The sequence below is a fragment of the Quercus robur genome, chromosome 4 (genome assembly GCF_932294415.1).
Source record: "Quercus robur chromosome 4, dhQueRobu3.1, whole genome shotgun sequence".
In the NCBI taxonomy this organism is placed as follows: domain Eukaryota; kingdom Viridiplantae; phylum Streptophyta; class Magnoliopsida; order Fagales; family Fagaceae; genus Quercus; species Quercus robur.
In genome coordinates, this window is record NC_065537.1 from 26,044,560 (window position 1) to 26,332,917 (window position 288,358).

A 288,358-nucleotide genomic window follows, 5' to 3' on the forward strand; every position below is an offset into this window, starting at 1 on the left:
ATATATAATAAGAACTATTTACAGAGGTTGAAAGCCTGAATGGCTAGGCTTGAGCAGGAGGATCTTCTTTCTGCTCGGACTGAGGAGGGGGAACCTCAATTGTAGAGTCTGTGGCAAGATCCTCAGCCACATCGGGCACAAGATCCTTAGCCACAACAGGCACAAGGACGGCGTCAAACGCCACCAAGTCTTGCTCCGAAGCAACTTGGACTTCATCAGGGTTAGCTCGGATCTCCGGAGGATAGAAGATGCTCTCGGGCAATCTTAGTGCCGAGTCCGCAGGAACTCCTGCAGCATCAAGAGCATGAGCCCATGAAATGTCGCAGTACTCCCTGCATACCTCAGGGATCTCCTCGGACAGCCTGGCCTCAGTCTCTGCGGCCCCGAGTTGGCGAGCAGCATTCTTCTCAGCCTCTGTGGACTCTCGGATCAGCTGGGCCTCCTCCCTTGCCAGCTTCAGTTCATCCTCCACCTTTTGCAGGGCAGCCCTGAGATCCTTCACTGTCTGCCTCTCAGTGGTAAGGTTAAGCTGAGCCGTGTACAGCTGTTTGCGCTGGTCCTCTGCCTGATCCTCGGCAGTCTTCAGGCCAGCCTCTGCACTTTTACGTCGGTGCTCCGAATCCTTGAGCTCAGCCGTGAGTTTAGTGTGATCATGCTTGAGAGAACCCAAGGCTTTCTCCACCTCTGTCCGAGCCTGGGTCTCAGCCTCAGCCAGATTGCGGCTATCACGGCAAAACTCCTCAGCCACAAAGACTTGCTGAGTAATCTGCGGACAAAACAAGAGCGTCCTTAAAAGAAGAGTATATGACCTAACAGGAGCAAGTAAATGGACAAAGCAGCAAAAGGATTACTTACCAGCGCAAGATCCCTTTTAAGGGATAGGAAGAGCTCGGACTGAGTGCACCGCCTGTAGGCCTCCATGTCCCGAGGAAGAAGTAGGGGCTGCTCTAAGGCCTCAGCCACGTACCCTGCCCGGCCGCGATTATACTCTCGGACCGAAGCAGTGTAAGGAATGGCAAGCCCATCCAGCTCCAACTTTGGGTCCCATGAGCGAGGGGCAGTGCGCACTTCAGCAAGGTTCCCCTCGTCCCTACTGTCCGAGGATGTACCCCTTCTGCTCCTTGGCGCCCGTGTGGTTTTCTGCTGCTTGGCCGGCTGGACAGCCACCTCGCCTTCCTCAGGCGTGTCCACCGGCCTTTTCTTCTTCAGGTCCGGATTAACCTTAAGGCCAAGGTCCGGGACACCCTGGGGGACCGCCGGGGGAAGGGTCTTGACCTGAGATGGAGTAGGCCCCTTCGAAGATTGACCCTTTGGTGACTGACCTTTCCCCCTGGAAGACATCAACTCCTTCAAGGACTTCCCTTTTCCTGCCATAGGCTCGGCCTCTTCGTCTGAGGTATCGTCCGAGCAGATAACGATTGGGGGAACACCAACTGCAGAATGTCGGTCCTGCTCGGCTTCAGGATTGGAAGACTCCCCTAAAGGATTTTGCTGAATTTCCTCTTCGAAGTAGAACTCGTCTATTTCTGCCTCAAGAGAAAGACGGGAAGATTCTGTTTCTTCTTCAATCCGAGCAGCCGCGCCAGGATCATTCACCGGAGGAAGCTGCTCCGCTAAGTAAGGATCCCTGACCCCAGGCAGCACTACTGGTGGTAAATCGTGTGGAGCTAGGAACCCGTCTCGGGACACGTCAATCCTGGCCAACCTCGTACTGCCCGCCCTTATAGCGTGACCGACTGCCTGGAAAGCACTGCTCAGAGGTTGATAGCCCAGAATCAGATGGGCCGCACGCAACTGTCCGTCCCCGGTAACGTAAATCTCCGACCTGAGAAGATAATTCAGCGCTGGCACATTCGTAAGATCTATCCGAGGAGCAACGTGAGTTTTGTCTGCAAACAACCAAGAAAAATGAGGTCAGATAATGAAATTTTTCAATTGCAAAGAAAGCCAAAAAAAAAAAAAAATATATATATATATATATATAACCCCTCAACACTAAGTCCTTTCCCCAAAAAGGATCAATCCTAAAAGCGCCGCACCTGGTTTTCCCGCCCGAGTTGGACAGTGAATACCGTCGAACCACTCCCCGGAGGCAATGAGGAAGTCATCCTTCACGGTCTTATTGGAAACTGGAAGACAAGAGATCAACCTAACGGCCTCGTTCCGGGATTTAAGATAATACCCATCATCCCCGAGGCGGTGGCATTCGTACAAATAAGCCACATCATGCCAAGTAAGGCCTAGATTCATCCGCTCGTCTAAGACATCTACACAGCCTAGTATCTTGAACATATTTGGGGCACACTGATACGGCGTCAACCTATGGTTGAACAGGTACTCCCTTGTGATCCTGCGCATGGGAAGTGTCATCCCTCCCTCTATGAAAGCAATCATGGGGATAACGACTTCTCCCTCAACTCTATCGGTCAATATTCCTTCAAGAGGACAGTGACGCAGCCCAACCCTCGGGGGAATGTGATATTTAGCCCTAAAGGCGTCCATAGCGGCAGGAGTTTTTACTAATTTTTCGAATCTACCCATCTGAACTGAACCGAGGAAATGAAAGTAAAGACTGAAAAGAGAAGTAGAGTCCGAGGAAGGAATTAAAGCGGAAAAAAGGGCGAGATGTACTGGTACCTTCGCAAAACGCTCGAGGAGACGCCTAGGAATCTCTCTTGGACGAAGCGCTTCAGAAGAACGGTTACGGCGGCGTAACGGACGCAAGTGTTCGTGTATCTCTGGGATTCGATGGAGTTCTCTGGAGCCTTTTGGGGTTTGAGGAATGCAGATGAAAAAAGGAACTGAACCCTGCTGACGTCTTATATAGCAGGGAGGAAAGAGAAAAGATCATCCCCGCCTAGAAATACGGGAAGAAACGATGGCCGTTCGATTCACGCCAAGCCGTTGGATGAAGGGAACATAACGCCTCCAGAAGTTAATGGCCACGTCTCGTAAATTGTAGCGCGTGAAAAGTAACGGTCCGCACGCGCGCCCCCCGATTTTCTTATTTCCCTCCAATCACAAATATCAAAACCCCGCTTTTCTCCTCGGAGCGAGGTTAAAACCGCAGTTTTGAGGGGCTATTGTGGGGGCCGGCCCAGAAATGATGGGCTATTCCGAATTCAGGCCCATCCGAGGAGCTTACTATCCGAGGAGGAGCCTCGTATGCAGCATTGCCAACCCCAGCAGCTCCAAGGAAACCCGTCCGAGAAGCAATTCGTCCTCGGACATCATGAAGCCAGACGAGAAACTCTGCTCAGCCATTTCAGCTCACCTTCCCCAACATATAAAACGAATTAAATTTAAAATATCTCACTGAAGGCTACCACCACATTAATTGCGCCCCAACCACCCTCTTGGCCGCATTAATGGGGAAAAGACCCCTGAACAGTACCGCCTTGGCCTCTGCAACTCACAAAGAGTCTGATGAGGGCGTCTGATGGGACAGGTGCTCGAGTGGATGCTTGGATGGCTAACAGGTGTAAGGCTGGGATGAAAAGATGAAGAATATATAATGTAAATGAAGTCCCTCAAAGAGGGGGGTGGCAGAACTAGGAGAACTGTAAGAGAGAAAAAAGAGAAATAAAATCAAACTTGAGGAATCCTTCTTGGTGTTCTTATTTTTCTTTCTGCAAGCAGTATACTACATGCAATAGACCCGCTAGTGTCATTGAGGCTAAGCTCTTTAACCCATTCTCTACAAGTATTTATTGTGGGTTGTGCTTTGGACCAGGGCCGGACCAACACCAGTTGGGCCAGGAAAATCGTGCAACTACAGAGATATAAATATTTTATTTTATTTTTGCATTTAAGTTGTTGTGGCAGGAAGCAATAAAGATAAGAGAATAGATATTGATAATTTGTTTTATGTTTTTCTTCATTAGTTAAATGATAAGTGAAAAATGGTAAAATTATCAATTTATAACAAATGTAATTTTTTTAAGCTTGTAAATTTGGATACCTTTAAATGAAATTCACATTCCTAAAATAAATGGTTGAGTGTGAATTTAGATACCTATAGCATTGATTTCTTTATGTGATTTACAATCAAACTTGAGAATCTTTTAATATTCATAAGAATCCTAAACTTTACTCCGTACCAAACACCACCTTATTGATTTGATTTTCTCTTTGCTGTTGGGTTAAGTGTTTACCGAATGAAGATGTGGTGTGGGTTAAGTCTTTACTCTTTAGTTAATGGTGTTTGATATTTAGACATTTATGTAAAGGATTAGGCTGAATGAAAATAAGGCTTGTTCAGCAAAACAAAGAAAACAAAGGCTTTGTCTTATCAGCTTTTCTATAGGTGTACGGCACCATAGATACTTATCTACATTTGGTTTTTTTTTTTTTTTTTTTTTTTTTTAAATTTATTAATTTATATTTTTATAAAAAGTAATGCAAAGTGATAGTTTATCTTCCTTTGTTTTTTTGTTTTTTTTTTTAATAAAAAATAAAGCAAAGTGATAGTTGTTGACTGGTTTACGTGTATGGCTCTACAGAGTTTACACCATTGTGTTGTTGCATCGATCACTCCATTTATTTTATTTGTAATAAAACACAGAAATTCCTATCTTTTATTTTTTAATTTTTAATTTTCAATTGTTGTTAATAATATACCTAATAATTTTGCATCTCAAAAAAGCAATAAAAATAGATTTTAAATAAAAATACTATATATAAAGTTGTTAATAATATTTAATAGATATTTAAATAACAAAAAAGGCCCCCTTTAAATTTTTTGGCCCCCAATAAGATACCTTGAGCTGGTCCTGTATAATTCAACAAAATATTTTTATTTTTTTAGGGGGGGAAAAAAGAAAAGAAAGAGAAACCAACCTTCAATAAAATTGTTTCTGCTTTTGGTAAAGATTCAAACATATTTCCGCCAACATGCTCCACACCTAACAAGGGATAAGAATTCAAGTTAATTATTAAAAAGGGAGAAAATTAGTATTGGTAAATAAATGAAGCATTTTATAACTTATAACGTAGCCCTTTTCATGAAGAGAAACCAAAGTGGCATTATTATTATTCCTGTTGTTATACAAAATTGTAAAACAAAACAAAAATAACAAAACCATGGAAATCAAGAATGAAAAAATAGAAAATAAAACAACCACTTTTTGTTTGCTTTTGATGACCTTTATGAATGAATTTTAGTTGTATTAGTATGTATATTTCAAATGAGAAGATGCAAGATATCATTTTACAAATAATATGTAAAGTCAATTTTTTTAGATTGGCAACAATAAACAGTTGTAACAGTTTAGAACTTAGTTTGTCTAGATAGAATTAAAATGGATTATATTTGATCAAGATAAATCAGCTTCAAAATAGTGAAAGGCTCAAGAAATAAGTAGAATTTGGACTGTTGTTGTGCTGCATCATGTCTTAACCAATTGAGACTCGGGCAAATTGGGCAAACAACTTAGTTTCTCAGCCGTTTGATAGAACTTTAAGTACATATAAATACAAACCATAGACCATATTTCCACAAACACACAAGAGGATAGTATTTTTGTACACAGATTTGGGTTTTTCAAGCTCTCTTGAAGCATCAGTAAGAGACTACGTGCAAACAACAAATCTATTGAAAAAGCGAGTTGCTGCAATCAATTAACCACAGTTACTTTTTATAAAAATACCAACGTTGAGCCTAGGTAGTAGCTAATGATGGCAGACAGACATGTCTTTATTTTTTTTTTTTTTGAAACTTAATACTGATGTCAAAAGGGTTCCTAACATGTTTTTCTAACAACTGTCATGTCTTGTTCTTAAAAAAAAAAAAAAAAAAAAAAAAAAAAAACTGTCATGTCTTTTGTCAAAAATTTTGTGCAAAAGTGGCATGTATGTAAGGTATATGTAATAAGTAGACATTGCCAAAAAAAAAGAAAAGAAAAGAGGAAAAATGTCAAACCTGAGAGCTTGAGAGCAACACTAATTACATTGGGTAAGTCAAAGTTTTTCCCATGAATGTGGGGATACATTGAAATTATGTTCCCAAGAGAAGTTCCCATGCCGCCCCCTACATCCAACAACTCCTTTATCTCTTCAAAACCACGATACACCTTAAGTACTTCATCCAAGAATAGTTTTGAGCTATGTGTCATAAATTCTTGGAATAGTTTATTGAACTTTGGCTCCTTTGCTGCGTACTCATAAAAATTCTCACCATAGTTTGAGTAGAAAGGCTTGCAGTCTGGTTCAAGCACCATGTTCTTAAGCATGTATTGGGGTTCAACCATCATTCTTTCACTGAAAAGGAGCACCATCGAAGCCGAGGAAACTCCGTCCTTATTAGTTGCTAAGTGACGAGTTAACTGTGTTAGGCCATAACACATTTCTTGATGTGTGGCATCATCCCCACTTTGGCATGGCCTTTGTGACATTGACAAGAGAGAGTTTACGCTGAGCAGCCTTAGTATCCGGTCCAAAGTGATAGCCGCATTCAGATTGGTTGTTGGGATCTTCTCAACAATCTCAGCTGCAGAAAGTTGAGCTTCAGAACCTGCTTTGGCAATGATATTGAAGATGTCTAGCTCAATTGCAGCTCTTAGAGACATTTGAATGACAATGGAATTTCCCAACACCCAAGATGATAGATGATCTTCACCTCTTTGGTCTTCCATGTCTTTGGAATTAGTTTTTATGTTTCCCTTACTTGGTATTTATAATGGAACATTTATAATACTACCTGGTAAGTTGGTATATTAACTATAGTTATTTCTTCTTATTCTTACTGCCTGTGGTATGGGAGTGTTTTCGTAACATGCATCATCTCCCTCATGACCTACGTGCAGAGTGTCAAAATTTTTGGCCAGTGGCGGCACCGGCCAGGGTGGTCCCAGGACCACATTGACCTAAAAAAAAAAAAAAATACTATATATAATAATTTAAAATTTTATATTTATTTACCTTTAAAAAAAATTTTGGGACCACCCTGAATTTTTTTGATGCCAATAAAATTAAATTTTGGTCCATAATTTAAGCAACTTAACAATATATTGGGGTCTTTTAAGCAAAAAAGCTTAGTCATTTTCCTTTTCCAATGTATCATCATCTATGAACTCAACATCTTCTATTTATTATGCTTGGAATCTTACGTTCATGGATCTTTAAGTTTTTCTTATTGACTGAGAAAATGGAAAGAACTCAAGTCATCTATTTATCATGCTTGGAATTTTACTTTCATTTATCTTTAATCAATTATCATTGTCTAGCTAAATGTATTTTAGGATTTAAGAGGACAACTTTAGTTGAGGCCTTTCCCTATATTAAAATATTAATTAAAAAAAATATTTTGAAAATCTATTTTTCTTGCATTCTTAGATGCAAATTACTGGTAATTATATATTTTTGTTCAAGTTAATAGACAGCTCTTTAAGAGCTTTGTAGTTGAATTAATAGCTCCCCATGCAGACAAAATCAATGGTCATGGTTTCAAAGTTCACACGCCTATTTCTCTTTCCTATTAACTATGGAATTGATTAAGGGGAAATTACATTTTACCACCCTAAACTATACACCAAATTACACTTTGCACCATAAACTATTCAAATGCACACTTTGCACCCTAAACTATGACTATTGTTACACTTTACACCTCGATGTTAGTTTTACTGTTAAGTTAGACATAAATTAACAGTACATGACTTGCACATGATTTTTTCTTAGGTAGCAAACCATTCAAAGACTAAAACACCCTTCTCACAGACAAGTAAAAACAAAAGCTAATATTTCTTCAACTCTTAATTACTCTGTGCGTAGCTTATAGATGATGTAGCCTCATCTAATATTTTTTTCAACTCTTAATTATTCTGTGCTCTTAATTATTATGTGCGTAGCTTATAGCTGATGCAGCCTCATCTAATATTTTTTTCAACTCTTAATTATTCTGTGCGTAGCTCATAGCTGATGCAGCCTCATGGTGTTGTGCACTTGTTTTGGTAGCTCTTATATTGCTAAGCTCTTTTAGGGAGACTGACCACACTACTTTTGAAGCTGTAAAGAGCAATAATAACTAGCAGCTCTTGGTCTTGGACCGATTATGTGAAGAAATTTATGTGGTTAGAGAAGGTGAAACGCTGCACAAAATCAATGATAAGAACAATGACCATTATATAGTTGAGCGCAACCCTCATATTCATGATCCAGATGATTTTTTTTTCCTGGACTTGTTATTAAAATTATTCATGACCCAGATGATTTTTTTTAAAATTTTTTTAAAAAAAATCATCTGGGTCATGAATAATTATTTTAAAAAAATCATCTGGATCATGAATAATTTTAATAACAAGTCCAGGGAAAAAAAATCATCTGGGTCATGAATAATTTTAATAAGAAGTCCAGGAAAAAAAATCATTTGGGTCATGAATATGAGAGTTGCGCTCAACTATATAATGGTCATTGTTATTATCATTGATTTTGTGCAGCATTTCACCTTCTCTAACCACATAAATTTCTTCACATAATTGGTCCAAGACCAAGAGCTGCTAGTTATTATTGCTCTTTACAGCTTCAAAAGTAGTGTGGTCAGTCTCCCTAAAAGAGGTTAGCAATATAAGAGAGCTACCAAAACAAGTGTACAACACCATGAGGCTGCATCAGCCATGACCTACGCAGAGAATAATTAAGAGTTGAAAAAAATATTAGTTGAGGCTGCATCAGCTATAAGCTACGCACAGAGTAATTAAGATTTGAAGAAATATTAGCTTTTGTTTTTACTTGTCTGTGAGAAGGGTGTTTTAGTCTTTGAATGGTTTGCTACCTAAGAAAAAATCATGTGCAAGTCATGTACTGTTAATTTATGTCTAACTTAACAGTAAAACTAACATGGGGGTGGAAAGTGTAACAATAGTCATAGTTTAGGGTGCAAAGTGTGCATTTGAATAGTTTATGGTGCAAAGTGTAATTTAGTGTATAGTTTAGAGTGGTAAAATGTAATTTCCCCGTTAATTTATGTCTAACTTAACAGTAAAACTAACATTGGGGTGCAAAGTGTAACAAGAGTCATAATTTAGGGTGTAAAGTGTGCATTTGAATAGTTTAGGGTGCAAAGTGTAATCTGGTTTATAGTTTAAGGTAGTAAAGTGTAATTTCCCCTTATTTTTAAGAAGTAATGAAATTTCCGACAATCTCTACTCTACTCTCCCTCCATCCAAACTGAACCTAAAGACATTTATATTTGGGTTCAAGTGAAATTATCCAATGATGTATGCCAATTTGATCCCTCCAGCAAATAAGTATCATTTAGACCACATCTATCCAAAAGCATTGGATTTGATTCCTGATCTTTCATCTCGAAAAATATATTCTCATTTCTTATATTTGTTGGGTTTTTGATATCACAAAAGTGGGTGTTGGGATTTTCTATGCTTCTAGAGCTACAGCCAATTGTAATGACCATGGAGAAGTTTGTTCTTAACTTTTACAATGCATTTGCCATAAACCCCTAAGATCACAAACGAATCATTGTCATTACTGGCCACTATGTAATTCCCTAGGGTACTTTCGTTCAAGATTCTGTAAGAGACTCAATTTATTTATTTCATAAGAGACTGGATTCCTATTTATACAATGCTTTAACGATATTGGTTTATTACATATTTTAAAAAAAAAAAATTATAGTAAAAGAAAAAAATAACCGACTATTTGATAACATTTTATATTTCCTTTGAAAGTTGTATTAAAACTTTTCTAAAATAGTCTATTAACAAATTCCCTAAGGGTACCTGTTAACAGGACCCTTATATTAATTTCATGCTTTCTTATCTCTCTCGTTCCAATGTCCGGGAAATTTTCCTTATGGTTATTTGACTCTATCCAATCAAATTCTCTTGAACCTATCAATTAACTAAACAAATCGTTGGGGATTCAATTAGTGTGAATTAAACTTTGGCCTATTACAGGGTCCGTTTGAAAACAACTTATTTAGTTGAAACTGAATTTTTTTTGCTGAAAATACTATAAAAAATAAAATTAAAAAAAAAAAAAAAAAAAAAGCTAAAGTTAGCTGAATAGTACAATAGGACCCATGAAGTACTAAAAAGTGCAATGAGACTCATGAATAGTACCAAAAATAAGCTAAAAACTCTAATAAGTTTAAGCTTTCATCACTTCCCAAACACAATCTAAATGCTCAATTTGGCCTTTTTTTTTAATATGTGGTTATGCAAAGATTCCATTTTCTTTTTATTGGTAACAAACCTACCCGTATTTTAGCCCAATTTACTAAACAGATTGGGGACTTAGTTGTTTGGTTAGAGGAAACTCCTAGCCTTATCAAGCATGCGTGCGCTCAAGATGTAGCTTCTACTTTTCAAGTTGAATAAAAACTCACAGATTTCCAATCAAAAAAAAAAAAAAAAAAAATTTGCAAAGATTCCTTTTTGTGACTGACTTGGTGATCTTTCCATTTTATTAAAGGGTCAAGCACCAAAGTAACATGTCATACTACAATATACAATTTGTTACCCTTTGACTATGTATTTGGCAACTAATTACAATCTAGTTTTTTGCTTATTCAAGATGAAAATGCCTATTTGATTCATATATTTTGGGTCATATATCTTGGGACAGTTCCCACTTTAGTCCTCACATTTTTTGTGTTCGTATTTAGGCCTCTAAATTTTGAAAATAATTTTCAATTTAGTCCCTATTGTCATCTTACTAACAAAAATTGCTTACGTGGCACATAAAGTGCCTATGTCAGCATCCACATTAGCATCTGATTTTAAAAACTTAATTTATTTATTTTAACCCAAATAAAAATAGAATTAATTAAAAAATCAAAAACATAAAAATTTAGAGATTTATCTTGAACATAAACACACAAGAACACAAACCCAGAACACAAACACAAGAACTCAAAAATACAAACAAAAAAAAAAAAATTAAATACTAACAGGATGAACAAGGAACCTATAGCTCAAAGAATTTCAATTCCAAAATTTGTATGCATTCTTCCATGAAAATCAATCATACATTCAACCAAAAATTGTTATCCTAATACAACATTTCCCATAACATAAATTCGACCAAATACATAAAAATTTCATGTAATGAAGGTTCATCCCAACATATCTCTAAACCTAGTCAATCAAAACCCAACCTAATAAACAACAAAATACCCATTATATAGAAACCAAAAGAAATACAATCAACAACAAAAAAACTCAATGGATCGTGTGATACCCACCATTTGCTTTGCTTTCGCTTGTGTCTTTGGTAAACTACAATGAAACTGTTCAACTTAATTTATAGACGAATTTGCTTTAGACTTGAAAAAAGAGAGAGAACATCGATCGGGACAAAGGCCTCTGTGCTTCTATAAATTTCAGCTAAAATCATCAAACCTAGATTCAACCACCTGTTACCACAGATCCACCACAAACCTTAGAAAAAACACAATCCAATCAACCCACCTATAATCAATATCCCCTCTATGCTTCTATCTCTTTCAAATTTGAACCGATCAGACCACCCAGTCACTACTGATCTAGGTTTTCAACCATGGGTTTAGAAAGGGAGAGAGAAAGGGACACATCAGACATGAAGAAGAGAGAGAGAGAGAGAGAGAGAGAGAGAGGGAGGGAGGGAGCTTGAATAGATAAAGGCTCTATATCTCCCTAAACATACCTTTTAGAAACACCAAATGTCCCTGAAACAATATATTAAGTTTTGACACTGTTGTTAAAAGGCTTAGATCATATGCACTAAAAACCAAAGCCAATTTTATATTCTTCTTGACACTAATTCTCTCTCTCTCTCTCTCTCTCTCTCTCTCTCTCTCTCTCTCTCTCTCTCTCTCTCTCTCTCTCCTTTTCTTTTTGCCCTTCAATATTTTGTGAAATTGGAATATATAAAATAACATGTGTTAAAACATGAAGAACTAACATTGAAGTGAGAAAACTTTTTATTTTTGAAATTAATGAAAAGTGGAATAGTTCAAGAAGTTGGAAAAGGGAGTGGAACCAAATCTCTTAATCTTTTGCGTTTATGGTCTAAACTGGTCATTGATAAGAAGATGGGGTGAGGTGAAAGGCTAAATGAAATACTACTCATGCAAAATGCCACATGGAAGAACCTTATGCTATATATATATATATATATATATTAATTGATTATAGATTATAGATAGATAGGTTCATTAGTCATTTGATTTTGCTTCTACAGTTTTTCTTTTTTCTATTCTAACAATTATTGAAATGTAGATGGGTGTTTATAAGATTAAAAATTGAAAACCTAGCTAAAAAGGTTAGATTTTAAAAATGTATATAGAATTTTATTTGCTTATAATTATTTTGCTTACTTTAGTCATACTACAAATCCATTCTTCAACGAAAGAAATCTTCACCATCTTGCTGCCTACTTCAATGGCTTCTAGCAAGAACATTCAAGCTTCAACAATAGCTACTTCAACTAAACTTGGTATGGCTAACACCAACAATTGCATTGGTGCAATCAATCATAGCCAGCCTAAAGCTCACTATCAACTTCAAGCTCAATCAACCAAGGAGGACCAAGATCCAGAGGACCAAGATTCAGAGGACCAAGATTCAGAAGTGAAAAAACTCTACTGGAATCAAGCCCTGAAGCCTCCAGGAACTTCAAGAACTTCAACCCCAAAATCGGAGAGCATTCGAAGCAGAATCATCCAAACCATCTGCCTAGATCCTAAAGTTTACGGGAATCAAGCTCAAAGGTCCGAAAACATCATCAAATCACAAATCAGTGAAGCTCTACGAATTCAAGCCTCCAAAGCCTCGAAGAACTTTTGTAAGCGACTAAATCTCTCGTTTCGAAATAAGTCAAACAAGTGAAATAGTTTCACAAATGTGAATTTGTATTGATGATTGTGTGGTACAATTCTCTGTGATTACAAAAGATTGATCCTCTGATTCGATCTCCTTCAAAGATTTGTTGATTGGATTTGTAGTGATGTGATTTTGATTTAAACACAAGATATCCTTTAATTTGGTTGAGGGATGGATCGAAGATCTTTGGAACAGAATTACAATGAATCTTTGGCTATGAGCTTGTTAGAAATCCTTTGTTCTTCACGTTCTTTGTGTTCTTCGTGTGTTCTTCGTCTTCGAAGATTTGTGGTGGAAGTTCTCCGGGGCTTTAGAGGCTTGAATCCGTGGAGCTTCACTGATTTGTGGTTGTTTGAGGTTTCTGGAGGCTTTTGAGCTTGATTCCAGTGAACTTTGAGATCTAAGAAGATGATTTGGATGATTCCTCTTCGAATGTTCTTTGTATTTGAAGATTTGTGGTGGAAGTTCTTCGGGGCTTTGGAGGCTTGAATCCGTAGAGCTTCACTGATTTGTGATTTGTTGATGTTTTCGGACCTTTGAGCTTAATTCCCGCAAACTTTAGGATCTAGGCAGACGATTTGGATGATTCTACTTCAAATGTTCTCCGATTTTGGGGTTGAAGTTCTTGAAGTTCCTGGAGGCTTTAGAGCTTGATTCCAGCAGAGCTTTTTCACTTCTGAATTCTGGTCCTTCTGAATCTTGGTCCCCTCTTGAATCTTGGTCCTCCTAAATGTCTCAGGAAGGCTTCTATTTATAGGAGTTTGGGAGTGGGTGAGCGACACGTGGCGGAGCTTGATTGGTGACACATGTCACAGCCTGATTGGTTCGCTTAAGTCATCGCTTACACGTGCGAGGTTGCTTGTGTCATCGCTTACACGTGCGAGGTTGCTTGTGTCATCGCTTACTCGTGCGAAGCTGCTTGTGTCATCGCTTACACGTGCGCTGATGTGTGATTGGTTTTTACATGACACTTGGCAAATTTCTGTTGGCTTCTGAATAGTAATAGCAAAACCTAATAGCAGTACGTAGTGCTTTGTAATTGGCTGTATTTTGTGGACTTGATAATGTGACATGTCAGCTTGTGATAGGTCGGGAATTTTCCCTCTCTACAAATGCCCCCTCGAGACTCGTTCACACACACAGTCTTAGAGTGCAGTGTGGGAATGAGTTTCGAAAAATGGATTTTTGGTACTTGACTCTTTAAGTGAAGTAGTTGAAGGTGGTGGAGCTTTCAGAAGGATGAGATAATTTCCGAAGAGTAGACCTACCCATATGAAAGGCTTTGATGAGACTGAAAAGGGGTCTACAAGTATTTGAACGTACTTGCGTGATGGAGCCTTCTCAGCAGAGGTTAAGTTGAAGTAATTTTAGGAGAGTATTTTGGATCGTTGGCGGTGATCACAAGATGTTGAAGATGGGGAAGATGAGAGAATGGTGGCTGGGTACAGCATGCAGAGTCATGGGGCTAGCCTCGTGTTCTTAAGAACTTCTGGTGAAGTTATTTCAGAAGAGCATGCTTTGGATTACAGCGAGGACATGTGGGAAAGTGGTTGGATGCACGTGTGTAATTGTATCACTCAAGTTAAGTTGAGGTAATTTTAGAAGCTTATGGATTCTGGGTATGCTGGTGGTGGCAATGAAAAAGACGAAGATAAAGCAAAGCAAATAGGCAAAACATACACCACCATGGTGCTGGCCCTGTATGCTGGGACCCTTCTGGTGTAGATGTTTATGGGAAGTACACCTTTGGATATGGGACTGATTGCATGCTGAATGAGGTCCGACGGCGAGTAATTGAATGTGCCTGTGTGATGGGACCATGCTGACGGACGTTAAGTTGAAGTAATTTCAGAAGAGTACTGAAATTCTTCAAGCTGATTTTAAGTTGTAGTAATTCCAGAAAATGAGTTTTGAGGTACCAGCAACGATGACCTTTGGGTCCCATAGTAGTGGGGACATGGAATAAAGCTTTAATGACCATTTACCGGCACCAAAGGCTGAATTCTGATGAGCTGGTGCCTTGGAGGTTGTTTTAAGTGTTCGATGGAAGACAATTTGTAGGATATGCCAACACTTTTTACCATCTTCTCCTACTGCCACTTGTTGGAAAAGCACAAAAAAATAAAAGATGGAGCTAACTTGTGAACTTGGTTTGGAAACCAAACAAGTTGCTGTTTGTTCCGAACCTCTACCTTTGCTGTAAAATCAAACAACTTGAGAAGGACTATGGAGTTCCCAAAGCAGTTAGGAAGCTCCTTGAGCTAGGGTACGAGAGATTCAGTTGGCCTTAGATCTCCTGATTAGGTAGATCTGAGACTACAAGGAACAATGATACAGGCTATGTTATGAGAAATTTTATGGGCAAATGTAGTCGTTAAGTGGAGAAACAAAGTTTGTTTGGATCTCAAAACTACAATGATGTTGTAAAGAAGGTTTTGACCGAACCATGAGAAGGTTGATCTCGAACCGATTATGAAGCAATATCGGTTTCTAGGTGTTGAGAATGATAAGGTCATAGTGAGAAATGGCTATCAAAAGGAGGACTTGAAAATCTGAAAGAAGCAACTCTTCATTTCATGATTCAGTGTATTTTTTTTTTTTTTTTTTTTTTTCGGATGAGTTTTTGGTGAACCCGGCCCTCCTATTTATAGTAGAGAGATAAAGAATGGTAGATAGGTAGTTGAGAAAGGTAGTTGAGAATTTTTGGTGAGAACGGTAGATGGGAACGGTAGGTGGGAATGGTAGGCACCGAACAGGAATGGCAGGTTGAACTAATGACCCTGTGTAATTTCAAGACACACTTGTGAGATTTCATTTGTATTTTGAAAGGGAAGTCTTGATGAAGTCTGGAGAATAACCTTGAAGGGATCCCAATTAAATGGATGAATCTCAAATTTTGATCTTGAGAGCCTAAGTTTTGAACACTTGGAATCGAATCATTTGTGCAATTTCCGAGTCTTAAATGACGGAACGGACTTCAAAATCGGAATGTACGTGAAAAATTGAGCAAGATAGGTCCATCTTAAAAATTTTGACATTTGGTCAACATTTGCACAAAAGTCAACTTTTTGGAAATTGGACATTTGCACAATTTCTGAGCTTCGAATGAAGAAACGGGTCCCAAAATCGGAATGTACTCGAAAAATTGAGTGGGACAGGTCCGTATTGAAAATTTTGATTTTTTGGTCAAGGTCTAAGGTCTACTTGGTCAAAGTATTTTCTCTCACTCTTCTTTTTTTTTTTTTTTTTTTTTTGGCAGGCAGTTCGAATCCGGGTCATATTTGCAAGTCAGTCCGGGTCAAACCAGGTCGTCTGGGCAAATGGGTCAACCAGCTAGTGGATGACGACGTCATCCATGACGTCGTGGCGCGTGTAAGCGCGTGAATCCAAAACGGCGTGTGTGAGCGCGTGAACGAAGATAGAGGTGCGTGGAGCGCGTGTTCGTTGAGGCAGATATTCTGGTGGCACGTGGAGGCGTGTGGATAATTTTCTGGACCTGAAAATTTCAGGTTTTGTAGTTCTAAGGCCGTAAAAGACCTTTGTAGGGTCAGTTTTGTAAAATTATGAGCAGGTTTGCACAAATTTGAAGGACTAGTCCCCGGTTCATTAAGAGATTGTGGCGGTGCGTGGTGGCTCTTTTGATCCCGAAATTCTTGGGTTTTGTAGATCGAAGGCCTTAGAATCTCCTGGTATAGTCTGTTTTTTGAAATTGTGGGCAGATTTGCACAGATTTGAAGGACTAGGCTGCGGTTTCCGAAGCTTATGGCCGCGCGTGGAGGCGCGTGCCTGGGGTTTTGGACTTGAAATTTCTAGGTTTTGTAGATCGAAGTCCATTTAACAACCTTGTGGTATCAGTTTTGTGAAATGAAGGCCAGTTTTGCACAGATTTTGAAAGCCTATTCCGTCGGTCACTGTGTGTTCGTGGCTGGGCTTTTTGAGGATGATTTTCCTGGGTTTTGTTCATCAAAGTCCTTAGAAGATTTCTGTGGGTTGATTTTTTGTGAAATCTTGTCAGAAATTGTAGAAATCTGGAATGGGAGACCGCAGCCATTGTTGGACGTGTTGCCACCTTGGTCTTCTTTGGCGGTGGCCATCCTGACAACATTTGACAATCCAGGCAGGAGTGGCTTCAAAGTAACCACTGAGTGTCCCTGTTGTTTCTCAAGGGGTTGGTGACACAGTAAAACAAGAAACTTCCCTTTGCTGGCCTAGAACCTCATTCACAGTCTAGTGCCATACCTTTTCCTCTCTGCAGGCCAATAGGTTGTTTCTGAGGTCTAGTGTAACTTTTTTCTTTCTGACAGCATGATACATTTATGAGCTTTTACATTCTGATTTTTCAAATGGGTACGTCACCCTTTGAAAATATGGTACTTTTAACTTTTTACATGTGTTTTTCCTTTTGTTTGCTAGCTTCTGAGGATCCCTATATAAAGCCACTCAAGGCATGCACTAACTTGTACAAGCGGATCTTTGGTGGGTAGCATAATATTCTAAGTGTAGAGAAATTATGCCTTTCTTTTTTCTTTTTCTTTTTTTATATATATTTTTTTCTTTATGACCTGCTTTATTTGAATTGATTTTTTTTTTTTTTTTTCACAGGCTAGATATTAGAAATGAAGCTCTCTCTTTGATTTTTTTTCTTCTGATAATCTCTTTGCTGTTGCTTGTTTTTGTTATGCAGCATGCTTTCCTTGGCAATTAAGCTGCACCAACACTTGTCTTTTCAATGCAGCCATTTCAAGAGTCTTTGTAACGTAGCCGCATCAAGAGTTTTTACCACGAAGCTGTGCCAGCATCTGTCCTTGTATTGAAGCCGTGCCAACATTTAACTTTGTCATGAAGCAATGTCAACACTTCATTCGTGCCAACATTCATCTTTGTCATAAAGCTGTCTCGACATTTTATTTGCATTGAGGCCACATCTACACTTCATCCATGTCGAAACCGTGAAAACATTCATCTTTGCCATGAAACCACGTCAACACTTCATTTATACCGAGGCCATGCCAACATTGCATCTTTGCCATTGAAGCTATGTCAACACTTCATTCGCCGAAGCCGTGACAACATTCAACTTTGTCATGAAGCAACGTCAACACTTCATTCATGCCAACATTCATCTTTGTCATAAAGCTGCCTCGACATTTTATTTGCATTGAGGCCACATCTACACTTCATCCATGTCGAAACCGTGACAACATTCATCTTTGCCATAAAACCACGTCAACACTTTATTCGCACCGAAGCTGTGCCAACGTTCATCTTTGTCATAAAGCTGCGTCAACACTCCACATTAGCACTTGCACTCGCATTGAAGTTGCACCGATATGGACCTTTACAATAAAGCTACAACATTACCAATTTTTAGAGGCAACATCGCTCAGACATCAAGGGCGCATAGCACTGTAGCCAGACATCAAGATTTCAAAGATGCCAACAAGATGTTGAAAATGCAAGGAGTCCCTATCAAGACTTTGAAGATGCAAGGAAAATCCTATCAAGACTTTGAAGATGCAAGGAAATGCTAACAAAACCTTGAAGTTTCAAGAACCTCCCATCAAAACTTTGAGGATGCAAAGAGATGCTGATAAAACCTTGAAGATGCGAGGAGAATACCACCAAGACTTTGACTTTGCACGAACATGCCCTTGTAGGAGAGATGATGCAATACTAACTTCGGATATATAATCTATCATCATTCCGGAGGAAGTTGACATCGTCCAGATTTCAGAGACATGATGTGAAACGATACCACTCAGAAAGGAGATGATGTGGTGCAGATTTCAGAGCTATGAAGTGGCATAACTTCAGAAAAGAGACGATGTAGCCTAGACTTGGAAGGTACAAGGAGATGCCCCCACGAGATAAGTGATGCAAAGTATACTTCAGAGATGTGGGAGGATGTCTACAGAAGATGAGCAATGCCATGAAGACTTCATTTCTTGCAAAAGAGGTTGGAGATTTTATTTTACTCCACAACCAAGCATCAACTTATGTTCATCATCATTTCAAAGAACGTTAAGCAACGTCAACTCTTTACAATCTTCATTTTCTACTACGTCGATCTTTGATCATCCTATTAAGCAATGCCTTACCAACCGAAGGGACCTTAAAAGCGCATTGATGACTGTTGGAAAACTCCTCAAGTTAGACTGGCCATCCTTCTTCTTTTCATGTGACTGAACTTAGTAACAAGTACTAAGCTGCCTATGTACCCCGGAGAGGGATCAAGTCATCACGTAGTTCAACAGATTTTTTTTTTTTTTTTTGATGATCTTTTTTGTTTTTGTTTTTCTTTTTTTTTTTTTTTGATGATTTTTTTTGTTTTTTTTTTTATGAATTTTTTTTTGATAATTTTTTTTTAAGTGCGTGACTGAACTCAGCAAAAGATACTAAGTTGCCTACGTACCTCGGAGAGGGATCAAGTCATCACGTAGTTCAAAAGATTTTTTTTTTATTATAATTAATTTTTTTTGTTGTTTTTTTTTTCTTATGTGTTTTTTTGCAAAAAGGGGGGCGCAATGTGTAATAGTGGGTATCACCACTAATCGAACCCGAGACCTTAGTCTCAAGGGAGACACGGGCGTCCAACCGCTAAGCCACACTCGCAATTGGTGACATGGAGTGAGATTAATTTCTCCTTATTGGTACGCTTTGAAGGGTAATGGGAAGACATCATGTACTCTTGCAGCGCTACAGCAGGCAGTTTAAACTCTTACCAAGGAGCAATCCTTGATGTTCAAGCATAGAAGTGTCTAAGGAACTTCCCATTGATGGGGCCGATCCTTACATCATCATTTTTGATCAACTTGTGAGCTTGGTTAGTGTTTGCCCCATGCTTGAGAGTTGGAAGTACATCATAAGCAACGGTCACATGGTTTGACTCGACAACTTCATTGAAGTCTAGATCAATCTTGTTTTCTTTGGGAAAAAAGGAGGGCTCACGTGTGTAATCCTCGCCCCACGCTCCACAGTATTTCATGGGTACCAATTGTGTAATAGTGGGTATCACCACTAATCGAACCCGAGACCTTAGCCTCAAGGGCGACACAGGCGTCCAACCACTACGCCACACTCACAAATGGTGCCATAAAGGGGGATTAATTTTTCTTTATTTGTACGCTTTCAAAGGTAATGGAAAGACATCATATACCCTTGCAGCGTTATAGTGGGTAGTTTAAACTCTTACTGAGGAGCAATCCTTGATGTTCAAGCACAGAAGTGTTTAAGGAACTTCTCATTGATGGGGCCGATCCTTGCATCATCGTTGTTGATCAACTTGTGAGCTTGGTTAGTGTTTGCCCCCTGCTTGAGAGTTGGAAGTACATCATAAGCAACGGTCACATGGTTTGACCCGACAACTTCATTGAAGTCTAGATCAATCTTGTTTTCTTTGGCAAGCTTCATGATTTGTTCTTTGAAGACAAAGCATTTTTGGATTGGGTGGCCAATGATGCGATGATATTTGCAGTAGTTAGGGTCATCAACTTTCCCTATGTCTTCTGGTCGCCTACATTCTGGCAATTCAATTAGCTTTAATTGCAATAGTTGTTCTAAGATGTTTGGCACATTTTCATCGGGGAACGGATATACTTTTTGCTCACGTTCCTTAAAGGTCAGGCGACGCATTTCATTCTTTTGCCACCCTTCAAGTTGTTCTTCATTTGCCTTTGCTCCTCTTCTTGGCACCTTAACTACGGCAGTGTTAACAACCATTGGGTCTTTGAGGTTGGCTTTTGCATTCCTATCATTCTTCTTTACTTCCTTTTTGCTTTCCTCAAGTATGGGAGGATTTGTACATCCATGGCTAGAGATACTCAATTTCATGTCATGTGCACGAGTTGCTATCTCTTCAAATGTTCGAGGCTTTATGCCTTGAAGGATGTAAAGAAGTCCCCAATGCATGCCTTGGATGCACATCTCTACAACAGATATTTCAGAAAGTCTATCCTTGCAATCTAGACTCAAAGAACGCCACCGATTGATATAATCGACCACTGGCTCATTTCCCATTGCTTGGTATTAGTGAGCTCCATCATGCTCACCGTGCAACGTGTGCTATAGAATCGGTCAAGAGACTCTCTTTCGAGTTGCTCCCAACTGTCAATTGACTCAGGTTCTAAGTCTATATACCAATCAAAGGCATTTCCCTTGAGTGAACGGACAAATTGCTTTACAAGGAGGCTTCCTTGAGTCCCTGCGTTCTCACAAGTTTCTACAAAGTGAGCAATGTGTTGTTTAGGATTTCCTTTGCCATCAAACTGCAAGAACTTGGGGGGTTGATACCCATTTGGCATTCTCATGTTGTCGATGCGCTTTGTGTAGGGTTTTGAATATGTGAGAGAACTTGTAGAAGAACCTCCATATTGTGCTCGGATGGTATTTGTTATCATGTCTTGTAATTGTTGGACTGACAACGAAGCAACCAAAGTAGATTGTTTTTGTCAGGGAGTGTTTTCAATTTCTCTCCCTTCGTCATCCTTCGTAGATGTGAATTTATGACCATGGCTTGATTCACCAAGATCTTGTACTTCGAGTTTGTTCATCAAAGTTGCAATTTGGAGGTCCTTATCTTCAAGTGCTTTTGTGAGAAGGACAACCCTTTGTTCCATTTCGGCCATCTTTTCTTCCATGGTAGAGGTGTTAGTCATCATGACTGACACAACTTCCCAAGATGATGGAGAAGAAAGTGATTTGGTGTGAGCACGTGGAATCTCATCTTTTGGGTTCCCTTTGATGGGAGAGAAATCGTGCGACCAACTTCTTGTGTAGGAAGAAGGGGATTTGCCCCCATACTTGAGGTGTTCCAAGGTAGAGATGTCCTTGTTAATGACCTTGTTTCTTGTGAGAGGGTCTAAGGAGATGATTGTCTGGACCTTGGCTTCCTTGGTTGATTGAAATTGAAGTTGATTGTTTGCTTTGGGTTGGCTACAATTGATTACACCAATGCAGTGGTTGGTGGTAGTAGTACCAAGTTTAGGTGAAGCAGCTATTGTTGAAGCTTGAACATTCTTGCTAGAGGCCATTGAAGTAGGCAGCAAGATGATGAAGATTTCTTTCGTTGAAGGAGAATGAGATGAGAGGTAGAGATGTCCCACCGGGCGTGCCAGAATTTGTAAGCGACTAAATCTCTCGTTTTGAAATAAGTCAAACAAGTGAAATAGTTTCACAAATGTGAATTTGTATTGATGATTGTGTGGTACAATTCTCTGTGATTACAAAAGATTGATCCTCTGATTCAATCTCCTTCAAAGATTTGTTGATTGGATTTGTAGTGATGTGATTTTGATTTAAACACAAGATATCCTTTAATTTGGTTGAGGGATGGATCGAAGATCTTTGGAATAGAATTACAATGAATCTCTGGCTATGAGCTTGTTAGAAATCCTTTGTTCTTCACGTTCTTTGTGTTCTTCGTGTGTTCTTCGTCTTCGAAGATTTGTGGTGGAAGTTCTCTAGGGCTTTAGAGGCTTGAATCCATGGAGCTTCACTGATTTGTGGTTGTTTGAGGTTTCTGGAGGCTTTTGAGCTTGATTCCAGTGAACTTTGAGATCTAAGAAGATGATTTGGATGATTCCTCTTCGAATGTTCTTTGTATTTGAAGATTTGTGGTGGAAGTTCTTCGGGGCTTTGGAGGTGAATCCATAGAGCTTCACTGATTTGTGATTTGTTGATGTTTTCGGACCTTTGAGCTTGATTCCCACAAACTTTAGGATCTAGGCAGACGGTTTGGATGATTCTGCTTCAAATGTTCTCCGATTTTGGGGTTGAAGTTCTTGAAGTTCCTGGAGGCTTTAGAGCTTGATTCCAGCAGAGCTTTTTCACTTCTGAATTCTGGTCCTCCTGAATCTTGGTCCCCTCTTGAATCTTGGTCCTCCTAAATGTCTCAGGAAGGCTTCTATTTATAGGAGTTTGGGAGTGGGTGAGCGACACGTGGCGGAGCTTGATTGGTGATACATGTCACAGCCTGATTGGTCCGCTTAAGTCATCGCTTACACTTGCGAGGTTGCTTGTGTCATCGCTTACACATGCGAAGCTGCTTGTGTCATCGCTTACTCGTGCGAGGTTGCTTGTGTCATCGCTTACTCGTGTGAAGCTACTTGTGTCATCGCTTACTCGTACGAAGCTGCTTGTGTCATCGCTTACACGTGCGCTGATGTGTGATTGGTTTTTACATGACACTTGGCAAATTTTTGTTGGCTTCTGAATAGTGATAGCAAAACCTAATAGCAGTACGTAGTGCTTTGTAATTGGCTGTATTTTGTGGACTTGGTAATGTGACGTGTCAGCTTGTGATAGGTCGGGAATTTTCCCTCTCTACATATATATATATATTGCATGGGCACCAGATGGAGACTTTGCTAAAGTGATGGGTAATGAGTATAGCCAGAATACTACTGTGGACATTCATATACAGTCAACTTAAGAGAGGGACATTGAAATAACTCAAATGAAGAATGGAGTGGCTACTTTGAAAGAGAAAATTACTCATTCTAAGCAAATAAAGGAGCGAATGACCCAGATGGGTAGTATGCTTCAACAAATGCAAAATCATTATTTTTCATAATTTAGTTCCATATTAAATTTTAATATTTTATTTATAAATATATTTGAGTTTTACATTTTTTTTTTTATAGTTAGTATTGTAACGACCAATGTTTTAGCGACGACCAAAAAGTCATCACTATTTTACCTAGATGGATAGTATGCTTCAACAAATGCAAAATCATTATGCTTCATAATTTAGTTTAGTATTAAATTTTAATGTTTTATTTATAAATATATTTGATATTTACATTTTTTTTGTTATAGTTAGTATTGTAGCGACCAATGTTTTAGCAACGACCAAAAAGTTGTCACTATTTGACCCAGATGGATAGTATGGTTCAACAAATGCAAAATCATTATACTTCATAATTTAGTTCAGTATTAAATTTTAATGTTTTATCTATAAATATATTTGATGTTTACATTTTTTTTGTTATAGTTAGTATTGTAGCGACCAATGTTTTAGCGACAACCAAAAAGTCGTCACTATTAGGCATACACTAGTGACAAAAATATATGGTCATCGCTAATAAGTGTATTGTAGCGACAACACTAAGGTAGTCACCAACAAGTCGTCACTACGCCATGGAAGGAATTTTATTTACTTTTGGAAAATGGAGGGAAACTTTTAGCAATGACAATAAATTTTGTTGTGACAACATTTACATTGCTAAAATAAGGTTTTTTTAATGACGACATCTATCATCGCTAATAATCATTTTTAGTGATGACCTTATGCTTCATCACAGATATGTGGCCAAAAATATATAGTAAATATTATATATATATATATATATATGCTTTATTTATTAGCGATGACACATTTGTAGTCGCTATTAGAAGGCTATTAGCGATAACACAATATGTCATCGCAAATATATCTACCTAAATATAATGAAGGGTAAAATTTTCACTCTCAAAAAGTGGTGGGAATTATTGGAGGGAAGCAAATTTTATATTAGCAATGAATTAAGTCTTTGCTATAAGGGATCTTTTAATGAAGACAAAGATTGTCGTCACTAATATGTGGCAAAAACAATTTTGATATAATATGATTTTTTTTTTTAATAAAATCCTCCAAATGCCTCTTAAAATATCTAAAATGACATAAATTGCTTTAAAATGTTTGAAAAGATTAAAATACCATTAACCTCGTCAAAATAACCAAAATACCCCCAAACTTATATAATGACCAAAATAAACTTGAAGCCTCCAAAGTAATTTAAAACTTTCAAATCCATTAAAAAAAAAAAAGAAGAAGAAGAAAAAATGAGACAACGGAGGGCTTGTTACTTCAAAATACTCTCAAATCATAATGTTACCCATTTGAAACTCAAAATCGATAAAATAATAAAAATTGAGAAATTCCACTCAAAATACTGACTAATTCTCATAGTTATCAAAATGTGAATCATATTGTAAATCAATTTTTTTATTTTTCTGTATCATGTGTCATAAGAAAGGTATTAGTCAATATTTACCAAACTAATAAATTCATTATAAATATATGAAAGGTATATTCATTATAAATTCAAAATATATTCAACTAATAACCAATTCAATCATCAATAATTTGTTCATCATTTTGCCTAATCAATTTTATCTAAGTCAATGTTAAAATGATGTTCATCATCTTTCAAAATTATTTTTTTATTAACATTTTCTAAAAACTACTCCAATACCCAATAATCCACTGAAAACCTTCCCATTGAACCTAATTTCACAAAGTCTAGTGGTCTCGAGACCATCTATTAAGTTTGATTGAGTTTAACCAATTTTAACTATGCCTTTCTCTAAATCTAACAGTTTGATTGTGACCATAATTTACTAGAATTAACCTTTCATTACACTCTTCAAATCCAACGGTTAGATTTCAAATCTAAGTATGGCGTGAGATGGACATGTGTTGTGGATCTGTATGGCTATGTTCTCTCAATCTAACCATCCAATTGGTCTCAAATTTCACCAACACCAATATGTCACCATACTCTTCAATCCTAATGATCAAGATTTGAATATGAATTTTACCAAGTCTAGTGGTCACAGAACCATCTATTAAGTTTAACTGGGTTTGACAAATTTCAACAAAAATTTGACCGCGCCTTTCTCTAAATCCAACAGTTTAATTGTGACCATAATTTACTAGAATTAACCTTTCATTACATTCTTTGAATCCAACGGTTAGATTTCAAATCTAAGGATGGCGCATGATGGACATGTGTTGTGTACCTGTATAACTATGTTCTCTCAATCTGAGCATTCAATTGTTCTCAAATTTCACCAACACCAATATCTCATCATACTCTTCAATCCTAATAATCAAGATTCGAATATGAATTTCACCAAGTCCAGTGGTCTAGGGACCATCTATTAAGTTTGACCGGGTTTGACCAACTTTAACTAAACTTTGACCGCGCTTTTCTCTAAATCCAACCGTTTAATTGTGACCATAATTTACTAGAATTAACCTTTCATTACAATATTCGAATCCAACGGTTATATTTCAAATCTAAGGATGGCATGTGATGAACATATGTTGTGTACCTATATGGCTATGTTCTCTCAATCTGACCATCCAATTGTTCTCAAATTTCACCAACACCAATATCTCACCATACTCTTCAATCCTAATGATCAAGATTCAAATATGAATTTCACCAAGTCCAGTGGTTTAGGGACCATCTATTAAGTTTGACCGGGTTTGACCAACTTTAACTAAACTTTGACCGCGCCTTTCTCTAAATCCAACCGTTTGATTATGACCATAGTTTACTAGAATTAACATTTCATTATACTCTTCGAATCCAAAAGTTGGATTTCAAATCTAAGGATGGCACGTGATGGACATGTGTTGTACACCTGTATGGCTATGTTCAATCAATCTAAGCATCCAATTATTCTCAAATTTCACTAACACCAATATGTCGTCATACTCTTCAATCCCAATGATCAAGATACGAATATGAATTTCACCAAGTCTAGTGGTCTCGGGATCATCTATTAAGTTTGACCGAGTTTAACCAACTTTAACTAAACTTTGACTGAGCATTTTTTTAAATCCAACCATTCGATTGTGACCATAATTTACTAGAATTAACCTTTCATTACACTCTTCGAATCCAACGGTTAGATTTTAAACCTAAGGATGGCGTGTGGTGGACATGTGTCGTGTACATGTATGGCTATGTTCTCTCAATCTAACCATTCACTTGGTCTCAAATTTCACCAACACCATACTCTTCAATCCCAATGATCAAGATTTGAATATAAATTTCACATGCCATGTGTCCCGATGAATATTCAGTTATCCTTGTTCTCATAATTTGACCATCCAATTAAAATTATGTTCCCCAAAGTACTTCCTTTAAAGTTATGATTTTCCCAAGATCACATATGAAAGTGACAAGAGTATTAGTTTAAAATACTACCTTTAAAATTATATTTTTCATAAAAAATACTAATTTTCGAAAATTCATTTTTAAAGGGAAGATACAAGTAGGTGAGTGAACAGTGACTTTTACCCATTGCCAATGGCATGCAGCCCATATGTATCAAATCCAAGAGAGTCAATACCATATCAGAGACTATTTTGGTTTGACAAAAGGAATGAAATATTTTGGTACCGGTAAATACTGGTGTACCATTTCAGAATTACTAATATTTTTAAACAAAAAATTTATATAATTATGATATTGTAAGGTTGAATTTATTCAACCATCTAATTGGCTTTATTCCGTGCCAAATTTGCTTGTAATTCAGCATTTAGTAACCCTGTATTTAGGTGGGATTGTTGTAAGGGTAGTGAGTGAGATAGTGTGAAGATTGCTCAAGAGTGTGCAAGAAAACAGAGTATCGCGGCTGGGACTCGCGACTGGACTCGCGGCTTCAACCCGCCAGAAGATGCACACGTGCCAAGCATGCTGGAAGATGAACAGTCATGCTAGCTGGAGCACTACAGGACAAAACAGGACAACTGGCTATACGGTTAACTCGCGACTGGAACTCGCGACTTAGTCAAGCCGCGAGGTCAAGCCGCGAGCCACCCCTGTTTTGGAAAAACCTGACGTTTCGCATTCCACTCCTCTTCAGTATAAATACCCTTTTAACCCACGATTGAAAGAGAGCTTCCAGAGAGAATTTTGAGAGAGAAACCCTAAAGAAAAACCAGATTGTTTCACCCACAATCTCTACCTTAGAGTCTCATCAAATTCCCTCACTCTCTTCCTCTCCATTGTCAAATCCTTGAGAGGCCATTATACCAAACCTGGTTCTCACCATTATCATCTCTGTGAGACAGTCGTTTGGAGTTCTGGGAAGCAGTTAGGAAGGAGCCAATCTTCATTGGTTGATGCTACGGTGTAGTAGCGGAATCCGGGAAGCTAGAAAAGAAAAAGGTTCGGCGCAACCTCGTTGGAGCAAGAAGCTTGGAGGGCTTAGGTGCACTAGGTAGATTAGGCTTGGAGGGTCTATTGCTGTCCTTGTATCCCAACTGTATTTTCTAGTGGATTGATTACCGCTTGGAGGGCGGCGGAGAGGTTTTTCGCCGAGGTCTTCGGTTTCCTCTTCGATAACATATCTGGTGTTATCGCTGTGTTTGCATCTTCCTTCCTCTCTATCTCTGCCTTTACATTATCTGCTGTGGTTTATTTTGTTGTGGCTTAGATAGTTGTTTAATCAATTCCATGTTATAGCATATGTTAAGTTTCCGCACACTAGTTGTTTAACATATTGCGTGTGTTGATTAAATTGGTTTTTGGGGGTCTAAACGTTCAAAAGTGTTTTTGTACACGTTTTTGAACTTTCAGATATTAATGAATCTAATAGTATATATATTATTTGAATGTTTATAAATTTAATTTTTGGTAAAAATCCATATAATATGTTATTCATCTTTATAAATGATAATAGTAACTAGTTAGTTTATATTCAGCAAAAAAAGTAACTAGCTAGTTTTTATCTAACCCAGTGAGCTTATAAGTTATGTATATAATTAAAAATAAATAAATAAATAAATAAGTGAAAGAAAAGACCATGAGACAAGACAAGGCAACATTAAAAAAGAAATGATAAATGATACATTGATGGACACGTTGGGAGTAAAAAATGATTAAAAAATTAGAAATTTGTGGATGGAAATCCAAAAACTCTTTCTCTAGTTGTTTCTCCTCCATACGTTTTGGGACTCTTCCACTTCTCTCTTTATAATTTATCCATTTAGACATTTGATATTATTTTGGAATTATGCTAGGACCACATAAATGGGCATAACTTTGTGCCACAACTTACCAAATAGTGAATTGTGATTGGCAAAAGTATGTCAGTGGGCCATGTGAGGACACACTTTTACTAATCACACTTTTACTTATTCTTCATCGAGTTTAAATTTTTTTTTTTTTTTTTGAGAAGTGAATACTTGCTGGTATATTGATCAAGAAAATGGGAAATCATCCAATACAAAAAGACATAATATCTGTTGGAACACACCCCAACCAAATTTGAGAAGAAAAAGATTGTCTCGCTCGTTGGGCTAAAACGTGTGCAATAGCATTGCCTTGCTGACCTACGTGAGCGAAAGAAATACTCAGAAATGAGTTTGATTGAGATAAAATATCTTTGATGATATGCCCTCCCCAAAAATTTTCCATACCAGATCCCTTAATGACTTAACCACAGATTCAGAGTCACCCTCACATACTAACTGAGCATAACCCGATTCTGCAGTAAAATTAACAGCACGTCGGGCAGCGAGGAGTTCAAGGGTTTCCACCGATGGAGGTTTCACTATCTGCTCGGATAGGGCAGCTAACACATGGCCTTCACAATTACGAATTACCACGCCAATTCCCGCTTTGTCTAACTCTCCATACATTGCACAGTCGTAATTTGTCTTCACAGAGCCCGCTGCAGGAGGTAACCATCTGCAAAAAGGCACTTGACATCTGTGTGATTGGTGATTGTCCAAACCTCTGAATTCACAAAGGTAACTTTTTCCAAAGCCAGTAATATTACGAAGGGGCAGAGGATTATCTTGGAGACGAGATTTATTTCTCTGATACCAGATTGACCAGGCCGTAGTTACAAATAAAGAAACCAAAGCCGGTTTGCTGCGGATTTTTTGCAGAACGTCCGAGAAAGAGTCTGAGGCTGTTATGCTTCTATCCACCCATTCGAAATCTGAATCCCAGACCATTCTGATGCAGCTACAACTCCATAAAGCGTGCACAACCAACTTCGAAGCACTAGAGCAGCGTGAACAGCTTGCTTCTTGGAGAATTTTTCGCTTCAGTAAACTTTCTTTTGTGGGCAGCGAGTTCGTGCAAGCTTTCCAGAGAAAGTGCTTAATCTTACCGGGAACCTTCAACTTCCAGATGCTTTTCCAGAAACCCTTTTGTGAGTCAGAGACTTGTGGTTGATTCGTATCAAGAGTGTGAAGCTCGTAAAGGAGTTTATAACCTGACTTCACAGAGTAGCAGCCTAATTTTTCAAATCTCCAAACCAAAGTGTCGGGCTGTGGGATAGAGCACAGAGGTAAAGATTTGATAAGCTTTGCTTCAAGTGGGTAAAAACAGAAATCGATGAGGTTGATATTCCACCAACCCGTTGCAGAATTTATCAAAGAATCCACTGTGGACTTCGGGGCTAGATGTAAAACTGGAGAGTTGATTCGGCCTTCGGGGCTTGGAAGCCAAGCATCTCTAAAAATCCAGACAGATTCCCCACAACCAATTCTCCAAATGGATCCTTTTTCAATTAAATCCCTAGACCACAAAATACTTTTCCATGAGAAAGAGCCAATAGAAGTTTTAGCATAAAAAATTGAGCAATTTGGAAAATACTTTGCTTTGAACACTCTATAAAATAGAGACTCCCTATCATGGATCAACCTCCACACCTGTTTAGCCAACATGGCCTTATTGAATTTGCAAAGATCTTTAAAGCCTAATCCTCCCTCACTCTTAGGTTGGCATAAGACCTCCCATTTTGCCCAATGAATTTTTCTCCTATCACCCCTTTGTCCCCACCAAAATTTGCGAATAAGCATCTCAATGCCTTGGCAAAGACCAATTGGCAATCGAAAACAACTCATTGCAAACGTGGGGATGGCTTGAACTACCGCCTTCAAAAGAACTTCTTTTCCTGCTTGCGACAATAATTTCTCTTTCCACCTTTGAAGTTTACCCCAAACTCTATCTTTTATGAAATTTAAGCTCACCTTTTTTTTCCTACCAACAATAATCGGTAAACCTAAATACCTTTCTTACTCCTTTATTTCAGCCACCCCAAGCAAATTTTTTAATTCTTCCTTTGTAGCATTTGAGGCATTGTTGCTGAAAAAGAGGGTAGTTTTTTCTAAGTTTATTTTTTGTCCCAATGCCCATTCATATTTTCCCAATATCTCCTAAATTTTTTCCACGTCCCCCATCCTTACTCGGCAAAACAATAAGTTATCATCAGCAAAAAAGAGGTGAGAGATCTTTGGGCCATTTCTATAAAGAGAAACACCCTCAATATGCTTATTGTCCACTGCATGCTCAATTAACCCATTTAGACCTTCGGAGCATAACAAAAAAAGATAAGGGGAAAGAGGATCCCCTTGACGTATGCCTTGAGTAGGAACAATATGGCCTTTTGGTTCACCATTGACTAAGATCGAATAGGACACGGATTTTATACACTCCATTATCCATCCTATCCACTTCGAATTAAAGCCCATCTTCTCCATGATACTTTGAAGAAATACCCATTCCAATCGATCATAAGCTTTACTCATGTCCAATTTTAGAGCCATATGTCCCACCTTCCCGGTTTTTTTTTTTTTTTTTTTTTTTCATATGGTGAAGAGTCTCGAAGGCCAACAAGATATTGTCGGAAATATCTTTATCCGATTGAAAGGCACTCTAGGATTCAGAAATAATATGGGGTAACACTTTTTTCAACCTGTTTGCCAACACTTTTGAGACAAGTTTATATAAGATATTACAAAGGGCAATGGGACGAAATTCAGTAACAAATTCGGGACTTTTCACCTTAGGAATAAGAGTAATAAAAGTATGATTCAAAACTGTCTCAATAGAGTTTGAATTAAGGCAGGAAACCACCGCTTTGACTTCATCGTCTCCTATACTCTCCCAATAATGTTGGAAAAATATTGGCAGCATTCCATCAGGGCCCGGAGCTTTTAAAGGGGCCATTTGCTTCAGGGCATTCTCCACTTCATCCTTTGAGAAATTTTTGGTTAGACTGTTGTTCATGTCATCGGACACCTCCTGTTTTGTAAATTGAACTACTTCTTCAATGTCATGCAGATTTGAGGTAGTAAACAACTGTTTATAATATTCAACAATCATCATCGAAACCTCTTCATCACTCGAGGATATTCTCCCCTGAGGGTCACTGAGTTCAGTAATGCTATTTCACCAGAATCGCTGAGAAGCACGATTATGAAAATAGCTAGAGTTTTTGTCACCTGATAACATCCAATGCACATGACTTCGCTGCTGCCACATTTTTTCTTCCACTCTCAGCAGTTCGGCCACCTCAGCTTTTAACTAAAGAATTCCCTCCTTTCGAAGCAGACTCTTCCGCTATTTTTAGATTCTTCTTTTTCTCCAAAAAAGTGTTAACAACTTTACCAAAGGACTTCTTACCCCAAACACGCAGCTGGGTTTTACATGTGTCAACATTCAACATGACTTTGGGCATAGGTGGATCCGCGAAGACAACTTTCCATGCATTCTTAACTGTGTCATGGCACCCCTGCTCTTCGAGCCACATATGTTCAAAATGCCAGGGACATTGGGGCTTTAAAATGATCCCCTCAGGGAGAACCATAATAGGACTATGGTCAGAAGAAGCACTAACCAAAGTTTTAACTTTTGTTGCAGGGAATAAGTTAAACCAGGCAGTAGTGCTGACCGCTCTGTCCAATCTTTCCTAAACCACCCCACCACCCGGATGAGTTTTGAACCACGTGAATTTATTGCCCACAAAACCAAGATCAAACAAACCACACTCGTCTAAGGCTTCACGAAATTTCTGCATCTGTCCATAAGGTCGTAAACGACCTCCCATCTTTTCATGTGACTTCAAAAGTTCGTTAAAGTCACCTCCACACAACCATGGGACAGAGAAGCAGTTGTTTAAGTCCCGTAACAGATTCCATGATTCCATGCGAAGCTAAGTTTCTGGAGCTCCATAAAAACCCGTAAAGCGCCAAGCATTTTCCTTTCCTCTGTTAACCAAGGCATTGATATGATTATGAGAGGAAGACATGACTTGCAAATCAAAGTCTTTCTTCCAAAACAACACCAAGCCACCACCACGAGTTAATCTCGAAACCCCATGATGATGACCAAAACGAAGCGAATCACGAATTCCAGATAGCCTAATATCATCCAGCCATGTTTTGGCTAAAAACACCACTGTAGGATCTTGTGCCCGGACTAAATCACCAAGCTCCTAAATTGTTTGCCGGTTCCCAAGCCCGCGACAATTCCAGCAGAGGAGACTCATTGCTCTCGGCGGGGTTGCTCTGCAACCACCGCCGATCCCATTTGTGTAGCTAATAGCACACAATGATTATTTGTTTCCTCCTCTGTCTTTTGTTTTTTTTCTTTTTTTGAATTGAATTCCTCACGGGCCTAAAGCTCCCTTGTTTTATGTTTTAGGCCTTCAGCCCCAAGTGGGGCTTCCTCCATTAAATTTGAATTGGGCCTATGTGTTAATCTCGTCCATTGGCCTTTCTTCACATCCTTCTGTGCGCCAGGCCCAATTCCTATTTTTCCTTTCCTAACCGGCCCTTCTGAAACTTTGCTTTTTTCTGAATTCACTCCCTTTTTATTGTCTGATGTGTATCCCAACAAATCTGCCTTACTGTTCTGACAGCCCTCAGTTTGGGACTCTAAGCTCTCCATTTTCTCGCATGAGACATTATCACACTTTTGTAGGTCATGATCAATTTCTTGGAGTTTTATCAGAAAAGGATCGCCCTCAGTGTACATACCTACGATTTTAGAATGAAAAACTGGGTTTAAGGTCTTAGGAAATAGTTCTGGAACAGTCATCGAGGGAGCGCCTCCATTTGTGCTTACGTCGCTTTCGTTGGGTTGGTGCAAGACAGCAGAAGGAAGTGAGGAAGCAGCTTTACACAGCGTGTCAAACGTCAACTCTACATCAATCCGCGATCTCGAGGCAGCCGAAAGTACATTAACATTTATTGCATTCACCGCCATTACCGATGTTTCCATATCAGCTTGTTCACCAGAGGGAGGAGAACCAGATTTTTCCAGTAACGGTGGTGTCTTCATTTGAGCACATGAGCTTGCTTTTGGCTTCTCTGTACTAGATTGATGACCCTTTCTATCTTCATAAAAGCCCGATACATGCAGCACAGATTTCCTTGGGTTGACAGACTGTGAAGCACGCATAAAAGGTCCAAAATGTTTATCCTGAGACTTAAGAGAACCCTTGCTTTCAATCCATAAATGACAGTCTTTCTCATCGTGATCAAGGCGACCACACCAGTAACATATAATAGGTAACCTTTCGTATTTGAAGGAAACCCAGATACTACTACCATCTTCCAATTTTACTACTCTTCCACGGCATAATGGTTGTGTAATATCCACTTTGACCCTCACTCGCATAAAGCATCCTCCTTCCTCTGTTGGATGAGTTCCCGAATGACAAACCTCTCCCAAGAACTACATATCTCCTCTGCCACCTCCTTGGTCATGTGTCTAATTGGAATATCAAAAACTTGCACCCAAAGGGACGTTTTATTAAATCTAACATCTTGTAAAGGGGTATTTTTTTCATACTTCTGAACTACCACCAAGTGTTTGTCAAAAGTCCAAGGCTCACTGGACAAGACTCGGTGTACATCTTCCTGGTTTTTGAAGACAAACAACAGAATATGGTTTCCCATATTTTTTATTGTAAAACCATTTATCGCTCTCCATAACGGTTTAAAGGTCCTACCGATAGCGTCAACATTCAAAGCTCTTCGAGTTAAAAACTTTGCCGCAATAATGTGTTCATTTGATTCTCTATTTTTTCCCAACATGATTTTGTCTCCCTCTCTGTCTAACAATGAAAGCTTTGTCCATTGTTTTGAGAGATCTTCCATAACTACTGGGGCCAGATAAGAGAAGGAAGAAAGGGAAGAAAGAAGTGATTATAAATTAGGAAAGAAGAAAAGAAAAAAAGACAAACTATTTCCCAAATCCCTTGAAAGGATGAACCTACTAACCCTACAGATAACAGAGTTATCTTAGGGGAAAGACAATCCTTCAAAAAGAAGGAACAAACTATTTCACAACCAACGGGAAGGCTTGGGAGAAACCAAGCCAGTCACAACGATAGGAAAACTTTAATCGAGTTTAATTCATTATCCATGGAACAACAACTTTGTACTACAATCTTCTCTGCCTCAAGAGCAAGGGAGTCAATACCGTATCAGAAACCGTTTCGATTTAGTCAAAGAAACGAAATATTTTGGTATCAGTCAATACCAGTGTACTGTTTCAGAATTACTGCTATTTTAAAAAAATTATATATTCATGAATTTGAAAGTGTATATATATATACACACACACTTTCATATTTATAGATTTAAGTATTTGATAGAAGCCCATATATTTTATTATGGATCTTTACAAATACATGCTACAACACTTACAAGTTTATAAGTTAAAAAAATTTAAAAAATAAATAAATAAAGTAAAGGATTTGTAACTTTTATTAAAAAGTTAAACAAAACCATAAAATATCAATTAGAATCAGTTGATAAGATAGTTAGTAGTGATGTGGGGATTTGCCTTGGTTAGTAAAATGGTATTAAATATATTTTTTTTAAACTAATTAGTCAAAGAGGGTGATAAAACCCAAAAAATGACAACCTTCTTTTACTGTTTTTTACTTCTCCCAACCTAGCTTTTTAAGTTTTCCACTCAGACACGTTAGCTTCTTAGATTTTACTTATTCAGTTCTTCCAGTTTTTAGATCAAAAAAATCTCTGAGTCTCTTGCTCAAGAGTCCACCTTGGTCATTGTATTCAATGGGGGTAGTGTCTTTGAGACATCCCATTAGAGTTTATAGTAGCTATAGTCTATATAGGTTATATAATATATAGTCCACCTTGGTCATTGCATCCAATTTTTAGTTCTGACTTTTTAATGTAAAAGAAAAAAATAGTAGCTATATCGGCTAGTAATAGCAGCTATATAGGCTAGTAATACAGCTGGGAAGCATTATAGTTTATATTCTCAAGGAATTATTTAAGTTCTCATGTCTCATTTTTGCTCCCCAAGTCTGTAAAAATCTCAAGATCAAGCATTATAGTTTATATTCTCTACATATCTTCTTCTTCATTTTGCTACCCCAGTCTGTAAAGCTCTTCTTTGTTAATCTTCTTTTTATTTTTACCACTTAGAGCCATGCAAACAGTAAGGGAAAGAGGTGAATTTGAACAAAATTGGGGCGGATTTGCGCATAATCTCTTCTCGTCTTCCTCCTCAACGCAACCCAGATAACTTTTTTCTTCTTCTTCTTCTTTTTTTTTTTCTTTTTTTCTTTTTTATTTTTGACTGCGGTTCAGAAATGTTTCAAAGAAAGGATTGTTTGTATTTGGAGGGAAAATGGGTTTGGGATGGGCCAAAAATTATATTTGGAGGGAAAATGGGTATTAAAATTCTTTTTTGGGTATTTTAGAAAATGGGTATCATATTTAAATTTTGAAGAGTTTAAAGTGAGTTTTTTTTTTCCTCATATTTTAATTGGTTGTATTTTTTTTTTCCCCTTCATATGAAATATTTAGGTAATAATCGAAAAAAAATTTATCACAATAACTCATGATATGTATTAAAAACAAAACACCTAACATTACGGATTTTGAAGTCCCATGATGAGCATGATCACCATGTCTTTCTCAGTCATTAATGCCAATTATATATCACTCATCATCTCTCTCATTCCTTCTCACATACCCACTATACCTGTAGATCCACTGCCGCTGTTTAGGTATTTTCTTTTTTCTTTACTTCTGGTTTTGTTCTTAGTGTTTGTCATTAAATATATGTCTCTTTTAATTCCATTTTGATAGAAAATTTGTTTCAATCCCCTTGTTTGCTTCACCATTTTCATGATGAGTGTGATTTGAGTCCCTTTTAGGGCCATATAATCTTCTTGTTCATTGTCTGTTTTGTCACAATATAATTTACAACCAAGTTAAAAATATTACTAAGAGCACTCTTTATTATGGGTTATTGGAAATTGTAATTGCCACAAATTGCTAAAATTGTCTGTTTTATTATGTATATAATATTGAACTTGAGTATTATTTTCCCTTAATAGTAGTTATTATTGAGCAGTTGTTATGCTTATGAGTATTTGTGATTCCAAATTTTTTTATGGCCGTAGGATTGTGGTTTGTTATTTCGCAACAAGTACCCATGAAAATTCAAAATGCAAATTTTAAAGAAAAATATAAAAAAAATGTAAAATATTATTAGCAACAACAATATCATCACTAATATTTTATCATACCATTAGTGACAACAAACAATATCGTCGCTAATATGCAATTTTTTGTGATGACATGTTTGTGGTCACGAATATATCATTATCTATGATGATAGCAAGTGTCGCCACTAGTAATGACATATTAGCGACAACAAAAAAGCCGCCGTTAATAATAATCTACTAGTAACAACAACAAAATTCACCACTACTAATGAGCTAGTAGCGACGACATTTCATCCTGGTTCTTGAGTTATTTATGATGACAATTGTCACTATTAGCGATGACTTTGTCGTCATTAATAGTATTGTATTTGCGACGACATTAATATCGTCACTAGAAATCTCTTTTGATACCATTTTCGTTTAACGAAAGTTAGTGACGATATTTTTCATCACCAATATAATTAGCGACAATTATATGCCATCGCTAAAAACCAAATTTCTTGTTGTGTCTTCCCCGTCCATCCAAACGGGCTCTTAAGTTTTAAGGATGAAATATTACTCTTTTATTTTCAAGATGTAATGAAATTTTTGGCAAGCTCAACTCTACTCACCCTCCATTAAAATTGACCCTAAAGACATTTATATTTGGGTTCAAGTGAAATTATCCAATGATATATGCCAATTTGATCCCTCCAGCAAATAAGTATCATTTAGACCACATCCATCCAAGAGCATTGGATTTGATTCCTGATCTTTCATCTCGAAAAATATGTTCTCATTTCTTATATTTGTTGGGTTTTTGATATCACTAAAGTGGGTGTTAGGATTTTCTATGCTTCTAAAGCTACAGCCAATTGTAATGACCATGGGGAAGTTTGTTCTTAACTTTCACCATGCATTTGCCATAAAACCCTAAGATCACAAACGAATCATTGTCATTACCGGCCACTATGTAATTCCCTTGGGTACTTTCATTCAAGATTCTGTCAGAGACTCAATTTAATTATTTCATAAGAGATAGGATTCCTATTTATACAATGCTTTAAGGATATTGGTTTATGACATTTAAAAAAAAAATTATAGTAAAAGAAAAAAACAATTTGATAACTTTTTATATTTCCTTTGAAAGTTGTATTAAAACTTTTCTAAAATAGTCTATTAACAAATTCCCTAAAAGGTACCTGTTAAAAAGACCCTTATATTAATTCCATGCTTTCTTATCTCTCTCATTCCAATGTCCTCAAAATTTTTCTTATGGTTATTTGACTCTACCCAGTCAAATTCTCTTGAACCTATCAATTAACTAAACAAGTCGTTGGGGATTCAATTAGTGTGAATTAAACTTTGGCTTATTAGAGGGTTCGTTTGGAAACAACTTATTTAGTTGAAACTAATTTTTTTTTTTTTTGGCTAAAAATACTATAAAAATAAATAAAAATAAAAAAGCTAAAGTTAGTTGAATAGAACAGTGGGACCCATGAATAGTACTAAAAACTGCAATGAGACCCATAAATAGTATCAAAAATAAGATAAAAACTCTAACAAGTTTAAACTTTCATCACTTCCCAAACACAGTCTAAATGCTCAATTTGGCCTTTTTTTATATATGGTTATGGAAAGATTCCCTTTTCTTTTTATTGGTAACAAACCTGCCCGTATTTTAGCCCAGTTTGCTAAATAGATTGGGGACTTAGTTGTTTCATTAGAGGAAACTCCTAGCCTTATTAAGCATGCATGCGCTCAAGATGTAACTTCTACTTTTCAAGTTGAATAATAACTCACAGATTTCCAATCAAAAAAAAAAAAAAAAAAAATTGCAAAGATTCCTTTTTGTGACTGACTTGGTGATCTTTCCATTTTATTAAAGGGTCAAGCACCAAAGTAACATGTCATACTACAATATACAATTTGTTACCCTTTGACTATGTATTTGGCAACTAATTACAATCTAGTTTTTTGCTTGTTCAAGATGAAAATGCCTATTTGATTCCTATATTTTGGGACAGTTTCCACTTTAGTCCCCACATTTTTTGTGTACGTATTTAGGCCTCTAAATTTTGAAAATAATTTTCAATTCAGTCCCTATCGTCATCTTACTAATAGAAATTGCTTATGTGTGCCTATGTCAACATCCACATTAGCATCTGATTTTGAAAACTTAATTTATTAATTTTAACCCAAATAAAAATAGAATTAATTAGAAACTCAAACACAAATTTAGAGGTTTATCTTAAACATAAACACACAAGAACACAAACCCAGAACACAAACACAATAACTCAAAATGTAGACAAGAAAAAAATTAAATACTAACAGGAAGAACAAGGAACATAGGAGCTCAAAGAATTTCAATTCCAAAATTTGTATGCATTCTTCCACGAAAATCAATCATACATTCAACCAAAAATTGTTATCCTAATACAACATTTCTCATAACATAAATTCAACCAAATACATAAAATTTCATGCAATGAAGGTTCATGAAAGTTCAAATATGTGTAAAAACACCCTTGAACGTTTATACCCCCAAATACAAAATAACCAATTCAAGCTTTATGACAAACAACAAGTGTGCGGAAAATGAACATAAGCTATAAACAGAATTGGAAATCAATCTAAGCCAATTATAAATCACATCCACAGCAGAAAATAAAAGGCAAAGATAAAGGGAAGAGAGATGCAAACACAAGGACAACACACGATGTGTTATCGAAGAGGAAACCGAAGCCCTCGGCGTAAAACCTCTCCGCCGCCCTCCAAGCGGTCAATAATCCACTAGAAAATGTAGTTGGGATACATGAACAGCAATAGACCCTCCAAGCCTAATCTACCCGATGTACCTAACCCCTCCAAGCTTCTTACTCCAACGAGGTTGCGCCGAACCTTTTTCTTTCCTAGCTTACCGGATTCCGCTACTAGACCATAGCATCCGCCATCCTTGGCATCTTCCAATGCTTCCCAAAGCTCCAAAAACACTCAACACTCTAAATGGGTGTGGGTGGTGTTTGGATAGAAATCTCCTCTCAATAGGTATGACAATGAAAGAGGGAATGAGAAGAGACTACAAAGATTTCTCTCTAAGAATGAATAGCTCTCTCTAATTAGGTGGGTGTTTTGAAGAAACCTCTCTTAGGGTTTTTCTTTCTAAATAGCCACACATATTTTGTGAGAATGAAGGGTATTTATATTGGTGTGAGAATGGAATGCGAAGAGTCAGTTTTTCCAAAAACAGGGCTGGCTGGCGACTTGACCTCGCGACTTGACTGAGTCGCGAGTTCAAGCCGCGAGCTAACTTAATGGCCAGTCTGGATTTTTGTCTTGTAATGCTCTAGGTGGCATGACTGTTCAGCTCCCCTACATGCTCTGCACGTGTGCAACTTTTGGCGGCTTGCAAGCCGCGAGCCTCCCGCGAGATCAAGCCGCGAGTCCCTGCTTCACTGCACAGTCTTGAGCATTTCTTTACACTCTCTCACACACTACCCTTACATGATTCCCACCTAAATACAGGGTTTCTAAGTGCTGTATTACAAGCAAATTTGTCACGGAATAAAGCCAACACATGGTTGATTAAATTCAACCTTACAGTTCATCCCAACATATCTCTAAATCTAGTCAATCAAAACCCAACCTAATAAATAGTAAAGCACCCATTATATAGAAACCAAAAGAAATACAATCAACAGCAAAACACTCAATGGATCGTGTGATACCCACCATTTGCTTTGCTTTTGCTTGTGTCTCTAGTAAACCACAGCAGAACTGTTCAACTTGATTTATAGAAGAATTTGCTTTAGACTTGAAAAAAGAGAGAGAACATCAATCGGGACAAAGGCCTCAGTGCTTCCATAAATTTCAGCTAAAATCATCAAACCTAGATTCAACCACCTGGTACCACAGATCCACCATAAACCTTAGAAAAAACCCAATCCAATCAACCCTCTTATAATCAATATCCCCTCTATGCTTCTATCTCTTTCAATTTGAACCGATCAGAGCACCCAGTCACTACCGATCTAGGTTTTAAGCCATAGGTTTAGAGAGGGAGATAGAAAGATGATGAGATAGAGAAAGAGACACATCAGACATGAAGAAGAGATGAGAGAGAAAGGGAGGGAGCTTGAATAGATAAAGGCTCTATATCTCCCTAAACATACTTTTTAGAAACCCCAAATGTCGCTGAAACAATATATTAAGTTTTGACACTATTGTTAAAAGGCTTAGATCATATGCACTAAAAACCAAAGCCAATTTTATATTCTTCTTGACACTAATTCTCTCTCTCTCTCTCTCTCTCTCTCTCTCTCTCTCTCTCTCTCCCTACTTTTCTTTTTGCCCTTCAATATTTTATGAAATTGGAATATATAAAATAACATGCGTTATAACATGAAAAACTAACATTGAATTGAGAAAACTTTTTATTTTTGAAATTAATGAAATTAAAAGTGGAATAGTTCAAGAAGTTCGAAAAAGGTTGGAACCAAATCTCTTAATCTTCGGCGTTTATGGTTTAAACTAGTCATTGATAAGAAGATGGGGCGAGGTGAAAGGCTAAATGAAATACTACTCAAACAAAATGCCAAATGGAAGAACCTCATGCTATATATATATATATATATATATTAATTGATTATAGATTATAGATAGATAGGTTCATCAGTCATTTGATTTCACTTCTATAGTTTTTCTTTTTTCTTTTCTAAAAATTATTGAAATGTGGATGGGTGTTTATTAGATTAAAAATTGAAAACCTAGCTAAAAAGGTTAGATTTTAAAAATGTATATAGAATTTTATTTGCTTATAATTATTTTGCTTACTTGAGTGATATATATATATATATTGCATGGGCACCAGATGGAGACTTTGCTAAAGTGATGGGTAATCACTGTAGCCATAATACTCCTGTGGACATTCATATACAATCAACTTAAGAAAGGGACACTGAAATAACTCAATTGAAGAATGGAGTGGCTACTTTGGAAGAGAAAGTTACTCATTCTAAGCAAATAGAAGAGCGAATGACTCAGATGGATAGTCTGCTTCAACAAATGCAAAATCATTATGCTTCATAATTTAGTTCAGTATTAAATTTTAATGTTTTATTTATAAATAAATTTGATGTTTAAATTTTTTTTGTTATAGTTAGTATTGTGTCAGTTTGGAATCTTGTTATTGTAGTATTAATAATCAGCATGTTGATCAATTACAAGCTTGAGTTGTTATTTGTGAGAGACCATTCCCCTAGGCCCAAACCTTTTCAAATGTGGTTTTGGCCACTTGTCCCACGAAAATGGGGTGGAGTCATGTTGGTTGCCTCTCAAGAGATAGTGTTAAGATTCTATTGTTGTTATTATCTCTCCTAAGTTAAGAGTTTTAGAATGGTATCACCACTTATTTAATTGGAAAAATAAGAAAACCAAATTGAAAAGTGCATCATTCTTATTGATGAATTGAAAATGTACATCTCTTTGATAATAAACACAAAATTACATGGCTTTGATCCTAGATACAATCTAAAACAAAAGTACATCGCTGTAGACAACTAAATTTCTCGATTGGAAATAAGTCAAACAAGTAAAATAGTGTCGCAAATGCGAATTTGTATTTATGATTGTGTGGTACAATTCTCTGAAATTACAAAAGAGTGATCCTCTGATTCGATCTCCTTGCAAGACATATTGATTGAATTTATGGTAATGTGGTTTTGACTTGAACACAAAATATCCTTCAATTTGGTTGAGGGATGGATCGAAGATTGCTGAAACGGAATTACAATGAATCTCTGGCTATGAGCTTGTTTAGAAATCCTTTGTTCTTCGCGTTCTTCGTGTTCTTCGTGCGTTCTTCGTCTTCGAAGGTTTGTGGTGGAAGTTCTTCGGAGCTTTAGAGGCTTGAATCCATTGAGCTTCACTGATTTGTGATTTGTTGATGTTTTCGGACACTTTTGGCTTGATTCCCGCGAACTTTAGGATCTAGGCAGATGATCTGGATAATTCTGCTTCGAATGTTCTCCGATTTTGGGGTTGAAGTTCTTGAAGTTCTTGAAGGCTTTGAGGCTTGATCTTCACAGAGCTTTTTCACTTCTGAATTCTGGTCCTCTGAATCTTGGTCCTCCTAAATGTCTTAGGAAGGCTTCTATTTATAGGAGTTTAGAGGTGGGTGAGCAACACGTGGCGGAGCTTGATTGGTGACACATGTCACAGCCTAATTGGTCCGCTTAAGTCATTGCTTACACGTGCGAGGTTGCTTGTGTCATCGCTTACACGTGCAAAGCTGTTTGTGTCATCACTTACACATGCGCTAATGTGTGATTGGTTTTTGCATGACACTTGGCAAATTTCTGTTGGCTTCTGAATAGTGATAGCAAAACCTAGCAGCAATATGTGGTGCTTTGTAATTGGCTGTATTTTGTGGACTTGGTAATATGACGTGTCAGCTTGTGATAGGTCAGGAATTTTCCCTCTCTACAAATGCCCCCTCGAGACTCGTTCACGCACACAGTCTCGGAGTGTGGTGTGGGAATGAGTTTCGAAAAATGGATTTTTGGTACTTAACTCTTTAAGTGAAGTAGTTGAAGGTGGTGGAGCTGTTGAAGGTGGTGGAGCTTTTAGCAGGATGAAATAATTTCCGAAGAGTAGACCCACCCATATGAAAGGCTTTGATGAGACCGAAAATGGGTCTGCGAGTATTTGAATGTACTCGCGTGATGGAGCCTTCTCAGCAGAGGTTAAGTTGAAGTAATTTCAAGAGAGTATTTTGGACCGTTGGCGGCGATCACAAGGTGTAGAAGATGGGGAAGATGAGAGAATGGTGGCTAGATACAGCATGCAGAGTCATGAGGCTAGCCTCGTGTTCTTAAGAACTTCTGGTGAAGTTATTTCAGAAGATCATGCTTTGGATTACAGCGAGGGCATGTGGGAAAGTGGTTGAATGTGCGTGTGTAATTGTATCACTCAAGTTAAGTTGAGGTAATTTCAGAAACTTATGGATTCTGGGTATGCTGGTGGTGGCAATGAAGAAGACGGAGATGAAGCAAAGCAAATGGGCAAAACATATGCCACCATGGTGCTGGCCCTGTATGTTGGGGAACTTCTAGTGTAGATGTTTATGGGAAGTACACCTTTGGATATGGGACTAATTGCATGCTGAATGAGGTCCGGCAGCTAGTAATTGAATGTGCTTGTGTGATGGGACCATGCCGACGGACGTTAAGTTGAAGTAATTTCAAAAGAGTACCTTCTGAAATTCTTCAAGCTGATTTTAAGTTGGAGTAATTTCAGAAAGTGAGTTTTGAGGTACCAGCAACAATGACCTTTGGGTCCCATAGTGGTGAGGTCATGGAATAAGGCTTTGGTGACCATTTACCGGCACCAAAGGCTGAATTTTGATGAGCTGGTGCCTTGGAGGTTGTTTTAAGTGTTGGATGAAAGACAATTTGTAGGATACCCCAACACTTTTTACCATCTTCACCTACTGCCACTTGTTGGAAAAGCACAGAAAAATGAAAGATGGAGCTAACTTGTGATTCTGGTCTTAGAAACCAGCCAAGTTGCTGTTTGTTCTGAACCACTGCTTCTACTGGAAGACCAAGCAATTGGAAAGAGACTACAGGAGCCCTGAGGTTAGGAACAGGCGTGTCCGCTGGACTTGGGTTTCCTGGCCAACCAAGTCCACGCAAGTTGCTGTTTGTTCTAAACCACTGCTTCTGCTGGAAGACCAAGCAATTGGAAAGAGACTACAGGAGCCCTGAGGTTAGGAACAGGCGTGTCCGCTGGACTTGGGTTTCCTGGCCAACCAAGTCCACGGAAGCATGGGAGGATGATGCAGGCCTTGTTATGAGTAATTTTATGGACAAAGGTGGTCGTTAAGTGGAGAAACAAAGTTTGTTTGGATCTCAAAACTGCAATGATGTTGTAAATAGGGTTTCGACCGAACCATGAGAGGGTTGATCTCAAACCGATTATAAAGCAAAATCGGTTGCTAGGTGTTGAGAATGATGAGGCCATAGTGAGAAATGGCTATGAAAAGGAGGACTTGAAAATCTGAAAGAAGCAAATCTTCATTTCATGATTCAGTGTTTTTTTTTTTTTTTTTTTGATGAGTTTTTGATGAACCCGGCCCTCCTATTTATAGTAGAGAGATGAAGAATGGTAGGTAGGTAGTTAAGAATGGTAGTTGAGAATTTTTGGTGAGAATGGTAGGTGGGAACGGTTGGTGGGAATGGTAGATGGGAACGATAGGTGGGAATGATAGGCACCGAACAGGAATGGTAAGTTGGAGACTGGTAGGCACCGAACTGGAATAGCAAGTTGAACTAATGACCCAGTGCAATTTCAGGACACACTTGTGAGATTTCATTTGTATTTGAAAGGGAAGTCTTGATGAAGTCTGGAGAATAACCCTGAAGGGATCCCAATTAAATGGATGAATCTCAAATTTTGATCTTGAGGGCCTAAGTTTTGAACACTTGGAATTGAGTCATTTTTGCAATTTCCAAGTCTCAAATGACGGAACGGACTCCAAAATCAGAATGTACTCGAAAAATTGAGCAAGATAGGTCCATCTTAAAAATTTTGACGTTTGGTCAATATTTGCACAAAAGTCAACTTTTTGGAAATTGGACGTTTGCACAATTTTTGAGCCTCGAATGAAGAAATGAGTCCCAAAATCGGAATGTACTCGAAAAATTAAGTGGGACAGGTCCGTTTTGAAATTTTTGACTTTTTTGTCAAGGTCAGAGATCTGCTTGGTCAAGGTATTTTCTCTCAAAAATTTTTTTTTTTTTGGCAAGCGGTTCGGATCCGGGTCAAAACGGGTCGGTCCGGGTTGAATCTAGACCAACGAGTTAGCAGAGGATGACGTCATCCATGACGTCACAGTGCTGAGTGCACATGTGGCACGTGTGGCACGTGCGGCACGTATGGCACGTGTGGCACGTGCGAGCTCTGGCTGTCCTTATCGGCGCGTGGGACTGAAGGCCACGCCGCCGAATCTTTTGGCAACGCGTGGAGGCGCGTGCCTAGTTTTTTGGGCGTGAAATTCTTGGGTTTTGTTGATCAAAGGCTGTAGAACACCATGGTATAGTCAGTTTTCCAAAATCATGGGCAGATTTGCGCAGATTTGAAGGATTATGTCGCGGATCGTCGCTAGTCTCTGGCGGCACGTGGAGGCACGTGCCTGGGGTTTTGGACCTGAAGTTTCTGGGTTTTGTAGATCGAAGTCCATTTAACAGCCTTGTGGTATCAGTTTTGTGAAATGAAGGCCGGTTTTGCACAGATTTTGAAAGACTATTCCGACGGTCACTATGTGTTCATGGCCGGGCTTTTTGAGGATGATTTTCCTGGGTTTTGTTCATCAAAGTCCTTAGAAGATTTCTGTGGGTTGATTTTTTTGTGAAATCTTGTCAGAAATTGTAGAAATCTGGAATGGGAGACCGCAGCCATTGTTGGCCATGTTGCCACCTTGATCTACTTTGGCGGTGGCCATCCTGAGTGTGTCTGCTGTTTCTCAAGGGGTTGGTGGCACAGTAAAATAAGAAACTTCCCTTTGCCGGCCTAGAACCTCATTCACAGTCTAGTGCCATAGTTTTTCCTCTCTGCAGGCCAATAGGTTGTTTCTGAGGTCTAGTGTAACTTTTTTCTTTCTGACAGTATGATACATTTATGAGCTTTTACATTTCTGATTTTTCAAATGGGTACGTCACCCTTTGAAAATATGGTACTTTTAACTTTTTACATGTGTTTTTCCTTTTGTCTGCTAGCTTCTGAGGATCCCTATATAAAGCCACTCAAGGCATGCACTAACTTGTACAAGCGGATCTTTGGTGGGTAGTATAATACTCTAAGTGTAGAGAAATTATGCCTTTCTTTTTTTCTCTTTTTTTTTTTAAATTTTATATATTTACATATATATATTTATACATTTTTTTTTCTTTATGACCTGCTTTATTCGTACTGTTTTTTTTTTTTTTTTTTTTCACAGGCTAGATATTAGAAATGAAGCTTTCTCTTTGATTTTTTTTAGACGTGCCATGAGATTTTCTTCTGATAATCTCTTTGTTGTTGCTTGTTTTTGTTATGCAGCATACTTTCCTTGGCAATTAAGCTACACCAACACTTGTCTTTTCAACGCAGCCATTTCAAGAGTCTTTGCAACATAGCCGCATCAAGAGTTTTTACCACGAAGCCGTTCCAGCATCTGTCCTTGTATTGAAGCCGTGCCAACATTCAACTTTGTCATGGAGCAACGTCAACACTTCATTCGTGCCAACATTCATCTTTGTCATAAAGCTACCTCAACATTTCATTCGCCGAAGCCGTGACAACATTCATGAAGCCACGTCGAAACTTCATTTGCACAGAAGTCATGTCAACATTCATGAAGCCATGTCAACACTCCACATTGCCATTGAAGCTATGTCAACACTTTATTCGCACCGAAGCTGTGCCAACGTTCATCTTTGTCATAAAACAATTTTTCAGATGCCACATCGCTCAGACATCAAGGGCGTATAGCACTGTAGCCAGACATCAAGAATCTTTACCATGAAGCCATGCTAACGTTTATCTTTGCCATGAAGCCATGTCAACACTTCTTTTTTGTCATGAAGCCATCACAACACTCCATTCGCACTTGCACTTGTATTGAAGTCATACCATCATTTGCACTGAAGTCGTGACAACATTCATCCATGCCATGAAGCTACGTCAACACTTCATTTGCACCGAAGCTATGTCATCATTCATCTTTGCCATGAAGCTATGTCAACACTTCATTTATGCCGAGGCCATGAAGCCACGTCAACACTCCATTTTCGCCGAAGCCGTGCCAACATTCATTTTTGCCATGAAGCCACGACAACACTTCATTTGTGCCAAAGCCATGAAACCACGTCAACACTCCATTTTCGCCGAAGCCGTGCCAACGTTCATTTTTGCCATGGAGCCACGACAACACTTCACATTAGCACTTGCACTCGCATTGAAGTCGCACCAAATTTTTTAGAGGCAACATAACTCAGACATCAAGGGTGCATAACATTTGAAAACGCCAGAGCATGCTACCAAGATTTTGAAGATGTTGAAACATGCTACCAAGAATTTTGATATTGCACGAACATGCTCGTAGAGGAGAGATGATGCCACACCAACTTCAAATATATAATTTATCATCGTTCTAGAGGAAGTTGACGTCATCCAGATTTCAGAGACATGATGTGAAATGACACCACTCAGAAGGGAGATGATGTGGTTCTAATTTCAGAGCTATGAAGTGGCACAACCTAGAAGAGAGCCGATGTAGCCTAGACTTGGAAGGTATAAGGAGATGCCCCCAGGAGATAAATGATGCAAAGTATACCTCAGAGATGTGGGAGGATGGCCACAAAAAATGAGCAATGCTATGAAGACTTCATTTCTTGCAAAAGAGGTTGGAGATTTTATTTTACTCCACAACCAAGCATCAACCTATGTTTATCATCATTTCAAAGAAAGTTAAGCAACGTCAACTCCTTACAGTCTTCATTTTCTACTACGTCGATCTTTGATCATCCTATTGAGCAATGCCTTGCCAATCGAAGGGATCTAAAAAGCACATTGACGACTGTTGGAAAACTCCTCAAGTTAGACTGGCCATCCTTCTTCTTTTCATGTGACTGAACTTAGTGACAAGTACTAAGCTGCCTACATACCCCGGAGAGGGATCAAGTCATCATGTAGTTCAACAAATTTTTTTTTTTTTTTGATGATTTCCTTTTTTTTTTTTATAATCTTTTTTTTTATGATCTTTTTTTTTTTTTGATGATTTTTTTTTTTTGATGATTTTTTTTTTTATGATCTTTTTTTTTATGATCTTTTTTTTTTTTATGATCTTTTTTTTGTTTTTTTTTTTCAATAATTTTTTTTTTAGTGCGTGACTGAACTCAGCAAAAGATACTAAGTTGCCTACGTACCCCGGAGAGGGATCAAGTCATCACATAGTTCAAAAGATTTTTTTTTTATTATAATTAATTTTTTTTGTTTTTTTTTTCTTTTGTGTTTTTTGCAAAAAAAAAAAAAAAAAAAAGGGGCGCAGTGTGTAATAGTGGGTATCACCACTGATCGAACCCGAGACCTTGGCCTCAAAGGAGACACGGGCGTCCAACCGCTACGCCACACTCGCAATTGGTGACATGGAGTGGGATTAATTTCTCCTTATTGGTACGCTTTGAACGGTAATGGGAAGCCATCATGTACTCTTGCAACGCTACAGTGGGTAGTTTAAGCTCTTACCGAGGAGCAATCCTTGATTTTCAAGCATAGAAGCGTTTGAGGAACTTCCCATTGATGGGGCCGATCCTTACACCATCATTATCAATCAACTTGTACGCTCCATTGGTGTAGACTTCTTGCACAACATAAGGTCCATCCCATTTTGAAGTGAACTTATTGCCTGTACGATGAGTTGTGATGATAGGTCTTCGAACTGCGAGGACTAAGTCACCAACTTGGAATGATCGTGGTTTGACTCTTTTATTGAATGCGCTTGAAAGACGAGCTTGATAGCAGTCAAGGCGTTGTTGGGCCTCGAGCCTTTTTTCATCAAGTGCCTCTAATTCTTGCAACCTGAGCTTGGCATTTTCTTCTCCAGTCAATCCTTCTTGAATGGCAATCCGTAATGATGGGATTTGGCGTTCTAAAGGAAGGACGGCTTCCACTCCGTAGACAAGAGAATATGGCGTTGCTTGAGTAGGCGTTCGAAATGTTGTTTGATATGCCCATAATGCTTCTCCGATTCTTTCATGCCAGTCTTGCTTTGTCTTGGATACCACTTTTTTCAACAAACTGCCAAGTGTTTTGTTAAACGCTTCAGCTAGTCCATTTGCCGGGGCATTGTACATGGAGGAGTTGTATTGTTTAAATTCAAACTTCTCGCATAGCTCTGTCATCAGCCTATTGTAGAATGGTTTGCCATTATCAGTTATGATATACCGAGGGACACCATACTGATAGATCAAGTGAGTTCGAATGAAATTGACCACCGTTTCTTTCTTCACTTCCCTAAGGGGTACAGCTTCCGCCCATTTTGAGAAGTAGTCAGTTGCGGCCAAGATGTACAAGTGGCCACCGGATGATTTTGGTAATGGCCCTATTGCATCAAGCCCCCATGCATCAAAAGGCCAAGAAGCTACAGTTGGGTGTAGAGGTTCTGGCAGTTGATGGATGAAGTTTGCGTGATACTGACAAGCTTCGCACTTCTTAGCGCATTCCATAGAATCTTGCACCATCGTAGGCCAATAGTAACCCATTCGTTTGATCCTATAATGTAACTTAGGACCTGACTGATGTGCGCCGCATATTCCAGAATGAGCCTCCTCTAAGGCTTGTTTAGCCTCCTCCTCTCCTAAGCAACGGAGAAACAATCCATCAAATGAACGGCGGAAGAGGATGTCTTTATAGTAAATGAATCGAGCAGCCCTTCGTCGAATTTTGGTCTTGTGGTGTTTATCATCCAGGAGTCTTTCCATGTTGAAGGTATTCAATGATCACTTGTCGCCAATCTTCTTTTTCGACAAGGCATACAAAAATGATGTTGGCTTGCTCTTCTTCTTCTTCTTCAACCACGAGAGGTACCACCCACCTTTGGGAAATAGCGACTTTGGTTGTCTCTTCTTGGGATAATGCTAAGGCAGTAGCCAAATTAGCTAAAGCATCGGCCTATCTATTCTCCTTCCTTGGTATATGCTCCAATGTGGTGGCCTCAAAATTTGCTAGCAACTTCTTCGCATATTTGCAATAGGGGATGAGGTCTTCTTTCTTAACGTCATATTGCTCCAAGATTTGGTTAATAATTAATTTGGAATCCCCAAAGATCTCAAGCTGCGCTATGCCCATCTCAATGGCCATTTGTAGACCAATCAATGCTTGATATTCAGCTACGTTGTTAGAGCAAAGTTCGCTTAATGAGAATGAGTACAGAAGTATTTGCCTTTGTGGAGAAACAAACACTACACCTGCCCCCGCTCCTTCTCGACGTGCGGCCCCATCGAAAAACATCATCCATGGTGGCATTTCTTCAATGTAAAACACATCTTCATCCGGGAAATCATCGAAGAACTCCCAATCAGATGGAACTGGGTGATCAGCTAAGAAATCTGCCAATGCTTATCCTTTGACAGCTTTTTGTGGAATGTATGCAAGGTCATATTGTTGTAGCAAGACTGCCCATCGAGCTATACGACCCGAAACCACTGGCCTGGAGAGGACATATTTGATCGGATCCGCCTTTGCTATCAAACGGACTGTATATGCTTGCATGTAGTGCTCCAGTTTGTCTATGGCAAAGAAAAGAGCGAGGCACATCTTTCAATAGGAGAATAATTTAATTCAGCCCCATTGAGAGTTCGACTTAGATAATAAAGGGCTCTTTCTTTCCCCTCTTTATTTTCTTGCGCCATAAGAGCACTTAGAGACCTTTCTTGGGCCGCAATATATAGCACCAAAGGCTTTCCTGGGATAAGAGCACATAAAACTGGAGGATTAAGTAAGTATCTTTTGATGCGTGCAAAAGCATTGCTGCAAGCCTCATCCCATTCAAATTGCACATCCTTTTTCATCAATCTATTGAAAGGTTGACATCGACCAGCCAAATTCGAGATAAATCGTCGTATGTAGGCCAATTTTCCCTGCAAGCCTCTAAGTTCTCGCAGATTCTTGGGCTCTGGCATTTTCTGGATAGCTTCAATTTTGGACTGGTCAATTTCAATACCGCGGTGCCTCACAATGAAACCAAGAAATTTTCCAGATGTTACGCCAAAAGCGCATTTGCGGGGGTTCATCTTAAGCTGATACTTTCTCAGGCGGGTGAACACGGATCGTAGATCTGCCAAATGGTCTTCCCTCCTTTTTGTTTTAACCACCAGATCATCGACATAACACTCCACGTATTTATGAAGTACATTATCAAAGATCTTCTGCATGGCCCGTTGATAAGTAGCACCAACATTCTTTAGTCCAAAAGGCATCACTTTGTAACAGTAAATTCCCTTAGGGGTACAGAAAGCTGTAAGCTGCTCATCCTTAGGATTCATTCGAATTTGGTTGTAACCCAAAGATCCATCCATGAAAGATAAAGCTTCATGACCGATAGTGGCATCAACCATGACCTCAGTGATGGGCAATGGAAAATCATCCTTGGGACATGCATTGTTCAAATCACGGAAGTCAACGCACACTTGGATTTGTCCATTCTTCTTTTTGACAAGGACGATGTTAGCAATCTATTCCGGGTACTGCACTTCACAAATGAAGCCTGCTTCAATGAGCTTATTGACCTCGGTTTCTATTTGAGGGATAAGCTCTGGCCGAAAGCGTCTTTGAGCTTGTTTGACTGGGCGCACGCCCTTCTTTACTGCCAAATGGTGTAGAGCAATACTCGGATTGAGCCCAGGCATTTCCTTGTAAGTCCAAGCGAACACATCTTTGTACTCTACTAGGAGCTTGAGGTATCCTTCTTCTTCTTCAGGGGTGAAAAGTGCACTGATGAAAGTTGGCCGAGGTTCTTCAGCAGTCCTTAAATTGATCTCTTTAAGTTCATCAACTGTAGCTTGTCCTCCATCTTCCAAGGCTGGAGGAGCTTCATCGACCTCTTCATTGGTTGCTTCAGCATCTGACAGTGTACCCTTTTCTATTGTAATATGAAACGAGGATGATACCTCTTCAATTTCCTCATCATGGATAGGTGTCTGACTTGTATGTACAATTGTTCGTCTTTTGACTTTGAGCGGTCCTTCAGTGTTGATCTCCAAGGTAAAGTTACGTTTCATGCATGAAGGAATGCTACTGCGGATCTCATCATTAGCTTTCTTCTTCCCTTGAACGTCAAAGTTTATTGAACTTTGAGAATGACCATCAATAGGCCTTTTTGTTGCCCCCAGTCGATCAAAGACTGATTTACAAGCAAGAGTGTCCCGATTTGGTGTTAAACAAGTTGTATTTAACCTGTCGAACACTGTGATTTGTGATGACGAGGCCTCGATGCGATCAAACACTGAGACACGGGGTGAAGAATGGTCTTTTCTTTGATTCGAACTTTCGCCAACCTCCACTGTTATGTATTGGGAACTCGAAGGATCGCTTCTTTTCTTGATCCATATCTGAGCTGGTTGTTCGGGAGTATAACCTAATCCGGTCTTTGGGATAGGAATTTCATGCCCTTCAAGCCGCATTTTCCTTTGTGTTTTGCTAAGGCCATGCATCTTTTCTCCGATGGCTTCTGGAATTAGCTTCCCTAAGTCTTATTGTTTTGAAAAATCGTAGCCTGCTTTGGCTAACAGCCTATATGCCTTTGGGTTGAACCATTCTTTCGTTCGCTCACTTGGTAGAATACCATGCTCTATTGGACTTTGCGAAGACCTCACAAATCCATTTAACGGCTTCGAGGGCAAAGGATTTGTGGATGAAGTTAAAGGCATGACATGATTTTCTTTCAATATGGCTACATCCTCCATCATGAGCTTTGCAGGAGGCCTCCCCATGTCTTTTGTAGGTTGAAGGCGTTCCGCGAATGGTGATTGTCCATTCTTGCGGTGTGATAATGGTATATATCGAAGGAATGGTTCTAGACCTTTCTTTGGGGAAGAAATGTCCTTTTTGGCGATGAATTTAACATGCTCCTTTTCATCCTGTTTACTTTTCATAGACGGGATCTCAACTGGAAGAACCTCACTAGAAATGTCTTCTTTTGCATAAAATTATGCATCAACAAAATGAGCTTCGGTCTCTGCAAAAGGCTTCAAATCGGCAATGACCTTTTTTATTCCATTTTGAAAGAATTTGAAGCAATGATGCAAGGTCGATGGCACTATTCCATTTTCGTGGATCCAAGGACGTCCTAACAGCATGTTATAGGTCGTCTTAGCATCAATGACATGGAACAAGACGTTGCTTGTCAATTCTCCAATTATCAATTCTAGGTGGATCAGGCCGATTTCACGTTGTCCTCCTTGGTTAAAACCTTGGATGACCAAACGACTGTGTGCTAATTCTTCCATAGTAAAACCCAGTCGTTTCATGGTCATTTTTGGAAGTATGTTAACGGCTGAACCTCCATCAACAAGGATACGCTCAATACTTTGTTCATGAGCATAACCAGAGACATAGAGTGGGCGATGGTGGGGCTTAGAGCCTATCAATAGATCCTCATCAGTGAAGGTTAAGTCTGGAGAGCATGCGTAACATTCTTGTGTTTGTTGAAGCATATTGGTATGAGGGGCGTATATCTTTGGCTTTTCAAGAGCTTGGGTGAGCACTTCTTTTGGTAGTGTGGAGGATTGCAAGGGTTTAACTTCATCGACCTGAGATTGGAGTTCCTCCAAAGATGACAAGGTTTCTTTTGGATCACCATGGTCAACGTCCTCCTTTTCGTCTTGGATTTCGCAACGAGAAACTGTGTGGACGGCCTCGGCTAAGTCATTTTGAAAGAATTTTCTGGGGAAGAATTCTTCCAATGTGATGAGCTTTCAAGATTTTCAGGTTTGTGCTGAATCTTCATACACTTTTGTTCTCAGTCTCCTTTGCCTCTTATCACTCATTCTTTTTTACCAATGCTGAATCTAGTTTTGTGCTCTTTTAGACTCTTGGGTGATCAAATGAAGAGGGAATGCTTGTTTCTTCTTCCATCTCTTGCGAACAACCATCGTCCAACCTTCTTCCTCATCCATCGTTGACCTTTTATCATCGTTTGAATTATAATGAGGTGCTTTTTGTGAGAGCTGAACTTGAACCGGTTCTAGAGAACCAAAATGGATGAGCGTGGTATTTACCCCTTGCTTAGTATTCGGAGACAGGGAACTAGGTAACCCATAATAAAATGTGACCAGGTTTGACTGAGCAACATCATTAAAATCCAAGTCGATTTTCCTTTCCTTGGCTAGCTTCATGATGAGTTCTTTAAGAACAAAGCATTTTTGGATTGGATGACTTATGATGCGATGATACCTACAATAGTTCGGGTCATCAACTTTTCTCATCTCTTCCAGTCGTTTGCATTCTGACAATTCAATTAATTTCAACTTGAGCAGTTGTTCTAGCATTTCAGGCATATCGGTGTCTAGGAAAGGATAGACCTTTTGTTTCCATTCCTTAAGTGATGAGCGATGCGTCTCACGTTGTTGACCTCCTTCAGGCCTCTTTTCATTGGCCTTCACATTTTTTGTTGAAATTTTGACTAGGGCAGGATTGACATTCATTGAGTCTTTGATATTACTTTTTGCATTCCTGTCATTTTTCCTTATTTCCCGTCTTTCTTTCCTTTCTTCAGGTACGGGAGGTTTCATATTTCCATGGCTGGAAATACTTAATTCCATGTCATGTGCACGAGTCGCCAACTCTTCAAATGTTCGGGGCTTTACTCCTTGAAGGATGTAAAGAAGTTTCCAATGCATGCCTTGAATGCACATCTCTATAGCAGATATTTCAGTAAGTCTATCCTTGCAATCTAGACTCAAAGAATGCCACCGATTGATATAATCAACGACGGACTCATCCTTCCACTGTTTAGTGTTGGTAAGCTCCATCATGCTTACCGTGCGTTGTGTACTGTAGAATCGGTTGAGAAACTCCCTTTCAAGTTGTTCCCAGCTATCGATTGACTCGGGCTCTAAGTCTGTATACCAATCAAAGGCATTCCCCTTTAGTGAACGGACAAATTGCTTTACAAAGAGGCCTCCTTGAGTCCCTGCGTTCTCACAAGTTTCTACAAAGTGAGCAATATGTTGCTTAGGGTTTCCTTTGCCATCAAATTGCAAGAACTTGGGAGGTTGATACCCATTTGGCATTCTCATGTTATCAATGCGCTTTCTATAGGGTTTGGAATATATGAGAGAACTTGTGGAAGAACCTCCATATTGTGCCCGAATGGTATTTGTAATCATATCCTGCAGTTGTTGGACAGATATCGAGGCCATTGAGGTGGAATGTCCGTGTTGAGAAGTGCTTTCACCTCCTTTTCCTTTATCACCCCTGGCGTTTTCTCCTTTGAAGGTAAAGCCAGGTGGGTGCTTAGGGCCAAGACTTGATTCACCCGAATCTTGTACCTCCAGCTTGTTCATTAGGGTTGCAATTTTGACGTCCTTTTCTTCAAGTGCCTTTGTGAGAAGGATGACCCTTTGTTCCATTTCAGCCATCTTTTCTTCCATAGTAGAGGTGTTAGTCATCATTACTGGCATGACCTCTATAGATAACGAAGAAAATGATGAAACAGGATGAGTCAGTGGTACTTCACTCCTTAAGTTTCTCATCACGGGTGAAGAGTTGATAGAAAAGGTCTTTGTTGGGGATGATTCATTACTGGTCTCCAAATCTTTCGAGGCAAATGAATCTTTAGCGGTAGCTTTCCTATTTGCAAGAAAGTCCAAAGAGATGACAGCAGGAGGTTGGTTTTCTTGGGTTGGTTGAGGTTGGAGTCGATCAAGAGTTTTGGACCGACTGCGAGTGATTGGGCTGACATACTCATCAACACTGGAATCATCAACCACTGATTTTTGGACATTCTTGCTAGAGGCCATTGAAGCTAGTAGCAAAATGATGTCGAATTTCTTTTCTTTTGAAGGAGAAAGAGATGAGAGGCAGAAGGTCCCACTGGGCGTGCCAGAATTTGTAGACAACTAAATTTCTCGGTTGGAAATAAGTCAAACAAGTAAAATAGTGTCGTAAATGCGAATTTGTATTTATGATTGTGTGGTACAATTCTCTGAAATTACAAAAGAGTGATCCTCTGATTCGATCTCCTTGCAAGACATATTGATTGAATTTATGGTAATGTGGTTTTGACTTGAACACAAAATATCCTTCAATTTGGTTGAGGGATGGATCGAAGATTGCTGAAACGGAATTACAATGAATCTCTGGCTATGAGCTTGTTTAGAAATCCTTTGTTCTTCGCGTTCTTCGTGTTCTTCGTGCGTTCTTCTTCTTCGAAGGTTTGTGGTGGAAGTTCTTCGGAGCTTTAGAGGCTTGAATCCGTTGAGCTTCACTGATTTGTGATTTTTTGATGTTTTTGGACACTTTTGGCTTGATTCCCGCGAACTTTAGGATCTAGGCAGATGATCTGGATAATTCTGCTTCGAATGTTCTCCGATTTTGGGGTTGAAGTTCTTGAAGTTCTTGAAGGCTTTGAGGCTTGATCTTCACAGAGCTTTTTCACTTCTGAATTCTAGTCCTCTGAATCTTGGTCCTCCTAAATGTCTTAGGAAGGCTTCTATTTATAGGAGTTTAGAGGTAGGTGAGCAACACGTGGCGGAGCTTGATTGGTGACACATGTCATAGCCTGATTGGTCCGCTTAAGTCATCGCTTACACGTGCGAGGTTGCTTGTGTCATCACTTACACGTGCAAAGCTGTTTGTGTCATCGCTTACACGTTCGCTGATGTGTGATTGGTTTTTGCATGACACTTGGCAAATTTCTGTTGGCTTCTGAATAATGATAGCAAAACCTAGCAGCAGTATGTGGTGCTTTGTAATTGGCTGTATTTTGTGGACTTGGTAATGTGACGTGTCAGCTTGTGATAGGTCGGGAATTTTCCCTCTCTACAATTGCTTTGATTTCTAGTTACAATCTAGAAAGAGAAGATTATAAGGATAAATCTAATCTACTAACCATTGATCTAAGAGCTTGTAATATTCTCTTTCAAATCATTCAAGAGTAGATTAATCATATCATATCATTCAAGAGTTTATATTACCCAAAACATTATTAATCCACTAACACCCTAATTTAAGAGCATGTAAACATGCTTTTGAATTGAATAATTGTAATAACGCAAAGACTAAGAGCAACCTAGATCTAAAATGCTAATCAAACAAGAACATGTAAAAACATAGAAACTAAACATGCTTGAATCTATATAACTAAGACATAAAGCTAAAGAGGAGGTTTAGCAACCTTACATACATGCACAAAACCTCAAAAGAGAGAAGAAATCTGAAATTTTTGGAGCTTCAGAGGGATTCGGCCTCCTTTTTGTGTTGGTGAAAGGGGGGTATTTATACTAGGAGTGGGGGAGCAAGGGTTATGTCTCTAGGTAATGTGGAACTTAGGAAAATTAGGCTTTTTGAGCAAAAAAATGTAAGAATTAAGATAACTTGTGTGGGGAGCAAGTCAAATAGAAAAGGGAAGAAAATCTGGAGGTTCTGACCAAGTGCCAACTTGATCTCAGAACCTTTAGATCTTTTCCTATTTTGTTTCGTCTATTTTCATTTTCAATCCAAACCTAATTTCCTCCGAATTTTGAATTCCTTTTTCTTTGGTCCTTAAGGCCAGCAAATTCATTCCAAAACAAAATGTCTAATTATTTATTTATTTATATAATTAATCAATATTCTTCTATTCTATCGGAAATCAATAAATGCTTTGACTTGGATTAAATTTGGTGCATGCAATCTCACCATAAATCCTACCCTCAACCAATAGGATTAAGACACATCATTTAATTTAAATTAGACTAAAAATAGGCCAATCATGATTACCTATGGTCGAAATCTGATTCATGCAAGTGCACTTAACCATTAAAAATTATTTCATTGATATCTTTTAATTTGGTGGTCCAATTAATGCCCATGAACTATCCTCTTGATTGTCATGATCTCAAGATTTGTTTTATCAAATTTATTTGGAGATCAAATTGCCAAAATTACAGTCTTGCCTTGGAGACATGAGATAGTGATGATATACAATGCAATACAAGTCACGTCAAATGGGAGTTGCAAAAATGGGGTGTCTACATTATTAGCTACTCAAGAAAGGTTCTTTTATTACCTATTCTAAAAGAAAAGAAAAGAAACAAACAAATATCTAACCACTGCAAAAAGTAAGGTGAAAGACTATGAAAAAAAATAAATGAAAACTTTACTACGGGTGGAAAGCACCAAAAATTAAAAGCCCATGACCAGTCATTTTGATAAGGAAAAATTAAGGATCAAACGGCTAGAATTAAGATGTTACCTCCGGGTGTGAAATTACCATTTTGCCCTCCTTATAAGGTTAAATCAAATGCAGGTTGTTGAATGGGGTGTCTACTTCTTCGAGACTTAATCCTCCTTTGTCTTGGCATCCTCTAGCTACAACCATCATTGACTCCAATGATGCACAAAAATCATCAGTGAGTTGATTGTCTTCACACATGCTAATGGGTGCACTTGAAGAACAAAAGAGATGAACCAAATAGAGAGCATCAGTAGGGAGCCAGCCAAAGACCCTCCGAAGGTTAAGTCAGTGATAGAAGAATCTCCAAGAACTCAAGAGTACCAGAGCTAGGGAGAATTCACGTACCTCAAAAAGGTTAGGGTTTGTTGTTTATATAGTAGCGGAAAGCTTACTCAAATCCCTTGATACAGGGAGAATTTCCTTATAGAGAAAAGGATCCTAAGATATTAGGGGTCACATTCCCATATATAGGAGATCTGATTGTGTGATAAGGCCTTTGGTCGTGGTGTGCAAGTCATTTCCATGTAGGGACATATGTGTGGGCCCCACACAAGTCCCATAAGAAACCCTAGGGTGATGGGTTGTCGAGATTAAGGAGTGGATCGTCACCACCGTCTTGACCCGACGACCCATGGGGTCAATCATCCCCTTAGGATCGGTTTAGGTAGGAGACCGACGATAGTATGGGGAAGGTTTTGTACCCTGTGTCAATCAATCAAAAATTATCCTCATTGGGATCCAACTTCTAACATGACTGTCTGAAGCTTCAACCATGAACTAGCTCAATATAACTTAAAATCCCAGTCAAGATGATTCTTAGGCCTAGCAAATAATGCCCATTATTTTGAGCAAATTTTCCTCCAATTCAAAAGATATTGGAAGATTAAAAAGGTAAATTTTCTCCAAGAAGTCAAAAATTGAGAGTGTATCTGTATCTAAAGCAATCAATAAGTTCCAAATCCAACACTAGCATAAGCCACCTTTAGTGCTTCTAGCTGCATTTGTTCTTCAACCTTCCTACTGCCATGGTATTCCTCAAGGACAAAATTTAAATACAGTACCTTAGTTACTATTTCTTAAGTTCTCCTCTTAAAAGTCAACAATGTGGCTACTTAACTAAAAAATACACTTCCATCTCATGACAAAAAATCTACATGGCAGAATTTTAAGAGAAGAACCTAAGGAATAACACCTAAGTACTGTATCTAAATCTTGCCCATTCCTCAAACAATAAGTTCAGAGATGCACCTTCTTTTCCCAATTGTTGACATAATCCATTATGTTTGATGCATAATAAAAATAGTATAAGCGGTGGACTCGAGTGAAAGTAATATTGTTCTAATTACATTAGGCTATGTTAGCAATTGTGAAAAATGTTGTACAAAATGTTGCATCCCTAGCATTATTCTAATTACCTTTAGACCATCCTGAGATCCTTCTTTTGATGCATAAAGTGCACCTACTACTTTCATCTCTTCATCTACATAACTGGTACTCAAAGGCTCTGCCTGCTCTTCATCTTCAACAATTTCCCCGTGGTGACTGTCATCTATTTGTCATGAGACCTCCGCTTGTAATTTTTCATCTTCTGCAAATTCAGACTAATGTGCATAGAAAATGTTTTCCTCATTGGAATTTTCTTTTGTTATAGATTTCCAGAGTGGCTCAATCTCCAGTGCAAATCTTTCTTCTCTATGAAGAATACTATCATTGGTAATGGATGCAGAAGGATTTGCTTGAACTTCATCATCAACCACTAACTGATGTTGATAATCGCATGGGTGGTTAATTGTACACCATCCCTTTCATTGTTTTGACCCCCCACTAGAACAGAATCCTTATGGACACCACCATCATCTTGCCAATTCTTAAGGGCTCTTTCCTTTTAGCTTGCCCATCTTTCTGCATTTGTACCTACAGCATTCAATAACGTTTTCTTTGCCACCATAGCCTTTTCCCTCAATTGTTGAATCTGTAAGACTGTAACTACTGCTTGTTTGTAATAACAATAGGGGCAGTAGAAGTCATTAAATTTCGGCTCGCAACTTGCACACTTCTTATGGAGAGCAATTGGGCAGCCAATTTCTCTACAAACCCACCTGTCCACGTTTACCTACATATTATGCAAGTCTTTCTTTAACTAATCTATTTCCATACTATCTTCACTAGAAACGTCATGGGAGCTCAAGCAATGGTTTTTTGTCTAGCAAAACTATCTCATCATTTAAATTAGAAGCTACATCGTCATGTAGCCCACCATCGCTCCCAATTGGTGTTTGGCACAATTCCACACGTGCAATCTTCCATTAGAATAATTGTTAAATAATTATTTCATAATTTTTTAACTACTTAACACCCTGTTTAGTCGGGATGATAGAAAAGTAAGAGAATGAAAAATGTTGGAATGATAGAAAAATATGAAAATAGAAAAGATTTTTGTTTTCCACCATACCGTTTGTGCTTAGTTAGAAGGATGGAAAAGTGAAATGATAAATAAAAAAATTAAAAATAAAAACTAATATAAATTTCTTTTGTTAGATTGAAAAAAAAAATAAGAGGATAGAAAATTTAATTTATATAAATTTACTCTTATGTTTGTATTACATAAAAAAAAAATTTCTTAAAAACAAAAGTTACTCGTAATTTTTTTTAGTAGTATATAGGATAGATAGACACAATATAATAGATATGCATAATTCATCATGGACTAATGATATTTTAAAAGTTACTCATCAAATATATATATATTACACTTAGTGTATCGATAAGTAATGTTACATCACTCAAAATTTTTTAATTGGATACAAATTTGATAAATCCACCATTAGATTATATTATCTTCAAATATTCTTCATACCTGTAAAATTTCAAAGTGATCAAAGATAAATAGCTATGTCATCAATCAATTTTCTAAATTCAAGATTTTGTAGCTTAAAATAATGCATAAAAGAAGAGTTTATGGATTGAATGATAATTAACATCTAATTAGCATGAAAATTGGTATACATGTTAAGAACATATAGAACATGTAGTCTGTGGGGCCAGAGAATTCGTGGCCCAGGTCCATTCTACATTAGGGCCCAAGGCCTAAGCCGAGGAGAGCTATTGCCGAGGACGCATAATGAAAGCCCAGGAAAGGCACAAGGACGTGGCCGAGGACGACCTTATGCACAGCACCTCACAAAACGCCTGAAGAAAAGGGCAAACTCAGTACGGAGGCAGGGCGAGGGAGAAAGCTGCCAACATTGTAATACAGAATCCTGCATCTGACACGCTCATGCTCCAAACCATGCCATTTAACTTTTCCAACGACCCCCAATCACTCTAAGTATGGAGTGACAGGACAGGTCTGCACCCCAGAGAGTAGAACTTACACATGGACACTAAAAGGGGAAATGGACACTAGTATAAAAGGGAAAGATAGCGATGGAGAAAGGGATCCCAAAAAAAAGGAGAAAAATTCCTGCCAAAGGGAGAAAAGGGAAGGACACAACGCTCCTCGGACTATGTCCGAGGACTTAAGTCCTACAACCCATACTAATGGAGGGCTTAGCTAGTCAAGCCAAGTCCAACCATGTATAAGCTTCCATAAGAACTACGACTAAACCGCTCACCTGTACTCAAGGTCCTGCCTTTCAAGCCCACTCTCTACAAATCATATTGTTAGGGCCCATTACATACGAGCCTAACGTCATTCTTGGGTCGTTAAAAATCGTGTCCCTACATAGTCCAATGGTAGGATTTTCAAAATATGAATTCAATAACAAGTTATTAGGTAGTGTAAAATTGCTTAGACCCAACCTTACATGATGATATCACAATTATTTAAGTAAAATAATTATAAAAAATTAATTATAAAACTTAGTAATATGAGAGAAAGAAATTGCACTCTAACTATGCATAAAGACATAAGACAAAATGAAGCTTTTATCATTTTCTTCGACAACAAAAAATTAGCTAAAAACAAAACCATAAAGAAGTAAAAGAAGGTACAATATGTTTCAACATTAACGTTTTCTAAAAAATAAGTCACTTTTCAAAGGGTGAATTGCCTATTTGATCTCTAATCTTTATTTTATGTGTAAATTTGATCCCTAATCTTTTGGTATTATGTTAATTTGGTCCTTGATGGATGAAAAATTCTCTCTTTATTATTAAGGGTAGGGATAATTTTGATACAATACCAAAAGATTATGGACCAAATTGACACATTAAAAAGATCAATGACCAAATTGATACATAGTGTAAAGGTTATGAAGCAAATAAGTAGTTTACCATTTTTCAAAATGTATTTTTTTGGAAAGTTATCTCATTTTCCTATGTTTGACAGTATTTTTTGGAAAATTATCTTATTTTTCTATGTTTAGTAGGATCCTCAAAAATAAGATAGAGTTGTTTTTAATTATTTCCATATTGCCTCTTAACTTTTTTTATTTAACTTTCTTTATTTAGCATGGCATAAGATAGGTTTTTTTTTTTTTTTAGAAAAAAAAAATCTCTAAAAAAAAGTTATATTCTCAATAAAAAAAAAAAGTTGTGTCCATAACATTTTGACAACATTTTTACAATAAATCTTAATTGGCAACTTTCCATCTAATATTTGTTATGAAAGTATTTTGAAAAATATTGTAAACGTAGAACTTCTCATTTTTAATAAGATTTGTCGTTGACCAAAGATAGTTACATATTTTTTTTCTAATGCTATCAAACACAATAAAATATAGAAAACTATCGTCACAAAAGGTTTTAATTGAAACAAATGGAGGTTCTTTTCCCTCTCATGCCCCATTTCTCACCTCATTTTCTCTTATAATTCTTTATCACCTCATTTTCTCTCATGATTTGAGAGATTTGCTTTTGGTGGGGCCTAAGTGGAAAACACCCAAGACCACGGGTTTTTCCCTCCATTTTTTTACTGTTATCAAACAATGGGAAATGTATATTCTCTCTCCACTTTTCTCCTTTAATTCTTTGTCCACCCATTTTTCACTTCAATCAAAGATAGTGTAAACTTTTTGGACAAATAATAATTTATTAGGTTATAATACTAAGGGTATATTTTGTAACTGTTTTTTCCTCTTATTTTCTGTTTTCAAAAATAATTTTTTATTTTTGAGACTAAAAAACTTGTTTGGTAACCCAAAATGAACAGAAAACAAAAATTGTTCTCAAAACTCAATTTGTAAAGGAAACTGAAAATATGCAAAGGGCTATTTTTAAAAGTCAATGAAAATACGCATTTAATTTAATGAATTTGTCTTATTTAATGAGTTGGCATTACAATTCAAACCCTAGTAACAACATATTTTAGTATTTTCTTTTTTTTTTTCTTCAAAAAACTTTTTTTTTTTTTTTTAATTTCAACTAACCAAACATGTTTTTTATTTCAAAAATACAAGAAAATTATTTTTTTCTTTATATTCCCCAAAACAAGTTTTTGAAAATAAAAAACAAAAATTGTTACCAAATATAACCTAATTAGTGTTAAGTTCGAATTTATGGGATAAGTAGTAATTTATCATCTTTGTGGTGTGGGAAGATACATTTTACAATTAAACAAAGTGAGAAATGTGGAGTAAAAGGATTTGATTCTAACACACGGCTCATTATAAAAGGTTTTTGATTGAATTTACAAACTCGTTTTGTACTGAATTTTCAAGAGCAATTTTAAGGAGTTGAGATCTCGTTATAACTCTATAAGAAACTCACCCTCAAGTTTTTGTTTACAACCTATTTTGCACTGTAACACGGTTGCCTTAAAGTTTTTTCATAAAGAAAAAATTGACACACCACCAAAAATGTGGTGGCAACTTTGAAGGCAAACGGTTTTTAAATTTTAAGGCAGACTCGCAAAGAAGCTACAACAATTGCACACCCAATTTTTAAGGAGACTTGAATAAGGTATGGACCCTATGGAGCCAAAGCAATTTTTGAGGAGTCACGAATAGGTCATCTCGATCCCTTGTCTCCCAGGTGGAATTATAAATAACCGTACATGTAATGTAACATCTCCCACATGAATTTTTACTTGAAAAAGAATAGGCTCACAGCTTTTGTGCCATAATTTTTAGTGCAAATTTTAGGTATTTAACTATGAGTCGTAGAAAAAATAGTAGATCTGTGTAAAAGTGTCACGATGGACCACATAAGTTGTGGTTGAAGTTATAGCAAATGATATGTTGTTTAAAGAACTATTTATTTTTCATAATAGATCAGCAGAAATACATCTTTCGTCCCTATGTTTCGGGAGTGCCTTCCAGTTGAACCTCGTATTTTTTCAGTGGTCAAGTTAGTCCTCTTATTTCTGAACATCTAGCCAATTTAGTTTCTATCATCATCTCAATGAAGAAAAATGACTACATGACTAAAGAATTGCACATTTGGCAAACTTAAAGCTTACGTGATTAATAAAATAATAACAATAATAAATTTTAATTTACATTAAAAATTATCATGTCACCATTTATATATATATATATATTTATATATAAAAAATTGAATCATAAAATTATAATAATAATCTGAAATTATGATTTTTTTTTTCTTAAAAAAAAACGTAAATAAAGTGAAATTAATAAATAATAAAACTCTAAGGTCACATTTTCCTTTTCTTTTCTTTGCAACCAAACGTAGCATAAACATTGAAAAAGTCTCAATTGGTTTCCGAGATTGGGTTGTGATGTTAATTAGATTGTGGGTTTTGGACGAAAATTGTGGTATTAAATGTATTTGGTAGTCAAGAATTGAAAGAAAATAATATTGTAGGCTAAGATTTTTTTTAATTCATTTTTATTTTTCTTTAAAATTAGGAATTAATATTTCTATATATATATATATATATATATTAATTTTATGGTGTGGATTTTTTAAATAACAATTAAACTTTTTTATATTCATTTTCTTAGCCATGTAAAGTTGAAGTATGCCAATTGTGCAATTAGTTAGTTACATAGGCATTTTTCTTCACTCAGATGACCGCAGTGACTAAGTTGATTTGAAGCTCAAAAATATGAGGACCAATTTGACTGCTAAGAAAACACAATGACCAACTTGAAAGAGCCCCAATATATATATATATATAGAGAGAGAGAGAGAGAAGGTTGTGGCCTTAAGTTATAACTTTGCTCAATATCTTTTTATTAGAGGTGAATTTTGATCCATCATTAGATTACATCTTCTTCTTATATCCTCCATGCTTGCAAATTGTTTAAATTACAAGTTTTTGTAATTTAAAATTATGCATAAAATATAAACTTATAAATCATATAGTAAATAATATCTGATTAACACAAAATTTGACATGTGTATTAAAAGCGTAAAGAACATGCAATTAGTTAGCTACATAGGCATTTTTATTATAAATCATATAGTAAATAATATCTGATTAACACAAAATTTGACATGTGTATTAAGAGCGTAAAGAACATGCAATTATTTAGCTACATAGGCATTTTTTATCACTCAGATGACAGCAGTGACTAAGTTGATTGGAAGCTCAAAAATATGAAGACCAATTTAACTGCTAAGAAAACACAATGACCAACTTGAAAGAGCTCCAATATATATATATATATATAGAGAGAGAGAGAGAGAGAGAGAGAGAGAATTAGTTGTAACCTTAAGTTATAACCTTATTCAATATCTTTTTGCTGGAGGTGAATTTTGATTCATCATTGGATTACATCTTCTTTTAATATCCTCTATGTTTGCAAATTTTCTAGAAAATTAAAAATCAATAGTTATAAATGTTGTCAATAAATTGTTTAAATTACAAGTTTTTGTAGTTTAAAATTATGGATAAAATATAACCTTATATATCATGTAGTAAATAATATCTAATTAACACAAAATTTGACATGTGTATTAAAAGTGTAAAGAACATGCAATTCTACAGTTAGATTTTCAAAATATGCGGTAATGTTTATTTTATTAAGTAAAGTTGTAGCGTAAGGCTACAACCAATTTTGTAGCTAAACTTTATTATATATATATATATATATATATATAAACGCTAGTCACTAACCCGTACAATGTATAATAAAAATTTTAATTTTAGATTTTTTGTCTAAAAATGAATTTTGATATAAACGCTACAACCAATTTTGTAGCTAAACTTTATTATATATATATATATATATATATATATATAAACGCTAGTCACTAACCCGTACAATGTATAATAAAAATTTTAATTTTAGATTTTTTGTCTAAAAATGAATTTTGATAATTATGATAGTATTAATAGTCTTTCATTTTTATTTTCTAAATATGAAATTAAATAATTATAGTAGTTGCTAATACTCTTTTATTTTTATTGTCTGAGAATGAAATTCTAAAATATGGTAAAAATATTATTAATAGTTTCTTATTTTAATTTGTGGCAAGAATCAAATGGAAGATTAAAATATAAAATATGATTTAAATTAGTTTAAAAAATATGTATTATAATATAAATATGTAAAATTGTAAGACCTTCAAAGTTTATGTTGCAAAATATAATGAGGTCAACCAAAAGTTAGGAAAAAGTTTACCTCCAAACCTATTTGGAAAAAAAAAAAAAAAAAAAAAAAAAAAAAAAAACATATACCCATATGTACTTTTAGTCACATAATCTATTTTATGAGTTATGTGACTTATTTAAATAATATACATGGACGGTTTTCTCAATCGCTATGTAATAGATTGGAGGAGACTTGTGTCTCAAACGTTAAATATCTTTCATTTTATATGGTATATTGTAAATTATCAACTATAGATTTTTGTAACATAGGGTGAACTCCACAAGCGCAAAACCCACCCCATCCAAGTGTATAACCTACCAATGAAAACTTTTGTGATAATTGGAAAGAGATTTAAATTATAAAGTATAAACATTTTTGTTGGAGATACCAAAAGGTGCTTGTTGCCAATGGCAGAACTAAAATTTTAGTTAAGGGTGGCAAGATAAAGATAAAATATTGAAAATAAATTTTATTTTAAAATATTTATTAATATAATAAAAAATAGTTAATTTATTAAACAAAATATTTGACTAACATAGAAAATATAATGTATATGTAAGCTATACTTCTTCTTCTTTCCATGCTTAGTTTCGATTTATTTGTTCAAGTATGGTATTATAGTTATTATAATCATTGTTATGCTAAAAGCCTTCAACTACTTCATAAAAATATATATTCCAAACAAGTAAAACAATTAAAATAATCAATAAATTCTCATTACTATATGAAGTAAAAGAATAATATAAATATACAATATTCAAACAAATCATTTGAATGCTTAAAAGTAATATGAGAAAATAAATTAACATAGAATTCAATTAGATCCTCAATTTTGTGTCACGTGTCTTTTTTTTTTTTTTTTTTTTTTTTTTTTTTTGTCAAGTGAGTTATTGGGTTCAAATTCTCTCTCTCTCTCTCTCTCTCTCTCTCTCTCTCTCTCTCTCTCTCATACCCGTTGATCTCTAAAGTAATTTTTTTACCTAATATTCCCCTTTTCTTAGCACTTTCAAGTGCCAAAGGTCTCTAAAACACTAAATTTGTACTTCATTTTAAATCAAAGCATGTTATTATTGCTAATAGAATAAGAAATAGTCCCCAAAAATCCAAAACATGACTCAAATCATTTTAAAGAAAAAAGATGCAAGCTAAACTATTTCAATTTGACACATTTCATCCCTTTTTTTTTAAGAAAAATAATATTAATAACATATAACAAATCCCATGCATTGCACGGGTCACATTCTAGCTTCCATAAGCCAACTAAACATTAACATTATATTATAAAAACATTTATGCTAACTCCAATGCATTGAAGAAACAAAAAATGTGATTAAAAAAATAATAAACTTATTACACCACTTAATAACTAATTTCTAATTTTATGACATTTACTCTATAGTCTAAATTCTTGTTTCCCTTAATTTTGTAATATGTCATTAAGTTAACAAAAAAATTCTTCATGTTATGGCAACATTACTTCAAGTTATCACTTTAAAATATTTTAAACATTCTAGATATAACCTTTTTATTTAGCAACTTACAACATTATTCATGCATCGTGTGGAGAAATTATAAGATCCACATGGTGGACAATTGATGTGGTTTACCATTCCACTAAAAAACTTCCACTTATTTAAAATTGTTAGTTAGAAAAAAATTTTAAACAAAAATTAATTATGACTCAGCAATTTTAAACAAGTAGAAGTTTTTTAGTGGAATAGTGGACAAATGACGTGGTCCATCAGAGGACTCTATAATTTCTTCATCATGTGGGCCCATTGGGTGTAGAAATTATTATAAAAATAATAATAAAAAAATTAAATTAAAAAAAAAGGAGAGAGAAGACTTATAATATGCGGTTGGAAAGGAAAGTGATAGAGTAAAAAGCACCGAGTAAGCTAATGCTAAAAGTCAAATAAGTCAAAGTTAAAGAGAATGTGTAAAATTGAGAAGGGCATAGATCTAGAGAAACACACGGAAATGACACAAATTGCAGGGCATAGATCTAGAGAAACACACGGAAATGACACAAATTGCGGCGATAATAATGCTATTACACACGTTTTCTCTCTTTGTCGCAACTCACAAATGGTGTAGAAATTATTATAAAAATTAAATTAAAAAAAAAGGAGAGAGAAGACTTATAATATGCGGTTGGAAAGGAAAGTGATAGAGTAAAAAGCACCGAGTAAGCTAATGCTAAAAGTCAAATAAGTCAAAGTTAAAGAGAATGTGTAAAATTGAGAAGGGCATAGATCTAGAGAAACACACGGAAATGACACAAATTGCAGGGCATAGATCTAGAGAAACACACGGAAATGACACAAATTGCGGCGATAATAATGCTATTACACACGTTTTCTCTCTTTGTCGCAACTCACAAATGTTTTATGCGGCAAACAATGATGTGACTATCATATAGATTCACCATTTTTTTTTCTAGTAATTTACCGCAAAAGCCAGTTGTAACCAAAGTGTCACAAATGCATTATTGGGTGTCCAATCATTTTTAAAAGTACTACGTTCACAACATTTTTAATATATTTTCACAATAAATTCTAAATAATAAGTTATTATTGCGGGTTTCAGTTAGCTCAACTGATAAAGTCTATGATGGTTGTATAAGAGATTTGGGATTCAATCCCTGCTTATACAAAAAACTGATTGGTGTCTTGGTCTGATGATAAAGAACAATCATTAAGAGCGGACGCCATAGATTGAAACTCTTTCTCAAAAAAAAATATATTTATTATTGGTTCTAATTTGAATATATCACTTAAAAAAAATTATTAATAACAGCCAATAACAAACTTGCACTTAAAATTTATTATGAATATATGTAGGGCCAACTCTTACACAAAAGCCAATGAGTCTTAATTAATTGTGACAAAGTTTGTAGCATAGCGTATATGTATGGACATTTTGTTGTTTGGATTGTTTTGTCATAAGAAAAATGTTAGAACTATAACTTGTATCACAACTTATTTACATGACAAGACGTAAACAATAGAGTAAAAATAGTATATCTATATAACTTTACAACTTGACCACTCACACTTGTCACATGAGGGAGTTGTAATTCTAGCGTTTAGTCTTTGTCATGAGCATATACAACTTCTATGATATGTAAGCCGTTTGACATTACTTCACGTGTATACAAAACAAAAATGCAAAGAGAGAGAGAGAGAGAGAGGTTGTAAATGGCGACCATGGGATTGACATCCAACGTTTCCTCTGACTGAAACGGAGAAAGAGAAAGAAACAAACATCAACGTTCATATTGTTCACGGGTTAGTTTTGTTTGGTTTTTTGGTTTTTTTTTTTTTTTTTTTTTTTTTTGGTTATAAAATTTTGTTTGTTTAAACAGAAAGAAAATGAAACAAAAGAAGGAATGTCTATTCTGTCTTAAAATAGAATATGAAAGCCGACCATTCCGGGATGTAGTGGCTCTAGGATTATGTCACCTAATTCTCCGCGTTCTTCTTCATATTTTTTTATTTTTTAAAATTTTCTAAACAATCAAACCATTTAAAGCTATTGCCAATTATAGCTTCTCCAACCTTCTGGGTCCCAAGTCCCAACCACAATTTCATTCTGAATGATACACATAAACAAGAAAAATAAAACAAACCCACTTCAAGAATTCCATTTTCTTTTTATCATTCTTCTAGATGATTATGCTGATCTCTATTTTACCAGAAAGAAAGAAATTGGCTTTTGTACATACATTTGTTTTAACTGTCTGTTTCTTTTATGTGATTTAATCAGCAAAGAACGTGATGCTTGAATATAGAAATGGAACCCTTCTTCGTTATTTTGGCCTAGCTGTACCTCATGGATAACTATAACGACGATACAACGCCAATTGTTCCGATCCATTACAATTTGGAGGTTCATTTTTCTTAACTCTTCTTCTTAATTTGTTCTTAAAAACTATATATATGTGTGGCATTTGCCAACTTTTTTTCCTTGTTAATGACAGATGGGGTCCTTAGATGGAAGAGCAGTGATTGAATTTGAGGATGAGAGCCTAGTTAGTCCTGCTGCTGCATCAATTTCTACAAACAAAAATTCTTTTCATGAGATTACACATATATCTTCTGCTACTTCAGCAAAAAATTATAAACAACACATGAGGAATAGTGTGATCGATAGCATCAAGATCGTAATTTTCTCAGCCAAAATCAACATACTCATGCCACTTGGCCCTCTAGCAATCTTGGTTGATAAAATGTCTGGCAGTCATGTGAGCAAACTGTGTTTATGCACATTAATTAGTATCTTCTTCTATATCATTTTTATATGGACGATATATTGTGTATTGTTTTGATGATTTGTTTCTTCAATTGCATTTCAGGGTTGGGTCTTCTTTTTAAGCTTATTGGGTATTATACCTTTGGCTGAACGTCTAGGTTATGCTACAGAGTAAGCTATCTCACATCTTATCTATAATGTTAGCCAAGTACTTTTTCGTTTTAGTGCAATTCTAACTTTGCATTTATTTGGATTGACAAATGAAGTATTTTACAATGCTTGGGCTTGCTTTGATGCAGGCAGCTGGCTTGCTTTACTGGACCAATAGGTAATTTTATTGCTAAATTTCTCCACTTGTAAATCTTTAATATTCATAAAACATGATTTTTTTTTTTAGTAAGTGTAACATGAAGTTTTAGTTTATGTTGATCTGTTATGCAAGATTTCAACACAAATTCTGTCCTTTTGTGTGATTTTAAGCTTTGTTTCATTAACATTAACAGAGTATTGACTGATAAAATAATTGATAGCATAGTTTTAAAATAGGCATAAACACATACATTGAACTGATGAATTGGGTAAGGCACATCATTACATGTTATTTGGTAAAAAGTTAGTTTCATATGTTGTTGTATTTGTCTTAAATACTAAGGCTGCACTGAAAGTTGCTTATTATACCTTAAATCTAAATATCCTGAAAGTATGCACCATTAGCATGAAGTTTATTACATGATATTACAAGAAAGAATAATAATTTCCATTTCATGCAAAAGATTTTTTTCATTTTCTCTCTAGGGCCTGTTTGGTTGGAGATTTCTAGTATCGTTGTTTAAAATGACATGAGAACTGTGGTTTAAAAAGTGTTGTGAAAACATGTTTCAAATAACATGTTTTAGTGTGTGAAAAAATATAATTGTGCGTTTGGTACGAGTGTGTGTGTGTTTTTTTTTTTAAAAAAGCTGACAAGCAATTAATATTTTTTTATTCGAGGAGAGAGAGAAGTCAGTTTGTGTTATCTCTTCTGTCGCTAAATGTTGTGTGTTAATTTATGTTAGTCTTGATGGCTCACTTGATAATATGTTATCCTTTCTTCCAATAATCTAGAGAAATCCATCCCTGTCTATTGACAATAAATCTGGATTAGATCAGGCCAATTAGGATGTATTAGGCTATGCATTTTTGAATGGGTTCCTTGACCCGTGCTTAATTACTTACTAATGGAGGCTGAATTAAAACCTTATTCCCACAATCTCCACTTATACAAGTTACATGGGTTTTGTGTGTGTATGTGTCACTGTGACTGATAATTTTCTAGTTTGGATAACTTGTTATCCCTTCATTTGAGCTTTGCAGTTGGAGGTCTTCTAAATGCTACTTTCGGAAATATTACAGAATTGATAATATCAATTTATGCATTGAAGAGTGGCATGATACGTGTTGTTCAACAGTCATTACTGGGCTCAATTTTGTCTAACATGTTGTTGGTGCTTGGATGCGCATTTTTTAGTGGTGGAATTGTGTTTTATGAGAAGGAACAAGTGTTCGATAAGGTATGTTTTTCATCACTGGAGAAGCATATTTACTATTTAGCCTTTGAAACAGTAGAACCATATTTGGTTGACTGCACTTTCTCTCTTGATTCATTCAAATCTTGGTTAAAAATAATGTTCAAATTATTCAATTCTTTTCAGGCAACTGCTTCAGTGGACTCTGGTTTGCTGTTAATGGCAGTCATGGGCCTACTATTTCCCGCTGTCCTTCATTCTACACACACAGAGTTACATTTTGGGAAGTCAGAGTTAGCTCTTTCAAGGTTTAGTAGTTGTATTATGCTTGTGGCATATGCTTCCTATCTTGCTTATCAACTGAAGAGGCAGAAGAATCAATACATTCCAGTTGATGGGGTGGGTACTTTGATATCAAATTCTTACATACATTCTCTTTGGATCTTTGCTTTTGATGTTTGACATTGAACACATTACACAATATTTACTAATTTTACACCGTCAATCTTCTATAGGGTACTGGTAAAAGTTTAAATCATTGTATTATCATAATTTGTAATGTGGATCTGTTACCAATTTATTGTTTTGTAAACACATGATGAATTCCTTTAGGTTCAAAATTATGCTTAGAACTAGTACTAAATTTTTTATATTGCTTTTCTAGCTATTTCTACCCATAGTAAGTTTCTTATAATTGCATTAGATCAACATGTATTAGATTAGTTTGTATATTTCTTATGATATGTGTGAGATTAATAAGAAGATCCGGTCCATGATCAAATAAGAAACATACAATGTGTAAGCTTAAGCAAACAGTAGAATGGTATGGATAGACTAGGTTGTAATAGAATATTCATTCAGTTCTTATATAAGCTCTTGAAAGCTTGTTCAAGTTTCTACTTTTATCTGTTATTAATGGTTTGTCTGATAAATGGAATAAATTCAGGGAGAGACTCAGACTGAAGAAGGTTCGGATGATGAAGAAGCTCCTGAAATCTCTATGTGGGAATCAATAATATGGCTATCTATTTTGACTGCATGGGTTTCATTCCTCTCAGAATATTTAGTTAATGCCATAGAGGTAATTATATGTTGTGAATCTGTGCTATTCTTTGCACGTCTTTAATATATCTTCTATTGGGATATTGATGGATATTGATAGAGGTAACTTCTGAAGATGAAAACTCATATTTTTTACCCCTTGGTGGAAATGGTGTGTCTATTTCTTTATTTTAAAACTGTTTTAACTAAATTATTATTGATCTTTGATGGATTTTGTTCATCAGATGTCCAGTAGTTTTTTCAACAAAAAGAACCCTTCATCTTCCTCTAATTTATACATAATTTGCATTTCTTTTTAAACAAATGTCTTCTTATATAATAAATATCTTTTTTAGTTTTTTGTATAGTGGAGGGAATTGGTTTGTATCTTTTATGTAGTTCTGGGATGTTCTTACAATAGAAATCATTAATCATTATGCGTTCAGGGGGCATCTGCTTCACTAAAAATCCCAGTAGCATTTATCAGTGTTATTTTGCTCCCAATTGTTGGGAATGCAGCAGAGCATGCAGGTGCCGTTATGTTTGCCATGAAAGACAAGCTTGTAAGTGCTTATACTGCTAGTGGAATTCTACAACTATGCATGACCAATCGTACTTTTTTAATGTACTGAAGTTTTAATTTACTCAATATCTTATGTAGGATATATCTTTGGGAGTGGCAATAGGCTCATCAACACAGATAGCTATGTTTGGGGTGAGTTTCAAACATTATATAGTGATCATTTATTTCTTCTTAATGCCATTTTCTTTTTGAGTGCAACCATAGCATATTTTATTTATGCCCCTTACCAAAAAAAACATTTTATTCTTGCTTTGATGTATACATTTTTCCAAATTGGAGGAAATGATCCTAGCTATATTCTTTGTAAAAGTAATAAAAAGAACAAAAAAAATAATATATATATATATAGGAAGAATTTATTTGGGTTTCTTTTAATATAAGATGTGGTCTTTGTGAACTGAAGTACATTTTTCATCTTTCTTGTGAATTGCTGAAAATGTGTCGAAAGGTGCTTCTTTTTCTCTTTGTTGATTGTGGCAGAACTTGGAATGGTTATTTTGGAAATATTCTTGCGTTGTCTGGCCAATTAGGTTGAAACTCTCTCAAAAAATAAAAAATAAAAAAAAAAGCTTATTATAGTTTTGTAACAGTCCTAAGGAGTGTTGGATCTGCTTAAAATGCTTTAGCACCATGGTTACTTACAAACCTTGTCAGTACTATGGGGTAGTCCATTGTTATATGTAACACTTTTTCTTGCCCTCTTTGTGTTAAGTATCCACTGACTCATATAAAATGGTTGCTATGACTGCAGATTCCCTTTTGTGTGGTCGCTGGTTGGGTCATGGGGCGTCCCATGGACTTAAATTTTCAACTTTTTGAGACAGCTACACTTTTTATAACTGTTCTGGTGGTAGCCTTCATGGTGCAGGTAGGCAGTTGAGCCTTCATTGAGTTAGATGACTGTTATTCTTGGAAAAGATCAATCTACATTAATATTCAGCAATGAGAAGACATTTTCTGATTATAATGTTCTAATAGTGTATTACCACACAAAATGTGATAGACACACAAACATTAAAAATTGTAGTGCCTTTTGTCCGAAAATTTTTACCTTCTGTGGATTGTTCTTTACATAACTACCATTTTGACCATGCAGGATGGAACTTCTAATTACTTAAAAGGACTAATGCTCGTTCTTTGCGACCTAATAGTTGCTGCAAGTTTCTTTGTACATATAGACCCTTCTTCAATTGGTTAGTTATCACCTATTTTACATTATACATAACTATTAGAAATTTTGGATTGCGTCCACTCATTACTATTTATGCCCACAGAGTTACTTTATTTCTTAAATATTATGCTTTCAATATCTTTTGCAACGAGAAAAATTATAATTTTTTAGTAGTTCCACATTTTGGAGGAACAGTTTGTTCTTGGAAAACAAAGAGGAATAATTTCTTAATTGTTGGATAGCCAGTTTCTCTCTCTCACACACACACACACACTTAAAAGACATCTATGTGTTCTAAATTTTTTGTATATGCTTTAACTAAAATACACTGGGAATATGGTTTTGCAGCGGATAAGCCCCCTAAACCAAGTCATTGAGGACATTGTATTATAAAGTGAATCTGCTAAAGATCAAGCTCCACTTTGTGCAGTGATGAAGTGTTTTTGCAGAAACTCCCTAGAACATTGTCAATTCATGGGTAAACTTTAACAAGGTTGATATTTGGAAGCTCAAGGTTTATCTTGTCAGTGCATAGCTTCCGACATTGAACCATTCCACGGTCCAAGTTTAAGGTGTTCTTTGGTGCACTTCTTTGATGTGGTGGGCAATGGATACTTTCTTGTCCCTCACGGACAACTAAAGAAAAATTGTTTGAATATAGGATCTAGGTTTTACATTGAATTTCACAGGGTAGGAATAGTTACCATATATGGCGATACTTTGATCATACCAAAGCCCATTTTTGGCATCAATTCTACGAAGGAGCCATTAACCTTGGATGGCTTTGAGATTGAGAAGCCTAGTTTTGGAAGAAGAGAAGAAGAGGTAGAAAATATTCCCATGGACTTTGCTCCCTATAGCAATAACAATGTGGTTGCAATGATGAGGAAAATGAATTATCTTCCAGGGATGAACTTAGGGAAGACTGTGAAAGAGGCAACTGCTCAAGTTCCAATAATTCCTACTGCCACACCACCTTTTGGGCTAGGTTATAAACCTACTGATAATGACTTGTTAGAAATGGATGTGAGAAGAATGGCCCATGTAAAGGCCAAAGTAAAGGGACCTCCTTGTCCCCCGGAACCCCTAAAGCCTTACACTCCCACATTGAACGGAAAATTTGTCAAAGCTGGAGATAGTCAACACTATTGGAGATTTCCTGAATCGAGATACGATCCTGAGTTAAAGATAATGAAGCCTGGGTTTAAGTTATTCTTTGATTGTGACAACAAGCTCCCAGAATCGAAGAAGGAAGACACAAATTGGGTCCCGACTGATTAGGCTAATTACATGGATCCTGATGCAATGACCACGCTTTTGGGAGATGCCATCTACAATATAGAAAAAGAAGAGTACTAGGAGGCTTGCCAACATGTATTGAAAAGCCAATATGAAGCAAGAACAAATGATGAAGATGAGGAAGGGGAGAAGCCCCAATTATAAGGATGAAGGTAGATACAATAAGAATAACAACAGTGATAGTGATAGTGACAACAGTAGTAGTGAAGACTATGATAACTAATATAGTGGCAATGATAGGGGAGAACCCTTTAGTGATAGAGAGGATGAAGATGTTGGATCTTTCTATGAAGACCATTTTAATGATGATGTGGGCTACTATGACGGAGATCTGGAAGATGATACAAAAGCTGAGGATGTAGATATAGAGGATGATGTAGAAGCTGAAGATGAAGAAAATGATGTAGAAGCTAAAGATGAAGATATAGAGAATGATATAGAAGTTGAAGATGAAGATATAGAGTGTTAGGTTCTAAAGACTTAGAATTTAATGTATTTAGAACTCTAATGTGTATTGTTGGCAAACTATGATCAAAACAGGTTGTTTAGTCTTGTTTAGACTTGCTCAAAGTTGTGTTTTTTATGTAAAGTTGGATTCGAGTTGATGCAGAATTGATAATGCATTTCGGTCTGGCTCGACCGATCGAAACTTAGGCTCGATCAATTGAAAATCGGGCAGAATGCGTTTTTCTGCAGAATTCCAACTCAGCCCTAGCTCATTAAAATGTTTAGGGTTTTATATTTTTGCCCTAAGTATAAAAGGCAAACCCTAACCACGTTTTAGACGTTGCTCATATTGCAGTTTGTGTAAATCTCTTGTGAGATCTGTGAGGAGCTTTCCTTTACACAAACTTAGGGTTATCAAGAGGAGATTCGTTCAAGAACTTGATGATCATTCAGTTGCTGCACTAAAGTACTTAAAGAAACACAAGCGGGCGTGCTTGTACTTGCTGGAGAATCCAAGAAAGAAAGAGTCCGTGGTCTCGGAGCTTGCACGTAGTCGTGTCAGTAAGTTTCTACTGGTAGCAATAGGATGTTAGTGGTCTAAGGCTTAGTTTGGATTGGGCTGAAAACCAGCGCTTCTGCGTTTTTCCCTTCTTTTTTTTTTTTTTTTTTTTTTTTTTTTACGCGTTTTTGAGACTTGCGGCTACTGTTCATGCATTGTTCAATGAACAGTAACCGCAAAGTTTGACTTTTCTAACTTTTTTTTAGCCAATCAGTGCACATCGTGTACTGTTCATGGACCCACAAATTTCATTTTTCAGCAACTTTTTCATTAAAAATGGATCCCATGGTACTATTCACACATTTAAAAATTATTTTGTTACAGTGTTTTTCAATTTTCAGTTTCAGTTTTCAGTTTTCAGTTTTCAGCTGTATCCAAACGGACCTTAAGTCTTATTGTAAAACTTCGATTCTTTCATAGTGGATTCAGGTTTACCTTGAGGATAACTAGGTTAAATCCTCCCTGGATTTTTACCGGTTTGGTTTCCTGGGTAATCATATCATTGTGTTATTTATATTTCCGCTGTTATGCGTGACATGATTGTTTGGTTGTGATAACCTAGATTTGGAATTTAGACTAATTTCTTTTGTTTAGTTGAAAAAAAAAAATGAAAGGATGGAAAGTGTAATTTATATGAATTTACTTTTATGTTTGTATTACATAAGATTTTTTTCTTAAGAAAAAGTTACTCATAATGTTTTTTAGTAGTATATAAGATATCTACACACAATATGATAGATATGCATAATTCATCATGGACTAATGATGTTTTAAAAGTTACTTATTAAATATCTATATTACACTTAATGTAATTATAAGTAATGTTACATCACTCAAAAAATTTTAGTTGGATACAAATTTGATAAATCCACCGTTGGATTATATTATCTTCAAATATTTTTCATGCTTGCAAAATTTCAAAGTGATTAAAGATAAATAGCTTTGTCATCAATCAATTGTTTAAATTCAAGATTTTGTAGTTTAAAAAATGTATAAAAGATGAGTTTATGTATCGAATGGTAATTAACATCCAATTAGCATGAAAGTTGGCATGCATGTTAAGAACATATAGAACTTGCAATCCAACGGTAGAATTTTCAAAATATGAATTCAATAACAAGTTATTAGTTAGTGTAACATTGTTTAGAGTTATACTGGGTGTAACTTAAACCCAACCTTACATGATGATATCACAATTATTTAAGTAAAATAATTTTAAAAAATTAATTATAAAATTTAGTAATATGAGAGAAAGAAATTGCACTCTAAGAGTCCATTTTCATTTGGGAATAGTTTATTTAGCTGAAATTGAAAATTTTTTGTTGAAAGTACTGTAAATAAAACTAAAAGGTAGTTGAAATAGTTGGACTCATGAATAGTACCAAAAAATGCAATGGAGCTATGAATAATAACAAAAATAAGCTTAATAGTAACAAAAATAAGCTAAATAGTAAAAAAAACTGGTTCTTTAAACCAATGACAAACACAACCTAACTATGCATAAAGACATAAGACAAAATGAAGCTTTTATCATTTTCTTCAACAACAAAAATTTAGCCAAAAACAAAACCATAAAGAAGGAAAGAAAGGTACAATATATTTCAACATTAACGTTTTTTAAAAAATAAGTCACTTTTCAAAGGGTAAATTACCTATTTGATCTCTAATCTTTATTTTGTGTGTAAATTTGATCTCTAACCTGTTGGTATTATGTCAATTTGGTCTTTGATGGATGAAAAATTCTCACTTTATTATTAAGGGTAGATATAATTTTGATACAATACCAAAAGATTATAGACCAAATTGACACGTTTAAAAGATCAATGACCAAATTAATACACAGTATAAAGGTTATGGAGCAAATAATTAGTTTACCCTTTTTCAAAAAGTATTGTTTTGGAAAGTTATCTCATTTTCCTATGTTTGACAGTATTTTTTGGAAAATTGTCTCATTTTTCTATATTTGGTAGGATCCTCAAAAATAATATAAAGTTGTTTTCAATAATTTTCATATTGCCTCTTAACTTTATTTATTTAACTTCCTTTATCTAGCATGGCATGAGATAGATTTTTTTTTTTTTTTTTTTTTAGCAGAAAACAATCTCTAAAAAACAAGTTATATTCTTAATGAAAAATATTGTGTCCATAACATTTTGACAACATTTTTACTACAAATATTTATTGGCAAATTGTTTTTGACTATTATTAATGAGCAAAAATGTAATTTTAGTGATGAGTTCAAATTAAAACCAGTAACAATCTTCCATCTAAGATTTGTTATGAAAGTATTCTAGAAATATTATAAACGTAGTACTTCTTATTTTCAATAAAATTTGTCATTGACCAAAGATAATTACATTTTTTTTTCTATTGCTATCAAACACAATAAAACGTAGAAAACTATATTCATAAAAGTTTTTTCATCGAAACAAATGGAGATTCTTTTCCCTCTCATGCCCCATTTCTCACCTCATTTTCTCTCGTAATTCAAGAGATTTGCTTTTGGTGGGGCCTATGTGGAAAACACCCAAGACCACCGGTTTTTTCCTCCATTTTTTATTGTTACCAAACAATGGAAAATGTATATTCTCCCTCCACTTTAATCCTTTAATTCTTTGTCCACTCATGTTTCACCTCAATCATACAATGTAAACTTTTAGGACAAATAATAATTTATCAGGCTATAAGACTAAGTAGTATTGAGTTCGAATTTATGGGATAAGCTAGTAGTAATTTATTATCTTCGTCATGTGGGAAGATACATTTCACAATTAAACAAAGTGAGAAATATGGAGTAAAAGGAATTGATTCTAACACACGGCTCATTATAAAAGGTCTTTCATTGAATTTACAAACTCGTTTTATAATGAATTTTCAAGAGCAATTTAAAGAGTTGAGATCTTGTTTTCCGTTTCTATCCATAACTCTATAAGAAACTCACCCCCCAAGTTTTTATTTACAACCTATTTTGCACTGTAACACGATTGCCTTAAAGTTGCCACCAAATATTCTCATAAAGAAAAAATTGACACACCACCAAAAATGTGGTGGCAACTTTGAAGGCAAACGATTTTTAAGGCAGACTTGCAAAGAAGCTACAACAATTGCACACCCAATTTTTAAGGAGACTTGAATAAGGTATGGACCCTATGGGGGCCAAAGCAATTTTTGAGGAGTCACGAATAGGTCATCTCGATCCCTTGTCTCCCTGGTGGAATTACAAATAACCGTACATATATGTAATGTAACATCTCTCACATGAATTTTTACTTGAAAAAGTATAGGCTCACAGCTTTTGTGCCATCATTTTTAGTGCAAATTTCACATATTTGACTGTGAGTCGTAGAAAAAAAGGGTAGGTCTGTGTAAAAGTGTCAGGGTTGATCACATAAGTTGTGGTTGAAGTTATAACAAATAATATTGTGTTTAAAGATCTATCTATTTTTTGTAATAGATCCGCAGAAATACATCTTTTGTCCCTATGTTTTGGGAGTGCTTTCAAGTTGAACCTCGTGTTTTTTCGGTGGTCAAGTTAGTCCTCTTATTTTTGAACATCTAGCCAATTTAGTCTCTATCGTCATCTCAATGATAAATAATGACTACATGACTAAAGGATTGCACATTTGGCAAACTTAAAACTTACGTGATTAATAAAATAATAATAATAATAAATTTTAATTTACATTAAAAAATATCATGTCACCATTTATATATTAAAAAAAATGAATCATAAAATTATAATAATAATAATCTGAAATTATGATTTTTTTTTCTTAAAAGAAAACATAAATAAAGTGAAATTAATAAATAATAAAACTCTAAGGTCAAATTTTCTTTTTCTTTTCTTTGCAACCAAACGCAGCATAAACATTGAAAAAATCTCAATTGGTTTCCGAGATTGGGTTGTGATGTTAGATTGTGGGTTTTGGAAGAAAATCGTGGTACTAAATGTATTTGGTAGTCAAGAAATTGAAAGAAAATAATATTGTAGGCTGAGATATTTTTTTTTAATTCATTTTTATTTATCTTTAAATTAGGAATTAATATTTCTATATATATATATATATATATATTAATTTTATGGTGTGGATTTTTTAAATAACAATTAAACTTTTTTATATTCATTTTATTAGCCTAGCAAAGTTGAAGTATGCCAATTGTGCAATTAGTTCGCTACATAGGCATTTTTCGTCACTCAGATGACAGTGGTGACTAAGTTGATTTGAAGCTCAAAAATATGAGGACCAATTTGACTACTAAGAAAACACGATGACCAACTTGAAAGAGCCCCAATATAATATATATATATATATATATATAGAGAGAGAGAGAGAGAGAGAGAGAGAGAATTGGTTGTAGCCTTAAGTTATAACTTTACTCAATATATTTTTATTGGAGATGAATTTTGATTCGTCATTGAATTACATCTTCTTTTTATATCCTCCATACTTGCAAATTTTCTAGAAAATTAAAGATCAATAGTTATGTCATCAATAAATTGTTTAAATTACAAGTTTTTGTAATTTAAAATTATGCATAAAATATAAGCTTATAAATCATATAGTAAATAATATCTGATTAATACAAAATTGGACATGTGTATTAAGAGCGTAAAGAACATACAATCAGTTAGCTACATAGGCATTTTTCATCACTCAGATGATAGTAGTGACTAAGTTGATTTGAAGCTCAAAAATATGAGGATCAATTTGACTGCTAAGAAAACACGATGACCAACTTGAAAGAGCCCCAGTATATATATATATATATATATATATATAGAGAGAGAGAGAGAGAGAGAGAGAGAGAGAGAGAGATGGTTGTAGTCTTAAGTTATAACCTTACTTAATATCTTTTTATTGGATATGAATTTTGATCCATCATTGGATTACATCTTCTTTTATATCCTCCATGCTTGCAAATTTTCTAGAAAATTAAAGATCAATAGTTATGTCATCAATAAATTGTTTAAATTGCAAGTTTTTGTAGTTTAAAATTATGCATAAAATATAAATTTATAGATAATATAATAAATAATATCTGATTAACACAAAATTTGACATGTGTATTAAGAGTGTCAAGAATATGCAATTCTACAATTAGATTTTCAAAATATGTAGTAATATTTATTTTATTGAGTAAAATTGTAGCATAAGGCTACAACCAACTATGTAACTAAACTTTGTTTTATATATATATATAAACTAGTCATTAACCTATACAATGTATAGTAAAAATTTTAATTTTAGATTTTTTGTCTAAATATGAATCTTGATAAATATGATAGTATTAATAGTATTTCATTTTTATTTTCTAAATATGAAATTAAATAATTATAGTTGTTGTTAATACTCTTTTATTTTTATTGTCTAAGAATGAAATTTTAAAATATGGTAATAATATTATTAATAGTTTCTTATTTTAATTTGTGGCAAGAATCAGATGGAAGATTTAAATATAAAATATGATTTAAATTAGTTTAAAAACTATGTATTATAATATAAATATGTAAAATTGTAAGACCTTCAAAGTTTATGTTGCAAAATATAATGAGGTCGACCGAAAGTTAGGAAAAAGTTTACCTCCAAACCTATTTGGAAAAATTTTCATCCAAATTACTATGTGGTGGTTAAAAAAAAGGCATATACCTATATGCACTTTTAGTCACATAACCTATTTTATTTATGAGTTATGTGACTTGTTTAAATAATGTACATGGACGACTTTCTCAATCGCTATGTAATAGATTGGAGGAGATTTTGTCTCAAACGTTAAATATCTTTGATTTTATATAGTATATTGTAAATTATTGACTATAGATTTCTATAACATAGGGTGAACTCCACAAAAGCAAAACCCACCCCATGTGAGATGTTCTCAGAGCACCCACACCAAACACCATTTGACCCCATTTATCAGATGTTCTAAATGCCATATTTTTTGCAACATGCTACAGTAGAGTCACAAATTTGCCACGGTACGGTAAGCTGTGGCATATGGATTTATTAATTTTTTATTCCTCTTTCTCTCTCATATCTCTTTCATCTTCTCCTTCAGCTATTCAGTATTCACTACCTCCATCTCCACTCACCCATACTCTTTCTTCTTCCCTCTTCCCTTTTGCTCTATTCTCTTCCCATTCATGAATATGAGCCACCACCGATTTCCTCTCTACCATCACTAATCTATAAAATCTCCTTCACCGATTTTTTTTCCCCTTTTGTTCACTCTCTCCTCTCTGTTCTATCTCAGAGTCGCCTATCAGCATGGGTCTGGTTGTGGGTTTGTGATTTCCGATTGTGATCAACGTGGGCGTAGGTCTCTGGGTTGTGGGTTTGTGACTTCGAATTGTGATCGGCGTAGGTCTCTTGGTTATGGGTCTCTCCTCTCTGTTCTATCTTGAGTCGCTGATTCCATGTTCGTTGTTCTCAGAGTCACCGATTCGCTGTTCTATCTCTGAAAGTTTCATCGATTCACCGTTTCTCTGAAGGTTTCATCGATTTGTTCTACATCTACTGCGTACAGGTAAGTTCTCTGTCTTCTCTGTGATTCTCTTGGTATTTCAATATCTACTTCTATTCTCTCTATCTTCTTAGTTCATATGTGCTATGTTATGTATTTGTTTCATTAATTCCAGCATTTAGGCTAAAACCATATGTACCAAAGATCTAATTCCAGCATTTAGAATTTAGAATGATAAAGAGTGAGGCGTGGATTCACAAGTGTCTGTGTGTGTGTGTGTGTGTGTGTTAAAGGTGAACCTATCAGTCACAATTTCACGAAGCCATATATATATATATATATATTAATAAATTGTTTGCAATAATTCCTGTTTTTGTGCATTCAGATATGCATTTGATTTTTTATTTTTGGGGGGCTCTCTTGGACTACCTAAATTATTTTTATCTACATATCTATTTAGAGCATGGACTCAAGAAATTATTCATCATTCACTGATCTTGTACGGGGGAATATTAATCTTGAGGATGAACTTTTCGGTGTATCTAAAAGTAGTCCCCTGTTAGTCGAAGATTCTCCACTGAATGATGAAGTTGTCACTTCTAAGAAAAAACCAGCATGTGGTGTCAACTTCAGTGCTGAGGAAGACAAGCCGCTTGTAGCAGCATGGCTCAATACCAATGTCGATCCTGTGTATGGTAATGAGCAACATAAAACAACATTTTATGGCAAAGTTGCAAAATACTTTACGGACCATAAGACTGATTCTACACGTAGTGTTGCATCCTTAACAACCCGATGGGGAACGATTAATAGGGAAACAGTTGAATTTTGTGGGTCCTTAGCTAAAATTGAAGCAAAGAATGAAAGTGGAACCACGACTCATGACAAGGTATAAATTTTGCAATGGTCTTTAATATTTTTAGGTTTACAACACAAATGAATTGTTTGAAGAAACTAATTATGTTATATTTATTTAATTTTTTTTAGATTGAGAAAGCAAGGGAATTGTTTAAAGAAATTCACAGTTACGTTTTTCATTTCAGGGCACTTACACATTGTGCTATTGACGCTGCTAATTGGGCTGAGAGGCCAGTGTGTAAGTGCCCTGAAATGAAATCAATAACTTTAAAAGAGGTTTGATTGCAATATCATATTATGTCACACTTGTTGTAAATTGGCTACTTGTATAGATAGAATAGTGTATGATATATGTTGCCAGCTCAAAGGCTTAAGGGCAAATTGTTGTAGGTTAGGCTTCAAAGATGGTATATACCATGTTTGGGCTCAAAGAGATTTTATTAAGCACCAGGGGACTGTGAGAACAGAGGACCAAACTTTAGGGGTCATAAAGAATCAAGTGAAGATTAAAATTGAAAGTAAAGGTGTACATCCCAACTCTAGTATGAACAAAAAAACCTGTACTAAATGGGGTATCTCAAATGTTGTGTTTAAGCCTAAAGTTTGATATGTGTACAGCTCTCCAGCTTTTGCAAATTTTTCTTCCTGCTATTTGCCAAGCGGATATGTGGTTGTTTAGTTTTGCATTATCTTGTATTTTGGTTTGTTTGTTGTTGGGAATTTGTCCCTGACCTGCGTATATGGGTAGTCAATCTTGGTTGTGTAGTTAGATACTGTTATTTGGTTGTTGGGAGTTGTTTGCTCTATTGCAGCTGTGGCTGGTTTTCCAGCTTGTTGCTTAATAAAATTCACTTGATTATCAACAAAAATAAATAAATAAATGAAATGCGATGGTAGTGTTCAAAGTTATGTCTGCTATATGTGATGTTATTTCCATGTTTCAAAATGGATGGACTCAATAATCTATTAAGTATAATTTCTGAAATATGGATGATTTCCTATTACTAGTCCATTAAGTGGATCAACCTTATTCTGTTTCTTTGCTCTTTCAAATATGCATGCCCTTTTGTTACATTTTGTAAGATCAATCACAATTTTACTTGGGGAAGTTTTTGCCATTTCCCCTTCTTGTTATGTGGTTTCTTGTATTTGTTTTCATGGTAATCTCAGTTATTCTTTGTTTTTTTGGTGAATTTAAGTTTTGGGTCATTCTTATTTTTTGGATTCTTGTTCTGGGCAACTCTAGTTCCAGCTTTATTGCTGTTAAATTTGGCTGCTTTGGCTTTTAGCTTGATCAATTCCATAGAAATTTATTGGTTAACAATATTCTAACTATGCCACTTTCAATAATAGTGTCGTTGAGATGGTTTCTTGTGAAATTTTAGTTTAGCTAAGTAAAATATATTGGGTTTTAAGCTGTGAAAATTTCAGTGGTACTAAGAAATTTTCTTTATTGGAATCTACATGTGGGTGCATTCTTTTGTATAAAAAAAGGTTATTTTGTGCAATATTTGAATCTTTGTTCTGCTTTGACATGAATCATATCAATGCGAGAAACACCATAAGAATTTGATTGGTTTTAGTTGTATCTGTAGACAATTTATTTTATTCAAGTGTTACTAAGTAATAATGTGATTTTTGAGAACTCTAGTGGATGAACCATTGGTACTTTTGCGGATCATCCGAGACATATTACTATTTTCTGTTTTACTAGTTTTTGAACTGTAAGAATGGCTGCATATATGCCTCTCCTGAACATGGTATGATAGGGGGTTTGGTTTACTTCATCAATAATGTGGCACCTTCTCAATCAGTCCATTACAAGATTCACATTAATTTTGATTTTTTTTAAAACTAAAAAATTCATTAAAATGAAAAAAGGGCACTACCCAAAAACACAGGCTGTATACATAGAGTAAAGCATGAAAATAGAAAAAGCACAGGCTGTATACATAGAGTAAAGCATGAAAACAAAAAGAGAAGGAACTATATCTGAAAAGGAGACATAATAGAAAGCATAAAAATAAAAACATAACTAGTGGATGCTTCAAGGAATCCAGAAATTATAAGAGTCCCACGACTGAAACTGCAAGAGACTCCAAAGTCCAATCATAGAGAGACTGCAAATATATATTTCAGTTTCGCCACACTGTGGCATCCATTTTGATTGATTGAAGATGACTGATAGAAATGTCTCTTTTGTATGCTCAAATTCTTGTTCTTTTCTTTTTTTTAACCTTTTAATGTGCTTTTGGTTCTTAACTGATGAATTTCCCTAACTCATGATTGCTAAATTACTATGCTGAATTTGACATCAGCACCCCAATTTTCTATCCCATGTAATTGGTGTGGTGACAGCTTCTTGATTCACCTAGTACAAAAAAATGTGGTTTCTTGTATTCCATTTAACGGTCATATATCAATAACTTTATTTGTTTTTTAATACTTGAGAATCCACTCATTATCATATACTTGTGCTGCTATTACTAAAAAATTGTTTGTGAAGATTTAGATGATTTATTTATGTGGCAGTTATTTCTTGTAATCTAAAATAAATAGTTAAATATGAGTATTATGTAGCTGGAGAGCTCAATGATGTGTAAACTTGCAAATTTGATATCTTAGAGAAGAAGGCCCAAATTTAAATAGGCCTATATTGCCGTTTGGCTAGACTCACATTATAGATTATAGATTTTATATGATATGTGCTTATCCTTCTTTTTTAAGATATTGCAATCAAACCTTCTTTTAAAGTTATTGATTTCATTTCATATTATGATAATGGCATCTATATTGATAATTGCTTTCTAATGTTTTCTTATAGTTTATCTCCATGGGTTGTTCTTTTTTTCGTACGTGAATTGCTTGATGATGACTTAGATGAAGATGAGATAATTATAAAACTTCTCACGGGTTCGACATCACAACGTAAGCATCGTCGGTATATCGACCGTAATCATTTGGCAGGCCATAGAAGGCTTTATGATGACTACTTTGCTGAAGAACCTGTATATCCTCCCAACTTATTTCGAAGGAGATTTTGAATGAGGCATTCTCTTTTTCTCCGAATCCTATCTAAGGTAGAAGCTCATGAACCTTACTTTACCTAAAAAAGAAATGCTACCAAAAAGCTTGGTCTATCTCCCCTTCAAAAGATGACCACAGCACTGAGGATGCTTGCTTATGGAGTAGCAGCTGATTTTATGGATGAATATGTGAGAATAGCAGAAACCACTGCAATAACCAGTTTGAAAAAATTTATTGCAGCAGTGGTTGCTATTTTTTCAGAGGAATACTTGAGGTCACCAAACAATGAAGACATCGCTAGATTGTTAGCCCATGGCCAAAACCGTGGATTTCCAAGCATGTTGGGAAGTATTGATTGCATGCATTGGAAATGGAAAAATTGTCCAACTGCATGGAAAGGGATGTATTGTGGTCATATTTGTGAGCCAAGTATTATTTTGGAAGCAGTGGCTTCATATGATCTTTGGATATGACACTCATTTTTTGGGTTACCTGGGTCAAATAATGATATTAACGTGTTGAAGCGGTCTCATGTATTTTCTGAGCTTGCACAAAGATGTGCTCCTGCAATTAATTACTCAATCAATGGTCATGATTACACAATGAGATACTATCTTGCCGATGGCATATATCCACAATGGTCAACATTTGTGAAGACAATCCCAAGGCCACTAGGAGCAAAAAGAAAATTATTTGCAAAAGCTCAGGAGACATATAGGAAGAATGTAGAGCATGCATTTGGAGTGCTTCAAGCACGATTTGCAATTGTACGTGGACCTGCACGTTTTTTCTATCATGAAACACTACAAGACATTATGAAAGCATGCATAATTCTTCATAACATGATTATTGAAGATGAGCGAGATGAAGCTGAAGCAGTGGACTTAGATTATGAACAAATTGATGAGATTTCATGTACACCAATGTCACGTGAGCCAACAAATGAATTTACTGAGTTCATTCAAGTTCATCAATGCATTAGGGATCGAGAAGTTCATTCTCAACTCCAAATGAATCTCGTTGAACATTTATGGCAATTACAAGGAGAGTCATAAAAACTTTTGGTTTTGTTTATTTATCTCCTCTTCTTTATGGAGTTGCCATTAAAACTTTTGATTTGGTTTATTTGTTTCATTTTGTTTTTATGAAGCTACCATTAAAACTCATTGGCTATGTTGTTTTGTTGTGTTAAGTTTAGTATTAGCCAATTGTTTTGTTGTTTTAAATTTAAGTACCATTTGTCATCAAGGAAGTGGCAAGCTCAACTATGTTTAATTCAATGGGTTTTGTGTGAGTTAATGTTATTGGATATGAGTTATTTGTGTAAGTTTTCTATGGACAACATTGATAGTTTAGTTCAGTTGAAACAACTTCAACTTGACAGGTTGGCTTTTAGATTGCATATGTTTTTGGCTTTTGATATGAGCCTTGGTATTTGGTGTTATCTGGGTGCATGCGTTACTTGCTGTTCTATATAGCCCGGTTGTGCTCAGAACCTGTTTGTACTTGAGTTTTGTTATCTAGCCTTGTGGTTTGTTCAGACTGAGTATATTTTTGAGTTCTTGGTTTCTGGATAGGTCTTGTTTTGATCAGTTTGAGTTCTTTGACACAGGAGACAACTTCTTTTGCCCATTTGCTCTCACTCAGTGACAGGTTCAACGTGGTTTTTTTTTTTTTTTTTTTTTTTTTTTTGAAGGTGACAGGTTCTATGTTTTTTTTATTTTTTTTTTTTTAAATGCTTAAGAAAATATTAATTTTTAAAAATATGACAGTTGAATTAAGAGGATTGTTTGAAAATGTTACCGTTAGAATTGATGAGATTTGAAAAAATGACTGTTGTAGAAACAAATATTACCGTTAGATACAAATAATAAAGAAAGAATAAAATAAAAATTAAGAAATAATATTTAAATGAATTGGTAAAAATATAGAACATCTGATAAATGGAATATTATAAAATGATGTGGTAAAATAATAAAGTAGGCTTTTGGTGTGGCAAAATGGCATAATTTTTGCAACGGCTGCTACGGATGCTCTCACAAGTGTATAACCTACCAATGAAAACTTTTGTGATAATTAGAAAGAGATTTAAACTATAAAGTATAAACATTTTTTTTGGAGATACCAAAAGGTGCTTGTTGCCAATGACAAAACTAAAATTTTAGTTAAGGATGGCAAGATTAAGATAAAATATTGAAAATAAATTTTATTTTAAAATATTTATTAATATAATAAAAATAGTTAATTTATTAAACAAAATATTTGACTAACATAGAAAATATAATGTATATGTAAGATATACTTCTTCTTTTTTCCATGCTTAGCTCCGATTTATTTGTTCAAGTATGGTATTATAGTTATTATAATCATTGTTATGCTAAAAGCCTTAAACTACTTCATAAATATATAAATATATATATATATATATATATATTCCAAACAAGTAAAACAATTAAAATAATCAATAAATTCTCATTACTATATGAAGTAAAAAGAATAATATAAATATACAACATTCAAACAAATCATTTGAATAATTAAAAGTAATATGAGAAAATAAATTAACATAGAATCCAATTAAATTCTCAATTTCGTATCACGTGTCTATCTTTTTTCTTTTTCTTTTTTTGTCAAATGAGTTATTGGGTTCAAAACTTTGCTCTCTCTCTCTCTCTCTCTCTCTCTCTGAGATCTCTAAAGTGATTTTTTTTATTTAATAGTCTCCCTCTCTTAACTCTTTCAAGTGCTAGAGGTCTCTAAAATACTAAATTTGTACTTTTAAATCATAGTACATTATTATTGCTAATAGAATAAGAAATGGTCCCCAAAATAAATCCAAAACACGACTCAAATTATTTTAAAGAAAAAAAAAATGCAAGCTAAACTATTTCAATTTGACACACTTCATCCCTTTTTTTTTTCTTTTTAGAAAAATAGTATTAATAACATATAACAAATCCCGTGCATTGCACAGGTCACATCCTAGCTTCCATAAGCCAACTAAACATTAACATTATATTATAAAAACATTTATGCTAACTCCAATGCATTGAAGAAAAAAAATGTGATTAAACAAATAATTAACTTATTGCATCACTTAATAACTAATTTCTAATTTTCTGACATTTACTCTATAGTCTAAATTCTTGTTTCCCTTAATTTTGTAATACATCATTAAGTTAACAAAAAAAAATTTCTTCATGTTATGGCAACATTACTTCATGTTATCACTTTAAAATATTTTAAACATTCTATATATAACCGTTTTACTTAATAGCTTACAACATTATTCGTAAGGGTGTCAATGTTCGACCCAACCCGCGAACACGACACAAACCCGATATGAGTTTTTGCGGGTTAGGGTTGTGCCTTAATGGGTTTGGGTCATAAACAGGTCGACCCGAAAGCGACACGATAAGAAATGTGTCTTAAGTGGGTCAACCCGCATAACCCGCAATAAACACGTTTGACACGCCAATTTATTTGTGTCAACCCAAAATGACTCACTTAAAATAACTTGTTTAACTCGTATAACAAATAATATTCATTTTATTTTATATTTGTCAAATACCTTTTATATCCAACATATATTTTAAATTTAAAAAGAAAAGTGAGTAATTACAAAAACTTACAAGGGATATAATTGAAAATTGAAACTTTACAAATCCTAGATCTCTAAACCCTACAAACCCTAAATCTTTAAACCTTCTTATAAATATCTAATTTTATTTTATTTTTTAATTTCAGGCGCACTACTTACTCTACTATCTTATAGTATCATGCCCAATTCTCAAACTTAAAATCTCAAATCAGTTATTGCTCTCTCTCTCTCTCTCTCTCTCTCTCTCTCTCTCTCTCTCTCTCTCTGGATGATAATTGTAGTCATAGTCAGGATTAGTCTACTATTTGCTCCAATTCTTTCAATATTGATATTTAGCATTTGGCGAGTTCCAAGAATATTATATTTTTGTTAAATTATGTTATTTTTGTTAAACTATGTTATTTTGAATTTGGGTTGAAGTGTATGCATTTCTTTTGGAGTGTAAAGAATTTATTTCTAGATGAATGTTATATTTTTGTTGAATTATATTATTTTGAACGTGGATTGAAAACTTGAAGTGTATGCACTGCTTTTGGGATGTAAAAAAAAAAAAAAAAAATTATTTCTATATGGATGTTACATTAAATATTATGCAGGTTGAAATGGGTTGTGTTACATTCATGTCAACCCAACACAACTCGTTTATTAAGCATGTCAAATGGGTTGGGTCAGGTCAACCCACCTTATTAACAGGTCCGGTTAGGGTTGAATAATCATGACACGATTATTAAATAGGTCGGGTTAGGGTTGAGCCATTTAGTCGAATACCCCTGTCTCGACACGACATGAACCCAACACGTTAACCCAAATTGACACCCCTAATTATTCGTGTATCGTGTGGGCCCATTGGGAGTAGAAATTATATATATATATATATATAGAAAAAGGAGAAGAACTAAAGAAGAATTTTGTACCTTCAAAGAAAAACACTAGCTGTCAATGCCATTCTTATTCAAAGTTTCATACCACTTATTTGGTAAGCCAAATAGTAATATGAGACTGGAAAGGAGGGCACGGGTAAGCTAAAGAGAAGACTTATAATATTTGGTTGGAAAAGAAAGTGATTAGTGTAAAAAGCACCGAGTAAGCTAATGCTAGAAGTCAAAGTTAAAAATAATGTGTAAAATTGCGAAAGGGCATAGATCTAGAGAGACACGGAAATGACACAAATTGGGGCGATAATAATGCTATTACACACGCTTTCTCTCTTTGTCGCAACGCACAAATGTTTTATGCGGCAAATAATGATGTGACTATCACATAGATTCACCATTTTTTTGTCTAAGTAATTTGCTGCGAAAGACCATTGTAATTAAAATGTCACAAATGCATTATTGGGTGCCCAATAATTTTTAGAAGTAGTCCACAATATTTTCACAATAAATTTTAAATGATAAGTTATTATTGGTTCTAATTTGAATATACCACTAATTTTTTTTTTTTTTTTTCATTAGTAACAACCAATAACAATCTTTTACTTAGAATTTATTATGAATATATGCATAACCTACCACTTAGGACCAACTCTTACACAAAAGCCGATGAATCTTATTTAATTGTGACAAAGTTTGTAGAATAGCATGTACAAATGGACTTTTTTGTTGTTTGGATTGTTTTGTTATAGGAAATATGTTATGATTACAACTTGTGTCACAATTTGCTTATATGACAAGTTGTAAGTAGTGGAGAAAAACTAGGAAGTCCATATGTGTTTATAACTTGACCACTCACAACTTATCATATGAATAAGTTGTAGTTATAATATTACTCTTTGTCATAGACTCATAGCCATATACAACTTCTATGATATATAAGCCGTTTGACATTACTTCACGTGTAAACATAATAAAAATGCAAAGGGAGAGAGAGAGGGAGAGGTTGTTGTTTCCTGAGGATTGTGATTTTAGTTTTTTTTTTTTTATATATATATGTTGGTTGTTTCCTGTGAGAGGATTGTGATTTCAGTTTTTTCTTTTCTATAAGATGTTTGGTGTTGTTTTCCGATAAAAGACGCATGAGTTTTCAAATTTTCCTGTGTGAGACGACTGAGTGCTTGACTAGGCTTGAGTTGGTGAGAGACGTGAAAAAGGTATTTTGGACTTTTTATTCATTTTTCTCTTTTCCTGTAAAGCTGACCCAAATCTAATAAAAAACACATAAAGCTGTGTAAAAGATTGCAAAAAAGCTGGGTATTAACTGTGCCCGTTAGCACAACCCAAAAACACTAGCTGTCAATGCCATTCTTATTCAAAGTTTCATACCACTTTGAAAAGGGTATTTGGTAAGCCAAAGATAGATTTTGAAGAGAGCCAAATGCTAATATGAGACTGGAAAGGAGGTGTGTGGGGGCCACCTCTTTGAGAGGTACCCGGCATATATGCCGGGTACAGGATATACAAAATCGGAAAGGAGGGCACGGGTAAGCTAAATAGTGCAAAAAGCACCGACTAAGCTAATGCTAAAAGTCAAAACTAAAATGCTAAAAGTCAAAGTTAAAAAGAATGTGTAAAATTGAGAAAGGGCATAGATCTAGAGAGACACACGGAAATGACACAAATTGGGGCGATAATAATGCTATTACACACGCTTTCTCCCTTTGTCGCAACTGCAACTCACAAATGCTTTATGCGGCAAACAATGATGTGACTAACGCATAGATTCACCATTTTTTTTCTTCATGTAATTCGCCACGAAAGACAATTGTAACTAAAGTGTCACAAATGCATTATTGGGTGTCCAATAATTTTTAGAAGTAGTCCATAATATTTTTACAATATTTTTACAATAAATTATTATTGGTTCTAATTTGAATATACCACTAAATTTTTTTTTTATTAGTAACAATCAATAACAATCTTTTACTTAGAATTTATTATGAATATATGCATAACCTACCACTTAGAACCAACTCTTACACAAAAGCCCATGAATCTTATTTAATTGTGACAAAGTTTGTATAATAGTGTGTACATATGAACTTTTTGTTGTTTGGATTGTTTTGTCATAGGAAAAATGTTAAGACTACAACTTGTATCACAATTTACTTACGTGACAAGTCGTAAATGGTAAAGAAAAAATAAGGAGTCCATATGGGTTTATAACTTGACCACTCACAATTTATCATACGAATAAATTGTAGTTGTAGCATTACTTTTTGCCATAGCCATAGCCATAGCCATAGCCATAGCCATATACAACTTCTATGATATGTAAGCCGTTTGACATTACTTCACGTGTATACATAATAAAAATGCAAAGAGAGAGAGAGAGAGAGAGAGAGAGAGAGGGGTTGTAAATGCGACCACGGGATTGACATCCAACGTTTCCTCTGACTGAAACGGAGAAAGAGAAAGAAACAAACAACAACGTTCATATTGTTCACGAGTTAGTTTTTGTTTGGTTTTTGGTTTTTTTCTTTTTTTAATTTGTTATAAAGTTTTGTTTGTTTAAACAGAAAGAAAATGAAACAAAAGAAAGAATGTCCATGTCTGTCTTAAAATAGAATATGAAAGCCGACCTTTCCGCGTTCCTAATTCTAAAATATGAAAGAATATGTTTGTTTATGTCACCTAATTCTCCGCGTTCCTCTTTTAATTTTTAAAATTTTCTAAACAATCAGACCATTTAAAGCCATTGCCAATTATAGCTTCTCCAACCTACTGGGTCCCAAGTCGCAACCACAATTTCATTCTGAATGATACACATAAACAAGAAAAATAATACAAACCCACTTCAAGAATTCCATTTTCTTTTTTCTCTTTCTTCTAGATGATTATGCTGATCTCTATTTTACCAGAAAGAAAGAAATTGGCTTTTGTACATACATTTGTTTTAACTGTCTGTTACAAAGTCTGTTTCTTTTATGTGATTTAATCAGCAAAGAACGTGATGCTTGAATATAGAAATGGAACCCTTCTTCGTTATTTTGGCCTAGCTGTACCTCATGGATAACTATAACGACGATACAACGCCAATTGTTCCGATCCATTACAATTTGGAGGTTCATTTTTCTTAACTCTTCTTCTTAATTTGTTCTTAAAAACTATATATATGTGTGGCATTTGCCAACTTTTTTTCCTTGTTAATGACAGATGGGGTCCTTAGATGGAAGAGCAGTGATTGAATTTGAGGATGAGAGCCTAGTTAGTCCTGCTGCTGCATCAATTTCTACAAACAAAAATTCTTTTCATGAGATTACACATATATCTGCTGCTACTTCAGCAAAAAATTATAAACAACACATGAGGAATAGTGTGATCGATAGCATCAAGATCGTAATTTTCTCAGCCAAAATCAACATACTCATGCCACTTGGCCCTCTAGCAATCTTGGTTGATAAAATGTCTGGCAGTCATGTGAGCAAACTGTGTTTATGCACATTGATTAGTATCTTCTTCTATATCATTTTTATATGGATGATATATTCTGTTTTGTTTTGATGATTTGTTTCTTCAATTGCATTTCAGGGTTGGGTCTTCTTTTTAAGCTTATTGGGTATTATACCTTTGGCTGAACGTCTAGGTTATGCTACAGAGTAAGCTATCTCACATCTTATCTATAATGTTAGCCTAGTACTTTTTCGTTTTAGTGCGATGCTAACTTTGCATTTATTTGGATTGACAAATGAAGTATTTTACAATGCTTGGGCTTGCTTTGATGCAGGCAGCTGGCTTGCTTTACTGGACCAATAGGTAATTTTATTGCTAAATGTCTCCACTTGTAAATCTTTAATATTCATAAAACATGAATTTTTTTTTTAGTAAGTGTAACACGAAGTTTTAGTTTATGTTGATCTGTTATGCAAGATTTCAACACAAATTCTGTCCTTTTGTGTGATTTTAATGGTTTTGTTTCATTAACATTAACATTAACAGAGTATTGACTGATAAAATAATGATAGCCTAGTTTTAAAATAGGCATAAACACATACATTGAACTAATGAATTGGGTAAGGCACATCATTACATGTTATTTGGTAAAAAGTTAGTTTTCATATGTTGTTGTATTCGTCTTAAAATGCTAATGTTGCACTGAAAATTGCTTATTATACCTTAAATCTAAATATCCTGAAAGTATGCACCATTAGCATGAAGTTTATTACATGATATTGAAAGAGAGAATAATAATTTCCGTTTCATGCAAAAGATTCTTTTCATTTTCCTCTAGGGCCCGTTTAGAAGGAGATTTCTAGTATCGTTGTGTAAAATGATATGAGAACTATGGTTTAAAAAGTGTTGTGAAAACATGTTTCAAATAACATGTTTTTGTGTGTGAAAAAACATAATTGTGCGTTTGGTATGTGAGTGTATCTTTTTTTTTAAAAGCTGACAAACAATTAATATTTTTTTTTTTTGAGGAGAGAGAGAAGTCGGTTTGTGTTATCTCTTCTATTGCAAAATGTTGTGTGTTAATTTATGTTAGTCTTAATGGCTCACTTGATAATATGTTATCCTTTCTTCCAATAATCTAGAGAAATCCATCATGTCTAATGACAATAAATTTGGATTAGATCAGGCCAATTAGGATGTATTAGGCTATGCATTTTTGAATGGATTCCTTGAACCATGCTTAATTGCTTACTAATGGAGGCTGAATTAAAACCTTATTCCCACAATCTCCACTTATACAAGTTACATGGGTTTTGTGTGTGTACGTGTCACTGTGACTAATAATTTTCTATTTTGGATAACTTGTTATCCCTTCATTTGAGCTTTGCAGTTGGAGGTCTTCTAAATGCTACTTTCGGAAATATTACAGAATTGATAATATCAATTTATGCATTGAAGAGTGGCATGATACGTGTTGTTCAACAGTCATTACTGGGCTCAATTTTGTCTAACATGTTGTTGGTGCTTGGATGTGCATTTTTCAGTGGTGGAATTGTGTTTTATGAGAAGGAACAAGTGTTCGATAAGGTATGTTTTTCATCACCAGAGGAGCATATTTACTATTTTGCCTTTGAAACAAAAGAACTATATTTGGTTGACTACACTTTCTCTATTGATTCATTCAAATCTTGGTTAAAAATAATGTTCAAATTATTCTATTCTTCTCAGGCAACTGCTTCAGTGGACTCTGGTTTGCTGTTAATGGCAGTCATGGGCCTACTATTTCCTGCTGTCCTTCATTCTACACACACAGAGTTACATTTTGGGAAGTCAGAGTTAGCTCTTTCAAGGTTTAGTAGTTGTATTATGCTTGTGGCATATGCTTCCTATCTTGCTTATCAACTGAAGAGGCAGAAGAATCAATACATCCCAGTTGATGGGGTGGGTACTTTGATATCAAATTCTTACATACGTTCTCTTTGGATCTTTGCTTTTGATGTTTGACATTGAACACATTACACAATGTTTACTAATTTTACACCGTGTCAATCTTCTATAGGGTACTGGTAAAAGTTTAAATCATTGTATTATAATAATTTGTAATGTGGATCTGTTACCAATTTATTGTTTTGTAAACACATGAAGAATTCCTTTAGGTTCAAAAATTATGCGTAGAACTAGTACTAAATTTTTTATATTGCTTTTCTAGCTGTTTCTACCCATAGTAAGTTTCTTATAATTGCATCAGATCAACATGTATTAGATAAGTTTTTATATTTCTTATGATATGTGATTAATAAGAAGATCCGGTCCATGATCAAATAAGAAACATATAATGTGTAAGCTTAAGCAAACAGTAGAATGGTATGGATAGACTAGGCTGTAATAGAATATTCATTCAGTTCTTATATAAGCTCTTGAAAGCTTGTTCAAGTTTCTACTTTTATCTGTTATTAATGGTTTGTCTGATAAATGGAATAAATTCAGGGAGAGACTCAGACTGAAGAAGGTTCGGATGATGAAGAAGCTCCTGAAATCTCTATGTGGGAATCAATAATTTGGCTATCTATTTTGACTGCATGGGTTTCATTCCTCTCAGAATATTTAGTTAATGCCATAGAGGTAATTATATGTTGTGAATCTGTGCTGTTCTTTGCACATCTTTAATGTATCTTCTATTGGGATATTGATGGATATTGATAGAGGTAACTTCTGAAGATGAAAACTCATATTTTTTCCCCTTGGTGGAAATGGTGTGTCTATTTCTTTATTTTAAAACTGTTTTAACTAACTTATTATTGATCTTTGATGGATTTTGTTCATCGGATGTCCAGTAATTTTTTCAACAAAAAGAACCCTTCATCTTCCCCTAATTTATATATAATTTGCATTTCTTTTTAAGCAAATGTCTTCTTATATAATAAATATCTTTTTTAGTTTTTTGTATAGTGGAGGGAATTGGTTTGTATCTTTTATGTAGTTCTGGGATGTTCTTACAGTAGAAGTCATTAATCATTATGTGTTCAGGGGGCATCTGCTTCACTAAAAATCCCAGTAGCATTTATCAGTGTTATTCTGCTCCCAATCGTTGGGAATGCAGCAGAGCATGCAGGTGCCGTTATGTTTGCCATGAAAGACAAGCTTGTAAGTGCTTATACTGCTAGTGGAATTCTACAACTATGCATGACCAATCATACTTTTTTAATGTACTGAAGTTTTAATTTACTCAATATCTTATGTAGGATATATCTTTGGGAGTGGCAATAGGCTCATCAACACAGATAGCTATGTTTGGGGTGAGTTTCAAACATTATAGTGATCATTTATTTCTTCTTAATGCCATTTTCTTTCTGAGTGCAACCATAGCATATTTTATTTATGTCCCTTACCAAAAAAACCATTTTATTCTTGCTTTGATGTATACATTTTTCCAACTTGGAGGAAATGATCCTAGCTATATTCTTTGTAAAAGTAATAAAAAGAACAAAAAAATTTTATATATATATATAGGAAGAATTTATTGGGTTTCTTTTAATATAAGATGTGGTCTTTGTGAACTGAAGTACATTTTTCATCTTTCTTGTGAATTGCTGAAAATGTGTTGAAAGGTGCTTCTTTTTCTCTTTGTTGATTGTGGCAGAACTTGGAATGGTTATTTTGGAATGATGATCGGAAATATTCTTACATTGTCTGGCCAATTAGGTTGAAACTCTCTCAAAAAAAAAAAAAAAAAAAAAAAAAAAAGCTTATTATAGTTTTGTAACAGTCCTAAGGAGTGTTTGATCTGCTTCAAATGCTTAAGCACCATGGTTACTTACAAACCTTGTCAGTACTATGGGGTAGTCCATTGTTACATGTAACACTTTTTCTTGCCCTCTTTGTGTTAAGTATCCACTGACTCATATAAAACGGTTGCTATGACTGCAGATTCCCTTTTGTGTGGTCGCTGGTTGGGTCATGGGGCGTCCCATGGACTTAAATTTTCAACTTTTTGAGACAGCTACACTTTTTATAACTGTTCTGGTGGTAGCCTTCATGGTGCAGGTAGGCAGTTGAGCCTTCATTGAGTTAGATGACTGTTATTCTTGGAAAAGATCAATCTACATTAATATTTAGCAATGAGAAGACATTTTCTGATTATAATGTTCTAATAGTGTTTTACCACACAAAATGTGACAGACACTCACAAACATTAAAATTTGTTGTGCCTTTTGTCTGAAAATTTTTACCTTCTGTGGATTGCTCTTTACATAACTACCATTTTGACCATGCAGGATGGAACTTCTAATTACTTAAAAGGACTAATGCTCGTTCTTTGCTATCTAATAGTTGCTGCAAGTTTCTTTGTACATATAGACCCTTCTTCAATTGGTTAGTTATCACCTATTTTACATTATACATAACTATTAGAAATTTTGGATTGTGTCCACTCATTACTATTTATGCCCACAGAGTTACTTTATTTCTTAAATATTATGCTTTCAATGTCTTTTGCAACAAGAAAAAGTATGATTTTTTAATAGCTCCACATTTTGGAGGATCAGTTTGTTCTTGGAAAACAAAGAGGAATAATTTCTTAATTGGTGGATAGCCAGTTTCACTCACACACACACACACACTCAAAGACACTGGTGTGCTCTAAATTTTTTGTTTATGCTTTAACTAAAGCACACTGGGAATATGGTTTTGCAGCGGATAAGCCCCCTAAACCAAGTCATTGAGGACATTGTATTATAAAGTGAATCTGCTAAAGATCAAGCTCCACTTTGTGTGGTGATGAAGTGTTTTTGCAGAAACTCCCTAAAACAGTGTCAATTCAGGGGTAAACTTTAAGAAGGTTGATATTTGGAAGCTCAAGGTTTATCTTGTCAGTGCATAGCTTCTGACATTGAACCATTCCACGGTCCAAGTTTAAGGTGTTCTTTGGTGCACTTCTTTGATGTGGTGGGCAATGGATACTTTCTTGTCCCTCACAGACAACTAAAGAAAAATTGTTTGAATATAGGATCTAGGTTTTACATTGAATTTCGCAGAGTAGGAATAGTTGAAGTCAAAATGTGAGAGTCTCAAGGATACTCTTCTTTTTTTGGTTACTAACTAGTAACTGCTGATACAAAGTGGACTTACTTTTTCATCTATATATATTCTCTTACTTCTCCATTTAATCAAGGCAAGTATAGTGTATACTATGGAGAGGTCTTGTTAGTACATATTATATACATATTGAGAAAGTTGTTTACTATTTTAACATTGTTAAATGGATTGCCATTCAGCCTTCTATCAGAAATGTTCCTAGTCTCGGCTTCAATTTTGTGTTTTTTTTTTATTTTGTTCTTGTTTCTCCCCCCCCCCCCCCCCCCCCCCCCCTTCCTATCAAGTAGGACAAAAATTGAATTGTACTTTGATCTTTCTTTTTGGTTCTATTTCGGATTCCTGTCATGAAAGGAAAGAATAAAGAAAGTTCTCAATCCTTGTTTTTATCACAAGGAAACTGCCTGGAAAGAAATGAAAAAAGGATAGCAGTGTAGTATGCTGTTGGAATATACAAGGAACTTTGTCGTGTTTAGAACTTTAATTTCTCAGGAGAGGGCCTCCTCTATAATTGGAAGAGTATAATAGTAAGAATTTCATAACTAGGATTGTGAAATTGTAAATCTCAGCTCACATAGATGGAGCGACCCTTGGAAAACGTGGGGGATGAGATTGTTGGTAATCTCTCTGATTGCTTTCTGCTACTTAGCAAAGTTATTCTAGTGATTTCAATCATATCAATGATAATTTTTGCATGTGTTGATGGTCCAAATGGTGAAGATCCTACTAACAAAGGCAAACACAGTGGTGATGGTGGTGGCTGCGGAGGTGGAGATGGTGGTGGTGATTGTGGTGGTGGCTGTGGTGGTTGAGAACAGCACTGTCGTCAACCCTTGTGTCATTAATATTCAATGCATACCTCTTGTATAAGCCAGTCGTATGCTGATCCTCCATACTACATGTTAAATCTGTGGTACAGTTTTAGTTGAGTTTGAAAGGCCTTATAAATATGTTGTATGCTGGGTTGTTTGCAGCTCATACTGCTTGTGGATTCTGTGTCTGTGTTTTGAGCTTGTCTTTTGGTTTGTATGTAGCATTGTATACTCAGTGTTTTCATTAAACAAATTCTTAATCATCCAAGAATTTGTATAAGAATTATTTGATTAGTTATGGGATCAAGTTACCTCAACTGGTAAAGTCTCTTATCGTCAAATAAGACATTAAGGGTTCGAACCCTGCCTACACCAAAATGCTCAAAACCAATTGATATATTAGCTTGATGATAAAGAACAAATATCATAGAGGGGGCGTAAATTGAAAATTTATCCTATTTATTAAAAAAAAATTATATAGTTTATAAGATAGGCTTAGGTATTATGTCTTTGGGCCTACTTGAAGGTTTTAATGCTCAAGGAAGAGTTAAGATCTTTTTTTATTTTTCTTTTTTTCTTTTATTTTTCTTTTTTTTAAGAATGAGGAAGAGTTAAGACCTAGAAGGAAATATGTTAGTGGGCTATAAGCCCTAAGCTTCAGCCTAAATCAAAAAAATAAAATAAAATAAATCATATTATCATATATATATTATAGAATAAAAATTGGGCTTAAAAACTGTGATTGTACCAAGTGACTACACCAAATTGTAGCAATTTAAAATCAAGAGTAAATTGCAAATTACTTCCCTAAAACTTGGGAGTGATTGGATTTTACACCTTAAAGTTTTAGAATTTGGATTTTACCTCCTGAAGTTTGGTGATATTTGGATTTTGCTCCCTAACGTTTCAAAATTTGGATTTTATCCCCTATATTTTTGGAGAATTTGGATTTTACTCCCTAAAATTTTGGGATGTTTGGATTTTACACCCTAAAGTTTCAAAATTTTGGGATATAAAATCCAAACAACTCTAAATTTTTAGGGGTAAAATCCAAACAACCCTAAATTTTTAGGAGTAAAATCCAAATTCTAAAACATCAGGGTGTAAAATCCAAACACCCCAAACTTCAGGGGGTAAAATTCAAATCCTGAAACTTCAGGATGTAAAATTCAGTCACTCTCAAACTTTAGAGATGTAATTTGCAATTTACCCTAAAATTATTTTTAAGATAGACACAAATTCTTAATTGTTCTTTTTATCAATTTTTCCTCTATTTCTCTTTGGATGGACACAAAAGCATCTTAATTGTTCTTATCAACCTTTCCTCTAATAATCTTTGTATAGACACAAAGATTTTAATTTTCTTATCAACTTTCCTCTATTTATCTTTGGATAGAAACAAAAAACCTAATGTTGATATCAGTTTTTTTTCTTCCTTCACGTTATAAATAATCTACAAATTTTCCTTTTTTATTTTAATACACAATTTTTATCCAAAAAAACAAAAACAAAGAAATTTAAGTCCTACAACTAAGAGATATTTTTGGATAGACTCAAGCCCAGTAACTAAGAGGGTTTTTTGGATAAATCCAAGAGAACATTTTTTTTAGATAAAAAAAAAAAAAAAAAAAAATAGTTGTACGTTAAAGAAAGAATAAACCCTTTTAGCTAAGTTTTAAAAAAATAAAAAATTCTATTTCAACTAAAATTCTGTTTCCTTTTTTTTCCATTTTGTTCATCACTTGATTTATTGAGATCCATAAATAAGGGTTAATTTTATGAAACCAAACATGCGGAGCATAAAATGCTAGGTATTTTTTTTTTCTCCCAAATTTTTGGTGGGTTTTACTTATTTGTCAAAAACATTGTTGAGACCGAATCGGCATGATAATAAATTCTTAGAATTATAAACGTTGATAGGATTGTAAAGTGTAAAAGATAGAAAATGTTCATAATACAAGATGAGGAATATGTAGATAACTTCTTATTAAACATAAAGTTTTGTTAGATTAGCAAAGAGGTTGACATAAACTAAGAAGGCATGTAAAGATCTCATATTTAATCATCTCAAGTAAGCTTACTCAATGCATAAAGTTAATACTTATCCTTCTTTGTTTACATTATACATCAAGAATTTTTTTTTTTTTTTTTTTTAATATAAGATAGAAATTCTACTCTAACCTAATCTAAGTGTATATATGTGTGAAACTCTCTTCTAGAGACCTAAACCCCAAGCCCTTGCCCCCCACATCCTACAAACACTCAATACTTGTGGAGTAATCATCGCGCTAAGGGTGCGCGGTGGTACATCAAGAAAATTGAAATAGTGCTAAAATGTTATGTTTTATCTCCTCAAAATGGTCATTTATTACAAGAGTATTAAAGTAATTTCCATTTGATTTATTCTAGGTGAAACTCTATTAAACTTTCAACTTTCAAGTGCTTCAATAATCATTAAGATATAATTTAAGTTTCTTAATAACCAATTCATCAGCTCTACAAGGTAGAGCAAGATTAACTTGATATAATTTTTTTCTCGCCCTAGTTTCTCCCTGAGACACTAGAGCGTAGAACCTACCTTATCTTCCCCGGAATGATAAACCCTCCCCTCTGCTGAATCCTCCATAGCAGTAGGGTTCCTTGACCTCCGTTCTCCTTTACGTGTGGTCTACTCTCTTTATTCTCACTCTTTCATTATTGATTAACCTCCATGGACGAAATCCTTTACGACTGGAAAAAATTATCACTGACAGATGAAGAAGATGTTAAGCTTAGTCTATCAAGATCCAAAAATATACGAAGAAAGGAGTATATTTTGGCTGCCAAGTTCCTCACAAAAAGAGCTCTCAACGTGGAAGCCATAGGCCGCACTTTCAAACCTCTATGGAGAGCCAAAAAAGATTTCAAAGTTCGCGAAGCCGGAGATCACATTCTATTATTCGTCTTTGAACTCGAAGCAGATGCAGAACGGGTTCTTGCCAATGAACCCTGGACTTTCGATAAACACGCAGTCCTTCTTCAGAGGTTTGATGGTTCCACACCGCCGAGATACCTAAGATTCACAAAACTGAAATTTTGGGTGCAAATATACGGTTTGCCGATAAGTATGTTGGATCCAGAGACGGCAATTGAATTAGGAGAATCTCTCGGTCAGGTAACACCATGTGCGAACCCAAATGAGTTGGTGGGGGGTGATTTTCTACGTGTTCATGTGGAAATCGATGTTTCAAAGCCTCTCTGCCGGGGTCGAAGAGTCGCATTGGATGATAACACTGAACAATGGATTTCATTTAAGTATGAAAAGCTCCCAAACTTTTGTTACTGGTGTGGTCTGATTTCTCATGATGGGAAGGACTGTGACCTCTGGTTAGCAAGGAAAGATACAAGGAACACAGAACCTACGGAGTACGGACCGTGGTTGAGAGCGATGCCTTTCAACCCAGGGAAAACTTCATTCACCGTTGTCTCTGGTATGGGCGACGGACTGGGAGGAGCATCAAAGCCAACAAAAACGACAACCGATACGGAGGTTCGACCAACCGGAACGAGCACGGTAAGATCCGATCCCGGCGAGAATAACAGCGAGAACCGGCTTCAGGTACCCGATATGGAAACAAATAAAACAGGGGCGCAATCCTTGCCAGAATCCCAGAAAAGCCGCATCCCAATAACTGAGGTAATAACGTCCAAATCTGCATTATACACTTACCATACTGATTCAATTGACTTTGATGCGCAGATACAGGAAATAGACGTTGCTCTTGGGACTGTTGACAGCTGTGAAAATCACGTGGCAACTAGTTCAATTGATACTACTCAAGTATTAGCAAGCAGTGATGCCACGGTAACACCCTCCATGCCAGATCACACCCAAATAAGTCAGGAACAAGCATCTCACGTGGCAGCCAACAGAACTTTGCGATCTTGGAAAAGGTTAGCACGTGATAGCACTATGGAAACTGAATTTACTCAAGAACCCACGGCCACAAAAAGAAACAGAGACGAGGAGTCGGAAGTTCTTCCCGAGTTACCTTTCAAAAAGATACAGGTTTCAAAGGAAGATTGTCAACAAAATAAAATGGTGGAGGCTGCTTAGCAGCCCCGCCAAGCACAATGAGTCTCTTAGTATGGAACTGTCGCGGGCTTGGGAACCTGCGTACAGGGAAGGAGCTTGAAGTTTTGATTCGGGCTAAAGATCCCTCCGTCGTGTTTTTAGCCGAAACATGGGCGGACGAAGCTAGGCTAAAAGAAGTCCAAAGGAATATCAAGTTTGATAATTTGTTTTACGTGGAAAGAAATCATAGAGGTGGTGGGGGTTTGGCTCTATACTGGAAGAATTCCACGGATGTACACGTAGATTCATTCTCCAAGTATCATATAGATTCAATTATCAACAAAGGCAATGATGAAGCATGGAGATTCACAGGTTTTTATGGAGAACCAGCAACTCACATGAGAATTGAAGCCTGGAATAAACTCCGACTACTCAACACGAAACACAACCTCCCTTGGCTATGCGCTGGAGACTTTAATGAAATCACCAGACACTCAGAAAAATTGGGGGGTAATAACAGAAGCCAAGCTCAGATGCAACTTTTCAGGGATGTCATAGATGAGTGTGGATTCCTTGATCTCGGGTATGTAGGTGATCAATTCACTTGGAGAAAGCATTTTGCAGATGGTCACTCACTGTGGGAAAGATTGGATCGAGGTCTGGCCAACCATGATTGGTTCATGAAATTCTCAGGTTCAAAAGTACATCACCTGCACTCAGACTCTTCAGATCACTTACCACTATGGATCACCTTGGATGGTTTAGATATTCCTACATTCTCTAAACCATTTAGGTTCGAAGAAATGTGGCTCTCAGACCGTGGGTGCTCAGAGATTGTAGAAGCGGTGTGGCTTTCTAGGGAAGATGGAGATGTGCAGGATCATGTCATTCGTAAAATAGACAAATGTGGTAAAGAATTAAGAGATTGGAACCGGAATTGGTTTGGCAATGTTAGAGTGGTGTTAAGTCGAAAGAGAAAGGAGTTAAAAGATGCTGAAAAAATAGCCATGAGATCCGGAAATAATCAACAGGTCAGAGAATTGAAGAAGGAAATTGCTGAGTTGGTTGATAAGGAAAATAGACTCTGGTTCCAGAGATCCAAAGTCTTGTGGGCAAAATTTGGAGATAGAAACTCAAAGTTCTTTCACAGCCAAGCTTCACAAAGGAAGAGGAAAAATCTAATCCGGAAGCTTAAGGACTCCAATGGCCATGTGTTTGAGGAAAATGAGGGGATAGCGGAATGTCTAGTGCAATACTACCAGAATCTCCTCAGTTCAGAAAACCAGCAAATTTGTGACTCAGCTACAGACTCAATTCAGACAGTGATTACTGAGGAAATGAACTCCAAGCTCTCCTCTGAATTCACTCATATGGAGGTAAAGCAAGCCATTAACCAAATGGCCCCACTTAAGGCCCCTGGGCCGGACGGTATGCCTCCTCTCTTTTATCAACACTACTGGAATTTAATTGGTGATGATATATCTAACACTGTGTTGCATTTCCTTAATTCTGCCTCTCTACCTGAACACCTCAATCACACATTTATCACACTCATTCCAAAAAAGAAGAATCCTGAATTTGCATCTGAATTTAGACCCATAAGCTTGTGCAATGTTTTGTATAAAATTTTCTCTAAAGTTCTAGCTAATAGACTTAAGAAAATTTTGCCTAATATTATCACTGAGAATCAAAGTGCTTTCACTAAGAGTCGCCTTATTTCTGACAATATTCTTGTAGCTTTTGAGTCTTTACACAGTATGCAGAGACACTCAGGGAAGGAAGGTTACATGGCCATTAAGCTGGACATGAGCAAAGCATATGATAGAGTGGAGTGGGGGTACTTAGAATCTGTCATGGTAAAAATGGGGTTCACAGATCACTGGATCAAACTCATGATGTTATGTGTCAAGACGGTGACCTATTCTATACTGGTGAATGGGGAACCTAAAGGCATGATCACACCAACAAGAGGCATCAGACAGGGCGACCCCTTATCCCCCTTTCTATTCTTACTCTGTACTGAAGGTCTCAATGGGCTTCTTCTCCAAGCAGCTCACCAAGGACATATTAAGGGTTACTCTCTTTGTAGAAATAGTCCACGTCTAACCCACCTTTTGTTTGCAGATGATAGCTTGCTGTTTTGCAGGGCCACCAACGAGGAGTGCCAAAGAGTTTTGGATATTCTGGATGTATATGGGAAATGCTCAGGTCAACGAATTAACCGTAGCAAGACGACAATCTTTTTTAGTAAATCTACGAAGGTTGAGTCTAGAGATCAAATTAAATTGGCATTGGGAATTCCTGAAATCATTCAGTATGAGAAATACTTGGGGTTACCTTCGCTGGTGGGTAGAAACAAAAAAGCAAGCTTCAATTATATAAAGGAAAGGGTATGGAAAAAACTGCAAGGGTGTAAGGAGAAACTTCTTTCACAAGCTGGAAGGGAGATTCTTATAAAGGCCGTTGTTCAGGCTATTCCAACCTACACCATGAGCTGCTTCAAACTCCCAGTTGGACTTTGTTCTGAAATTGAAAGCTTAATAAGAAGGTTTTGGTGGGGGCAGAAAGGAGAACGGAGAAAAATCCATTGGGTGAGATGGGACACACTTTGTCTTCCAAAAAATGAAGGCGGAATGGGTTTCAAGGATCTAGCTAATTTCAACGATGCTCTCTTGGCCAAACAGGCTTGGAGATTACTTCATAATAAGGATTCTCTATTCTATAGAGTCTTTAAAATGAAGTTCTTTCCAAACTGTAGTATATGGGAAGCTCAAGACTCTAGCTCTGGCTCACATGCTTGGCATAGCATATTAAAAGGAAGAGATGTCCTACTAAAGGGCGCAAGATGGAGGGTTGGGAATGGAGAAAATATTAGTATTTGGAATGACGCTTGGTTACCATCACAGGAGCACCCAAGGGTCCTTTCAGACATTGTTCCAGGATTTGAAGATGGAAGAGTTTCTGATCTCATTGATCCGAGTACAAGAACTTGGGATGCAAATTTAGTGCATGGCTTATTGTCATCTGAAGAAGCTGCACTGGCTCTCAGCATCCCACTGAGCCGTACCCCAGTGGAGGACAAAATCATTTGGCCCTTCACCCCCTCAGGTAACTATACGGTAAACTCGGGTTCCAAGTTCCTAGCCAAACTAAACTCTATGTTGGTTCCTGCAGGTAATCCGCAGCAGCAAAATGAGGTTTGGAAGCTGATTTGGGGGCTTAATGTTCCAAATAAAGTACGAAATTTCATGTGGCGGGTTTGCAAAGAAGCCATTCCAGCAAAGCACAATCTATTGAAGAGGAAGATCCTAAATGAAGATAGATGTGAACAATGTGGAGTGGAGTCTGAAACAGCTGCCCATGCACTTTGGAATTGTACCAATCTGGACGAAATTTGGGATAACACTCCAGGTTTTGAAGACCGTGACCAACTGGGCATCTCAAACATCACGGAACTAGTCAAGGTGACGCATGAAAGAAGGATGAACACGGAGCTCATGGCTATGGTGATGTGGACGGTATGGCACAGACGGAACCAACTCCGAGTAAACACCAACGTCCTTCCCAAAGCCCAGGTTTTTCAACAAGCAATGCAGGTCCTTGAAATGTTCCAAAGGAGCCAACAATCCCTCATCAATCATGCAGCGAACATGAGAACTCAGCAGCATATTCAGTGGCGTCCTCCTCCGGATAATTGTGTAAAATTGAACTTCGACGGTGCCATTTTTCCGGAGTTGGGCAAAGCTGGTTTGGGTGTGGTTGTCCATGATTCTCATGGAAACGCCATTGCCTCACTGTCTGAACAAGCCTCACTTCCATTTGCACCAGTCATTGTGGAAGCCATGGCTGCTGCTAGAGCGATTACTTTTGCACAAGAACTTGGTTTTAATGAGTTTATGCTTGAAGGAGATTCAGAAGCAGTAATAAACACCCTTCGTAGCCCAGAAGCTTCATTGACAACTTATGGTCATCTTCTTGAATCTGCAAAATCCACTCTAGTTACCAGTAAATGTATTGCTTTTTCCCATATTCGTAGAAGTGGTAATAGAGTAGCACACAACCTAGCTAAACATGCTAGACATGTTAGAGGTTTGTCGGTGTGGGTGGAGGACATGCCACCACACCTCTATGATGTACTTTTTGCTGATCCCGGTTGATTTTTTCAATATATTAGTAGTCTTCATTCTCAAAAAAAAAAAAAAAAATAATCATTAAGATAATTTTGATAATGTGAGTAAAATGTATAATTTATACTTTCATTTATTATTAAGTTTGTTATCGAAGATTAAACTCTATTACTAATAATTTACTATGAATAAAACTATATTTTCTAAGGTCTAAAAATTTTTAAATTATACTTCACTTAAAATTTTATTACCAAATGTTTCAAGTAATTTAAAATAAATTCAATATTTATTTAGCTTATAAACCATAGAAAAAAGTGACTCAATACATGTATGTATTACATGTTTCAAAATTAATTAGTTTTTATCGTGTGGTTTACAAATTATTAATATAGTTTTAATATATATAATTTTTAATTAAGTCATACATCACATGGACATGTTACCAATTAATAATAAATTTAGATGCGACTAACGGCCTAGTGTAGTCTACTAAGATTTTATAAATAAAAGTGGGAGGAAGGGAGGCATATTGGAGAGTTGGATGCCGTAGGAGGGTTTCTCAACCCAAAATTCAGTGTGAACAAGGTAAGAACGAAAATCCAAAAAAGCTAGGTAGAAACAAGATCTAGAATTTATTTAGAAAAACAAATCTGGAATTTATTTTGAAAGAGAATAAATCTAAGAAATTAGTTTTGATTTTATTTATAAAAAACGATAAAATAAACAGAAGATCAAAATAATCATCACGTGAACAAATAATAAAGTAGAATTAGAGCATGTTAATAACAAAATAAACAAAACAAGATTAGAATAATATATACCTGCATAAAAGAACGTACAAGAGGGGATTTTCTTTAGAGAAACTAGAGAGTTTGGGATTGCAAAATCAATACTAGACTAAGAAAATAGTATTGATATTACTAATCTCTTGAATCTCTAAAGGAAAATCAGAAGTCGGTTGAAATTTTGAACTAAATAAAAATAAACACACATGATAAAGAATACCAAAATTTATAAAATCACTTTTATAAGGACTTGCTTGTTTATATCTTCTAATTAAAAATATTTCGTTTTTCAAAAATAAAAATGGGTTTGATTAATGGACACTTTTAGAGTATTTGTTAATGAATTACTTTAGAAAACTTATAACTTATATATGTGAGGAAGGTGTTAGGCACCCCACAATACTTATCCAAAATGATAACACTTCGTTTTGAATTTAATCTTAAATTTCACCATTTAAACGACAACTAAAATATTTGACATTTGGTTTTAAAAAGAAATGATATTATGCATGTGCATGTGCAATAAAACAAAGCAAGCCTATCCTAAGATAGCATATGGATGTATGACATGTATGCTCTATCATCGGATGACATGTAGATGAATGACGTGTAGTCTATCCTAAGATGATATGTAAACAAATGACATGTGTAATTTATCCTTTGGAAAGCAAGATCAAAATAGCATAATTAAGCAAGTGATTGGATGACATTTATTAAAAGGTAAATTGCATTATTGAATTAAATATAACTAACATCACTCCAAAGCAGAGCCTAAGAAATCTAATTTTGCAATTCCCTTTTACAAAGTATTTTATCTCTTGCAAAGGGACACAAATGTTTAATTACTCTAAAGTTTGATAATAATATCATTAATTTTATTATTTTTAAGGAAAATATTTTATTTGGGCACAAAAAAATTAAAAATGCATTTTTATGACCCAAGGTCTTTTGTGCAATTTTAAAAAGTTTTGGAGGTCATTTTTGTGATTATGGAAAGTTTTGGGGTTAAAAACATAATCTTGTGAAAGTTTAAGGTTGAAATGCAATCTTTGCAAATTTTGGGGTTGATGCATAATTTTGAAAAATTTTAGGGTTGAAAGTGATTCAAGTAATTGTGGGGCCCAAGTATAATTTTGGAAATTGTTCAATATTCGTTTTGCATGAGCTTATAAGCTTAGTTTTTAACTTTTATATACAATTTTTTAAAACTTCACTTTTTTCAAAATTGATATATATTTTAACCTACTTTCAAAAAAAAAAAAAAATCAACAAAAAGTTAGATAAATTGTTTTCAAATAAACAAGTGTAAATTGGATAGTTTTGGGAGTCAAGGTGTAATTTTGTGAATTTATTTGCTGATGGGTCCACGGGTTGGGCTGAATTTAGTTTGATTTTCAGGTTGGGCTTGACTGAGGCATGGGCTTGGAAGAGTTGAGTTTAAGTTGAATTGGTCTTGAATCTCTTGATCATTTTACTCTTCGAGTGGGCTGAAGTTTGTGTGCTTTGTCCGAATAGGCTGGTGGAGTTTATGCGAATAGGCTTGAAGTTATCAGGTTGGGCCAAACGTTGAGAGAGGGATATGATGGGCTTGGTGAAGGGAAAGGCCTTGAGGTGAGTTTTGTGTCGGGTTTGTGGGCTTAGGAAAACTGGGCTAGATTTCTAAAAGGTTGAAGTAGCTACTGTTTTTTGTTGGGGACACGGCTTATGTCCAGTGAAAATCTCTGCTAGACATGTTGGATGGTGGACACGTGTCCACTCTTGGACACGTGTCCAGTGGAAACTTCCACGGAACACAAGCCATACCCTTTTGTTGGTGAGAAAGGGAAAAAGGAATGATCTTTTCAGGTGGTTTTCTGGTTATGTAGGAGAGGGTTTCCTTTTTTTTTTTTTTAGGTAGAGGTTGGTCTGGATTATAGTGGAAGGTTTTTTTTTTGGTTTGTTTCTGAGAATTTTCAAGTAGATAAAGAAAGTGGGATTTTTCTACTTATTCCTGGGTTTTTGTTTTTTGGAGCTTTTAAATGGGTTGAAGATGACTAATGTATGGGGTTCTTGGGTAGAATAGAGGTCAGGGATGTTGGAGGATGAATACCCAAGGGAGAAGGGTTGAGGAGCCTTGAGTATGAGAGAATATTTATGGGATTTTGGGGCTTCCAAATGGGGCTGATGATTCTTGGTGAACAGGGAAAAGTGGGGGTTTATATATGGGTAGGGTTTTAGGGATTGTGGATAAAAATGAAAAATGTCACTAGCATATTCTATTAGTTGGGACACAAATTATACCAATGAACTTCCTTAATTCACTAGTGCAAGGATTAAAACCCGGATTGCAGTGCAATTAAGGAACTGTGTGGACTTTAAATCAACTTTTGATAATTCACGATAAAACTTGACATGCCCATCAATTAAAAATAAATTAACTTGATCTCCATATAAATCACATGTATGACCTAATAAAAATAAAGGGATCAAATATTGGTACGTAATTGAAGAAAATCAATTAAATTCCTTAATCAATTCAATGCTCAAATCTTAATGACATGCTCAATGAAAGAGAGACCTAAATGGTATATTTAGCACCCAATTTCCATGGGAATTAGGCTAGAATATTAGCATGCATTCCATAGAAAATTACATACTTTTTCCACAATATAAGAGCAAATTTGGTAATTTTATTAATTAAGTTCTATCTCATTCAATTGAAGGCTGATTTTTGTCCATATGTGGTCGAATTAAAGGAAATTTCATGATCTTATATATAACACCAAAATTAATCTAATTACATGGTTATATTTCAATTAAAGCTCAACCAAATTTAGCCAACCACATAGAAATTGATGAAAACAACAACAACAAAATGGGGTACATCTATTAAAATCATGAAATCCTTTATGTTAGGGCTAAAACTTCTATCGAAATTCAAAATTAGACAAAATACAATATCAACATGAGTTTGTTTCAATTTGAAAAATTATTAGAGATGAGGAGATTATAAACTGCTAAAAACGTGGAGTTATTGTGGGTTTGGCATCAACTTTATTTTGTTTTTTTGTTGAAAAAGCGCTAATTTATATTTGTACTTAGAAAAAATAAAATAAATAAATACATTTTTTTGAGAGAGAGTTTCCAAAAAAATAATAATAATAATTTAAAAAGCTGTAAAGCTTAACAAATAAGCTCAAGCCAAATAGACACTAGTCCATTGAATAGAAGCGAACTCGAAAGTTGCTTAAATATTATTATGGTTTGTTTGTTTCAATAATGATATTTTCTAGAAAATGAGTTATTTTTCAAAAAATATTTTCTATAAAATAATCACATTTTTCCTATATTTGGTAGTAGCCTTATATGAGTTGAAAAATAATCTCATAACTTCTGTTATTTAGCTTGCTTTAAAATTGAGTTGTTTTTCAAAAAAATTTAATGGAAAATAATCTCTAAAAATAAGTTATAATATTTATGTTAACTAAATATAGTTTTATTTGATTTATTTTTTTTTATGCTACCAAACACTGAAAAATTATCTTTACACAAGAATGTTCATCAAAACAAACGGAATGATAATAATCTAGATTATAGATATATATTAGGGTGGGCTAATCTCAGCTAAATCAAAGAAATTTCAAAACTTACAAACTTAATCCCTAATCACGGTAAAAAAAAAAAAAAAAAAAAAAAAAAAAAAAAAAAAAAAAAATTGCTCTGTTTTGAATATATTGGGCCAGTTGAATTCGATTTTATGAAACTCAAAACTCTCGCACACACGCAACCAGTCAGAAAGTCAACTCACTCGCACTTGCCACGTATTACATGACGTCATCTCCTAAATACCTTACAATTTTATTTATTTATTATTAAAAAAATAAATAAATAAAGAAGAGAGAGAGTGTGTGAGAGAGATAAAACTAAAAATCACATTCACGTCTAATCTCTCTTCCACAGCACAATACCAAACCCTAAAAAGCTAAAAAGAAAAAAACAACAAAACTTTTCTCAGAGTGGCGAGACTAGAAAAAACGACTATTATCAGAGGAGGCAGTAACCCAATATATTGTTTGGTTCGTTACGTTATTGCTTTTTTGCTTTTGCTCCAATTCAATTCAATTCAATTCAATTCATATTTCAAATGGTAAGCTGTACATATTTCAGTTTCTTTCTTTGCACTCACTCTCTCAATCAAACTATTATCACTTGTTTTAGCAATTCTAGTACTACCCCAGATTAAGATTTCATTCAAATCATCACAAAATCGCTTAGTCTTAGCCATAGCCATAGCCTATTTTAATTTGTGCTCTAATGGTTACTATGATTCAATTCATCAATTAACTAACCAAAACCCACTTCACAATATTCACATTCTTATCATCTTATGTACTACAACACTTAATTGTAGGATTTTTTTTTTTTTTTTTTTTTTTTTTTTTAAATTTTTTAATGAAGTATTTTGAGTAGTAATTTGTGTTTGTGTTGGCATTGTAGTCGGGCCGAGGAGGAGGAGGGCGGGACCGGTTTCGAAGGGACTACCCATCGAGATTCGAAGACAAGATGAGTAGCCATTCGGGTTCTGGGCGTAATCTTAATTCCAATTCCAATAACAATAGTAATAACAGTGGCCATCTGCCCTCGAGGCATCTTTGGGTTGGGAACCTTTCCCACAGCATACTAGAGCACGAGCTCACCAATCACTTCTTGCAGTTTGGAGAGCTCGAGAGTGTGGCTTTCCAGCCCGGGCGCAGCTATGCGTTCCTCAATTTCAAGAGGGATGATGATGCTTTCGCTGCCATTAACGCGCTTCAAGGTTTCCCTGTTGCCGGCAACCCACTTAGAATTGAGTTTACCAAGGCGGTTAGTCCTGCCCCCCACACTTCTTGTCTTGCCTGTTACATTCTTCGCAATGCTTTTCTTTTCTCGGTTAAGTTTATTGTGTATATATGTCTATGTATGGATCTATGTATAATATGTACTGTTGGTTTAAATTACAATTCGTTTTTGTCAATGCCATAATAGCAGCTTCCTTTCATTGTTTTCAAGCAATAACAATAGCAAGAGAAATGTGACTCATCTTAACTCACTTACCAAACCAATGAAAGCATTCCAGGATATACACAATATCGCAGTTAACAGCAGTGCCACCCCACTCTCCATTCAATTAAATATTCAATCAAAAACTGCAAAGCATTATAGCTATCCAAAAAAAGAAAAAAACTGCAAAGCATTATCATCAGGTTGACAGGTTCCACACTCCACACTCCAATGTCCATATGTTCATTAATATTAGAAATCTTAGGTCTTTAGTGTTCCCACTAATAAGGCTCGAATCTGCCTTCTATATCACAAATTGGAGAGGCATGCAATTTATTTGGCTTTCCACTTCCTTTCCTTTGTGCTCTTCCCCAGGAATTCCATATATAATCTGGTATCAGATTCCCAATAGTCTCAAAATTAACAGTAAGAACCACGAGCAAAGTATTTATCAGGAAACGAAAAGAAAGAGAAAAAAAATGCAAAGCAGTGTATCTTCCCAATGCATAGGTGACAAAGATTTAATTGTAATGAGTGTGTGAATTGTTTTGGTAGCTGCATAGTTATTTGGGAAGTATGGTCAATTTGCATGAAAATTTTCCACATCAAGACATTCCTTAATTTTAATACTTTGAAACCAAATGCAAGTTGGAGAAAATAAATTGCAGCAGCAAAAAAACTTGACATTGCCATAAGTAAAAAAAAAAAAAAAAAAAAAAAATCAGCTTCTCACACTTGATGGGGAAGGAGCTTCTCATAAAACTGATGTAGATCATCAAATTTGCACAGAAAAATCTATCTTCTAAAAAGTAATTCTTCCTGAATATTTGAAGTGAAAATTTTTTTTATTTCCGGTTGTACATTTTATGTTGTGATGACAGGTTGGAGAAATTCAATTTACTTATTCTCCCAATTGTTGTAAATGGGGGCAACATGTTTGTATTTGGCTGAGTTCTTGAGTATCCATCTGGACAAACACCTTAAAAGTTGATTGATGTATTGTAGCGGGTTATAGTCTTTAGTGAATGACCAAAGATGGTGTTCTCCTTACATTCTCAGCTAGGTATTAAAAATCATTAGAAATTGCTAGAGAAGTGAAGCGATATTTATAAGAATAGACACTACTTGTGGAAAGCTTGGAATTGCTTTTCATTAAAAGGCGGCTATATGGTAATAGTTGAGATATAGGTCATTAGTAGAGCAAGAACCACTATATGTTGCTTTATCATTATGCTAACAATTTGACTGAAATCCTAAAAAGAGTTTTGATAAACAATGATATTTTATTAAAAAAGAACGTCTCACATACACGAGTACACAAAGTAGTCTGGAAGAGATGCAAAAGGTAACATTACAATCTAAATGAAAGAGGTTCAATGAAATCTGCAATGGAATTTATATCACTGTGTCCCAAAACATGAGACCATTCAAAAAAAAAGTTCTTAGGGAAGACAATTTTAGCTTAGTAATTGAGGCATTTACACCCTCAAAAGTACATCGGTTCTTTTCCTTCCACAAAGTCCACAAAAAGGAATAAAAGAGTTCCTTTCCTTGCAAATGAAGAATGGTTCCTAAACTAGTTCCTCCATTCAGAAAGTAGTTCAAATACACTCTTGGGCATTAGCCATTGTACTCCAAAAACTGAGAAGGTGAAGAGTCCACATTGCATGAGTTATTTAGGGTTCATCTCTCCAAATTCATTCAATGCCAATACAACTTGATTCATGAGAGGAATACAAGAAGTTTTATTTTCATTTGGCTAGACAGGGGAGGAATTGATGAAATATGAGTTACTGATTATCATGAATGTCAAATAAAATCTGGTTTCCAATATCTTAGTGCATTTGATAAGTCCTCCGTATGGACCACCACAGGTCCAATGTATGTTCAATTGCTGTTTCTTTCCTTAATCTCAGATTTGCACATGTTTTCCAGAGTGACATATATCTGAAACATCCTTTGTCCTTCAAAAGCTTGAGTCACAAGAGGAAGTAAAGTCTCTTGGAATATGCACAGTATCTTGTGTGTTTTAATAATCCATATTCTATGGTTCCATAGTCACTGAGTTGCTTCTTGGATTACTAAACTGTATGCACATAAACATGTCCAGAACACAATTTTTAAGATCATGAGGTGCCATATGAATCATGATTATATAGTTCATTATGGTCAATTTCCTCAAAGCATCCATATGGCTGATTCAAATGCACTGCAACCTATTACAGAAAATCTGAGTGTAACTGACATATCTGTGCCAATTGTGGTAGAGGTTTCATCACGTTTCCTGGTTATGATGGGACTCCGCCTGCTCAGTGGCCGCTTGATGAAAATACTCACTTGAATGAATTCTAAAATTTCTGGAGATTTCTTATTTTTATCAAATAATGAGGGGAAAAATGAATTTAAAGAGGCAATGCAAATCAGTTATGATAAAGATATAACTAACTTGGTGCCTTATGATTTAGGGAACATTCTTAATAAGTACTTTAAGATTTTATTAAAAAGAGGATGCTTCATGCATTAGATAACTGTCCACCAATAATATCTGTTCTTAATTTTAATCACAAAATTAAGTACAATGCAACTTGCTGGATAGCCTCAGAGCAGTAATTTTGACATATTCTGAAAGTGTATCTAATTGGGCTCATATCAATTGAGAAAAGGGGCATACGCCATTCAGCAGAACATCATAGCCAGAGCAGATTGTTATTATCTTTTCATATTTGATCCTCTGAGTACTTTACTCATCTTCTTGACACAAAAAGCACCTTGTAACTTGTCTACCAAGGTCTTAAATATTATCCTTGGGAAACCCATATTCTGGGAAGTCCTGTTTGCTTTCTGCTAAACAATCACCAATAAATTACACTCTAAAAGTGATGTTATCCTGCAGGTACTAATGCTTTTATAAAATTGATGCTTCACATTCATCAGATATCCATGATTCATCTCTCCTTCTTTCAAAACCTTTCATAGCTGCTTTTGTATAGGAATTATCTTTGTGTGAATTCTCATCATTTTGAAATAATTCTATTCATTTTTATATGAGGTGATAAAAAAAGGATTACATATCCATGGAATGCAATTTACAGAACAAAAGTACTGTTGTTTCACTTTCTGCTAACTAGTGCTTCTGAATATATGGTATTATAGTTGGGAATGGTGAGGAGGAATGAAATGTGTGCAAGTGTGATGGCCTAGTGCATCTGATAATGTTACTGCAGCAGCTAAATTTTACCTCAATGTCATAGCATATCAAATACTTCTTAACAGGCTTCCTGCTGGGCTACATGTCATATTTAGCCTACACAGTAATTCTATTAATTGATAATTGATTGCTTTGTTTGATAGAAACTCAATTGTGATGTGGAGGGAAGAGGTTGGAATAATTGGTTTATTCCTTCTGTAGTGGTCTCTGAGTTGCTGTTGAACAACCAAGTCTTTTTTAATGGGACTTTCAAGCAAGGTTTTGTTTCTAAAGAAGGTTAAAAATGCGAGGTGATAGAAATATATATTATTTGATCTGCAGTGGTAGCGCTTGGATTTATTCAATGCGGTGTTTTGTGGAATACAAATTTGCAAGTATAATTTGAATGATGATGCACTCTAAGCAGTTCTTCAATGTTTGAGTATTTAGTGTAGCACAAAAGCAGCAGCTTAGAGGGTGCAAATTCTGGTCAAGTATACTCTACCAAACAACACCTACTTATTTTGGGTTTGCCTTAACATCCCAGTGATCTTAATTTTGGTCTTTTTTTTGGGTCCTGAGTCTTCCTCTTAATCTCTTTCATGTGTATGTACCATGTGCGTCCTGTACATAAACACAATATAACATGCAATGTAATATTTTTTGCAACTGTGGAAATTGTAAAAACAGGGCTTTTGAAGTATTTAAATCAGGAATTACATGAAGTTTCCTATGCCTGAGCAAAAAAGAGAGTTTCTGCATATGCTGTAATGTATTGGCCGCAACCACTGATTGGTTTCTTTTATTCTACTATGACTAAGTGAACAAAAATAAATACATTAATTTCTTTTATACATTTTCCCATGTTGTTTAATTGTATATGAAATCTGAAGTTGATTTTTGTTTCTTATCCTTTAGTTTGACATACTTCATGTAAATCACTTCTCTTGCCACACTCCACAGACCATATTTATGGTAATCTGTGGGAGCTCATATTGTTGCACAAAGGTAGTTATATAGTTATAATTTCTGAGAATAGGAAGTAGTCACTAAGGATTAGGTACATTATTTAATGTCAAATTAGTGGGTGAACTATGTCTTTATTGAGCAGAGCAAAGTTTTTTATAAGAGCAAGACTTAAGTACAGTACTTAGGTGCTGTTCCTTAGGTTCCCTTTTTAAGATTCTGCCATGTGAATTTTTTCTCATGAGATGGAAATGTATTTTTTAGTTAAATAGCCACATGACTAAATCTTAAAAGGGGAACCTAAGAAACAACACTTAAGGTACTGTACTTAAGTTTTGTCCTTTTTATAATACTTGTATGATCATGTGCTTTTAAAAAACATTATTTATTGAGAAATGTGCAATAAGCTTCACGGTTTGTGGAAGTGAAGAGGAATATGAGAGAGATTGCTAAATATCATATATTTCTATATGGTTTAAATTGTTAGTGAAAGAAATATAAAATCAGGTAACAGAATCACTAATGTTGTATATATAATCATATCTCCAAGTTTCATGGAGTTGTGAAAGGACATATGATCCAGTTCATAAATCTCATTCGCATTGATGAGATTACAGAATTGTAGACATAGACTGCAATTGTTGCTTTAATTGATAGATACTTAGAAGTGAGTGTGGAATTGCAAAGTATCATGGGTTTAAAAGCAGCACTGTTTAATAAGATCTTGCAATCACTGGTCAATTAAATCTAATTGCATTTCCAATGGTGGGAGATCACCCTTTCTATTACTGTAGACAAATTATTTTTAATGTTGTTGTAATTTGGGTTGTTAAGAACTAGATCCTTTAATGACATGGTCTGTGGTATGATTCCGTTTTAAGCAAATGTGAGATCTTGCTACTCATTGGCCTTTTTTCCAATGAATATATAATAGCATTCATGCAGGTAGAGATTTATCACCCCTCTCCATCTCTAATTTCTTTCCCTATATCAATTACAAGATTAAGCCAAATATTATTCATAAAATCTTTTTAGTTTGAGAATGCCCCTTTCTGAAGTTGTGCCTTTTGCCTTCTCTACATAATATAATTCTTTGTGCAACTCCTTTTGGAATTGCAAGTCTGCACAGATAGACAGTTGCTCGTTGAAAAAAAAAATTGTGGTTTGACTCGATTAAGGGTGTGTTTGAATACCGCTTATTTTACTAAAACTGAAAAATTATTACTGAAAGTACTGTAGATAAAGGTAAAAATTAGTTGAAATAGTACAGTGGGGTTTATGAATAGTGCCAAAAAATGCAGTGAGACCTATGAATAGTAACAAAAATAAGTTGAATAGTGAAATAATTTTAATTTTTAATCCTAACCCAAACGCACACTAAGTTGAAATATTTTCCCATTAATTGGAGCTGATGGAACATTCCTTATGGGGGAAGCACAAAAAATATTTATTTTAATTTAGTTTTACTTAGTTATGGAGTCACTTGTATTTTATTTTAGGTATTAGTAGTTTATTAGGTTTATTAGTATTTTTTATTTAATTTCCTAGAGTCAAAGGTATTGTGTGTAATTCAATAATTGGGATTTCCCAAGTCATTTAGAATTAAGTTTCATTAGTAATTTGGAATTAGAATTAGGGTTTTCCTGTGTCAGTTAGAATTACGGTTTATTCCTAGTTGTCTATATAAGCACGGTATTGGTTTTTGCTGCATCAATTCTTTGGTGGCATTGCATTGCCATGTCATGTCTAATTGATTCATCTTTAGTTTGTTTAAAGTATATGTTAATATCTTCTGCTTCTGTCTCCTCTGCTTTTGTTTTCATATTTCATAGGTGGTTAAAAATTAGGGCTTGTATTGAGTGAGCTGGTTGAAAATATTGTTGGGATACCTTTATTGGTTCTTGAAGCAATTATTGGGATTCTTTGCATACCTTTCAATTATATTTGGTTCCTGTATGAAAAACAGTATGAGATTAAAAATACTAATGTGGGGTTAATTAGTTGAGTTGTTCATGCTTGAGCATATTTTTTCCTGACCAGGCTTATTCATTCATTAGAAGGTTTCCACTTATTATAGAAGTTCAAATCTGTCTCCACTGAAGAGGAAGCAGACAGAGAGAGTGATAGTTTAACTAGGGAACTGAGCAAACCGAGCATTGTTATTGCATGAGCTTTGTATCAATGTATGCTCCTTGTAGGACTTTTATTGTTTTGCAGTGGTAGTTTTTTTGGTAATGCCAACTAATGAGAAGATTTTTTTGTTCTTCCCTTTTATTGGGAAATTAAAGCAAACCATTGTCTTGAACACGGTTCACTCATCAATTGAGGGTCAAGCTTGTTTGAAAGCAGCCAAAATGACTTCAGCCCTTCTAAATTTCTTTATGAAGGTATTGTTGCTGACATACTGTTCAAACATTTGACAAGTTTTCTTGTTTCACTCCTACTTTGCTCTTCCTGAGTGGCTCAAGTATTTGACATAGATGTCAAAGTATTCTCTCTCAACTCCTGACAGGAAAATCATTGTCCTGAAAATGGTTCCTTCATGAAATGAGGGTGGGCTTTTGTTGACAATGCAAAAGAGGTTTTTAATTGTTCTCCTCATCACCTATTTATTTTCTATAAGAGCATGATTAGGGTGCTTCCAAATACATACTAGTTGTCTTCTTTGAATCTTGGTTTCCCTATTCATTAGTGGTTTAAGTGGGCTAGATTTTGAACTTGGTCTTGTGATGGTTTAGTCATGTTTAGAGGTAGACGATCAATGCGCAAGTGAGAAAGACTGAGTTGATTCAAGTGAGGGAGCAAAAAAAGGTAGATGAAGACCAAAAGTAACATTAACGGAAGTAGTAAAAAATGACATGTCAATTAAAAAAGTAACAAAGAGTACTTTGGATAGAATACAATGTTGGAAAAGAATACATGTGGCTGACCTTAACTAGTTTTGTTGAAGATCCATAGCCGACCCAGAATTTTGGAAATAAGGTTTGTTTGTTGTTGTAGTTGTTGTCTTGATCAGATGATGGTTAGAAAATGTCTTTTGTGCTGATTAAGTTTTCAAATTCACGTGGCCTGTATTTGATTAGTCTTATATTGTGCTTGTGCTTTATGTTGTAAGGTTGCATCAGGATCGCCTGACCTACCTAATAAACATGATGATTTGGTGTGTCATGTCATATGCACAATTTCACTTAGTATTTTTGGGTGCTTTGTAGTGGATGCATTCCTGCCATAAGGAAAGATTCTGGCATGAGAGAAACTTAATAGAAGAAAAACTAACGGTGGATTCATCTCGAATTTGTAAAATCAGCAGGAGACAGTTGTCCATCTCTATTTGTTAAGTAAATAAATTATGAAGATTGCCTTGCCCCTAATCATCCCATATATCCTCCTAATAGTTTCTGGAACAGAGTTGTTAGTCACACACACTTCGATACAAATTTAATTCTATTTCTCCCATCTTCCATGCATCATATATTTGAAGCCTAGTACCAATTCCTTTATTGTGAGACCGTCAGTTCTATTAGGTCGAAGCTTAGTTGCAATTTTTTTAGTTTCTTCTGAAATGCGTTCTGAAGCATAAGTCCAACTCGTATTTAATAATTTGACTGCTTTGAATACAGGTAGATTTTGCACTTGAACCTAATGAGATTTTTAATCACAGGACAAGGCATCAACAGCATCACGTGATGAAGATTACTCTCAACGTCGAGATGAACAGCGCTCAGTGTCGAGAGGATCTCCTTTCTCTCAAAGGGAGTTCAGAGCACGCCAAATTAGTCCTGATCCTTTTTATCCTGACAAATCCAATTTGAATGACAAAAATTTAGAGCCTAGTCCAGTTTTGTGGATAGGGTTTCCATCATTATTGAAGGTTGATGAAATGATCTTGGGGAAGGCTTTTTCACCATTTGGTGAGATTGAGAAGATTACTGCATTTCCTGGTCGTAGTTATGCCTTTGTTCGATTCAGGAGTGTAATGTCAGCTTGCAGGGCAAAAGAAACTCTCCAGGGAAAATTATTTGGCAATCCCCGTGTACATATTTGTTTTGCAAAGAATGAAGCTGGCTCATCCAACAGTGGAAGGAGCTCAATGAACTCCTCACTGTCACCACATTTCAAGTCAAATGTTCGCTCAGGATCATCTGAGAACTTTCGGCAGGATAGGAATTTTGGGAGCTTATCTGGAGATCTTGGCGTAAGATCTCCTCAATTTGTATCAGATATGGATCCTAGAGATTCTGATGCCTATAGTTTTAATAGGAAGCGCACTTTATGGGCTGGTGGAAATGATACATCTGAGCAGAGAAGGTTTGGAGAAGTGGATTCTCTAGGACTATCACAGGACATCTATGAACATCACAGTAGTCCTACTAGAGAGAGACATTCACATGATTATCCTCAGAGATTTCGTCAAACAAGTCCATTCTATGATGAGCCATGGGACTTACCAGAAGATGTCCAATTCTTTCATGGAGCCAAGAAATTGAAGACTGGCTCCTTTCCACCTGAAAAAGACCTTCCAGAGCATCCTTTTTCTGATTTTGAGCAAGAGAAACATATGTTCCCTAAGGTATTCTCTGATTTTTCCCAACCTGAGGCCTTTGATAGGAGCTTTGAGGCTGTACCTGTTGGGTATAAACCGATCCCTCATCGCACAATGAATTTAGTTGTACCTCATGGAGAAAGGAGTGATCACTGGAAAGAATCTTATGAAAATTTCCAGATGGGTTCTGGTTCTCTGCCATCAAATCCTATTGAGAAAAAAGGATTTACACCTGAATCTGATCAGTCTTCTATGACCGAATGGAAATGGGAAGGGACTATAGCAAAGGGAGGAACTCCCGTCTGTCGAGCTCGCTGCTTTCCTGTGGGAAAAGTCCTGGACATGATGTTGTAAGTAGTAAAAACATTCTTAATTGGAGATTTCTGGATAGTTGTCATGATATGTTTTAAACAGGAGTGTGGATGTGAAAAGGGCCTCCAGTTGCCCGTTTGTTTTCTTTTTGCGCCTGTCTTCTTCTATAGTTGCTAAATGGCTTTGACTTAGTTTTATACAAGTAAATGCATTAATTTCTATCATGTTATTCTTTTATCTGTAAGTACATATGTTCATTGAAGATGCATTTAGGTGCCCCATGGAAATGGAAAAAATATCCGTTCTGCTCTCCAAAGAATCCCAGTGTTCAATGCATATAAGGGTTTCTATATATGATAATTTGTTCTGAAATATTTTGTTGATATAGTAGTATGTTTTAATTCTGTGGGAAATTCAAATGCAGTTATGTAGTTGCTGAGACTATAGAACTCAGAGTAGAGGATACAAATGCTCTTTTTCTTTTTTCTTTTTACCACCTAGCTGTTGAACTCCCACTCCCACTCTAACTCATTTTTAACAACTCTAATATTGTGCTGCAGGCCTGAATTCTTAGATTGCACAGCAAGAACTGGTCTAGACATGCTCTCAAAGCATTACTATCAAGCGGCTAATGCCTGGGTTGTCTTCTTTGTACCAGAAACTGATGCTGACATGGGATTCTATAATGAATTCATGCATTATCTTGGAGAGAAACAGCGAGCAGCAGTTGCTAAGTTGGATGAAAAGACCACCTTGTTTCTTGTACCCCCATCAGACTTTTCACAGAAAGTACTTAAAGTACCTGGGAAACTGAGTATCTCTGGTGTTGTTTTGAGGTTAGAGCACCCTGGTTCCAATTTTGGGTCTCTTCACCATCAAAATGAGAGAAATAATACAAATGTAGTGCCCATTAACAGGGATTCATCATACACAAAGCCATCAACACCTATGCGAGCTATTCCTCAATTAGCAGGAGTTCCCAATGTATCTTTTTCAGGGAATGTGGTTACATCAGCTCCACCTGCATCATTTTCAGGTTCTGCTCATGCAGTCAGTGGTATATCCGACTCCTACAATGGGAACAGGCATGACTATCCACCACGTCAGGGAAACCCTATGTTGGGACAAAATTTCTCTTCTCACAATCTGCATAATTCAATTTCTGGTACCAGAAATGTACCATCACGGGCATCCAATAGTGCTGTTCCTGTTGTTCAGGAGCATCATTCAGTCCTGCCAAACAGAATGCAAGAAAGTCATTATAAAGGTGGAATTTCTGGTATTCCATTATCTGGAAATAGCAAGTCATCTATTCAGGGAACCCAAACTTCAGCTTCTATGTCTATGCCTATTGGAGCCCTGCAACCAGATCAACTTGCACAGCTGGCATCATCTCTTCTTGGGCAGCAGAGACAGTCTGGGAGTACTCCAAATCTATCTATGGGTGATGATTTTAGGCAGATAAACACAATGAACGAGTCTGACAACCCATTAAGAACATCCCAGAGATATGTTCCACAGAATAATCAAGTTAATTCTGAGCTTTCAACATCGCATTTTAGTCAAGTTCAACAGTTTCAGCAGCCACAACAGCGGACATCAAATGCGCCTGTAGTGCCTCACATGGTTCAAAGAGAACTTCAGACAGCAGCTCAGGGAAATCAACTTCTGCAAAATAATACTGCGCAGGAAGAAGCAGAAGCAGAAGCAGATCCACAGAAACGACTGCAGGCAACTTTACAGTTGGCAGCTGCTCTTCTTCAGCAAATCCAACAAGGAAAAGGAAGTTGACCATCTGTGCAGGAAATGGAAATTACTTTTTAGGGGAAGGCTACAGTCTATATATTTTGCAAAGGATCTTGGTATTTACAATTATGTATAAATTGCAAATAGGTTCTGGGTTTTCTAGTCAGCTGCTGACTGGCTGTATCTTGATTGATATTTTTTATTTTTTTTTATGATCATGCTACTTGTTTTAAGTTTCATTCTGACTTAACTGACCAGCTAGTTTTTATGGCCACTATTTTTGAAAGAAATTGAAGCTGCCAGTGTCCTTTCCTGCTTAGTTGCATCATGATGTGAACATCTTTTTTTTTTTTTTTGCATTCTTTCTTGTTATGATAGGGGTACTGTAATTGGTTTAAATAACATGCAGTCACTATTTTTACTGGGGAACCCCATTGTTTATGAAGATATGGGCTGATCCACAACTTTACTATGGGAAGTTGACTTCTTATTTAGCTTTGGGGCTGAAGGGCCTTTAAACTATGGTGGGGTTGTAAAGAAAGAAATAACACTAACAGCCAACAGATCCGATTTATTTTGCGCCTTTATCTCTGTGCTTTCTTTTCACCCTTGATGAGGGGTTCCAAATCTCCCGTGAACGCTTAGCAAGTCAATTTCTCCATCCAAATAGCAAATCAATGACCTTTTTTCAGTAACAAACTAAATCCCAAAGGATTGAAAAACAAAGCTTTACAACTCAAAGCTTTACAGATGATCTATTGTCTCCCCACAACATTGACACATCCAACACTGACTTACTAATGTATAACCACATCCAACACCGACTTACTAATGTATAACCCTGCATAATGAGGTTCTTGTAAATAAGGATGTTTCCCCAAGCCGCAGTCCAAATAACAAAGTAAAGCCACCATGTATAACCCCACTCCTCTTCAACATCTATTTCATTCTATCACGGCCCTCTCTAAGAGGTATATTAGAGTAAATAAGACTAGGAAATAAGGCTACCAACTCTAACTCCCAATCATTAAAATCCCGACGAAATCTTACATCTCATCTCATCCGTTCCTCCTCTATTTATCTCACCCACAAAGACTCCACTAACTTGTTTCTATTTGTTGAAAATTATACAAGAGAAGATGATGACTCATTGTCAAAGGTTGATCTCCACACCAACGGTCATGCCAACACCAAATCAGACTACCAATGCCTACATCCAAATGGGTGTACTGTAAAATTTTATCCCACTCTACGCCGTACTTAAATGCAATACACGCCTTCATACACGTGTTTTCTCCACTCCAAAGTGCCAAAGCCACTTACCCAGCAAAGTTTGGTTAAAAATTGCAAGCTTCCTAATATCCAAGCTTCCGTGAACAACAAGCATACAAACCATACCCATCCCACCAAATGTTGGAGAACGCACCTCCCTCACACCCACAAGAAGTATAATCCCTCAATCCTTTTTGCCACATTAGCTGGGATGGTAAATAAGGATAAATAATAATTAGGAAAGCTCCACAAGTCTAGTCTCTTCCATCTAGATAATTTACGCTCCTCCTTCTCTAGAATAGGGGTCCATATTAATTTCAACTTGAAAAGAGGTCCCTAATATCGAGATCTTAGTGTGCTCCTTGTATGTCATGATCATTTACCTAAAATATGGATTTTTATCTCTTGTTATCCCTTGAGCTCAAATGAATTGGTATAAGTGACCGTCACACAAGAAGCATGCAAAGATTTAAAGGTCCGTTTGGTAGAGCATCTTAGCAACATGTTTTCAGTTTTTAAATAACATTACACGCATTTCCACACACTTTTTCATCTACACGTATTTCAAAAAAATACGAACATTACTCAAACTCCTCTACCAAACGGGCTGAGATGAGCTCTATGTTACATTGTTGAAAATCTAAATTTTAATAAATGGTAATGCACTGATTAAAGGATGAAAATGATTCCTTAGCTGCAGGGGTACGGCAGTAAGTTTTTAACAGTTACATGCAGCCCTGTACCAGCAAATGTTTACCATTGTAAGAGTATTCCTGAGATTCTACATGAGGACAGGAAGAATAAGAAAGAAATTTGACAAAAAGACACAGAAATGAGAACATCTGCTTTGAAATTAATTTCTTGATAATAAGCAAAAAATTATATGCAATCGAAACATAGCCTTTTTTTTTTTTCCTTTTTTTTTTTTTTTGGGTGGGGGGGGGGGGGGGGGTTTGGGTATTACCTACATGGCCTTATTACCCAAAATATCATAGAAATACACAAAAAGAATATAATGAATTCTGCACAAAAAAATTATTGTAGTGCTATACACCTCAGGTAGGAATATATGACAATATTGATGCATGAATTTGGTGTTGGAGAAGTGTTAAATCCTAAACATAGAAAAAGGTCGATGAATCTGTTGCATTTGCTGTGTCTCTGCAAAGAATTGATCGAGCTTCAATTACTGAACGAGGGGGCTCAAGATCTTTCTCTTGGAGGGAATTTCCTTGCAATCGCTGCATTTGCGATGCAAAAGTGTCATCTAGTATCTGACAATTAAAATAAAATCAGATGAATGGTATAAGTTTGTGAAGAAACATGAGAAATAACTACACTAGTGCAGCACCCATCATAAACTTGAGCAGATACAAAATGCATAATGATCATGAACTACAATGCACTCCCCCCTTCTATTGACACACAGAGTATTTCAGATATGATCCTTGTTGATATACAATCAACTAATGATGCCAATAAAGTTCAAAGAAGAGAATAGATCTTAAATTCACTTACCCCAAGAGCATAATAAGATCCATTATACCATACTCGATTTTCCTTTCTGTCTTCGAGAAAATGCAGAACAATCTAGTTCAAACAGTTTAAAATTTGAAATAAATTAGAGTTGAAAAGAAATTTAGTAAATGAGGTAATAAAATATGACACTCTCTTCACCTGTCCCATCCTATCCCAGTATCCGCGACAGGTTGCAATGAATATGTGACTTGTAAAGACCTCATGCAAGTTGGATATAGAATCAATGAGTTGAGAACTCAACATTTGCATTCTTTCACGGACCTCAGCCTCTCCATCTTCTTCCCTTGTTTCCTCTAAAATCCTTTTGAGTCGTGTATTTCTATTAGCTTGCATCTGATACAATCATTTTCAAAGAAATTATAACTTATGTTGATTATTTTTTCACTCATCCGGAGTAAAAGATCAGCAACATGACAAAGAACAATACATTGAAATTCATTTACAAGCAGATTGAATGGTAGTAAAATAGAACAGAAATTAGTAAAAAGGCACTTGACTGTGGGGTAGGACTCAAAGGTTGTTGGATTGCTTACATTGCTAATGAACTTCCCTACTATTGCCTGCAAGTAATTCTTGTATTTTGTTCTTAAGAGAACTGTGATCCCATTCATCTGCTCTCCAAATAGTGACTTCTTATCACCCATGACAGGAAGACATGCCGCCCATGACTTTAAAATTTCCTCCACTCTACAGTGTAGGACATCAAGAATTCTCTTCATGGTATTTAGAAAAGTTCCCAACTGTTGAAAAGAAAATAACAGTGAGATATATTAATATATAAAGAACTGCAAGTCCCACAGATACACATGCAAACACCAATATGTCTGTCTGTGTGTTACTGACTAAATTTGAACTCGGTTCAATTCAGGCAACTTTTTAAATTCCTGTTGACCATATATTAATACCATGCTCTGGAATAATTGCATGCAAAGCACTCACTTGATTAGGAACAGAATAGATTGCCACTGATTGCCTTCTTGTGAGCTTCTGAACCTGCAAATTAAGCTTCTTCTGTATGCTATCTTTCAAAGGTGTCAAAATATCATTGTATTGCCTCTCCAGTGCTTTTATGATTGCTCTTTCCACATTTGCAGAAGCCTTTCAGGAATCAATAAACCAGTTGCAAAGTGTTAGCAGAAGCAAGAATTGTGGGAAAAAATGCATATACAGAAGCACACAAATGCTTACAAAGATAGGACTAAAGATCTGTAACACACGTGTCTCTGACTTTTTTGGGGAGGAGGGGGGGAAGAGAGGGAATACTAGGTGCTTTGATGATAACTGTAGGAAGAAAATCATAACTTACATTTTCCAAAATCAATGAGTACTGAGGCCATCGATTGATTACCACTTCATACTGATTAAGGCTGTCTCTAATCTTGTCGTACATTTCCTCAGCAAATGGTGAAGTGGAATGATTTGTCATCACACCTGACCATGGCACCTGCATCATTAACTTGGACCGAATAAGTTAATCAATTTCGTCATTAACACTAATATATTTGCTTTGTTTCAGATCAATGCATATACCTTTTCCGCTTTGCAAAGCTCAAGTAAATTAAGTTGCATATCTTGCACCCACACCATTATATAATTGTGAAACAAATTCCTGGAGTCTACACCACCTTGCACCAGACTTAAAGAAACAGAAAATAGCATGTCAGAAAAGAAGCTTCCACTTCTACAATAGGATGCAAGTTGTATTGCTACCACATTTTTGCTACATTGTCAGTAATTCAAATATATGAGAACTTCTTCTATTATATCTAATAAGGAGCTTGGATTTTCTTTCACAAACCTGATATTCCATAATTCAAGATCCCTTTCAAAATCAGCAGTTGCTATTAACAGTTCATTTACATGTGGCTGTGGGCTAGCTGGAGGCCATGCAGCAAGGAAACCTCTAAGCCTGTTACACAACTCAGTGCTATAAACGGCAGCAGCAATGTTTGACAAGTCAATGGAGCTGGAAATAGCATATGTGTCAGAAGATATATGATACAATAAAAGCATACAAAATTAAAACATTTAGAAATTTATAAATATCTAAAACTGTAAATCCATCAATAAACTGAAATTTGACAAAAAGAAAATGATTTCAAAACTCAATATGGAAAAAAAAGAAAACAAAATTTGACAGAAATCTGGTAGCTAAAGCTGACTCACCATCTAAAATAAAAAGAAAGAAAGAAAGAAAGAAAGAAATTAAAATAATAAAAGGATTTTTTTTTTTCTTCTGGTATGTGGTCTTGGCAGTTGAGGCACTTGGGAAGTAGAGGTGTGTAGGAAGCAAGTATTCACGTCTTATGAGCTCAGAAACTTAAGATCCTTTCCTGTGTCATACATGAGTTATTGAACCATTTAAGGTTTTAGTAAGTGTTCTAAGGACAAATTGCCAGTACCTGGGGAGTACATGCTGGTTGTGGATCTTGATGTCTGCCTGAATTTCTTTACTTATGTTTATACATAGATTCTTCATCTTTAAGTATGCTGTGGAGATGGTAATGGAGTCCATCAAGAAACCTTCAGAGTTGTTGGAGACAAACTCATCAGTCTCAACCATGTGCTTCCGACATCTCCTTTTTGCTGCTGTCTGCAAATAACTTCCATTTGGTTTAGAGTTTCATTTTGCCTGATTTGACAAAGAAAAGTGCAAAAGGAGACAGACAAGTCCTGCTGCTAGTTCATACAATGAGATATTATATGGCTAATCACTTATATACCATGCCTTCAGTCCCATTCCCCATTAGCCCACTAATAAATATGTTGGGAAACTGTCATGTGACGTGTGGAAGATTTCAGTAGGAGCTAAGAGGTCAGTTGCATCAGGCTGCATGAGAGTCTCTCTCTTTCTCTCCTGCTATCTAGTCTAGTCTAATTTTTAAGAACAAATGTCCAAAGGCAGAATATTGCATGGAAGGCCCTATATTGTCTGGACTGGTACATCAGTTGAACAAACATTAAACCAGAAATTTCATCTTCTATTTGCATTTATATTTGCAAGCCTATTTGAGAAAGTAGTGTATAATGGTATGTTATCATTAGTGACAAGTTTAACTTACCTGCAAATAGTTTCTCAACGTGTTTTGGGAATCTAGAGATAGGATATCATGAAGGAGAGTGTAGACTTGGACAGCAGGTGCTAGAGCTGGTGCTGCAGATTCTTGCATTGGACCAAACAAGTCTGCTAACCCTGTAGGAGAGTCTTCATCTAATGATTTGTAGTTCTCAAAAACATTTTCCAATAGACTCTCTGTCTGGGTTTCACAATCCAATAGTAAATTTTTCTGCAAGACATCAGGACAAGAGAAGTGTTAACTAAGATACTTTTCCACAGGGTCACACATGAACAAAATAGAAATTCATGAACAAAATAGAAATTCTCACAGGCATAAATTGGACCAATTTATGACAAAAAGAAAAAGATCAATCTCAAATTGGCCCAAATTCTACAGCAAAGCAGTAGGAATGCAAATGGAAATTGAAAGATAACATAGAGAACATGGCTCCATATGTTTCTTCCACAATCTAAGAAGCCCTAGCTCTGAAAAGAAAAGAAAATTTTATCATCATTTCACTCCTTAGCAACATCAAGAGGCTCTGCCTGTTTGGTGTGCATTGTTGTTACTCAAATGGACAAAGGTAGATAATTTTTTCCCATTAATCCCAGCAATGATCTCTATTGATTAATTTTGTTGCGTCAACCACCAGGTACTTACCACTTCAAGTTTTTACCAAAAAAAAAGCAATCATCATCAAAAAAATCTACTTGGCCACTATCACTTATTAGTAAATCAAAAGCACACAATTTGATTTAAAAAAAAGCAATCATCATCAAAAAAATCTACTTGGCCACTATCACTTATTAGTAAATCAAAAGCACACAATTTGATTTAAAATATCAGTAAATGGTAAGGGACAAAATGTGGATCTTCTAAAGATGCTTACCTCCTGTCTTGTCAAACTTCTCTCACTTCTAGCCTTTATTATGGGTACAAGCAATTCATTCACGAGCTCTAAGCAGTCTTTTGTTGGAGTCGCCACATTCATGACATGAGAAAGATATCTGCAAATAAAGCCAAGGTAAGTGAAAGCATTGAGAGGGTTAGAGCTCAGTTTAAAATTTATTAGTTACTTCTTTAAAAACAAAGTGAACTATTATTAGTAACTTTGAACTGACTTGACAAAATTACATTTGTGTAGTACCTCAGCTTAGTATATGAATCAGAAACACCATAATAGTCTGCAAATTCAGTCAACAACCACTTCCAAGGTCCCTGTAACCGCAAGTTCCGGGAATGAAAATGCTGTGCACGCATTGCTGCCTCCAGCAATAAATCATAGGCTAGAGTTTCTACAACAGGTGCACTCTGTAACATGTTAAGAAAAGACAGATTGAAGTTAGATTTACACAAGCAAGCAGAGACACCAGCTCCCTGAATCACACTCGCATATCATCACTTGTACCGCAGTTTGTTATTCTACTAATGGAAACTGAGCACAATCTAATATAAAACACAATAAGGTAGAAACTGTTCCGCTTATAGAGCTGCAATGATCAAACACACGCATACTATCTGATCCAACTTGGAATATGGATAAAATGAATAGTATTTATTTCCAGTCCAACTCCTAACACGGATGAAATTACTGAATCCATAATCTCTTTCAATTCTGGTAATAAGATTCTGATATCTGACACATACAGCTTCTGAAACAATTCACATCCTTATAAATATTCGTATTACTACAGGAAAAGCAAAAACAAAAAGCACAACAACAATGACAAACTTAAGACGTAATCTTTAAAATATCACTTAAATCCATTATTGAGCCTTTCTAAACAAGTTTCATATGAAGTAAAAAGTATAAACTAGTAGTTTGCACTTTCATAACTGAATATATATTTAAATCATTCAACTGTCCATGAATATGTTATTTTACTATACTGGAAAGTGAAGATCTGTGGTAGTCAGATCAGTTGAGCTGAAGGACATGAAACCTTTATGTGATTAGTCTCATTGTTTGTGATTGTACTCCCAATAAAAAGCTGGATCTTTCCAACACATTCTTGATCTTCATGGTATATGGGCCACCACCTAATTCTGTCACTCTGCATGGTAAGACAGCCACAATAAATACCATAAGGATTGTGTAAGATAACCTCTATACCTATATAAGATATTGAAGATGAAGGAAGGATACGTACAGGGTTGTCAGTAAGGGATGAAACTGGAATTGTAGTTCGACCTTGGACTGATTTTTTTGCGTCTTGGACTTCCACCAAAAGAGCATCCCCTTGGCTCTCTGGGTAACTGAAATTACATACATGTGTAAGATCTCCCTCACTACTCATGGATAACATTTATCTCTAAAAATTCAAGTGACATCCTTTAAAGGGGTTCACCTATGATCTGGTTGTTGTAAGCTATGCTTCAGAATATAACATAACAACCTTAAGTATGTACATTGTTCAAAAATCACCACTAAACAAGCATAAAAAAGGACATGCTTTAAGTCAAATGCCAATATAACATCAAGACCTATTGGGTCCAATTTTTACTACTTTTCGACATAAAATCAAAAGCCAATGACCCAATTTACAATTCTTTCCATCAACACCATCATATTGTTAAGAATTTTCAGACTAATAAGTTTCGGTGTTTAAAATCTGGATCCTGTCAAGCATGTTTATTATCCGAACTGAAAGAATATTAAAGCTGGCCACTTCCAGGGCACAAGCAATGGTACGTACAAGACATGATAATAATAACTACTTACAAGACATGGCAGTCACCACTTCCAGGGTGCAAGAAAATAGCAGAACCTGGTTCTACTTCAGTATCTTCTGTAGCACTCTTCAATTGAAATAAGCATGATAGTGGCTCTACAAGCATGAAAAGATAATTATGAGATGTCTACTGAAACAATTTAGTGTGAAGTTTTAAAGGTATAAACAATCCTTAATATTGTTAAGGTATGTAAGATTGACATGAAGTGAAAACCACTAAAAGCATCCTGAGGAGAATAATTCTTTTAGCATTTAATCTCTGGAGATTTGATGATTATGATTGAGAAAGGTACAAAATGACCAGCTCAATAAATTGTTACAAAATTTTAATGAGTATGATTTTGACTCTAATAAGATCTAGAGTAACATTAATGGAGCTAGTTGCTGGTATTATTTACTATAGATGGTAGATTTACTGGAAGTTTCATTATCTTAGGCTCAACAAGTGTATTTATAGTCACATTTATAAGTAAAACATATTACAAAATATTTCTTAGAACAAACCTTCTGATGTCACTGAGAATGAGGCAATCTTCAGAGAATTCATGCCAGTTTTCAACAGTGACGAAACATGCCGAACATACTCTGCCCCCGCTTGCATGTAGATTGCACCTCTCTGTGAATATGTGCTCTTAAGCTTCCTCCTTGGTATTACTCGAAGTTTCCTCACTGACATTATCCAAAAACTTCACTTTAGTTCTAATTAAGAATACATTTTAAAGGATCTAAATCTAAAGAAGAATTGCTTTCTCCACATGTTCTGTTTGGAAAATGATAATAGCAAATTCATAATCAGTATAGAATCCTTTAAGAAATACTTGAACGTATTTAATGTATATAAGGACCTTCAAAGAAATAGAACCATAGACAAAGCAAGTATACCAATTAAGACAATCTAAATCAAGTTATAATCTTGTGGTCTTATATAGCTAGTGGGATGTTATGTAACTCGAAACACATCTTTCCACATAGTTAATTTGAATATAAAACTTTGTATTACAACAATCAGATTTTACCTTCCACTCTTATTTTTCCAACAACCTTCTTTGTCTTTGAACCGCATATTTGTTCAACACTCTTGGTAGTCCTGCCTTCCATTGGTTGTGCAGCTCGGGGTTGTAACAAAAAATTGTGTAAACTATACAATCAGAGAACAAGGAGAAATACTCGATAAAAGTTGTAACTAGCCATGACCTAAACAGTTATATTAATTTTCACCAGCATCAGCCAAAGACAACCTACCCAAAGGCACTTCTGAGAACAATACACTCATCACGTAGAAACTCAGGTGCTTCGGTGCAGCCTCTTGCCCATGCATTTAGACATAAGCGTATACAAGCATCATAAGAAATCAGTGTTTGCCAGGCATACTGACCACTGCAATGATTCAATTGAAAAACAATAATTTTAGAATCCAATATTGACATAGAAATAAAATTGGTTGAAGTTGATAAAATAAAGAGATGATACCACAAAAGGATTAATTTTTGTGGATATAGCAGTAGACAACAATCTCCTAATGACTATTATCAAATGGAATTTCAAATAGATTGTACCTGGTGTTATAATAAGGTGAATGATCCAATTGGCTGGCTTGAAAATAAGAAAATTTTGTTTCCTTTTCACCACTTATGGATTTGTTTACTCTGCAATACAAGATTGAGGGAGAAATAAAGAGCAACAAAATGTTCAAGTTGTTAGAATAATGGTAAAATGATTAAATTCACCCATTCCTATCAGCTTAAGCTTTTGTGACAAATTATAATTCATGGTATCAAGCAGGTAGTCCTAAGTTCGAACCTTGTCTCCACTCAACCTCCAATTTAAAAATGAAAATTCCACATGTTAGGCCACACTAAGAAAGGTCTAATGAGGTTAAAAACTACAATACCTGTCCCCGAGTTCATTGGTTTCAAAGGACTCTGACTTCCATTCTGCTAAACCTTCTTTACATTCAAAAAATCTATCTGATACTCTTGTTGGGCATAACCCTTCGTCAGGTAGATCAATTTCTGACAAACCTTCAGAAGCTCTCCGCTGTTGACTGTCAACCTCGACCTCAAAGCTTCTCTCTTCTCATCCGATATCAGCAACTATGGGAGGTGCACTTGGAGTTCCCAAGTCCTCTAAACCTTGCACACTTCCATGAGTTGGAGGACCCTATATTAAAATCATCACCAACATAAATCACAATGAGAAAGAAACATTCTTTATTTAACAGAGTCTTTTCAACTGTCTTAAATGTTAATAATATTACATCAAGTCCTACATGTAGATTGAATAGAACCCGTTTATGAAGTTCAGTGCCACCACCACTTGGGGCTGTAGTGGAACCCTTCTGAGCACATTTTCTATTACCCAATTCACCATCAGTAGTATATCTTCTGAAATTTTCAGGTACTTCAATCTTAAGCTTTTCCTTGGACAACCCTCCTTTATTCAAAGAAGACCCATGTGCTCTACTGAAATTTGTACTAGATTTGTAAGTGTAGCCAAAAATTTCTTCATCATTATAGCACTGTAAGATTGGCTTATCCAAGAAATCAACTTCTTCCTCAGAATCCGAGTAATTAGTATCCTCCTCGTCCGGTGCCGAAGCTACGCTCTCATATTCATCGTCGTCGTCGAGGCAAGGAGTGACCAAACTGTGTGGTGCCAGCAGGCCACAGTGGAACTTGAGAGGAGGCAATACATGGGGAGACCTGAAAGTCTCACCATTGAAAGATCTGTGTGAAAGAGGAGATTTTGGAAATGGGTCGCATCCAGTCTTCTCTGTTAGAGGAGATCGAAGTAGTGGGGGTTCTTCCACTTCTAAATCTGATCCCTGAAAACCCAAAACTCAAAAGATGAAAAAAAGTCATAGAATCAAAATGAAAGTGAAAAAAGCAGATTAGAGATAGACCCATAATTTGAAATAGAAAGAAAAAGGAGAAGAGAACAAAACAAAGAATAAAGAACTTGAATTTCTGTAAAAGAGAATAATTTTTACAAAACAAAATGTACCTGTTTGACCCACTTGATTGCGCTTTCATCCAAGCCTTCAGTGAACATCTTGGTGTGCTTTTTGGTTTGAGAAAAAGGGTTTGGAAATGAGCAAAGCTTGATTGAAAGGAGAGGAGAGGATCTGAGAGTAGAAGTTGAAGAAGTAAAGAAGTAGAGAGAGCGTGGGTATGGTGCTTTGGGCTTTTTTTTTAATGCAACGGCTAGTTTGACACTTTCTTGTTTTTCAAAAAATGGGAGCTTTCGGCCTCAATTTTTTTAAATTAATTCAAAATGTTGATTAATGTGATCGTGGGCTATGGCCAGACTGGATGCAGCTTTTCCACTTTACCAGTTTTACTGGAGTTCTGAAATCGCCACCAATCTTAACTAAAGAGGGGCTCCACATTTATAAGTTACACCTCTTTTCACTGCTGTTGCCTATTGAATTACTTGTTCCATGTGTTGTTAACAGGCCTACCAAAATTCATCTCAATTGAATATTGTTTCCAATTTGATATATAAAGTTATAAATTTATCTTTTATACATCATCTTAAATACATAAACTTAAATTTTAATTCTTTTATAGATGAGATATTTATTGATCTAAACTCATCTTTATAATTTACAAGTATGGAGAGTAAAAGTGAAAAATCTAACCCAATAATTCATTTGTTAAAATTCGCATCTAAGTGAAAAATATTTAGTGGTGTAAGATTGTTTAAAATTACATCTAGTATTATGATTCTAGTGTCCTGCATTGCTTAAGTATAAGTTTAAACGTGTGTATATAAGCTCTTGGACATCCTCCTCTTGCAAGCTAATTTTCAATGGTGAGTTCTAAAGAAGGACAAGGCGTCGTTCTGGTGCTCGTGTCTCAATGGTGAGTTTTACCCATGGCGGAGCGTGGTGGTAAATATTGTTTCAGTCTCTAAAGTTCGTAGGAATTTTTATTTTTATGTCTGTTGATGCTCATTTTGGGAAGCCCAGTAGAAAGAAAAAGCCTAGCAACATGGGCAAAAAAGAGTTAGGGTCCGTTTGGATACAGCTGAAAACTGAAAATTGAAACTGAAAACTGAAAAACACTGTAGCGAAATAATTTTTAAATGTGTAAATAGTACCGTGGGACCCATTTGTAATAAAAAAATTGCTGAAAAATGAAATTTGTGGGTCCATAAACAGTACACGATGTGCACTGATTGGTCAAAAAAGTTTGAAAAGTCAAAGTTTGCGGCTACTGTTCATTGAACAGTGCATGAACAGTAGCCACAATCTGAAAAAACGCGTGAAAAAAAAAAAAAAAAAAAAAAAGCAAACAAAACGCAGACGCAGACATATCAGCCTAATCCAAACGCAGTCTTAGTAAATAGATAGAAAAACCATTAAACCCAAGCAGCAAGAATAATGGATCATAGGCTCATGAAATAAATAAATGGGTCTTGAGGAAGTAAATGAGCCTAAAGAAGCCTAGAGAGAGAGAAGTAGCAAACCCATCGACAGTATGTGATGTAGAAAAGTGAGAAAGGGCCACAGCAAGCTCGAAGTAATGCAAACAAAGAAAATAAAGGGTTGATGGCAAACCCATGAACCCCAAGGATGAAGGACAAGGTAATTGGGCCAGGGAAACCCAAAGGAGTTAGTAAAAACCCATGGGAATGCAGAGTTAGAAAAATGGTCAAGGAAGTCCAAGGAAAGCAAGTGGGCCAAGGACGCCCAAGAGGAAATAAATGGGACAAAAGAGCCCACAAGCAATGTAATACAAAGCCCAAATGACCATATTGAGTCATTGAGAGAAGAATAAGAGCCCGAAGAGGCCTAGCAGGCTGGAGTCAAATAACATCACAGCAGGAATGGCAGAATGGAATGGCAAGAAATGGTAGCAAAACTGTAGAAATGAGCAAAAGGGTAGACTGAAGGAAGAAAAACCCACAATCAAGCAAAGCCCGACCCCTAAAGGGAGTAGGCCATAAAGAATGAGGAATCAGAAAGTAGCTCACCCCATAAGAATTCAAGGATGAGGCAAAATGTGCAAAGGAGCCTCTAGACCATGGCAAACGCAGCGGGCAAGTTTTGGACACACACAGCAGTTAAACATGCGTAAAGCCTAGACTTCACCAACCTATACCCAGCCAATACAGGAGGTGGTGGGTCATGGGTCAGAGGTAAGAGGGCATGGTCTGGTAGTGAGGAGAGGGAAAAACCTATTCTGAGGTTCCTGCTTAAGCTCTTTTGGGGGAAATGTCTTACTGGGATGACATACCACCCAAAAGAAGTAAGGATGAGTTGGAATCACTAAGTGCATGCCATGAGGGATGGAGAGAGAGAGGGCACCCACACCATAGCGGGTAAGAGTGTCACGGCGAACAAACGAACAAAATAGCCTTTTTTGTCTGGTGATGGGGAGAGGCACAGCCAGCACAAGTAAGTGGTGTTGGCTGAGCGACTGATAGAAAGTAGCTCACACCAGAAGAATTCAAGGATGGGGGCAAAATGTGCAAAGAAGCCTCTAGACCACGGCAAACCCAGTGGGCAAGTTTTGGACACACGCAGAAGTTAAGCATGCGTAAGGCCCAGACTTCACCAACCTGTACCCAGCCAATATAGGAGGTGGTGGGTCATGGGTCAGAGGTAAGAGGGCATGGTCTGACACTGGGGAGAGGGGAAAACCTATTCTGGGGTTCCTGCTCAGGCTCTTTTGGAGGAGATATCTTGCTGGGATGACATACCACCTAAAAATAGTAAGGATGAGTTAGAATCACTAGGTGCATGCCATGAGGGATGGAGAGAAAAAGGGCACCCACACTATAGTAGGTAAGAGTGCCACAGTAAACAAATAAACAAAATAGCCTTCTTTTGTCTGGTGATGGGGAGAGGCACAGCCAGCACAGGTAAGTGGTGTTGGCTGAGCAACTGACAAACCAATGGTGGTCGGCAAGGACACCCAGACCAGACAAAGGCAGTTAAAGGCTAAAATAGTAAAAGCCAGTCAAAGCAGGCACTATATAAAGGACCCTTGTTGTGCACAGCAAGGGGGCAGTAATAGTAACCTTGAGGTGAAAATCACAACACGGAAACAAGTACTGAGAAAAGGAGAGAAAAAGAAAGAAAAAAGGAAAATTAGAAATAAGGAAGGAAAACAAAGAGATAGAATGACAGGTATGCACCAACAGGTTGATCACTTCTCTCCCTCTAAAAGTCTTGCTCTCTGCGAAAAGCAAAAGATTCTTTTGGGCACAAGTCATTCAAGTCCGCTTGCCTCAAAGTGATTAGTTTCCACGGCAAGATTTTCCCTGGGAGATTATTTGCATTGAGGAAAACGGTTTCCCTCCTTGGTCTTGGTCCTGTGACATAACTTGGCATAAACAGATTGATCTTTTTCTTTCTTTTGCTAACTCATGTCTTACCTATTTATTTCCACCATTTTCTTTACAAGGTGTTTCTTATCATTGTGATTATCATTTTAACTGGGGATTATTTATTCACTTTGTCTGAAGGCAAAAGTACTTTCTTTTATTATTATTATCATGTTTGCTTGCCATGACTCACCCGAAGTAGCTCCGCCTGCCATGGGCATGTGAACGAAGTTCTTGGCAAATGAGGCGTAGTTTGTGCACAATCCGGACCAAAGTGAGTTGCAGTTGGATCGGTCTCAACTCCCTTACTCAAAACACTTGGGCCCAGTATAGCAGGAGGCAGCCCAGCCCAACATTGCAAAAAGGCCCACCACAATGTCTAAAGTTTAAAATTTTTCCTCTTTGTTCTTAAGCCATTGAGAATGCTTCTTTGAAAAAAAAAAAAAAAAAAAAGCTTTTTGAATAGTTCAAGCGTGAAAATAATGAATAATTTTTTTTTCTTTTTTGTAATATATATTTTTTAATAGTTTAAGAATGGAAAAAAAAAAAATCATTCTAAAGTTTATTTACAAAAAGTGTAGCTTTTTCATAGCCTTTGGGGGGGGAAATCTTTTTAAAGTTTAATGACAAAAAAATGGCATAAAACTGACCCGGATATCATGATTGCTACACATTTGATAATGGCCATACGCTTAGTCTGCAATTATGTAGTCTACATCAAACTATTATTATATAGTCCAAAATTTTAAGATTATAACTTTCCAAGTTTTTGAAATTTTCAAACAATAACCAAAAGACTACAGAAGTTTTGAACAATGACCAAAGAGTTGGTGAGATGTTGACAAGATTAAAGACTTCTAAAAGTGTCATTCGTTTTCATGATCAAGGTATCTGGCATATCAATGACTTAAAAAGAGTTGCAATTATTTTCTTCCACAAAATATTTTAAGAGATAAAGCTACTAATTAAACTTTTCTTACTTGTTATTTTGGAAAACTCTGTCTTCCCCATAAGTCCACTCCCCCTAGTAAATTATCAAAATATTACAAATGTATGTATACATATTTAGAAAAAGATAGTCCATGTTACGAAAGAGAAATCCAAAAACTCATGTATTATATTGTTTAAGTTGCACCAATCACATTTTTGTTACCCATTTATCATTGTTTTCAATACACTTTATTACTCTAAAAAATTTAGTACAATTTGTGGCATCTTTAAAATTTTAGTAATAAGGGTATCAAAGATTAAGAAATAGAAATAACATTAGGTATATAAGAAAAAGAAAAAAAAAAAAAAACAGTGCTACTTATTAAAAATAGGAAAGATGAAGTTGGCTAGCTACGCCATTGTATGCATGAAATACAATACCAAATTGGACCCTCTAGAAGTTATCAGTTATCACCTTATGTTGAACTTTTATTAATTGGCGCATTCTCATGTTGTAGCTTGTAGGTCATAACTCATGACTATACCATTACCAAATTAGACCCTCTAGACGTTATCACTTTATGTTCAACTTTTATTAGGATTTTTTTTTTTTTTTTGCTGAGATTATTAAGAAATTTTCTGCTATTACAATGATCTTAGATACTATATTCCTAAGGGTGTAAACTTCCCTTTAAACCAATGGCTTATTGGCTATTTTTATTTGTGCATTTGGCATGTGCCAAAATTATAATGATTTAATTAAAATTTATGCCAAGAGGATGCCTTTGTCTTATTTGCTGGGTCCTCAACAATAAGCTAAATGTGTAGCATAAATGTCGTAATAATAAGTTAATTATTTCCTTAAATTGATAGTCCTAAATGGGCAAAAACATTTCCTAAAAATGAAAAGAAAAAAAAAAAATATATATATATATATATATACGTAATATATATTAATAAAAATTTATCCACTACAAGTATCGGATTGAGTGAATTGAAATCTAAAGTAGTTTTTTATGGGATTATTATTATTTTTGGAAAATAGTAGATAGGATTATTATGATACTTGATTAATTATATGCAGTTTTTTATATATACCTAAACCAAATAATCTGATTTTCTAACTTTCTTTTCCCTTTAAAAAAAAAAAAAAAAGAGAGAGAGAGAGAGAGAGAGACTTCTAATGATGTCACACGTTTTCAAGGTTAAAGGAATTTGGCATATGAATGATATAAAACCTATTCAAATAACATGATTGCTACATGTTAATTGGTTTCTACAAAATTTGTTTATAAATTTGCAATTTGCACCAAACAATTCTTCTACAATCCAAAATTCCCAAACTACAGCAAACAAAAAAAACAAAAAAAATCCGAGACTTGAATTTTCAAAGTCTTTGAATGTTCCAAAAAATGATCAAAGACTTATCAAAACTTGAAACGCTAACGTGATTAAAGTCTTCTAATGCCTCTAATGGTGTTTCCCTCAACAACAAAAAATGACTTGTAATAGTGTCACACGTTTTCAAAAATTGACTGACAAGAAATATGAGTTTTACAGGAAAAATTAGAAAAGAAATAAAAAGAAAGCAACGTGATAATCTCAAAAAGAGGTAAGTCACTTTACAGCCATATTAAACCAAACCGTTATGCATTTATTTCATAACGAAAAAAGAGAGAGAGAGAGAGAGAGAGAGAATAAAAATGTTCATCGATTATTATTCTATTTTATCTTTCTTTTTCTTTTTTTAATTTTATTTTATTGAATCTAATTGTAACCAAGTGTAATGTTGGCTCCACCACTGCACACATGAAATTCGAAATACTACAAATTGTACCCTCCTGATGAATGATGATGCTATCACTTTATGTTCAACTTTTTTTGCTTGAAGCATTCCCAAGTTGTAGGAAATGAGCACCTAATACCTTACACTATTTAAGAAATTTTCTACTTTTATAGTGATCTAAGAACAAGAATTAATAATTGTATTTTGTTTTCTGGCATACAAATTGATGACAAGTATCTTTCATTCAACCAGCATAGTTAATAAAGGGACCCGAATAAGGATAAGCCTAATTGTATTGCCTACGCGTCCAGATTTCAACTCTACCAAGCAATTATTATATAGTCCAAAATTTAAAGACTTCAGCTTTCCAAAGTCTTGGGGAGTTCCAAACAATGACCAAAGACTTGTGAAACGTTAACAGTAATGTCCCGTTTAGCAACAACTTATATAGCTGAAATTGAGATTTTTTTTGCTGAAAATACTGTAGACAAAACTAAAAGGCAGCTAAAAAAGTATGAATAGTACCAAAAAGTGCAGTGAGACCCATAAATAGTAGTAAAAAAAAGCTAAATAGTAAAAAAAAAAAGGGTTTTTAAACCATGTCAAATGCGCACTAAGTCTACTAATCTAAACCACACATTTTCAAGGTTCATTGAATCTTTTAGTAAGAATAGTTAGTATTTTGTTTTCTCCCATACAAATTAATGGCAGATATCTTTCATTCAACCACCGTGTGTTTCACCAAGTGGTCTTTGCTTGGAACTGCCACAAGACTTGGGAAGTTATAGTCTTTTCTATTAACCAGTGTGTTTTCAAGGTTGATGAACAATTGAGTCGAAAGCAACGAACAGGAAACTGAGGGTAAAAGAGTTATGGGTTATGAAAAGAGAAATAAGAGAGTTTGGGAAGCAAAGAGAAAATGAAACTAAGAAGCAAGAGATATTTAATAGATAAAAAATAGAGAATCAATTGAATTAATTCATCTCAGTACAAATATATTATTTATATATAAGAGTTATGTTTAACTGCTCTACTAGCCATTATTACCTTTTGATAGGCCAAAAAAGAATTGACCCCTTACGATGAATTAACCAATTAATTTAGTCAAGTGAATTAATTAAGTTAATTAACATGCAAACGAGTGGTAGCACAAACAAATCACCAATAAACTAATTATGTAGCGGAAAATAAATAACACGGTGATTTGTTTACGAATGAGGAAAACCTAACGGCAAAAACCCCACTAGGTGATTTTCAAGTCACCACTCCCAAAACTCAACTATTATCACAACAAGCGGTTACAAGTAAAGGAATCCCAAGTACCTTACCAACCTACAGTTGAACCCTTACCTTAATACCCAATTGGACTTGTTCTGTAGTGACAGTTCCCCTTTTGATGCACGGTTCCCAAGTACATGACTAATCAATTACGCGAATCCCAGTGCGCGACTTCAATCACAAACTAAGAAGGTTGTTGGCTGCAAAGTTCTTCAATTCATCTACATGACGAAGATCAAGAAGATGCTTGGTCACAAAACCCTACGGTGCACATACACAGCAACTTCTTCAAGAGAAAGAGATGAACTAGGGCAAGAACTTTGTATCCGATCACAATTTGCTTGAATAGAGTTTGCTCAATGCTTGTGCAACTTGTGAACTGTTTGACAACCCTAAAAATAATCCTTTTGTATGTCTAGGATTAGGAGAAAAGAAGGCCCAAAGACACATTCACAGATCCCAAGAAAATCATATCAGAATTCTAAAATTCTTAAACCTTGACAGATAGGAGGTGTTGAGCACATGGGCTGAACAACTTCATTAAACCTCGACACATGCTAGCTGTCGAGCTTTGGTAACTCTGCACTTTCAGCTTGTTTTCTTGGACAGACTTGAAGGCTTCAACACTTGATCTTGAAACAGGGTTTCTTGAAGTATTTAAACACATCCTAAATCTACCAAAATACAAATAAAGTGCGTTTTGTCAAAAGATAAGCCAATTACATAAAAACATGACATATGTTCTTAAGATGTGAAACACATATGTCCTAACACCTTTTTATAACAAACCATTAATTAACTGCCCTAACAACTGTAACTAATTCAACTAATTCCATAACAGAAACACCAATGCAAGAATCGTTTTAGCTATTCTATATACAACCACAGGTCATTTATCACTAGTATTTTAAAAAAGACTTCAACAAATTCAGTGTCAAAGCCAAGATTTTAGTTCACAATTCATGATTAAAATAAAAGTAGGATAAATTGAAGTAATTCCAAAAATGTTAATTAATATAAATTAAAATTTGAAAGCTTAAATTAGTGTGAAAAGACTATAGTTTGTTTAGACCCCCAATTTTAATTACAGCTTGATTAATTTTATGCTTAACACACTTAATGCAAAATATACGTGATTAGCAAGTTAATCAATCGAAGCATTAAACAATTGCACGGATGAACAAATAAGTGCAATGCTAAAATGGAAAGGGCAGTGGGTAAAAGAATAGCAAAACCAAGATAACACGGTGATGTGTTATCGAAAAGGAAACCGAAAAACTCGGCAAAAAACCTTTCCGCAACCCTCCAAGACAAAATGATCCACTAGTGAATAAGTTGGAGTACAAGAATACCAAAAAGACCCTCCAAGCCTAATCTACCTAAAGTACTTGAGCCCTCCAAGCTTCAGCTACCAACGAACTTTTCGGAGTCTTATCTTCACTAGTTATCTGGATCCTGCAATACCACCCGATTGCACTACCAAGCCTCATTGGCTTCTTTTGGCAAATACCCAATGCTTCCCAAGCTCTAAAACACTCTATACATTCTAAATAGGTGTGGGTTATGTTTAGGTACAAATCTCCTCTCAAGGAATAACAATTAGAGAAGGGAGTAGAAAAGATTACAAGGATATCTCTCTTAAGGATGAGTAGCTCTCTCTAACAATGTGGGTGTGTTGTAGAAACCTCTCTAGGGTTTTCTTCTGAATAGCCTCCTTACAATTTTGTGGGTAATTAGGGTATATATAGTATGGGTGAAGAATATAAGAATCACACTTAAAATCATCTAAGCAGTAAGTTTCATTGGTCGCTCACAGGTTAGCCAAGTCGCAAAATGACTAGTGAAATAAAGTTTGGCACTTGACTCTTCAGATTCCAGTATATTTTTCTTATGTGACCATTTGTGGGTCGTCCACTCGCGAGTTAATCGTGAGCAAGTCGCGAACTTCACTCTCTTGAGCAATCTTTACCAACTTAATACTGAACTCATTATAAATAAATCCCACAAAATACAAAGTAATAAATTAATGCAATTACAACACTTTTTGTCATGGAATAAAGCAAATATAAATGTTATGAGAAAAACAATAACTTACAAAATTAATTAATAAATTAAACAAATTAAAACTCGGTCAACGACTCAACATACATGACCATTATTTGTTCTTGTTTTCTTTGCTCAACATACACTACTTCACTGCTAGCATATTCTTTGAAAATGTAAAATAGTAAACTGTAAAAGACTTAACTTCCACACTTTTCACTTTATATACACGCTTTAAAGTTTTTATTATTTCAATAAGTAATGAAAATTTTATTAAGAAAAGGTTAATTGATGCTCTAAGGAATTTTTAGCACACTATTTTAGGAAAGATTTTATGGGAAAATAAAGAAAACAATTAATGTTTTGAAATTATTTTCTATTTCCATAAGAGTAGTATAAAAAATTTCGTGAAATGGTTTATTATTGTTATTTGATGGAGTAAATTATATTATTTTAATATGTTGTATCTAAATATATAAAAACTGTGATGTGGGTGAGTTGTAAAATGGTATGATAAAATAAATATAATAGATTTTTCAAGTGTAAAATTTGTGTTTTTTTATGTACTCGAATGTGAATGCTATGAATCTTCTATAAATGTGCAAACTCACCCATGTCACTAATAGAACTACAAGGCTCTTGGCATCCAATCCCCATAGTCAAACCCATTAAAACAACATCGTTTTGGAAAGTGAAAAATAAAAAATAAAAATAAAAAATAAAAAAGTTAAAATTGGACATAGAACTGATGAAATGATTCAATTGAAAAAAAATGAAAATGAAATAAAAAATATTAAAATTAAAGAAACAAAATGAAATAATATTAGAGGATATAATTTGTAATATATATAATTTTTTATTTAAATTTTCTTCATGTAATTATCAATTTTTTTTTCTAAAAATAAAAACGATTTGAGCAAAGAAATAGATGACATTAAATAGTCCCAGATAATACCATTTCTACACTTTCAACCTAGCATGGTTAATTTAGACACCCAGACAATATAATTGCTACCCAATATAATTGCTACACATTTAAGGATTGCTTGCAACCCGTTCAATATGCAATGACTCAGGGGTCTGAACAAACAATTCTATAGATCCATGAAACTGATAAAATGACGAAGTTCCAGCGAAGCCCACCACTGCATCATGTCCTCATTCTGTTAATCTGCATCTCTTGTTCTTACTGGTTTGTCATCTCTTCTCTGCCCAACACAGATTTCTCATACCAGTCGTTTATAGCTTCTCTATGCATTTTTAAATCGTGTGGCTGTGAAGTTGTGTTTATTATTTTTTTGAAATAACGTGTGGCTTTAGTAAAAGAGGGAATAGCGGTAACTCCGAAACGGTACACCGGTATTAATCGGTACCGAAATATATCGTTCCAATAGCTAAATTGAAATGGCTTCCGGTACGAAATTGACTTCCTTGATTCCTAGTCCAAGAGGGAATAGCAAAAGAGTCTTATAAATAGACAATGCTACTAGGAATTTGACGGCTTTGGTCCAAGGGTCTTCCCTATGGGGAGAGGGAAAAAAGAGTGTGAAACTAAGAGAGAGAAAATGGATTCTCGCTTGGGAGGAATGCAAGAGGAAGGAGAGAGCAAGGTATTGTCACCTTCAAGAAGAAAGCCAAGGAGGAGAGAGCAAAAGGTTGTCACCTTCGAGAAGATAGCAAAGGAGAGTGTAAAGTGTTACTGCCTTTGAAAGAGATAACTAGTGTGTGTGTGTGTGTGAGAGAGCAAAGAAAAACAAGAGAGATTTTTCTATAGCCGTGAGACATACACAAGAATTATTGTAATTGATTTGATAATAATGAAATTATTCAGAATTTGTCCTATAGTTTTTTCCCTTCAAGAGAAAGGGTTTTTCACGTAAATTTTGTGTTCTTGTGTGTGTTGTTTATTTTGGATTGCTAATATTATTGATAATATTATTTGGGACCCAACACCCTCCCCTTTTTTTTCTACCAAAAAGAAATTAAGTTTGATGTTGTCTCCGGCATTGCATACATGAAATTTAAAATGCAACACCAAATTGGACCTTCCCCATTTTTTTGATGAACTGAGAGACTATTAAAATTTAAAACACAAATTGCAAGATTACAAGGTATTAGACAGAATCGTTAACTTGACTTTCCAGCAAGATAGTATCAGAGATGGTGTTTTGATTCTACAATGGGTGTCACTGCACTTGGAATTCAAATTTTATTAATTTTGTTGTCGATCATGACTCATGATCAAATTCATACCATAAACGAATTAAGGATATTTTCCGAAGTGCTTGTATTTCTAGGCCAAACTAAATTTTAGTAAAATACAAATGTGGGAAACCAGGAGGTTTTGAACATCCTCCACAAACTGCACCATATATCAAATGAACAAGCAAATAAGAACCAAGAAATTCAACAATTATTCCAAGAGGATGCCTTATTTCTTATTTGCTGGGTGGGTGGGTCCTTTACAATGTGCTAAATGTCTAGCATTTTTTACCCAAGAAAAAAAGTCTCGTAAATGTCATAGGTTAATTTTTTTATAAGCTGATGGTCCTAAATAGACAAAGACAAATATATCCACTTTAGGTATCAATATGTGTGAATCTAGATTTAAAGTATACAGGAGTATTATGATACTTGTTTATAAGGAGTTTTTAGTTTTTAAAATCTGAGCCGGATGATTTGATTTTTTTTTTTTCACTTTCAAAACTAGTTCTTATAAATAAATAAAAATAGAGTAACCCATCCCGTAAAAAATTATAATAATAATATAACCCACATGAGATTAAATTTTTCATGCCCTTGACAAGTGACAACAGTTCCACAGACCACAATTCACGGTAGTTAATAGAGTGACCCTCAAGACTTTAATTTTGTCTTTTTTGAGGAGACACAAGACCTTAATTTTCCATGTCATGGGCCAAAGACTTTCTGAAACATTTTACTGGCTTAAAGTCTTTTCTAAGATAATGAGAGCTGATAAGGTAAAGAAAATTAATGCCCCCAACTCATAAAGTTCACTAACACTAGGGATTAGAATTGTGTTGTGGCTGATAATCGTGGTATGGTCTCCCGCGGGGTTGAACCGATTAGAAATTAATTCATTATGAAAATACGCTAGAAGAAGAATGAGATTGGTGTTAGTTTCCTCCCTTCAAAGAAAGTATTGTGTCTGGTTCACCATAAATATCTTATTAAAACACTAATTTGAAACTTACCAGGATAATTAACACAATTTCTCCCAATTCAATCTAGCATGAATCTTTAGCAAATAGTTATATAGTCTAAAAGTGATGCTAGTCAATAGCTGAATCATGATGTCATAACTTTGCAAGTCTAAATTGAATTTCTGACTTTAACCAAAGACTCATTCAATGTAATTAGGATTAAAGTCTTCTAACAGAACCACATGTTTTGAAGTCTTTTGGATAATTCAGTAGTTATAACAAAGGAGGGAGGCTAAATCATGGAGATACCAGGACGTGTCAACTAATTGAGCTACAAAAATCTTGGCACAAGTGTTGAAGTATTTTCCCCAGTAACACAAGTTTTCAAGTTTGAATGAATTTAGACAATCAATAATTTTTTTTTTTTTTTTTGAAACACATAGAATCAATGACTTGAAAAGAGTAGTTGTATATCATCAAACAATTATATAGCTCAAATGTCCCACTAGTTGATAATGGTGCCATGTGGCCATTACTTTCCAAGTCTAAATTTATTTTACAAACACTAACCAAAGACTCATTGCAACATTATTAGGATTGAAGTCTTCTCTAATAGTAACACACATTTTGAAGTTTGTTTGTTTTTTCATTTTGATAGTAATAACGGAAGAAGGAAGATTGGAATCCGTAATGTCTCCATTGATAGTTATATCTAATTAGAATACACATATCTTTTCAAATAAAGCAACCTAACACTAAATAAATTTTTATTTAGGTTTGATTAAATTTCCTTGAGCAAATTTTAATTAATATGTATATTCTATTCTAAAAGGTCTCTAATTGACTTTTTATTTATCAATACTTATTAAACGAAGGTTAAATTACAAATTACACCTCTAACTTTGACTTAATTTTTAATTCGGTTCATTAAGTTTTACTCTTTATCATTTTAGTCCTTTAACTTTCATTTGTTTTCTTTGTATTCCTTCCATCCAATCCACATTGGATGATATTAAACTAATAGCAAGATTGGACAATATTGACGGAATGACTAAACTGAAAACATATTTAAGTTAAGGATTGAAAAACAAATGAAACTTAAAATGACTTATTTGAAAATAAGTTAAAGTTGGAGGATGTAATTTGGAGTTTAAACTTAAATAAATATGTTTATATAAAAATAGATTCTCTTGATCATTACATTGGGATGTGGATGGGTAGAAAACTAGATATGTAATTACAGTCTCTTTTTTTTCTTTTTCTTTTTTGAGAAAAAGTAATGGATGACATAAAACTGACCCGGTTATCATGATTGCTACACATTTGATAATTGCCATACATTTAGTCTGCAATTATGTAGTCTACATCAAACTATTATTATATAGTCCAAAATTTTAAGATTATAACTTTCCAAGTTTTTGAAATTTTCAAACAATAACCAAAAGACTATGGAAGTTTTGAACAATGACCAAAGAGTTGGTGAGATGTTAACAAGATTAAAGACTTCTAACAGTGTCATTCGTTTTCATGATCAAGGTATCTGGCATACCAATGACTTAAAAAAAGCTGCAATTATTTTCTTCCACAAAATATTTTAAGAGATAAAGCTACTAATTAAATTTTTCTTACTTGTTATTTTGGAAAACTCTGTCTTCCCCATAAGTCCACTCCCCCTAGTAAATTATCAAAATATTACAAATATATGTATACATATTTAGAAAAAGATAGTCCATGTTACGAAAGAGAAATCTAAAAACTCATGTATTATATTGTTTAAGTTGCACCAATCTCATTTTTGTTACCCATTTATCATTGTTTTGCAATGCACTTTATTACTCTAAAAAATTTAGTACAATTTGTAGCATCTTTAAAATTTTAGTAATAAGGGTATCAAAGATTTAAAAATAGAAATAACATTAGGTATATAAGAAAAAGAAAAAGAAAAAAAAAAAAACAGTGCTACTTATTAAAAATAGGAAAGATGAAGTTGGCTACGCCATTGTATGCATGAAATACAATACCAAATTGGACCCTCTAGAAGTTATCAGTTATCACCTTATGTTGAACTTTTATTAATTGGAGCATTCTCATGTTGTAGCTTGTAGGTCATGACTCATGACTATACCATTACCAAATTGGACCCTCTAGACGTTATCACTTTATGTTCAACTTTTATTAGGATTTTTTTTTTTTTTTTTTTTTTTGCTGAGATTATTAAGAAATTTTCTGCTATTACAATGATCTTAGATACTATATTCCTAAGGGTGTAAACTTCCCTTTAAACCAATGGCTTACTGGCTATTTTTATTTGTGCATTTGGCATGTGCCAAAATTATAATGATTTAATTAAAATTTATGCCAAGAGGATGCCTGTCTTATTTGCTGGGTCCTTAACAATATGCTAAATGTGCAGCATAAATGTCATAGTAATAAGTTAATTATTTCCATAAACTGATAGTCCTAAATGGGCAAAAACATTTCCTAGAAATGAAAAGAAAAAAAAATATATATATACGTAATATATATTAATAAAAATTTATCCACTACAGGTATCGGATTGAGTGAATTGAAATCTAAAGTATTTTTTCATGGGATTATTATTATTTTTGGAAAATAGTAGATAGGATTATTATGATACTTGATTAATTATATGAAGTTTTTTACATATACCTAATCCAAATAATCTGATTTTCTAACTTTCTTTTCCCTTTAACAAAATAAAAATAAATAAAAGAGAGAGAGAGAGAGAGAGAGAGAGAGAGAGAGACTTCTAATGATGTCACACGTTTTCAAGGTTAAAGGAATTTGGCATATGAATGATATAAAACTTATTCAAATGACATGATTGCTACATGTTAATTGGTTTCTACAAAATTTGTTTATAAATCTGCTATTTGGACCAAACAATTCTTCTATAATCCAAAATTCCAAGACTACAGCAAACAAAAAAACAAAAAAACAAAAAAAATCCGAGACTTGAATTTTCAAAGTCTTTGAATGTTCCAAAAAATGATCAAAGACTTATTAAAACTTGAAACGCTAACCTGATTAAAGTCTTCTAATGCTTCTAATGGTGTTTCCCTAAACAACAAAAAATGACTTGTAATAGTGTCACACGTTTTCAAAAATTGACTGACAAGAAATATGAGTTTTACAGGAAAAATTAGAAAAGAAATAAAAAGAAAGCAATGTGATAATCTCAAAAAGAGGTAAGTTACTTTACAGCCATATTAAAACAAGCCGTTATGCATTTATTTCATAACGAAAAAAAAAGAAAAACAAAAAACAAAAACAAAAAACAAAAAGAGTGAGAGAGAGAATAAAAATGCTCATCGATTATTATTCTATTTTATCCTTCTTTTTCTTTTTTTAATTTTATTTTATTGAATCTAATTGTAACCAAGTGTAATGTTGGCTCCACCACTGCACACATGAAATTGGAAATACTACAAATTGTACCCTCTTGATGAATGATGATGCTATCACTTTATGTTCAACTTTTATTGCTTGAAGCATTCCCAAGTTGTAGGAAATGAGCGCCTAATACCTTACACTAATTAAGAAATTTTCTACTTTTACAGTGATCTAAGAACAAGAATTAATAATTGTATTTTGTTTTCTGGCATACAAATTGATGACAGGTATCTTTCATTCAACCAGCATAGTTAATAAAGGGACACGAATAAGGATAAGCCTAATTGTTATGCCTACGCGTCCAGATTTAAACTCTACCAAGCAATTATTATATAGTCCAAAATTTAAAGACTTCAGCTTTTCAAAGTCTTTCACAGTTCCAAACAATGACCAAAGACTTGTGAAACGTTAACAGTAATGTCCCATTTAGCAACAACTTATATAGCTGAAATTGAGATTTTTTTTGCTGAAAATACTATAGACAAAACTAAAAGGCAGCTAAAAGAGTACAGTGAGACTCATTAATAGTATCAAAAAGTGCAGTGAGACCCATAAATAGTAGTAAAAAGAAGCTAAATAGTAAAAAAAAAAAAAAAAAAAAACTGGGTTTTTAAACCATGCCAAATGCGCACTAAGTCTACTAATCTAAACCACACGTTTTCAAGGTTCATTGAATCTTTTAGTAAGAATAGTTAGTATTTTGTTTTCTCCCATACAAATTAATGGCAAATATCTTTCATTCAACCACCGTGTGTTTCACCAAGTGGTCTTTGCTTGGAACTGCCACAAGACTTAGGAAGTTATAGTCTTTTCTATTAACCACTGTGTTTTCAAGGTTGATGAACAATTGAGTCAAAAGTAACAAACAAGAAACTGAGGGTAAAAGAGTTCTAGGTTATGAAAAGAGAAATAAGAGAGTTTGGGAAGCAAAGAGAAAATGAAACTAAGAAGCAAGAGATATTTAATAGATAAAAAATAGAGAATCAATTGAAAAAAAAAAAAAAAAAATCCAAGACTTGAATTTTCAAAGTCTTTGAGTGTTCCAAAAAATGATCAAAGACTTATCAAAACTTGAAACGCTAACATGATTAAAGTCTTCTAATGCTTCTAATGGTGTTTCCCTCAACAACAAAAAATGACTTGTAATAGTGTCACACCAAAAAAATGCTTCTAATGCTCAATGTCTTTGAAAAAGTCCGACCATTATGTAACAAATAATAATACCTTAAGGGTAATTATGAAAGTAAATTATTTGCACTCTCACCAAATAACAAGAAATATGAGTTTTACATAATGAAAAAAAAAGAAAAAGATTTTGAGCATTTTCAAAGTCCCCTCCTTGCATTCTTGCTCACATTAGAGATGCAAGGAGTAGGCAACGAGCATATGCCTAAAACATCAAGCATTGAACAATTTTGCTATGGTCTAAAAAAGATTATATGCTGGTTATAGAATTGGCATTTCAATCTGATTAGATATAAAAGATGGAGTACTAAGTAGCTCTTGTGATTTAGCATGCAAAATAAAAGTGACAACAATTCAATTTTTGTTAATAGCTTATCTAAATTCAACTCACTAAAAAGGCTTCGGAAATGTGTGATTGACAAGGGATGAGAATGCAACTAGAATACGCAAGAATTTTATTGGTATATATATTTTCTTTAGCATAAAGAATGGAAAATATCTTCAAAATTGAATCTGAGTTCTGTTTTTTGGATACTCACAAAAGAATGTAAGTTTATAGCTCTACTAAACCAAACAATTATGAAATTTGTTTCCATTACAAAAGGAAAGAAAGAAAAAACAATTATCATCTATTATTATTCTAACTAGTATGTAACCCGTACTTATGCACATGAATGATGAATTGTAACGGTACTATTGGTGTTAGTTTGGGTTATTAAATATATAGGACATTAGTTCGACCAGGATATTTGGACGTACTAAAATGATTTGTCCTTGCAATTTTAGTGATATTGGTTACTCCAAGTTTTTAATTACACTATTGTTATGTATATAATTTTGAAAATCACAATTGGACACTACATATACAATATCAATTCACTATCATTGTTTGTGAAATTTTACTAAATACAACACAAAATAAAAGAATAAATTGGTTTAATAATATCTATATCTCCTAAATTGAATAGGGATAGGTGCATGTGATCGTTTAGTTCAATTATATTTTGTTACGTAAAAACGGAAAAATATAAATAATTTAATTTGTATGAAAAGCTAACAAAGGCAAAATCTAATTTTGATTCTAATTAAATTTTCTCTAAGATTTGGCTATATATATATTACCTGGGTTTATTTATATTAAACTCCTCATTTTCTATACTATATTAACTCCTTGGCACAATTTTTTATTTTTTTATTTTTTCTAGATTAGATGGGATATGTAGTGCAAAATTAAACTCTAATCAAAATCCAATTTTTACATTAAATTAACTCACTTGGTACAAAAATTTAAAAACTTAAATTAGAAGAAACACATGACGTAAAATTAGACTTTAATTGAATTCCAATTTGAGATCTAATTGGATTTTCTCTCAACTTTAACTATTAATATATATATATATATATATTTTTTAAAGTATTTTTAATTGAATCAAATTGAAAATAATCAGTCATTAATTAAATCCCCTTATAGTTTTCCCAAAAAGAAACCAATTATGATGTTGGCTCCACTATTGTATGCATGAATTGAAATTTTATAACACCAAATTAGAACTGAGTAATGATATCACAATGTCATATTCTCCGTAATACATACTTACCTTACACATTCTACCACATGAACTGAAATTTTAATTTAAAAAAAAAATTATTTTAGTTAAATTGTAAAATAAGAATTTTAAAACACAATTTCACAATGTTAGTCATGAGTGTACCTTACAGGAATTAAGATCAATACAGTATTCCTTAAGGATGTTTTCAGAAGTGCTTATATTTCAAGCAATGGATTGGAAACCCACTTCTATGCCAAATTAAATCATAGTAAAATAAAATGTGGGAAACCAAGAGGTCAAGAACATCCTTCATCAGCTGCACCGCAATGATTAGGAATTTCAAAACCATAATCATTATAAATTCCTAACCATTGCGGTGCAGCTGATTGGTCCTTTTTTTACTTGTGATTTTGGCATGTGCCTAAACTAAAATAATTTAGTTAAACAATTATGCCAGGGCCTAGGAGAATGCCTTTTTTCTTATTTTGCAGTGTCTAGAATAAAAGTCATCAGTTCATCATTTCCATAAAGTACTGATCCTCCAAAATAGCCAATCACAAAACATAAATAATAATAATAATATATTCACTACAGGTATCAATATCAGCTAATATAAATGTAAAGTAGAAAGGATTATTATGATACTTATTTATAAGGGATTTTTATAAATCTCCCTCTGATTACCTGATTTTTTGACTTTCAAAGTTAGTTTTTTCTTCTTCTTTTTTTTTTTTTTTTTGGACAAATAAAAGTTAGTTTTTATTAATCAATGAATCTGCGTCAAAGAATTAGTTTTTTCTTCTTCTTTTTTTTTTTTTTTGGACAAATAAAAGTTAGTTTTTATTAATCAATGAATCTGCGTCAAAGAATTATGCTATATAATCCACAGCGTACTCTAGTTAACAGAGTTACTCTTAAATTCTATACATATAGTCCACAGTCAACGCTAGCTCATTAAAATAATGTCATTAAAAGTTCATTAAAATAAGATTTCCAGAGCAACCGCACGCTGGTTAATACTAAAGAGAGCCACAAGATTTCCATCAAAAAAATAAAAAAGTGACCCACAACAACACCTTAATTTTCCAAGTCATGGGCCCAACCGATAAAATAAAGCTAAGTCTAGGGATTGAATTGTCTACATGTGCCTGATAATAGTAGTTATGGTCTCTCGTCATGACTATAAATATATGTATCTATGCCATCTCCTTTCCTATCTCTTCCTAAAAGATATATCATTCCTTTCCTTCTGATTTCTAAAACCAGCCAGAGCAGAGCAAATATGGAGCGGGTATTACTCTTACTCATTTGCTTCCTCTTGCTTTCTCAACCTAATAATTGTTCCTCTTCTCTCTCTTTTAATTCATCAACGCCTCTTTGCCATTCACACCAGTCCTCTGCTTTGCTCCATTTCAGAAACTCTTTTTCTGTTGGCGATTCGAATGGTTTTTGTGATAAATATTCTTATCCTCCGAAGAATTCGTGGAAAATGGGTACAGATTGTTGTGGATGGGATGGGGTCACCTGTGATACGATGACAGGTCATGTCATTGGTATCGACCTCACTTGCAGTCGCCTTGAAGGTCCCATCCATCCCAATACCACCCTTTTCTCTCTTCGCCATCTCCAGCGGCTCAACCTTGCTTACAACGATTTCAATCGCTCCGCAATTTCATCTAAGTTTGGTGGCTTTACGAACATGACGCATCTCAACCTCACTTGGTCCTCCGTTGCTGGTAATGTCCCTTCCGAAATCTCCCACTTATCCATACTGGTTTCACTTGATCTCTCTTTTAATTTTGACATGAGAATAGAAACGCCTAGTTTGAAAAGGCTTGTTCAAAACCTAACCCATCTAACTGAACTTTTTTTGGATGGGGTTAACATGTCTTCTGTTTCACCTAATTCTTTCATGAATTTGTCTTCCTCTTTAACATCTCTTAGTCTTTCTGCTTGTGGATTGAAAGGGAGATTCCCAGATAATATATTCCACCTCCCAAACCTCCAACTGCTCTATGTAGGTTACAACTACAATCTCACCGGTTCCCTTCCAACGTATAACTGGAGTACTCCTCTCAAGTCCTTGTATCTCTCTCGTACCGAATTCCCAATCGACTTACCTAATTTAATCAGCAATCTCAAGTCCTTAAAAGAATTGTACCTCAGAGAATGCAATTTCATAGATTCATCGAATCCAACATTTCTTTCAAACCTCACACAAATAACTTCTTTGGACCTCTCATATAATAACTTTGGTGGTCAGTGTCCATGGTACCTCCTAAACAATGCAGGACTTACTGACTTACATCTCTCAGGCAACAATTTCATAGGCCAAGTTCCAGATTTTTCAACGAACTGGACACAAGTTTCTTCTTCAAACAGTTCTACCAATAGTCAGTCAATTATTCAAATTCCTTCCAAATTGGTATCTCTCTTTTTATCTGATAACTTATTGAACGGCACTATACCATCTTGGTTGTATGACATACCATCTTTGCAGTACTTATATCTAGACAATAACCAACTGACTGGGCATATTGGCGATTTCCAGCATAACTCATTAGTTGGTCTTTTGTTGAATAATAACAACCTAAGTGGTCCCCTTCCATTGTCAATCTCTAAATTGGTGAGCCTTCGTTCTCTATCTGTCTCCTTCAATAATTTAAGTGGCAATGTGGAGTCAAAAATATTCTTTAGGCTCAAAAATCTTGAAGCTCTTGAAATGTCAAATAATCCTCTCTTGTCACTAAGCTCCTTCACCTTTGCCACCAATATCTTGCCCAACATTAACTATTTACGATTGTCTTCTTCCAACATAACTGAATTTCCACACTTTTTACAAACTGCAAAATATATAAGACTCTCAGACCTTTCCAAAAACCAAATCAAAGGCAATATTCCGAAGTGGTTTTTGGAGGTGGGGAAGGATTCATTGTTTTTCTTTTCAGTCTCAAGGAATAATTTAACTGGAGAGATCCCTCTCTTGATTTGCAATCTCAGTTCCCTCCAATACCTTGATTTGTCTTATAATCACTTGAGTAACATGATTCCTCCATGTTTGGGAAACTTAAGTAATCATCTCATAGATTTGGATTTGAAAAGTAACAATCTTCATGGTACTATCCCTTCAACATTTGCAAAGGGCTGCGACTTGAAAAGTCTTAAACTCAATGGCAACCAATTGGAAGGTTCATTGCCACAATCATTGGTCCATTGTAGAGAGTTGGAAGTTCTAGATTTTGGTAACAACAAGATTAATGGAACCTTTCCTCTTTGGTTGGAAAATCTTCCAAGCTTGCGGGTTCTTATCTTGCGGTCAAACAACTTTCATGGTGCTATAGGCAATCCCAAGTACAAATTCCCATTCCCTAATTTGCGAATCATTGACCTCTCTCACAATGAGTTCCATGGGCATTTGCCGACAAACCTTTTTAAGTATTTAAAAGCCATGATGAATGCGAGTGCAGGCAAAGGTGAATTGAAATATATGGGTGATGATTATTATCAAGATTCTGTGATAGTGGAGATGAAAGGGATTTTCATTGAATTGGTAAAAATCCAAAGTCTATTCACAACCATTGATTTCTCCAACAATAATTTCCAAGGAGAAATTTCAGAGTCAATTGGAGAGCTTCAATCACTTAAGGGGCTTAATTTTTCACACAATAATCTTACAGGTTGTATGCCTCCATCGTTGGGAAAATTAACCAATCTCGAATGGTTAGATCTCTCCTCAAATAAGCTCATAGGTGAAATTCCTATACAATTGACAGATCTCACATCACTGGAAATTTTAAACCTATCAGAAAACTATCTTTCTGGACAGATACCTCAAGGTAAACAGTTCAATACCTTTATGAATGATTCTTACAATGGGAACCAAGGGTTATGTGGATTTCCAATGACAAAAGCTTGTGGCAATGATGAGGGACACCAACCACCACCATCATCAACGATTCAGGAAGATGATTTCAAATTTGAAAATGGGTTACATTGGAAAGTTGTATTGTTGGGTTACGGTGTTGGATTCATGTTCGGATTAGGTTTGGGTTATCTTGTGTTCTCAAGTGGAAAGCCAATATGGCTAGTGAATATTTTTTATGGAGAACAAGGTAATAATGTACGAAGATCCAAGAAGAATGCTCGTGGACGAACTCATTGAAGAAGAATTTGGTGGATGCAAATACTGATTCTAGGTACATTCTTATATGCTAATAATATATTTGAAAATAATCTATTTCATAATTTTTTGGTTCATTAAAACTGTGTCTTTAAATTGTTAAGATGATTTTTCATTTCTAATTTGCTTTATTCTAGTTAGGAATGGCTGTACTTGTGTTAATGTGAGGCTTATTACTAGTATTACAGGGTGCATAAGCTTCTATGTTTCCTTTCAAAAAAAAAAATTCTATGTTTAAAGTATAGCTATATAGGAGAGTAATCTGATGTGTTGATATTGTTTCTATTGCCACTAAAGGCATTATGCTAGTCTGTTCTTGATCCAAAATCTTCCTATATTCTGTCTCTCTCTTTTAAGATATTTTTTGTTAAGGTCCTTTCACCTAAGGGCTTTGGCAACAGTCTAAGGTTTAGGATTTGATGATTGTTTGTTAAAAACGATGCTTAAATAAAACTTGAGGAAAATGTAAGAAACAGACTTTAAAAGAAATGGTATCTCTTTACATTTTTATATGTTGAGGAGTCTATCAATAAGATTCTAAAGTACATATTGGTTATGTGGAAAACTTAGAAAATTAATGAATTGATAATATGTTCCTAGTGATTTTTGCTGTTTTGGTTTCCACAAATTGTTACAGTCACCTTTACTTAGCCAACTAGTTGTTTCTCGAACTTTTTGGTTATAATTTTTCAGTCAAAAATGTCAAAAATTAAATAAATAAATAAAATGAAATACTTTTCTCATTTCAAATTCAGTTAAACTGATACTAAAGAATAGCTCTTAGTAACTCGTTTTATTGGTGCTCTGATGTAAACTACTATACTTGACATCACAGGCTGGTGGCCCTTTCTATCCGGTGTTAATAGGATTGAGGGACAACATTCATTCATATTTAACGAAGCACTAGCCGGCATTCCACGACCAAATGATAACATAACACTGACACTTCACCTTTTTGCCTTTAGAGGTATTGATGAAAGATAAACAATTAGTCTTCTAGGTACTTACTATCTCTCTGCCTTTTCTCATTTCCACCCTTATTTTATGGAGTTGAAAAAGGTTTAAAAAGTTATTTGGTTTGTATCAGTTTCTTAATCATCTGAAGATGCACGTGACATTGGGAAGGTTTGCTATGAATTCATACAAAAATGCCTCCCTTACCTCAAGGGGACAGGGCAGTCAAACCCAACTATAGCTCCTGATTTTCTCATTGAGACAAAAATGAGTGAGTCTGCAATGGGGATGTCATATTTGCAGGAATTGTCATCTTTGGTATCATTCGGGGTAGGTTTTGACACTCACGACTGTCAGAGCTTGTGAAAGGCGAGAGGACTCCTTTTTGCCGATCAGAAATTGATAGCTAATGAGAAGACTGCGAGATTGGCAAGGGTTTATGCGCCAGATGATGGATCAATCTTTCGAATGGACTTTGCTTGGGCAATGATGAAGATGTCAGGTCTTAATGTTCTGGCTGGATCTCAAGGTTAGGTCCGAAGAAACTGCTCCTTGGCTTAGGTCAGTTCCTAAGTGACAGTCTGACCATAATGAACTCTTGAGATCTTTTTTCTTTCATGTAAGTTTCTCTTATGTTCTATATTTTATTGTAGATGTTGTGACTTCTACATTTCTTCCTATATATAAAGGCAATGGCATAGAGTAAACATTAGTCACAATGATGAACCTTACAGAAGAAAATTGCATACTAATGTGTTTTGGCTGTTGATTTCTTTTGACATATAGAATTTTAATGTTTTGATTCTTACCAAAAGTTAACAAATATTTGGGGAGCTCATAATGTATGCTGCAACATCCAAATTAATATTAAGGATAGAATTCTTTAGACATACGTTGAGTTTGTGGTGCCTTTGTGTTAGAACCTCATTCTCTCTCCCTTGTGCATGTGTGTTTGTTTCTCATAAAAAAGAAGCAAACCTTATGAAAATAGTAGTGTTACATAGGGTGAATAAATAAATAAACTTGGTCCTAGTTGATATGAGCTCATCATTTGGGGCCTTCTAGTTCTGTGGTCTCTACGCTGGGCCTTATCAATGTCAATATGACTAGTGTAGTAGCCTTAGCTTCTAAACCCAACGAACCTTTTCTTCTTGCATGGTCAAAAAAAAAAAAAAAAAAACAATCGCAAAACCTTAATAACTCAGAATTCAGAACACTCCAACCTTAATAACTCAGTAATAACTCATTGGAGTTTTGCTTGTGTATCATTCCTTGTGCATTGTTTAATTTTTTAGTTTTTACAAAGGAGCTGTTTGAGTTTTATTTTTCTCCCTTTTTTGGGGGTGGGGGGATAGAATGCCAAAGAGTAAGTGATTGGTCTTTCATGGGAACCTAAATTTTTCACCAAGAGCCCATAATGGGTGTGAGAGCGAATCTCAGAATCAGAGTGAAAACAGTGCACTTTGGAGACCCAATTCAGAGCTTGTTGATGGGTTTTTCCTCTCCAGAAAGTTAAAACAAATTTAAGAGAAAGCTTCTCAAAAATACTGCTGGAAAAGCTTGGTATGTCTGTGTTTCAATGAGAGTTTCTATTTTAACTTTTCATTATATTTTCTTCTGTCTAATTGGTTGGCTGAGAAAGAGAGAGAGGAAAGCTTTGAATTTCTTAAACTTTGATGCTTTTGGTTTCAAGTTAATTACTAACTCTTCTCATTTCTTTTGGTGTATATGGGTGGAGGAATTTAGTTTTTATTTGGGGTCTCAACTTACAAGATTTGTTCATTTAGAAGTGTTGTTAATTTTGCTAACAATGATTACATTTTTTTTTTGGTAAAATGTACATAGGTTTGACTTGCTTGCACAAACCATAACCCCTGAGATTGAGAAAGATTTGTGTTTACTGAAGGTGTGGTGAACCATAACCCCTGTGTCTTTGTAAATTAATGTTATAGCTTAAAGTGTAATTAGATCTTATTCTTCTACTTAAGAGATTGTTCGGCTTTAGATAATTCACAAATTGGAAAAATAGAAATGACGTGGAAGGTTGGGTTCTTCCTATTAATGCATTTAATATGTTCTATAATGTATGTGTAGACAATAGCCTTTGGCTGGATCCATGTTTAGCATTCAAAAATTCATTCCTGTGTATGGAATGTAAAAGTTTTACTTACCATAAAATAGTTTTTGTAAAGTTTAACTCTAGATGGGTAAAATAACAACTTGAAACTGAAAGCTGGTTAATTTTCCACAAGTTGAACTAGAATTGATAATAGTTATACAACAGTATGGCACTAGTAGTTTTTTTTTCTATCAATGATGCTGATAGGGTTGCTAATCTTCTTCATGTCTCCTGTAACTTGTATGCAACATCCTTGGTGAGAGGGATTTACCCTACACCATACAAAGATGATTTTCTAGGGATATTAATGATATCTTTTAGTCATATATTGCCAGTTAGTTTTCTTGTAAAATGGCATTGGCATAGTAAAGTATTAAACTTGGTCTTGTCTTGAAGTAATTATGATGGTAGTGTCCTGGAATCTTTGATTTGTTGCACTATCTAGGATGTTTATAGTTTCAATTTCAAAAAGTTGATTCTACAACTCAATTTCACTCGGAAAATTTTGTTATTTACCTAAATGCACATGATTCTATTTGTCTACATGAAATTTACATCAAGAACCCATCAAAACACATCGTAATTTAAGATGTGCTTTTAAATTATTATGTGCTCTTACTTTGACCAAAGTGAGCATTCTATTATCATAACATATTCCAGATATAGGACTATACCTAATTCATCTCAGTATTTCTCTTGAGTTGAACAAGTCTTACTTAAACAATCTTCCATTTATTTTTGAATTATGCTGGAACTTATTTAGATTTTAATAAGTCATTTTTTTCTTACCTATAAAAGATAAAAGAAAAAGGAATTTAAGTCAATATATGTACATATATATATATATATCTAAATAATGGGAAGTCATTCAATACTCCTTGAGCAATGCTCTTTCCTCTCACATGAATGATGGGGCTTGAATTTAATTAGTGGGACCTATTATGATGTGTCAGGAAAATAAATTGCTCTCTGTGTACTAAATAATTACAATTAAATAATCATATATAAGAACTTAATGTGAAGCTTCCTTTTTTATGTGGGGATAAGTTATTGTGAAGCTTGCAATATACGGGTTATGGGTTTATCAAGATAATAGGACACTTGCTTTTTATCTAACTTTGATAGTTCGTTTGCTTGCTAGGATTTTAGATTCTATAACTTAGGTAGGTTATTATTGATTTCTGAATTCTTTCCTGCGTTCACAATTACAGTTGAGAATTGCCATTGATCTGAAAAGACACTACAAGAAGGGTGATACAAAATCCAAAACATTGCTCAAGTTTTTCCTGGCAAGTCTATTTGTAATTTCTTGACTGATAGTATAATATGTGATATCTTGGAGCTCTAACTAGGACTGTGTGTATATTCTCCTTTGGGTGGTATACATTTTGTTATTTAGGCTTGGCTAATTCATACCCCATTTTGTCTTTTGACAATTAGATCGAGAATGGTGATAGTGTCAACATCATACTTCTTCACAGTTAGACTAACGAGGAAAGAGAGAAAGGGAACAATTGCAGCTGAGTTGTTATCTAATCGTACCGTTGCTGACTACAGGTGAGATATGCAACACTATCTTGTGTTTGGGTCATAAACCATATGACCATATCACAACATGATGTGTGAATTTAAAGGGTAAAAAGAATGTGGTGTTGTCATTTGTAAAAATGTGTTCGTTTGCCTATATAGAATGATTGATTAAGATGAATTCAGCTAAGGGAGTAATCTAAAATGTTATAAGAGCATGCTTATCTCAGTTGTCATCTTCAAATGGACTCACAAAAAAACTTCAGACAGACATAATTTGTGAAGAAGACAGCTTTGATTTGAAGCATGGTCATCATATATGTAACATTCTCTATATTTTTATTTTTACCTATAAAAAAAATATAACAGTGTGAAAACGTGAGAGAGAATATAGTATTTATGCTTTGTATTTCCAGAAATTATTTCCAGCAGAAACTTCCATCTTGACTCACCCCCCTATGAGCAAAAGCTAATTTTGGGTCCTCTATTGTGCACCTTACACATTTCCATTGCTACATTTTACCAAATTGGAATAATTTTGAATATATTTTAGGAAGTTGTTACTTTGTCCTTGGTTATGTGAAGAGCATGATCAATTATTTCTACGATATTCCGTGTTTGTATTTGATTTACTTCTATTGGGATAGCCAGAATTTCCGTGTTTGTTTTCCTTTATTAATCTTCCTCTATTTTAATCTCTATGTACAGTAAGAAGGAAAAAAAAAAAGGTTCAATCCCAATGTGTCCCATATGGGTTCATTTCATCTACATATGTGAAGGAATTGAAGAAAAACAGGGATTGCAGTGGCAGAGGAATGCTTCTTAGAGTACTGAAACAGCTACATACAGTTGGGTTTTAGCTGATGCTTCTTGCATCTTCTGCTTCTCGTTCTTCGACTTATTCTTCTTCATCCGTGAACTTGCCTAAAATTCTATCGGTTTTTTCCATTTGGAGGCAGGAATTGAGAGAGAACAAGAATGACCGTGAACAGAGAAGTAGAAAATGGGAAACTAAATGAACTAGATTAACCAGGCCAAACCCAGTGTAATACCTTAAAATTAGTTAACGACATCAAATTAACTATTTTCCATATGTAATTGCAACCTAGAGTTTTTATTTTTATTTTTAAATGGAATAGAATTTCAACTCTATTGTAATCTTTCTCATCATCACGCTAAGATACCAAAAATGGAAAAGATGTGGATCTTTCCCTCATGATTAACTAAACAATATTATGGAAATCCAATGAATTAATTACTTAATATACTTTTTTTTTTTTAATGATGTGATAGTTGGGAGAGGATTTGAACCCATGATGCTTTTAATAAAAACAACAAAATGTGTCAATTGAGATGTAAGGTTGTGGTTTTTTTTTTTTTTAAATAATTATATTGGTTAGAATTCTTAATGCTACTACCTAAATTCCTCCGAATGTATGAGTGTTTGGAGTAATAATTATATTGGTGCTCTTTGCTCTCACATTTATGCTGGGGTTCACCATAAATGTAAGAGAATGGAGTATCGTTTTACTATACTCCCAAAATACTTAAAAATTTCCTGAGTGTTTGGGAGGTGAATGCCCATATTCAACCATTTAAGATTTAACATATACATTAAATGGGGGTTATTACCAATCCATATACATTAAACGTGTTTATAGGGTTGTTCGGCTTGTTGCCTGAAGTGCACAAATGGTTTAAGAGCCTGAGAAAAGAAGTAGAAGAAACTAAATGTGAACTAGACTAATTTTTGTGGAATAAGCAAGTACTATTCCATTAATCCGTCCTTACTAAATTCTCAAATAAGAGAATAGATGGAATATATTTTGAAGATCCTTTGCATTCTTCTCTTTTCCCTTACTATAGTGGAATAACCATTGCCATTTTCACTTTTTCTTTATACTACCAAACATAATGCCCTATGAAATCAATTCACAACTAGCATAGACCCCAAAGCCAAAGACTTCAGTGTACATAATCACCATTGCAGCTGTGAAAAGCCTATAAGCCATTGTGAGTTAATCATCCAAATCTATGATTAGTCCATTAGGGAACCAATTATACTAGAAATTATAAATTATTTTTAAAACAATAGTAAAAATTAGAATTAAATCGAAAAGAGTAATGTTACACATAAAAACTATTTTACAACATTTTTATAAATAGTTGATGTGGCTAATTCCTACTAATTCTCATCTGCACCTACCATTAATATCATTTTTTTCTTTACTTAATCACTTACCATATCAGCAGTATGTAAAAAAATAATGTAAAATAGTTTGTATATTTAGCATTTTTCAATTGAAAAACTCAAATAGTGGGACCTACTTGGCAGATTAGCACTCCCCTAGTTGAACCGAAGTGTTGATTTGGAAACTCTAAGTGCCAATTGATCAACACTGATGCTCTAAACCAGAGAAATTTCCGTGTTTAGGATAGGATTTTCTTTTTTCTTTTTTCTTAATTAATTTTTGTGGGAGATAAATATGAGATTATACTACCAATTGCACAACCATTAAGCACTAAAAATAAGGAAAACACCTCTCTCAAGTGTGAAGTATTCGAATTTAAAGGGCACTGGATTTTTATTGGCCGTAGGCTAAAAACCTCTTTAGCTTAGGTTACCAACCCCCCACCCATAGCCACAAAATTCACTTTCTTTTTCTCCATATTTTCATCACCCTTTTCACAGCATACACACATCACTTTTAAGTCTGTATAGGAATCATTCATAGGCACCAACCCAAGTAGTTTTAGGATTTATTACATCCATCATTACTGTGAAGATTAGTGATACTTTCCTCTCTTCTAAGAAAGTATAGGGCCTGACAACATTTTGGAGTTTTAACTAGTGTGAAATTATGTTAATTTGAACAAATTATAATTCACTTTTTTTTTTTTTTTTTTTTTTAAGATAATGCAACAATACACAAAACATATATAGTTCGGATTAACTTATGTTTCATTTTCTCTAAATAAATTTTAATTAAATTAGGTTTATCCTTTCTATAAATTACCTAATTGATATATTGATTAAACTCATTAAATATAGGCTAAATTACACATTATACTCAAATTTTGCATTGTTCACAACTCAGTGCTTTTATTTTCACCTTTTTTTGTTTTAATTTGAATCCTTTAATTTCTATTCATTTTCAATTTAGCTCTTCCATTCGATCTACCTCATAGAATTCATTAAAACAACTTCATTTTAGAAAGTGAAATTTTTAATACTTATGGTGAGATTGAACAGAATTAACAGAATGACTAAATTGATACTAGATTACAATTGAAAGAATAAAATGGAAGGAAATGAAATTTAAATGTCTAATTTGAAAATATATTAAACTTATGCATTTTGTAGTTTAAACTTGAATAAATATGTATAAAACAACTTTTTATTGATTTTTCTTGATTATTGCAAAGGAGCATTGCACGTAGAGATATGAACTAATAAATCAATCTCTCTCTCTCTCTCTCTCTCTCTCTCTCTCTCTCACATTTATTTTGAGGAAAAATAAATAAATGACATAAAACTGACTAAGATTACATGATTTCTACATCTTCATTCTGGCTTCGTTTAATAGAGGGAGCTTGATAACATTATTGTTACACATTCAATGACCGCATGTTCAGTTTGCAATTTTGCAATTTGCATCATAAAAATTATATAGTCCATAATTCTAAGACTACAACTTTCCAAGTCTTCGGAAGCTTTGAACAATGACAAGACTTGGTGAAAACGATTGACGTTCATTGAACGAAAGATATGTTAAAAATTATAGGATGTCTTAACAAATAAAAAAAATTATATATATATATATATATATAGAGAGAGAGAGAGAGAGAGAGAGAGAGAGAGAGAGAGAATTTTATTGTAAACTTAATCTTGAATAATATCATTATAAATAAATAATTTTTGTTGAACTTTCTAGATCATTATAACTTGTAAGCATACCAATTTCTTTTAATAATAAAATATTTGAGGAAAGAGAAACAAATGATATAAAATTGACCCAAAAACTCGATTGCTACATATTCAATCTAGCACGAATAATAGAGGGACTCAGATAACATAATATCTACACATTATGTCTGCAACTTCATAATCAGTATCAAACTAGTGGAGAGCTAGAAGGGGGGCCATGGCCCCCTTGACTTTTTGAAATTCCTACTAATAGAGCTATTAAATCTAAAAATTACCTTAAATTCTCACTAATTTTACTTAAGTGGCCCCCCACAGGATTTTGGAAAAAAAATTTGATTTTAGTTCCTCGTTTCCAAAATTACTTCTCTTTAAATCCATTGGGCCTCCCTCAAATTTCAAAATTAGTTCAAAAAGACACTTTACCAAAAAAATAAAAATCCAAGCATCTAGGCCATTCATTGCCCATAGCCGGTCCAAATTTATACAAACAACAACAAATCCCAAATCAGCAATATTATTCACCAAAAAGAAAAATCCTTCGTAAATCAAGTCTCTTATAAATTCAAAAATTAGTCATTTAGAGCTATAAGTGGTTGCACCACCCAAACGCACATTTTTAGACTAAAATGAAAAATTCCCAAAGTTTGGATAGGCGAATGCGTTTTAAAAAACACAAATACAAGTACAACGCAGATTTGAAGGGTGTAAATTCTTAAAATATCCTCATAACTTTTCTAAATGACGAAAATATCAGTTGCTTAATGACAACTTCTACCTGCTACATCTCGTCATTCTCAAATTCTCAATGCAAGTTGTAGAACACCGTCACAGAAAAAGCTCTAATGGTAGTTAAGAAACACTAGGCAAAGGCTTCTAAACCTGGTTTACCCAAATGGCACACAAGTGGAAAATAGAAAGAACATGTGTTGGCAAAGCCTCAATTGCACCATTTGCAAGCTCAATCACCCCAGTTGCAAAACGCCATTGTTGCAAGCAAGATCTTTCTTTCTTTTTCTCTCAATAATTTTTCATTAAGTTATTTGTGGTTTGGATTTCAACTTTTCAAAAAAAAAAAAAAAAAATTGGTTGTTTAGAATGGCGGAGTCTGACACGGGAAAGTTTTTAAGATTGAACACCTATCGTGATGGGAAAATTATAATATTATTGATTATATTATATTGAGAAGTGCTAGCATACGTAACATTTTCACGATAAATCATAAGTGGTAAATTGTTATTAGTTCTAATTTGAACCTACTACTGATATTATTTTTTTCCACCAATAACAATCTGCTACTTAAAATTTGTTATGAAAGTGTTGTAAAAATATTGAGAACATAGCATTTCTCGTATTAAAAAAAACTCACTATAATTTATCTAAAATTAATGCTTTGAGTGTACCTTGAGTCCTTGTTATTAGAATTGCGTCATTTTTGGTAATTTACCCTAAAAACAATAATTTTTCACAAATGGTCAATTGACAAAATGCTTCTCTTTTTTTTTTTTTTTTTTTTTTTTTTTTTTTTTTTTTTTTTAAGTTTTACCAAATGCTTGAATATGGTTTCAAAAATTGTGTTTTTAAAACATAAGTTTTAAAAACGCTAATTTTTAAAAATGCACTTTTTGAAGTAGCTTATTCAAACAAACTGTTAACCGTTACTAAAAAAAACCCAAATCTATTTAGGAAAAAAAAAATCCCTTACGCCATTGCCGCCGTCTTTAACCTACAATTATCCGTTTGCCTCCACAACTCGCCAGTTTGCCACGCCTAAGCCTAAGCCGAAGCCGGACTCCAATTTTAGGCTTCTAAGTTCCAACCTTACTCACTATGCAGGTGTATTTTTTTTTTTTGGCGAATCTGCAGGTGTATCTCTTTCTCTTTATTTATGCATGTTAGTCTAAAAGAAATAGTCTAATTTATGCTTTTGCCTTTTGAATCTTCTACAACTCTCTATTGGTTTTGTTGTGGTTTACAAGCTTACAGCTTGCATCTATTATAATATTTAGTTTTGATAAATGATAGTACTATCTACTGTTTTGACAGCTGTGTATAGCTTTTGTGTTTAATTTTGTATATCATATGTGTTTTGCGGTTTACATTTTTCACAATTGTTATAATATTTTAATTTGTATTTAATTTTGATAGTGTTTTTAAGTGTTATACTATTTTAAGTTATTATTATTGTTAAATTTTAAAAAAAAAAGTTATTACTGTTGTTTATGAAATATTATATGATTATATTTGATATAGTAATATGTGTATTTATTTATTGAAGCATTGATACAAATACAAATTCACTATAATTCTTTGGTTTAGTTATAAATTATTTTAGTAATATGAAAGGTGGGCTATAAATTTTTTTTAAATATTTTAAATACATGCAAAAATGGTGTCATAACTTTTGGCCAAACTATTTCATTTTCTACTTGTGAGATACCTAAAAATATAGTATGGTAATTATGAAACTAAGACCACTTTTTTTAGTCATCATTTTTTTAATGTTTAGTTTGGAACTCTATAGAAATTTTTTTTGACTCCGCCACTGATTACCCCACACTTATCCTCACACCCAATAAAAGTATTCAAATTCAATCAAACATTAAATGATGATTGTCCTAAATCCTCAAAGTCAGCTTGTACATCATAAAGATTTTTGGCCTTCAATGAACTAATGGTAAACAAGTGATTAACAATCTAGTGAGTTTAGCAAGCCTTCCCTACATTGAGCGGTATTTTGAGAGCACCAAAAAATATATTTAAAATAGGGAATAACCTGAATTGAAGGGCATTAGTCCTTAGCTAAATTAGAGAAATATAGAAAGTCAAAATTGCAGTAAAACTCATCCTTACATTCACACAAAAATTCTTACACCTTCATACACATCATGATTAGTTCAGCAGATAGCTTATTATATTTTTTGTGCATTCTTAAAGGTACTAAACAGTCTAAACATAAAATGATTTCTTCTCCTCCATTACATGGATCACGATCATCCCCATCCTAATGCTAACAATTCCATTCACTTCGATTTCAACACTTGTTGAAGTGTTTTACCTCTGTTGTGGGCTTGTTAAGTGTATTGAGGCACTCCACTAGACTTCTTTGCTGATTGTGCAGACAAGGGTGGTGGATTCGACTCCCCGAACTAATTCAAAGTCCACAAAGAGAACCGATCAAGCACAAGCAGATGGCAATCTAAGAAAAGGACCTAACAATCTTGTCATGCAATCTTTGTTTAAGGAACCCTTGCCTTTCCACAAATGACACCAAGAGTTGATACACAACACAACCATTCTATTGCTTGCCAATCTAATAGTATTTTTCTTTGGGGCAACTTGAATATGGACAAGATTCTTTGGAGATTAAATCTCGTTTTTCCTTATGTGTCTCAATTGAATGGACTTTGTGATTATCAAACTTAGTCAGCCATGTCTCACTGGCCAAAGTAGCTTAGATATCAGGGTTCGATGCCTTGGTCATACTCACAGTATTTCACCATGGTGAACTGTAAGCAAATAAGCAAAAGAGTTAATTCTTTTTCAATTAAAACCCTTAATTCTTTTTCAATTAAAATCCTAAAATAGTGAAATTTTAAATAAATAAATAAGGTAAATCTCCATATGAAGCATTTGTACAGCTTCTTAAATAGTGCCTTACATTTGATAGTGTTTCTGTCACTACATGACACAAACTACACCTCTACCAAAAAATAAGGAATTAAGGTGTCAAAATCACAAGAGGAAGATTGCAAAATCCATGCTAAACAATTACATCCATGATTCTATAAATACATATGATTAAGATTTGAAGAATGTACAAAACGCTATTTAGTTTACACACAAGAAAAGGAAAATAATGACAAATTCTCATCGACCCTGTTTGATAGTATCACCAATCATAGGTTTAGAAGCATTTGCTAGTGAATTCCCTACATCACCCACAATGCTTGTACTAGCTGTTGATGAGTTGAAATAGCTAGTATCAGTTGCACCCTCATTGGTTACATTGGTTATATCATCACATTTCCAATCTGTCAAATATCCTGGCCTTGAAGTTACAGTGCTCACTTCAATATCTCTAGAGAGCATTGCCACCACACGCGACATTGATGGCCATAACGTTGGGGATGCTTGAGTGCACAAAAGAGATACTCCTATTAGTCATTTTACTCCTTCCTCATTGAATTCTGATAATTTAGAGTCCACAAGATCAACTTCATGGTTGTTTTCATGCAACTGCCAAGCTTGAGAAAGATATATATTTTATCAGAGTAGCTTTACAATATTGTGTACAAGTGGTGTCAGTGAGTGATCCATTTGTTTCAATGAGATAACTTTCTAGTGGTTCAGAATATAGTACAGAATTGGTGGAAGTGAGAATCCAATTGTTTCAATGAGTCTAGCTGTCCAAGTGTTCATAATATGGTATAAAGGTATTGTCAATGAGTATTCAAATTGTCTGAATGAACAAGACAACCTTGTTTTAGTTTACTGGGGATCTAAATAAAATCTACTTGTTTTCCCTAAAGTCACCCACAGGTTCATCTTGTGAATCTAACAGTCACTCCATTTTAAATACTCATTTTGAATGTTCTGTGACATTTGGATGAGTGACACTGACAGGTCAAGATTGAAATATATTTCTATATAAGAGTGTGTAAACTTCAAAAAAAAATCAAGAACATCACAAATTATGAATAATCAAGAACATGTGTGTTATCATGAATTTCATAAAATAACTTGGAACGAGACCATTACATAGTATTTGGTCACACAAAAAGTAGACTCTTACTCGCATAGATTTAGGTATGGAGACTCATTTGATTTCCCATTATGGTGCAAAGTGGACTCATTTTGCAAATACTCTAAATAAGCAAATAAAATTATTTTGCTTCCTTTAGACATCCTAACTTCCTCTTTATTTATTGGTAAGTTATGATCCAAGTTTTGCCGGTACTTCAACTTTGGGCAGAACCAAAAGAAAATATATAGTTGTGGATGGATCGTGACTGTCATGAACCCAAAACACATATCCAGACAAAAATAAATGCTACTGAAACTATTTGAAGGAAAAAATCCATCCAATTAAAGAAAGATGAATGTCATGGTGCACAAAAATATTGTTCATACCCATTCAAGAAGATATATCTTTTCTTCTTCCAAGCTTGAGTCAGAATTTGGCCTGCCACTAACAAGCTCTAAAGCCACAACACCAAGGCCCCATTTGGGAATTGATAAGGGAATGGAATGTATTTAAGTAAAGGAATGGAATGGAATGGAATTAAGTAACCTTGATAGGATATTTTAAAATAAAGGAATGGAAATAAATGAAAATGAATGGAATGTGAGTAATCTTTTTTGGGAGCAACATGGAGAGAATGGAATGGAATCATTTTATGACAATATTACTGTTAGACCCCTATTTTAAAATAAATGGTTGAATATATAAGGGTATTTTGGGAGTTTTAGTAAAAAAATCATTAAATCTAATTTCATTCCCTCTCATTCTTTCCAATTTTGAGGGGAATGAAAATTTGAGGTTTTAAAATAATAGAGAGGAATAAATGTTCCCTCCTACCCATTCCATTCCCTTCCACTTAAACTCCCAAACAAGGGAATGGACTTTCCATTCCCTCCATTAAAACTCCCAAACAAAGGAAGGGAAGAATATTCTAAAATTATTCTTTTCTTTCCTTTCCATTCTATTCCCTCCTCCCAAACGAGGAGGCAAACACATCAGCCTTCTTTGTAAGCTGCCCACGCATGGCATACTCTGATGCAAGATACCCACTACATCAGTAAAAATCACGTGCACAAATTAGTGCTAATCAAACTAAATCAATAAAAAAAAGAAAAAAAAGGATTATGTAATTCAAAAAGACAAGGTGACAAGCTAAGCCTCTAGGATCTTACATAGTCCCTGCAACGCGCGTGCTTATGTGGGTCTTCTTATCATCATAAAGCTTGGCCAAGCCAAAGTCTGATATTTTGGGGATGAGATCAGAGTCAAGCAGGATATTACTAGCCTTCACATCTCTGTGCACAATCCGAAGCTGTGACTCCTCATGAAGATAAGCTAAACCTCTTGCCACACCCAAGCATATATCGAAGCGTGTTGACCAATCGAGATTCAAGGTTCTTTTTCCTGTCTCATGCAAGCATATAAATTAAATCTACATAGTATAAATAAATACTTACACACAATTAGCAACGGCAAAGATGCATTCACATACCAAATAATGCTTGATCAAGACTTTTATTTTCTAAATACTCGTACACAAGGAGTTGTTTATCTCCCTCAATGCAACATCCATACAACTTCACAAGGTTACAGTGTTGCACAGAAGATATAGTTGCAATCTCAGTTAGGAATTGGTTCTTTCCTTGGTGTGATGTTACAGACAGTTGCTTCACAGCAAGTACTCTCCCATCATTAAGTGTTCCCTATTCAATACAAAATATCAAACAAAATATTAAAGAATCTATTTAAAAAATATCACCCATCTACATATAATTTTAATCTATTATAGTAAATAGAAAAGAAGAGTTTGAATAATTAGGATGGATGGCTTAATAGAGATGTAATTTAGACTTCTTATCTGATTGATGTCTTAAGTAAAGTCAAACAATGTAAAACAAAACCACACAATACCCAATTATACATAAAATTTATAAGAATAAATTTCAAAAAATTGTAGTTGCTTAATGGTCACCATCACCATGAACTTGCATGTCCATTTTAATCATTTTCAATTTTATGCCTCATACCATTCAAGGAAAAGTATTAGGCAGGAATGACAGGTTGCCCAATATAAATTTTCTACAAAGCACTAGATTGCCTTCATATGGTCCAAAACTTTGATTTCTAAAATAAAAAACTTTCTTTCTGGAGTGTTTTCCCTTCCAATGATACAAGCAATACATCTGGCAAGCTATAAACTACCAAAAACGTAATCTTATGGATCCCATTTCATAGATCAGGTAACGAACCTTACTAATGTCTAGAAAAGAAGAAATAAAAAAAAAATTTACTTTTATGCCCCAAGTAAATATAATCTTGTTTGGACTTCAATTATTTGGTCAGAATCTCCTAATACTAAAAGATTTTGGAAATTCTTTATTCGTACCAACTGTGATTACTCAAACTACTATACCCTCCACAAAATGTAATTACCCATCTATTGGTTCCCATGATTATCAAATCTAACAAACATCAACCAGAGATGATTTTTTCTTGACTAGTCCATTTTTAACAATCTTAAACAACTACTCAAACTTTAAACCATCCATGAGGATATTAATTTTCCATAATCATCAATTTATCATAGTTTGTTTAGAGTGAGACTACATAGAATGTGTCCAATAATATTTTTTTTTTTTTTTTTTTGGGGGGGGGGCAAATTACATTTTAAACTATATAGTTTGGGCTGATTGCAATTGAAGCCTAAACTTTAAAAAGTTTCAATTCACCTCCTACATCTATTTTTTCCAAAATTGTTTACCAAATACATGTGCCTATGCAACTGTGTTTTACAAAGCTTAATGACACAAATTTGACACCTAATAATATAAAAAAAAAAGGAAATACGGCATTATTTTGGACTTACCAAAGTGCACCCTTTTGGACTCGGGTAAGTAAATGGCATTAAGGAAATAGGGATAGAAGGGGTTGGTTAATTGAAAGTTCTCCTTGCTAATTTGTTAAGTGGAAATGTGGTTTTTTAGTTTTGCATTATTTTGTAATTTGGTTTGTTAGTTTCTGGGATTTTGTCCCTGATCTGTGTATTTGGGTAGTCAATCATGGTTGCTAGTTTAGATATTGTTGTCTAGTTGTAGTTGGGAGCTGTTTGCTCTGTTGTAGCCGTTAACTGTTGTGGCTGGTTTCAGCTTGTTGCTTAATAAAATTCACTTGATTATCAGGGAAAAAAAAAAACTTTCAACTTCTTAAAGTAGAAAGATAACAATAAAACTAGTAAAAGAAATAGAAAGGGGCATATGGATATGGGATTATGAATCTTCATTTATTTTTGGATCAATTTAATTCTACAGCAATAGTAACTGCAGCTTCTCACCAATCATAGGAACAAGATATCATGGTAAAGACAACCAAGTAATTTCACAACAAATGGAAAAAGAAAATAAAAGGATAATATAAAAGGAAAGAAAAAAGTAAAAGAAAAGGGGTGGTGTTTAACTCTCTGATTTGTCAATAGCTATTTCTTGGAAATATCAATAGATGTATAGAAGCTCTAAACTTATATCAAACAGTCAACTTTAAGGCAATGGCTTGGTTTCAGCCACTAAAGTTCTTGATTAGAATAAGGAATTACCTTATAAACTGGTCCAAATCCTCCCTCTCCAAGCTTATTATCAGGATTAAAACCTTCTGTAGCTGTCTTTAGTTCAGCATAGCTGAAAGTGAATGTTTTATCATCTATTCCAAGGAGCTCTGCAATGTCAACATAAACACAGGTTGTAACACTGAATCCAATAACTAGTAATCGATTTGCTTGAGTGGTTTAAAGCAGAAAACTCAGCTACGTTTCTTCAAACTAAATGAGGAAATATCCTTTTCTTAAGTGTCAATGATCAATGTGTTTTAGTCCAGAATGTTGTTGGACTGAAGCAGGAGATTGGGTAGCAAGCTAAATAAATGGGAATTTGTCCATAGCCTGGGGCTTCATTGGCCACATAAATTATGTTTCTCCCTACTCCTTTTTGGTCATATATGTCTGTTTGTGTGTGCATGCGTATTATTCCAGGACATGTATAGAAAGAGGTTTTAGTAAAAACGCTTATGTATACAAGAAATGATACACTGCATTTTATACTCAACCTATTATGGTGTATGCAGAGGCCACCTCACTAATATCAAGTACCATAGCATCACATAAGGAAAGAGTTCCATTGTTCTAACATGTAGAGAAAACTGAATAAAGTTTGACAGCTATCATCATGCATGTGCAACATGATTTTTGGCTTACCTTCATCATCATTGGTTGGCAGTTTTCTTCTTCGAACAATATAGAAAACAATGAAAACAGCCAGAAAGCTCACAACCCCAACACCAACAATGAGACCCACAATCAGACCAGTCCTATTCTTGTTGCTGCTTGGAGGACCGTTACTAACAGTGGGTGTAAATTCTATACCAAAGTAAGATAGTCAATAATATGTTACTAAATTGTGAGGAAACCAATACCTAATCTTTCTAAATGGCATCTATAGTTTCTGCACTTTTTTACCTGGTGTAGCACTGATGGCTGAAATAGAAGGCCCATAAGTACCTTGAGCAGGTACACAGCAAGTCCCCTTTCCAGCCCAAAAGAGATGGATTTCAAGGTAGTTTTGTGATACCTGAACATTGTTATATTCCTCCTGAACAGCTACAAAAGAGGCACCACCAGCTTCCTTTTGTAAGTCAAAATCCTTTAAAACAAGATTCCCCTGGAGTAAACAAATTCAAAAATTAGCCAAAAAGAAAAAGAAAAAGGAATGAGGATAAGAGGAAAGAGGTCATTTTATAGGAAAATTGGAGAGGGAATACATCAAAGGTTTCATTCAAAATCCTTATCATGATTATAGACATATTTTGGATATCAAAACTATTTTGAGTTTTGGAAATAAATTGCAAAAAAAAGTGAAGAAATCGCAGAGGTAATGGTTGTACTGTACTTGACAAAAATTTTGAGAAAAATAAGAGCAAAATAGATAGTTAAAGAAAACATGTGGAGGGGCCAAAATAGAGAACTGCTAGTGGCAAATTTAGAATTGATTAGATAATTTCAATTGTAAATATGCATCACATTCAAAAAAAATCTATATTGATGAATAAGACAGTCAATATATTTGTTCTTATACTCTTTTTCTGTAAAGAAATATACACTTAGATTGGCATCATAATCCCTAGTTACGATCATGGTGCGAAATTATTAAACTACACAATTAACGTTTATCAAAGAAATTCACTTATTTACTAGGGTGAATAAACTTTTTAGGCAATGCAAACTTCATTTTAAAAGAAAACGCTGAAGTTCTAAAACAATTCAATAATATGATGCAGACCTGGATATAAATATCAAAGACACGCCTCCCAAGACTTTGCCATGTGTTAGAGTTTACAAGAGCTATTTCTGCAAACTGGAGGCTCACAGTGTAGTTTCCATTCTCGAGCCCTAGGCCATAGTATCATAATGATGAAGCAGAGAGTCGAGCTGTTTGGAACAGCTCTGAGCCCGTTTGGATAGGCTGTTTTAAAAGCCTTAACGCGCGTTTTTATTAAAAACGCAAATACGCGTGTGTTTGGCACTGTGATTTTACTAGAAATTGTGTTCTTTCAAACGCAAAATATCTTGTCTTGAAACTGGAGTTACAGCTAACTTTTTGAAAACGGCACTTAAAACGCAGATCTTGTAATACTTTTTAAGGCTTGAATACCTGATATACCCTCACGCACTTGCTGAATGACAAAATCACCGGCCAGCAAATAACCTCACCTCCCTGACTTTCCAGCGACTACACCGTGCTCAAGGTCTCAGGTGGAAGTTGGAACAGCAGTGGAGAATGTTGACACAACAAAAAAGAGCTCAATCGTTGCAGTATCAAAAATGAAAATAAGAAAGCACCACTCACAGGAACAACATGTCCACTTGCTCTTTTTTCTTTTTTCTTTTTTTTGGTAACCTGGGAACTTGCTCTTTTTTCCATGTTTGCAATAACAAGCTATCCGTGTGAAGGAAATCTCTGGTTTCTCTCTCTTTGCTATCTCTTTCACTTTCATTATTTGTGGTTGATATTAGCTCTGGGGAAAGAGAAAGTAATTGGGGTTATTTTAATTTAATTTTGCTTTTGATAATAATACTTTTTTATTTAAAGAAAAGACTAGAGGAGAAGTGAATATTATTATTATTATTATTATTATTATTATGAGCTACTTCAAATATGATAGAATAATATCATCAGAATTAAGTCTTTTTCGGACCTTTTTGGTAATTTGTACCAAAACAACAATTTTAGACTAATATTATACACAAATTTTACCAAACGTTTTAATATAATTTTTAAAATTGTGTTTTCCAAACACACATTTTAAAAACGCTATTTTAAAAAATGTTCATTTTCAAACAGCTTATCCAAACAGACCCTAAGTCTAAAGTATTTGTGAATTGTGATAATGAAGAACTTGTATACCACATAATATATGACTAGACCAAGTGTCTCATTATCCCTCTCATACAAAATCCCTTTAGAAGAGGTAATCTGAAGTCCACCACACTTAATTGTAAACTCAGAACCTGTAAACAATATATTAAAAAAAAACAATCATTGATATGTAAGCTTGGAAAAGGTAATTAAATTTAGCATTCATAAGCAATCTACGCATTTCAATAGTGGACATGCTTGAATTTAGAATTCTGACCAGTAGTTTGAAGAAAAAAAAATAGATCGTAAGTTCAAAAATAGTTTAATTATCTGTAAGTTGAATGTGCGACTTAGTGCTAAGTACAAAAGATTTACATATTCAAACCCGAGCTTTTTAAATACTCTTTTAATGATCACCAGTATAGGGTCCTTGGCAGAGGTTCACTGACCTTGCAATTTTTCTTTTTAAAGTACATCATGTTGCCATTTAAAATTACTGTATACTAAATTAACACTGGAATGTAGCTATGATGCATTGCCAATTTAGCCCTTAAAAAGACAAGTCTAACATTCATGTGCACTAAAAATTTGGAATGCATCTTGATTTTACTGTGTCCATATCAATATTTTGTAAACATTTGAAGTTTTGCCAGGTTGTATTCTGCTTAGAAGCACCAATCCTAGAGTATACTCTTCTCGAGGTTTGGCCTCAATAGCTACTAATACTTTCCAATCTTACAATCAAGTGTGATTTTTTAAATTGTACTTATATCTTCCAATGCCATGATTGCAAGGAAAACCCCGTTGAAGACAACTCAATCCTGAAGGCAAAACACTAAAGTAGAATAGAAATGCACTTAGGGAAGGAATATGTAGTTTAATGACATAAAACATTAGTTATTAAAGCAGATATATCTCATTCATACAAATATTCTTATTAGGATTAGGTTTTCACTCATGTAATTAGAAGTGATCTCTTGGCAATATGCTCATAAGCATTCTCCTAATAATACTAAAGCATGATTGTCACATGATGAAAGAGGTTTCTTTAAATGAGTTAAGACTTGTGGTTTCTCAATGTAAGGCATTACTTGCAATCAGAAGAATTAAATATATATGAAATTGATCATGAAGGGAAACATATAATATTTATGCAGAAGTGGTTTTTTTTTTTGGGGGGGGGGGGGGAGGGGGTGTGGCGGGGCAATTTTATCAATGTTTCGTATGAGCAAAACATATAGATTAGGTGTCATTTGACCATGTAAATAAGATGATATAACCAGGCTTGACCCATTCTTTTTTTTTTTTTTTTGGTGTATATTTTGGTAATTGATGACTCCTGAGTTGTTGGAGCTGGAAACCCCATTTCTCATGCTCAGGATCTCCACATGTGAGGCTTAAGAGAATATTTTCTACTCAAATTAGTTTGGTATCAAAGCTTTTGTCCTGCATCAGACCCTACTAATTCACTCCTTTTAATGAACATGTCTAAGTAATATACATGCTATCAGCTTCTAATGACTTCATCACCATAATTGACAAGACTAATAACATTTTAAACTTGATTAGAAACTTGTTTCATTATAGTAAAACTCAAGCGCTAAAATAAAAAATATAGCATCGAGAAATTTACCTGCTGTTTGAACCTTCTATTGTGAAATTGTTGGCAACTAGATTACTGCATAGTATATAGCATAATATCTGAATGTCAGTTTTTATTCAAGAGTAGCAAGTTATAGAATATCAGAAACATAAATATAATATAAGATATTTTCAAATAGAATAGTATACATACAGCTGTAAATTTTGTTCGCTAACCCAAGAAGGAAAGCTTCCTTGTAAATTATTGTAAGACAAGTCACTGCAATCATAACATAAGAAGGATGTTAGATACATGATCCATTCAACTGGTAAACAATCCCATGTTCAGAACTAAATTACGCATTAGTCAATTGACATTGATGCTCTGAAACAAAATTTTGAAGCCACACTCCCCCCCACCCCACCCCACCCCAAAAAAAAGAAAAAAAGAAAGGAAACACTTCCATCATTTTAGAGTAATCGCTAAATTATTACATGGAAATCAAATCTTTGATTAACCTCCCAATGTAAAAGTATATGCTCCATAAGATTGTTATAGCTCACTACATATAAATGTTCACTTAACTCATACAAGATTTTGGGATGTGGTACTCAACTTTTTTCTACCAAAATACCACCGTAAATAGCTTAGTATTAACAAGAGATCAAAGTCATACTACCCTCTTGACATCAGACTGAATATAACTCCTGGTAAATATGAATATAACTACCCTCTTGGAATCTGTCCTGTTATATTGTTGAAGCTCAAATCCCTAAAAAAGTAAAACAATATTATTATTATGTATTGGTAATAAAGATATTATCACATGGTTGTGATGCATAAAACTAGTTATCTACAAGAAGTAATTAACAATTATAATCCTTACACACTATCCCAACAAGAAAGAAGGAAAAGAAAAGGATAGAGAAAAGATAACAAGAGTGGAAAAGAAACAGGATGAATTTGAATTACAATGAAGTGGCCCCTTATCCAATGACAAATAGGGTGAGTTCTTTTTGCAAGCCAAGAGAAACCTAATAAAAATATCACTAATTTGATTAGTATTTACCACATAAATTTTAATATAGGAACCCACATAAATTTCTTTCTTCATGTTGGGGTTGCCCAACCTAATAAATAGCATAGATGTTCCCAGTTCCATTGCTTTGAACAACAATCAAATTCAACATAAATTCCAGCACTACGTGTATCTAAAATTCTAAATAGTCACCCACCAATGGGAATTACTTACAGCTGTGACAACTTTAAGTATTATCCTATATTTGATGGAATTGAATCAAAAATGTTATTATTCCTTAGCACTCTGCAACAGATGCAACTAAACTGTTAGATTATATTCTGGAAGAGCAACAAAGAGGAAAGAAAATATGGATATTCATAATTAGGAATCTAAAACATAGACGCTTGGGCTTTTTCTTACAAGGTACTTAGAGATTTCATATTCTTTATAAAAGCCAGTGAAGAGCTCCCATTAGACAAATCACTTATTCTCCTACAATAATATCACACATGAGATCGCTAACTTTACAAGATCTACAAAAAACAAGTAAAAGTAACTAAGAGATGTTGACACTCACAACTCTGTCAAAGAAGTCAAATTGGAAAACGCTAAGGGTATTGGACCTTCTAAAGAGTTTCCTTCAAGCTTCCTACCAAAATCATTTTGGAGTAGTTAATCATAAATTGTGCACAAATGCATCCCTTCTATAGAATGTTCAAGTACACACCAAAATTTTATCAATGATAACTTTGACTTTGCAATGGAAATTGAGCCTTATCAAGTATGATTTAGAGAGAAGCAAATAGAATAGGGCTAACAATATTCTTACAGGGTAGTAAGCTTTGACCAATTCCCAATGAAGTCAGGTATCCTACCTGTTAGTTCAGTGTCTGAAGCCCACCTGAGACCATAAGAAATATCTCCTCACACAATCTAATCACAATTTTCTGTTTTAATATTCATCATTATGTAAATTTTAGTAAGTTTACAGGTGAGAAAAGAAGTAGTAAGCTAGTTCTTACACTATCACAAGGCTTTTTTTAAATTAGTAAATGTCGAAGGAATCGCACCACTATCTCCAGAACTATCAAAGTAGCTATCGACGTAAAGAATTTACATGAATAAAATTATATTGATATCCTATCATCAGCTCAAATAAAAATTTAGTAGTAACAGTTAATGAATTTAACAACCAAAGGAAATGTCTCAAGCCATTTTTGGTAGCTAATATAACAATTTTCAAAATTTCTCATGGTAAGTATCTACAAAATATATCATTTTCACCATATCATTTCTGGCAGCTAATAGTACTTGACTTTATCATGTAAAATATATATTTTTTAAATATGATTACATTGTTTTCTATCCTAGGATAAAACAGATAATCTTGCATTTGCAAAACCTTGCAATATGGTATATGAGATTTGTTGTCACAAAGTTCTTATAATCTCTAGCAACAAACAGGATATTACAAGAAGTTTTACTAGAACCATTTCCAAAATCTGCCTCACCTAGCTATAAAATAAAATCAGATTGATTTTCAGAACGTTTACTGAAATTCGAAAGCTTTATGGTACTAGAACTTACAGCTGTTCTAATTTCACTAAATTGCCAAGCACAGATGGGAGAGAACCAGTGAAGTTGTTTGTCGAAAAAGACCTACAAAATTAAAAAGTAAAACAATATATGAATTATAATTCATATTCAAGGACTTGACTCTCTTCGGGTGCAAATCATCAAGATCAAGTATGTGAGATATAGAATTCCAGCCAAAAAAAAAAAGATATGAAATGCAGAAAGCATCAAACTAGGTGTACAATTGCATGAGGGTGACTACTAAATTCATATTTTTGTGAAAACCCTTCCTCGTTATTTTTAATGGTAAGTCACACACGCATCCTATTATTGAGGGAGGAGGAAATGCCATTTGAGATATAGCTTATCACAAAACCCTTCTTCAAATAAATTACAATAAAAGAACGGTTGAAACAACACCACCAAGATGCCACATAGATGACTTACAAATTTTGAATGAGGGTAACTTACAATGATATTAAATCTGTAAGATTTCCAAGTTCCTTTGGAAGTGTCCCTGATAATGCATCGATGCCAAAACTCCTAATTTATTAAACATCAAAGGAAAGAGAAAGGTTAGCTGACATTAGACGTACAATATCCTTTGAGTTTCAAACCAAAACTAAGACAGGCTTATAGGTATTGCATGCAATATAGTTTGCCGATGGATACAAACAAGTTACCAGTCAAGTAATTTTGGCCCAAATTCCTGTAAGAAATATTGGAAACATAGCACATTTAACAGATTATAATGAAAATGAACCATCCTGGAAAACTAGTACACCACATCTACCACAAAATTCAATTGGTTTACATGACGCAGTACACTTTCAAGGTCTAAGTTCAATCCTAGCTTACATGAAAAAGAAGGAAATCCATATTCATACAAAACACAAGTAAACAAACATATCAAGAAGATATCGTACAGATTGAAGAGGAAAGTCAAAGTCCATAGTTCATCTGGAATTACGCCAACTACATTCAGGGCATAAGCCTTCTTGTTAAAAATAAATAAATAAATAAATAAAAATAAAAAATCAACCATGAAAAAAAAGATTGAAGTATTGAAGATGCCCAAGATATTTTGAAAGTTTAGTTTTTGTAACTTACCAAATTTTGTAGAACTTTCAAGGATTTAAAAAAAAAAAAATGAAAAAAGGGGGGATTATCATATGAAATAATTGTTCTTCAGCTTGTATATGAATTTAATTCATGGATCGCTAAAACTGTAAGCTTAGTAAAGGTGGCCGATTGAATGACTGCTCAAGAATATTAGTAATTAATATCATAAAAGCTCTCTACAAGCGAATGTTTACATATAACAGTGAGTTTCCAATTAATGGCCATATACACTAGTGGCATTCTGCTCCCTTCTTATGGGTTTAGACCTGAGGGTCAAACTCGAATCCCCTTAACTTGCACTTTGCACAAATAATACATATTGAGGCCCCATCTGATTATCCTTTGCAAGTATTTAGATTTTATTCTTTTGTTTGCGCTAAATGCATCTCAAATTGTGCTTGTATGCTCCAATGGCATAAAATTCATGGTTCATTGTACAAAACCACACTTGTACTAGTGAAATGTGGTACAAGGAGAAAATGAGCATAGGAGAAGATAAAATTAGCCATCAATATATAAATCCAAGAAACCACATAAAGAACTTTTAAGTTATAAAACACACGTGTGCATGCACACGCACACACAAAGAACTTATCTCTTCAATTTTTTTTTTTTATTTTTTTTATTTTTTCAATTCCTTTCCCCATTTCAACACTGGAACATTGAATTCAAGTAAAGTTCCCATTTTATATTACCATATGAATTTATAAAGTTGACACATTTTAGCTTTTCATTTTTGGTCATCATATAGATGATTCATACATGAGATTTTCTTTTAAGAGGATATCATGACAAGGCCTCCTTATGATGTCTCCATGACCTCACCTTAGTCCTTAGGATTCTATGGCCAATTTCATGCAAAACTCAATAATTTTAAAGCTCACACATCCATCATAGGTATTGGTTTGACCAACAGATGCCACCAACTTAAATTGTTGCATGAAGATACATTTCATCAAAATTTTAAGCAGCAAAATACTTTATCTTTTATGCTCAAATTTGATGGTATGATGTTTGTATGATATTCCATGCTCAAAAACCTTTAAAATAAAGGAACAGAACATGGGAAGCACCATGAAGGCACACCCATGACAGATTAGATCTTCTAATTAGAAAAAGGCTGACTTGGGTGGCAAAAAAATCTCATTTGTTTGACTGCTGTACCCCACACACACACACACATATATATTTAGAGTGAAACACAACCACCACCCCTCCCCCTGAGTTTTGAATGCAACACTCAACTCCATGTGTATCATTTTATGTGAAAACCATAGACATCCATTAAAATAAAAGATGTATTGCTCATGTGATGACACTGTCAATATTTAGAACTGTATTTTCACATAAAGAAATACCATAGGGGGTTTTGTCTTAAACTCAAAAACCTCAAGAAAGTAAAATGTTACATAATTAACAATTTATAGGTAAAACATTAATACCGCAAGGGGTTTAAGTGTTACACTCAAAACTTCAATGTGTTATGTTTTTAGGGGAAACTATAAGGAATTTTGTGCATATTTTTATCCTAAAATGAATGGTAGAAATTGGCATAGAAAAATGAACTGGGGTAGTATATATCTCAATAAATGACTCTGTTATCCCTTATCTATTTCTCAGTGCAATATAAAGTAGGTTTATTAATAAGCTCTCATCTGAATAATACCTCCTCATTTCGTCTATAAAAATACTAAGATGGAAGACGAGTTGAGACCTATGTTACCTACCAACAAAAAGAATTATTATCCGCCACAAACTCCCCCCACAACCACCACCATTCTAAGTTAAGTTCACTTTAGAAATATCCACCTCTATACCCAACAAACTAACAAAATTCTCGATAATTAGTTGGTGTATGTCAGATGAGGGACTACACATACACACTCGGGAGAATAATTCAGTGCTTGAAGAGCTCTAAATACCCTTCTTAAATAAATAAATAAACACCCGGTCCAATAACAAGATGTTAAGGACAAGCATTATAAAACAACGATATGAATAGCAATTTTTGTAATGCACATTGGCAACTCACCTCACCTGTCAAATGATTTTTTTTTTTTTTTAAAAAGGTTATTGCTACTTTCCTCTGCCACTCTATAAAGGTACATAAAATTTTCGTATATGATAACATATAAAAATAAGTTTTGCTACTAGGCAACCAGTTAATATATAATATCCTCTTCATCAACCAGTTAATATAATATATTCAACAGTGTCGATACTAATTTTTTAACCAATATCGAAAATAAACTTAAACCTTTTCTACAACCAGTCAGATATAATAGAGACGATCCCCTTGCTTTTCGTTTAAGTTCAATAAAAAATTATAATATAAAAAAATGCAACTCACATTAAACTTTTTTTTTTTGGTTGAATGTGTAGAAATTGTAATTCTAAGCAAAAATGGCATGGGAAACAAAACATGAGGATATATATAAATATATAAGTGTCCTACCACAGAACATTCAAGATTTGGTTGCAAAATTACTTCAACATGTTTAGTTGCCAGGACCCCTATTCCCATGGACATTTATATATATATATAAAGAAAGAAACGTACAATTGGGTTATGTGGCGAGATACTATTGTACGAACAGTCACATTTGATAAAGGGGTTGTGGTTTTGGTCGTCAAAACTTGTGGAGTCGATGGCTGCTCCACTGCATGGTTCCCCACTTATATTCCATTGATTTGAATTTGCTGAGATCCCCCATTTTTGAAATATTGTATTCAGTGCTGTCACTGCAATCACATTCACAATTAAACATCATTGTGATCAATCTAATATACATCCTCCAAAATTGCCACCGTTTAAAAGAACAATTTTATTTAGGAAAAAAGAGCGAAATTTTATAAAATCATTATACTAAAAAATAAATAGCTTATTTTTATTTTGAGCCCATCCCAAACAGAGAAAAATGTTGTGTTTGTAAAAAAGAACCTTCTAATCATTGATACCCATAACAAATTAGACCGTAAAATAAATCCCACTTAATTAACATATATCCAAATTGTCCAAAACTAATAAATCTACAAATTTTTTTTTTTAAGAATTAAAATTACAATTAACCCACTTTTAAAGGGTGTAAAAAAAATATCAATCAGTGAATGAATTTTTATTTTTTTAATGAAACAGTGAGTAAAATCCATGTAACATAGATTTCTTTTATTTTTCTTTTTCTTTTTTGGTCACTACACTATATAGATTGATTGGTTTTTTTTTTTTTTTTTTTTTTTTTTTAATTCAATCAATCTATATAGTGACCAAAAAAAAAATCTTTCATAAATTTTTTTTTCTTTTTAATTTACTAAGTTGGTAGCCTTTGAAATTTCAATATATATATATAGAGAGAGAGAGAGAGAGCATTGCTCATAGCTGTCTGATTATTTAGTTAAATATATAATTATTAATTTATGATGTAGTATTTACCACCACCCCAATAATGTAATGGCTGACACCACAAGTTGCCAGCACAATTGTGAAGCTAAGCTAGCTATTGAAATGATGATAATATCAAAAGTACAATATCTACCTTGCACTTATCAACATGATTCGTTGGTTTGGGGTTCTTATTAACTTCATCCATAGCTAGATTTGCAAGCTACAGCACAATCAAACTCTAAAAGCTAGCCTTTTATATGTTACTTCAAGTTTTGTACTTCAACAATTATAAACAAACACAGTTTTGGCATTCATTGTTTTTTTATTGGATTATAATCCAAAATACAAAATACAAAATACAAAATACAAAAAAAAAAAAAAAAAAAAAAGTTTCGTATGGCTGTTCATATGTAACATATGCAGAAGACAAAAAAAGCTCTGATCAGCCAACAACATTAATATGTAATAAACTGTGTGTGTGTGAGAGAGAGAGAGAGGCACACCTTCAGCAGGATCTGTAGCAGCTTGGGTTCGATTTTGAGCTAACTCAAAAAGTTGGCCAAAGATGCAAGCATCACAAAAAGCTGAAGCTAGAAGAGGTGATGATCCTACCATGACTTCAATTTTTTCTCTATATGGGATTCATTAACAAAATAGAAGTGCAATGAGAGATATTACAGAAGGGCTAGAGAGAGAGAAGAAAAGAGGAAGATAAAAAGCTTCTCATAGATATGCAAAGCCGCCACACCATCTACTCTATCTGACTAAATGCATTTCTTAAGTATACAAATTCCCATGTTCAAATGTATCCATTGGTAAATATACTTAATATAAAAATGCCAATAGCTAGGGGCAGAAAGTTCACCATTGGTTATAAAACACAACATAATTGATACATTCATATCATGCGGTTTGGTTGTTAGTTACATCATGCCCCACTCACGCGCCCCTAGCTATTGGTGCCAACTTGGTACGTGGTAGCTCAAGATTCACAAACCGGACCCTCTTGGTGGCAACTTGGTAGCTATAGTATAACTTATAAAGTCATTATGACTCATAAGCTCAATGGCACCAATAGCTAGTATAACTTATAAAGTCGTTGGCAGTGGTTGGGCTGGTGGTTTGTTGATCAAGTTGTGGTGGTGGGTTGCTGATTGGTTTGCAATTTTGGGTTGTTGGGTTTTTTCTTGATGGCGTTTTGGTAACAGTGGTGGGGGCACTACAAGAAATTTAGCTATTTTCAATGGTTGAAACTGTCGAAAAAAATATTAAAAACCGTCGAAAAAAGTATTTTCAATGGTTGGAATGACCGTAGAGAACTGTTATTAAAAACCATGTCGAGAACATTTTTTTACAGCCTATGCAAACGTTGAAAAAAGTATTACACATTTATCAATGGTTAATAACCGTCGAAATATATACACATAAATGTAGATTAAAATATGCTTATTACTTTTATCTACAGGCACTCAACCGTTGAAATGAGTATTTTCTTTTTAAAAAAAAAAAATTGAATGCACTCTTTCACATTAATCAAAATTTAATAACCTGAAACAAACGGTAAAAATCAATACAACTCAACTACTCTGCCTGCTGCCCTTTACACTCTAAAATTTACATTGTCATCTACCTTTCAAAGTAGAAGATTCTTATATCTTTTAAGCTTCAACCTTCAAGACCAATTCATTGGAAATTTTAAAAACATAGTGACTTGTATCTGCTATTTAGACATCTGGATCTATAGCTGGGTCCTCTTCAATACACATGAGATCCCATTAATCATTAAGTTCTTTTGATGCCTGCAAAAAGTGACGTCCATCAATCACCGTTATAAGTGCTAAACCTGAACAAAAAGACAAATAAGGGTAGTTCATTTAGGAAAAAAATGCACCTACCTAAAAAATTAAAATAAAATAAAACCAGCACAAAAAAAGTCACAAGAAATTATAAATTAATAAAAATTTAAATGGTGACTATAAATATTATCATGAGTTAACATACAACTTATACTTCACAAAGCAGTTATAATATATTACAAAAAAGTGATATAATAGTTGACTAGCTTCAACATCCCAAAATCAATTCCAGCACATTGCAAGTGCAATAAGATAGAGCCTTAGATAAACCACAATAGCATAAAACAGGGAAATACCTTGTAGTGTGTCAATAAGCTATACCTCAGTGGCTGTTTGCTCAGGACTTTAGGATTCCCCAGAATGACAATACCATATCGAGCACGAGTTAGAGCAACATTGAGCCTACGGGGATCATTAAGGAATCCAATTCCCTGTAGAGAAGGGAACCAGCAGTCAAACATCAATACATAAATATATCATGAACGAAAATATCTAGATACAAACAATATCTTTCTGGACAACATTCAGAATCCACCAATCACCTAAAAACACATACTTTAGGTATCCATTACATAACCTATAGGCCACAAAATTAAGGGTTTTATATGAACTGCCAATATTTTTTATTTTTTTAAATTTGTTGCAGTGGGGTTTGGGTTGTGATCACGGTGGCTAGGCTATGGGTTTGGTGGGTCTCAGTGAGTCGATCTTGCGATGATGGGTTGTGATCATGGTGGCTGGGGAGCGGGTATCTGGCAGTGATCATGGTCGCTGGGTAATGGGTATTTGGAGGTGGCTATGGCTAGGTTGTGATGTGGGGGGTTTTAGGTGGTAGTGGGTTTGCTGAGTTGAGAAGAAAGAGTGAAAGTTTGTTCACTTTGGTGGTTGATCTTGGTTCAGAGAAGAGAAACAGACAGAGAGGAAGAGAGAGAAAGAGAGAATAAAAAATAATAAAGAAGGAATATTTAATTGAAGCGGTAGAAAAAAAAAAAAAAAAAAAAAATCAATACTTGGTTGTACTGTAACACAAGACGTTACACTAAGGGCACGTTTGGTATACTGTAATGATTATTACATGGGAATAGGAATAAGTATTACAATGAATATATTAAGTTGGAATGTAATAAGTATTACTATTCATTAGTTTGGTAACTATTTAGGAATAGAATTCTGAATATACATCCACAATTTAGTAGAATATAAAAGGAAGATGTAATTAAATCATTTTTAAGTCAAATTTCCTAAAATACAATTATTTTAGGGTGTTCAAAATAGAGCTAATAATTAACAACAAAGAAAATTTATTTTCTTTCCTTTTGAAGATGTGGCAACTAATGGCTTTTTAGGAAATTTTTTTAAAAAGTTATTACATAAGGTGAAGGAATAGATATTCAGTACTTTTGATAAGGAATGGTTATTCCTCACTTTGAAGAATAGCTATTCATAAGAAATAACTATTCATTATAATAAAAACATAACCAAACAACCGAATAGTTATGCCATAGGAATATCTATTACATTACAGTATCCATTACAGTCTACCAAACGTGCCCTAAATAAAGTGATTTTTTGAATAATTAAGGTACATTTGGTACATGTGTTTAAAAATTGAAAATTGTTGTTTAAAATTTTTTGTGAAAATATGTGTGGATGAAAATACGTGTAGATGAAAAAGTGTGTGAAAATACGTAAAATATTGTTTAAAAACTAAAAATTATTGTTTAGAAACACTCACCAAACACCCCATAAATGTTTAATTTTTTGGGCATCATCAATGTTGATGCTTTATGACTCATTATCTTTATTTTATTTTATTTTATTTTATTTTTTTGAGCAACAATCTTCTTTTTATTCATGAGTTTCTTAGGAAAATTGTTATATAAATCATGAGTGTTTTAGGACAATTTTTAATAAAAGTTTGTTTTACCTCTAATACTTATTTAATTGAAATTTCATTTTGTTTTAATAAAAAACTATCACATCATCAACTAACTAAATAAAATGTAGAAATTAAAACTCATTACCACTTACCATTATGTATTTAAAACAAAAGAGAATTCCACTTAAAAAAGTCCTGGAGTATGGAGGTAAGCCACCATTTTATGAAAATTTTGATATCACTTTTATATAATAAAAAATATATAAAAAAAATCGTCTAAATAATTAATTGTGTTTTTCTCTTCCCATAAAACTTTTAAAAAAAAAGTTTCTTAAATCAATACCTTTACTGTATCCAATAACATTTCCCTTCATTTATCTGTGCAAGTCTCATGACTTGGTCATGGTAACCCTTAAGATCATTCATATTGTAATTTTTATTTTTATTTTTTTCTATTAGGAAAAATGTCAAGAGAACCCCTAAACTTTGAAGTACTGACCAAAACATTCTCTAAACTTTTAGTTTGGCTAATTTGCTCCTTGAAGCATACAAACCTGCCAAATAAAGCCATCTGTTAGTCTTTCTGTTAAGTGACTAACGGAACACGACACACACGTGCGTTTCATTTACATCAACGAAAAAAAAAGTCCATGGATTAATTTTAAGAGAGGGAGAGAGATTTTGAGATGTGAAGATTAGATTTGGGATTAGTTTTTACTTCTGAGAGGTTAGAGCTTGAGAGTTTTTGGCTATGGAGGCTACAGATTGGCTAGAGAGGGAAAATTGAAAGAGAAAGAAATTGCTGGAGAGAAGCTAGAGAAGAGAGATGGCTTGGTCTTAGGAGCCACAGCCGGCAGTGGTGGTAGCGGTCTTGAGTCAGCCATGGTGGCTGATCTTTGAGTTCAAGAGAGAGCCTGATCTGTGGGTTTAGAGAGAGAATTTGCATAAAGAAGCTTTGGTTTGGGCTTTGAGACTTTGCCAAAACCCAGGATGGTACTTGTCGAACATGATCCGATGGTGGTGCATACCTCCGGCGATTCCGCAACCTCCTCGATGCTTCTTGTGCTTGCCAATACAGCCATGTCTGGCGCTCACTATTTATGGCATTAAACAAGTTTACATCATTTGAAACTCTCTTTTCTTTCAGCAATAGAACAATTGAAAAAGAAACTCAATTCTTGGAAGTGATATAAATAATTTTGAAGTAGCCATGACAGAAGGATTAGAAGCTTATGAATTATGATGAAGAAAAGAGTGACAGAAGTGATGAACATGTTGAAAACACGTCTATTCTAATTGGGCTCATATCAGTTGAGAAAAGGGGCATACGCCATTCAGCAGAACATCATAGCCAGAGCAGATTGTTATTATCTTTTCATATTTGATCCTCTGAGCACTTTACTCATCTTCTTGACACAAAAAACACCTTGTAACTTGTCTACCAAGGTCTTAAATATTATCCTTGGGAAACCCATATTCTGGGAAGTCCTGTTTGCTTTCTGCTAAACAATCACCAATAAATTACACTCTAAAAGTGATGTTATCCTGCAGGTACTAATGCTTTTATAAAATTGATGCTTCACACTCATCAGATATCCATGATCCATCTCTCCTTGTTTCAAAACCTTTCATAGCTGCTTTTGTGTAGGAATTATCTTTCTGTGAATTCTCATCATTTTGAAATAATTCAATTCATTTTTATATGAGGTGATAAAAAAAGGATTACATATCCATGGAATGCAATTTACAGAACAAAAGTACTGTTGTTTCACTTTCTGCTAGCTAGTGCTTCTGAATATATGGTATTATAGTTGGGAATGGTGAGGAAGGAATGAAATGTGTGCAAGTGTAATAGCCTAGTGCATCTGATAATGTTACTGCAGCAGCTAAATTTTACCTCAATGTCATAGCGTATCAAATACTTCTTAACAGGCTTCCTGCTGGGCTACATGTCATATTTAGCCTACACAGTAATTCTATTAATTGATAATTGATTGCTTTATTTGATAGAAACTCAATTGTGAGGTGGAGGGAAGAGGTTGGAATCATTGGTTTATTCCTTCTGTAGTGGTCTCTGAGTTGCTGTTGAACAACCAGGTCTTTTTTAATGGGACTTTCAAGCAAGGTTTTGTTTCTAAAGAAGGTTAAAAATGCGAGGTGATAGAAGTACATATTATTTGATCTGCAGTGGTAGCGCTTGGATTTATTCAATGCGGTGTTTTGTGGAATACGAATTTGCAAGTATAATTTGAATGATGATGCACTCTAAGCAGTTCTTCAATGTTTGAGTATTTAGTGTAGCACAAAAGCAGCAGCTTAGAGGGTGCAAATTCTGGTCAAGTATACTCTACCAAACAACACCTACTTATTTTGGGTTTGCCTTAACATCCCAGTGATCTTAATTTTTGGTCTTTTTTTTGGGTCCTGAGTCTTCCTCTTAATCTTTTTTCATGTGTATGTACCATGTGCGTCCTGTACATAAACACAATATAAAATGCAATGTAATATATTTTTTGCAACTGTGGAAATTGTAAAAACAAGGCCTTTGAAGTATTTAAATAAGGAATTACATGAAGTTTCCTATGCCTGAGCAAAAAAGAGAGTTTCTGCACATGCTGTAATGTATTGGCCGCAACCACTGATTGGTTTCTTTTATTCTAGTATGACTAAGTGAACAAAAATAAATACGTGAATTTCTTTTATACATTTTCCCATGTTGTTTAATTGTATATGAAATCTGAAGTTGACTTTTGTTTCTTATCCTTTAGTTTGACATACTTCATGTAAATCACTTCTCTTACCACACTCCACAGACCATATTTATGGTAATCTGTGGGAGCTCATATTGTTGCACAAAGGTAGTTATATAGTTATAATTTCTGAGAATAGGAAGTAGTCACTAAGGATCAGGGACATTATTTAATGTCAAATTAGTGGGTGAACTATGTCTTTATTGAGCAGAGCAAAGTTTTTTATAATACTTGTATGATCATGTGCTTTTAAAAAACATTATTTATTGAGAAATGTGCAATAAGCTTCACGGTTTGTGGAAGTGAAGAGGCATATGAGAGAGATTGCTAAATATCATATATTTCTATATGGTTTAAATTGTTAGTGAAAGAAATATAAAATCAAGTAACAGAATCCCTAATGTTGTATATATAATCATATCTCCAAGTTTCATGGAGTTGTGAAAGGACATATGATCCAGTTCATAAATCTCATTCACATTGATGAGATTACAGAATTGTAGACATTGACTGCAATTGTTGCTTTAATTGATAGATACTTAGAAGTGAGTGTGGAATTGCAAAGTATCATGGGTTTAAAAGCAGCACTGTTTAATAAGATCTTGCAATCACTGGTCAATTAAATCTAATTGCATTTCGAATGGTGGGAGATCACCCTTTCTATTGCTGTAGACAAATTCTTTTTAATGTTGTTGTAATGTGGGTTGTTAAGAACTAGATCCTTTAATGACATGGTCTGTGGTATGATTCCGTTTTAGGCAAATGTGAGATCTTGCTACTCATTGGCCTTTTTTGCAAGGAATATATAATAGCATTCATGCAGGTAGAGATTTATCACCCCTGTCCATCTCTAATTTCTTTCCCTATATCAATTACAAGATTAAGCCTAATATTATTCATAAAATCTTTTTAGTTTGAGAATGCCCCTTTCTGAAGTTGTGCTTTTTGCCTTCTCTACATAATATAATTCTTTGTGCGACTCCTTTTGGAATTGCAAGTCTGCACAGACAGACAGTTGCTCAATGAAAAAAATTTGTGGTTTGACTTGATTAAAGGTGTGTTTGGATACCGCTTATTTTGCTAAAACTGAAAAATTATTGCTGAAAATATTGTAGATAAAGGTAAAAATTAGTTGAAATAGTACAGTGGAGTCCATGAATAGTGCCAAAAAGTGCAGTGAGACCCATGAATAGTAGCAAAAATAAGCTGAATAGTGAAATAATTTTAATTTTTAATCCTAACCCAAACGCACACTAAGTTGAAATATTTTCCCATTAATTGGAGCTGATGGAACATTCCTGATTGGGGAAGCACAAAAAATATTTATTTTAATTTAGTTTTACTTAGTTATGGAGTCACTTTTATTTTATTTTAGGTATTAGTAGTTAATTAGGTTTATTAGTATTTTTTATTTAATTTCCTAGAGTCAAGGTATTGTGTGTAATTCAATAATTGGGATTTCCCAAGTCATTTAGAATTAAGTTTCATTAGTAATTTGGAATTAGAATTAGGGTTTTTGTGTCAATTAGAATTATGGTTTATTCCTAGTTGTCTATATAAGCACGGTATTGGTTTTTTCTGCATCAATTCTTTGGTGGCATTGCATTTCCATGTCATGTCTAATTGATTCATCTCTAGTTTGTTTAAAGTATATGTTAATATCTTCTTCCTCTGTCTCCTTTGTTTTTGTTTTCATATTTCATAGGTGGTTAAAAATTAGGGCTTGTATTGAGTGAGCTGGTTGAAAATATTGTTGGGATACCTTCATTGGTTCTTAGAGCAATTATTGGGATTCTTTGCATACCTTTCAATTATATTTGGTGCCTGTATGAAAAACAGTATGAGATTAAAAATACAAATGTGGGGTTAATTAGTTGAGTTGTTCATGGTTGAGCATATTTTTTCCTGACCAGGCTTATTCATTCATTAGAAGGTTTCCACTACTTATTATAGAAGTTCAAATCTGTCTCTACTGAAGAGGAAGCACACAGAGAGAGTGATAGTTTAGCTAGGGAACTGAGCAAACTGAGCATTGTTATTGCATGAGCTTTGTATCAATGTATGCTCCTTGTAGGACTTTTATTGTTTTGCAGTGTTTGTTTTTTTGGTAATGCCAACTAATGAGAAGATTTTTTTGTTCTTCCCTTTTATTGGGAAATTAAAGCAAACCATTGTCTTGAACACGGTTCACTCATCAATTGAGGGTCAAGCTTGTTTGAGAGCAGCCAAAATGACTTCAGCCCTTCTAAATTTCTTTATGAAGGTATGTCAAACATTTGACAAGTTTTCTTGTTTCACTCCTACTTTGCTCTTCCTGAGTGGTTCAAGTATTTGACATAGATGTCAAAGTATTCTCTCTCAACTCCTGACAGGAAAATCATTGTCCTGAAAATGGTTCCTTCATGAAATGAGGGCGGGCTTTTGTTGACAATGCAAAAGAGGTTTTTAATTGTTCTCCTCATCACCTATTTATTTTCTATAAGAGCATGATTAGGGTGCTTCCAAATACATACTAGTTGTCTTCTCTGAATCTTGGTTTCCCTATTCATTAGTGGTTTAAGTGGGCTAGATTTTGAACTTGGTCTTGTGATGGTTTAGTCATGTTTAGAGAAAGACGATCAATGCAAAAGTGAGAAAGACCGAGTTGATTCAAGTGAGGCAGCAAAAAAAGGTAAATGAAGACCAAAAGTAACATTAACGGAAGTAGTAAAAAATGACATGTCAATTAAAAAAGTAACAAAGAGTACTTTGGATAGAATAGAATGTTGGAAAAGAATACATGTGGCCGACCTTGACTAGTTCTGTTGAAGATCCATAGCCGACCCAGAATTTTGGAACTAAGGTTTGTTTGTTGTTGTAGTTGTTGTCTTGATCAGATAATGGTTAGAAAATGTCTTTTGTGCTGATTAAGTTTTCAAATTCACGTGGCCTGTATTTGATTAGTCTTATATTGTGCTTGTGCTTTCTGTTGTAAGGTTGCGTCAGGATGGGCTGACCTACCTAATAAACGTGATGATTTGCTGTGTCATGTCATATGCACAATTTCACTTAGTATTTTGGGTGCTTTGTAGTGGATGCATTCCTGCCATATGGAAAGATTCTGGCATTAGAGAAACTTAATAGAAGAAAAACTAATGGTGGATTCATCTCGAATTTGTAAAATCAGCAGGAGACAGTTGTCCATCTTTATTTGTTAAGTAAATAAATTATGAAGATTGCCTTGCCCCTAATCATCCCATATATCCTCCTAATAGTTTCTGGAACAGAGTTGTTAGTCACACACACTTCGATACAAATTTAATTCTATTTCTCCCATCTTCCATGCATCATATATTTGAAGCCTAGTACCAATTCCTTTATTGTGAGACCGTCAGTTCTATTAGGTCGAAGCTTAGTTGCAATTTTTTTAGTTTCTTCTGAAATGCGTTCTGAAGCATAAGTCCAACTCGTATTTAATAATTTGACTGCTTTGAATACAGGTAGATTTTGCACTTGAACCTAATGAGATTTTTAATCACAGGACAAGGCATCAACAGCATCACGTGATGAAGATTACTGTCAACGTCGAGATGAACAGCGCTCAGTGTCGAGAGGATCTCCTTTCTCTCAAAGGGAGTTCAGAGCACGCCAAATTAGTCCTGATCCTTTTTATCTTGACAAATCCAATTTGAATGACAAAAATTTAGAGCCTAGTCCAGTTTTGTGGATAGGGTTTCCATCATTATTGAAGGTTGATGAAATGATCTTGGGGAAGGCTTTTTCACCATTTGGTGAGATTGAGAAGATTACTGCATTTCCTGGTCGTAGTTATGCCTTTGTTCGATTCAGGAGTGTAATGTCAGCTTGCAGGGCAATCCCCGTGTACATATTTGTTTTGCAAAGAATGAAGCTGGCTCATCCAACAGTGGAAGGAGCTCAATGAACTCCTCACTGTCGCCACATTTCAAGTCAAATGTTCGCTCAGGATCATCTGAGAACTTTCGGCAGGATAGGAATTTTGGGAGCTTATCTGGAGATCTTGGCGTAAGATCTCCTCAATTTGTATCAGATATGGATCCTAGAGATTCTGATGCCTATAGTTTTAATAGGAAGCGCACTTTATGGGCTGGTGGAAACGATACATCTGAGCAGAGAAGGTTTGGAGAAGTGGATTCTCTAGGACTATCACAGGACATCTATGAACATCACAGTAGTCCTACTAGAGAGAGACATTCACATGATTATCCTCAGAGATTTCATCAAACAAGTCCATTCTATGATGAGCCATGGGACTTACCAGAAGATGTCCAATTCTTTCATGGAGCCAAGAAATTGAAGACTAGCTCCTTTCCACCTGAAAAAGACCTTCCAGAGCATCCTTTTTCTGATTTTGAGCAAGAGAAACATATGTTCCCTAAGGTATTCTCTGATTTTCCCCAACCTGAGGCCTTTGATAGGAGCTTTGAGGCTGTACCTGTTGGGTATAAACCGATCCCTCATCGCACAATGAATTTAGTTGTACCTCATGGAGAAAGGAGTGATCACTGGAAAGAATCTTATGAAAATTTCCAGATGGGTTCCGGTTCTCTGCCATCAAATCCTATTGAGAAAAAAGGATTTACACCTGAATCTGATCAGTCTTCTATGACCGAATGGAAATGGGAAGGGACTATAGCAAAGGGAGGAACTCCCGTCTGTCGAGCTCGCTGCTTTCCTGTGGAAAAATCCTGGACATGATGTTGTAAGTAGTAAAAACATTCTTAATTGGAGATTTCTGGATAGTTGTCATGATATGTTTTAAACAGGAGTGTGGATGCGAAAAGGACCTCCACTTGCCCGTTTGTTTTCCTTTTGCGCCTGTCTTCTTCTATAGTTGCTAAAAGGCTTTGACTTAGTTTTATACAAGTAAATGCATTAATTTCTATCATGTTATTCTTTTATCTGTAAGTACATAAGTTCATTGAAGATGCATTTAGGTGCCCCATGGAAATGGAAAATATCCGTTTTGCTCTCCATAGAATCCCAGTGTTCAATGAATATAAGGGTTTCTGTATATGATAATTTGTTCTGAAATATTTTGTTGATATAGTAGTATGTTTTAATTCTGTGGGAAATTCAAATGCAGTTATGTAGTTGCTGCGACTATAGAACTCAGGGTAGAGGATACGGATGCTCTTTTTCTTTTTACCACCTAGCTGTTGAACTCCCACTCCCACTCTTAACTCATTTTTAACAACTCTAATATTGTGCTGCAGGCCTGAATTCTTAGATTGCACAGCAAGAACTGGTCTGGACATGCTCTCAAAGCATTACTATCAAGCGGCTAATGCCTGGGTTGTCTTCTTTGTACCAGAAACTGATGCTGACATGGGATTCTATAATGAATTCATGCATTATCTTGGAGAGAAACAGCAAGCAGCAGTTGCTAAGTTGGATGAAAAGACCACCTTGTTTCTTGTACCCCCATCCGACTTTTCACAGAAAGTACTTAAAGTACCTGGGAAACTGAGTATCTCTGGTGTTGTTCTGAGGTTAGAGCACCCTGGTTCCAATTTTGGGTCTCTTCACCATCAAAATGAGAAAAATAATACAAATGTAGTGCCCATTAACAGGGATTCATCATACACAAAACCATCAACACCTATGCGAGCTATTCCTCAATTAGCAGGAGTTCCCAATGTATCTTTTTCAGGGAATGTGGTTACATCAGCTCCACCTGCATCATTTTCAGGTTCTTCTCATTCAGTCAGTGGTATTTCCGACTCTTACAATGGGAACAGGCATGACTATCCACCACGTCAGGGAAACCCTATGTTGGGACAAAATTTCTCTTCTCACCATCCGCATAATTCAATTTCTGGTACCAGAAATGTACCATCACGGGCATCCAATAGTGCTGTTCCTGTTATTCAGGAGCATCATTCAGTCCTGCCAAACAGAATGCAAGAAAGTCATTATAAAGGTGGAATTTCTGGTATTCCATTATCTGGAAATAGCAAGTCATCTATTCAGGGAACCCAAACTTCAGCTTCTATGTCTACGCCTATTGGAGCCCTGCAACCAGATCAACTTGCACAGTTGGCATTATCTCTTCTTGGGCAGCAGAGACAGTCTGGGAGTACTCCAAATCTATCTATGGGTGATGATTTTAGGCAGATAAACACAATGAACGAGTCTGACAACCCATTAAGAACATCCCAGAGATATGTTCCACAGAATAATCAAGTTAATTCTGAGCTTTCAACATCGCATTTTAGTCAAGTTCAACAGTTTCAGCAGCCACAACAGCGGACATCAAATGCACCTGTAGCACCTCACATGGTTCAAAGAGAACTTCAGACAGCAGCTCAGGGAAATCAACTTCTGCAAAATAATACTGCACAGGAAGAGGCAGAAGCAGAAACAGATCCACAGAAACGACTGCAGGCAACATTACAGTTGGCAGCTGCTTCAACAAGGAAAAGGAAGTTGACCATCTGTGCATGAAATGGAAATTACTTTTTAGGAGAAGGCTACAGTCTATATATTTTGCAAAGGATCTTGGTATTTACAATTATGTATAAATTGCAAATAGGTTCTGGGTTTTCTAATCAGCTGCTGACTGACTGTATCTTGATTTTTTTTTTTTTTTTAATAATTTTTTTTATGATCATGCTACTGGTTTTAAGTTTCATTCTGACTTAACTGAACAGCTAGTTTTTATGACCACTATTTTTGGAAGAAATTGAAGCTGCCAGCGTCCTTTCCTGCTTAGTTGCATCATGAAGTGTACATACTTTTTTTGCGTTCTTTCTTGTTATGATAGGGGTACTGTAATCGGTTTAAATAACATGCAGTCACTATTTTTAAGGGGAAACCCCATTGTTTATGAAGATATGGGCTGACCCACAACTTTACCAACAACTTTACTATGGGAAATTGACTTCTTATCTGAGCTTTGGGGCTGAAGGGCCTTTAAACTATGGTGGGGTTGTAAAGAAAGAAATAACACTAACAACCAACGATCCGATTTATTTTGCGCCTTTATCTCTGTGCATTCTTTTAACCCTTGATGAGGAGTTCCAAATCTCCAGTGAACGCTTAGCAAGTCAATTTCTCCATCCAAATAGCAAATCAATGACCTTTTTTCAGTAACAAACACTAAATCCCAAACGATTGAAAAACAAAGCTTTACAGATGATCTATTGTCTCCCCACTACATCAACACACACAACACTGCTTACTAATGTATAACCCTGCATAATGAGGTTCTCGTAAATAAGGATGTTTCCCCAAGCCGCCGTCCAAATAACCAAGTAAAGCCACCATGTATAACCTCACTCCACTTCAACATCTATTTCATTCTATCACAGCCCTCTCTAAGAGGTATATTAGAGTAAATAATACTAAGAAATAAGGCTACCAACTCTAACTCCCAATAATTAAAATCCCAACGAAATCTTACATCCCATCTCATCCGTTCCTCCTCTGTTTATCTCACCCACAAAGACTCCACTAACTTGTTTCTATTTGTTGAAAATACAAGAGAAGATGACTCATCCTCAAAGGTTGATCTCCACACCAATGGCCATGCCAACACCGAGTCAGACTACCAATTCCTACATCCAAATGGGTGTACTGTAAAATTTTATCCCACTCTACGCCATACTTCAATGCAATACATGCCTTCATACACGTGTTTCCTCCACTCCAAAGCGTCAAAGCCACTTACCCAGCAAAGTTCGGTTAAAAATTGCAAGCTTCCTAATATCCAAGCTTCTGTGAAGAACAAGCATACAAACCATACCCATCCCACCAAATGTTGTAGAACGCACCTCCCTCACACCCACAAGAAGTATAATCTCTCAATCCTTTTTGCCACATTAGCTAGGATGGTAAATAAGGATAAATAATAATTAGGAAAGCTCCACAAGTAAAGTCTCTTCCAACTAGATAATTTACACTCCTCCCTCTCTAGAATAGGAGTCCATATTGATTTCAACTTGAAAATAGGTCCCTAATATCGAGATCTTAGCGTGCTTCTTGTATGTCATGATCATTTACCTAAAATATAGATTTTTATCTCTCGTTATCCCTTGAGCTCAAATTAATTGGTATAAGTGACCGTGACACAAGAATCATGCAGAGATTTAACGAGATGAGCTCTATGTTACATTGTTGAAAATCTAAATTTTAATAAATGGTAATGCACTGATTAATGGATGAAAATGATTCCTTAGCTGCAGGGGTACGGCAGTAAGTTTTTAACAGTTGCATGCAGCCATGTACCAGCAAATGTTTACCATTGTAAGAGTATTCCTGAGATTCTACATGAGGACAGGAAGAATAAGAAAGAAATTTGACAAAAAGACACAGAAATGAGAACATCTGCTTTGAAATTAATTTCTTGATAATAAGCAAAAAATTATATGCAATCTAAACATAGCCTTTTGGGTTTTTTGGGGTGGGGGGGGGGGGGGGGGTTGGGGTTATCATGGCCTTATTACCCAAAATATCATAGAAATACACAAAAAGAATATAATGAATTCTGCACAAAAAATTTATTGTAGTGCTATACACATCAGGTAGGAATATATGACAATATTGATGCATGAATTTGGTGTTGGAGAAGTGTTAAATCCTAAACATAGAAAAAGGTCGATGAATCTGTTGCATTTGCTGTCTCTGCAAAGAATTGATCAAGCTTCAATTACTGAACGAGGGGGCTCAAGATCTTTCTCTTGGAGGGAATTTCCTTTCAATTGCTGCATTTGCGATGCCAAAGTGTCATCTAGTATCTACCAATTAAAATAAAATCAGATGAATGGTATAAGTTTGTGAAGAAACATGAGAAATAAAATAACTACACTAGTGCAGCACCCATCATAAACTTGAGCAGATACAAATTGGCTCAAAAGAAAAAGATAACATAATTTGAACCAATTTATGACAAAAAGAAAAAGATCAATCTCAAATTGGCTCAAATTCCATAGCAAAGCAGTAGGAATGCAAATGGAAATTGAAAGATAACATACAGGACATGGCTCCATATGTTTCTTCCAAAATCTAAGAAGCCCTAGCTCGGAAAAGAAAAGAAAATTTTATCATCATTTCACTCCTTAGCAACATCAAGAGGCTCTGCCTGCTTGGTGAGCATTGTTGCTCAAATGGACAAAGGTAGATAATTTTTTCCCATTAATCCCTGCAATGAGCTCTATTGATTAATTTTGTTGCGTCAACCACCAGGTACTTACCACTTCAAGTTTTTACCACAAAAAAAGTAATCATCATCAAAAACATCTACTTGGCTACTATCACTTATTAGTAAATCAAAAGCACACAATTTGATTTAAAATATCAGTAAATGGTAAGGGACACGATGTGGATCTTCTAAAGATGCTTACCTCCTGTCTTGTCAAACTTCTCTCACTTCTAGCCTTTATTATGCGTACAAGCAACTCATTCACGAGCTCTAAGCAGTCTTTTGTTGGAGTCGCCACATTCATGACATGAGAAAGATATCTGCAAATAAAGCCAAGGTAAGTGAAAGCATTGAGAGGGTTAGAGCTCAGTTTAAAATTTATTAGTTACTTCTTTAAAAACAAAGTGAACTATTATTAATAACTTTGAACTAACTTGACAAAATTTACATTTGTGTAGTACCTCAGCTTAGTATATGAATCAGAAACACCATAGCAGTCTGCAAATTCAGTCAACAACCACTTCCAAGGTCCCTGTAACCGCAAGTTCCGGGAATGAAAATGCTGTGCACGCATTGCTGCCTCCAGCAGTAAATCATAGGCTAGAGTTTCTACAACAGGTGCACTCTGTAACATGTGAAGAAAAGACAGATTGAAGTTAGATTTACACAAGCAAGCAGAGACACCAGCTCCCTGCCTCACACTCGCATATCATCACTTGTACCGCAGTTTGTTATTCTACTAATGGAAACTGAGCACAATCTAATATAAAACACAATAAGGTAGAAACTGTTCCACTTATAGAGCTGCAATGATCAAACACACGCATACTATCGGATCCAACTTGGAATATGGATAAAATGAATAGTACTTATTTCCAGTCCAACTCCTAACACAGATGAAATTACTGAATCCATAATCTCTTTGAATTCTGGTAATAAGATTCTGATATCTGACACATACAGCGTCTGAAACAATTCACATCCTTATAAATATTCGTGTTACTACAGGAAAAGCAAAAACAAAAAGCACAACAACAATGACAAACTTAAGATGTAATCTTTAAAATATCACTTAATTGAGCCTTTCTAAACAAGTTTCATATGAAGTAAAAAGTATAAACTAGTAGTTCGCACTTTCATAACTGAATAATATTTAAATCATTCAACTGTCCATGAATATGTTATTTTACTATACTGGAAAGTGAAGATCTGTGGTAGTCAGATCAGTTGAGCTGAAGGACATGAAACCTTTATGTCATTAGTCTCATTGTTTGTGATTGTACTCCCAATAAAAAGCTGGATCTTTCCAACACATTCTTGATCTTCATGGTATATGGCCCACCACCTAATTCTGTCACTCTGCATGGTAAGACAGCCACAATAAATACCATAAGGATTGTGTAAGATAACCTCTATACCTATATGAGATATTGAAGATGAACGAAGGATACGTACAGGGTTGTCAGTAAGGGATGAAACTGGAATTGTAGTTCGACCTTGGACTGATTTTTTTGTGTCTTGGACTTCCACCAAAAGCGCATCCCCTTGGCTCTCCGGGTAACTGAAATTACATACATGTGCAAGATCTCCCTCACTACTCATTGCATAACATTTATCTCTAAAAATTCAAGTGAGATCCTTTAAAGGGGTTCACCTATGGTCTGGCTGTTGTAACCTATGCTTCAGAATATAACATAACAACCTTAAGTATGTACATTGTTCAAAAATCACCACTAAACAAGCATAAAAAAGGACATGCTTTAAGTCTAATGCCAATATAACATCAAAACCTATTGGGTCCAATTTTTACTACTTTTCAACATAAAATCAAAAGCCATTGACCCAATTTACAATTCTTTCCATTAACACCATCATATTGTTAAGAATTTTCAGACAAATAAGTTTCGGTGTTTAAAATCTGGATCCTGTCAAGCTTGTTTATTATCTGAACTGAAAGAATATTAAAGCTGGCCACTTCCAGGGCACAAGCAATGGTACGTACAAGACATGATAATAATAACTACTTACAAGACATGGCAGTCACCACTTCCAGGGCGCAAGAAAATAGCAGAACCTGGTTCTACTTCAGCATCTTCTGTAGCACTCTTCAATTGAAATAAGCATGATAGTGGCTCTACAAGCATGAAAAGATAATTATGAGAAGTCTACTGAAACAATTTAGTGTGCAGTTTTAAAGGTATAAAAAATCCTTAATATTGTTAAGGTATGTAAGATTGACATGAAGTGAAAACCACTAAAAGCATCCTGAGGAGTATAATTCTTTTAGCATTTGATCTCTGGGGATTTGAGGATTATGATTGAGAAAGGTACAAAATGACATGCTCAATAAATTGTTACAAAATTTTAAAGAGTATGATTTTGATTCTAATAAGATCTAGAGTAACATTAATGGAGCTAGTCGCTTGTATTATTTACTATAGATGGTAGATTTACTGGAAGCTTCATTATCTTAGGCTCAACGAGTGTATTTATAGTCACATTTATAAGTAAAACATATTACAAAATATTTCTTAGAACAAACCTTCTGATGTCACTGAGAATGAGGCAATCTTCAGAGAATTCATGCCAGTTTTCAACAGTGATGAAACATGCCGAACATACTCTGCCACCGCTTGCATGTAGATTGCACCTCTCTGTGAATATGTGCTCTTAAGCTTCCTCCTTGGCATTACTCGAAGTTTCCTCACTGACATTATCCAAAAACTTCACTTTAGTTCTAATTAAGAATACATTTTAAAGGATCTAAATCTAAAGAAGAATTGCTTTCTTCACATGTTCTGTTTGGAAAATGATAATAGCAAATTCATAATCAGTATAGAATCCGTTAAGAAATTTTAAGAAATACTTGAACATATTTAATGTATATATGGACCTTCAAAGAAATAGAACCATAGACAAAGCAAGTATACCAATTAAGACAATCTAAATCAAGTTATAATCTTGTGGTCTTCTATATCTAGTGGGATGTTATGTAACTCGAAACACATCTTTCCACATGGTTAATTTGAATATAAAACTTTGTACAGTTACAACAATCAGATTTTACCTTCCACTCTTATTTTTCCAACAACCTTCTTTGTCTTTGAACCGCATATTTGTTCAACACTCTTGGTAGTCCTGCCTTCCATTGGTTGTGCAGCTCGGGGTTGTAACAAAAAATTGTGTAAACTATACAATCAGAGAACAAGGAGAAATACTCAATAAAAGTTGTAACTAGCCATGACCTAAACAGTTATATTAACTTTCACCAGCATCAGCCAAAGATAACCTACCCAAAAGCACTTCTGAGAACAATACACTCATCACGTAGAAACTCAGGTGCTTCTGTGCAACCTGTTGCCCATGCATTTAGACATTAGCGTATACAAGCATCATAAGAAATCAGTGTTTGCCAGGCATACTGACTACTGCAATGATTCAATTGAAAAACAATAATTTTAGGATCCAATATTGACATAGAAATAAAATTGGTTGAAGTTGATAAAATAAAGAGATGTTACACACAAAATGATTAATTTTTGTGGATATAGCAATAGACAACAATCTCCTAATTACTATTATCAAATGGAATTTCACATAGATTGTACCTGGTGTTATAATATGGTGAATGATCCAATTGGCTGGCTTGAAAATATGAAAATTGCGTTTCCTTTTCACCACTTATGGATTTGTTTACTCTGCAATACAAGATGGAGGGAGAAATAAAGAGCAACAAAATGTTCAAGTTGTTAGAATAATGGTAAAATGATTAAATTCACCTTAAGCTTTTTTGACAGATTATAATTCATGGTATCAAGCAGGTGGTCCTAAGTTCGAACCATGTCTCCACTCAACCTCCAATTTAAAAGTGAAAATTCCACATATTAGGCCACACATAAGAAAGGTCTAATGAGGTTAAAAACTACAATATCTTTCCCCAAGTTCATTGGTTTCAAAGGACTCTGATTTCCATTCTTCTAAACCTTCTTTACATTCAAAAAATCCATCTGATACTCTTGTTGGGCATAACCCTTCATCAGGTAGATCAATTTCTGACAAACCTTCAGAAGCTCTCCGCTGTTGACTGTCAACCTCGACCACAAAGCTTCTCTCTTCTCGTCCGATATCAGCAACAATGGGAGGTGCACTTGGAGTTCCCAAATCCTCTAAACCTTGCATACTTCCATGAGTTGGAGGACCCAAAATTAAAATCATCACCAACATAAATTACAATGAGAAAGAAACATTCTTTATTTAACAGTCTTTTCAACTGTCTTAAATGTTAATAATAGTACATCAAGTCCTACATGTAGATTGAATAGAACCCGTTTATGAAGTTCAGTGCCACCACCACTTGGGGCTGTAGTGGAACCCTTCTGAGCACATTTTCTGGTACCCAATTCACCATCAGTAGTATATCTTCTGAAATTTTCAGGTACTTCAATCTTAAGCTTTTCCTTGGACAACCCTCCTTTATTCAAAGAAGACCCATGTGCTCTACTGAAATTTGTACTAGATTTAAAAGTGTGACCAAAAATTTCTTCATCATTATAGCACGGTAAGATTGGCTTATCCAAGAAATCAACTTCTTCCTCTGAATCCAAGTAATTAGTATCCTCCTCGTCCGGAGCCGAAGCTACGCTCTCATATTCATCGTCGTCGTCGAGGCAAGGAGTGACCAAACTGTGTGGTGCCAGCAGGCCACAGTGGAACTTGAGAGGAGGCAATACATGGGGAGACCTGAAAGTCTCACCATTGAAAGATCTGTGTGAAAGAGGAGATTTTGGAAATGGGTCACATCCAATCTTCTCTGTTAGAGGAGATCGAACTAGTGGGGGTTCTTCCACTTCTAAATCTGATCCCTGAAAACCCAAAACTCAAAAAATGAAAAAAAGTCATAGATCAAAATGAAAGTGAAAAAAGCAGATTAGAAATAGACCCATAATTTGAAATAGAAAGAAAAGGGAGAAGAGAACAAAACAAAGAATAAAGAACTCAAATTTCTGAAAAAGAGAGAATAATTTTTTTCAATACAAAATGTAGCTGTTTGACCCACTTGATTGCGCTTTCATCCAGGCCTTCAGTGAACATCGTGCTTTTTGGTTTGAGAAAAAGGGTTTGGAAATGAGCAAAGCTTGATTGAAAGGAGAGGAGAGGATCGGAGAGTAGAAGTTGAAGAAGTAAAGAAGAAGAGAGAGCGTGGGTATGGTGCTTTGGGCTTTTTTTTTTAATGCAACGGCTAGTTTGACATTTTCTTGTTTTTCAAAAAATGGGAGCTTTTGGCCTCAATTATTTTAAATTAAATTCAAAGTGTTGATTAATGTGATCATGGGCTATGGCCAGATTGGATGCAGCTTTTCCATTTTACCAGTTTTACTGGAGTTCTGAAATCGCCACCAATCTTAACTAAAGAGAGGCTCCACATTTATAAGTTACACCTCTTTTCACTGCCGTTGCCTATTGAATTACTTGTTCCATGTGTTGTTAACAGGCCTACCAAAATTCATCTCAATTGAATATTGTTTCCAATTTGATATATAAAGTTATAAATTTATCTTTTATACATAATTTTAAATACAAAAACTTAAATTTTAATTCTTTTATAGATGAGATATTTATTGATCTAAACTCATCTTTATAATTTACGAGTATGAAGAGTAAAAGTGAAAAATCTAACCCAATAATTCATTTGTTAAAATTCGCATCTAAGTGAAAAATATTTAGTGGTGTAAGATTGTTTAAAATTACATCTAATATTATGATTCTAGTGTCCCATATTGCTTAAGTATAAGTTTAAACATGTGTATATAAGCTCTTGGACATCCTCCTTTTGCAAGCTAATTTTCAATGGTGAGTTCTAAAGAAGGACAAGGCGTCGTTCTGGTGCTCATGTCTCAATGGTGAGTTTTACCCATGGCAAACCGTGGTGGTAAATATTGTTTCAGTCTCTAAAGTTCGTAGGAATTTTTATTTTTATGCCTGTTGATGCTCATTTTGGGAAGCCCAGTAGAAAGAAGAAGCCCAATAACATGGACAGAAAAGAGTTAGTAAGTTGGTAGAAAAACCATTAAACCCAAGTGGCAAGAATAATGGATCATAGGCCCATGAAATAAATAAATGGGTCTTAAGGAAGTAAATGGGCCTAAAGGAGCCCAGAGAGAGAGAAGTAGCAAACCCATGGGCAGTATGTGATGTAGAAAAGTGAGAAAAGGCCACAGCAAGGTCGAAGTAATACAAGCAAAGAAAGTAAAGGGTTGATGGCAAACCCATGAGCCCCAAGGATGAAGGACAAGATAATTGGGCCAGGGAAGTTCAAATAAGTTAATAAAAGCCCATGGGAATGTAGAGTTAGAAAAATGGTCAAGGAAGTCCAAGAAAAGCAAGTGGGCCAAGGATACCCAAGAGGAAATAAATGGGACAAAAGAGCCCACAAGCAATGTAATACAAAGCCCAAATGACCATATTGAGTCATTGAGAGAAGAATAAGCAGCAAGCCCGAAAAGGCTCAGTAGGCTGGGGTCAAATAACATCACAGTAGGAATGGCAGAATGGAACGGCAAGAAGTGGTAGCAAAACTGTAGAAATGAGCAAAAGGGTAGGCTGAAGGACGAAAAACCCACAATCAAGCAAAGCCTAACCCCTAAAGGGAGTGGGCCATAGAGAATGAGGAATTAGAAAGTAGCTCACGCCATAAGAATTCAAGGATGGGCGGCAGAATGTGCAGAGGAGCTTCTAGACCACGGCAAACGCAGCGGGCAAGTTTTGGACACACGCAGAAGTTAAACACGCGTAAGGCCCGTACTTCACCAACCTGTACCCAGCCAACAGAGGAGGTGGTAAGTCATGGGTTAGAGGTAAGAAGGTATGGTCTGGCAGTGTGGAAAGGGGAAAACCTATTCTGAGATTCCTGCTCAGGCTCTTTTGGGGGAGATGTCTTACTGAGATGACATATCAACCAAAAGAAGTAAAGATAAGTTGGAATCACTAGGTGCATGCCATGAGGGATGGAGAGAGAAAAGGCACCCACACCTTAGTAGGTAAGAGTGCCACGGCAAACAAACGAACAAAATAGCCTTCTTTGTCTGGTGATGGGGAGAGGCACAGCCAGCATAGGTAAGTGGTGTTGGCTGAGCAACTGATAGAAAGTAGCTCACACCAAAAGAATTCAAGGATGGGTGGCAGAATGTGCAAAGAAGCCTCTAGACCACGGCAAATGCAGCGGGCAAGTTTTGGACACACGCAGAAGTTAAGCACGCGCAAGTCCCAGACTTCACCAACCTGTACCCAGTCAATACAGGAGGTGGTGGGTTATAGGTCAGAGGTAAGAGGTAAGAGGGTATGGTCTGGCAGTGGAGAGAGGGGAAAACCTATTCTGGGGATCCTGCTTAGGCTCTTTTGGGGGAGATATCTTGCTGGGATGACATACCATCCAAAAGAAGTAAGGATAAGTTGGAATCATTAGGTGCATGGCATGAAGGATGGAGAGAAAGAGGGCACCCACACCATAGCAGGTAAGAGTGCCACGGCAAACAAATGAACAAAATAGCCCTCTTTGTTTGGTGATGAGGAGAGGCACAGCTAGCACAGGTAAGTGGTGTTGGCTGATTAACTGACAAACCAATGGTGGTCGGCAAGGACACCCAGACCAGATAAAAACAGTTAAAGGCTAAAATAGTAAAAGTCAGTCACAGTAGGCACTATATAAAGGACCCTTGCTGTGCACAGCAGGGGGCAGTAATAGTAACCTTAAGGAGAAAATCACAACACAGAAACAAGTACTGAGAAAAGGAGAGAAAAAGAAAGAAAAAAGGAAAATTAGAAATAAGGAAGGAAAACAAAGAGATAGAATGGCAGGTATGCACCAATAGGTTGATCCCTTCTCTCCCTCTAAAAGTCTTGCTCTCTGCGAAAAGTAAAAGATTCTTTTGGGCACAAGTCATTCAAGTCCGCTTCCCTCAAAGTGATTAGTTTCTACGGCAAGATTTTCCCTGTGAGATTATTTGCATTGAGGAAAACGGTTTCTCTCCTTGGTCTTGGTCCTGTGACATAACTTGGCATAAACAGATTGATCTTTTTCTTTCTTTTGCTAACTCGTGTCTTACCTATTTATTTCCACCATTTTCTTTACAAGGTGTTTCTTATTATTGTGATTATCATTTTAACTGGTGATTATTTATTCACTTTGTCTAAAGGCAAAAGTACTTTCTTTTATTATTATTATCATGTCTACTTGCCATGACTGACCCGAAGTAGCTCCGCCTGCCATGGGCATGTGAACGAAGTTCTTGGCAAACGAGGCATAGTTTGTGCACAATCTGAACCAAAGTGAGTTGCAGTTAGACTAGTCTCGACTCCCTTACTCAGAACACTTGGGCCCAGTACAACAGGAGGCAGCCCAGCCCAACATTGCAAAAAGGCCCACCACGATGTCTAAAGTCTAAAATTTTCCCTCTTTGTTCTTAAGCCATTGAAAATGCTTCTTTTAAAAAAAAAAAAAAAAAAAAAAAGCTTTTTGAATAGTTCAAGAGTGAAAATAATGAATAATTTTTTTTCTTTTTTGTAATATATATTTTTTAATAGTTTAAGAATGAAAAAAAAAAAAAAAAAAAAAAAAACATTCTAAAGTTTATTGACAAAAAGTGTAGCTTTTTCATAGCCTTGGGGGGGGGGGGGGATCTTTTTAAAGTTTAATGACAAAAAAATGGCAACAGAACTTTTGACATAGTTGGAACTGTAACCATTCAAGGTAACCATCTAAAGTTAGAGTTAGCAGATGATGATTAATTAACTCATTTTTGTCAATACAATGTGGAATTTCATTACTTAGCTACACTCACATATGAAAATTCCAACACCTATTGTTTGGTTGGTTGAGTTTAGAACCCCGAGCAAACTATCAAATATAAGCCAGAGGATGATGAAGTCGTGAAGGTATAAATATATGTTAGTTATTTGGGTTCTTTTGTGTGCGTGTGTGTGTTGAATTGGAACGTGTCTAGATTAACCCAATACACTATGTTTATCGAACAGGTTAAAGTGGGTCATATTTGTGTCTATCCAACATGAATTGTTTTTTAAGCATGCTACATGAGTCGTGTCATGTCAACCTGTTTAATAAATAGATCATGTTAGAGTTGATGGATTTTAACCTTACTATTAAATGGCTTGAGTTTAGGTTGATCCATATAGTTCAATAATTGTACTTCAACAAAACATGAACACAACCTATTAACATGAATCGTCACCACCCTCTCTTTTTCCATGATTTACCAAATTCGACTACTTTCTAAAGTTAAGATAAAACCAACAAAAATAAGTAATTTTTTTTTACATGACTTTGGGATATTTTAGATTTGGAACATGTCTAGATCAACTCAATAAACTATGTTTATCAAACAGGTTAAAGTGGGTCATATTTGTGTCAATTCAACATGACTTGTTTTTTAAGCATGCTACATTAGTCATGTCATGTCAACCTACTTAATAAATAGGTCGTGTTGGGGTTAATGGATTTTGACCCTACTATTAAATGGTTTGAGTTAAGATTGATTCATATAGTTCAATAATTGTACTTCAACAAAACATGAACACAACCCATTAACACGAATCGTCGCCACCCTCTCTTTTTCCATGATTTACAAAATTCTGCTACTTTCTAAAGTTAAAATAAAAACAAAAACAAAAAAAACAAAAAAAGTAATTTTTTTTTACATGACTTTGGGGTATATTAGATATTTGCATCATTACTATTAAGGATATCAGATGAACTATTGATGTTTTGAAAATTTACACACGTTATTCATATCATCATATTTTTTATAATAAATTGAAAACTCGTCTTTCAGTATTTATTAATTGGGATTAAGTTTAAGCTTTTGGGTTCTGTACTCTTTCATATTTGTTTTGTTCTATATATGTTGTTTCTTTCTCTCTTTTTTATTTTTTGTTGCTAAAATATTATTTTTGTCTCTAAACTTTGCACGAATTTCGTATCTTGCTTATAAACTTTTAAATGTTCATTTTTCATTTCTAAACTATTGAAAATGTCACTTATCATTTCTTTATTTAGAATTTTTTTTTTTCATCCCTAGACTATTGTAAAAAATTCCTTTTCATCCATAAACTATTGAAAAAAATATCTTTAAAAATTTTAGAATGAAAAACAAAAATTTTAAAGTTTAGGGACAAAAGTGAAATTCATGCAAAGTTTAGGGCCAAGGGCCAATATGTAAAACAAGCCCAAATCTCCACTAGGGTTCTTTAAATATGATTGTTTTTGAAGAGTCAAGCCCAAAATTCAAAATGTGTGATGAACAAAGGCTAATGGTGCTTTAAAAAGAGAGAAAAAAAATCGAAATTACACTAACAAAAATGCTTTGAACATTAGGGCTAAAACTTTTCTCTACAGATAGCAAGAAGAGGAATTTGAGAAAGGTGATGAGGAAGAGAGAGAAAAGGCTCATTGGAACCACTATTTTCACTCCCAGCCCTTAGAATCATGTAACTCTTTGATGGTTGAATGGGTTGTTACTCTAAGGTTATGGTTGTTGACCAAAATGTGGTTTAGTTTTGTGTTTGATCTAATTGAGGGTTTTTAAACCAAGCTTAGGATGCTCTTGAGGACTGGTCTAAGCATAATAATTGAGGCTATGACCCCCCATGATGTTAAACTAACGGTAGTGGTCAAATTTGCTTTGTTTGGGGTAAAATGTTTAGCTAGCTTTTTGTATAATTAAGGAAATATTTTGACCAAGTATGATTGGTTGCATATTCTCAGCTGATTTAGCCCCTTGGGAAGCTCCTCTTAGTGGCAACAGAGTGGCAGCATGTAGCAAAGGTAAGCTAAGGGGCCAAACATGCTTTAGGGACTAAAACTGGTTTGGTCAAAAAGTTTAACCACAAACAACAAGAGCTAGAGGTCACTTTTGGATGAAAACTTTGAGTACTAGACCCTTTCCATTCGCTTTAAGTGTTGTTAGTATCCCCAGCCCACTTAGTAGCACACATATCTTTGGCTCATGCAAAAGTTCCAATAGAGTCCACCCATATCCTCCAAATCACACTCCCTCAAATTCCCATTATGTCACATGAGATTGGGTCATGCTTAAAAAAAACAAAATATAATGTAATACATGAATTGGGCCCATAAGAAGGTAGGGCTTGGTTGGAATTACACTTGTAGAAAATTTGTCGTGAAAACAACCATCAATACATTTTTTGTTTAGGCCTTGAAAATGCACATAGCACATGTGAAAAGGCTAGTTAATTAATTACTTAATTAATGTTCTTGAGTGATTCAAGAGTGTGGACCAAGAATCCAACAAATGGAAGAAACTATGGAGTCTAAAAGTCAATGAAAAGTTCAAGTTAATACTCTATAAAATTGCATGGGAATCATTCCCCTATAAATAAATTCATTAGAAGATGAACATATAAAAGACCCGACCTGCCCTCATACTACCAACACTGTGAAACAATGGTGTATATCTTCATTGAACATCCTTTTGAAACAATTGTATGGAGATACACAAAATGATCAATCAATCTCGAATCGATAACTAGGGAATTAGCATTAGATTGGATTAGATGCTTCCGTGAACCAACAAGAAATCTTGGTCTTCATAAAATAGAGGGAACACCATTTTTTCTCTTAGCTACAACTGTTTGTGATTGCATATGGTGGCACAAAGACAAGCTTGTCTTCAAAAATACCTCCACTTCCCCCTTCCTACTTGCTACATAAATAAAAAAGCCTTTTATTTCCACATTGAAGCATGCGAATCTAAAACCCCTAAAGAGCTAACCTTTGGTTCACAATCACATTCAAGATAGATGAAATTTAACTTTGATTTTACCATTCCACTCAGCAGTTTGTAGACTCACATAGTGCAATCTTATCCATCAAAATTGTTGTTGGGGATGTTTTGCATCAAGGGCCGAAAATGCTAGGACAAGCCCAAAACTCTCATTGGATTCTTTAAAATGTGATTACCTGGAAAGATTCCAGCCCAAAGTTTCAATATTCAATGAAAGAGGCTAGTGCTGCATCACAAGAATGAAATCTAAGTGCAAAACAACAAAGAGATGGAAAATATGAATAAGCTTTTGTTCTAAAGTTTTAGCTCTAAGGGTAAAACGTGAATTGGTTGTGTTTGATCTGATTTGGGGGTTTTAAATCAAGCTTGGGTCGTCCTTAAGGACTAATTTTTTGGCTAATGGCTAAAGTTTTGGACCACCAAAATGCTAAAATGATGGTTTGGTTTAATTTGCTTTTGTTTGGATAAGAGATTGGCTTGTTTTAAGCACAATTGGGGAATTTATTTGACTAGTCTAATTGGGTATTCTTCTCCAATCATTTAAGCTCATTGGAAAGCCATTCTTAGCCAAACTCTAGTCATTTCAAGTACTAGACCATTTCCATGAGCTCTAGGTGTTGCAAGTGTCCCCAGCCCACTTTGCAACACACATGATATGGACTCATGCAAAAGGCCTAAAAAAAGTCTCCAAAACACACTCCCATAAATTCCCTTTGTATTACATGGGCTTAGGTCATGCTTAAAAGAATAAAGTATAATATAATACATTAATTAGGCCCACAAGGAGGTCAGGCTTGGTCTAGTCAGGTTTGTAAAAAATGTGTTGCAAAAATAGGTATCTACAACTGTAATAGACCTCACTTACTCATTGGTTTGAATAGCAATTAAGTTTGCACTTCTTGCAATTACAACAGCTGCAAACCAAGTGATACCAAATTTGTAAGGGAAAAACCAAATTGATCCTATAACGGAGTGAAGGATGGTTGGAATGTAATATGTTATGATGATTTGAACATAACCCTTAATAAATAAAAGAGATAAATGGCTCACCACTCTATGGGATACAGAAACACCACCCAAAGAGATACGGAACCAAAACTCGCCACCCAAATAATCCACCAAAGGGACAAGAGTTTAAAAGAAGAAATCCATTTTTTGAAGCACAAAGCTTTTTAATTTGAAAACACACTATATAATATGCTTTTATTCAATTTAGCCAAATGACTTATATAATGCTTATAACAATACTCTAAGCATGGGAGAATGAAGTTAGCAATTAAAAACATTACATTTTTAAGACCTTGACTTATAGGAACTATAAACAAAATAAATGACTTGTTTGCCAAGGAGTACTAAAACATAAAAATTTAAATATTCCCTAGAAAAACCCCAATTAAATTTTATTTTACTTCATGGACAAATACCTATTAATCTTCAAATATCTTCTAAAATTGTTGGAAAATTCATTTAAAATAATAGGCTTATTTTTTGCCACTTTATTACAGTGTCGTCCCCTTCTTGAGAAAACTAGTCCTCATGTTTGAGTTCATATCCTTGCCTCGATCAATTGGATGTCCAATCATTCCTTTCCATGCCTTTATTTTCAACAATACATGTGGAACCGGTATGCTGCTTACCAATATTTTCTCGCTCACGATAAACCTAACTGAACAAATTCTGATTTGTGATTTTTTTTTCCCATACATCACACGTAACCAAGGTGAAGAACAAATCAGCATATTGATCTACTGATCCTTGATTTCTATCTTTACACAGTTTTTGAGGTCTTATCTTTGTAAGCAGTGAACCCCCTTGAATTACTTCAGGACATGGAGCCTTAATCTCAATTGATGGAACAAGATCAATATCAAATTTATAATTAGGAAATAAATACTTGTCAACTCCAAGAAAATCATCATGTGGATTTTTCTCTTCAAGAGATAATATATTGATACCCATCTGTTCTATGGCTAAAGCAATGAATCTAACCTTTGAATAATTATGTTCTGTAAAATCAACGGCCTTTTGTATTAGAACAAAAAAAAAAAAAATTATCATCATCATCATCATCAAGAGATAAGCATTTGAATCTTTCAATCAAGCTTTGATCATCATTTGGAACATGAGTTGCTTGTTCCTCGTAATTTTCCACAACTTTAAAATAAGCTATCTCATGTCCTTGGGTAGTCATCATTGGTTGGATATCAAAACTTTCAGCACCACAATTACCATCTTGATATTCTTTATTCAAATCATCTTTTGGTTCTTCTTCATGGTACAAATCAAAGATTGGCAAAGAATAACATCCACTACAACATCCTCTCTTGAGCAATCCTCACCATCTTCAAATACAATTGAACAAAAGAATCCAAAGGCCATGTACTCTCAATAGTAGATTCTGCAATGGAAATTGAAGAATCAACTTCTTTGCAAGGAATCACATGGTTTACCCTACAAATATGAATTGAGAGGCTGAAATTCGACTATCAAATTTATTCATCCTTTGATGAAGAACTTCACAAAGTTGTCTCATCTCAACAAGTTCAGATTGTACACTTCTTGGAGCCATCTTAAACAAGAATAAGCAAATTCGTCACTTTTTGACAGATTGACAATTGTTCAGTAAATTGTGAATATCTCACTCTAGAAAACTTGAAATCATGATCCGCTTTTTCTTGTTAGAAACTAGAGAGATAGACCTTTCCAAAAATATATGGCAAGATCACAAATTCCTCACGGGAAAATACAAAATTGACGAATAAGATGGAGAGACAGATCTGGAACATATCGAGAATAGCAACAAATCCAACAGGAAAAAAACTTGCTCTGATACCAAGTGATACCGAATTTGTAAGGGAAAAACCAAATTGATCCAATAAGGAAGTGAAGGATGGCTGGAACGTAATATGGTACAATGGTTTGAACAAAACACTTAATAAATAAAAAGGGATAAATGACTCACCACTATATGGGATACAAAAACATCACCCAAAGAGATACCAAACCAGAACTTGCCACCCAAGAAATCCACTAAAGGTTTAAAAAAAGAAATCCATCTTCTAAAGCACAAAGCTTTTTAATATGAAAATACACTATAATATGCTTTTATTCAATTCAGCCAAATGACTTATATAATGCTTAGAACATGGGTGAACAAAATTAGCAATTGAAAACATTAAATTTTTAAGACCTTGACTCACTCATAGGAACTATGAACAAAATAAATTACCTGTATGCCTAGGAGAATTAAAACATAAAACTAAATATTTCCTAGAAAAACCTCAATTAAATGCTATTCGACTTCTTGGACAAAATACCTATTAATCTTTAAATATCTTCTTAAATTGTTGGAAAATTCATTTGAAATAACGGTCTTATTTGCTACTACTTTATTCCGGTGTCACCAAGGTCTTAAGTTTGTCAACTGAAGGGGTGCTAATATTGTGATTGACCATTTAAAAAACCTATGAATTGAGATAGTTGACATGTCATAATTCATAATTTTTTTTTCACTTACCGATTAGAATGAGAACTCCACTAAATCACCACAAGCATACAAGCCCTTTTATACAAATATACATTTTAATTTTTCTTTTTTTTAGCCCATATTGCTAAATGGGCTGATGCAAAATTTAACTTGCCAGAACTCTTTTTATACTTACTTAGAGACCCCAACCAATCTCCACCCCTCCTTTGTGGCCTTTGCTGGGACTAAGGAAGTTAATGGACAGTTCCCTTTGTCATCCTAAATATCTTTTTAATAAATTTTACCCTTTTGAAAAAAAAAATGAAGAGTAAAAAAGAATATATGCAATGACCTTTTCTATATATATATATATATATATATATGTGGATAGTTTCAAGTTACACATGGTGTAACTCTAAGCAATGTTACACTAATCAATAGTTTTTAATTGGATGCAAATTTTGACAAATCTACCATTAGATTGTATTATCTTTGTATATTCTCCATACTTGTAAAATTTCAAGGTGATCAAAGATCAATAGCCATGTTATCAATCAATTATTTAAATTCAAGTTTTTGTAGTTTGAAATAATGCATAAAAGATTAGTTTGTGGATCGAATGGTAAATTACATTTGATTGACATAAAATTTAGCATACATGTTAAGAACACATAAAAAATGTAATTCAACGATTGGATTTTCAAAATATGAATTCAATAATAAATTACACCAAGTGTAACTTGAACCCAATCCATATATATATATATATATATATATAAAGGTTGAGTTCAAGTTACACCTGGTGTATCTCTAAGTAATGTTACACCACTCATTATTTTTTAATAAGACATCAATTTTAACAAATTCACCATTAGAATACATTATCTTCATATATTCTCCATGCTTACAAAATTTCAAAGTGATTAAATATCAAAAGTCATATCATCAATTAATTTTTTGAATTCAAGTTTTTGTAGTTTAAACTAATACATAAAAAACGTGTTTATGGATGAAATGGTAAAAACATCCGATTAGCATGAAAATTGACATGCATATTAAAAACATATAGATTATGTAATCCAACAGTAAAATTTCCAAAATATGAATTCAATAACAAGTTATTGGATGGTATAACACTGCTTATATATATATATATATATATATATGTATTGGGTTCAAGGTACATCTGGTATAATTCTAAGCAATGTTACACCACTTAATATTTTTAGTTGGATGCAAATTTTGACAAATCTACCGTTAGATTACATTATCTTCATATATTCTCCATGCTTACAAAATTTCAAGGTGATCAAATATTAATAACCATGTCATCAATCAATTGTTTAAATTCAAATTTTTGTAGTTTAAAATTATGCGTAAAAAATGAGTTTATGGATTGAATGGTAAATTACATTCAATTGACATGAAAATTGGCATACATGTTAAGAACATATAGAACATGTAATTCAACGGTTGGATTTTCAAAATATAAATTTTATAACAAATTATTGGGTGGTATAACATTACTTAGAGTTACACGAGGTGTAACTTGAACCCAACCCTATATATATATATAGAGAGAGAGAGAGAGAGAGAGAGAGAGAGAGAGAGAGAGAGAGAGAGAGAGAGAGAGAGAGATGGGTTCAAGTTACACCTAGTGTAATTTTACAAGAGTTACACATTTTGTGAACCATTGATTACTATTAGATCTAAGGATAAAAAAGCACTCATAGTAGTATTATTATTACTCTCTAAAAATTAGTGATTTACACGTTAACTCTTTTTATTAAAGGAAAAAGAAAAAAAAAAACCCACAGCATTAACTCTTTTATTTTATTTTTTTTCGTCCATATCGTTATCTTCTTCCTCTTGTCTTTCTTTCTGCACTATACTTTCAGGCCTCCACCATTCATAAAATTCTCAAGATAAAATTGTAAATACAAGCTATTTTTATTTTGTTTTGATAAACATGATTGCCATTTTGCCAACTCATTTATTTGTCCATCTTTGTATTATGTAGCCAATATGATGGTAAAGAAATAATATCACATTCAACCCTTAAAAAGCTAAATGTGACTCTTAAAACCATTTTCTTATGTTCGTTGTGGGACTAGTTGTGTGCTTCAACTTTTGGCGGTGTACATTGTGATTCTTTCTTGTATTTCTTATTCTAAAATTTTCCTAGAAGTCATTTAATAATCATCTGGTGTATTAATTCATTTTTTTTTCCTTAAATAAGAAGAGTTAATGCCTAAATCACTAATTTCTAGGGAGTAATAATGATACAAATATGACCACCGTACACTCTTGGTGCAATGATCACTCCATAAGTATAAGTACTTGTGGAGTGTGAGGGGTAAGGATCGGGGTTCAAGTCTCCAGGAGGGAGACATTAAAGTAAAATTTTTATCTTGTATGTATCAAAATAATAATGATACTATTATGAGTGTTTTTTAACCCTTAAATCTAATAGTAATCAATTGTTCACAAAAAGTATAACTCTTGTGAAGTTACACTAGGTGTAACTTGAACTCATCTCTCTCTCTCTCTCTCTCTCTCTCTCTCTCTCTCTCTCTCTCTCTCTCTATATATATATATATATATATATATTAATACACTATCTTTTCAAATAAAGCAACCTAATAGTAAATAAAATTTAATTTAGGTTTCATTAAATTTCCTTGAATTTTTTTTTTAATTAATATGTATATTCTACACTAAAAGGTACTTATTAAACAAAGACTAAATTACAAATTACACCTCTAACTTTGACTTAATTTTTAATTCGGTTCTTTAAGTTTTACTCATTATCATTTTAGTCCTTTAACTTTAATTTGTTTTCATTGTATTCCTTCCATCCAGTCCGCATTGGACAATATTAAACTAATAGCAAGATTGGACAATATTGACAGAATAGCTAAACTGAAAACATATTTAGGTTAAGGACTGGAAAAAAAAAAAAAAAACAAAAAACAAAAACTTAAATGACTAATTTGAAAATAAGTTAAAGTTGGGGGATGTAATTTAGAGTTTAAACTCGTTTATATAAAAATAAAATTTCTTGATCAAAAACTACCCCAAATTCCTATAAAATAAAATTTAAAAAAAAAAAAAAAAAAAGAGCCTTATTGTACACACAAAGTGCGTATGATGAGACTAGTTTTATATATAAGAGCTATCTCAACTAGCAGTTTTTACCCTTTCATAAGAAACGTAGGGAAATGCATGTATAGTATATGAACTGACAGAAGGTTAGAAGAAATTCTGTGCGCTCTTAAGATGTTTCTGAGTTTGAAATTGTATGATTGATTTTTCAATCAACCATTAGTTATATGTGTAGTTGGGAGAGCTTTTCCATTGTACCTACAGAACTGTATTCTTAATCACCATACGCATTGTGCATAGTGAGATTGGTACGATTTGCAGTCAAATGGTCTGCTGCCCCTTTCCGTTATCCATGATTCATCAGCTTGTGCTTGTGAGAAACTGCGACCTTGCCATGAGACGAGAAATAATGTCTCTCGAAATGATCGCTCAGTTGATGACATTGTTCTTTCTAGATCAAAAAATGTTTTGCATGAATAAGAAGACCAAAATCAAGGAAATGCATATGATCTTTTATTGAAATATATATCCTACTTTATTTTGAGATAGAACATAAAATAAAAATTACAAGGCGTTCAAATAACATGTAAAATTATACAGGTAAGAATGGTCTAAAACCAATAATCTAAGTTCAGAAGTTACGTTAGGTACCCACTCTGCTTAACAGAAGTCGGTCTTCTAAGAAATAACAAAATAAAAATTGTAGTTAACATGCATTATATAAAATTTTTTTTTTTTTAGAATTTTCTTGATCATTGCAAGGGGTCCTAATGAGTAGATATCTAATTATCAATCAAACTTTTTAAAATTTATTTGAGGAAAAAGAAATGGATAACATAAAACTTTCTAGATAAAGGGACCTGAATAAAGGATCACATTCAATCTGGCTTAATTAATAAAGGGACCTGAATAACATGATTGCTACACGTTTAATGTTTGTCACACATTCAGTTTGCAACAAGGGAGTCAATACCGTACCAGAGGTTATACCGGTTTGGCTAGCAGTACGATATATTTCGGATACCTGTCAATACTGGTGTACCATTTCGGGTTTACCGCTATTTTTTATATTTATAAATAAATAAATATATATTTATATGTATGTATGTGTGTGTATATATATTATAATAAATATGAAAGTTTACCATAAAACATTTTCACAATTCAGAATTAATTATTCATGGTTTTAGACTTTAGTATCAATTAAAAGAAGAAAAAAAAATACAATATAAAAAATAGAAAGCTTAAAAGTTACCATTGCATACTAAGAAAAACAAATAGTACTAATAAGTTAATGCAAATAAGTTACCATTCTACTCTAACAAAAATTCAAAAAAAAATTTCTGTACTAGCTGGCACGCTCTGTACCGGCTAGTATTGCCCAAAATTGGCCAGTATGGCCGATACATAGCCGGTACAGCCGGTATTTAAACCGGTACGAAACGTTGATATTTCGATACTGGTGTACATACCGGTATGGTACATACTGGCCGGTACGGTATTGACTACCTTGGTTTGCAACTGGAAAAAGTGAAAGTTCAAAAACGTGTACAAAACACCTTTGAAAGTTTAGACCCCCAAAAACTTAACTTAACCAATTCAAGCAATATGTCAAACAACTAGTGTGCGGAAACTTAACACATGCTATAATACGAAATTGGTTAAATACTATCTAAGCCATAACAAGATAAATCCACAGCAGATAATATAAAGGCAAAGATAGAGAGGAAGGAAGATGCAAACACAAAGACAACACGCGATGTGTTATCGAAGAGGAAACCGAAGTCCTCGGCGAAAAACCTCTCCGCCGCCCTCCAAGCGGTAATCAATCCACTAGAAAATACAGTTGGGATACAAGGACAGCAATAGACCCTCCAACCTAATCTACCCAGTGCACCTAAGCCCTCCAAGCTTCTTGCTCCAACGAGGTTGCGCCGAACCTTTTTCTTTTCTAGCTTCCCGGATTCCGCTACTAGACCATAGCATCAACCAATGAAGATTGGTTCCTTCCTAACTGCTTCCCAGAACTCCAAACAACTGTCTCACAGTGATGATGATGGTGAGAACCAGGTTTGGTATAATGCCTCTCAAGGATTTGACAATGGAGAGGAAGAGAGTTGAGGAATTTGATGAGACTCTAAGGTAGGGATTGTGTGTGAAACAATCTGGTTTTTCTTTAGGGTTTCTCTCTCAAAATTCTCTTTGGAAGCTCTCTTTCAATCGAGGGTAAAAGGGGTATTTATACTGGAGTGGGAGAGGAATGTGAAACGTCAGGTTTTACAAAACAGGGGTGGCTCGCGGCTTGACCTCGCGGCTTGACTAAGTCGCGAGATCCAGTCGCGAGTTAACCGTATGGCCAGTTGTCCTGTTTTGTCCTGTAGTGCTCCAGCTAGCATGACTGTTCATCTTCCAGCATGCTTGGCACGTGTGCAGCTTCTGGCGGCTTGCAGCCGCGAGTCCACCAGCGAGTCACAGCCGCGACTCTCTGTTTTCTTGCACACTCTTGAGTAATCTTCACTCTATCTCACTCACTACCCTTACAACAAACCCACCTAAAAATACAGGGTTACTAAATGCTGAATTACAAGCAAATTTGGCACGGAATAAAGCCAATTAGATGGTTGAATAAATTCAACCTTACAAAAAGTCTCCAAATTTCCAAGACTATAACTTTCCAAGTTTTGGATGTTCCAAATAATGGCCAAAGACTTGGTGAAATGTTAATAGGATTAAAGTCTTCTAATTGTGTCACACATTTTGAAGGTTGAAGGAATTTTGCCAGTCTGACCTATTAATGACTAATTGTAGTGCTATTGTTTTCTCTCACCTAAATTTTAAGAAACTAATTAAACTTTTCTTAGTTGATAATAGAAAATCCCCTAAAGCCCGGGTCTTTCTTTCTTTGTTTTAGTATTATAGAAATTCAATTTTTGTATACAAATTTTAAGAGATAAAACTATTAATTAAATTCTTTTAGCTGATAACTTTGAAAAATTATTTGCCTTCCCCTAAGCCCCGTTCCCCCACTTAACTACTAAAATAATATTACACACGTTTAATTATTTAGGAGAAAAAATTATGTACGGGTGAGTTGGCATGAGCTAGCACCGTACAGAGTCTCAATAAAATGAGAAAACAATGGTGACATGTACTTAAATGGATGTCGAATTATTTTAAAAGTGATGTAAAAATTTGTAGTATACCACTCCCTAGTATTGCTTTTAAAATAGTCATAGCAACTAAAATAGCTGAAATTGTATTTTTAAACTTGTGCCAATAAATAGAAAGTTGCAGGCGTGGGAGCTTTGATTCGGGATGAGGAAGGTAATGTTATTGGTGCCCTTAGCAAGAAGATTTCAGCCCCTCTCAAAGCAGTAGAAATCGAGGCGAAAGCAGTGGAGGTCGGTCTGCAATTCGCTAAAGATCTTAGCATACAAGATTTTATTCTTGAAGGTGACTCCCTTTTGGTGGTCAATGCTCTGAAGGAACTCTCTCTACCACCATCATCTGTAGCTGCTATTATTTCTAGTTCTTTGTTTGTTTCTCAAGAGTTTAGATAGGTTGTTTTTTCACATGTCCGTAGGTAAGGCAATAGGCCAACTCATTTATTAGCTTAATATGCTTCTGGCATAGATGATTTTTCAGTTTGGTTAGAAGAGGAGCCTTGTTTCCTTAACCAAGCTCTGATTCAAGATGTAACTTACACTTCTTTGGTTTAATAAAGTTTTTAGTATTTGCCATCAAAAAAAAAAAAACAACACTAGCTTATCACTGTAAATCTTTATTGACTAACAGGAAATATGAGTTTTATAGGAAAAATTAGAAAAGAAATAAAAAGAAATCTCCTCTCAAGGTATAACAATCAAAGAAGGGAGTAGAAGAGATTACAAAGATTTCTCTCTTAAGGATGAGTAGCTCTCTCTAACAATGTGGGTGTGTTGTAGAAACCTCTCTGGGGTTTTCTTCTGAATAGCCTCCTTACAATTTTGTGGGTAATTAGGGTATATATAGTATGGGTGAAGGATATAAGAATCACACTTAAAATCATCTAAGCAGTAAGTTTCGTTGGTCACTTACGGGTTAGCCAAGTCGCAAAATGACTCGTGAAATAAAGTCTGGCACTTGACTCTTCAGATTCCAGCATGTTTTTCTTATGTGACCTTTCGCTCGTCGTCCACTCGCGAGTCAGTCGCGAGCAAGTCGCGAACTTCACTGTCTTGAGAAATCTTTACCTACTTAATACTGAACTCATTATAAATAAATCCCACAAAATACAAGGTAATAAATTAATGCAATTACAACACTTTTTGTCATAGAATAAAGCAAATATAAATGTTATAAGAAAAACCATAACTTACAAAATTAATTAATAAATTAAACAAATTAAAACTCGGTCAACGACTCAACATACATGACCATTATTTGTTCTTGTTTTCTTTGCTCAACATACACTACTTCACTGCTAGCATATTCTTTGAAAATGTAAAATAGTAAACTGTAAAAGACTTAACTTCCACACTTTTCACTTTATATACACGCTTTAAAGTTTTTATTATTTCAATAAGTAATGAAAATTTTATTAAGAAAAGGTTAATTGATGCTCTAAGGAATTTTTAGCACACTATTTTAGGAAAGTTTTTATGGGAAAATAAAGAAAACAATTAATGTTTTGAAATTATTTTCTATTTCCATAAGAGTAGTATAAAAAATTTCATGAAATGGTTTATTATTGTTATTTGATAGAGCAAATTATATTATTTTAATATGTTGTATCTAAATATATAAAAACTGTGATGTGGGTGAGTTGTAAAATGGTATGATAAAATAAATATAGTAGATTTTTCAAGTGTAAAATTTGTGTTTTTTTAATGTACTCGAATGTGAATGCTATGAATCTTCTATAAATGTGCAAACTCACTCATGTCACTAATAGAACTACAAGGCTCTTGGCATCCAATCCCCATAGTCAAGCCCATCAAAACAACATCGTTTTGAAAAGTGAAAAAAATAAAATAAAATAAAAAATAAAAAAGTTAAAATTGGACATAGAACTGATGAAATGGCTAAATTGAAAAAAAAAATGAAAATGAAATAAAAAATATTAAAATTAAAGAAACAAAATGAAATAATATTAGAGGTAATAATTTGTAATATATATATATAATTTTTTATTTAAATTTTCTTCATGTAATTATAAAAAAAAAAAAAATTCTAAAAATAAAAACTATTTGAGCAAAGAAATAGATGACATTAAATAGTCCCCGATAATACCATTTCTACACTTTCAACCTAGCATGGTTAATTTAGACACCCAGACAATATAATTGCTACACATTTAATGATTGCTTGCTACCCGTTCAATATGCAATGACTCAGGGGTCTGAACAAACAATTCTATAGATCCATGAAACTGATAAAATGACGAAGTTCCAGCGAAGCCCACCACTGCATCATGCCCTCATTTTGTTAATCTGCATCTCTTGTTCTTACTAGTTTGTCTTCTCTTCTCTGCCCAACACAGATTTCTCATACCAGTCGTTTATAGCTTCTCTATGCATTTTTAAATCGTGTGGCTGTGAAGTTGTGTTTATTATTTTTTTGAAGTAACATGTGGCTTTGGTAAAAGAGGGAGTAGCGGTAACTCCGAAACGGTTCACCGGTATTAACCGGTACCAAAATATATCGTTCCAATAGCTAAACTGAAACGGCTTCCGATACGAAATTGACTTCCTTGATTCCTAGTCCAAGAGGGAATAGCAAAAGAGTCTAATAAATAGACAACGCTACAAAGAATTTGACGGCTTTAGTCCAAGGGTCCTCCCTATGGGGAGAGGGAAAATAGATCGTGAAACTAAGAGAGAGAAAATGGATTTTCGTTTAGGAGGAACGCAAGAGGAAGGAGAGAGTAAGGTATAGCCGTCTTCAAGAAGAAAGCCAAGGAGGAGAGAGCAAAGGGTTGTCACCTTCGAGAAGATAGCCAAGGAGGAGAGAGTAAAGTGTTGCTACCTTTGAAAGAGATAACTAGTGTGTGTGTGAAAGAGCAGAGAGATTTTTCTTTAGCTGTGAGACATACACAAGAATTATTGTAATTGATTTGATAATAATGAAATTATTCGGAATTTGTCCTATAGTTTTTTCCCTTCAAGAGAAAGGGTTTTTCATGTAAATTTTGTGTTCTTATGTGTGTTATTATTTTGGATTGCTAATATTATTGATAATATTATTTGGGACCCAACACCCTCCCCTTTTTTTTCTACCAAAAAGAAATTAAGTTTGTTGTTGGCTCCGGCATTGCATACATGAAAATGAAAATGCAACACCAAATTGGACCTTCCCGATTTTTTTGATGAACTGAGAGACTATTAAAATTTAAAACACAAATAGCAAGATTACAAGGTATTAGATAGAATCGTTAACTTGACTGTCCAGCAAGATAGTATTAGAAATGGTGTTTTGATTCTACAATGGGTGTCACTGCACTTGGAATTCAACTTTTATTAATTTTATTGTCGGTCATGACTCATGATCAAATTCATACCCTAAACGAATTAAGGATGTTTTTCGAAGTGCTTGCATTTCTAGGCCAAACTAAATTTTAGTAAAATACAAATGTGGGAAACCAGGAGGTTTTGAACATCCTCCACAAGCTGCACCATATATCAAATGAACAAGCAAATGAGAACAGAGAAATTCAACAAATATTCCAAGAGGATGCCTTATTTCTTATTTGCTGGGTGGGTGGGTCCTTTACAATGTGCTAAATGTCTAGCATTTTTTACCCAAAAAAAAAAAAAGTCTAGCGTAAATGTCATAGGTTAATTATTTTTATAAGCTGATGGTCCTAAATAGACAGAGACAAATATATCCACTTTAGGGATCAATATGTGTGAATCTAGATTTAAAGTATACGAGAGTATTATGATGCTTGTTTATAAGTAGTTTTTAATTTTTAAAATCTGAGCCGGATAATCTGATTTTTTTTTTCACTTTCAAAACTAGTTCTTATAAATAAATAAAAATAGAGTAACCCATCCAGTAAAAAATAATAATAATAATATAACCCACATGAGATTAAATTTTCCATGCCCTTGACAAGTGACAATAGCTCCACAGACCACAATTCACGGTAGTTAATAGAGTGACCCATAAGACTTTAATTTTGTCTTTTTGAGGAGACACGAGACCTTAATTTTCCATGTCATGGGCCAAAGACTTTTTGAAACATTTTACTGGCTTAAAGTCTTTTCTAGGATAATGAGAGCTGATAAGGTAAAGAAAATTAATGGCCCCAACCCATAAAGTTTGCTAACACTAGGGATTAGAATTGTGTTGTGGCTGATAATCGTGGTATGGTCTCCCACGGGGTTGAACCGGTTAGAAATTAATTCATTATGAAAATACGCTAGAAGAAGAATGAGATTAGTGTTAGTTTCCTCCCTTCAAAGAAAGTATTGTGTCTGGTTCCCCATAAATATCTTATTAAAACACTTATTTGAAACTTACCAAGATAATTAACACAATTTCTCCCAATTCAATCTAGCATGAATCTTTAGCAAATAGTTATATAGTCAAAAAGTGATGCTAGCCAATAGCTGAATCATGATGTCATTACTTTGCAAGTCTAAATTGAATTTCTGACTTGAACCAAAGACTCATTCAATGTAATTAGGATTAAAGTCTTCTAACAGAACAACATGTTTTGAAGTCTTTTGGATAATTCAATAGTTATAACAAAGGAGGGAGGCTAAATCATGGAGATACCAGGAGGTTTCAACTAATTGAGCTACAAAAATCATGGCACAAGTGTTGAAGTATTTTCCCCAGTAACACAAGTTTTCAAGTTTGAATGAATTTAGACAACCAATAAATTTTTTTTTTTTTTAACACATAGAATCAATGACTTGAAAAGAGTAGTTGTATATCATCAAACAATTATATAGCTCAAATGTCCCGCTAGTTGATAATGGTACCATGTGGCCATTACTTTCCAAGTCTAAATTTATTTTACAATCACTAACCAAAGACTCATTGCAACATTATTAGGATTAAAGTCTTCTCTAATAGTAACACACATTTTGAAGTTTGTTTGTTTTTTCATTTTGATAGTTATAACGGAAGAAGGAAGATTGGAATCCGTAATGTCTCCATTGATAGTTATATCTAATTAGAATACACATATCTTTTCAAATAAAGCAACCTAACACTAAATAAATTTTTATTTAGGTTTGATTAAATTTCCTTGAGCAAATTTTAATTAATATGCATATTCTATTCTAAAAGGTCTCTAATTTACTTTTTATTTATCAATACTTATTAAACGAAGGTTAAATTACAAATTACACCTCTAACTTTGACTTAATTTTTAATTCAATTCATTAAGTTTTACTCTTTACCATTTTAGTCCTTTAACTTTCATTTGTTTTCTTTGTATTCCTTCCATCCAATCCACATTGGATGATATTAAACTAATAGCAAGATTGGACAATATTGACGGAATGACTAAACTAAAAACATATTTAAGTTAAGGATTGAAAAACAAATGAAACTTAAAATGACTAATTTGAAAATAAGTTAAAGTTGGAGGACGTAATTTGGAGTTTAAACTTAAATAAATATGTTTATATAAAAATAGATTCTCTTGATCATTACATTGGGATGTGGATGGGTAGAAAACTAGATATGTAATTACAATCCCTTTTTCTTTTTCTTTTTTTGGAGAAACAGTAATGGATGACATAAAACTGACCCGGATATCATGACTGCTACACATTTGATAATTGCCATACACTTAGTTTGCAATTATGTAGTCTACATCAAACTATTATTTTATAGTCCAAAATTTTAAGATTATAACTTTCCAAATTTTTGAAATTTTCAAACAATAACCAAAAGACTTTGGAAGTTTTGAACAATGACCGAAGAATTGGTGAGATGTTAACAAGATTAAAGACTTCTAACTGTGTCATTCGTTTTCGTGATCAAGGTATCTGGCATATCAATGACTTAAAAAGACCTGCAATTATTTTCTTCCACAAAATATTTAAGAGATAAAGCTACTAATTAAATTTTTCTTACTTGTTATTTTGGAAAACTCTATCTTCCCCATAAGTCCACTCCCCCTAGTAAATTATCAAAATATTACAAATGTATGTGTACATATTTAGAAAAAGATAGTCCATGTTACGAAAGAAAAATCCAAAAACTCATGTATTATATTGTTGAAGTTGCACCAATCACATTTTTGTTACCCATTTATCATTGTTTTGCAATACACTTTATTACTCTAAAAAATTTAGTACAATTTGTAGCATCTTTAAAATTTTAGTAATAAGGGTATCAAAGATTAAGAAATAGAAATAACATTAGGTATATATGAAAGAGAAAAAGAAAAAGAAAAACAGTGCTACTTATTAAAAATAGGAAAGATGAAGTTGGCTACGCCATTGTATGTATGAAATACAATACCAAATTGGACCCTCTAGAAGTTATCAGTTATCACCTTATGTTGAACTGAAAGTTCAAAAACGTGTACCAATACACTTTTGAACGATTAGACCCCCAAAAATTAACTTAACCAACACAAGCAATATGTCAAACAACAAGTGTGCGGAAACTTAACATATGCTATAATGTGAAATAGGTTAAATACTATCTAAGCCATAACAGAATAAAATCCACAGCAGATAATATAAAGGCAAAGATAGAGAGGAAGGAAGATGCAAACACAAAGACAACACGCGATGTGTTATCGAAGAGGAAACCGAAGTCCTTGGCGAAAAACCTCTCCGCCGCCCTCCAAGCGGTAATCAATCCACTAGAAAATACAGTTGGGATACAAGGACAGCAATAGACCCTCCAAGCCTAATCTACCCAGTGCACCTAAGCCCTCCAAGCTTCTTGCTCCAACGAGGTTGCGCCGAACCTTTTTCTTTTCTAGCTTCCCGGATTCCGCTACTAGACCGTAGCATCAACCAATGAAGATTGGCTCCTTCCTAACTGTTTTCCAGAACTCCAAACGACTGTCTCACAGAGATGATGATGGTGAGAACCAGGTTTGATATAATGCCTCTCAAGGTTTTGACAATGGAGAGGAAGAGAGTAAGGGAATTTGAAGAGACTCTAAGGTATAGATTGTGGGTGAAACAATCTGGTTTTTCTTTAGGGTTTCTCTCTCAAAATTCTCTCTGGAAGCTCTCTTTTAATCGTGGGTTAAAGGGGTATTTATACTAGAGTGGAGAGGAATGTGAAACGTCAGGTCTTGGCAAAACAGGGGTGGCTCGCGGCTTGACCTCGCGGCTTGACCAAGTCGCGAGATCCAGTCGCGAGTTAACCGTATGGCCAGTTGTCCTGTTTTGTCCTGTAGTGCTCCAGCTAGCATGACTGTTCATCTTCCAGCATGCTTGGCACGTGTGCAGCTTCTGGCGGCTTGCAGCCGCGAGTCCACCCGCGAGTCCCAGCCGCGACACTCTGTTTTCTTGCACACTCTTGAGCAATCTTCACTCTATCTCACTCACTACCCTTACAACAAACCCACCTAAATACAGGGTTACTAAATGCTGAATTACAAGCAAATTTGGCAAGGAATAAAGCCAATTAGATGGTTGAATAAATTCAACCTTACATGAACTTTTATTAATTGGAGCATTCTCATGTTGTAGCTTGTAGGTCATGACTCATGACTATACCATTACCAAATTGGACCCTCTAGAGGTTATCACTTTATGTTCAACTTTTATTAGGATTTTTTTTTTCTTTTTTTTTTGTTGAGATTATTAAGAAATTTTCTATTATTACAATGATCTTAGATACTATATTCCTAAGGGTGTAAACTTCCCTTTAAACCAATGGCATACTAGCAATTTTTATTTGTGCATTTGGCATGTGCCAAAATTATAATGATTTAATTATAAATTATGCCAAGAGGATGCCTTTGTCTTATTTGCTGGGTCCTTAACAATATGCTAAATGTGTAGCATAAATGTCATAATAATAAGTTAATTATTTCCATAAACTGATAGTCCTAAATGGGAAAAAATATTTCCTAAAAATGAAAAGAGAAAAAAAAAAAATATATATATATATATATATTTATATATATATATATATATACGTAATATATATTAATAAAAATTTATCCACTACAGGTATCGGATTGAGTGAATTGAAATCTAAAGTATTTTTTTATGGGATTATTATTATTTTTGAAAAATAGTAGATAGGATTATTATGATACATGATTAATTATATGGAGTTTTTTTATATATACCTAATCCAGATAATCTGAATTTCTAACTTTCTTTTCCCTTTAAAAGAGAGAGAGAGAGAGAGAGAGAGAGAGAGAGAGAGAGAGAGACTTCTAATGATGTCACACATTTTCAAGGTTAAAGGAATTTGGCATATGAATGATATAAAACTTATTCAAATAACATGATTGCTACATGTTAATTGGTTTCTACAAAATTTGAATATAAATTTGCAATTTGCACCAAACAATTCTTCTATAATCCAAATTTCCAAGACTACAGCAAACAAAAAAACAAAAAAAATCCAAGACTTGAATTTTCAAAGTCTTTGAATGTTCCAAAAAATGATCAAAGACTTATCAAAACTTGAAACACTAACATGATTAAAGTCCTCTAACGCTTCTAATGATGTTTCCCTCAACAACAAAAAATGACTTGTAGTTGTGTCACACGTTTTCAAAAATTGATTGACAAGAAATATGAGTTTTACAGGAAAAATTAGAAAAGAAATAAAAAGAAAGCGTATCAAAATATTACAAATTGGATGATATTAAACTAATAGCAAGATCGGACAATATTGACGGAATGACTAAACTGAAAACATATTTATGTTAAGGATTGAAAAACAAATGAAACTTAAAATGACTAATTTGAAAATAAGTTAAAGTTGGAGGATGTAATTTGGAGTTTAAACTTAAATAAATATGTTTATATAAAAATAGATTCTCTTGATCATTACATTGGGATGTGGATGGGTAGAAAACTAGATATGTAATTACGGTCCCCTCTTTTTTTCTTTTTTTTCTTTTTTGAGAAAAAGTAATGGATGACATAAAACTGACCCGGATATCATGATTGCTACACATTTGATAATTGCCATACACTTAGTTTGCAATTATGTAGTCTACATCAAACTATTATTTTATAGTCCAAAATTTTAAGATTATAACTTTCCAAGTTTTTGAAATTTTCAAACAATAACCAAAAGACTTTGGAAGTTTTGAACAATGACCAAAGAATTGGTGAGATGTTAACAAGATTAAAGACTTCTAACTGTGTCATTCGTTTTCACGATCAAGGTATCTGGCATATCAATGACTTAAAAAGAGCTGCAATTATTTTCTTCCACAAAATATTTTAAGAGATAAAGCGACTAATTAAATTTTTTCTTACTTGTTATTTTGGAAAACTCTATCTTCCCCATAAGTCCACTCCCCCTAGTAAATTATCAAAATATTACAAATGTATGTGTACATATTTAGAAAAAGGTAGCCCATGTTACGAAAAAAAAATCCAAAAACTCATGTATTATATTGTTTAAGTTGCACCAATCATATTTTTGTTACCCATTATCATTGTTTTGCAATACACTTTATTACTCTAAAAAATTTAGTACAATTTGTAGCATCTTTAAAATTTTAGTAATAAGGGTATCAAAGATTAAGAAATAGAAATAACATTAGGTATATAAGAAAAAGAAAAAGAAAAAGAAAAACAGTGCTACTTATTAAAAATAGGAAAGATGAAGTTGGCTATGCCACTGTATGTATGAAATACAATACCAAATCGGACCCTCTAGAAGTTATCAGTTATCACCTTATGTTGAACTTTTATTAATTGGAGCATTCTCATGTTGTAGCTTGTAGGTCATGACTCATGACTATACCATTACCAAATTGGACCCTCTAGAGGTTATCACTTTATGTTCAACTTTTATTAGGATTTTTTTTTTTTTTTTGTTTAGATTATTAAGAAATTTTCTGTTATTACAATGATCTTAGATACTATATTCCTAAGGGTGTAAACTTCCCTTTAAACCAATGGCATACTAGCAATTTTAATTTGTGCATTTGGCATGTGCCAAAATTATAATGATTTAATTATAAATTATGCCAAGAGGATGCCTTTGTCTTATTTGTTGGGTCCTTAACAATATGCTAAATGTGTAGCATAAATGTCATAATAATAAGTTAATTATTTCCATAAATTGATAGTCCTAAATGGGAAAAAACATTTCCTAAAAATGAAAAGAGAAAAAAAAAAATATATATATATATATATATATACGTAATATATATTAATAAAAATTTATCCACTACAAGTATTGGATTGAGTGAATTGAAATCTAAAGTATTTTTTTATGGGATTATTATTATTTTTGAAAAATAGTAGATAGGATTATTATGATACTTGATTAATTATATGGAGTTTTTTATATATACCTAATCCAGATAATCTGATTTTCTAACTTTCTTTTCCCTTTAAAAGAGAGAGAGAGAGAGAGAGAGACTTCTAATGATGTCACACATTTTCAAGGTTAAAGGAATTTGGCATATGAATGATATAAAACTTATTCAAATAACATGATTCCTACATGTTAATTGGTTTCTACAAAATTTGATTATAAATTTGCAGTTTGCACCAAACAATTCTTCTATGATCCAAAATTCCAAGACTACAGCAAACAAAAAAACAAAAAAAATCCAAGACTTGAATTTTCAAAGTCTTTGAATGTTCCAAAAAATGATCAAAGACTTATCAAAACTTGAAACACTAACATGATTAAAGTCTTCTAATGCTTCTAATGGTGTTTCCCTCAACAACAAAAAATGACTTGTAGTTGTGTCACACGTTTTCAAATATTGATTGACAAGAAATATGAGTTTTATAGGAAAAATTAGAAAAGAAATAAAAAGAAAGTGTATCAAAATATTACAAATTGGATGATATTAAACTAATAGCAAGATTGGACAATATTGACGGAATGACTAAACTGAAAAAATATTTAAGTTAAGGATTGAAAAACAAATGAAACTTAAAATGACTAATTTGAAAATAAGTTAAAGTTGGAGGATGTAATTTGGAGTTTAAACTTAAATAAATATGTTTATATAAAAATAGATTCTCTTGATCATTACATTGGGATGTGGATGGGTAGAAAACTAGATATGTAATTATGGTCCCCTCTTTTATTTTATTTTTTTTGAGAAAAAGTAATGGATGACATAAAACTGACCCGGATATCATGATTGCTACACATTTGATAATTGCCATACACTTAGTTTGCAATTATGTAGTCTACATCAAACTATTATTTTATAGTCCAAAATTTTAGGATTATAACTTTCCAAGTTTTTGAAATTTTCAAACAATGACCAAAAGACTTTGGAAGTTTTGAACAATGACCAAAGAATTGGTGAGATGTTAACAAGATTAAAGACTTCTAACTGTGTCATTCGTTTTCATGATCAAGGTATCTGGCATATCAATGACTTAAAAAGAGCTGCAATTATTTTCTTCCACAAAATATTTTAAGAGATAAAGCTACTAATCAAATTTTTCTTACTTGTTATTTTGGAAAACTCTATCTTCCCCATAAGTCCACTCCCCCTAGTAAATTATCAAAATATTACAAATGTATGTGTACATATTTAGAAAAAGATAGTCCATGTTACGAAAGAAAAATCCAAAAACTCATGTATTATATTGTTTAAATTGCACCAATCACATTTTTGTTACCCATTGTCATTGTTTTGCAATACACTTTATTACTCTAAAAAATTTAGTACAATTTGTAGCATCTTTAAAATTTTAGTAATAAGGGTATCAAAGATTAAGAAATAGAAATAACATTAGGTATATAAGAAAAGGAAAAAGAAAAAGAAAAACAGTGCTACTTATTAAAAATAGGAAAGATGACGTTGGCTATGCCATTGTATGTATGAAAGACAATACCAAATTGGACCCTCTAGAAGTTATCAGTTATCACCTTATGTTGAACTTTTATTAATTGGAGCATTCTCATGTTGTAGCTTGTAGGTCATGACTCATGACTATACCATTACCAAATTGGACCCTCTAGATGTTATCACTTTATGTTCAACTTTTATTAGGATTTTTTTTTTTTTTGTTGTTGAGAATATTAAGAAATTTTCTACTGTTACAATGATCTTAGATACTATATTCCTAAGGGTGTAAACTTCCCTTTAAACCAATGGCTTACTAGCTATTTTTATTTGTGCATTTGGCATGTGTCAAAATTATAATGACTTAATTATAAATTATGCCAAGAGGATGCCTTTGTCTTAGTTGCTGGGTCCTTAACAATATGCTAAATGTGTAGCATAAATGTCATAATAATAAGTTAATTATTTCCATAAAGTGATAGTCCTAAATGGGCAAAAACATTTCCTAAAAATGAAAAGAAAAAAAAAAAAATATATATATATATATATACGTAATATATATTAATAAAAATTTATCCACTACAGGTATCGGATTGAGTGAATTGAAATCTAAAGTATTTTTTTATGGGATTATTATTATTTTTGAAAAATAGTAGATAGGATTATTATGATACTTGATTAATTATATGGAGTTTTTTATATATACCTAATCCAGATAATCTGATTTTCTAACTTTCTTTTCCCTTTAAAAGAGAGAGAGAAAGAGAGAGAGAGAGACTTCTAACGATGTCACACATTTTCAAGGTTAAAGGAATTTGGCATATGAATGATATAAAACTTATTCAAATAACATGATTGCTACATGTTAATTGGTTTCTACAAAATTTGTTTATAAATCTGCAATTTGCACCAAACAATTCTTCTATAATCCAAAATTCCAAGACTACAGCAAAGATGAAAACAAAAAAAATCCAAGACTTGAATTTTCAAAGTCTTTGAATGTTCCAAAAAATGATCAAAGACTTATCAAAACTTGAAACGCTAACATGATTAAAGTCTTCTAAAGCTTCTAATGGTGTTTCCCTCAACAACAAAAAATGACTTGTAGTAGTGTCACACGTTTTCAAAAATTGATTGACAAGAAATATGAGTTTTACCGGAAATATTAGAAAAGAAATAAAAAGAAAGCGTATCAAAATATTACAAATTGGATGATATTAAACTAATAGCAAGATTGGACAATATTGACGGAATGACTAAACTGAAAACATATTTAAGTTAAGGATTGAAAAACAAATGAAACTTAAAATGACTAATTTGAAAATAAGTTAAAGTTGGAGGATGTAATTTGGAGTTTAAACTTAAATAAATATGTTTATATAAAAATAGATTCTCTTGATCATTACATTGGGATGTGGATGGGTAGAAAACTAGATATGTAATTACGGTCCCCTCTTTTTTTTTTCTTTTTTTTTGAGAAAAAGTAATGGATGACATAAAACTTACCCGGATATCATGATTGCTACACATTTGATAATTGCCATACACTTAGTTTGCAATTATGTAGTCTACATCAAACTATTATTTTATAGTCCGAAATTTTAAGATTATAACTTTCCAAGTTTTTGAAATTTTCAAACAATAACCAAAAGACTTTGGAAGTTTTGAACAATGACCAAAGAATTGGTGAGATGTTAACAAGATTAAAGACTTCTAACTGTGTCATTCGTTTTCATGATCAAGGTATCTGTCATATCAATGACTTAAAAAGAGCTGCAATTATTTTCTTCCACAAAATATTTTAAGAGATAGAGCTACTAATTAAATTTTTCTTACTTGTTATTTTGGAAAACTTTATCTTCCCCATAAGTCCACTCCCCCTAGTAAATTATCCAAATATTACAAATGTATGTGTACATATTTAGAAGAAGATAGTCCATGTTACGAAAGAAAAATCCAAAAACTCATGTATTATATTGTTTAAGTTGCACCAATCACATTTTTGTTACCCATTTATCATTGTTTTGCAATACACTTTATTACTCTGAAAAATTTAGTACAATTTGTAGCATCTTTAAAATTTTAGTAATAAGGGTATCAAAGATTAAGAAATAGAAATAACATTAGGTATATAAGAAAAAGAAAAAGAAAAAAAAAACACAGTGCTACTTATTAAAAATAGGAAAGATGAAGTTGGCTACGCCATTGTATGCATGAAATACAATACCAAATTGGACCCTCTAGAAGTTATCAGTTATCACCTTATGTTGAACTTTAATTAATTGGAGCATTCTCATGTTGTAGCTTGTAGGTCATGAATCATGACTATACCATTACCAAATTGGACCCTCTAGACGTTATCACTTTATGTTCAACTTTTATTAGGAATTTTTTTTTTTTTTTGGCTGATAGTATTAAGAAATTTTCTGCTATTACAATGATCTTAGATACTATATTCCTAAGGGTATAAACTTCCCTTTAAACCAATGGCTTACAGGCTTTTTTTTTTTTTTTTTTTTTTTGTGCATTTGGCATGTGCCAAAATTATAATGATTTAATTATAAATTATGCCAAGAGGATGCCTTTGTCTTATTTGCTGGGTCCTTAACAATATTCTAAATGTTTAGCATAAATGTCATAATAATAAGTTAATTATTTCCATAAACTGATAGTCCTAAATGGGCAAAAACATTTCCTAAAAATGAAATGAAAAAAAAAAAAATATATATATATATATATATGTAATATATATTAATAAAGATTTATCCGCTACAGGTATCGGATTGAGTGAATTGAAATCTAAATTATTTTTTTATGGGATTATTATTATTTTTGAAAAATAGTAGTTAGGATTATTATGATACTTGATTAATTATATGGAGTTTTTTATATATACCTAATCCGGATAATCTGATTTTCTAACTTTCTTTTCCCTTTAGAGAGAGAGAGAGAGAGAGAGAGAGAGAGTTCTAATGATGTCACACGTTTTCAAGGTTAAAGGAATTTGGCATATGAATGATATAAAACTTATTCAAATAACATGATTGCTACATGTTAATTGGTTTCTACAAAATTTGTTTATAAATCTGCAATTTGCACCAAACAATTCTTCCATAATCCAAAATTCCAAGACTACAGCAAACAAAAAAGCGAAAAAAAATCCGAGACTTGAATTTTCAAAGTCTTTGATGTTCCAAAAATTGATCAAAGACTTATCAAAACTTGAAACGCTAACATGATTAAAGTCTTCTAATGCTTCTAATGGTGTTTCCCTCAACAACAAAAAATGACTTGTAATAGTGTCATGCGTTTTCAAAAATTGATTGACAAGAAATATGAGTTTTATAGGAAAAATTAGAAAAGAAATAAAAAGAAAGCAACGTGATAATCTCAAAAAGAGGTAAGTTACTTTGCAGCCATATTAAACCAAGCCGTTATGCATTTTTTTCATAACAAAAAAAAAAAATGAAGAAGAGAGAGAGAGAGAGAGAGAATAAAAATGTTCATCGATTAGTATTTTATTTTATCTTTCTTTTTATTTTTTTCTTTTTATTTTATTGAATCTAATTGTAACCAAGTGCAATGTTGGCTCCACCACTGCACACATGAAATTTGAAATACTACAAATTGTAGCCTCCTGATGAATGATGATGCTATCACTTTATGTTCAACTTTTATTGCTTAAAGCATTCCCAAGTTGTAGGAAATGAGTGCCTAATACCTTACACTAATTAAGAAATTTTCTACTTTTACAGTGATCTAAGAACAGGAATTAATAATTGTATTTCGTTTTCTAACATACAAATTGATGACAGGTATCTTTCATTCAACCAGCATAGTTAATAAAGGGGCCCGGATAAGGATAAGCCTAATTGCTACGCCTATGCGTCCAAATTTCAACTCTACCAAGCAATTATTATATAGTACAAAATTTAAAGACTTCAGCTTTCCAAAGTCTTTGGGAGTTCCAAAAAATGACCAAAGACTTGTGAAACGTTAACAGTAATGTCCCGTTTAGCAACAACTTATATAGCTGAAATTGAGATTTTTTTTGCTGAAAATACTGTAAATAAAACTAAAAGGCAGCTAAAAGAGTATAGTGGAACTCATGAATAGTATCAAAAAGTGTTGTGAGACCCATAAATAGTAGTAAAAAGAAGCTAAATAGTAAAAAAAAACTAGCTTTTTAAACCATGCCAAACGCGCACTAAGTCTACTAATCTAAACCACACGTTTTCAAGGTTCATTGAATCTTTTAGTAAGAATAGTTAGTATTTTGTTTTCTCCCATACAAATTAATGGCAAATATCTTTCATTCAACCACCGTGTGTTTCGCCAAGTGGTCTTTGCTTGGAATTGCCACAAGACTTGGGAAGTTATAGTCTTTTCTATTAACTAGTGTTTTTTCAAGGTTGATGAACAATTGAGTCGAAAGCAACAAACAAGAAACTGAGGGTAAAAGAGTTCTGGGTTATGAAAAGAGAAATAAGAGAGTTTGGGAAGCAAAGAGAAAATGAAACTAAGAAGCAAGAGATATTTAATAGATAAAAAATAGAGAATCAATTGAATTAATTCATCTCAGTACAAATATATTATTTATATATAAGAGTTATGTTTAACTGCTCTACTAGCCATTATTTATATATAAGAGTTATGTGTAGCATAAATGTCATAATAATAAGTTAATTATTTCCATAAACTAATAGTCCTAAATGGGCAAAAACATTTCCTAAAAATGAAAAGAAAAAAAATATATACATAATATATATTAACAAAAATTTATCCACTACAGGTTTCAGATTGAGTGAATTGAAATCTAAAGTATTTTTTTGGTGGGATTATTATTATTTTTGAAAAATAGTAGATAGGATTATTATGATACTTTATTAATTATATGGAGTTTTTTTATATATGCCTAATCCAAATAATCTGATTTTCTGACTTTCTTTTCCCTTAAAAAAAAAAAAAAAAAAAAAAAAGAGAGAGAGAGAGAGACTTCTAATGATGTCACACGTTTTCAAGGTTAAAGGAATTTGGCATATGAATGATATAAAACTTATTCAAATAACATGATTGCTACATGTTAATTGGTTTCTACAAAATTTGTTTATAAATCTGCAATTTGCACCAAACAATTCTTCTATAATCCAAAATTCCAAGACTACAGCAAACAAAAAAACAAAAAAAAATCCGAGACTTGAATTTTCAAAGTCTTTGAATGTTCCAAAATATGATCAAAGACTTATCAAAACTTGAAATGCTAACATGATTAAAGTCTTCTAATGCTTCTAATGGTGTTTCCCTCATTAACAAAAAAATGACTTGTAATAGTGTCACACCAAAAAAATGCTTCTAATGCTCAATGTCTTTGAAAAAGTCCGTCCATTATGTAACAAATAATAGTACCTTAAGGGTAATTATGAAAGTAAATTATTTGCACTCTCACCAAATAACAAGAAATATGAGTTTTACATAATGAAAAAAAAAAAAAAAAAGATTTTGAGCATTTTCAAGGTCCCCTCCTTGCATTCTTGCTCACATTAGAGATGCAAGGAGTAGGCAACGAGCATATGCCTAATACATCAAGCGTTGAACAATTTTGCTATGGCCTAAAAAAGATTATATGCTGGTTATAGAATTGGCATTTCAGTCTGATTAGATATAAAAGATGGAGTACTAAGTAGCTCTTGTGATTTAGCATGAAGCAAAATAAAAGTGACAACAATTCAATTTTTGTTAATAGCTTATCTAAATTCAACTCACTAAAAAGGCTTCGGAAATGTGTCATTGACAAGGGATGAGAATGCAACTAGAATACGCAAGAATTTTATTGGTATATATATTTTCCTTAGCAAAAAGAATGGAAAATATTTTCAAAATTGAATCTGAGTTCTGTTTTTTGGATACTCACAAAAGAATGTAAGTTTATAGCTCTACTAAACCAAACAATTATGAAATTTGTTTCCATTACAAAAGGAAAGAAAGAAAAAATAATAATCATCTATTATTATTCTAACTAGTATGTAACCCGTACTTATGCACATGAATGATGAATTGTAGTGGTACTATTGGTGTTAGTTTGGTTTATTAAATATATAGGACATTGGTTTGACCAGGATATTTGGACGTACTTAAATGATTTTTCCTTGCAATTTTAATGATATTGGTTACTCCAAGTTTTTAATTACACTGTTGTTATGTATATAATTTTGAAAATCACAATTGGACACTACATATACAATATCAATTCATTATCGTTGTTTGTGAAATTTTACTAAATACAACACAAAATAAAAGAATAAATTGGTTCAATAATATCTATATCTCCTAAATTGAATGGGGATAGGTGCATGTGATCGTTAGCTCAATTATAGTTTGTTACGTAAAAACGGAAAAATATAAATAATTTAATTTGTATGAAAAGCTAACAAAGGCAAAATCTAATTTTGATTCTAATTAAATTTTCTCTAAGATTTGGCTATATATATATATATATATAAATATATATATTACCTGGGTTTATTTATATTAAACTCCTCATTTTCTACACTATATTAACTCTTTGGCACAATTTTTTTTTTTTAATAGATTAGATGGGATATGTGGTGCAAAATTAAACTTTAATTGAAATCTAATTTTTACATTAAATTAACTTACTTGGTACAAAAATTTAAAAACTTAAATTAGATGAAACACGTGGCGTAAAATTAGACTTTAATTGAATTCCAATTTGAGATCTAATTGGATTTTTCTCAACTTTAACTATTAATATATATATATATATATATATATATTTTAAAGTATTTTTAATTGAATCAAATTGAAAATAATCAGTCATTAATTAAATCCCTTTACATTTTTCCCGAAAAGAAACCAATTATGATGTTGGCTCCACTATTGTATGCATGAATTGAAATTTTATAACACCAAATTAGAACTGAGTAATGATATCACAATGTCATATTCTCCGTAATACATTCTTACCTTACACATTCTACCACATGAACTGAAATTTTAATTTTAAAAAAAATATTATTTTAGTTAAATTGTAAAATAAGAATTTTAAAACACAATTTCACAAATGTTGGTCATGAGTGTACCTTACAGGAATTAAGATTAATACAGTATTCCTTAAGGATGTTTTCAGAAGTGCTTATATTTCAGGCAATGGATTGGAAACCCCTTCTAGGCCAAATTAAATCATAGTAAAATAAAAATGTGGGAAACCAAGAGGTGAAGAACATCCTTCATCAGCTGCACCACAATGATTAGGAATTTCAAAACCATAATCATTATAAATTCCTAATCATTGCGGTGCAGCTGATTGGTCCTTTTTTTACTTGTGATTTTGGCATGTGCCTAATTTAAAATAATTTAATTAAACAATTATGACAGGGCCTAGGAGAATACCTTTTTTCTTATTTTGCAGTGTCTAGAATAAAAGTCATCAGTTCATCATTTCCATAAAGTACTGATCCTCCAAAATAGCCAATCACAAAACATAAATAATAATAATAATAATAATATATTCACTACAGGTATCAATATCAGCTAATATAAATGTAAAGTAGAAAGGATTATTATAATACTTATTTATAAGGGATTTTTATAAATCTCCCTCTGATTACCTGATTTTTTGACTTTCAAAGTTAGTTTTTTTTTTTTTTTTTTTTTTTTGTGTTTTTTTGTGTTTCAAAGAAAAGTTAGATTTTATTAATCAATGAATATGCATCAAAGAATTATGCTATATAATCCACAGCGTACTTTAGTTAACAGAGTTACTCTTAAATTCTATACATATAGTCCACAGTTAACGCTAGCTCATTAAAATAATGTCATTAAAAGTTCATTAAAATAAGATTTCCAGAGCGACCGCACGCTGGTTAATACTAAAGAGACCCACAAGATTTCCATCCAAAAAAAAAAAAAAAAAAAAAAGTGACCCACAACACCTTAATTTTCCAAGTCATGGGCCCAACCGATAAAATAAAGCTAAGACTAGGGATTGAATTGTCTACATGTGCCTGATAATAGTAGTTATGGTCTCTCGTCATAACTATAAATATATGTATCTATGCCATCTCATTTCCCATCTCTTCCTAAAAGATATATCCTTCCTTTCCTTCTGATTTCTAAAACCAGCCAGAGCAGAGCAAATATGGAGCGGGTATTACTCTTACTCATTTGCTTGCTCTTGCTTTCTCAACCTAATAATTGTTCCTCTTCTCTCTCTTTTAATTCATCAACGCCTCTTTGCCATTCACACCAATCCTCTGCTTTGCTCCATTTCAGAAACTCTTTTTCTGTCGGTGATTCTCTTTATAGGTGTGATTATTATTCTTATCCTCCGAAGAATTCGTGGAAAATGGGTACAGATTGTTGTGGGTGGGATGGGGTCACCTGTGATACGATGACAGGTCATGTCATTGGTCTCGACCTCAGTTGCAGTCGCCTTGAAGGTCCCATCCATTCCAATTCCACCCTTTTCTCTCTTCGCCATCTCCAGTGGCTCAACCTCGCTTACAACTATTTCAATAGCTCCGCAATTTCATCTAAGTTTGGTGGCTTTGCGAACATGACGCATCTCAACCTCACTGAGTCTTCCGTTGCTGGTAATGTCCCTTCCGAAATCTCCCACTTATCCAAACTGGTTTCACTAGATCTCTCTTGGAATTTTGGCATGAGAATAGAAACGCCTAATTTGAAAAGGCTTGTTCAAAACCTAACCCATCTAACTGAACTTTTTTTGACTGAGGTTAACATGTCTTCTGTTTCACCTAATTCTTTCATGAATTTGTCTTCCTCTTTGACATCTCTTAGTCTTTTTTATTGTGGATTGAAAGGGAGATTCCCAGATAATATATTCCACCTTCCAAACCTCCAGCTGCTTGAGTTAGGTTACAACTACAATCTCACCGGTTCCCTTCCAACGTATAACTGGAGTACTCCCCTCAAGTCCTTGGATCTCTCTAGTACCGAATTCCCAATTGACTTACCTAATTTAATTAGCAATCTCAAGTCCTTAAAAGAATTGTACCTCAGCGGATGCAATTTCATAGATTCATCGAATCCAACATTTCTTTCAAACCTCACACAAATAACTTCTTTGGACCTCTCATATAATAACTTTGGTGGTCAGTGTCCATGGTACCTCCTAAACAATGCAGGACTTACTAGCTTAGGTCTCTCAGGCAACAATTTCATAGGCCAAGTTCCAGATTTTTCAACGCACTGGACACAAGTTTCTTCTTCAAACAGTTCTTCCAATAGTCAGTCAACTATTCAAATTCCTTCCAATTGGTAATTCTCGTGTTAGCTGATAACTTATTGAACGGCACTATACCATCTTGGTTGTATGACATACCATCTTTGAAGTACTTATTTCTAGACAATAACCAACTGACTGGGCATATTGGTGAATTCCTGCATAACTCATTGGTTAGGCTTCGGTTGAATAATAACAAATTACGTGGTCCCCTTCCATTGTCAATCTCTAAATTGGTGAGCCTTCGTGAACTAAATGTTTCCTTCAATAATTTAAGTGGCAATGTGGAGTCAAAAATATTCTTTAGGCTCAAAAATCTTGAATCTCTTGAAATGTCAAATAATCCTCTCTTGTCACTAAGCTCCTTCACCTTTGCCACCAATATCTTGCCCAACATTAACAATTTACGATTGTCTTCTTCCAACATAACTGAATTTCCACACTTTTTACAAACTGCAAAATATATACAACTCTTAGACCTTTCCAAAAACCAAATCAAAGGCAATATTCCGAAGTGGTTTTTGGAGGGGGGGAAGGATTCATTGTATTTCTTTTCAGTCTCAAGGAATAATTTAACTGGAGAGATCCCTCTCTTGATTTGCAATCTCAGTTCCCTCCAATACCTTGATTTGTCTTATAATCACTTGAGTAACATGATTCCTCCATGTTTGGGAAACTCAAGTAATTATCTCATAGATTTGGATTTGAAAAGTAACAATCTTCATGGTACTATCCCTTTAACATTTGCAAAGGGCTGTTACTTGAGAAGTCTTAAACTCAATGGCAACCAATTTGAAGGTTCATTGCCACAATCATTGGTCCATTGTAGAAAGTTGGAAGTTCTAGATTTTGGTAACAACAAGATTAATGGAACCTTTCCTCTTTGGTTGGAAAATCTTCCAAACTTGCGGGTTCTTATCTTGCGGTCAAACAACTTTCATGGTGCTATAGGCAATCCCAAGACCAAATTCCCATTCCCAAATTTGCGAATCATTGACCTTTCTCACAATGAGTTCCATGGGCATTTGCCGACAAACCTTTTTAAGTATTTAAAAGCCATGATGAATGCGAGTGCCGGCAAAGGTGAATTGAAATATATGGGTGATTTTTATTATCAAGATTCTGTGATAGTGGAGATGAAAGGGATTTCCATTGAATTGGTAAAAATCCAAAGTCTATTCACAACCATTGATTTCTCCAACAATAATTTCCAAGGAGAAATTTCAGAGTCAATTGGAGAGCTTCAATCACTTAAGGGGCTTAATTTTTCACACAATAATCTTACAGGTTGTATGCCTCCATCGTTGGGAAAATTAACCAATCTCGAATGGTTAGATCTCTCCTCAAACAAGCTCATAGGTGAAATTCCTATACAATTGACAGATCTCACATCACTGGAAATTTTAAACCTATCAGAAAACTATCTTTCTGGACAGATACCTCAAGGTAAACAGTTCAATACCTTTATGAATGATTCTTACAATGGGAACCAAGGGTTATGTGGATTTCCAATGACAAAAGCTTGTGGCAATGATGAGGGACAACAACCACCACCATCATCAACGATTCAGGAAGATGATTTCAAATTTGAAAATGGGTTTCATTGGAAAGTTGTATTGTTGGGTTACGGTGTTGGATTCATGTTCGGATTAGGTTTGGGTTATCTTGTGTTCTCAAGTGGAAAGCCAATATGGCTAGTGAATATTTTTTATGGAGAACAAGGTAATAATGTACGAAGATCCAAGAAGAATGCTCGTGGACGAACTCATTGAAGAAGAATTTGGTGGATGCAAATACTGATTCTAGGTACATTCTTATATGCTAATAATATATTTGAAAATAATCTATTTCATAATTTTTTGGTTCATTAAAACTGTGTCTTTAAATTGTTAAGATGATTTTTCATTTCTAATTTGCTTTATTCTAGTTAGGAATGGCTGTACTTGTGTTAATGTGAGGCTTATTACTAGTATTATAGGGTGCATAAGCTTCTATGTTTCCTTTCAAAAAAAAAATTCTATGTTTAAAGTATAGCTATATAGGAGAGTAATCTGATGTGTTGATATTGTTTCTATTGCCACTAAAGGCATTATGCTAGTCTGTTCTTGATCCAAAATCTTCCTATATTCTGTCTCTCTCTTTTAAGATATTTTTTGTTAAGGTCCTTTCACCTAAGGGCTTTGGCAACAGTCTAAGGTTTAGGATTTGATGATTGTTTGTTAAAAACGATGCTTAAATAAAACTTGAGGAAAATGTAAGAAACAGACTTTAAAAGAAATGGTATCTCTTTACATTTTTATATGTTGAGGAGTCTATCAATAAGATTCTAAAGTACATATTGGTTATGTGGAAAACTTAGAAAATTAATGAATTGATAATATGTTCCTAGTGATTTTTGCTGTTTTGGTTTCCACAAATTGTTACAGTCACCTTTACTTAGCCAACTAGTTGTTTCTCGAACTTTTTGGTTATAATTTTTCAGTCAAAAATGTCAAAAATTAAATAAATAAATAAAATGAAATATTTTTCTCATTTCAAATTCAGTTAAACTGATGCTAAAGAACAGCTCTTAGTAACTCGTTTTATTGGTGCTCTGATGTAAACTACTATACTTGACATCACAGGCTGGTGGCCCTTTCTATCCAATGTTAATAGGATTGAGGGACAACATCCATTCATATTTAACGAAGCACTGGCCGGCATTCCACGACCAAATGATAACATAACACTGACACTTCACCTTTTTGCCTTTAGAGGTATTGATGAAAGATAAACAATTAGTCTTCTAGGTACTTACTATCTCTCTGCCTTTTCTCATTTCCACCCTTATTTTATGGAGTTGAAAAAGGTTTAAAAAGTTATTTGGTTTGTATCAGTTTCTTAATCATCTGAAGATGCACGTGACATTGGGAAGGTTTGCTATGAATTCATACAGAAATGCCTCCCTTACCTCAAGGGGACAGGGCAGTCAAACCCAACTATAGCTCCTGATTTTCTCATTGAGACAAAAATGAGTGAGTCTGCAATGGGGATATCATATTTGCAGGAATTGTCATCTTTGGTATCATTCGGGGTAGGTTTTGACACTCACGACTGTCAGAGCTTGTGAAAGGCGAGAGGACTCCTTTTTGCCGATCAGAAATTGATAGCTAATGAGAAGACTGCAAGATTGGCAAGGGTTTATGTGCCAGATGATGGATCAATCTTTCGAATGGACTTTGCTTGGGCAATGATGAAGATGTCAGGTCTTAATGTTCTGGCTGGATCTCAAGGTTAGGTCCGAAGAAACTGCTCCTTGGCTTATGTCAGTTCCTAAGTGACAGTCTGACCATAATGAACTCTTGAGATCTTTTTTCTTTCATGTAAGTTTCTCTTATGTTCTATATTTTATTGTAGATGTTGTGACTTCTACATTTCTTCCTATATATAAAGGCAATGGCATAGAGTAAACATTAGTCACAATGATGAACCTTACAGAAGAAAATTGCATACTAATGTGTTTTGGCTGTTGATTTCTTTTGACATATAGAATTTTAATGTTTTGATTCTTACCAAAAGTTAACAAATATTTGGGGAGCTCATAATGTATGCTGCAACATCCAAATTAACATTAAGGATAGAATTCTTTAGACATACGTTGAGTTTGTGGTGCCTTTGTGTTAGAACCTCATTCTCTCTCCCTTGTGCATGTGTGTTTGTTTCTCATAAAAAAGAAGCAAACCTTATGAAAATAGTAGTGTTACATAGGGTGAATAAATAAATAAACTTGGTCCTAGTTGATATGAGCTCATCATTTGAGGCCTTCTAGTTCTGTGGTCTCTACGCTGGGCCTTATCAATGTCAATATGACTAGTGTAGTAGCCTTAGCTTCTAAACCCAACGAACCTTTTCTTCTTGCATGGTCAAAAAAAAAAAAAAAAAAACAATCGCGAAACCTTAATAACTCAGAATTCAGAACACTCCAACCTTAATAACTCAGTAATAACTCATTGGAGTTTTGCTTGTGTATCATTCCTTGTGCATTGTTTAATTTTTTAGTTTTTACAAAGGAGCTGTTTGAGTTTTATTTTTCTCCCTTTTTTGGGGGTGGGGGGATAGAATGCCAAAGAGTAAGTGATTGGTCTTTCATGGGAACCTAAATTTTTCACCAAGAGCCCATAATGGGTGTGAGAGCGAATCTCAGAATCAGAGTGAAAACAGTGCACTTTGGAGACCCAATTCAGAGCTTGTTGATGGGTTTTTCCTCTCCAGAAAGTTAAAACAAATTTAAGAGAAAGCTTCTCAAAAATACTGCTGGAAAAGCTTGGTATGTCTGTGTTTCAATGAGAGTTTCTATTTTAACTTTTCATTATATTTTCTTCTGTCTAATTGGTTGGCTGAGAAAGAGAGAGAGGAAAGCTTTGAATTTCTTAAACTTTGATGCTTTTGGTTTCAAGTTAATTACTAACTCTTCTCATTTCTTTTGGTGTATATGGGTGGAGGAATTTAGTTTTTATTTGGGGTCTCAACTTACAAGATTTGTTCATTTAGAAGTGTTGTTAAATTTGCTAACAATGATTACATTTTTTTTTTGGTAAAATGTACATAGGTTTGACTTGCCTGCACAAACCATAACCCCTGAGATTGAGAAAGATTTGTGTTTACTGAAGGTGTGGTGAACCATAACCCCTGTGTCTTTGTAAATTAATGTTATAGCTTAAAGTGTAATTAGATCTTATTCTTCTACTTAAGAGATTGTTCGGCTTTAGATAATTCACAAATTGGAAAAATAGAAATGACGTGGAAGGTTGGGTTCTTCCTATTAATGCATTTAATATGTTCTATAATGTATGTGTAGACAATAGCCTTTGGCTGGATCCATGTTTAGCATTCAAAAATTCATTCCTGTGTATGGAATGTAAAAGTTTTACTTACCATAAAATAGTTTTTGTAAAGTTTAACTCTAGATGGGTAAAATAACAACTTGAAACTGAAAGCTGGTTAATTTTCCACAAGTTGAACTAGAATTGATAATAGTTATACAACAATATGGCACTAGTAGTTTTTTTTTCTATCAATGATGCTGATAGGGTTGCTAATCTTCTTCATGCCTCCTGTAACTTGTATGCAACATCCTTGGTGAGAGGGATTTACCCTACACCATACAAAGATGATTTTCTAGGGATATTAATGATATCTTTTAGTCATATATTGCCAGTTAGTTTTCTTGTAAAATGGCATTGGCATAGTAAAGTATTAAACTTGGTCTTGTCTTGAAGTAATTATGATGGTAGTGTCCTGGAATCTTTGATTTGTTGCACTATCTAGGATGTTTATAGTTTCAATTTCAAAAAGTTGATTCTACAACTCAATTTCACTCGGAAAATTTTGTTATTTACCTAAATGCACATGATTCTATTTGTCTACATGAAATTTACATCAAGAACCCATCAAAACACATCGTAATTTAAGATGTGCTTTTAAATTATTATGTGCTCTTACTTTGACCAAAGTGAGCATTCTATTATCATAACATATTCTAGATATAGGACTATACCTAATTCATCTCAGTATTTCTCTTGAGTTGAACAAGTCTTACTGAAACAATCTTCCATTTATTTTTGAATTATGCTGGAACTTATTTAGATTTTAATAAGTCATTTTTTTCTTACCTATAAAAGATAAAAGAAAAAGGAATTTAAGTCAATATATATATATATATATATCTAAATAATGGGAAGTCATTCAATACTCCTTGAGCAATGCTCTTTCCTCTCACATGAATGATGGGGCTTGAATTTAATTAGTGGGACCTATTATGATGTGTCAAGAAAATAAATTGCTCTCTGTGTACTAAATAATTACAATTAAATAATCATATATAAGAACTTAATGTGAAGCTTCCTTTTTTATGTGGGGATAAGTTATTGTGAAGCTTGCAATATACGGGTTATGGGTTTATCAAGATAATAGGACACTTGCTTTTTATCTAACTTTGATAGTTCGTTTGCTTGCTAGGATTTTAGATTCTATAACTTAGGTAGGTTATTATTGATTTCTGAATTCTTTCCTGCGTTCACAATTACAGTTGAGAAGTGCCATTGATCTGAAAAGGCACTACAAGAAGGGTGATACAAAATCCAAAACATTGCTCAAGTTTTTCCTGGCAAGTCTATTTATAATTTCTTGACTGATAGTATAATATGTGATATCTTGGAGCTCTAACTAGGACTGTGTGTATATTCTCCTTTGGGTGGTATACATTTTGTTATTTAGGCTTGGCTAATTCATACCCCATTTTGTCTTTTGACAATTAGATCGAGAATGGTGATAGTGTCAACATCATACTTCTTCACAGTTAGACTAACGAGGAAAGAGAGAAAGGGAACAATTGCAGCTGAGTTGTTATCTAATCGTACCGTTGCTGACTACAGGTGAGATATGCAACACTATCTTGTGTTTGGGTCATAAACCATATGACCATATCACAACATGATGTGTGAATTTAAAGGGTAAAAAGAATGTGGTGTTGTCATTTGTAAAAATGTGTTCGTTTGCCTATATAGAATGATTGATTAAGATGAATTCAGCTAAGGGAGTAATCTAAAATGTTATAAGAGCATGCTTATCTCAGTTGTCATCTTCAAATGGACTCACAAAAAAACTTCAGACAGACATAATTTGTGAAGAAGACAGCTATGATTTGAAGCATGGTCATCATATATGTAACATTCTCTATATTTTTATTTTTACCTAAAAAAAAAATATAACAGTGTGAAAACGTGAGAGAGAATATAGTATTTATGCTTTGTATTTCCAGAAATTATTTCCAGCAGAAACTTCCATCTTGACTCACCCCCTTATGAGCAAAAGCTAATTTTGGGTCCTCTATTGTGCACCTTACACATTTCCATTGCTACATTTTACCAAATTGGAATAATTTTGAATATATTTTAGGAAGTTGTTACTTTGTCCTTGGTTATGTGAAGAGCATGATCAATTATTTCTATGATATTCCGTGTTTGTATTTGATTTACTTCTATTGGGATAGCCAGAATTTCCGTGTTTGTTTTCCTTTATTAATCTTCCTCTATTTTAATCTCTATGTACAGTAAGAAGGAAAAAAAAAAGGTTCAATCCCAATGTGTCCCATATGGGTTCATTTCATCTACATATGTGAAGGAATTGAAGAAAAACAGGGATTGCAGTGGCAGAGGAATGCTTCTTAGAGTACTGAAATAGCTACATACAGTTGGGTTTTAGTTGATGCTTCTTGCATCTTCTGCTTCTCGTTCTTCGACTTATTCTTCTTCATCCGTGAACTTGCCTGAAATTCTATCGGTTTTTTCCATTTGGAGGCAGGAATTGAGAGAGAACAAGAATGACCGTGAACAGAGAAGTAGAAAATGGGAAACTAAATGAACTAGATTAACCAGGCCAAACCCAGTGTAATGCCTTAAAATTAGTTAATGACATCAAATTAACTATTTTCCATATGTAATTGCAACCTAGAGTTTTTATTTTTATTTTTAAATGGAATAGAATTTCAACTCTATTGTAATCTTTCTCATCATCACGCTAAGATACCAAAAATGGAAAAGATGTGGATCTTTCCCTCATGATTAACTAAACAATATTATGGAAATCCAATGAATTAATTACTTAATATACATTTTTTTTTTAATGATGTGATAGTTGGGAGAGGATTTGAACCCATGATGCTTTTAATAAAAACAACGAAATGTGTCAATTGAGATGTAAGGTTGTGGTTTTTTTTTAAAATAATTATATTGGTTAGAATTCTTAATGCTACTACCTAAATTCCTCCGAATGTATGAGTGTTTGGAGTAATAATTATATTGGTGCTCTTTGCTCTCACATTTATGCTGGGGTTCACCATAAATGTAAGAGAATGGAGTATCGTTTTACTATACTCCCAAAATACTTAAAAAATTTCCTGAGTGTTTGGGAGGTGAATGCCCATATTCAACCATTTAAGATTTAACATATACATTAAATGGGGGTTATTACCAATCCATATACATTAAACGTGTTTATAGGGTTGTTCGGCTTGTTGTCCGAAGTGCACAAATGGTTTAAGAGCCTGAGAAAAGAAGTAGAAGAAACTAAATGTGAACTAGACTAATTTTTGTGGAATAAGCAAGTACTATTCCATTAATCCATCCTTACTAAATTCTCAAATAAGAGAATAGATGGAATATATTTTGAAGATCCTTTGCATTCTTCTCTTTTCCCTTACTATAGTGGAATAACCATTGCCATTTTCACTTTTTCTTTATACTACCAAACATAATGCCCTATGAAATCAATTCACAACTAGCATAGACCCCAAAGCCAAAGACTTCAGTGTACATAATCACCATTGCAGCTGTGAAAAGCCTATAAGCCATTGTGAGTTAATCATCCAAATCTATGATTAGTCCATTAGGGAACCAATTATACTAGAAATTATAAATTATTTTTAAAACAATAGTAAAAATTAGAATTAAATCGAAAAGAGTAATGTTACACATAAAAACTATTTTACAACATTTTTATAAATAGTTGATGTGGCTAATTCCTACTAATTCTCATCTGCACCTACCATTAATATCATTTTTTTTCTTTACTTAATCACTTACCATATCAGCAGTATGTAAAAAAATAATGTAAAATAGTTTGTATATTTAGCATTTTTCAATTGAAAAACTCAAATAGTGGGACCTACTTGGCAGATTAGCACTCCCCTAGTTGAACCAAAGTGTTGATTTGGAAACTCTAAGTGCCAATTGATCAACACTGATGCTCTAAACCAGAGAAATTTCTGTGTTTAGGATAGGATTTTCTTTTTTCTTTTTTCTTAATTAATTTTTGTGGGAGATAAATATGAGATTATACTACCAATTGCACAACCATTAAGCACTAAAAATAAGGAAAACACCTCTCTCAAGTGTGAAGTATTCGAATTTAAAGGGCACTGGATTTTTATTGGCCGTAGGCTAAAAACCTCTTTAGCTTAGGTTACCAACCCCCCACCCATAGCCACAAAATTCACTTTCTTTTTCTCCATATTTTCATCACCCTTTTCACAGCATACACACATCACTTTTAAGTCTGTATAGGAATCATTCATAGGCACCAACCCAAGTAGTTTTAGGATTTATTACATCCATCATTACTGTGAAGATTAGTGATACTTTCCTCTCTTCTAAGAAAGTATAGGGCCTGACAACATTTTGGAGTTTTAACTAGTGTGAAATTATGTTAATTTGAACAAATTATAATTCACTTTTTTTTTTTTTAAAGATAATGCAACAATACACAAAACATATATAGTTCGGATTAACTTATGTTTCATTTTCTCTAAATAAATTTTAATTAAATTAGGTTTATCCTTTCTATAAATTACCTAATTGATATATTGATTAAACTCATTAAATATAGGCTAAATTACACATTATACTCAAATTTTGCATTGTTCACAACTCAGTGCTTTTATTTTCACCTTTTTTTGTTTTAATTTGAATCCTTTAATTTCTATTCATTTTCAATTTAGCTCTTCCGTTCGATCTACCTCATAGAATTCATTAAAACAACTTCATTTTAGAAAGTGAAATTTTTAATACTTATGGTGAGATTGAATAGAATTAACAGAATGACTAAATTGATACTAGATTACAATTGAAAGAATAAAATGGGAGGAAATGAAATTTAAATGTCTAATTTGAAAATATATTAAAGTTATGCATTTTGTAGTTTAAACTTGAATAAATATGTATAAAAACAACTTTTTATTGATTTTTCTTGATTATTGCAAAGGAGCATTGCACGTAGAGATATGAACTAATAAATCAATCTCTCTCTCTCTCTCTCTCTCTCTCTCTCTCTCTCACATTTATTTTGAGGAAAAATAAATAAATGACATAAAACTGACTAAGATTACATGATTTCTACATCTTCATTCTGGCTTCGTTTAATAGAGGGAGCTTGATAACATTATTGTTACACATTCAATGACCGCATGTTCAGTTTGCAATTCTGCAATTTGCATCATAAAAATTATATAGTCCATAATTCTAAGACTACAACTTTCCAAGTCTTCGGAAGCTTTGAACAATGACAAGACTTGGTGAAAACGATTGACGTTCATTGAACGAAAGATATGTTAAAAATTATAGGATGTCTTAACAAATAAAAAAAATTATATATATATATATATATAGAGAGAGAGAGAGAGAGAGAGAGAGAGAGAGAGAGAATTTTATTGTAAACTTAATCTTGAATAATATCATTATAAATAAATAATTTTTGTTGAACTTTCTAGATCATTATAACTTGTAAGCATACCAATTTCTTTTAATAATAAAATATTTGAGGAAAGAGAAACAAATGATATAAAATTGACCCAAAAACTCGATTGCTACATATTCAATCTAGCACGAATAATAGAGGGACTCAGATAACATAATATCTACACATTATGTCTGCAACTTCATAATCAGTATCAAACTAGTGGAGAGCTAGAAGGGGGGCCATGGCCCCCTTGACTTTTTGAAATTCCTACTAATAGAGCTATTAAATCTAAAAATTACCTTAAATTCTCACTAATTTTACTTAAGTGGCCCCCCACAGGATTTTGGAAAAAAAATTTGATTTTAGTTCCTCGTTTCCAAAATTACTTCTCTTTAAATCCATTGGGCCTCCCTCAAATTTCAAAATTAGTTCAAAAAGACACTTTACCAAAAAAAATAAAAATCCAAGCATCTAGGCCATTCATTGCCCATAGCCAGTCCAAATTTATACAAACAACAACAAATCCCAAATCAGCAATATTATTCACCAAAAAGAAAAATCCTTCGTAAATCAAGTCTCTTATAAATTCAAAAATCAGTCATTTAGAGCTATAAGTGGTTGCACCACCCAAACGCACATTTTTAGACTAAAATGCAAAATTCCCAAAGTTTGGATAGGCGAATGCGTTTTAAAAAACACAAATACAAGTACAACGCAGATTTGAAGGGTGTAAATTCTTAAAATATCCTCATAACTTTTCTAAATGACAAAAATATCATTTGCTTAATGACAACTTCTACCTGCTACATCTCGTCGTTCTCAAATTCTCAATGCAAGTTGTAGAACACCGTCACAGAAAAAGCTCTAATGGTAGTTAAGAAACACTAGGCAAAGGCTTCTAAACCTGGTTTACCCAAATGGCACACAAGTGGAAAATAGAAAGAACATGTGTTGGCAAAGCCTCAATTGCACCATTTGCAAGCTCAATCACCCCAGTTGCAAAACGCCATTGTTGCAAGCAGGATCTTTCTTTCTTTTTCTCTCAATAATTTTTCATTAAGTTATTTGTGGTTTGGATTTCAACTTTTCCAAAAAAAAAAAAAAAAAAAATTGGTTGTTTAGAATGGCGGAGTCTGACACGGGAAAGTTTTTAAGATTGAACACCTATCGTGATGGGAAAATTATAATATTATTGATTATATTATATTGAGAAGTGCTAGCGTACGTAACATTTTCACGATAAATCATAAGTGGTAAATTGTTATTAGTTCTAATTTGAACCTACTACTGATATTATTTTTTTTCCACCAATAACAATCTGCTACTTAAAATTTGTTATGAAAGTGTTGTAAAAATATTGAGGACATAGCATTTCTCGTATTAAAAAAAACTCACTATAATTTATCTAAAATTAATGCTTTGAGTGTACCTTGAGTCCTTGTTATTAGAATTGCGTCATTTTTGGTAATTTACCCTAAAAACAATAATTTTTCACAAATGGTCAATTGACAAAATGCTTCTCTTTTTTTTTTTTTTTTTTTTTTTTTTTTTTTAAGTTTTACCAAATGCTTGAATATGGTTTCAAAAATTGTGTTTTTAAAACATAAGTTTTAAAAACGCTAATTTTTAAAAATGCACTTTTTGAAGTAGCTTATTCAAACAAACTGTTAACCGTTACTAAAAAAACCCAAATCTATTTAGGAAAAAAAAAAATCCCTTACGCCATTGCCGCCGTCTTTAACCTACAATTATCCGTTTGCCTCCACAACTCGCCAGTTTGCCACACCTAAGCCTAAGCCGAAGCCGGACTCCAATTTAGGCTTCTAAGTTCCAACCTTACTCACTATGCAGGTGTATTTTTTTTTTTGGCTAATCTGCAGGTGTATCTCTTTCTCTTTATTTATGCATGTTAGTCTAAAAGAAATAGTCTAATTTATGCTTTTGCCTTTTGAATCTTCTACAACCCTCTATTGGTTTTGTTGTGGTTTACAAGCTTACAGCTTGCATCTATTATAATATTTAGTTTTGATAAATGATAGTACTATCTACTGTTTTGACAGCTGTGTATAGCTTTTGTGTTTAATTTTGTATATCATATGTGTTTTGCGGTTTACATTTTTCACAATTGTTATAATATTTTAATTTGTATTTAATTTTGATAATGTTTTTAAGTGTTATACTATTTTAAGTTATTATTATTGTTAAATTTAAAAAAAAAAAGTTATTACTGTTGTTTATGAAATATTATATGATTATATTTGATATAGTAATATGTGTATTTATTTATTGAAGCATTGATACAAATACAAATTCACTATAATTCTTTGGTTTAGTTATAAATTATTTTAGTAATATGAAAGGTGGGCTATAAATTTTTTTAAAATATTTTAAATACATGCAAAAATGGTGTCATAACTTTTGGCCAAACTATTTCATTTTCTACTTGTGAGATACCTAAAAATATAGTATGGTAATTATGAAACTAAGACCACTTTTTTTAGTCATCATTTTTTTAATGTTTAGTTTGGAACTCTATAGAAAATTTTTTTGACTCCGCCACTGATTACCCCACACTTATCCTCACACCCAATAAAAGTATTCAAATTCAATCAAACATTAAATGATGATTGTCCTAAATCCTCAAAGTCAGCTTGTACATCATAAAGATTTTTGGCCTTCAATGAACTAATGGTAAACAAGTGATTAACAATCTAGTGAGTTTAGCAAGCCTTCCCTACATTGAGCGGTATTTTGAGAGCACCAAAAAATATATTTAAAATAGGGAATAACCTGAATTGAAGGGCATTAGTCCTTAACTAAATTAGAGAAATATAGAAAGTCAAAATTGCAGTAAAACTCATCCTTACATTCACACAAAAATTCTTACACCTTCATACACATCATGATTAGTTCAGCAGATAGCTTATTATATTTTTTGTGCATTCTTAAAGGTACTAAACAGTCTAAACATAAAATGATTTCTTCTCCTCCATTACATGGATCACGATCATCCCCATCCTAATGCTAACAATTCCATTCACTTCGATTTCAACACTTGTTGAAGTGTTTTACCTCTGTTGTAGGCTTGTTAAGTGTATTGAGGCACTCCACTAGACTTCTTTGCTGATTGTGCAGACAAGGGTGGTGGATTCGACTCCCCAAACTAATTCAAAGTCCACAGAGAGAACCGATCAAGCACAAGCAGATGGCAATCTAAAAAAAGGACCTAACAATCTTGTCATGCAATCTTTGTTTAAGGAACCCTTGCCTTTCCACAAATGACACCAAGAGTTGATACACAACACAACCATTCTATTGCTTGCCAATCTAGTAGTATTTTTCTTTGGGGCAACTTGAATATGGACAAGATTCTTTGGAGATTAAATCTCGTTTTTCCTTATGTGTCTCAATTGAATGGACTTTGTGATTATCAAACTTAGTCAGCGATGTCTCACTGGCCAAAGTAGCTTAGATATCAGGGTTCGATGCCTTGGTCATACTCACAGTATTTCACCATGGTGAACTGTAAGCAAATAAGCAAAAGAGTTAATTCTTTTTCAATTAAAACCCTTAATTCTTTTTCAATTAAAATCCTAAAATAGTGAAATTTTAAATAAATAAATAAGGTAAATCTCCATATGAAGCATTTGTACAGCTTCTTAAATAGTGCCTTACATTTGATAGTGTTTCTGTCACTACATGACACAAACTACACCTCTACCAAAAAATAAGGAATTAAGGTGTCAAAATCACAAGAGGAAGATTGCAAAATCCATGCTAAACAATTACATCCATGATTCTATAAATACATATGATTAAGATTTGAAGAATGTACAAAACGCTATTTAGTTTACACACAAGAAAAGGAAAATAATGACAAATTCTCATCGACCCTGTTTGATAGTATCACCAATCATAGGTTTAGAAGCATTTGCTAGTGAATTCCCTACATCACCCACAATGCTTGTACTAGCTGTTGATGAGTTGAAATAGCTAGTATCAGTTGCACCCTCATTGGTTACGTTGGTTATATCATCACATTTCCAATCTGTCAAATATCCTGGCCTTCAAGTTACAGTGCTCACTTCAATATCTCTAGAGAGCATTGCCACCACACGCGACATTGATGGCCGTAACGTTGGGGATGCTTGAGTGCACAAAAGAGATACTCCTATTAGTCATTTTACTCCTTCCTCATTGAATTCTGATAATTTAGAGTCCACAAGATCAACTTCACGGTTGTTTTCATGCAACTGCCAAGCTTGAGAAAGATATATATTTTATCAGAGTAGCTTTACAATATTGTGTACAAGTGGTGTCAGTGAGTGATCCATTTGTTTCAATGAGATAACTTTCTAGTGGTTCAGATATAGTACAGAATTGGTGGAAGTGAGAATCCAATTGTTTCAATGAGTCTAGCTGTCCAAGTGTTCATAATATGGTATAAAGGTATTGTCAATGAGTATTCAAATTGTCTGAATGAACAAGACAACCTTGTTTTAGTTTACTGGGGATCTAAATAAAATCTACTTGTTTTCCCTAAAGTCACCCACAGGTTCATCTTGTGAATCTAACAGTCACTCCATTTTAAATACTCATTTTGAATGTTCTGTGACATTTGGATGAGTGACACTGACAGGTCAAGATTGAAATATATTTCTATATAAGAGTGTGTAAACTTCAAAAAAAAATCAAGAACATCACAAATTATGAATAATCAAGAACATGTGTGTTATCATGAATTTCATAAAATAACTTGGAACGAGACCATTACATAGTATTTGGTCACACAAAAAGTAGACTCTTACTCGCATAGATTTAGGTATGGAGACTCATTTGATTTCCCATTATGGTGCAAAGTGGACTCATTTTGCAAATACTCTAAATAAGCAAATAAAATTATTTTGCTTCCTTTAGACATCCTAACTTCCTCTTTATTTATTGGTAAGTTATGATCCAAGTTTTGCCGGTACTTCAACTTTCGGCAGAACCAAAAGAAAATATATAGTTGTGGATGGATCATGACTGTCATGAACCCAAAACACATATCCAGACAAAAATAAATGCTACTGAAACTATTTGAAGGAAAAAATCCATCCAATTAAAGAAAGATGAATGTCATGGTGCACAAAAATATTGTTCATACCCATTCAAGAAGATATATCTTTTCTTCTTCCAAGCTTGAGTCAGAATTTGGCCTGCCACTAACAAGCTCTAAAGCCACAACACCAAGGCCCCATTTGGGAATTGATAAGGGAATGGAATGTATTTAAGTAAAGGAATGGAATGGAATGGAATTAAGTAACCTTGATAGGATGTTTTAAAATAAAGGAATGGAAATAAATGAAAATGAATGGAATGTAAGTAATCTTTTTTGGGAGCAACATGGAGAGAATGGAATGGAATCATTTTATGACAATATTATTGTTAGACCCCTATTTTAAAATAAATGGTTGAATATATAAGGGTATTTTGGGAGTTCTAGTAAAAAAATCATTAAATCTAATTTCATTCCCTCTCATTCTTTCCAATTTTGGGGGGAATGAAAATTTGAGGTTTTAAAATAATAGAGAGGAATGAATGTTCCCTCCTACCCATTCCATTCCCTTCCACTTAAACTCCCAAACAAGGGAATGGACTTTCCATTCCCTCCATTAAAACTCCCAAACAAAGGAAGGGAAGAATATTCTAAAATTATTCTTTTTTTTCCTTTCCATTCTATTCCCTCCTCCCAAACGAGGAGGCAAACACATCAGCCTTCTTTGTAAGCTGCCCACGCATGGCATACTCTGATGCAAGATACCCACTACATCAGTAAAAATCACGTGCACAAATTAGTGCTAATCAAACTAAATCAATAAAAAAAAAAAAAGGATTATGTAATTCAAAAAGACAAGGTGACAAGCTAAGCCTCTAGGATCTTACATAGTCCCTGCAACGCGCGTGCTTATGTGGGTCTTCTTATCATCATAAAGCTTGGCCAAGCCAAAGTCTGATATTTTGGGGATGAGATCAGAGTCAAGCAGGATATTACTAGCCTTCACATCTCTGTGCACAATCCGAAGCTGTGACTCCTCATGAAGATAAGCTAAACCTCTTGCCACACCCAAGCATATATCGAAGCGTGTTGACCAATCGAGATTCAAGGTTCTTTTTCCTGTCTCATGCAAGCATATAAATTAAATCTACATAGTATAAATAAATACTTACACACAATTAGCAACGGCAAAGATGCATTCACATACCAAATAATGCTTGATCAAGACTTTTATTTTCTAAATACTCGTACACAAGGAGTTGTTTATCTCCCTCAATGCAACATCCATACAACTTCACAAGGTTACAGTGTTGCACAGAAGATATAGTAGCAATCTCAGTTAGGAATTGGTTCTTTCCTTGGTGTGATGTTACAGACAGTTGCTTCACAGCAAGTACTCTCCCATCATTAAGTGTTCCCTATTCAATACAAAATATCAAACAAAATATTAAAGAATCTATTTAAAAAATATCACCCATCTACATATAATTTTAATCTATTATAGTAAATAGAAAAGAAGAGTTTGAATAATTAGGATGGATGACTTAATAGAGATGTAATTTAGACTTCTTATCTGATTGATGTCTTAAGTAAAGTCAAACAATGTAAAACAAAACCACACAATACCCAATTATACATAAAATTTATAAGAATAAATTTCAAAAAATTGTAGTTGCTTAATGGTCACCATCACCATGAACTTGCATGTCCATTTTAATCATTTTCAATTTTATGCCTCATACCATTCAAGGAAAAGTATTAGGCAGGAATGACAGGTTGCCCAATATAAATTTTCTACAAAGCACTAGATTGCCTTCATATGGTCCAAAACTTTGATTTCTAAAATAAAAAACTTTCTTTCTGGAGTGTTTTCCCTTCCAATGATACAAGCAATACATCTGGCAAGCTATAAACTACCAAAAACGTAATCTTATGGATCCCATTTCATAGATCAGGTAACGAACCTTACTAATGTCTAGAAAAGAAGAAATAAAAAAGAAATTTACTTTTATGCCCCAAGTAAATATAATTTTGTTTGGACTTCAATTATTTGGTCAGAATCTCCTAATACTAAAAGATTTTGGAAATTCTTTATTCGTACCAACTGTGATTACTCAAACTACTATACCCTCCACAAAATGTAATTACCCATCTATTGGTTCCCATGATTATCAAATCTAACAAACATCAACCAGAGATGATTTTTTCTTGACTAGTCCATTTTTAACAATCTTAAACAACTACTCAAACTTTAAACCATCCATGAGGATATTAATTTTCCATAATCATCAATTTATCATAGTTTGTTTAGAGTGAGACTACATAGAATGTGTCCAATAATTTTTTTTTTTTTTTTTTTTTGGGGGGGGGGGGGGGGCAAATTACATTTTAAACTATATAGTTTGGGCTGATTGCAATTGAAGCCTAAACTTTAAAAAGTTTCAATTCACCTCCTACATCTATTTTTTCCAAAATTGTTTACCAAATACATGTGCCTATGCAACTGTGTTTTACAAAGCTTAATGACACAAATTTGACACCTAATAATATATAAAAAAAAAAAAAAAAGGAAATACGGCATTATTTTGGACTTACCAAAGTGCACCCTTTTGGACTCGGGTAAGTAAATGGCATTAAGGAAATAGGGATAGAAGGGGTTGGTTAATTGAAAGTTCTCCTTGCTAATTTGCTAAGTGGAAATGTGGTTTTTTAGTTTTGCATTATTTTGTAATTTGGTTTGTTAGTTTCTGGGATTTTGTCCCTGATCTGTGTATTTGGGTAGTCAATCATGGTTGCTAGTTTAGATATTGTTGTCTAGTTGTAGTTGGGAGCTGTTTGCTCTGTTGTAGCCGTTAACTGTTGTGGCTGGTTTCAGCTTGTTGCTTAATAAAATTCACTTGATTATCAGGGAAAAAAAAAACTTTCAACTTCTTAAAGTAGAAAGATAACAATAAAACTAGTAAAAGAAATAGAAAGGGGCATATGGATATGGGATTATGAATCTTCATTTATTTTTGGATCAATTTAATTCTACAGCAATAGTAACTGCAGCTTCTCACCAATCATAGGAACAAGATATCATGGTGAAGACAACCAAGTAATTTCACAACAAATGGAAAAAGAAAATAAAAGGATAATATAAAAGGAAAGAAAAAAGTAAAAGAAAAGGGGTGGTGTTTAACTCTCTGATTTGTCAATAGCTATTTCTTGGAAATATCAATAGATGTATAGAAGCTCTAAACTTATATCAAACAGTCAACTTTAAGGCAATGGCTTGGTTTCAGCCACTAAAGTTCTTGATTAGAATAAGGAATTACCTTATAAACTGGTCCAAATCCTCCCTCTCCAAGCTTATTATCAGGATTAAAATCTTCTGTAGCTGTCTTTAGTTCAGCATAGCTGAAAGTGAATGTTTTATCATCTATTCCAAGGAGCTCTGCAATGTCAACATAAACACAGGTTGTAACACTGAATCCAATAACTAGTAATCGATTTGCTTGAGTGGTTTAAAGCAGAAAACTCAGCTACGTTTCTTCAAACTAAATGAGGAAATATCCTTTTCTTAAGCGTCAATGATCCATGTGTTTTAGTCCAGAATGTTGTTGGACTGAAGCAGGAGATTGGGTAGCAAGCTAAATAAATGGGAATTTGTCCATAGCCTGGGGCTTCATTGGCCACATAAATTATGTTTCTCCCTACTCCTTTTTGGTCATATATGTCTGTTTGTGTGTGCATGCGTATTATTCCAGGACATGTATAGAAAGAGGTTTTAGTAAAAACGCTTATGTATACAAGAAATGATACACTGCATTTTATACTCAACCTATTATGGAGTATGCAGAGGCCACCTCACTAATATCAAGTACCATAGCATCACATAAGGAAAGAGTTCCATTGTTCTAACATGTAGAGAAAACTGAATAAAGTTTGACAACTATCATCATGCACGTGCAACATGATTTTTGGCTTACCTTCATCATCATTGGTTGGCAGTTTTCTTCTTCGAACAATATAGAAAACAATGAAACAGCCAGAAAGCTCACAACCCCAACACCAACAAGGAGACCCACAATCAGACCAGTCCTATTCTTGTTGCTGCTTGGAGGACTGTTACTAACAGTGGGTGTAAATTCTATACCAAAGTAAGATGGTCAATAATATGTTACTAAATTGTGAGGAAACCAATACCTAATCTTTCTAAATGGCATCTATAGTTTCTGCACTTTTTTGCCTGGTGTAGCACTGATGGCTGAAATATAAGGCCCATAAGTACCTTGAGCAGGTACACAGCAAGTCCCCTTTCCAGCCCAAAAGAGATGGATTTCAAGGTAGTTTTGTGATACCTGAACATTATTATATTCCTTCTGAACAGCTACAAAAGAGGCACCACCAGCTTCCTTTTGCAAGTCAAAATCCTTTAAAACAAGATTCCCCTGGAGTAAAGAAATTCAAAAATTAGCCCAAAAAAAAAAAAAAAAGGAATGAGGATAAGAGGAAAGAGGTCATTTTATAGGAAAATTGGAGAGGGAATACATCAAAGGTTTCATTCAAAATCCTTATCATGATTATAGACATATTTTGGATATCAAAACTATTTTGAGTTTTGGAAATAAATTGCAACAAAAGTGAAGAAATCGCAGAGGTAATGGTTGTACCGTACTTGACAAAAATTTTGAGAAAAATAAGAGCAAAATAGATAGTTAAAGAAAACATGTGGAGGGGCCAAAATAGAGAACTGCTAGTGGCAAATTTAGAATTGATTAGATAATTTCAATTGTAAATATGCATCATATTCAACAAAAATCTATATTGATGAATAAGACAGTCAATATATTTGTTCTTATACTCTTTTTCTGTAAAGAAATATACACTTAGATTGGCATCATAATCCCTAGTCACGATCATGGTGCAAAATTATTAAACTACACAATTAAAGTTTATCAAAGAAATTAACTTATTTACTAGGGTGAATAAACTTTTTAGGCAATGCAAACTTCATTTTAAAAGAAAACGCTGAAGTTCTAAAACAATTCGATAATATGATGCAGACCTGGATATAAATATCGAAGACACGCCTCCCAAGACTTTGCCATGTGTTAGAGTTTACAAACGCTATTTCTGCAAACCGAAGGCTCACAGTGTAGTTTCCATTCTCGAGCCCTAGGCCACAGTATCGTAATGATGAAGCAGAGAGTCGAGCTGTTTGGAACAGCTCTAAGTCTAAAGTATTTGTGAATTGTGATAACGAAGAACTTGTATACTGAGCATTATTGGACCCACTAAAATATCCAACATTACTAACTACCCACCTTTCTGTGTCAACCACATAATATATGATTGGACCAAGTGTCTCATTATCCCTCTCATACAAAATCCCATTAGAAGAGGTAATCTGAGGTCCACCACACTTAATTGCAAACTCAGAACCTGTAAACAATATATTAAAAAAAAACAATCATTGATATGTAAGCTTGGAAAAGGTAATTAAATTTAGCATTCATAAGCAATCTACGCATTTCAATAGTGGACATGCTTGAATTTAGAATTCTGACCAATAGTCTGAAGAAAAAAAAAAATAGAACGTAAGTTCAAAAATAGTTTGATTATCTGTAAGTTGAATGTGCGACTTAGTGCTAAGTACAAAAGATTTACATATTCAAACCCGAGCTTTTTAAATACTCTTTTAATGATCACCAGTATAGGGTCCTTGGCAGAGGTTCACTGACCTTGCAATTTTTCTTTTTAAAGTACATCATGTTGCCATTTAAAATTACTGTATACTGAATTAACACTGGAATGTAGCTGTGATACATTGAAAATTTAGCCCCTAAAAAGACAGGTCTAATATTCATGTGTACTAAAAATTTGGAATGCATCTTGATTTTACTGTGTCCATATCAATATTTTGTAAACATTTGAAGTTTTGTTCGTTTGTATTCTGCTCAGAAGCACCAATCCTAGAGTATAATCTTCTCAAGGTTTGGCCTCAATACCAACTAATACTTTCCAATCTTACAATCAAGTGTGATTTTTTAAATTGTACTTATATCTTCCAATGCCATGATTGCAAGGAAAACCCCATTGAAGACAGCTCAATCCTGAAGGCAAAACACTAAAGTAGAACAGAAATGCACTTAGGCAAGGAATATGTAGTTTAATGACATAAAACATTAGTTATTAAAGCAGATATATCTCATTCATACAAATATTCTTATTAGGATTAGGTTTTCACTCATATAATTAGAAGTGATCTCTTGGCAATATGCTCATAAGCATTCTCCTAATAATACTAAACCATGATTGTCACATGATGAAAGAGGTTTCTTTAAATGAGTTAAGACTTGTGGTTTCCCAATGTAAGGCATTACTTGCAATCAGAAGAATTAAATATATATGAAATTGATCATGAAGGGAAACATATAATATTTATGCAGAAGTGGTTTTTTTTTTGGGGGGGGGGGGGTGTGGAGGGGCAATTTAATCAAATGGGCTTTGATAGTCCCCATCCCCATTACTCTCCTAGGTATGAAATCAGCTAATTACTCTTCATTTTTATCAATGTTTCGTATGAGCAAAACATATAGATTAGGTGTCATTTGACCATGTAAATAAGATGATATAACCAGGCTTGACCCTTTTTTTTTTCTTTTTTTTTTTTTTGTATATTTTGGTAATTGATGACTCCTGAGTTGTTGGAGCTGGAAACCCCATTTCTCATGCTCAGGATCTCCACATTTGAGGCTTAAGAGAATATTTTCTACTCAAATTAGTTTGGTATCAAAGCTTTTGTCCTGCATCAGACCCTACTGATTCACTCCTTTTAATGAACATGTCTAAGTAATATACATGCTATCAGCTTCTAACAGCTTCATCACCATAATTGACAAGACTAATAACATTTTAAACTTGATTAGAAACTTGTTTCATCTATATAATACTAAAAGCTGAAGCGTAACATTTAGTGCTGCCAGGCTCACGTTGAGCCACATCAACGGCCATGTCATTTTCATCTCATTTTCTGAATTTGTCCTACAATTTTAAAATTTAAAATAGTAATAAATATAAAATCAATCCTAGCCCTATCTCCACCATAAAGCCCACTTCTTATAAATTTAATTCTACCATAAAGCCCAACAAAGCCTTTTCAGCTGAAACCCTTTGTTTTCACTGTTTCAACCTTCTGTTTTTAAATTCCTTTTGTTGCACGGTTTAAAGCTCCTCTCTCCCCACGTTTTGTTTCACATTCCTTCCCCTTCCTCACTTTCTGTTCTACGGTTTCACATTTACTTCACGCCAGCCTCTCTCCCTTCTAGCGGCAATCTCTCTGTCTTCCTTCCTTCCTGCCTTTCTCTCCTCACAGTCTATAAATATTGATAGAAGTTGGTTCAAAGCATAAAAGCCCTAGAACCATCCGTAAACCAAAATCTACAATTTGATTTTTATTTTCATTTTACTTTCTACTTCTAATTTGTTTTGTGTTTTCTTCAGTTCAGGTATATCTTTCTTTTTTGGTTTTCAGGAAACAGAAGTCTCTTCTCACGAAAGCTTGCAGCAAGTAGTCGTCCTAGCACAGATTCTGATATGTACATCTCTTTTCTTTTTCAAATTTTCTTTTTGGACTTTGTTTGCTTAAGTAATCCAATTTGTTGCTCTCTTAACACATTATTATAATATTAATATGCACTTGAATATTGTCCAAGAAACTTTGATCGGATATTGCAAATTTGGAATTACTAAGTTGTGAGTGTAAAACCACATAATACATACCTGTTTAGGACAATTTGTTGTTACATTTTAATTTTTCAGTGATTCATTAAGTGTTGCTTCTTTTACATGTACACAAAATGTTTGATAAAATTCTTAAGTGATGTTCTGTTGGCCTTTTTTACTCTTTTCCCCGGTGACAACTTTAGCCCAAAACACCGACTCCTTCAAGAAATTCACTCATTTCTTCTCTCTCCAAAAAAATCGGATCATGTATTTGTGAATCATTTTAATTTTTATTTAGTTTTACTAATTCGTTTATTTTCAAATTGCTTTTAGTTTGAGTATTGTTGGTTTCAAAAGTCAATTTGGATTATAAGACTCTAATCTACACCTAAGAATTTGTTAAATTGTTTGTTTGTTTTTCAGATTTCAATTTGCCTCCAATAAGTTCCCCTTTTTCTTTCAGCATGTTTTCTTTTTCCTTTTTCATTTTTATTGTTGTGTTTGGCTGTAGAGAAAAGCTCAGATATTTTTGGTAGTATAATTTGAGATTTTTTTATTTGTAGGTGGTATTGACAACTTTCATCGTGATTTAATGGTTGGGTTGGTGCACACGAAAGCTTCTTAGAGAGCAACTTGGCCATTGTTGGTGGCAATGATTAGTGAGGATGGTTGTGACTTGTAAGGCGATTGGAGCAGCAGTATTCCATATTACCTTTCTGTCACTCTAAATTTCTTGCTTAAGGTAACAAAAGGTTTCCACCTTCTATTGGGTGTGAAAGGAGTGTGGGCTGTTTTTTTTTTTTTTTGGATGGGTTTTCCCAACTCTTTCATGTTAGAGTTTATTGCATTGATATTAGCAATGGTCATGAATTTTTTTGGGGGGAGGGTTTGTGTATAATATGATTGATAAAATTCCTCAATGAATGAGTGGTACTGGAATATATATATATATATATATATATATATGAAAAAGGAGTTGTAGCTGTAGTTTCCTTTATTTAAATTTTTGTTTGTTAGCCCTCCAAGGAGGTTAAATTTAATCTCAAACCATTGATATTGAACCGTACTTTTATATTGTTATATTATTTTGTTTTGAAAGTTTAATATAGAGCAAGATGCTTTTTTGTGTGCAAGTTATCCCATTTGATTATAAAATCTACTAAAAGTTGAAACTATGTGTGTTTGGTATGGATTTTGGAGCCTAGATATGTCTTCTCCAGCGATCACTTCAGCACAGAGATGTTTGCCAAAGCTTTGCAGGAGTTTCTTTATATTGTCTTGCTTTGAGTCTCTCACCCTCAGTTCATCTTCTTATCCCTTCAATTATAACCTTCTCTGGATGCCTATTTATTTATTTATTTTAATAACATATTCGTAAGCTATCTCAATAAGTGCAAAAGAAATTACTGATTACATAGTCTTCTATCATATAATTTGCAAAGACTATGATTGCAAACTACAATATGAGAAAGCATGCTTTGTTTGGCTGACACCAAAAAACAACATAGCAAAAGGCCATAATATTTCTATGATTGAACACAATTTGATATTTCGGTTTTAGCCTTTGTTTTATTGTAAGAGCCTATTGCATTATCAATAGAGAATTTGTTGTGTCAAGGATATTTAAAAAGGAAACTCGAACCCATTAGATTGAGAAGTCTGTTTTACTCACAAGCCTTTAACTTTTAGTTACTTTTTGAAGTATTTTTCTTTAATGTTTGGTTTTTCTTTATGCCTTTTAAGTTTTGGATTTTCTAAAAATAAATTAATCTTGAAGGTGTTAGCAGTTTGCATAATTTGAAGAGTGAATTGCACTGGAAATAAGATCAGCAAAGTTAACCAGTTTGTGCTGAAAATTTGGAATTGGGTATTGTTGAGAGTAATTTATCTAACGAGGAAAAAAAAAAATCTATTCAAGTAGTAATTCTGTACTAACAAATGCACTTAAGAAATGAGAACCATGGAAATTTTTTTTAAAAAAAAAAAGCTCGATACTTTACAACTACTAAGTTTGGTCTAGAATATCAAATTTTAAGGCCTATTTTTATTGGCATCATAAAGCACGAAACAACATTCTATATTCTATTTTCATTAAATACTTGGTATTATTTTGTTACGAGAAACGGTTGTTAAATGGTATTAATGTTATAGGTTATAGCAATCTAACACTGATCATCTTGAATGCCATTTGATATTCTATTATGAATTAAACTAACATAAAAGTTTAGGATAAGTCTATTAGCCAAAAAAAGATAGATCATCTATCTTAGCATTTATCTAGAGATTGTGTTTGTGTAATGTGTAATGAGCATTGACTTTATTGTGTGTTTGTTGAGTTTGCGTCATCTTTACATGTTTGATAAAATATGTTTGGTCCTGCATTTTATTATTGTCATTTTTTTCCCCTCCCAAATGTAAGGCTTTGGAGTGCCATTTGTTGGGTCTAAATTGCTTAATTATTTGATTGGTTGCACTTGATGTCATATGAGCTTGCTGTACTTTTTTGTAGAATATTTGTATGGACCACATAACAATACATCGTTTGGATTAGGGGTAGCTGTTGATAGTGCAAGCCAATGTATATGAGCAATGTGTGTAAAATTAGAAGTAGGGAATGATCATATTGAAGTGCAGGCTATAAGATTACAAAATGTAGTGCTTTGTAAACTTGGGGCTTCAAAAAGTTGAAGTAGAGTGTATAGTCAAAAAACTGATAGATGAACTAAAGTTAGTTGGACCACTAATTTGCGGATTGCCTAGATCCTTAATGATAGTAGTGGGCTTGAGTCCTCTATCAAGAATATATGTTTCTCTTATCATCTTCCTCGAAGTAGCATATGAAGCAAAGAACTATATTGATGCAATATATTGGCTAGAGGAGTTCCCTCCATGTATTATGAGTCTCATAGACAGTGATGTACCTGTTACTTAATGATAATACTATTAATAAAGTCTGCACTATAGTTTTATTCACACACACACACAAAAAAAAAAAAAAAAAAAAATGTGTCTCTATTGAGCAAATTCAAAATATTGTTATTTTTCCAACAATCTGAAAACATTTTCAGGCATGTACAATTAGAGCTTTCAAACATGTAGATTCCTCCATACAAATGTATTTTTAGTGTAGTTACTCCTTTGTTTGATATTCTGTCTGTACTTGGATACATTTCAATAAAGATTGTTGTTTATAAAAAAAAGAAATAATCATTTTATCTATTTTAAAATCATAGAACCTTCAAGCAAAATAAATATTTGTAATTTATATATTTAACTATCCTGTGCATCGCACGGGTTAGCGTCTAGTTATAGTAAAACTCAAGCGCTAAAATAAAAAATATAGCATCGAGAAATTTACCTGCTGTTTGAACCTTCTATTGTGAAATTGTTGGCAACTAGATTACTGCATATTATACAGCATAAGATTTGAATGTCAGTTTTTATTCAAGAGTAGCAAGTTATAGAATATCAGAAACATAAATATAATATAAGATATTTTCAAATAGAATAGTATACAAACGGTTGTAAATTTTTTTCGCTAACCCAAGAAGGAAAGCTTCCTTGTAATTTATTGTAAGACAAGTCACTACAATAATAACATAAGAAGGATGTTAGATACATGATCCATTCAACTAGTAAACAATCCCATGCTTGTTTATGCTATCAGCTACACATGGAAATCCATGTATACTCTTTTATGAGACTATAAGATTAGGCCAGTACAATTAATCCATTAGTGATACAACATTTATTATTTTCAGTAATTGCTTGCTTATAGATATACAGAAAAAACCCTCCCCACCCACCCACACTCCCCCCCCCCCCCCCCCACCCCAAAAAAAGAAAAAAAGAAAGGAAACACTTCCATCATTTTAGAGTAATCGCTAAATTATTACATGGAAATCAAATCTTTGATTAACCTTCCAATGTAAAAGTATCTGCTCCATAAGATTGTTATAGCTCACTACATATAAATGTTCACTTAACTCATACAAGATTTTGGGATGTGGTACTCAAATTTTTTCTACCAAAATACCACCGTAAATAGCTTAGTATTAACAAGAGATCAAAGTCATACTACCCTCTTGACATCAAACTGAATATAACTCCTTGTAAATATGCATCGGAGATTCAAAAAATCCTTATACAAATAAGGGATTTCTATCAAAAAAGCTAATTGTTAGACACCTCCATTTTAAATGTATCATAATGTTGTTAAATGCAAATAATGTCTTTATGTACTTACATGTTGAGAAGAGACCCACTTTTTTGTGCAGGCACAGTGCTGTTTAACTTTTATTTCCAAGAAACCTGATAATGAAGGCAATAGTACATGCTTCAATATAATACAAAATAATATTGGGATGAATAATATGAAATTAAGAAAATGAGGTATATTACAAGAAAGAGAGCGAACTCAAACTGAAAAGCACGTTTGGAATCTGTCCTTTTATATTGTTGAAGCTCAAATCCCTAAAAAAGTAAAACAATATTATTATTATGTATTGATAATAAAGCTATTATCACATGGTTGTGATTCATAAAACTAGTTATCTACAAGAAGTAATTAACAATTATAATCCTTACACACTATCCCAACAAGAAAGAAGGAAAAGAAAAGGATAGAGAAAAGATAAGAAGAGTGGAAAACAAACAGGATGAATTTGAATTACAATGAAGTGGCCCCTTATCCAATGACAAATAGGGTGAGTTCATTTTGCAAGCCAAGGGAAACCTAATAACAATATCACTTAATTTGATCAGTATTTACCACATAAATTTTAATATAGGAACCCACATAAATTTCTTTCTTTAGGTTGGGGTTGCTCAACCTAATAAATAGCATAGATGTTCCCAGTTCCATTGCTTTGAACAACAATCAAATTCAACCTAAATTCCAGCACTACGTGTATCTAAAATTCTAAATAGTCACCCACCAATGGGAATTACTTACAGCTGTGACAACTTTAAGTATTCTCCTATATTTGATGGAATTGAATCAGAAATGTTATTATTCCTCAGCACTCTACAACAGATGCAACTAAACTATTATATTATATTCTGGAAGAGCAACAAAGAGGAAAGAAAATATGGATATTCATAATTAGGAATCTAAAACATAGACGCTTGGGCTTTTTCTTACAAGGTACTTAGAGATTTCATATTCTTTATAAAAGCCAGTGAAGAGCTCCCATTAGACAAATCACTTATTCTCCTACAATAATATCACACATGAGATTGTTAACTTTACAAGATCTACAAAAAACAAATAAAAGTAACTAAAAGATGTTGACACTCACAACTCTGTCAAAGAAGTCAAATTGGAAAACGCTAAGGGTATTGGACCTTCTAAAGAGTTTTCTTCAAGCTTCCTACCAAAATCATTTTGGAGTAGTTAATCATAAATTGTGCACAAATGCATCTCTTCTATAGAATGTACAAATACACACTAAAATTTTATCAATGATAACTTTGACTTTGCAATGGAAATTGAGCCTTATCAAGTATGATTTAGAGAGAAGCAAATAGAATAGGGCTAACAATATTCTTACAAAGCTTTGACCAATTCCCAATGAAGTTAGGTATCCTACCTGTTAGTTCAGTGTCTGAAGCCCACCTGAGACCATAAGAAATATCTCCTCACACAATCTAATCACAATTTTTTGTTTTAATATTCATCATTATGTAAATTTTAGAAAGTTTGCAAGTGAGAAAAGAAGTAGTAAGCTAGTTCTTACACTATCACAAGGCTTTTTAAATTAGCAAATGTCAAAGGAATCGCACAGCTATCTCCAAAACTATCAAAGTAGCTGTCAACGTAAAGAATTTACATGAATAAAATTATATTGATATCCTATCATCAGCTCAAATGAAAATTCAGTAGTAACAGTTAATGAATTTAACAACCAAAGGAAAGGTCTCAAGCCATTTTTGGCAGCTAATAGAACAATTTTCAAAATTTCTCATGGTAAGTATCTACAGAATATATCATTTTCACCATATCATTTCTAGCAACTAATAGTACTTGACTTTATCATGTAAAATATATATTTTTTAAATATGATTACATTGTTTTCTGTCCTAGGATAAAACAGATAATCTTGCATTGGCAAAACCTTGCAATATGGCATATGAGATTTGTTGTCACAAAGTTATTATAATCTCTAGCAACAAACAAGATATTACAAGAAGCTTTACTAGAACCATTTCCAAAGTCTGCCTCACCTAGCTATAAAATCAAATCAAATTGATTTTCAGAACGTTTACTGAAATTCGAAAGCTTTATGGTACTAGAACTTACAGCTGTTCTAATTTCACTAAATTGCCAAGCTCAGATGGGAGAGAACCAGTGAAGTTGTTTGTCGAAAAAGACCTACAAAATTAAAAAGTAAAACAATATATGAATTATAATTTATATTCAAGGACTTGATTCTCTTCGGGTGCAGATCATCAAGATCAAGTATGTGAGATATAGAATTCCAGCCAAAAAAAAAAAAGATATGAAATGCAGAAAGCATCAAAATAGGTGTACAATTGCATCAGGGTGACTACTAAATTCATATTTTTGTGAAAACCCTTCCTCATTATTTTTAATGGTAAGTCACACACGCATACTATTATTGAGGGAGGAGGAAATGCCATTTGAGATATAGCTTACCACAAAACCCTTCTTCAAATAAATTACAATAAAAGAATGGTTGAAACAACACCACCAAGATGCCACATAGATGACTTACAAATTTTGAATGAGGGTAACTTACAATGATATTAAATCTGTAAGATTTCCAAGTTCCTTTGGAAGTGTCCCTGATAATGCATTGATGCCAAAACTCCTAATTTATTAAACATCAAAGGAAAGAGAAAGGTTAGCTGACATTAGACATACAATATCCTTTGAGTTTCAAACCAAAACTGAGACAGGCTTACAGGTATTGCATGCGATATAGTTTGCCGATGGATGCAAACAAGTTACCAGTCAAGTAATTTTGGCCCAAATTCCTGTAAGAAATATTGGAAACATAGCACATTTAACAAATTATAATGAAAATGAACCATCCTGGAAAACTAGTACACCACATCTACCACAAAATTCAATTGGTTTGCATGATGCAGTACACTTTCAAGGTCTAAGTTCGATCCTAGCTTACATGAAAAAGAAGGTAATCCATATTCATGCAAAACACAAGTAAACAAACATATCAAGAAGATATCGTACAAATTGAAGAGGAAAGTCAAAGTCCATAGTTCATCTGGAATTACGCCAACTACATTCAGGGCATAAGCCCTCCTGTAAAAGGAAGAAAAAAAAATAATAAAAAAAATAAAATAAAATAAAATAAATCGACCGTGAAAAAAAAGATTGAAGTACTGAAGATGCGCAAGATATTTTGAAAGTGTAGTTTCTGTAACTTACCAAATTTTGCAGAACTTTCAAGGTTTTAAAAAAATAAAAAATAAAAAATTGAAAAAAGGGGGATTATCATATGAAATAATTGTGCTTCAGCTTGTATATGAATTTAATTCACGGATTGCTAAAACTGTAAGCTTAGTAAAGGTGGCAGATTGAATGACTGCTCAAGAATATTAGTAATTAATATCATAAAAGCTCTCTACAAGGGAATGTTTACATATAACGGTGAGTTTCCAATTAATGGCCATATACCCTAGTGGCATTCTGCTCCCTTCTTATGGGTTTAGACTTGAGGGTCAAACTCGAATCCCCTTAACTTGCACTTTGCACAAATAATACATATTGAGGCCCCATCTGATTATCCTTTGCAAGTATTTAGATTTTATTCTTTTTTTTTGCGCTAAATGCATCTCAAATTGTGCTTGTATGCTCCAATGGCATAAAATTCATGGTTCATTGTACAAAACCACACTTGTACTAGTGAAATGTGGTACAAGGAGAAAATGAGCATAGGAGAAGATAAAATTAGCCATCAATATATAAATACAAGAAACCACATAAAGAACTTTTAAGTTATAAAACACATGTGCACACGCACATTCACACACAAAGAACTTATCTCTTCAATTTTTTTTTTTTTTCAATTCCTTTCCCCATTTCAACACTGGAACATTGAATTCAAGTAGAGTTCCCATTTTATATTACCATGTGAATTTATAAAGTTGACACATTTTAGCTTTTCATTTTTGGTCATCATATAGATGATTCATACATGAGATTTTCTTTTAAGAGGATATTATGACAAGGCCTCCTTATGATGTCTCCATGACCTCGCCTTAGTCCTTAGGATTCTATGGCCAATTCATGCAAAACTCAATAATTTTAAAGCTCACACATCCATCATAGGTATTGGTTTGACCAACAGATGCCACCAACTTAAATTGTTGCGTGAAGATACATTTCATCAAAATTTTAAGCAGCAAAATATTTTATCTTTTATGCTCAAATTTGATGGTATGATGTTTGTATGACATTCCATGCTCAAAAACCTTTAAAATAAAGGAACAAAACATGGGAAGCACCATGAAGGCACACCCATGACAGATTAGATCTTCTAATTAGAAAAAGGCTGACTCGGGTGGCAAAAAAATCTCATTTGTTTGACTGCTGTACCCCACACACACACACATATATATTTAGAGTGAAACACACAACCACCACCCCTCCCCCTGAGTTTTGAATGCAACACTCAACTCCATGTGTATCATTTTATGTGAAAACCATAGACATCCATTAAAATAAAAGATGTATTGCTCATGTGATGACACTATCAATATTTAGAACTGTATTTTCACATAAAGAAATACCATAGGGGGTTTTGTCTTAAACTCAAAAACCTCAAGAAGGTAAAATGTTACATAATTAACAATTTACAGGTAAAACAATACCGCAAGGGGTTTAAATGTTACACTCAAAACTTTAATGTGTTATGTTTTTAGGGGAAACTATACGGGATTTTGTGCATATTTTTATCCTAAAATGAATGGTAGAAATTGGCATAGAAAAATGACCTGGGGTAGTATATATCTCAATAAATGACTCTGTTATCCCTTATCTATTTCTCAGTGCAATATAAAGTAGGTTTATTAATAAGCTCTCATCTGAATAATACCTCCTCATTTCCTCTATAAAAATACTAAGATGGAATACGAGTTGAGACCCATGTTACCTACCAACAAAAAGAATTATTATCAGCCATGAACTCCCCCCACAACCACCACCATTCTAGTTAAGTTCACTTTAGAAATATCCACCTCTATACCCAACAAACTAACAAAATTCTCGATAATTAGTTGGTGTATGTCAGATGAGGGACTACACATACACACTCGGGAGAATAATTCAGTGCTTGAAGAGCTCTAAATACCCTTCTTAAATAAATAAATAAACACCCGGTCCAATAACAAGATGTTAAGGATAAGCATTATAAATCAACGATATGAATAGCGATTTTTGTAATGCACATTGGCAACTCACCTCACCTGTCAAATGATTTTTTTTTTTAAAAAGGTTATTGCTACTTTCCTCTGCCACTCTATAAAGGTACATAAAATTTTCGTATATGATAACATATAAAATAAGTTTTGCTACTAGGCAACCAGTTAATATATAATATCCTCTTCATCAACCAGTTAATATAATATATTCAACAGTGTTGATACTAATTTTTTAACTAATATCGAAAATAAACTTAAACCTTTTCAACAACCAGTCAGATATAATAGAGGCGATCCCCTTGCTTTTCGTTTAAGTTCAATAAAAAATTATAATATAAAAAAATGCAACTTACATTAAACTATTTTTTTTTGTTGAATGTGTAGAAATTGTAATTCTAAGCAAAAATGGCATGGGAAACAAAACATGAGGATATATATATATAAGTGTCCTACCACAGAACATCCAAGATTTGGTTGCAAAATTACTTTTGCGTGTTTAGTTGCCAGGACCCCTACTCCCCTGGACATTTATATATATATATATATATATATAAAAGAAAGAAACATACAATTGGGTTATGTGGCGAGATACTATTGTACAAACAGTCACATTTGATAAAGGGGTTGTGGTTTTGGTCGTCAAAACTTGTGGAGTCGATGGCTGCTCCACTGCATGGTTCCCCACTTATATTCCATTGATTTGAATTTGCTGAGATCCCCCATTTTTGAAATATTGTATTTAGTGCTGTCACTGCAATCACATTCACAATTAAACATCATTGTGATCAATCTAATATACACCCTCCAAAATTGTTTAAAAGAACAATTTTATTTAGGAAAAAAGAGCGAAATTTTATAAAATCATTATACTAAAAATAAATAGCTTATTTTTATTTTGAGCCCATCCCAAACAGAGAAAAATGTTGTGTTTGTAAAAAAGAACCTTCTAATCATTGATACCCATAACAGATTAGACCATAAAATAAATCCCACTTAATTAACAAATATCCAAATTGTCCAAAACTAATAAATCTACGAATATTTTTTTTTTAAGAATTAAAATTACAATTAACCCACTTTTAAAGGGTGTAAAAAAATATCAATCAGTGAATGAATTTTTATTTTTTTAATGAAACAGTGAGTAAAATCCATGTAACATAGATTTCTTTTCTTTTTCTTTTTCTTTTTTTTGGTCACTACACTATATAGATTGATTGAATTTTTTTTTTTTTTTTAATTCAATTAATCTATATAGTGACCAAAAAAAAAATCTTTCATAACTTTTTTTTTTCTTTTTAATTTACTAAGTTGGTAGCCTTTGAAATTTCCATATATATATATATAGAGAGAGAGAGCATTGCTCATAGCTGTCTGATTATTTAGTTAAATATATAATTATTAATTTATGATGTAGTATTTACCACCACCCCAATAATGTAATGGCTGACACCACAAGTTGCCAGCACAATTGTAAAGCTAAGCTAGCTATTGAAATGATGATAATATCAAAAGTACAATATCTACCTTGCACTTATCAACATGATTCGTTGGTTTGGGGCTCTTATTAACTTCATCCATAGCTAGATTTGCAAGCTACAGCACAATCAAATTCTATAAGCTAGCCTTTTATATATTACTTCAAGTTTTGTACTTCAACAATTATAAACAAACACAGTTTTGGCGTTCATTGTTTATTTATTGGATTATAATCCAAAAAAAAAAAAAATATCGTATGGCTGTTCATATGTAACATATGCAGAAAACAAAAAAAGCTCTGATCAGCCTACAACATTAATATGTAATAAACTCTGTGTGTGTGTGTGTGAGAGAGAGAGAGAGGCACACCTTCAGCAGGATCTGTAGCAGCTTGGGTTCGATTTTGAGCTTGAGCTAACTCAAAAAGTTGGCCAAAGATGCAAGCACCACAAAAAGCTGAAGCTAGAAGAGGTGATGATCCTACCATGACTTCAATTTTTTCTCTATATGGGATTCATTAACAAAATAGAAGTGCAATGAGAGAAATTACAGAAGGGCTAGAGAGAGAGAAGAAAAGAGGAAGATAAAAAGCTTCTCATATGCAAAGCCGCCACACCATCTACTCTATCTGACTAAATGCATTTCTTAAGTATACAAATTCCCATCTTCAATCCCCACCTAAAAAAAAAAAATTCCCATGTTCAAATGTATCCATTGGTGAATATACTTAATATAAAAATGCCAATAGCTAGGGGCAGAAAGTCGACCATTGTTTATAAAACACAACATAATTGATACATTCATATCATGCGGTTTGGTTGTTAGTTACATCATGCCCCACTCACGCGCCCCTAGCTATTGGTGCCAACTTGGTACGTGGTAGCTCAAGATTCACAAACCGGACCCCTCTTGGTGGCAACTTGGTAGCTATAGTATAACTTATAAAGTCATTATGACTCATAAGGTCATTGGCACCAATAGCTAGTATAACTTATAAAGTCGTTGGCAGTGGTTGGGCTGGTGGTTTGTTGATCGAGTTGTGGTAGTGGGTTGCCGATTGGTTTGCAATTTTGGGTTGTTGGGTTTTTTCTTGATGGCGTTTTGGTAACAGTGGTGGGGTCGGGTTTGGGTTGTGATCACGATGGCTAGGCTATGGGTTTGGTGGATCTCAGTGAGTCGATCTTGCGATGATGGGTTGTGATCATGGTGGCTGGGGAGCGGGTATCTGGCAGTGATCATGGTCGCTGGGTAGTGGGTATTTGGAGGTGGCTATGGCTAGGTTGTGATGTGGGGGGTTTTAGGTGGTAGTGGGTTTGCTGAGTTGAGAAGAAAGAGTGAAAGTTTGTTCACTTTGGTGGTTGAGAAGAGAAAGAGACAGAGAGGAAGAGAGAGAAAGAGATAATAAAAAATAATAAAGAACGAATATTTAATTGAAGCGATAAAAAAAAAAATATATCAATACTTGGTTGTACTGTAACATGAGAATGAGAAGTTAAAATAAATAAAGTGATTTTTTGTGTTGTAAAGGGCCCGTTTGGTAAATGTGTTTAAAAACTGAAAATTATTGTTTGAAAACATTTGTAGAAATACGTGTGGGTGAAAAAGTGCGTGAAATGCTGTTTAAAAACTAAAAATGGTTGTTTGGAAACACAAACCAAGCATCCCCTAAATGTTTAATTTTTTGGTATCATCAATGTTGATGCTTTATGACTCATTATCTTTCTTTTATTCATTTTTTTTTTTTTTGAGAAACAATCTTTTTTTTATTCATGAGTGTCTTAGGAAAATTGTTAATAAATCATGAGTGTTTAAGGACAATCATATTATATTATATTATATATTATGTTAGGTTCTAAAGTCTTAGGATTTTATGTATTTAGAACTTTAATTTGTATTGTTGGCAAACCATGATCAAAACAATGTGTTTAGAAGTGTTTTAGTCTAGCTCAAAGTTGTGATTTTATGTAAAGTTGGAATCGAGTTAAAGCAGGAAAGTATTATGCCTTTCGGCCTGGCTCGATCGATCGAAACTTGGGCAGAATGATTTTCTGCAGATTTTTCCAATTCAGCCCTAGGTGTTTTAAAACGTTTTTAAGGTTTCTTATTTGTCCTAAGTATAAAAGGCAAACCCTAGCCACGTTTTAGTGTTGCTCATAATTGCGGTTTGTGTAAATCTCTTGTGAGATCTAGAGGAACTTTCCTTTACACAAACTTAGGGTTTTCAAGAAGAAGATTTATCTACGCCTTGATGATCAATTTAGTTGCTGCCATTGAAGCTTAAAGAAAATACAAGCGGGTGTGCTTATATCTGGTGGTGAATCTAAGAAAAAAGGAGTCCGTGGATTCGGAGCTTGCACGTGTTCGTGTCAGTAAGTTCTACTGGTTGGTAGCAATAAGAAGTCGAGCGTGGGGGCTTGTAAGTCTTATTGTATGAACTTCGATTCTTTTAAGATAGTGGATTCAAGTTTACCTTGAGGATAGTTAGGTCAAATCCTCCCCAAGTTTTTACCGGTTTGATTTCTTGAGTGATCATATCTTGTGTTATTTATTTTCCGCTGCTTTGCATGATTTGATCTTTATTATTGTGATAACCTAGACTTGTTTAATTGGACTAAGTAACAACTTGGCTAATTACCTAGGTTAAATCAATTGTTTAAGGGGTCTAAAAACTATCAAGTGGTATCAGAGCAGGTAGCTCTTTTGTTGTTGATCCTTTGATCTCTGAGCTGATCCTTAACCCCTGTTGTCATGGAACACGGACACTCTCTAGTTATTCCTTCTCACTTTGATGGGAATAATTATGCTTATTGGAAAGTAAGGATGAAAGCATTCCTGAAATCCATTGATGAGAGGGTGTGGAACTCCGTTGAATACAGATGGGAGAAGCCCACTACACCTGTTAATGAGTGGGAAACTTCTCAAAAAGAAGCAGCTGCATTTAATAGCAAGGCTATGAATGCGATCTTTAACGCTGTTTCTATGGAGGAATTTAAGAGAATCTCCAATGTTGAGGTTGCTCATATTGCTTGGAATATCCTCCAGACTGTGCATGAAGGCACAAAAGCTGTCAAAATCAATAAATTGCAGCAATTGACTTTTAAATTTGAAAGCATTAGGATGTCTGATGATAAATCTTTTGATGAATTCTATGCTAAATTGAATGATATTGTTAATTCTGCTTTTAACTTGGGTGAAATCTATGATCAATCTAAAATTGTTAGGAAGATTCTTAGATCTTTAACTGAAGACTTTAGACCCAAGGTGACTGCCATTACTGAAAGCAAGGATGTGGACTCCATCCCTGTTGATGAACTTGTAGGATCTCTTCAATCTTATGAGTTGGATCTACCCAAAACTACCAAATCCAAATCAATGGCTCTTAAGTCAGTTGATGATGTTGAAGGTGGTGGATTTGATGATGAACTCTCTGCTACAAAGATTGCCTACCTTGCTAAGAACTTTAGAAATTTTCTCAAGAATAGTAATAGAAAGGCAAGAGGCACAAACACTGCTGAACCTAGAAATTTTAGAAAGTATAATCCCACTAAGGTTAACAACAATGATAAACCTAGAGAAAAAGTAGGTCAATCTTCCAATAATTCCTTGGGCTCTCAGTATTTTGGATGTCAAGGGTATGGACACATGAAATCTGAATGTCCTACCTATTTGAAGTCTAAGGGTAAGGCTATGGCTGTAACTCTTAGTGATGGTAAAGTTTCTGGTAATGAGTCTGACTGTGATGAGGATGGAAACTTCATTGCTTTCACCGCTACTGCTGTAGTCGATGAGAGCATATCTGTTGAAGAGAACCCTTCTGATGGGGAACTATCTGAAGATGCAGATTTTCAAGAGGCTTATAATAAACTTTGCAAAGTTGCTGCAAAGGATGCTATGAATGTTGAACTTGGCTTGAAGAAAATTGAATCTCTTGAGCTTGAAAAGAAGAATTTGTTTGTTAAACTGTTTAATGCTAATGAACTTTTGAACAATGTGAAAAATGAAAACATGCTTTTGCTTGATAAAGTTAAATCTTTGGAACTTGATTTATCTGTTGCAAGATCTACTAGTTCTAAACTTGATCAAATGCTGAGTGTTCAAAAGTCTTCTTCTGACAAAACTGAATTAGATTATGTTGAAAGCATCTCTGTGTTTGCTCCCCATTCCACAAAGTTTGTTCCTTCATCTTCTTCTTCTGAACTTTCTGTGAGTGAGATAGTGAGCGAAACTATCAAACCCCCTGTGAGTGAGGTTGTTAAAATCTTAGAAGGTTCATCATCTAGGAAGATTAGGGTTGATCTAAAAGAGTCTAAATCTAATATCTAAGGACAAGACACATGATAAGCTTGCATGGGTTTGTCACTTTTGTGGAAAGTCTGGACACATTCGTCCAAACTGTTATAAGCTGCAAGCTGCAAAGAGAGCAAATAAACCAAAAGTACATGTGCCTTAAGTACAAGATCCTATGGTACTTATTGGTGAATTGGTAAAGATTTTAAACCTTTATTCTAATCCTGGAGTTGGTAATCATTCTCATGTGAATAAGAACTCCAATACTCATGGTGCATCTAAAAGGTTTTGGATGCAAAAAACTCGAACTAACTGAGTCTTTCTAACATGGTCCTTGTGTTTCATTGCTCTACCCTTTGTGACCATTGTTCTTTGGTTGTGTTTTTGTGCTTTCCGTTTTTCTAGGATTTGCATTGCATAACATTCATGCATTTCATTCTAGGTGTTTTTTTTAATAATAAAAAAAAAAAATTTTAAAAAAGGAAGAAAAAGGAAGCAAATTTTGTTTTGTACTATTCTTCTTGGTTTTTGAGAACAAGGTTGGTCAATTTATTTTCACATAACATGTCTTTTGTATCTTGTTTAGCTTTGATGAGCTTACTTATTGCACTTTACTAATTGAAGCTTTGTAGTGCATGTTGTGTGGGAAAGATGTTTATAATTTTTGATTATTCTGTCTTAATCTTGAAGTCACATGTTTTTAAATGTTTGACTTGAATTTTTAGAGAAAGGCATAAATAACCATCTCACCACTGTTCACTAGCCAATTATGAACACCTTAGTGCATATCATAAGATTTTGTTCTCGAGAAAGTGTAGCACATGCACAAAAAGAACATAAGGTGAAGCCTCGGTTTAAATTGCTTAGTACTTAAAATTGGTGTGTACTATTAGGCTTGATGCCAAACTCACATGACTTAAAATTGGTATGTATATTATGAGGCATAAATACAAGAAACTTACATGATTGCAAGCTTATGATCTAGGAGATATGGGAGTTATATGATGTAACTCTTTAGGTGATAGTCTCTTTTAAATTCTTTGTAATGAATTTTGTAGACTTTGTGATTGATTGCTATTCACATATCACCTCACATGTATCTCAAGTTTTTGCTAGTTGCACACACTACACAAATTACTCTTTGCTAAACTTTGTACATGTTATTGTGTGTGTTTATGGTCTGACCAACCAAATTTTGCAAATACTTTGAATTTTTTGCAAAATTAATTTGTTACTTGAAAATTTGTGGAGAATGCAAGAAATTTTGTTTTGGGGAATTTGGGCTTAAAATTCTTGTTTTTGAAAATCATATCATCCCATACTCATACATTTTGTTCTTAAATTTCAATGCTTTGAGTTGATGCTAAATTTTGTTCAAAAACTGTGTTTTTTTTTTCAAATTTGGTGAGCCTCTGCCCATTTCAATCAATCCATTCTGTTTTTCAATCGATCGAAAATTTTTAATTTTGATAGAGAGAGCCTCTGTCTGTTTCGATCGATCGAAATTGATTTTCGATCGATCAAACTTGTTTCAAATTGATTTTATAGAGTCTCTGTCTGTTTCGATCGATCGAGGCTGTTTTTCAATCGATCGAAACTTGTGAAACATGTTTTTTAAAAGGTCAGATTGTCTTTTTAAAAAGGACTTTTTCAAAAAGTTTTTCAACTTTTCTCTCTCTCCGACTTGGCTAAGGCTCCACCATCGATTTTTTGTCGTTTTCCTCCAAGATTTTTGCAAGGTTTTTTTCCTTGAAGGCCGGTAAGTCTCTTTTGCCCTTCCTTTTGCATTTTATTTCATGTTTTCATGCATCTTTCATGCATTGTTGTGGGTATTTTCGGCACTTTCAATATATTGGGTTTTTTGATGTTTCGAACCTGTTTTGGTGAAATTGATCAATGGGTTTTTGTTCTAGGATGCTATAATGATGATTCTTGTAGTTTAATTTGATTAATTTTGTGGTTTTTGGAAAATTGGAATTTCTAGGGTTTGAAATTGATCCAAATTGGGGATTTTTGTCTAATTGGGTTAAATTGATGAAATTGGCTTGTCAAATT

General features: G+C 34.2%; 13 protein-coding genes, 6 long non-coding RNA genes and 1 pseudogene across 45 annotated transcripts in view; 10 read left to right on the top strand and 10 right to left on the bottom strand.

Moving 5' to 3' along the window:
* LOC126721000 ((S)-scoulerine 9-O-methyltransferase-like) overlaps positions 1-6,668 on the bottom strand; it is a 14,977-nt gene extending 8,309 nt beyond the window's left edge. Inside the window, exons 1-2 of the mRNA XM_050423941.1 lie at positions 5,921-6,668; positions 4,840-4,904 (exon numbers count right to left, since the gene is read on the bottom strand). Of these exons, the coding sequence (XP_050279898.1) occupies positions 4,840-4,904; positions 5,921-6,632 (777 nt within the window). The 5' untranslated portion in view covers positions 6,633-6,668. The remainder of the gene's footprint in view (positions 1-4,839; positions 4,905-5,920) is intronic.
* A 64,363-nt stretch (positions 6,669-71,031) lies between these two features.
* LOC126721001 (vacuolar cation/proton exchanger 3-like) lies at positions 71,032-101,705 on the top strand. Of its 3 annotated transcripts, none has more exons than XR_007653769.1 (13): positions 71,032-71,183; positions 71,275-71,538; positions 71,650-71,717; positions 71,846-71,874; positions 72,900-73,096; positions 73,238-73,450; positions 73,998-74,132; positions 74,539-74,655; positions 74,754-74,807; positions 75,427-75,543; positions 75,772-75,868; positions 76,195-76,514; positions 101,440-101,705. XR_007653769.1 is itself a non-coding variant. In XM_050423942.1 (12 exons), exons 1-12 carry the CDS (start codon positions 71,127-71,129, stop codon positions 76,221-76,223), a joined length of 1,377 nt encoding a protein of 458 aa, XP_050279899.1. In that variant the 5' UTR covers positions 71,032-71,126; the 3' UTR covers positions 76,224-77,705. The 3 variants fall into 3 exon arrangements, 1 of the variants encoding a protein (XP_050279899.1); XR_007653768.1 differs by having other exon boundaries at positions 76,195-76,418; positions 101,344-101,705; XM_050423942.1 differs by lacking the exon at positions 101,440-101,705 and having other exon boundaries at positions 76,195-77,705.
* LOC126721644 (uncharacterized) lies at positions 88,627-88,971 on the top strand. Its single transcript, XM_050424695.1, has one exon. The coding sequence runs from the start codon at positions 88,627-88,629 to the stop codon at positions 88,969-88,971; it is 345 nt and encodes a 114-aa protein (XP_050280652.1).
* On the top strand, positions 89,101-89,553 carry LOC126721645 (uncharacterized). Its single transcript, XM_050424696.1, has one exon. It carries the CDS (start codon positions 89,101-89,103, stop codon positions 89,551-89,553), a length of 453 nt encoding a protein of 150 aa, XP_050280653.1.
* Positions 95,345-101,705, top strand: LOC126721003 (vacuolar cation/proton exchanger 3-like). Its single transcript, XM_050423943.1, has 13 exons — positions 95,345-95,483; positions 95,977-96,099; positions 96,191-96,454; positions 96,566-96,633; positions 96,762-96,790; positions 97,818-98,014; positions 98,156-98,368; positions 98,915-99,049; positions 99,455-99,571; positions 99,670-99,723; positions 100,355-100,471; positions 100,702-100,798; positions 101,120-101,705. The coding sequence occupies exons 2-13, from the start codon at positions 96,043-96,045 to the stop codon at positions 101,146-101,148; spliced, it is 1,377 nt and encodes a 458-aa protein (XP_050279900.1). The 5' UTR covers positions 95,345-95,483; positions 95,977-96,042; the 3' UTR covers positions 101,149-101,705.
* A 4,738-nt stretch (positions 101,706-106,443) lies between these two features.
* Positions 106,444-110,541, top strand: LOC126721646 (uncharacterized). Its single transcript, XM_050424697.1, has one exon. It carries the CDS (start codon positions 106,444-106,446, stop codon positions 110,539-110,541), a length of 4,098 nt encoding a protein of 1,365 aa, XP_050280654.1.
* A 4,639-nt stretch (positions 110,542-115,180) lies between these two features.
* LOC126721005 (flowering time control protein FPA) lies at positions 115,181-202,940 on the top strand. 4 transcript variants are annotated; one of them, XM_050423958.1, is made up of 5 exons: positions 115,181-115,422; positions 115,773-116,138; positions 124,130-125,361; positions 125,884-126,159; positions 201,882-202,940. In XM_050423958.1, exons 1-5 carry the CDS (start codon positions 115,420-115,422, stop codon positions 202,834-202,836), a joined length of 2,832 nt encoding a protein of 943 aa, XP_050279915.1. In that variant the 5' UTR covers positions 115,181-115,419; the 3' UTR covers positions 202,837-202,940. The 4 variants fall into 4 exon arrangements, with proteins under 4 accessions (XP_050279915.1, XP_050279916.1, XP_050279914.1 ...); XM_050423957.1 differs by having other exon boundaries at positions 115,187-115,422; positions 125,884-126,932; positions 202,655-202,940; XM_050423959.1 differs by lacking the exon at positions 201,882-202,940 and having other exon boundaries at positions 115,186-115,351; positions 125,884-127,388.
* Positions 129,282-210,786, bottom strand: LOC126721004 (uncharacterized). Of its 11 annotated transcripts, none has more exons than XM_050423944.1 (22): positions 210,588-210,786; positions 209,839-210,393; positions 209,462-209,711; positions 209,140-209,228; positions 136,914-137,048; positions 136,688-136,809; positions 136,176-136,340; positions 135,662-135,767; positions 135,090-135,195; positions 134,883-134,993; positions 134,087-134,250; positions 133,829-133,946; positions 132,943-133,167; positions 132,283-132,473; positions 131,679-131,846; positions 131,411-131,516; positions 131,187-131,336; positions 130,820-130,978; positions 130,414-130,620; positions 130,019-130,213; positions 129,860-129,931; positions 129,282-129,615 (listed from the first exon to the last, which is right to left on the bottom strand). In XM_050423944.1, exons 2-22 carry the CDS (start codon positions 209,937-209,939, stop codon positions 129,457-129,459), a joined length of 3,099 nt encoding a protein of 1,032 aa, XP_050279901.1. In that variant the 5' UTR covers positions 209,940-210,393; positions 210,588-210,786; the 3' UTR covers positions 129,282-129,456. The 11 variants fall into 11 exon arrangements, with proteins under 11 accessions (XP_050279901.1, XP_050279902.1, XP_050279906.1 ...); XM_050423945.1 differs by having other exon boundaries at positions 131,187-131,324; positions 210,588-210,784; XM_050423949.1 differs by lacking the exons at positions 209,140-209,228; positions 209,462-209,711 and adding exons at positions 137,228-137,317; positions 137,563-137,831 and having other exon boundaries at positions 210,588-210,776.
* On the top strand, positions 161,042-167,397 carry LOC126721012 (uncharacterized). Of its 9 annotated transcripts, XR_007653774.1 has the most exons (7): positions 161,042-161,550; positions 162,370-162,534; positions 162,622-163,107; positions 163,844-164,051; positions 164,334-164,394; positions 166,048-166,164; positions 166,843-167,397. It is a non-coding gene; the product is annotated as an uncharacterized LOC126721012 (long non-coding RNA). The 9 variants fall into 9 exon arrangements; XR_007653778.1 differs by lacking the exons at positions 166,048-166,164; positions 166,843-167,397 and adding an exon at positions 165,819-166,040; XR_007653773.1 differs by lacking the exon at positions 164,334-164,394 and having other exon boundaries at positions 161,043-161,550.
* Positions 173,821-180,291, bottom strand: LOC126721008 (probable LRR receptor-like serine/threonine-protein kinase At1g56140). Its single transcript, XM_050423962.1, has 6 exons — positions 180,128-180,291; positions 179,308-179,509; positions 176,296-176,506; positions 175,976-176,207; positions 175,193-175,852; positions 173,821-174,306 (listed from the first exon to the last, which is right to left on the bottom strand). Exons 2-5 carry the CDS (start codon positions 179,425-179,427, stop codon positions 175,765-175,767), a joined length of 651 nt encoding a protein of 216 aa, XP_050279919.1. The 5' UTR covers positions 179,428-179,509; positions 180,128-180,291; the 3' UTR covers positions 173,821-174,306; positions 175,193-175,764.
* LOC126721018 (uncharacterized) lies at positions 181,973-183,068 on the bottom strand. The gene is made up of 3 exons (XR_007653786.1): positions 183,000-183,068; positions 182,838-182,882; positions 181,973-182,039 (listed from the first exon to the last, which is right to left on the bottom strand). It is a non-coding gene; the product is annotated as an uncharacterized LOC126721018 (long non-coding RNA).
* Positions 183,518-184,736, bottom strand: LOC126721015 (uncharacterized). Its single transcript, XR_007653782.1, has 4 exons — positions 184,637-184,736; positions 184,385-184,456; positions 184,228-184,299; positions 183,518-183,558 (listed from the first exon to the last, which is right to left on the bottom strand). It is a non-coding gene; the product is annotated as an uncharacterized LOC126721015 (long non-coding RNA).
* LOC126721016 (uncharacterized) lies at positions 184,837-185,992 on the bottom strand. Its single transcript, XR_007653783.1, has 3 exons — positions 185,854-185,992; positions 185,395-185,466; positions 184,837-184,903 (listed from the first exon to the last, which is right to left on the bottom strand). It is a non-coding gene; the product is annotated as an uncharacterized LOC126721016 (long non-coding RNA).
* Positions 186,020-191,097, bottom strand: LOC126721010 (probable LRR receptor-like serine/threonine-protein kinase At1g56140). 2 transcript variants are annotated; one of them, XM_050423964.1, is made up of 3 exons: positions 190,390-191,097; positions 189,065-189,246; positions 186,020-186,091 (listed from the first exon to the last, which is right to left on the bottom strand). In XM_050423964.1, the coding sequence occupies exons 1-3, from the start codon at positions 190,499-190,501 to the stop codon at positions 186,062-186,064; spliced, it is 324 nt and encodes a 107-aa protein (XP_050279921.1). In that variant the 5' UTR covers positions 190,502-191,097; the 3' UTR covers positions 186,020-186,061. The 2 variants fall into 2 exon arrangements, 1 of the variants encoding a protein (XP_050279921.1); XR_007653770.1 differs by lacking the exons at positions 189,065-189,246; positions 190,390-191,097 and adding an exon at positions 186,309-186,380.
* Positions 191,447-192,722, bottom strand: LOC126721017 (uncharacterized). Of its 2 annotated transcripts, XR_007653784.1 has the most exons (3): positions 192,299-192,722; positions 192,039-192,173; positions 191,447-191,685 (listed from the first exon to the last, which is right to left on the bottom strand). It is a non-coding gene; the product is annotated as an uncharacterized LOC126721017 (long non-coding RNA). The 2 variants fall into 2 exon arrangements; XR_007653785.1 differs by having other exon boundaries at positions 192,039-192,722.
* Positions 204,854-206,767, bottom strand: LOC126721009 (uncharacterized). The gene is made up of 3 exons (XM_050423963.1): positions 205,993-206,767; positions 205,734-205,851; positions 204,854-205,127 (listed from the first exon to the last, which is right to left on the bottom strand). Exons 1-3 carry the CDS (start codon positions 206,163-206,165, stop codon positions 205,029-205,031), a joined length of 390 nt encoding a protein of 129 aa, XP_050279920.1. The 5' UTR covers positions 206,166-206,767; the 3' UTR covers positions 204,854-205,028.
* Positions 210,787-246,780: 35,994 nt separating the features above from the next.
* LOC126721007 (receptor-like protein Cf-9) lies at positions 246,781-248,585 on the top strand. Its single transcript, XM_050423960.1, has one exon. The coding sequence runs from the start codon at positions 246,922-246,924 to the stop codon at positions 248,149-248,151; it is 1,230 nt and encodes a 409-aa protein (XP_050279917.1). The 5' UTR covers positions 246,781-246,921; the 3' UTR covers positions 248,152-248,585.
* A 180-nt stretch (positions 248,586-248,765) lies between these two features.
* On the top strand, positions 248,766-251,389 carry LOC126721647 (receptor-like protein 33). The gene is made up of 4 exons (XM_050424698.1): positions 248,766-249,834; positions 250,737-250,868; positions 251,007-251,185; positions 251,252-251,389. The coding sequence occupies exons 1-4, from the start codon at positions 248,766-248,768 to the stop codon at positions 251,387-251,389; spliced, it is 1,518 nt and encodes a 505-aa protein (XP_050280655.1).
* A 10,770-nt stretch (positions 251,390-262,159) lies between these two features.
* Positions 262,160-282,678, bottom strand: LOC126721011 (probable LRR receptor-like serine/threonine-protein kinase At1g56140; annotated as a pseudogene).
* On the top strand, positions 270,576-272,236 carry LOC126721014 (uncharacterized). Of its 2 annotated transcripts, XR_007653781.1 has the most exons (3): positions 270,576-270,835; positions 270,942-271,005; positions 271,696-272,236. It is a non-coding gene; the product is annotated as an uncharacterized LOC126721014 (long non-coding RNA). The 2 variants fall into 2 exon arrangements; XR_007653780.1 differs by having other exon boundaries at positions 270,576-271,005.
* Positions 282,679-288,358: the final 5,680 nt, after the last annotated feature.

What these genes read in the sequence shown, in the direction of transcription:
- LOC126721001 (XM_050423942.1), top strand. Translation starts at nt 71,127, where the DNA reads ATGGATAACTATAACGACGATACAACGCCAATTGTTCCGATCCATTAC. An exon ending in CGTCTAGGTTATGCTACAGA is followed by an intron (nt 71,718 to 71,845) that starts GTAAGCTATCTC and finishes GCTTTGATGCAG; the next exon opens with GCAGCTGGCTTGCTTTACTG. An exon ending in TTGCCATGAAAGACAAGCTT is followed by an intron (nt 74,656 to 74,753) that starts GTAAGTGCTTAT and finishes TATCTTATGTAG; the next exon opens with GATATATCTTTGGGAGTGGC.
- LOC126721644 (XM_050424695.1), top strand. Translation starts at nt 88,627, where the DNA reads ATGACCACAGCACTGAGGATGCTTGCTTATGGAGTAGCAGCTGATTTT.
- LOC126721645 (XM_050424696.1), top strand. Translation starts at nt 89,101, where the DNA reads ATGAGATACTATCTTGCCGATGGCATATATCCACAATGGTCAACATTT.
- LOC126721003 (XM_050423943.1), top strand. Translation starts at nt 96,043, where the DNA reads ATGGATAACTATAACGACGATACAACGCCAATTGTTCCGATCCATTAC. An exon ending in AGGAACAAGTGTTCGATAAG is followed by an intron (nt 98,015 to 98,155) that starts GTATGTTTTTCA and finishes TATTCTTCTCAG; the next exon opens with GCAACTGCTTCAGTGGACTC. An exon ending in TGGTAGCCTTCATGGTGCAG is followed by an intron (nt 100,472 to 100,701) that starts GTAGGCAGTTGA and finishes TTGACCATGCAG; the next exon opens with GATGGAACTTCTAATTACTT.
- LOC126721646 (XM_050424697.1), top strand. Translation starts at nt 106,444, where the DNA reads ATGAGTCTCTTAGTATGGAACTGTCGCGGGCTTGGGAACCTGCGTACA.
- LOC126721005 (XM_050423958.1), top strand. An exon ending in AAAGTCCTGGACATGATGTT is followed by an intron (nt 125,362 to 125,883) that starts GTAAGTAGTAAA and finishes ATTGTGCTGCAG; the next exon opens with GCCTGAATTCTTAGATTGCA. An exon ending in ATCTCTGGTGTTGTTTTGAG is followed by an intron (nt 126,160 to 201,881) that starts GTTAGAGCACCC and finishes TGTTGTTCTGAG; the next exon opens with GTTAGAGCACCCTGGTTCCA.
- LOC126721008 (XM_050423962.1), bottom strand. Translation starts at nt 179,427, where the DNA reads ATGTTCAGGTATCACAAAACTACCTTGAAATCCATCTCTTTTGGGCTG. An exon ending in AGCCATCAGTGCTACACCAG is followed by an intron (nt 176,507 to 179,307) that starts GTAAAAAAGTGC and finishes TGTATTGAATAG; the next exon opens with GGAACACTTAATGATGGGAG. An exon ending in ACGCGCGTTGCAGGGACTAT is followed by an intron (nt 175,853 to 175,975) that starts GTAAGATCCTAG and finishes TTACTGATGTAG; the next exon opens with TGGGTATCTTGCATCAGAGT.
- LOC126721010 (XM_050423964.1), bottom strand. Translation starts at nt 190,501, where the DNA reads ATGGTAGGATCATCACCTCTTCTAGCTTCAGCTTTTTGTGATGCTTGC. An exon ending in TGCTACAGATCCTGCTGAAG is followed by an intron (nt 189,247 to 190,389) that starts GTGTGCCTCTCT and finishes ATGTGATTGCAG; the next exon opens with TGACAGCACTGAATACAATA. An exon ending in TCTCGCCACATAACCCAATT is followed by an intron (nt 186,092 to 189,064) that starts GTACGTTTCTTT and finishes TATTTCTTACAG; the next exon opens with GAATTTGGGCCAAAATTACT.
- LOC126721009 (XM_050423963.1), bottom strand. Translation starts at nt 206,165, where the DNA reads ATGTTACAGAGTGCACCTGTTGTAGAAACTCTAGCCTATGATTTACTG. An exon ending in GATTCATATACTAAGCTGAG is followed by an intron (nt 205,852 to 205,992) that starts GTACTACACAAA and finishes CTTTATTTGCAG; the next exon opens with ATATCTTTCTCATGTCATGA. An exon ending in GAAGTTTGACAAGACAGGAG is followed by an intron (nt 205,128 to 205,733) that starts GTAAGCATCTTT and finishes TTTAATTGGTAG; the next exon opens with ATACTAGATGACACTTTGGC.
- LOC126721004 (XM_050423944.1), bottom strand. Translation starts at nt 209,939, where the DNA reads ATGGTGAATTGGGTACCAGAAAATGTGCTCAGAAGGGTTCCACTACAG. An exon ending in CATCCCTTACTGACAACCCT is followed by an intron (nt 134,994 to 135,089) that starts GTACGTATCCTT and finishes CTTACCATGCAG; the next exon opens with AGTGACAGAATTAGGTGGTG. An exon ending in GATTCATATACTAAGCTGAG is followed by an intron (nt 133,947 to 134,086) that starts GTACTACACAAA and finishes CTTTATTTGCAG; the next exon opens with ATATCTTTCTCATGTCATGA.
- LOC126721007 (XM_050423960.1), top strand. Translation starts at nt 246,922, where the DNA reads ATGCCATCTCATTTCCCATCTCTTCCTAAAAGATATATCCTTCCTTTC.
- LOC126721647 (XM_050424698.1), top strand. Translation starts at nt 248,766, where the DNA reads ATGATTCCTCCATGTTTGGGAAACTCAAGTAATTATCTCATAGATTTG. An exon ending in TATTTTTTATGGAGAACAAG is followed by an intron (nt 249,835 to 250,736) that starts GTAATAATGTAC and finishes TTGACATCACAG; the next exon opens with GCTGGTGGCCCTTTCTATCC. An exon ending in CATCTTTGGTATCATTCGGG is followed by an intron (nt 251,186 to 251,251) that starts GTAGGTTTTGAC and finishes TTTGCCGATCAG; the next exon opens with AAATTGATAGCTAATGAGAA.